The 243793-nt window shown below is 38.4% G+C and overlaps 1 protein-coding gene across 2 annotated transcripts; it reads left to right on the forward strand.

Moving 5' to 3' along the window:
• On the forward strand, positions 60924–243258 carry NOX4 (NADPH oxidase 4). 2 transcript variants are annotated; one of them, XM_005699426.3, is made up of 18 exons: positions 60924–61216; positions 61929–62024; positions 95763–95873; positions 97706–97790; positions 102999–103096; positions 108039–108066; positions 115078–115150; positions 117222–117302; positions 137819–138035; positions 140418–140582; positions 140698–140760; positions 162061–162121; positions 189372–189453; positions 217115–217234; positions 218756–218864; positions 222985–223053; positions 224447–224547; positions 241552–243258. In XM_005699426.3, the coding sequence occupies exons 1-18, from the start codon at positions 61160–61162 to the stop codon at positions 241670–241672; spliced, it is 1737 nt and encodes a 578-aa protein (XP_005699483.2). In that variant the 5' UTR covers positions 60924–61159; the 3' UTR covers positions 241673–243258. The 2 variants fall into 2 exon arrangements, with proteins under 2 accessions (XP_005699483.2, XP_017899036.1); XM_018043547.1 differs by lacking the exon at positions 60924–61216 and having other exon boundaries at positions 61930–62024; positions 95767–95873.

A 243793-nucleotide genomic window follows, 5' to 3' on the forward strand; every position in this document is an offset into this window, starting at 1 on the left:
CACACCTTGGAACTGACCATCAGAATTAAGAAGCAATTACAACCAGCAATTACTTTAAACATTTGTTTTCAGAAATGAATTTTTCCCATACTTGACAGAATTGGCTCGGAGTTCTTTTTCAATTCAGCCTTTTTTAGCAGCATGAAAAACTGTTAAATGTTCAGGCATAAGCAAGTCATTACTCCACATCTGAACTCTAGAGAGCTACTGGTTGTCATGGTAATGTGACTGCACATGTGAAGTTAGCATTGGCAGCCTCACATTTTCATTAAAATATCATGCACATTTGCACGAACTCCTGCCCAGAGCATAGTTACTCTGTTTGATTCTTCCCCCACCTCCATTGTCCCATGATAATGCCAAGGGATTTCGTATTTCAATGCCAAGCTTATTAGAATTCACTGTATTTATTATCGATCTGTCTCAAATGGAAGTTGAGTTGTATTGAAAGCTCAACATACAGGAATAGAGAGCTGACTATACACACACACACACACACACACACACACACACACATCTGTACAGTTAATCCTGCCAAATACTCTTCCCCTGAATGCCATTTTTTAATGGTTTTAATTGTTTCTTTATCTTGCCTCCTCCCACTCCTCCATACTAGAAAGTTTTCTTTCAAATTTCTCCATTGGGACTTGCAATGTTGCTATTACTCTCAAAGCTGTAGGTTTCTTTTCTGTTTCCAACCTCCCCATCCCCATACCTTCCTCCTAAGACCTCCAACATGATTCTTTTGACTTAGGGCTATGCTCATACTTGGGCTTCCCTGGGGCCTTAGTGGTAAAGAACTTGTCTGCCAATGCAGGAGACACAGGTTCGATCTCTGGGTCAGGAAGGTTGCCTGGAAGAGGGCGTGGCAACTCACTCCAGTACTCTTACCTGGAGAATCCAATGGATAGAGAAGTCTGCTGGGCCACAGTCCACGGAGTCACAAAGAGTCAGACATGACTGAAGCAACTGAGCACGCACGCATTCATCCATCTTATCATTTTGTTTATTCAACTGATAAATTCTTGTTGCATGTGTACTATGTGGTAGGCTAGGTGTCGGTTCAAGATTCACAAGGGTAGCAATTAGTTGATAAGAGATACAAACTTTTGCTGACTGTCCTGTTCTTGTTTAAATAGTCTGTGTATTTCAGACAAGCTTCACAAAGTCTTTTAGCACACAAATTATTTGGTGAGTCCCACAGATTATAATATCAGTTTACTTCTTGCTCCTATGATGTCATTATTTAAACATTCTTTTGTTGACTTTAACTTTTGAATAAATAAAACAACCACTAGGAAGTGTCACAGCAGTATCAGTATGGTAATATGCAGATTATACTGGCTATTAAACATTCTATAGTACAGATATACTCCCTCTTTTATACACATACACACTAAAGCTCAGACTCCTTATCAAAAATTGACAGGTTTCACTTTGGAGAAGCTTATAGAACTTCCGTATGATTCACTCATTGTGCTTCTGTTTGTAGCTGTTCATCCTTTTACTCACAGATCTCCTGTCCTCCCATCCTAGATTCCCACTGACACCTGGAGACCACTTCATCTTCTAAACTTCTGTTGAAGTATCACATCTTCTTTGAAGTATTTTATAACAGTAATAGGAAATAAAAATACTCTAAAAGGAAACAATAGCAGAATAACTGAGACAGAGGAACAGATAAGTAAGCTGGAGGATAGAATGGCAGAAATAACAGGTGAAGAGCAGAATAAAGGGAAAGGGAGGAAAAGAATTGAAGAAAACCTCAGAAACCTTTGGGACAATATTAAATGTACCAACACTTGAGTTATAGGGGCCCCAGAGGTCCTGGAGGAAGAAGAAAAAGAGAAAGGCACTGAGAAAACTTTTGAAGAAATTATAGTTGAAAACTTCCCCAACATGGGAAAGGAAATGTCAAGTCCAAGAAGCTCAGAGAGTCCCCTACCTGAGGAGAAACACATCGAGACACATATTAATCAAGGTAACAGAGATTAAGCACAAAGAAAAAATATTAAAGGCAACAAGGGAAAAGCAACAAGTAACAAACAAGGGAAAACCCACACAATTAACAGCAGATCTTCCAGACGAAAGTCTACAGGCCACAGAAGGGAATGGCAGGATATACTTAAAGTACTGAAAGAGAAAAAACCTACAACCATGATTACTATACATGGCAAAGATCTCATTCTAAATTGACTGAGAAATCAAAAGCTTTACGGACAAGTAGAAGTTAACAGAATTCAGCACCAACAAACCAGCCTTGCAGCAAATACTAAAGGAACTTAAGTAGCCAGTAAGAGAAAGGAAAGACCTACAAAAACAAACCCAAATCAATCAAGAAATGCCAATAGGAACATATGTATCAATAATTACCTTTAACGTAAATGGATTAAATGCACCAACCAGGACAGACCACATCTTGGGCCACAAATCAAGCCTCGGTAAACTTAAGAAAATTGAAATTGTGTATCAAGTATCTTCTCTGATCACAACACTATGAGACTAGATATCAACTACAGGAAAAAAAAAAAAAGAAACACAATCTCATGGAGATTAAACAATACTTTACTAAATAACAAAGAGATTACTGAAGAAATAAGAAAAGAAATAAAAAGATTCCTAGAAACAAATGACAATGAAAACATGACAACCCAAAACCTATGGGACTCAGCAAAAGCATTTTAAGAAGGAAGTTTATAGTGATACAATCATACCTCAAGAAGCAAGAGAAGCATTGGATAGACAGCTTAACTCTACATCTAAAGCAGCAGGAAAAAGAACAAAAAAAAAAAACCCCAAAGTCAGCACAAGGAAGGAGATCATAAAAATCAGAGTAGAGATAAGTGAAAAAAAAAGAAGGAAACAGTAGCAAAGATTAATAAACCTAAATGCTGGTTCTTTGAGAAGATGAACAAAATTGACAAACCACTAGTCAGACTCATCAAATCAATAAAATTAGAAATGAAAAAGGAGAGGTTACAACAGAAAACACAAAAATACAAAGGATCATAAGAGAATATTATGAGCAACTATATGCACTGAAGAATTGATGCTTTTGAACTGTGGTGTTGGAGAAGACTCTTGAGAGTCCCTTGGACTCCAAGGAGATCCAACCAGTCCATTCTAAAAGAGATCAGTCTTGGGTGTTCTTTGGAAGGAGTGATGCTAAAGCTGAAACTCCGGTACTTTGGCCACCTCATGCGAAGAGTTGACTCATTGGAAAAGACTCTGATGCTAGGAGGAGGGGCAGGAGAAGAAGGGGACAACAGAGGATGAGATGGCTGGATGGCATCACGGACTCAATGGACATGAGTTTGAGTGAACTCCAGGAGTTGGTGATGGACAGGGAAGCCTGATGTGCTGCAATTCATGGGGTCACAAAGAGTCGGACAGAACTGAGCAACTGAACTGAACTGAACTGAATATGCTAATAAAATGGACAACCTAGAGGAAATGGACAGATACTTAAAAAAGATCAATTTCTCAAGACTGAGCCAGGAAGAAATAGAAATTATGAACATCTCAATTACAAACACTGAAATGGAAACAGTGATCAAAAATCTCCCCAAAAACAAAAACCCAGGGCCAGATGGCTTCACAGGGAAATACTATCAAACATTTAGAAAAGAGCTAATGCCTATTTTTCTGAAACTCTTCCATAAAATTGCAGAGGAAGAACCACTTCCAAACTCATTCTATGAGGCCCAGTCACCCTGATTCCAAAACCAGGAAAAGACAACACAAAAAAATAAAATTACAGGCCAATATCACTGATGAACACAGGTGCAAAGTCCTCAACAAAATTCTAGCAAACAGAATCCAACAACACATTAAAAAACTCATCCACCATGATCAAGTCGGGTTTATTCCAGGGATGCAAGGATTCTTCAATATAAGCAAGTCAATCAACATGATACACCATATCAATAAATTGAAAGTTAAAAACCATATGATCATCTCAATAGATACAGAAAAAACCTTCAACAAAATCCAGTATCCATTTAATCTATGCCCATAAATGGATGGGCGTAGAAGGAATATACCTCAACATAGTAAAGGCCATATATGAAAAGCCCACAGTAAACATTATTCTCAATGGTGAAAAACTAAAACCTTTTTTTCTAAGATCAGGAACAAGACAAGGGTGTCCATTCTCATCACTATTATTCAACATAGTTTTGGAAGTCCTAGCTATGGCAATTAGAGAAGAAAAAGAAATAAAAGGAATCCAGATTGGAAAAGAAGAAGTAAAACTCACTGTTTGCAGATGGCATGATACTTATACATAGAAAACCCAAAAGAAACTATCAGAAAATTACTAAAGTTAATCAGAGAATTCAGCAAAGTCACAGGATACAAGGTCAATAAATAGAAATCACTCACACTCCTATATACTAACAATGAAAAATCAGAAAGACAAATTAAGGAATCAATACCATTCACCATTGCAACAAAAAAATAAAATATCTGGGAATAAACCCACCTAAGGAAACAAAATTCTAAAAGAGATGGGAATACCAGACCACCTAACCTGCCTCTTGAGAAATCTGTATGCAGGTCAGGAAGCAACAGTTAGAACTGGACATGGAACAACAGACTGGTTCCAAATAGGAAAAGGAGTACGTCAAGGCTGTATATTGTCACCCTGCTTATTTAACTTCTATGCAGAGTACATCATGAGAAACGCTGGACTGGAAGAAACACAAGCTGGAATCAAGATTGCCGGGAGAAATGTCAGTAACCTCAGGTATGCAGATGACACCACCCTTATGGCAGAAAGTGAAGAGGAGCCAAAAAGCTTCTTGATGAAAGTGAAAGAGAAGAGCAAAAAAGTTGGCTTAAAACTCAACATTCAGAAAACGAAGGTCGTGGCATCCAGTCCCATCACTTCATGGGAAATAGATGGGGAAACAGTGGAAACAGTATCAGACTTTATTTTCTTGGGCTCCAAAATCACTGCAAATAGTGACTGCAGCCATGAAATTAAAAGACGCTTACTCCTTGGAAGAAAAGTTATGAGCAACCTAGATAGTATATTCAAAAGCAGAGACATTACTTTGCCAACTAAGGTCCGTCTAGTCAAGGCTATGGTTTTTCCAGTGGCCATGTATGGATGTGAGAGTTGGACTGTGAAGAAGGCTGAGCACTGAAGAATTGATGCTTTTGAACTGTGGTGTTGGAAAAGACTCTTGAGAGTCCCTTGGACTGCAAGGAGATCCAACCAGTCCATTCTAAAGGAGATCAGCCCTGGGATTTCTTTGGAAGGAATGATGCTGAAGCTTAAGCTCCAGTACTTTGGCCACCTCATGCAAAGAGTTGACTCACCGGAAAAGGCTCTGATGCTGGGAGGGACTGGGGGCAGGAGGAGAAGGGGACGACAGAGCGTGAGATGGCTGGATGGCATCATGGACTCGATGGATGTGAGTCTGAGTGATCTCCAGGAGATGGTGTTGGACAGGGAGGCCTGGCGTGCTGCGATTCATGGGGCTGCAAAGAGTCGGACACGACTGAGTGACTGAACTGAACTGAACTGAACTGAAGGAAACAAAAGACCTGTATATGGGAAACTATAAGACACTGATGAAAGTAATGAAAGATGTCATAAACAGAAGGAGAGATTTTCCATGTTCCTGGGTAGGAAGAGTCAATATTTTGAAAATGACTATACTACCAAATGTAATCTACAGATTCAATGCAATCCCTATCAAATTACCAATGTTTTTTTCCCACAGAATTAGAATAAAAAAATTTCGCAATTCATAGGGAAACGCAAAAGACCCTGAATCGCCAAAGCAGTCTTGAGAAAGCAGAATGGAACTGGAGAAATCAACCTTCCTGACTTCAGACTATTCCACGAATCTATAATCATCAAGACAGTATGATACTGGCACAGAAACAGAAATATAGACCAATGGAACAAGATAGAGAACCCAGAGATAAACCCACACACCTATGGGTGCCTTATTTTTGTCAAAGGAGGCAAGAATATACAATGGAGCAAAGACAGCCTCTTCAATAAATGGTCCTGGGAACACTGGACAGCTACATGCAAAAGAAATAAATTAGATCACTGCCTAACACTATACACAAAGCTAAACTCAAAATGGATAAAAGACATAAATGTAAGACCAGAAACTATTAAACTCTTAAGAGGAGAACATAGGTAGAACACTCGATGACGTAAATCAAAACAAGACTTTCTATGACCCAACTCCTAGAGTAATGGAAATAAAACCAAAAATAAACAAGTGGGATCTAATTAAACTTAAAAACTTTTGCACAGTAAAGGAAACTACGAAGGTGAAAAGACAACCCTCAGAATGGGAGAAAATAATAGCAAGGGAAACAACTGATAAAGAATTAATTTCCAAAATAATCAAGCAGCTTATACAACTCAATAATAGGAAAGCAAACAACCAAATCAAAAAGTGGGAAAGGGACCTGAAGAAACATTTCTCCAAAGACATACAGATGGTTCACAAGCACACGAAAAGATGCTCAACATTACTTATTATCAGAGAAACGCAAATCAAAACTGCAATAAGATACCACCTCACACCAGTCAGAATGACCATCATCAAAATGTCTACAAACAATAAATGCTGGAGAGGGTGTGGAGAAAAGGGAACCCTCTTACATTGCTGGTGGGAATGTAAACTGATACAGCCACTATGGAGGATGGTATGGAGACTCCTTTTATTCCTAAATAAAATCACACCAGAAATTCCACTCCTAGGCATATACCTTGAGGAAATCAGAAATGAAAACCACACATGTACCCCAATGCTCAGTGCAGCACTGTTTACAATAGCTAGAACGTGGAAGCAGCCTAGATGTTCATCGATAGATGCATGGATAAAGAAGCTGTGGTACATATATACAACTCAGTCACAAAAAGGAACACATTTGAATCTGTTCTAATGAAGTGGACAAAGCTAGAGCCCATTTACAGAGTGAGGTAAGTCAGAAAGAGAAATATAAATATCATATACTGACACATATATAAGGAATCTGAAGAGACGGCACTGATGAATTTATTTTCAGGGCAGCAATGGAGAAACAGACATAGAGAACAGACCTATGGACAAGGTGTGAGGAGAGATGTATGGAGAGAGTAACATAGAAATTTACAAGACCGTGTGTAAGACAGATGGCCAGTGGAATTTGCTGTGTGACTCAGGGAACTCAAACAGGGGCTTCTGCAACAGGCAGAAGGATGAGGAGGGGAGGGAGATGGGAGGGAAGGTTGGGAGGGAGGGGACATGGGTGTACCTATGGCTGATTCTTGATGTGTGAGAGAAAACCACAAAATTATGTAAAGCAATTATCCTTCAATTAAAATTTTTTTAAAAAGAGTCGGACGCGACTGAGTGACTAAGCACAGCACAGCATATATATACATGTATATATATATATACGTATGGTGGTGGTGGTTTAGTCACTAAGTCGTGTCCAACTCTTGTGACCCCAAGGACTGTAGCCCACAAGGCTCCTCTGTCCATGGGATTCTCCAGGCAAGAATTCTGGAGCGGGTTGTTGTGCCCTCCTCCAGGGGATCTTCCCAAGCTGGGGATGCAACCTGCATCTGCCTGTGTCTCCTGCATTGCAGGAGGATTCTTTACCACTAGCGCCACCTGGGAAGCCCAGAGGGGCTCTGCTTAGTCACTTTAGTTCTACAGATAGCCAATCATACCTCTTCGTTCATAACTCCCCCACCTCTGTCACGTGGGGATATAGTGACTAGAAAGCCAAGTATATTCTTGTCTCATTCATGAAGTGGTGAAGAGAAATAATGGGGATTTTTTGCTACATAATAGTTGTTCTCTCCCAGCTGTGACTGTCAGTCATGGCTATGTATTAGAATTGCCTAAGGAACTTCAAAAACTGTCATTTTGTTTGTGTGCTTATTTTGTTTCTCAGCTGCTCAGGTCATTCTAATATGCAACTAAACTCAATAATTTGCATTGTCCTAGACAGTGCTTCTCCACCTTTATATGCATGTGAATCACCTGCAGATAATGTCAAAGTACAGACCCTGATTCAGCAGTTCTGGAGCAGTACCTGAGGTTACACATTTCTAAGGAGCATCCAAGAGACATTAATACTGTTGGGCCAAGAACCACACTGTAAATAGGAGGCACTGAGTGTCTAAAACTAATTATATCTCACCAGTTAATTGTCTTCTGAATATGTTCTTCCCTACTAAAGCTCCAAGCAGGAGAAGTTATTATTATTATTGGAGAATGCCCTGGTTTTAGATATTGAAAAATAAATGCTAGAAAAGAAACAGCATCTCAACATGTCAGAAAATTGACTTCATCTCACCAGTCCTGCTGACTATGGGTCATCCAAATAACTAAGTTCAGTTAACTAAAATAATGATGTTTATCGGGCTTCCCTGGTGGCTCAGTTGGTAAAGAGGCTGCCTGCAACGCAGAAGACCCAGGTTCAATCCCTGGGTCAGAAAATCCCATGGAGAAGGAAATGGCAACTCACTCCAGTTTTCTTGCCTGCGAAATCCCATGCACAGAGGAGCTCGGTGGGCTAAAGTCCACGGGGTCGCAAGAGTCAAACACAACTTAGTGACTAAAACTACCTACCTATTGCCTCCCTGTGGCTCTGTGAAATCACACAGGGCATTAGGAATGCTTTGTGTGTGTTCTACAAAGAATTGATCTAGTAGAAAGAGTCCTAGATTAGGACTTGAGAAAGTGGATTCTAGCCTCAGTTCTGCTGAGTGATCTTAGTGAAGCCTTTGGTTTTTCTAAGTTTCTAATATTTTCTTAATTTCTCATTATAACTTTCCAGAGGGGCATCACCCCTGGAGTAGACCAAAGGGGACCCTTGGAGGAGGCAATTCCTTAGAGGTTGTGAATACATGAAGATATATTACAGTTAGCCAGATAGTGAAGCAAGAGGACAGAATGAAAGAACACGTGCAAAGGTAAAGAGCCAAGAGAGAAGAAGCCTGAAGAGTTCCACAAGGAGGTTGGTATGGCTGGAATACAGGGGGCATTTAATGAAGGGGTGAGACATGAGGCTGCAAAGAGGATGGCTGGCTCATTGAACGACAGCAGAGGTGAGCATCAGTTACACACTGACTGGGTCAGACACTTTGCTCCATGCTTTATATAGATTATTTCATTTAATCCTCACACAAACTCCACAAGAGGCAAATAGTGAAGAAATTTATGAAATGGCTTAGAAACCATCAGAAGCTGAAAACATTATGTAACCTGACTCAGATCCTGTAGCCAATACATGATAGAGCCAAGTCTCTGCTTCTCTCTTGAGTTCATGCTCAAATCCATGTGATCAGCTTGAATGGAGAGTCAAAGATGAGTTTTCAACACAGAAAAAAAGATGACAACTTTTGTCATTTCACAATGATGATCCAAACAGAATGTAGGATAGATTAAAGAAGGTAAAAACGGAGACTTAAATACAGATTAGGATTCCTCCTCAGAGTTACTACAATCTGATCAGTTTATCAGTGATATTTGAGAACTGAAAATGGGTCTTATTTTTCTTTGATTAGAAGCACTTGCAATGCAGGAGACTGGGGTTTGATTCCTGGGTCGGGAAGATCTCCTGGAGAAGAAAATGGAAACCCACTCCAGTATTCTTGCCTGGAGAATCCATGGGCAGAGGAGCCTAGCAGGCTACCATCCATGGTCTCGCAAGTTGGACACAACTTAGCGAGTAAAGCACCAGAAGCGCTTAACACAATGCCTGTGGAGAAGGCGATGGCACCCCACTCCAGTACTCTTGCCTGGAAAATCCCACGGATGGAGGGGCCTGGTAGGCTTCAGTCCATGGGGTCTCTAAGAGTCGGATACAACTGAGTGACTTCACTTTTCACTTTTGTGCATTGGAGAAGGCAATGGCAACCCACTCCAGTGTTCTTGCCTGGAGATTCCCAGGGATAGGGGAGCCTAGGTGGGCTGCCATCTGTGGGGTCGCACAGAGCTGGACATAACTGAAGCGACTTAGCAACGGCAGCAGCAGCAACACAGTGCCTGGAATATAATAGGATATTTGCTGAGCAAATAAATGACTCTTATTATATTTTTGTAAAAGAGAAATTATAAATCCCTAAACTAAGGCAGTGACAGGTGAGATTAGGAATGGAATGGATTAAGCAGCCAGCTGAATAAATTTCTGCCAGGCAATTAAATTCACGTTGCTTTTAACAACAGGAATGTTAGAAATTCAGAGGGCTTTTCTCGTCTTTTCAATCCACTTTAATGATGGCTATATAACCCTGGAGGATCAAAAAGAAAACAACGGTGCATAGGAGGCTATGAAAAAAGAAAGCCTGTCAGTAAGTCATGTCTGACTCTTTGCCACCCAACACACTGCAGCCCAGGAAGTCATGTCTGACTCTTTGCCACCCAACACACTGCAGCCCAGTAAGTCATGTCTGACTCTTTGCCACCCAACACACTGCAGCCCAGTAAGTCATGTCTGACTCTTTGCCACCCAACACACTGCAGCCCACAAGGTCCGTGGGATTTCTCAGACAAGAACTTTGGGTGGGGTTGCCATTTCCTTCTCTAACAGGACTCCATGGGTGGTCCTTAAACGATTCCATGCAGGCAGCTTTGACCTTAACATCAGGCAGGTGGGGTCCAAGTCAAGTTATGTGGCGTGAAGCCTTGACTCGCGAGTAGAAGCTTGGTTTTGAGTCTTTTTTTTTGGCAGGAGAAGGCATTGGTTAAATCAGAGCCTCTGATTTCTCATCATGATACTGGAATAATGTTGCAGGGAAGAAATTAAATAATAATGATACTAGCTCTCTTAAAGCAGGACTTTCATGATCTAAATCCAAGTATTGATTAGATTACTTTTGGTACAAGATCTGCAATGTTTCAACCATATTTATAATTGAGTTTTAACATGAATCTAAGCAAACACCAAGAGACAGTGAAGGACAGAGAATCTTGGCATGCTGTAGTCCATGGGGTCACAAAGAGTCAGACATGACTTAATTGCTGAACAACAACAAAAACATGTAGATCTGGTGATTTTTGTCATTTGTAAATTTCCCTATTGTGCAATTTTATTGTTGATATTGAAGGCTATTAAGACTGAAAATAGGGCTATTATAAAAGCTACTGGAACGTTATTTATATCCTGTGTGTATTTAAAATTTTTATAATGATTATATATTATTTTTATAATTGGCTGATAGCTGAGATTCTTATTTTTGAAGTCTCTGAAATCATATTTGCCAGTGATTTTTATGTAGGAGTCAGAGCAGACAAGAAGCTTATAAATTTAAAGCAAAGAAAATCATTTTTAGTGCTTTAACAGGTAGATTGACAAATTCAGACTCCGAACACAATTTTGCAAGGGTCTCTAAACTGGACAGAATCAACCTCATTTCCACAATGGTAGTCCAAGTAGGAAGAAGTATGCGGAATTAAATGCATAGCACCTGAAACGGTGACCTTTTGCTGAAAAGTCATTTGGAGCAGCATTTGTTTTACAATAACTGTCATGTTAGGCACAAACAGAAGTAGGACAAAAACAAAAGTTATTTTGGTTTTCTCTTCTATCCAGCTTGCAGACTGCAACATCAAGAACACAAACCTAAATGTAGAAGCTTATGAGACTTTGCTACACTTTGAACACACTACTTATTTGGACTGGGTGATACTGCTACCAAGCTCTAGGTATTTCAATTAACTCAGTAATTAGGTAGGGTCATAAGGTGTGTATATTTTCTTTTTTGGCAAATTTCAAAGCATCATAAAATACTTTCACAGAGAGTTTGTCAAGATGGTTTTAGATCTAAACCTTTTTGGCTATATGACCTAAGGCAAACTACTGAAACACTCTCAGCCACACATTGCTTTTACCGCAAATTTGGGGGTAGCTATATACACCTATCATGAGTACATCATGAGAAATGCTAGGCTGAAAGAAGCACAGGCTAGAATCAAGATTGCCGGAAGAAATATCAATAACCTCAGATATGGAGATGACACCACCCTTATGGCAGAAAGTGAAGAGGAACTAAAAAGGCTCTTGATGAAAGTGAAAGAGGAGAACAAAAAAGTTGGCTTAAAGCTCAACATTCAGAAAACGAAGATCATGGCATCTGGTCCCATCACTTCATGGGAAATAGATGGGGAAACAGTGGAAACTGTGTCAGACTTTACTTTGGGGGGCTCCAAAATCACTGCAGATGGTAATTGTAGCCATGAAATTAAAAGATGTCTACTCCTTGGAAGGAAAGTTATGACCAACCTAGATAGCATATTCAAAAGCAGAGACATTACTTTGCCAACAAAGGTCTGTCTAGTCAAGGCCATGGTTTTTCCAGTGGTCATGTATGGATGTGAGAGTTGGACTGTGAAGAAAGCTGAGTGCCAAAGAATTGATGCTTTTGAACTGTGTTGTTGGAGAAGACTCTTGAGAGTCCCTTGGACTGCAAGGAGATCCAAGCAATCTATTCTAAAGGAGATCAGTCTTGGGTGTTCTTTGGAAGGACTGATGCTAAAGTTGAAACTCCAATACTTTGGCCACCTCATGTGAAGAATTGACTCATTGGAAAAGACCCTGATCCTGGGAGGGATTGGGGGCAGGAGGAGAAGGGGACGACAGAGGATGAGATGGCTGGATGGCATCACTGACTCAGTGGACAAGAGTTTGGGTGAACTCCAGGAGATGGTGATGGACAGGGAGGCCTGGTGTGCTGCAGTTCATGGAGTCTCAAAGAGTCGGACACAACTGAGAGACTGAACTGAACTGAACTGATACACACCTAACTCATACTGCTATCTTATATTTGAACAATTTTGATAATTGTATTACTATATATATATCATCATTCCTCAATTGCTTATAAAAATTATCAATACATACTAAATCTTATCTCATTTTCAGTGTTTTTTCCAGCTTTATTGAGATAGATTGACAAAAATGTGTATATTTAAAAGATGCAGGCTGAAGTTTGATGTATTGATACATGTGCCCTATAAAATACTCATCATGATCAAATTAATAAACATACCCATCATCTTGGATATTCCTGGTGGCTCAGATGGTAAAGTGTCTGTTTACAATGCAGGGGACCCGGGTTCGATCCCTGGCTTGGGAAGATCCCCTGGAGAAGGAAATGGCAATCCACTCCAGGACTATTGCCTGGAAAATCCCATGGACAGAGGAGCCTGGTGGGCTACAGCCCATGGGGTCGCAAAGAGTCGGACACGACTGAGCGAGGTGGACCTGGACCCATCATCTCACATAGGTATCATTTCTTTTCTTTTTTTGTGATAAGACTACTTAAGATCAATCTTTTTAGCAAATTTCTAGTATATAATATGGTATTGTTAGGTATAGTCACATTGTTATCCATTAGATCACCACAACGTCATCTATTTCACCTCTGCAAAACAATAAACCACAGGGATATGATATACAGCATGAAGAGCAGAGCTGATAACAACAGTGTACGGAGACAGATGCTTACTAGACATCGTGATCATTTCATAATGTATGCAAATATCAAATCGCTATGTAGAATACCTGAAAGTAACGTAATATTGCACACCCACTCTATTTCAATAAAGATAATTAAACTCACTTATGATAAACTGGAGGAGAATAAAGAAAGTATGCTTATTTTTAGTACAATTCCATATATAGAACATATATAAGGGTGTTTATAAGCATTATATAATAATACAATTCAAGGGATATTTTCCTTGAAAATATTAATATTGTTTTAAACTAAGACATATTATTACATATTTTAATTCCCAATATGAAAAAAAATCAAATAATATATCCAGTAGGACATAATGTTTGCATAACATCATTTGAGAACATTGTAAAAATAAAGCAACTCCCAGTTTTGACTAAGGACGTTGGCTGACATTTTACTTACATGTTACATTCTGTCTTTATATTTTTAAACAATGGCAAAAATTCAGAATATGAACTGCCAAGCTGCTCTTGTTGGCTCTAGATATGCCTTGCTTTTCTGAGTTTCAGTCAAATATTTGACACCAGTTCAGTTTACTTTTAGATTGTTAATTTCAGAAATAGACATAATCCCGTATATGTAGTTTTCATGTACATCTCCAAGTTATTCAGGAACTATGTCATTGTTTGCAAAATTAATATTTGCACAGCACACCCTTCTCATTAGTAATGGTAATGGTATGGAAGAAAGAACAAAGTTTTAAGTCAGACAGCCGAGATTTGAGTTCTTACTTTATAGCCTTTTAATCTTAGGCAATTTCCTTAGACTCTCCCAGTCTTATTTCCTTGAGGGGAAAAGGGGATGGTAATATCCATCTTATGTAGCTACAGGATCTAGTTAATCATAATCATAACCACAGTCTGAGTCATAATGATAATCACAATAAAGAGAAGGAAGAAACAGTAGCAGCTATTGAAGAGAAAGGAGTAGTAGCAGTAATAGAGCTCTCAGGGCCAGAAGTAATGAGCACACTATTTACAGTGACGTTCATCAAACTGCTTTTGATGTACCAGATATTACTTAAAGCATTTCTAAATGTCTAAATCAATTTAATCCTTGCAGCAATTCTACAACCCTAGATCTTTAGGCAACTGTGGTGGGCGTGGGAAAGGAGGCAAGGGTCAGAGATCATGAATTATGAAACTACAGAGGCAGAGAAGGACCAGTCAAGAAAAACTGCTGAGAACCCTGGGCTATACCGAGTGTTTAACAAGGTTCTGTCCAAGGCGATTCAGCAAGACAGTAAAGTGATTAGATAGATAACACCCAGAGCTGCTTGAATCAAGTTTTCCAGGTAAGAAAAAGTTCAGATCTGAGCTAAGAGACTACAAGGTGTTCCTTCTCACTCAGTACTTTCAACTTTGAAACTCAATTTTCCCCCATGGCTGGAATAAATATGCTCTGTAATTAATATTTTATTACATTATTATGTACATTATTATGATGTAATATGGCTATAATTTTTTATATGACTGCTACCTAGTTTCTAAAAATTGTTAAGACTATTAATTTAGAGTCTCATTAAATGCTGTGCTATTTAGTTTAAATTTTCTTTAAAATTCAATCTTATCCATCTCTTTATCTTCAGATATTATTAACACAGTGACTAATCCTGGAATATGAGAGAGAGAGAAAGAAAAGTAAAAAATAGAAATAAAACGAGAAAAGGTTGATCATGATAATAATTTACCTTAAGGATCTGTTGAAGATTTGTGTTATAACACATGGTGGTTCATTGTTATTCAGATCCTTTTGGTGAGCAGTAGAAAAATATAACATGTCTCTCCTTTACTGAATAAACTAATACTGCTTATTGGACAATTACTTGGTTTGGGGTATCACTAAAAAGTCAGTAAAAACCTCCTTGGAGAACTTATTTATGTATCTCTTGACTTAGGCACTTAGGTGAAAGGCAGTTGAAGAGCAAATAGTCTTATAATTAAAACCCCAGTGGTGTACGATAATTAGTCACAGTAAAATTTATAAATACTATGAGTATAATTTTGTTTGTAACACATATTCATTTAAAAATGGCTCAGACAATAGACAAATGCTAACATTTCTTATTTTAGTGTGTTGGAGCCGAATAATTCTTGTATTTGCTTCTTCCCTTCCTCCCCCAGCAATGTGTTCATATTATTTTGATAAAGAAAAATATAATAAAAATTTAAAAATTCTAGGACTGAAAGATCAAATTCCTGTGAAGAAAGCTCTGTTTAAGTCACTTGTCAGTTTTATAAAAATTAGACTCTAAATTAAACACATACAAGATGGGAAGGAATTGAAATCCAAGAGTACACTTAGAGAACTCTCTCTCAGAGTTAAAAGTTATCAAATACTCCTATGTACATGCAGGCATAATGCAAACACCTCTATGTACAAAATATCATAGGACCGAACAGGTAAACCAAAAGGGATGGAAACATACTATAAAGAAAATCCAGGAAGAACAGCAAAGTTTGCCAAAGCACCACATCCCAAATGTTCACCTAGCTCAAGAATAATTCCAGGCAAATTTCCTGGACACCCAACCTAATGGGTAAAAATATTTAAAAGAGCAGAATCCTGGAGAACTCTGAGACTATTCTAAGTTAATTTCCTTTTTTAACAAGACTTTCACTAACTCAGAGAATTAAATTTGTCCCTAGGGGAAAAGCTCTGGGAGGAGTCGAATAGAGAAACCTGAACCAAATCCTATGGGATATAGAACAAAATAAGATTCTAATAAAAACCTGACTATTATGAGAGTAAACCACTCAGTGATGACATGTGTGGTGTGGAGATAGAGGTTGTTTGTTCAAGAGGAGGGTAGGTGGAAAGGAAGATGGGAAAAGGAAAGAGAAAAATCAAGACCATAGACTGTGCCAGTTCAGGTGAAGAGGAATTGTGAAGTGTCAGTCACTCAGTCATGTCCAGCTCTTTGTGATCCCATGGACTGTAGCCTGCCAGGCTTCTCTGTCCATGGACTTCTCCAGGCAAGAATACTGGAGTGGGTTGCCGTTCCCTTCTCCAAGGGATCTTCCTGACCCAGGGAAGGAACCTGGGTCTCCTGCATTGCAGGCTGTTTACCATCTGAGCCATCTAGAGAGGAAGTAGGAAATACTAAATCAGGAAAATAAGGTCTATGCTATGCCCAGAACAAAAGCCATTCTTCCAAATGGCTAGGAAAGAATCTTCCTGTCTAATCTAATCACAGAGCAGTGTCACTGAGAGTAAACATGACCACTGTGTTTTTGGAGAATTAAGGAAAACATAAAAACAGCAGCTGAGACTTGGAGTACCTGAGAAAGTGGAATTAAATCTGCCCTTTTTGTAATAAGAATTTTGTTCTGTTTGTCGTCTCAACATAGTTGGGCAGCTGGAGATAAGATAGACAGTGTGAGGTGAGTCAGGTGATAAAATCAGACATCACTGTGTGGGCACTGTTGGAGAAGAGCATGGAGAGTGATGAGAAAAAGCAACCTGGGATGATCAAGAGTGGAGCTAGGACAAGCTGTCTAGAATTAACAACCTTTGCAGTCTGAGTGCATGAATTTATAACCTGGGGGCTTGTGTTCAGAGATGGGGCTCTGGTTCTTGTGAGTTCAGTTAGTCAATATAATTAGCATTCATTGTTATAACAAAGAATCTTCATCTTAACCACTTAATGGAAAAACATTTTATCTCTCACTCACAGTGAACCAGTTGGAAGCAGATCTAATTGCTCTTCTGAGCAGCTTTACTCCAAATAGTGATTTGGGGAACTGGGGCACCAGGTAATTTTTTCTGAATTTCCAATCTGAGTGAGATAGTCCTAGCTGATGTCACTTTAGCACAAGGGCCTTCTCTTTATTGTTGCAACAGTCTGAACTGTTGTATCTTTGTGAGGCTTCTCCCACTAGACTGGGAAAACTTAAAGGTGGCAACTGTATCTTTAGTCTGTTTTGGGTAATGAAATATGTTTGAGGGGGAAAAAGGAAAGAAGAAAGAGAAGAAAAAGGAAGGAAAATATGAAAAACTCTGTTTTAAAGGAAGATTATATAGAAATTACAAAGAAAACCAATTTAAAGAAGTCACATAGATGGCAATGGCACTTATTACTAATAGGGTGATAAGGTTGGAACTGTGGCAAGTAATTTTAAAAATGCCATTTATTGAGGGCCTACGATTGTCAGACACTGTGTTTGGCACTTTACATAGTTTGGTCTAATCTATACAACCATAATTTGAGATCCATTGCATTATTTCCACTTTTAAAAATCTAAGGCTTAGTGAGACTAAGTGACTTCACCAAAATCGCTCAGACAGGTGCATCTGGGATTCAAATTCAAGTCTGTTTTACCCAGTCTGTATAAGTCTTAATACTGCTTCATTTGAAATCTTAAAATTATTGTTGTTTGGAAAGAGGTTTGGCCCTGGGTATGTGGGTGGGATCAAGTGTATGGCCTCAAGGGTCTCATAGAAAAATGCAGAGTTAGAGATTTACCCATATCTTTGTAAGAAAAGACTTAGGTCCCTAGGGGCAACTTGATCTTTGTGGTCAGTGAAGTTTTGCCTGTTGATCCTCTTGATGGAAATCAACTCTGGCATACACGATGTTAGAACTGCTGAACTGCAATAAAGAAAGGCAGCTGGAGCTAACTTAAGCAAAACAGGGTAATAAATTATACTGGGAAAAACAAACAACCGAAAAAACAGGATGTCATGAAACCCAATGGGAAGAGTGAAGCTTGGCCACAGGAAGTCTTAGCGAGGCAGTAGTGAGTGGTGGCGTGAAATGAGATCTTAATTCCCTGCCCAGTAATTGAAGCTGGGTAGCCTGGATGAGAACCAGGAATCTTAGCCACCAGACCAGTGAGTGCTAAAGACTAGAAGCTATTTTTCCCTGGATCTCTGCCCTCTAAATGCATTTATCACAGAGGCATTAACTGTAAATGCAGGTACAACGTTTATTACTAGAGACATAGCACAACAAATGGGAGAACGCAGAGAGAAACAGTTTCTTTAGTTAAGATGGAAGCAAGGCAGAGATATACATCTGGAGATAAAGGATGTGGGCACCCCACTAGAGAGGAGGAGCACAGTAAGCAGCTGCTTAAGTCATTTATATGGGTCAGTTCTTCCAGGCCTTTGTTCACCTTCAGCCAAATATCCGGTTTCTTTTTCCACACCTGACCTATCCTGAGACCCTTCCCGGGCTGCACATGCATCCCTCAGCCAAGACAGATCTTGAAGTGAATGCTTCTGGGAAGATCAAGATGCGTTATGGCCTGGCATTATCCCCTGACTTTTCACCTACAAGGAGCTTTTCTGTGCATGCGTAGTGTCTTCCGTGTTCTTAAAAGGGAGGGATCAGAGATCCCTTAATCCTTTACTCAAACAGCGTTTAGCTCCTCTTTGTCCTTGCCATGACTATTACTTTAAGGTGTTTATAAGAGACACAGACTAGCTATTTACCCTGTTTCTGTTGTTAGTTCCATTTTGGAGAACAAACAGGAGGCTGATCATAAATGCCTTAGCTGGAGCCCACCGACCTCTTGTCTCAGAAAATGCTAACGGGAGACTGACTGCAGGTGTCCAGTCTTAAACCCACTTCTTTGCGGCCCATGAAATGTAAACAGGAGGTCAGTTGCAAAGGTCTAACCTGGAGCCCATCTATCTCCTGCCTCAGAGGGACTGGGATTGGGTTTTGGAAATAGAAACTACTGACAGCCCAGGCAGAAATCTCCCTTTCTCACTCAACCTCTCTCTACATATGTTTATTCTTTTTCTGTACAGTTTGTCGTCTTCTTACAGAGCCACACATATTGCTGTTAAGTTGACTTCTTGGTCATTAATTTTTCTTCTGTGTTATTAATTTCAAAAAGCCAAATAAGGGATCCCAATAAGTTCAACTTGTATTAGCTGTCTATTCATGGACCAATAAACGCTGACCAAGAAGGAGAGAAGTGAAGTAATGAAGCGATTCGTAATCTAAATGAAACGGTCCTCTTGAAGAACTGGCATAGATTAAATATGGGTGTATGTGTAGTAGCAGAAGTGCGGGGCAGGTAATTAAGGGGTCTTTATGCTAGACAGCGGAGAAGGCAATGGCACCCCACTCCAGTCCTCTTGCCTGGAAAATCCCATGGACGGAGGAGCCTGGTAGGCTGCAGTCCATGGGGTTGCGAAGAGTCAGACACGACTGAGCGACTTCACTTTCACTTTTCACTTTCATGAGTTGGAGAAGGAAACGGCAACCCACTCCAGTGTTCTTGCCTGGAGAATCCCAGGGACGGGGGAGCCTGGTGGGCTGCCGTCTATGGGGTCGCACAGAGTCGGACACGACTGAAGCGACTTAGCAGCAGCAGCAGCAGCAGCAGCAGCATGCTAGACAGACATTATGAAGGTTCTACTACAATGACCCTGCTTATAGCCTGTGGCTGAAAAGAATATGGGATCCAGAGCCAAGCAGATCTAAATTTGAATACTGTTTGGCGACTTATATTACCTTGTATATATAATTTTAGCTATTTTTTACTTACATTATTGGGTTTTTAACTCACGTTTTTCATAATTACTATGATGCTTGACAATAGAGTATGTGAAATAACCAGCTACAATGGGTGCTAAAAACTGATATTTGCCATTGTTATTAACAGTTCTTTTATATTTTCATTTCTTTTGTGTCTTTCATCTATACTAAAGTAAGCTTCCTCCTCCCCTCAATATATAGGTTTTATAATATCCAAAATCCCAAGAAACAGAGCCATTGTGCTATAATTATCTGCACAGATTTTATCATATCTGGTATTTGTGTCTAATTTGGTAAATAACTCTGTTATTTTCCAGTCTTGGATAAATTTACCAATGAAAGATTTCTAGTTAGCCATTGAAAAAAATGAAAACATTAAACCATTTGGAGACAGTGGTTTTAGAGTTTGTAAACTGAAGTTAGAGTAAGGTCACATCCCTGTCCCTTTGGCACTGTATATCTGGTCACAGTTTATCTTTCATAAAGTGATTGGTGGTTGATATTTTGTGTTCTGTTCATTCAACGGCATCTTCGAGAATCTTACATTTCTAAACAGCTCAGGAGATACTCTGGAATTAGCATGAAATAAAAGTATACGTCATATTTGTGGTTTTTAATGAATAACCCTTGGCTTCAGGACTGTCTGGGATCTGTTCCCAGGTATTTTACCTGCTTAAATGTCTTCTAATACTATTGTTTATTTGGTATATTGAAGGTTTATATATTAAGGTTGCTTTTCTTGATTTCCCCAATGCAGTTTTTCATGTCTTGCACTGACACTGGTTTTAGTTAACTTGATAATGGTTGTAAATTGAACACATTGTACTTTCTTCTTCCTACTTTAGAATCAGCCTCATCACAAAGTCACTTAAAAAAATTATTTTGAAAATTCTTGAAAATAATGCAAATCTTTATTGAAGGTCTTAAGGATACTGAGAAAGGAATTAGATGGTACATCAAACACCAAACTTCTAAAAGCATAGTAATAAATGCCGTACATTTATTTTTCAGTGCATGGAGATACAAATATCAACATATATGAAATTTAGAGAAAGAGATCAAAATTAATGAAAACATGCTCAGTGTCACATAATTAGGAAATAGCAAAATAGGATTCCAACTCAGGCCTGTATGGTTCAAAACTCCATGCTCTTAATCACTACATGTAGCACATACTTGCATCAAATATGAAAAGGTGTAGAAAATATTCACTGCCTTTAAATTTTACCCTAGGGATTCTCTTACAAAGGAAAGCTCCTTTTCCCAAACACCTTGATAAGCTTTGGAGGCACTGCTGCTGCTGCTGCTAAGTCGCTTCAGTCGTGTCCAACTCTGTGTGACCCCATAGATGGCAGCCCACCAGGCTCCCCCATCCCTGGGATTCTCTAGGCAAGAATACTGGCGTGGGTTGCCATTTCCCTCTCCAATGCATGAAAGTGAAAAGTGAAAGTGAAGTCGCTCAGTCATGTCCGACTCTTTGAGACCCCATGGACTGTAGCCTACCAGGCTCCTCCGTCCATGGGATTTTCCAGGCAAGAGTACTGGAGTGGGGTGCCGTTGCACAAAGGGACCTAAATACTCAGTTGACTGCAACCGAGGCTTCAGAGAGGAAGAAACTTATTGTGTGCTTAATATTCCTGTTTAGAAGAATTTTTCGCGCACCAGTTTCTGACTCCAGGCATTTCAAATATTTTTTTTTCCATTATGCACATGTCCACCAAAGTTAGAGTAAGATCATGTCATTGTCCCTTTGGCCCTGTAGCTTCAGACCACAAAGTTAAGTATATTGTCAAATGGACAGAGAAATATTCCTACAACAGAAGAGCTTATAATAAATTAATTATAAATGAAAGTTAATTATAAAGGTATTTATCACTAAGTTCAAACCATATGAATTCTCAACTCAGTGTTGCCTTAGTTACCTAGAAGACATTGATGAAAGAAATTGAAGATGACATAAATAAATGGAAGGAACTTCTGCACTCACGGATTGGAAGGATTAATATTTTTAGAATGACCATACTACCCAAGGCAATCTAAAGATCTAATGCAATTGCTATCAAAATACCAATGACATTTTTCACAGAACCAGGACAAATAATTCTAAACTTATCATGAAAAAGCAAAAGACCTTGAATAGCCAAAATAATCTTGAGAAAAAGAACAAAGCTAGAGGTAACACACTCCTCAATTTCAAATTATTCTACAAAGCTACAGTAAAGAAAACTCTATGGTACTGTCACAAATACAGATATGTAGATCAATAGAACAGAATAGGGAGTCCAGAAATAAACTCATGCTTGTATGTTCAATTAATCTGCATCCAAGTAAGCAAAAATATACAAGAAGGAAAAGGCAGTCTCTTTAATATATGGTATTGGGAAAACTAGGCAGCTACGTACAAAAGATCTAAATGGATTTCTTTGTCACACTATACACAAAAATAAACTCAAAACAGATTAAGACTTGGGTGTAGGACTTAAAAATCATAAAACTTCTAGAAAAAATTAGGCAGCACACTCTTTAACACCACTCTTAGAAAGAATTTTTTTGGATCTGTCCCCTCAGGGTCGGGGTTAGGGAAAGAAATTCATGTCAATGTATGGCAAAACCTATACAGTATTGTAAAATAAAGTCAAAAAAAAAAAAAGAAGAAAAATAAGCAAATGAAACTACATTAAACTCAAAAGGCTTTGTACAGTGAAGAAAACTATTAACACACAAAAGCAGCAGCCTACTGAATGGGATAAGATATTTGCAAGTGATATATCCAATAAGTGGTTAAAATGCAAAGAACACATACAACTCAATGCCAAAAAAACAACAACCAATCAAAAAAACTGGTTAGAAGGCCCGAATAGACATTTTTAAAGAACATATGAAGAAAGACTACAGACAAACGAAAAGAGACTCGACATCAGTAATCAACAGGGAGACACAAATCACATCCACAATGAGACAGGCCCTCACACCCGTCAGAATGAGTATCATCAAAAATACAACAAATAACAAGCATTAGTGAGGATATAGAGAAAAATGTATGATCCCACTTTTGTGTGCTCATGGTGGGACTGTAAATAGTTGAAGTCACTATGGAAAATAGTATGTCTATTTCTCAAAAAATTAAAAATAGAACTCCCATATGATCCAGAAATTTCACTTCTGGATATCTAATACTGTCCGCCCAAAACCTACTAACTGAGAAGATATATGTACCCCTATGATCATTGAAGTGTTATTTACAATAGCAAAGACATGAAAGCAATCTAAATTGACATATAAGTCAATTGATAAAGAATATGTGATATACCTACATATATATTAAGACACATATACACACAATGGACTATTACTCAGTTGTAAGAAAAAAAATCAAATCTTTCTATTTGTGACAACATGGATGGATCTAGAGGGTATTATGCTAAGTGAGATTTGTCAGTCAAAGAAAGACAAATATGCATGATCTCATTTTTATGCGGAATCTAAAGAATAAAAGAAATAAAATGGAAACAGACTCACAGATACAGAGAATAAATGGGTGGCTGCCAGAGGGAAGAGAATTTGCTGAGGTGCGCAAAGGAGGTAGGGGGGAGTAAGAGTACAAATGTCAGTTATAAAATAAAAAAGCCACGGGTATGTAATTTACAGAATAAGGAATATAACCAAGAGTATCATAATTACATTGTATGGGGACATATGGTTGCTAGATTCATTGTGGCGATTATTTCATGATGTATGCAAATGTTAAATAATTATGTAGCACACCTGAAATTAGCATATTGTATGCTAATTTATTTAAAGTATATTTAAATTTTTTAAACAAAATTTTAAAGCTAAAAATAAAATTTCTATAGCATTATTTAAGATGTCAATTTTCTCCAAATTGATTCACATTCTTTTGCATTTGGCTCTTTAATTCAGCATAATCATTTCATGATTAATACATACTGCTACCTGTATAAAAATTGTATCCCTTTTGATTACTGAGTAGCATTCTATCATGCAGATATACTGCATTTTTAATATAAACACCTATTGATTGATGTATAATCTTAGCTTCCAGTTTGAAACTATTACAAACTTTATGAATACCTATGTACAAATCCTTATGTGTGCATGTCTTATATTTTCTTAGATAAATGTCTACCTGTGGAATAGCTGAGTAACATTATAGATGTATATTTAACTTTATAAGAAACTTCATAAAACAAATGGTTTTGCAATGTAGTTACACCATTTTACATTTGCACCAGCAGTGAATAAAAGCTTTAGTTACCTGATACCCTGCTAATATTTAGTATTATTATTTTAAAAAATATTTTTAAGCTATTTTAGCAGCTATATCCAAGGTATTTCATTTTGGTCCTAATTTGCATTTCTCTGAATTGAGTATTCTTAAGTGTTTACTAGGCTTCCCTTGTAGCTCAGCTGGTAAAGAATCCACCTGCAATGCAGGAGACCCCTGTTCAATTCCTGGGTCAGGAAGATCCCCTGGAGAAGGGATAGGCTACCCACTCAACCACTTTAGTATTCTTGGGCTTCCCTGGTGGATCAGATTGTGAAGAAACTGCCTGCAAAGTGGGATACCTGGGTTTGATCCTTAGGTTGGGGAGATCCCCGAGTGGAGGTCGTGGCAACCCATTCCAGTATTCTTGCCTGGAGAATTCCTAGACAGAGGAGCTTGGTGGGCTATATAGTCCATGGGGTCGCAAGGAGTCAGACATGAATGAGCGACTGACACACTACACACACACACACACACACACACTACAGTGCACACTTCAATATGTAAAGTAAGTAAATCATATGGGAATATGAGGCCATATTCTGCAATGATCAAAACGCCAGAGCATATTAGATAAACTTTCTGCATCTTGGGGTTTTTTTCACTTACAATATAGATTAAATTCTACATATTACATTTAAATAAGTGGTACAGCATAAGTAAAATGTTTATACTTAATAGCAAATCAGCCCTTTCTTTCCCCTTAGTTTCTTTTAAGTAATTATGTTTCTTTCCTTTGGTAAGTATCCCCTCAAATATTGTTCCGGAAAAGACACTAAGAACTTGGATCTACTTGACCTTTGTAGTAACTAGGTATTAAGTAGTGCTCTGCTCTGTGTTTAAGGTTAACCAATTTCCAGGTATAATTTTTGGATTTTTTTCCCCACTTTTTCTCTTTTTTAAAAATTGAAGTATAATTTCCATCAAATTGAACAATATTCACTATTGTGAATAATTAGATTGAAAATCTAATTATAAAAATGTCATATATTTTTAAATTAATATTTTTTGGAGTATAGTTGATTTACAATGCTAATTTCTGCTCTACAGCAAAGTGATTCAGTTATACATATACATATGTATATACATTCTTTTTTACATTCTTTTCCATTATTGTTTATCACTGGATATTGACTATAGTCCCCTGTGCTATGCAATAGGACTTATTGTTTATCCATTCTATATATGAATATCTATTCAAGTTTGCCTCTGCTAATCCCGAATTCCCAATCCATCTCTCTCACTGTTCTCCTTGACAACCACAGTCTATTCTCTGGGTCTGTGGTTTGGTTTCTCTTTCATAGGTAGGTTCATTTGAGTCATATTTTAGATTCTCTATGTAATCAATATATGGTATTTTTCTTTCCATTTCTGATTTAGTTCACTTAATGTCAACCTCTATTTGCATCCATACTTTACTTTTTTATATTCTCACTTATGTCTTTCCTCTTACCAGGGGTTGTCTTTTGTCCTTCTTTGTCGTTATCAATATGCTTGCCACTTGAGAGTACTTTAGTTTCTTGTATTGGCTCTAATCTTTTATTTCCAGGTAATCTATACACATAATTAGTTAAACTCATTATAAGAGATGCTGGTATAAAGACATGAAACTTTGAGCTCACTCTTGTTACCCAAGAGCACAAGTTCCAGGGATATTTAGTTTAATTGCTTGAAAGACTGCTTTTTCCTACTCTCTGGATAACTGGTTTTCAAGAAGGACCCTACAATAAATTGTGGATAAACTAGTATGGATTGACTTTACTTTCCTCAGTAGATATTACTGTTACATTCAAGAAAATTAGGAGTTTACTTTAAAAAATTCTTCAATCAATAGTGGTTCGCATTCAAAACCTCTAATAATTTTCATGTCATTTTTTCAGTATTTTTCAAACATTCCCTCCCCTCCCAACTTTATTTAGAGAATTCAAACTGTTCTCTTGCATCTGGAATGTGTGTTTGTGTTTGCTGATGGGTGAGAGATACACATTTTGGAATATAATTCCTAAATATTTTCTTTTGGTGGGGTTATGTAATGGAACTAGACATTTGGGGGAATAATTAATATGTTTTGTTTTAAATCAGTAAATATTTATCAAGCACTGACGTGACAGTATGTACTTTTACATGTAGCAAGGGTAGAAAAGAAGGCTTTTTGCCAAAATTTTTTTTCTCAAATCCTCCAGGCAACAACTGTATGGTCTAAGCCTTTTTGTCTACTCAGAATCATTCTACCGCTAGAAAGCTACCCTTCCTTCAACACTTCCCAGTTCTAAAGAGACCATCGGTCACAATGCACCATCTGTAGTAATCCTGTTCCTTACTTTAGCATTTGGTCATAGCTCAGCAGGTAAAGAATCTGCCTGCAATGCAGGGGACACAGGGGATGCGGGTTCAGGGTTCACTCCTTAGGTTGGAAAGATCCCCTGGAGGAGGAAAATGGCTACGTACTCCAGGTTTCTTGATTGAAAAAACCCATGGACAGAAGAATCCGGCAGGCTATAGTCCAAAGGGTCACAAAGAGCTGGACATGACCGAGGAACTAAACCCATTGTTTGCCACTGCTTAGCTCCTGAAATTTTAGCTTAATAAATCTCTTCTTTCTGGAATATTTCCCCTTGCCTTGATATGTCAGAGCTTCTTTAAAGATGTCCTTGATTTCTTTCATCGGCAGAAATTTTCACCTTTAAAATGATAAAAACTTGTATAGGTCACAATTTATGGCACTTGTAACTTTTTATCCAATGCTTCATTTATCTTCTGTTCAAAACCATAATCACCTTGAAATCTGAGTTTCTTTTCTTTTTGTTGTTGTTGCGTCTGCAAATCTCTCCCTAGAACATAGTACAATTTCATATAGAAGACATCATCCATCTTGAAAACCTTCCCTTAACATCTTGCAAACCAAATGAAGTGGCTGTCTTTTATGCTTCCACCATACCTTGCACTTATTCAAATCACAGCACATCTTATAGGGTTCAAAATTTTTCTGTTGGCCTGTCTCCCTTATTTTTCTATAATTTAGTTAAAGACTTGAAATGCACTGATTACCATTTTATGCCAACAGCCTCACTCAGTGACTAGCAACGTAACAGACACTTAGTAAGTATTTATTGAATTAATGAATAAATGCAATGCATTGTAATCCAATGTAATGACTGCAAGATATTCTTTACCAACTTACAGTTTAAAACTTTATTTCAATCCATATTTTGTCGGTAAAATTTCAGATCATAATCACAGGTGGACTTTCAAGTGGAAAACTATTTGAATGACAAATTGGGAAATTGTAAAAAAACAAAATATATTCTAGGTACCATCTCGTTGAGCCTCCTTGCTTAGCCAGCTGGAGTACGGAAGCCCTGCAGTTTAGTGGAAATACTCATGTCACCCAGTTCATGAAGGGCAGATTTTCTCATCTCTTCTTCCATTTTTCCTTTTGTCAAACCATACAGCTTCCTATTTAGTACTGGATTATCCAATTTGGCAAAAATGCTGGGAAGGGATTTCAGATGTTTGTTTCTTAGCGCAGTGAATTCTGCTGTGGACTCACTCCTCAGTTACTAGAGTGTCAAAGAGATAGAGCCAACCCAGACCAAAATGCTTTTGATATACTCTTGCAAGGGACACCAACATTGCCACTGTGTATCTCTAAATATATATATGTGTGTGTGTGTGTATATATGTGTGTGTGTATATATATATGAATATAACTAAGATAGAATTCCAAAATAATCATACTATTTTTGTTAGGGTAACTACTAGTTCTAATTTTGTTTTCCTCTGATTTTACTGCTTTCCTTACCAACAAGTAATATTTTTGCCTCCAACTCTCATCCCACTGATTTTTTATAATCAGTATAAGAAATTTGATAATTGAATTCTTGGGATTATTTCCTTTACCTGTGCAGAAAACATCTGAATTTTACTGGTAAGAATTATAATCTGTTTTTATTAAAATCACAAATAGTTTCCTCTTCTTAAACATTTATCTCTTTCCAAAAAAGCTTATTTTATTTTTTCTTCTCATTTCCATTCTTTATTCTTCACTTAAAATTTTTTTAAGTCTGTCTCTACTTCCATGTCGGAGAAGGCGATAGCACCCCACTCCAGTGCTCTTGCGTGGAAAATCCCATGGATGCAGGAGCCTGGTGGGCTGCAGTCCATGGGGTCACGAAGAGTCAGAAATGACTGAGTGACTTCACTTTCACTTTTCACTTTCATGCTTTGGAGAAGGAAATGGCAACCCACTCCAGTGTTCTTGCCTGGAGAATCCCAGGGATGGGGAAGCCTAGTGGGCTGCCGTCTATGGGTTCACACAGAGTCAGACACGACTGAAGTGACTTAGCAGCTGCTTCCATTTTGATTTTCTTTTAATGTTAAAAGTAATCTTAGCTGTATTCAGCCAGTTAATTTAATCTTTGTTATTTGGGATTTTAAATCCAATGTGATGTAAAGTCAAAAGTTTCTATACCTCTGACATTTGCTGGAATTACTTCATGTGAGACTCCAGATCATTTTAACTTTGAATTTTACAAATAGTCTGCCAGTGATTTAAGTTTATTCACTGAATCAAAATGTATTCTGTACCTACTATGTTGTAGGCACTGTGCTGGGTGCTGGTCATACAGTGGTGGCCAAAACAAACATAATGCTAATTCTTTGGTGCATGTAGCCTCATGAAAAGTATATATATGTTGAGGTAATAAGGGAGATAAGCACTGAAAAGCATTTAAGTGTTTTCAAATCACATAAAAGAAGTAATAGAAGGTTTACCTGGTCAAGTAATGTTTATCCAGATATATATTGATGTAGTCAACCAGATAAGTTGAAAACTTGATGAACAACTGGAGCTGTAGTTAGAAAATATATAAATTTTATAAACTGGGTCAAATATTAAAAATAATTTAAAATCTCAGAAGACATTACAGAAAACAAAAGCCAGTAGAGGTTACTCTACGAAAGTTGGAGCTGAAAAGGGCAAGAAATGCAAGCTTTCTGGCATAAGTCACTCAGTCATGTCCAACTCTTTGCGACCCCATGGACTGTAGCCCACCAGGCTCCTCCGTCCATGGGATTCTCCAGGCAAGAATACTGAAGTGGGTTGCCATTTCCTTCTCCAGGGGATCTTCCCAACCCAGGGATTGAAACCAGGTCTCCCACATTGCAGGCAGATGCTTTAAAATCTGAGCCACCAATACTCATAAGAGTTTTTTCATTCCAACCAAAATTTAAAAGCAATCCAAATGTCCATTAACAGGTAATGGATACAAAATGTTATGTTATACCTATTCATTGTTCAGTTCAGTCGCTCAGTCATGTCCGACTCTTTGTAACCCCATGTATCACAGCACGCCAGGCCTCCCTGTCCATCACCAACTCCCGGAGTTCACCCAAACACATGTTCATCAAGTCAGTGATGCCATCCAGCCATCTCATCCTCTGTTGTCCCCTTCTCCTCCTATCCCCAATCCCTCCCAGCATCAGAGTCTGTTCCAGTGAGTCAACTCTTCACATGAGGTAGCCACAGTATTGGAGTTTCAGCTTGAGCATCAGTCCTTCCAAAGAAATCCCCGGACTGACCTCATTTAGAATGGACTGGTTGGATCTCCTTGCAGTCAAAGGGACTCTCAAGAGTCTTCTTCAACACCACAGTTCAAAAGCATCAGTTCTTCTGCGCTCAGCTTTCTTCACAGTCCAACTCTAACATCCACACATGATCACTGGAAAAACCATAGCCTTGACTAGATGGACCTTTGTTGGCAAAGTAATGTCTCTGCTTTTGAATATGCTATCTAGGTTGGTCATAACTTTCCTTCCAAGGAGTAAGCGTCTTTTAATTTCATGGCTGCAGTCACCATCTGCAGTGATTTTGGAGCCCAAAAAAATAAAGTCTGACACTGTTTCCACTGTTTCCCCATCTATTTCCCATGAAGTGATGGGACCAGATGCTATGATGTTGTCCCCATACCATGGAATAAAAACAATAAAAATAAATGAAAATTGGGAAAGGAATACAGTCAAGGCAGGAGGAGAAGGGAATGACAGAGGTAGTTGGATGGCATCACCCACTCAATGGACGAGTTTGAACAAGCTCTGTGAGTTGGTGATGAACAGGGAAGCCTGAGGTGCTGCAGTCCATGGGGTCACAAAGTGTCAGATACAACTGAGCAACTGGTACTACAGTTTCTAACCAAGGAGAAAAGACATAAAATAGAAGGCATCCAAATTGTGAAGGAAGAAGGAAAACTATCCTCTTTTGCAGATGACGTGATCATGCTTATAGGAAATCCTGAGGAACTGACATAAAAACTATTACAGCTAAGAAATGAGTTCCAAAAGTTTGCGGTATATCAATGAAAATTCCATACACTAGCAATGAATAATCTGAACAATGAAATGAAGAAATCAATTTCATTTACAATAGCATCATGAAAATATTCATAAATAAATTTTACAAAGGACACTTGTATATTAAAAATTATAAAATATTGTTGAAAGAAATTAAACAAAACCTAAAAAAATGAAAATATATTCCATGCTCTTAAATCAGAAGACAATATGTTTAAGATGACAATATTCTCCCAATTGATTTATAGAATTACTGTGATCTGAATCAAAATCTCAGCTGGCTTTTTTAGCAGAAATTAACAAGCTGATCATAAAAATTTTATAGCAGTGCAAATTCAATTCAGTTCAGTTGCTCAGCTGTGTCTGACTCTTTACAACACCATGGACTGCAGCAAGCCAGGCTTCCCTGTCCATCATCAACTCCTGGAGTTTATTCAGACTCATGTCCATCGAGTCGGTGGTGCCATCCAGCCATCTCACCCTCTGTTGTCCTCTTCTCCTGCCTTCAATCTTTTCTGTCATCAGGATCTTCTTCAATGAGTCAGTTCTTTGCATCAGGTAGCCAAAGATTGGAGCTGGAGCTTCAGCTTCAGTATCAATCCTTCCAATGAATATTTGGGACTGGTTTCCTTTAGGATTGACTGGTTGGATCTCCTTGCAATCCAAGGGACTCTCAAGGGTCTTCTCCAGCACCACAGTTCAAAAGCATCAGTTCTTCCGTGGTCAGCTTTCTTTATAGCCCAACTCTCACATCCATACATGACTACTGGAAAAACCATACCTTTGACTAGATAGACCTTTGTTGGCAAAGCAATGCCTCTGCTTTTTAATATGCTGTCTAGGTTGGTTATAAATTTTCTTCCAAGGAGCAAGAGTTTTTTGATTTGATGGCTGCAGTCACCATCTGCAGTGATTTTGGAACCACAAAAATAAAATCTGTCACTGTTTCCATTGTTTTCCCACCTATTTGCCGTGAAGTGATGGGACCAGATGCCATGATCTTTGTTTTCTGAATGTTGAGTTTTAAGCCAACTTTTTTTTACTCTCCTCTTTTACTTTCATCACGAGGCTTTTTAGTTCTTCTTCACTTTCTGCCATAAGGGTGGTGTCATCTGCATCTGAGGTTATTGCTATTTCTCCCCTCAATCTGGATTCCAAACAGTAGGACATGACTAAGTGACTAATACTCTTTCACATATATATCTATTCCTTCTCAGATTTTTTTCCCATATAGGTTGTTACAGAGTATTGAATATAGTTCCCTGTGCTCTACTGTAGGTCCTTGTTGGCTATCTATTATATATATATGAGTATGTATATGTTAATATCAACCTCTTAATTTATCCTTCCCTCCTTTCCCCTTTGGTATCCTAAAGGAGACCAGTCCTGGGTGTTCATTGGAAGGACTGATGCTGAGGCTGAAACTCCTAAACTTTGGCCACCTCATGCGAAGAGGTGACTCATTGGAAAAGACCCTGATGCTAGGAGGGATTGAGGGCAGGAGGAGAAGGGGACGACAGAGGATGAGATGGCTGAATGGCATCACTGACTTGATGGACATGTGTTTGGGTGAACTCCAGGAGCTGGTGATGGACAGGGAGGCCTGGCGTGCTGCGATTCATGGGGTCGCAAAGAGTTGGACACGACTGAGCGACTGAACTGAACTGACCTGAACTGAACCAGAAGTCCTTTTCTAAGTCTATGAGTCTGTTTTGTACATAAATTCATTTGTGTCATTTTTTAGATTCCAGATATAAGTGATATCATGTGCTATTTGTCTTTCTCCCTGACTTACTTCATTTAGTGTGACAATCTCTAAGTCCACCTATGTTGCTGCACATGGCATTATTTCCTTCTTTTTATGGCTAATATTTCATTGTGTGTACAGACCACATATCCTTTATCCAATTCACCTGTTTTGCGTTTGTTTTCAAATGAAATTTAAGACCAAGTTTTACAGTGCGGGAGACCCGGGTTTGATCCTTGAGTCAGGAAGATCCCCTGGAGAAGGAAATGACAACCCACTCCAGTATTCTTGCCTGCAAAATCCCCTGAATGGAGGAGCCTGGTGGACTACAGTCCTTGGGATTGCAAAGAGTCCGACACGCCAGAGCAACTTCACTTTCACTTTCTAGGGGACACAGTGAGTTAAGACAAAGCTCTTTTGGAAAAAACTCCTTTCATGAATGTGGAAATATGGTAACAAAGAGTGTGACAAATACTTCTCCAAAGATTTCAGGAAAATCATTTATTCAACATGTTTTCTATGTCAAATATGTTCTGGGCACTCTGCTAGATCCTGGTCATGCAGTGATGTGTATCTCTGTACAGAGTCCTATTCTAACAACGCTTGAGACCTGCTGTATAGCCCAGGGAACTAAACTTGGTATTTTACAATAACCTGTAAGAGAAAGGAATGTGATGGTACTTGCATATCTGTGGTGTTTGTATACAGACCAGCAGCTGCAAGTGTGATTAGTGGGAGAGAGTCACAGAATAGATTTAGAAGCACATGGTAGGTTAGGCAAGGATTCACTGGTCAAGGGGGGTTTGATTTGAGATTAAAGTGAAAATATTGGTTTAATCAGGGCCTCTCAGGTGGCACTGGTGGTAAAGAACCCAATGCAGGAGACATACGAGACACAAATTCTATCCCTGAGTTGGGAAGATCCCCTGGAGGAGGGCATGGCAACCCATGCCAGTATTCTTGCCTGGAAAATTTCATGGACAGAGGAGCCTGGTGGGCTATAGTCTATAGGGTCACAAAGAGTCAGACATGACTGAAGCAACTTAGCACACATTGATTGATCTAATCACTAGGAAATAACGCAATATGTCATGAAATCCTACAACATATCCAGTAAAATATTTTTTTAGAAAAGTGCTTGGTGGAGCTCAGAGTCAAGCTCAGCAGTACCAGCACCTACTAATGATATTTATAATCTGCTTGTAAGAAGATTGGTAGTCCTAGTGAGAAGGTGCTCCTTTCATATGTTTATGAATTCACTAACCTGTAATGATCATAAGGGAAGTAGGGTCTATTTGGAAACAAGTCTGAGGTATGTGTGGAGCCCATAGAAAATCTGGAGAGCGGTTCTCCTCTTTGGAAAACTTTACTTTGCCCAAATAAATGCAAGCCTCGGAGAACATGAATCCTAGAGAACACTTTCAATGTTTCTAAATCCTTAAATGTGCTCCAAGCTTCAAAATTGGTGAGCTTCAGTGTTCTTTGAGAGAGGACTTAAACTGTCTTCTGATACACAGGTATTTGTAAACAGGATTCTGTCTTTGTCGTCATGTTTGCAGTTAGCTAGAAAAAGACTAGTCTTGAACAATAACCCTTACTTATGAAGTTTCTACCAGAAAATCCTTCTCCAAACTCTCCACTAAAAGGTGACGTGGACTCCAAAAGAGACATGTCACGTTGCTGCCTACTAACATAACACAAGTAGTTATTTCTAGAAAGAAAATGTTGCGATGTCAAACAACCCAGAAATGTTTATCTAGGATCAATGAAGCAGCAGCAGAAGAACTGTATTAAACTTAGAAGTGGGCTTCCCTGGTGGGCCAGTGGTAAAGAATCCACCTGCCAATGCAGGAGACCCAGGTTAGATCCTTGATCCAGGAGGAGCGCACATGCCATGGGGCTACTAAGCTGATGTACTACGAATATTGAGCCTGCGCTCTAGAGCCACAACTAGTGAGCCCGCATGCCACAGCGACTGAAGCCCGTGTGCTCTAGAGCCTGTGCTTTGCAACAAGAGAAGCCACCACAGTGAGAAGCCTGCACACTGCAGATAGAGAGTAACCCTCACTCGGCACAACTAGAGAAAAAGCCTGAGCAGCAACGAAGAACCAGGGCAGCTAAAATAAGTAAACAAAAAAATTGGAAAAAAAATTAGAAGAGACTTTATCTACCCTGAGATACTGAAGAGAGTGAGTGGACTTCAAACTCGGAGAGGCTATCATTAACAGATTTCTTTAAGGAGTAAACAAAGTTTAAATCCTGGAGTAGGAGTTTTACAAGTCAAGCACTTCCTAGGTCCAAGCAGTGTTACTCAAATAATATACATACACAGAATGTAAAGTATATGCATCTTTCTGCTCAGATGGAAAAATGATTTTTTTTTTTCAGAAAAATGTATCAAACATTCTAGGTTTGTGGGACATTCTTATCTTTTCATTTTCTCTTCATTTTTCTTAAACCATTGCCATCTGCCATTATATATTAACACTAAACTCAAGTATAAACAATATCTGCTTTGGTAGAAAATTACATGGTTTGATAACAATTAAAGTATAATCTTTCATGTTCTTTTATAAGAAGTATTAATAATATTACTTTGTGGCACTCTCAATTTGCACAGTTTTGAAAGGCATTGATCTGGGGCTGTAGTTGTGTTTAGTTGCTAAGTTGTGTCTGATTCTTTGCAACCCCTTGGACTATAGACCCCAGGCTACTCTATCCACAGGATTTCCCAGGCAAGAATATTGGAGCGGATTGCCATTTCTTCTGCCAGGAGCTGTAGCAGTCTCAGTCTATCACACTCATTGACAAAATCCTATCTCAGGAATATGGAAGGACATTTTGTAGACTTAACATTTTGCCTGGTGAGCTGGTCTATGTTCAACCCAGGCGAATAGAAGCTACATCCTGGGATAAATATATATATATATATGTATGTATTTTTTCATCTCTCAACAGCAAACATAGGTTTCTTTGTCTGATTTATGAGGAATGCTCCTGCTGTCATCCCCTAAGTAGCTTAAACGGTTCTTCTGTATAGAATCTCAACGAGGAAGGTGCCTCCTAGAATAAGCCTCAGAGTGTGATCACTTTGGCAAGCCTGACACTCTCTGTCCTGGCTAGAGGCCCAACAGGTCCTTTGCAGATGGCTCTTTATGCCTTCAGATTAAACCAAGATCTATTTCTTCAAAAGAGACCACAGGTTCCTAGAAAGAAAGCAGGAAGCTGTCTATTCACCACTCTGTAGATTCTGATTATCCTCATTATAGGAGGCTGTGGCCATTTGTACTACCAACCACCCCAGGTCACCCTTTTGATTTATGAGGCCTAGCAGAGTCTGGCATAAAGAAGGTAGAGAATTGTGAGTGAACCTTGGTCATCTTTACACAGAGTGACATCAGAGGATGGATGGCAGCTGGTAAAAAATCAGGAGACACTGACATATCCATGCATGAGTTCTCCCTCAACCCCTGGATGACTGTGCGCCCTTGGACAGGTTGCTGAGCCTTGCTAAGTCTAAAATTTCTCACTTTCTATCCCAGTGGTTCCTTTTCCTATGCTTTCAAGGCTGATTCTGACCGATAAATTATTTCTTCAGATTATGTTGCAAAATTCAGTTTAATTTGATAATGAGGTTACAATGGCTCTCCCAGGTGGTTTTATACACTTCTTTCCTGAATCACTGTATATTTGTTTTAAATTTGCTGGTGGATCAGTCAGTAAGGGATCTGCCCGCAACACAGCAGACGAGGGTTCAATCCCTGGGTTGGGAAGATCCCCTGGAGAAGGAAACAGCAACCCACTCTAGTATCCTTGCCTAGAGGATCCCAATGGACAGAGGAGCCTGTTATGCCACAGTCCATGGGGTTACAAGAGTTGGACACAACTTAGCAACTAAACCACCACCACCACCATATATTTGTTTCACAGTTGCTAGTAAGTAAATTCTCCATGCCTCCGCCCCACTTTTATCCTCATCTAATGCAATTTGGGTCTCCTAGAAAGGCAAAACCAGCATTAGACAGACAGTTTCATCTTGCTTTATCATTCCAGACAATTGCTGCTTCTATAAGAACCATTGCAAATGGCAACTGGGGCTGGGTGAGGCAGGCGGCCCACATTGGCCCCTGACATTATATGACACTGACCTTTCATTCCTTTGAAGTCAATTTTTATTCGAGATTGAGACTATTTTCAATTAATTGTGCTGGTTAATGTCTAAGAGACACTATTTGTTATATTAGTAATCAAGATAGATTGTGTCTTTTGTGCTTCCATTATCTTTTGGTCATGTAATTCTGTTGGAAGAAAGAAAGTAATTAGGTTTGCTCAGAGTGATTTATTCTTTACAAATGCATTCTGCTTGTTTCTGATTCTATTGTTTCTTTGCTTGAGAAGCAGAATCATGGCATTTACCATTAAAAAAAATAAAAGTAGCATAAGAGACATATTTCCATGAAGTCCTCAGTGACATCATGATCTAAATTTGGATCTGAATTATGCTTCTTGAATAATATGAAAACATTAATTTTTCCTCTGTGCTGGAGCCTTCTGTCTGAGAGTTTGTATAGTATGATGGAAACCCTATGCAGTCATACAATACTGAGTTTAAATAATAATACTTTGCTGCTTTGTGAATTTGGCAAGTGGTTTAATGTTTCACAGCCCCAGTTTTTCTGCCCATAAAATGGGGTTAATAATAGCTACCTTACAGCATGTTGTAAGCACTATATAATAGAGCATCCATAACAAGCCTGGCACAGTGCCTGGTAGATTGTTGATATTAGTTTCCTGTCCTCACTCTCTGACTTCACCCTCATAAATCTTTCCTAAGAAATGTCCCTACTTTGGCAGTCTCTGGTCAAGTCTGAGAGAATGGGAATCTATGACATGTCACTGGGCAAATGGTCATGTCTTGTTCCAGTAGCTGCAATCTGGCACCGTCCTGAGTGTGTAACAATCATAAGTAGATTTTAAAATATGCATAACTACCTCTATTTTCTCAATGTAAATAATCTTAGGAAAGCAAAAGAAAAAAATGGTTCAGAGATGTTGACGATTAAAGTTACCATCAGGTGTATTTAGAAGCTCTGGGCTCTCCGCCCCCAGGTCGGCCAGAGAACAGCATTTTTTCAGAGAGCTAGGGCTCATTCGCAGGGTATGTCACATCTGTAGTACAGACATACCAACTGTGTAATAAAGGTTTGGCCTCATGTTCTGTAAATCTGCATGCTCTTAAGATCTTACATCTAACAGTGTCTTCGGGGTTAGGGGAAAGTTAATTTGTATATCAATAGCTATTGCCTTGTACAATTTGAAAAGCATGTTTATTTGATCTCCCTAATTGTACATATTCTAAATGAATGGCTGCTTAGTATAAAAATAAATCTCCCTCTGTATAAACTATAAAGGCAGATACAAGGTCTGAGTTGGTTTATGTAAGGGTGGATGTCTAACTATTTAGATTTTATTTCCAAGTTATTTAGATTCCTTGACCTTTGAATTAACTTGATTTTTCTAACAAATCATTTTTGTTTTTAAAGTCCCATCATTGCTATTCGTGGGGGAAAATAACTCCCTCTAGAAGCTTACTTCTACTGAACTTAACTATGAACTCTCTAATACTTACCATGTGCAAAATACTAAATTGGGCACTGCAGAAAATGAGAGAAGACTAAGTGAAAGTAATTAGAACAAAGCAAAATTTTATATAAGGTCATTCAAAGTTAGAGAAGCCCATCATTTAGATACTGGATTGCAGTGAGGGGTAGATTTAAGGATGACTTTTAACACAAAGTCACCTACATACCTATACACACATCTTTAATCTCCTTGTAATACTTATACAGGCATACCTTGAAGATGTTGTGGGTTTTGTTCCAGACCACTCCAATAAAGTAAATATCTCAATAAAGCAAGTCACGTGAATTTTTTTATTTCCCAGTGCATGTTACAGTTATGTTTACAATATGCTACAGTTTATGCCCCTTCATGAATCACAGCTTTGTCACGCAAAGGGTCTTGCATAATTCAATGAAGCTACGAACCATGCCATTCTCGGCCTCCCAAGACAGTTGGGTCATACTGAAGTGTTCTGACAAAACATCATCCTAAAAGATGATGGTGTGAAAGTGCTGCACTCATTATACCAGCAAATCTGGAAAACTCAGCAGTGGCCACAGGACTGGAAAAGGTCAATTTTCATTCCAGTCCCAAATAAGGGCAATGTCAAAAAATGTTCAAACAATTGCGCTCATTTCACATACTATCAAGGTTATGCTCAAAATCCTTCAAGCTAGGCTTCAATATTATACGAACCAACAACTTCCAGATGTACAAGCTGAGTTAGAAAAGGCAGAGAAAGCAGAGATCAAATTGCCAACATTCACTGGATCATGGAGAAAGCAAGGAAATTCCAGAAAAACATCTACTTGTGCTTCATTGACTACACTAAAGCCTTTGCCTCTGTGGATCACAGCAAACTGTGGAAAATTCTGAAAGAGGTGGGATTACAGGGCACCTTATCTGTCTCTTGAGAAACCTGTTTGCAGGTCCAAAATTACTGTGGACAGTGACTGCAGCCATGAAATTAAAAGATGCTTGCTCTTTGGAAGGAAAGCTATGGCAAACCTAAACTTAGACAGCATGTTAAAAAGCAGAGATATCACTTTGATCCATGGGCTGCAGAACAGATGCTGTGTCAGCAGACATGAAAATATTAATCCCATCTCCACCAGAGCTCTTGGGTGACCAGCTGCATTGTCAATGAGCAGTAATATTTTGAAAGGAATCTTTTTTTTTTTTTCCCTCTTGAGCAATAGGTCTCAACAGGGTCTTAAAATATGCAGCAAACCATGTTATAAACAGATGTGCTGTCATCCCAGCTTTGCAGTTCCATTTATAGAGCAGAAGCAGAATGGATTTACATAATTCTAAGGGGTCTGTGATTTTCAGTGTAGTAAATGAATACCGGCTTCAACTTAAAGTCATCTGACCAAGAGAGTCAGTCCGTCTTTTGAAGCTTTAATGCCAGCCATTGACTTTTCCTCTCTACCTATGAAAGTCCTACATGGAATCTTCTTCCAATAGAAGGTTGCTTCATCTACATTGAAAATCCATTGTTTAGTGTAACCAACTTCTTTAATTATTCTAGCTACAATTTCTGGACAACTTGCTTTAGCTTCTACCTTAGCACTTGCTGCTTCACTTATGACTTTGATGTTATAGAGATGGCTTCTTTTCTTACATCTTATGAACTAATAACTTCTGCTGTGTGTGTGCTCAGACACTCAGTTGTGTTTGACTCCACGCCACCGCATGGACTGTAGCCCACCACTCTCCTCTCCGTGGGATTCTCCAGGCAAGAATACTGGAGTGGGTTGCCATTTCCTTCTCCAGGGAAACTCCCTGACCCAGGGATCCAAACTGCCTCTCTTCCATCCCTGCACTGGCAAGAGATTCTTCACCACTGGTGCCACCTGGGACCTCTGCTAGCTTCAAATTTTTCTTCTGCAGCTTCCTCACCTTTCTCAGCCTCAATAGAATTGAAGAGTTAGGCTTTGGCTAAGGGAACACTTCGGCTGGTTTGATCCTCTATTCAGACCATTAAAACTTCCTGCATATCAGCAGTAAGGCTACTTTGTTTTCTCATCATGTGTGTGTTCACTAGAGTAAACTTTAATTTCCTTCAAGAATATTTCCTGGGACTTCCCAGATAGTCCAGTGGTAAAGAATCTGCCTTCCAATGCAGAGGATGCCGGTTCAGTCCCTGGTCGGGAAATTAAGTTCACACATGCCGTGGGGCAACTAAGCCTGTGTGCCACAACTAAGAACTGATACAACCAAGGACATAAAAAAATTTTAAAAAAAGAAAAAGAACATTTCCTTTCCAATTACAACTTGGCTAGCCAGTACAAGAGGCCCAGCTCCAGGCCTGTCTTGGTTTTTTGATAAGCTCAATTAGGTATAGGTTTTGGTTTAAACGAGTGATGTGTAACTTCCTTTCACTTGAACACTTAGAGGTCATTGCAGAAGGACTAACTGGCCTAACTTCAACATTGTTTCTTCTCGAGCATAGGCAGGCCCAAAGAGAGAAGAAAAGTTGCAGGAATGGTCTGTCGGTGGAGCACTCAGAACATACACAGTTTTTATTGATAAAATTTGCCATGTTATATGGGCACGGTTCATGTGCCTGAAAACAATTACGATAGTAGGATCACAGGTCATCATAACAAGAATAATAATAATGAAAGAAGTTTGATGTGTTGTAGTATTTCAGTGGTGTTTTACATATGCTATAAACTCCACAGTACAGTATTCATATTTTTGTTCAAAGTATTAATTTATATACTAAGGAGATGTAAATAATATGAAAAAGTTTATATTCTTACCCACAGAGTCTCCCTTGCAGTGATTATCATTCTTTTGTAAAAAATTATGCTTCCATCTGATATTGCTTTCCTTCTGCCTCACAGCCTCCATTAACACTGTAGTGTGGATCTGGTAATGATAAACTTTTTCAGGTTTTGTGTATCTGAGAAAATATCTATTTAACTTTCATTTGTGGAAAGTATATTTGCTAGGAATAGACTCATATGCCTGGATATTCATTTATTTATTTCTGATAGCAAAATTATATTTTACATTGAAAAATATTCTTTTTCCAAAGATTGCCTGAAGGAACACTACATATTTGGTATTCCCACATTTAAATTGGTCATGTTGAGTATTCCTGAGTGACCCCACAGGTAATGGCAAGGTATCTATGTCTGTGAATTTTGGCTAACCTTGAACCTATTATTACAAAGGATGTATGCTTGCTGTGCAGAGTGACCTGGGTATTTCATATTCGATGCTAGACTTTGTATTTTACCTTATTTGATGTTGGACACTTTTATATTTCTAAATATATTCTTGAGATTTTTCCAAGGTCACAGTTAAGTTACATGGGAAGAGTGATCCTTTTTGACTGATTTTGTCTTGTTTTGTAGATCAAAATGACATTTAATCTAAGGCTAATCCACAGCTGATCTTTTCGCGTACTCTACTCCAAATCCTGTGAATTACATATTCTCCAGGCAAAACGGCGGGAAGAGGCACTGTTCCTGGCTCTGCTTGACCAGTGAGCACTGCCCCCTTCTATCTTTCTGCAGTTCTTTTTCTGTGCTCAGGCAGGTTTCTTCACACTGATCAATACTCAGGGGCAGCCACTGAAGATTTCTGGAATTCTCTATTAATGCATCTTCTCTTCTATGTGAAACCCCTTGCTCTCCCAGACTCTAAGCTTCATCCTGTCAATTCAGGAGTTTCTTGGGTTCCATCAGTGTCCTCACTCCCCACATCTCAACCTAGAAACTTTAAAGGGAAAGATTGGGGCAATCATGGAATTGACCTTGCATTTTTCCCCACTTTTAGAAATCACTACGCTTCCTCACCCCATGTTAAATATCCTGAAAGCATTGCCTCATATATTTTTTCTGATTTTTCAGTTGATTCAGATGGGAGGTGGGAGGAAGGTCTGAGAGGGAGGGGACATCTGTATACCTATGGTAGGGTCATGTTGATGTATGGCAAAAAGTATACAATACTGTAAAGCAACTATCCTTCAATTAAAAATACATAACTTTTAAAAAAGGAAAGCTAAATCTATTCCTTGTTTCACCATTTTGGCTGGAAGCAAAAGTCCAATTACTTGTATTTCAATATTTTTATGTTAATTATAAGTTGTGACTCTACTTTGGAGAACTGGTATCAGTTTTCATTGCACTAGTAAATTAAATTATTGTTTCAGGATCCCTGCGCTTCCCTAACATTACACTCGCATCAAATAACACAGCATTCTCTCTTCACTGAACATCCCCATTCAGTTGTGTCTTCGCTACTCATATTAGCATGCTAACCCTGAGGTCTCTCAGCTTAAACATTAGGCTTTTAGAAAAGTCTTTCCTGACCCTCGCTTCCCATTATTCCCATATTATTCTTGATCAAGCATTTTCATTTTTATTATGATCTATGCCATTTCTAATTTTATCTTTGTTTACTCATTTACCAATTACATATTTCATTTGAGTTTAATCTTTCTCTTGCCAGTGATTTTTGTCTTTCCCTCTAGTGGGCCCAATTTTCTTAAGGTACTTTACGTCTAGCAGGGAAGACAGACATTAGCAGTTTCTAACCTAAAAAGCACCATGTAGGAGAAAATTAAGATGATACAGAAGTTTTTAATGAGGGGACCTAACTTCTCTGTTAGGTTTTTCTGAGAGAGTGGTAGTTAATCTCAAAGAACTTACAGATGAATGACAGCTGGTAAAGAGTGACTGAGGAAAGGGAGAAGAAATTGCTGTACTTAACCTGGAGAAAGACACTTGTTGTGGAAGCTAGGTGGGCATAGAAGGAAAGGTGATGGGTAACATTCCTATCTAAAGTTTAAACTGGGTTTCCCAGGTGATGTCAGTGGTAAAGAACCTGCCTGCCAATGCAGGAGACAGAAGAGATGTAAGTTTGATCCCTGGGTTGGGAATCTTCCCTGGAAGAGAGCATGGCAAGCCACTCCAATATTCTTGCATGGAGAATCCCATGGACAGAGGAGCCTGGCAGGCTACAGTCCATAGGGTCACATAGAGTTAGACATGACTGAAATGACTTAGCATGTATGATACAAGTTTGAACTGTTACCATGTTCAAGAAGAATTAACTGTAGGCTCTACTGCTTTCAAGTTCAGAGATAAGACAAGAACCAACATTGGTGGTAGAGTGGTGAGCATAGCCACCTTCCAGAGATAAGACAAGGGAATTAAGATGATAATTAAAGTCATGGAATTTTGACACAATATCAGGAAGATCTTGGACACCTGGAAATGTCCAAACCAATTGCTTTTAAAATATAAGAAGTTCTCTGAAATTAGAGATGCTCAAAGATTGTACGATCAATATTTGAAGGTATAAATAAGCCTAATTTTTCAGTAGTTCCAAATGTAATATACTAGTCACAAGTACCCTGAAATATAATTTATGCTGGGACTTAGACTAGCAGTTGAATTTATTCATTCATTTATTTGACAATTATATAACAAATACCTCCTAGATGCCAAGTATCATTCTAGGTACAAAGTGAACAGAAGAGCCTAAAATAAGCCTGATCCCAGTCCTTAAAACTTGTAATCTAGGAAGTGTCAGGTCCAGATATACTAGCAAGGTTTCACGTTAAATATTTCGCAACTGAGCACTGTTCTGAAACATCTTTGTGTTGCTCAGGGTGGCTAGTGTAAAGCTTTCCTTGAATGGAAGAAGAGTTCATCAGTGGATACTAAATTTAACTATCTCCCACACGTCTGAGCTTCCATCTGGAACTTTTCCTTACAACTCCTCTACCTTGTTAACTAGTGCTAACCCTGAAAGACTCAGCTCACAGGTCACCAGCTTCAGAAAGCAATCCTTGAACAACTGTCAATACTCCTAGCAGATACTTTAGTACTTTCTCCTCCTGGGTCAGCGCTGCTCCAGGACAAATGGTCATCCCAGGCAGGATGATTTGGCATCATCTCAACATAAGCTCTAATTGTTTGTTAAACTTTTGCTTAAGGATAGGAGCTAATGAGCATGTCGTGAGACCAGGGTAAAAATAGAAATGGACCTAGAGATGTCATACTGCTTGAAATAAGTCAGAGAAGAAGTATCATATGACATCTCTTACTTGCAGAATCTAAAAAGAAACGATACAAATGAACTTGTTTAAAAAACAGAAACAGGCTCACAGACAGTATTCCCAGGTGGCTCAGTGGTAAAGAATCCACTAGTGGTAAAGGACCCGCCTGTCAATGCAGCGAATATTAGAGACACGGATTCGATCTCTGGGTCAGAAGTCTCCCCTGGAGGAGGGCATGGCAACCCCCTCCAGCCTGCTTGCCTGGAAAATTCCATGGAGCGAGGAGCCTAGGGGGCTACAGTCCATAGCGTTGCAAAAGAGTCGAACGTGACTGAGCACACACACGCAACTCTCCATAAATAACAGAGAGAACGAAAGTATGGTTGCTCGGGGAGAGAGATGGAAGAAAGGGATAGTTAGAGACTTCGGAATGGACAAGTACACACAGCTATATTCAAAAGGGATAACCAACAAGGGCCTGTGCTAGAGCACAGGGAATTCTGCTCAATGTTGTATGGCAGCCTGGATGGAAGAAGAGTTGGGGGAGAACGGATACATGTGTATGTAAGGCTCAGCCCCTGTGCTGTCCACCTGAAAGTATCACGACATTGTTAATTTGCTACACTCCAATATAAAATATAAAGTTTCTTTTTAAGATTTTTAAAAATATCCAAATAGATTATATGGTGCCCCAGACTTCTCACTTTCACCTCTCACCTGTCAGTTTTTCAAAGAACAGACCAGAAGTTATTTCTACCACTAGATTTGGGAGGGCTGATGATGTAAAACCCCTTTCAGAGCACTGTCACCAAGGCGATCCATATCTTAGATGCTTCATTAAAGAATCTCAAAGCTTGCCTTCAGTCAATAACAGTGGTAAGGAAAAAAAAATATTTGCATCACCAATTATCTGACTTTAGGCAGTTTCAGTTTGTAACATTTCTTTCTTTTTTTTTCTCTACTTTCAGTAAAACATAAAGTAAAACAGCCATTTTAAAAGAAAAAAGAAGGAGTAGAGACAGAAAGCCTTTCTCTTGGTAACATTCTTTTCCATTTCATTACCACCCATACTATGTTCACCAACTGGACATATACACAACTCAAAACTGCTTTAAGTAGAAAATCTCTAATTCTGTAATCCTCTGACCATAACCTCCATTGTTTTGGGGATTCACTTTTTAATTATTTTTATTACACCTCAACTATCCAGAATTCTACAGTATCCAGTTAATTTTTCTATTTTTTCCTTATCCCCTAGCCTCTTCTTCATCTCTTATGGTCCCCTGTTTCAGGCACTTTTGCCATCTCTATATTTCCTTGCCCCTTTGCCCAGAAAATATCACACTTTAGTTAATACAATTCTCTCCCTGGGTCAATGGCTCCATGTTCTTGAAATTTGTTTAACTACAATGGCACAATGAAGCTGAGAGATTGCTCTATAATTCATGACTACTACTATAATAAATGACTATAATTCATGCCAGTTTTAACCGGCAGTATTCCTGTGTTTTTCTGATTAGCTGTCTTTTCTACTTTCTACAACTACTATTTTAAACCTTCTCTATTCTCTCTAAACTTTTGATCTCTTGTCTCACTTCTAGCAATTTCAGCAGGTAAAACTTTTTCTATTTTGCAGAAAAAAATGGAAGCTGTCAGAGGGAGATCACTTCAACTTCCCATTTCCAACTTCATAAATCTTCCTGTGTATTCACCACCTTTTCCTCCTTCCCTTCTGTTAAAGGATGTATTCTTCCTCCAGTTAAACTCTTCCTGGGTTATGAATTTCATACTCTTCTTTTTAGGAACTTTTCCTATTGACTAACTTCTTAATTTCTTCTATTATTTTTGTACTATCTGCTTTCCACTGGATACTTTACATTGCCATTAAACACCCTCTCCCACCACTAGAGAAAAAAAATAATCCCTGAATTTTCTCACCCCTTTCAACTACTCTCCAGTCTCTCTTCAGCCCTTTATAGCCAAATATCTGAAAAAGTATCCATTTCCATTTCTTGCATGCTAAGTAGCTTCAGTCATGTCTGACTCTTTGCGACCCCATGGACTGTTGCCCTTCAGGCTCCTCTGTCCAGAGGATTCTCCAGGCAAGAACACTGGAGTGGGTTGCCATGCCTTCCTCCAGGGGGGACCTTCCCAACCCAGGGATCAAACCTGCACCTCTTGGGTCTCCTGTATTGGCAGGTGGGTTCTTAACAACTAGCATCTCCTGGGAAGCCCTTCCTTTCTTATCTTCTATTAATTTCTCAGTCCACTCACTTTGGTTTCTATTATTCAACCAAAACTAGTACGCTAAGCTCTCCATTGACCTCTGGCTTGATTATATTAGTGGATACTTTTAGTCTTCACCATATTTGACTTTTCTGCAGCTCTTTGTATAGTTGAACGTACACTATTTCTAGAAGTACCATTTTGTTTTGGCTTTTGACACTGAGTGCTTCTGGTCCACCTCTATCTCCCCCTGACTCCCGCCCCGCCCCACCCTCTGCTCTCTTTGGTCACTTCTCTCTTTTCCTTCCTTTTTCCTATGGGTGTTATATGTTAAATAGCCTCAGTGCTCTGTCCTGGTCTTGACCCCATTCCCTTTCGCTCTTGGATGTGAACTGCTAACTTTGTAATACATAAAGCAGTATATATTTTATATCCCAAATACATCTATTAAAATTTAGACCTCTGTATCCAAATGCTATTCAGTATTTTCTGTATGTTTCATATAGGCAGCAGCACAGACTCATTATTCCAAATTGAAATCCTAATTCCTCCCTTCTCCATAGTAATCATGTCTATGGTGCAATCTAGTTTAGTAAATGTAATCTATACCAGCTGGCTGCTGAAGGCTGAGAATATAGTATGCGTTTTGAAATCTCATACTTCTTCATCATCAATGTCCAAATTAATCACAGTTTTGGTAGTTCCTAGATTCTAACTATACCAAAACTCTATTCATTTCTTTCTATTTAAACTATAAAAACTCTGTTACATTCACCATCATCTCTCACACATCTGCTACAATAGCCTCCGATCTGGTCTTGTATCCACAGCGAGTGAGTGAGTGAGTGAGTGAGTGAGTAAGTAAAAGTCACCTCAGTCATCTCCAACTCTTTGTGGACTATACAGTCCATGGAATTCTCCAGCCCAGAGTACTGGAGTGGGTAGCCTTTCCCTTCTCCGGGGAGCTTCCCAAGGTCTGGCTATTGCCCTTCAAATACCAGTTTAAATATTTCTTAATGAGAAAAGATTCCCTAGGACTCTTGAATAGAGAAAGTTTGTTTATTTTATATCTTACAGTGTTGTCTACCTATCTCAGGAGAACTTCCCACAAATGAAAATAATTTTTCTTATTTATTATTATTATTGGCTTGCCTGATGGCTCAGATGATAAAGAATCTGCTTGCAATGCAGGAGACTCAGGTTCAAAGTCTTTTTTTATCAGGTTCTGGAAGCGGCTTCTTTTAGTTATGATAAACTATCACTAAACACAACTTGTATATCTTCTGTAAGTCCAATATACAGTGGTAGAATCAAAAGCTCCCCAGTTAAAGTACCCTGAGAAGGACAACATCACCTATGGAAACTGCAGTCAAGAACACACACATAGAAATATTACTCAGCCATAAAGTGGAAGGAAATTCTGACATATACTACAATGTGGATGAACATTGCTAAGGTTGACTGATGCCAGTGAAGTGAAAGTTACTCAGTCATGTCCGACTCTGTGATTCCAAGGGCTATATATACAGTTCATGGAATTGTTCAGGCCAGAATATTGGAGTAGGTAGCCATTCCCTTCTCCAGGGGATCTTCCCAACCAAGTATCAAACCTGACTTATGCTAAGTGACATAAACCAGACATTAAAGGACAATTATTAAATGAATTCACTTATTTGAGGTGCTCAGAAGAGTCAAATTCATAGAGAAAGGAAAAACAATGGTTGCTAGCAAATTCTGGGGAGAGGAGAATGGAGAGTTATCGTTTAATAGCTACAGGATTTCAGTTTGGGAAAATGAAAAAGTTCTAGAGACAGATGGTGGTAATATTTGCATAGCAATGTGAATGGACTTAATGCCACTTAATTCTACACTTAAAAATGGTTAAAATGCTACATCTGTTATGTATATTTTACCACAAATATTTTTTTAATTAAAAATAAAGAAAATCATCCTTTCAGAAATGAAAAAAAAAAAGAAAAGAAAAGCTCACAGTAGTTTTTGTCCAGAGCAGATGTTAAATTATCCTAGGCAGGAACTGTGAATGCTTCCTGCTGGGGAAGTAGGTTCCTTGGTTAATGAGTCTGCCAGACTTGAAGTATCTCTCCTGTTTATTGGCCCCTGTAATTCTGATTTTGTGTGTGTTGAGGGGCGGGTTTCCTATCCACTATCCATATCAGAAAGCAGCAAGAAAGAGTGTGCTTTACTTAAGGCAGCTTTAGGAGACTGAGTATTGTGTTAGAAATTCAACAACCATAGGCTCTTGTATACGAAGCTTGTGGTTTCTTTGGTAAAAATATTCCTTCAAAACCAGAGTAGAAAAATGAGAACACTAACTTAAAAAGATATCTGAATCCCCATGTTCACAGCAGAATTATTTACAACAGCCAAGATATGGGAGCGACCTAAGTGTCCAATGACAGACGGATGAATAAAGAAGTTGCAGTATATAAATACAATGAAATATTATTCAGCCTTTAAAATAAAGAAATCTTGCCATTTGACACAACATGGATGGACCTTGAGGGTCTTATGCTAAGAGAAGCAAATCAGAGAGAGAAAAACAAATATAGAATAATCTCATTTACACATAAAATCTAAACAAAACACACACACACACACAAATAAACTCAGAAAAAGATGGGGTTTGTGGTTCCAGAGGTGGGGAAGTGGGGCAGCAATGGGAAGAAAGATTGGGCATTGGATGAAGGTGGTCCAAAAGTACAAAGTTTCAGGTATAAGATAAATAAGTACCAGGAATATAAATAGGACATGATAAATATTATTAATACTGCTGTAGGTTATAAATGAAAGTTGAGAGTAAAGCCCAAGAGTTTTAACCACATACACAACTTTTTTTGCTTTTTCTTTTTCTGTCTGTATATGAGATGACGGATGCTAACTAGACGTGCTGCAGTAATTGTTTCCCAGTATATGGTAGAGAAACCATTATGCTGTACATTTTAAATTTATACAGTGACATATGCCAATTATATCTCAATAAAACTGAAAAATCACAATAAAAACTATAGTATACTTTTTGTTTCTGGACAGTTCCATGCAGAACAGCCACACTAAAAGACATCTTTTGGACAAATTTCCATAGAGATTATGGAAAGTTTTTTAGAATTTTATTGTGTTGTTTGCTCTGCTCAGCTTTCTTTCCCTTAACTTAATGTCAGCCATCCTAATGCCATATGAAACTAAAGTCTTGGCAAGATGGTTGGGAAGCTAATAGTCTTAAATGGTTATCTTCCCTCTGGCTGAATCTGATGAAAATGTTATATCATGCTGTTTGTGGAATAGAAGCAGTTGACTTTTCCAGCCTTGTAAGGTCCCAAATTAATGGCATTTTAATCCATTAAAAAGCAGGTCAAGGGCAGGAAGACTTTCCATTAGCAGAACTATAGTCTCTTTCATCTCTATTTGCAAATGGACCATTTCTTGTCTAACTTTAGTGCATGTCTCTCGAAGCACTTTGCTAATAATTCCAAGTAACAGCCAACTTGCACAAAAATCTGCATTTTTAAAGCCTATTCCTCTAGAGCTACAAGCTTGTGGTCTGTTTCCAAGTTAGCATGTATTTTTGAGTGGTGTAACAAAGGCATTTCTTTCTAGCCTGAACATCTCTCAGCCTGCTATACAACTTGCTAAACTGATGTCACATATTTTGATTTTTATGATGATGGTATCCCACTGCCAGGAGCCAATTTCTATAATAATAGTGTACAGGCTAAGTAAATGTAACCTAAAATATAGTGTGTCAGGATTTCATTTCTTTCTCTTACAACAATCAAGAAGAAAGCTATCCAGGTGGGCAACTGTGACTCACGTAATCCAAATTCCTCGTATCTTATTTCTTTGTTATCATTCAAATTATTATCCCTACCTTGATGTTTGAAGTGTATTTCCAGCCTGTGGGGAAAGGGAAAAAAGAAAATGGAGTGAAAGCAGTTTCCTTTGTGATGGGGAGGTACATAGCCCCTTGTTCACAACACATATGCAGAAACAGTCAGTACCTACTACTGACTGGAGGGGAGGCTAAGCCATGTCATTGCTAGGTGGGCATGTTTGATTTAGCTGAAACTCAGGTGAGTCATTGCAAAAATGAAGAAGAGGAGAATAGAGAAAGATTTGCAGACTCAGCCACTCCAATGAAATCCCACTGATACAGAAATAATTGGGTGACAAATAATTGCATCATAGTTCAGAATTCAGTTCAGTTCGGTCGCTCAGTCATGTCTGACTCTTTGCCATCCCATGGGCTGCAGCACACCAATTCCTGGAGCCTACTCAAACTCATGTTCATTGAGTCAGTGATGCCATCCAACCATCTCATCCTCTGCTGTTCCCTTTTCCTCCCACCCTCAATCTTCCCCGGCATCTTCCCCAGGGTCTTTACAAATGAGTCAGTTCTTCACATCAAGTGGCCAAAGTATTGCAGTTTCAGCTTCAACATCAGTCCTTCCAATGAACACCCAGGTCTGATCTCCTTTAGGATGGACTGGTTGGATCTCCTTGCAGTCCAAGGGACTCTCAAGAATCTTCTCCAACACCACAGTTCAAAAGCATCAATTCTTCAGCACTCAACTTTATAGTCCAACTCTCACATCCATACATGACCACTGGAAAAACCATAGCCTTTACTAGATGGACCTTTGTTGGCAAACTAATGTCTCCGCTTTCTAATATGCTCTCTAAGTTGGTCATAGCTTTTCTTCCAAGGAGTAAGTAAGTGTCTTTTAATTTCATGTCTGCAGTCACCATCTGTGGTGATTTGGGGGGCCAAGAAAATAAAATCTCCCACTATTTCCATTGTTTCCCCATCTATTTGCCTTTAAGTGATGGGATCGGATGCTATGATCTTAGTTTTCTGAATGGTGAGTTTTAAGTCAACTTTTTCACTCACCTCTTTCATTTTCATCAGGAGGCTCTTTAGATCTTGCTTTCTGCCATAAAGGCACTGTCATCTGCATATCTGAGGTTATTGATATTTTCCCCAGCAATCTTGATTCAGGGAATGGCAAATCACTTCAGTATTCTTGCCTTGAGAAACCCATGAACAGCAGTTCAGAACTGAACATATGTAAATAATTGAGTGTGTATAAATCTGAATTAAGGACTATGAAAGATCAGTGGAGGCACAGTGTTGCCTTCAGGGAGAAACTGATTCAAAAGTGGTTCCAGATAAAGAATTGATTCCCAGGTGGCTCTAATGGTAAAGAACCCACTTGCCAATCAGGAGATTCAGGAGATGCAGGTTCAGTCCCTGGGTTGGGAAGATCCCCAGGAGGAGGGCACAGCAATCCACTCCAGTATTTTTGCCTGGAGAATCCCCATGGACACAGGAGACTGGCAGGCTGCAGTCCATAGGGTTGCACAGAGTCAGACAGGACTGAAGTGACTTAGTGGGTATGAAATCTGCTAGGCTATACATAGTTGCATATAGGCATAAAGACATTTCAGTTTCTTTGTCAGTAGAAGCAAGAGTGAGTCATGTTTTTGAAATTTCCAGTCTCAGATTCTTGGAGAGCAGGCAGAGTCTGAAGGTTAAATTCTACAGAAAGCTGTTGAGGAGGAAGAAAAGACAAAAGTCAATTTTTATTTTCTTTCATGTACCTGAACTTGTTTTCCATCCAGTCTAGCATAAAACCTTTCCTACTCTAGACTGAAAAAACATACAACCTAAATGTTGGGAATTATGTTTTTCTCAGTGTATTTTCTGAGGGCTGAAGCCCAGAAGACAGCCTTGAAAGGCTGAGCTCTCTGAGGGACCACTCGAAAGAATTAGGAAAGGAGCCAGGATCGTAAGAGTTCAAACAACAAGGACAGAAAACAGGTAGTCAAAAATGAAAAGACTACTGCCAATTAAAGAAAATCAGACATCTCTAGTTAATGACATAGTGCTTTTCTACGTACGGGAAGATTCAGATTCTGGGTTCATTGAAATCATTGCTTTGATAAGCACCCTTTGGTTGCAGTGCAGAAGGTCTGGGTTTGATCCCTAGGTTGGGAAGATCCCCTGGGGGAGGAAATGGCCACCCACTCCAGTATTCCTGCCTGGAGAATTCCATGGACAGAGGAGCCTGGCGGGCTACAATCCATGGGGTTGCAGAGTCAGACACAACTGAGCAACTAACACAACCACAACTATCTAGGGACAGTATCCTGCTTTTTTATACCCTGAATCCCCTTAGAGTGCACAGAGGCTACTGCCCTGATGGCTGCAACCTCCCTTGTGTACAGACAAGACAGCCAACATTTTTCATCCACACTACACTCTGGGCAATTAGAATAAAATTCTGTAAGTGCTGATTTTCCACTTGGAAAATAACCTAAATTGTTATCGCATGCTAGAGTTTCATTCACTCATTCACTAAATATATTTCAAACTCTTACTATATGCCAGACTTTAGGTAATGAAGAAAAATTTCCTGTCTTCAGTGTGCTCAGAGTTTAGCTGGAGAAAGAACCTAGAAAATGAATCATCAAATTCGGCCTGATAACTATTTTGAGGGGGCTTCCCTGGTGGCTAAGATGATAAAGAATCCACCTGCAATGCAGGAAAATTGGGTTCGGTCCCTGGCTGGGAAAGACTCCCTTGTCCAGGTAATCTATCTATCCTAAGACAGGGCTACACGCAGGGGACTACAGGCTCACAAAAGGTTCCTGATCCCACTGGGAAGAATCCATGTGAAATTTGAAGAAGAAAGGATACTCATCTTGAGCTTGGAGACTAAGTGAGCATCCGTAGGCCTGTGTGCCAGGAAGCAAGAACACAATGCATATATGGACGAGACTCTGAGAAACAAAGAGTATATTTGGGAGAGAGAAAGAATTAACAGTCTGAAATTCCATGTCACTCTAGAAAAGGAAATAGTGTGTAAAGATTATTGGAAGAGAAGTTGGGAAATTTATTCTCCTCTGGGCTTTAATTTCTTTCACTCAAAATAATTACTGAGCATCTACTCATGTTTCAAGTCCTATACTTGGCCTCAGCATAATAAGAATGAGGAAAAACAGAAATGTACTTACCTTTGGGGAGTTCACATTTTATGAAAGAGATAGGCATTAATCAAATAAACTCATAAAAATATATAAATATACGCTATCAGGCTGTGCGATGACCCAGTGCTATGTGTGTGTGTGTGTATGGGGCAGGGGTTGGTGAGCTCAAAGGGCTGAGAACAGGATTTTAGTCTCCTCTCTAACAAATTAAGTAGAAGTTAGAATGGTCTCCAAAGTCTTTCCTATTCAGATTTTTTAAGACTTTAAAACATACTATTCAACATGGATTGTAATAGTTGTAGCTTAAGATTTTTATGGTATGTTTAGAAAGTGAAGGAAGACTAGGAAAGAAGTCCCATCTTATTTCCTCAACATTGCAAAGATGTTTGAGAATGCAATCAGAAGCATGGAAGCAGGCGCTAAGATCATTTTTTGGGGGGGTGGGGGGCTCCTGGGACACTTCTATTTAAAACTTAAAGAACAATACAGTAACTCACACATCCAGGAATTATTTCGTTAATGGCTGCATTCAGGAAACACCACACGATAAAAAGACAAATAATGATAACTAATAGACAAGACAGTCTTTTGAGAATGTGCACTGTCTTAGCACACTAGCCATTTCCTACAGACCTCAGATTGTTGGAGAGTCATACCAACCATGGCTCCATCTGGGGGTCAAAAGTTTTTCGGTTCAGAACACAGGGAAATTCTAATTCAGCAGTGACTAAAGGGTGCAGAGGAAGGAAATGCCTCAGTGACCTTGTTACTGCCCCTGTGATTCAATTCCCTTATATATAAAATTAGGATGAAGTTAAGAATGGGCCTACCCATCTTAACAGAAGAGATTTGAGGATGAAATAAATAATAACTAGAGGGGGAGGGGGGAAAGAAATGTAATGAGTTTCTATAGAAGTTAGAGGCAATCAGTATTTCTTACAGTTATTTTTGTGTTAAAAATAAATTTTCTTTAATAAGCATGGCAATGGTACTTTTATTTATTTGTTTGTTTTTCATTTTAAAAATTGTCTTTGCTTGCAGTAAAAGTTTGTTTCGTCTGTGTTGATTTCCATTTATTTTTGCTTTTTGAAACTTTATTCATCTACGTCATTCAGAAATATGGGAAAATATTCTATGTAGAGCAGTTCTGAACAAGAGTTTATTATTATTGGTTTTTATTCAACAAACTTTTATTGAGCCTCTTTAGTCTGGCATCCTTAAATTGCTTTTACATTAGCAAGCTTTATTTTCCAACAAAGTATCTTATCCTTGAGGGTGTAAGAACCTCTCCAGCTTCTTCAGTTATTTCTCAGGGCATTGACCCAGCTGTGTGAGTGCACGGTAGACATTCCTAAAGGTCTGAATCAGAAGATGGTCTACACTTGTTTTTGTGTAAAAATGACAATGAGTCACTGTCTGGAACTTGTCGCCAGATTTCCTAATGTTAAGCCTTTGGATCATTTCTTGCTAGTTCCCTGAGGGGTCATTCTTCCTTGACAAGTGTCCCAGGGACAACTTGGCTGGCAGTTATTCACACCTTTAGGATTCTTTTGCCCACTTTACCAGTTACACTGCCTACTGGGACAGAGTTTTCCCACCTTCTTCTTTTCTATTTGTAAGAAAAATACACAGGCTCTTTTCCATTTTTGAGTTTAATACTCATGACTCCTCATAAATCAGATAGGGATACCCAAAACAGTAAACTCAGTCAAGTCACAAAGGTTAAGAAAGTTTATTGAGTTCTATCTGGCATGATTCCTCGTCTATAATTTTTGACTTCTTGACAGAAAAGTTAAGTAAAAGTTCCAACGTTTATATCTTAATTTGAATTTCCTCAAAATTCCTTCTTGCAGGCTGGCATATCTAACCGGGGAAAGAAAATTAGCATCAGTTAAGCTACTTTAGGGGCTTCCTAAGTGGCACAAGTTGTAGAAAACTTACTTGCCAATGCAGGAGAGGTAAGAGACCTAGGTTCAATCCCTAGGTCTGGAAGATCCCCTGGAGGAGGGCATGGCAACCTACTCCAGTATTCTTGCCTGGAGAATCCCACAGACAGAGGAGCCTGGCTGGCTACAGTCCTTATGGGCTAGTTCATAGGGTTACAAAGAGTTGGATACCACTGAAGTGACTTAGCACATGCACACAAGTTACTTTAGGGCTAGAGTAGGCTGAATAGCGACCATCTAGATATATCACATCCTAATCCCAGGATCCTGTAAATATTATTTTTTATATAAGACAAAAAGGGTTTTGCAGATATAACTAAGGATCTTAAAGTGGGGAGATTATCTTGAATTATCTCAGTTCAGTTCAGTCACTCAGTCATGTCTGACTCTTTGCAATCCCATGGACTGCAGCATGCCAGGCCTGACAGCATGACAGGATGTCCATCACCAAAACCCAGAGCTTGCTCAAACTCATGTCCATCGAGTCGGTGATGCCATCCAACCATCTGATCCTCTGTCATCCCCTTCTCCTCCTGCCCTCAATCTTTCCCAGTATCAGGGTCTTTTCCAATGAGTCAGTTCTTCACGTCAAGTGGCCAAAGTATTGGAGTTTCAGCTTCTTCAGCATCAGTCCTTCCAATGAATATTCAGGGTTGATTTCCTTCAGGATGGATTGGTTGGATCTCCTTGCTGTCCAAGGGACTCTCAAGAGTCTTCCCCAACACCATAACACAAAAGCATTGATTCTTAGGTGCTCAGCTTTCTTTATGGTCCAACTCTCACATCCATACATGACTACTGGAAAAATCAGAATTATCTGGGGGCCCTAAATACAATCGAAAGATTCTTTATAAGAGAGAGGCAGGGGGTGATTTTGTTGTAGGAAGGACCTCTTCCAGTGCCCAAGAGTCTCATTTAACACTTGGGAATGAACTGTCCGAAGAGACACATGTCCTCACAATGTAAGAGACTTTATTGGGAAGGGGTGCCAGGGAGGAAAGAAGCAGGGTAAGGGAACCCAGGAGAACTGGTCTGTCATGCTGCTCACAGTCTCAGGTTTTATGGTTATGGAATAAGTTTCCAGGTTGTCTCTGGACAATCATTGTGACTCAGGGTCCTTCCTTGTGTTGTGTGCATTGCTTAGTCAAGACAGATTCCGGCAAGAAGGATTCTAGGAGGTTGGTAGGACATTTGGATTGGCATCTCCTCTCTCCTTTTGACCTTTCCTGAATTCTTCTGGTTGGTGGTAGCTTGTTAGTTCTGCATTCCTTACTGGGACCTCCTGTTGCAAGACAATTCATGCAAGTGACTATCATCTTGCCTGGCCAGGGTGGGCTGTTTCGGTCAGTGGTTCCCCTTACAATGACATATACACACTAGAAGAGGAGAAGCCGTGTGATCGTTGAGGCAGAGAGTGGAGTGATGCAGCCCTAAATCAAGATACACCAGCAGAATCAAGAAGGGGCAAGGAGCAGATTCTCCCCAAGACTCTCTGAAGGGACTGCGGCCCTGTTGACACCTTGATTTTCACCCAATCTTCTGACTGCAGCTTTCTGACCACCAGAACCGTGTGAAAATAAATTTCTATTGTCCAAATCCACTAAACTTGCGACAGTTTGTTACCACAACCCCAGGAAGCTAATATAGGTGCCCACTGCTCCCAACCACATATCCCATGATTGTGGTAGAGGTGACACCCAGAGGAAGAGTCCTTGCCCTGCTGGTTATTTTCTGATGTTAATTATATAGCTAATCAGAAATGGCCTTTGAGCTAAGATCAAATATCGGTATGGGGACTTCCCAGGTGGCACGGCGGTAAATAATCCACCTGCCAGTACAGGAGACACAGGAGACGCAGGTTCTATCCCTGGGTCGGGAAGATCCCCTGGGGGAGGATATGACAATCTGCTCCAGTATTCTTGCCTGAAAAATTCCATGGACACAGTAGCCTGCTGGGCTAATGTCCATGAGGTAACAAAGAGTCAAACACGACTGAACGACTTAGCACATAAGCAGAAACTTTTCTTTCATTACTGGAAAGTTACACTTGAGAAACTGGAGTTTGAGGGAGCCACAAAAATAAGGATAATATGCTTAACTATTAATGCTATTCATTAATCAAGCATCCTGAAGTTCTGGCTATATGACAATGTTTGTCCAAAGTCCTGAAATAAACAAGATCTCTGCCCTTGAAGAGGTCTGTTGATGAAGGGAAATAGACACACACACACACAACTAAAATAATATGTGGAAAATGGAGTAATGATCACATGTCTGGAGTATTATAAACACACGTAAGAATCCATAGATGCAGGATGCATCTGTGTGAGCACAGAGGCAGGGTGAGCCAGGGAAAGCTTTATGGCAAAGGTGTGCCTTTGAGCTGACAGAGGGAGTTGACTAGTAAAGCAGACCAAAAGGGAAAACTTTTCTCAGTTTTTCTCAGTGGATTTCATATTTTGAGGGTTGCTGTCTACCAAAAAAGAAAGCTTCCAAGAACATCTCTAACTGACAGAGTTTATAATCAGTGTAGGATGATCACTATTATTTCACTATTATTTCAGCCACAAGCAAAGGTATTTGTCATTTGATATTTTTTTCTGTGAAGTTTTTTTCCAGGTAAAAGTGTGATTTTTTTTAAATTATGATTTTTCAACTATTGATACAGCTATAGGATTATCTCTTCATTATTTTCAAGGACAGTCTTCCTTTCTTGGGAAAGATAGTATCTACTTGCACTAAACAACATGGCCTAGAGAAAATTATATTGAAAAGAACCTCATTCATGAAAGTACCTTCCTGCACATGGTTTTACCTCTGTTCCTTGGGGATAGCTTGCAGTGTCATTTCCTTGTAAGCAATTAGAACCTAATCCTCTTTTACAGAGCTCCTATAAAATAATAGTGATAAATATAATAATCAACGTTTATATAGCATCCTATTATGGTACCAAAGAGTTTCACAAAAGTATCTGATTATGGGTTTTTTGGAACTGTAAGTAAAACCCTGTTTTTTCATCTCATACAGGTTTCTTGTGTCTCTCTTTTTTTCATCTTTATTGTGATGCTCTTACTTTCAGTTAAAACATAATGCTTTGTTGAGATATAATTGATATGTAACTTTGTCTAAGTTTAAAGCATATATCAGGTTGATTTGACACACTTATATATAGGGAAATGATTATCACTCAAGCCTTACCTAACACCTCCATCACCTCACATAACTACCCTTTTTGTGTGTATTAAGAGAACATTCAAGATCTATTCTCTAAGCAACTTTCAAGTATGTAACATAGTGTGGTTAATTATCATCACCATGGCTGTGTATTAGATCTCAAAAAACTATCCACCTTATAACTGGAAGTTTGTACCTCTTAACCAATGTCTGCTCATTTCCCCCTCTCCCTCAGGCAAACTTCTTAATCTCTTTCAGCTTCAGTTTCGTCAGCTCGGAAGTGAGGCGGCTCTTATCCGCATGGAGAGCTATGAGAATAAAGTGAGATTTTGTACATGAAATACTCAGGACAGTGGCTGATACAGTAAGTACATAGTGAGAGCTGACTCCATTATTTTTGTTATTTTTTTTCCTGAAAAAATTGCTTCACTCCTCTCAAAATGACAACAACCAGCTTATTTTGCCAGAATCTCCTCACCTTCCATCTGTTGAAATTAAGGCTGGAAGATGGCTTCTTCAGGGTGAAATATGAGGAATACCGATGTGTCTCAGAATTAGACCTGCCTTCAGTGGTGACACTCCTTGGCTTCTCCCTGTCCTCTTCTTCTGGTCCTTCAGGTATCACATGGTGGATAAAAACTGGCTGTTATTTATGAATAATGGGCTCCTTAGCTCCAGAAAGATTTGAGGCAGTTTTTAGGATTAGATCATGCATAAAACAGTAAAGTTATATGTTAAAAGAGATCACTATTAGAGCACTTTGTGAATTATAACTGGGATTTGATACAGATTTGTTTTTTACATTCCATGAGGTAAAGAAATTATGATTCTTGTGGAATTTTTAGTTTCAATTATATATTATTGCACGTTTGTAAAATGTATTTTGCTTTAAAAAAAGAGACAGAAAGATAGCTTGAGGGCCATGAGATTAGGTTGCTAGTGGTTTACTTTTTCTGCCACTAGTGGCTAGAGGTGAGAAAGTTCCTGATTTAACAAAACTTTCTCCAACACTTATTTTCATCGGACATTCTTTCACGTGCGTGATTTTTTGTTTGTTCCCTAATACTGATAAGCTGCCCTGTAGGACAGGTAGCCTGGGAAAATTTCACACTTTCATCACCCTTCACCGGGCCTCTGGTACAAGTCTGACAGGATTCTTATTCCCTAACAGACTCTGATGGCAGGTAGTAAAGCGCACTGAATAGAGTGAATCGGAGCTTCCCTAAAAGCCCCTGAAAATTCCCTCAGTTTTAACCATTAACTCCCTGGACTCTTGACGCAGAAGTTTCTCTAAAGCTCTGCGTCGGTGCTTAGGGATGGGGGCGGAAGGGCGAGGGAGAGAAGTTGAGGTCAGGGCTGTGGCGGCCAAGGACCTGCTGGGCGCGGGGCGCGGGGCGCGGTCACACGGGGGCTACTTCCGGCTCGGGTTTCCGCCGGGGGCCTCGGAGAGGGACCTTGGGGGGCGGGGGGGGGCGAGCAGTCAAAAGGAGTAGGGGTGTGTGTGTGTGTGTTTGTATGTGTGTGTGTGTGAGTCCAAGGGGCGGCAAAGGTCCGGCCAGTCAAAAGGAGTAGGGGTGTGTGTGTGTGTGTCTTTGTGTGTGTGTGAGTCCAAGGGGCGGCAAAGGTCCGGCCAGTCAAAAGGAATAGGGGTGTGTGTGTGTCTTCGTGTGTGTGAGTCCAAGGGCGGCGCAAGTCCCCATTCTGTCTGAGCAACATCCTCCACATCTTGCTGTCTTTCCAGTGGGGGCAGGCTGCGGGGTGTGTGTGTGTGTGTGTGTGTGTGTGTGTGTGTGTGTGAGTCCAAGGGGCGGAGAAGGTCCCCACTCGGCTGAGCACCATCCCCCACATCTTGCTGTCTGTCCAAGCGGGCCAGCAGGTGTGTGTGTGTGTCTTTGTGTGTGCGTCTGCGTGTGTCCAAGGGCGGCGAAGGTCCCCACTCCGCTGAGCACCATCCCCCACATCTAGCTGTCTTTCCAACCGGTCCAGCAGGTGTGTGTGTGTGTGTGTGTGAGTCCAAGGGCAGCGAAGGTCTCCACTCAGCACCATCCTCCACATCCTGCTGGGTGTCTTTCCAAGTGCGGCAGGCCGATGTACGTGTGTGTGTCCAAGGGCGGCCCAGGTCCCCACTCTGAGCATTATCCTCCACATCTTGCTGTCTTTCCAAGAGGGGCCGGCCGGTGTGTGTGTGTGTGTCTGTGTGTGTGCGTGTGTCCAAGGGCGGCGCAGGTCCCCGCTCTGTCTCAGCACCTTCCTCCACATCTTGCTGTGTCTTTTGAAGTGGGGCAGGCCGGTGTATGTGTGTGTGTGCGCGTGTGCCTGTGTGTCATTGTGTGTGTGTGAGTCCAAGGGCGGCGCAGGTCCCCACTCTGTCTCAGCACCCTCCTCCGCATCTTGCTATCTTTCCCAGCGGGGCCGGCCGCTGGAGGCTGCTGGGCCGCCTCCCGGATCCCAGACCGGGACATCCCGCGCGGCGGCAGCCACAACAACAGGCTCTCCGCAGACAAAGGGCAGGCGCGGCGGGGAGCGCGCGCTCTGAGCGCGGGTCCCGGCCGCCAGGGGCGCCGCGCAGACCCCGCGCCGGCCGCGGCCGAGGCGCCCGGAAGAGCCGGCTCCGGGCGCAGACCCCGCCCGGGCTGGCGCGGCGCCGGCCCCGGGCTCCCACTCGGTCTTTGACCCTCCGTCCCCTCCCGGCCCCCCCGCCTCCCCCCAGGGGGCCGCACCGCTGGAGCCGCTGCGCCCGCGGCCGCCGCTGCTTGTCGGCCGGCTGGCTGAGAGCGCGGCGCGCGGGCCGGCGGCATGGCCGTGTCCTGGAGGAGCTGGCTGGCCAACGAAGGGGTTAAACACCTCTGCCTGGTAGGATGGCGGGCGAGGGTCTCCCGGCGTCTTGTTTCTGGGGCAGCGATCTTGATTCATTCTCTGAGCGAGCGCGGGTGGGAAGCTGGAAGTTTTGTCTCTAGTGCAAAACATCCTCCACTAACACAAACTTTCTGCCGGGAATACCTGGACATAACCATCTCCTCCCTCCCTTCCTCCAAGCCCTCGGGAACTTGCCTACACTTTGATGCGAGAGCGGATGCGGAGGAAGGGAGATCCCTGTTAATTAACACAGCTTTTCCTTTAACTTCTTAAACATCTTCACCACACCCCACCCCCCTTTTCTCCTTTCCCAGATTGTTTCTGTCGGATTTTATTTTATACAGCAAAGCCCTCTTCTTTATTATCTATTCTTCATTCAATGGATATTTTTAAAGCTTAAACATACAGTGCTTGGGACTTGGTGATGTCACTCATCACTTAGTCTTGTTTTGTCCTCCAGGGGATATCTGTGATATTTAGGATACCTGTTGCAGCCCAAATACTTAATCTCAGGTGTACAGGGGCTGATTGAGTTCAGATACGTTTTCCTCTTAGTCGTTTGCAGCTTGCTGGTCAATTGAGAAAGCTTTTGGCAACGACTAATTGAGGTTCCATTGAACGTATTGTGTCCGACGAATGTACTTGAGGTTTCTGTTCATCAGATAGTACTTATTTTTAATTCTTTTTTCTCTTTCTCCATATGATTTAGCTTATCTGGGTCTCCCTGAATGTCCTGCTTTTCTGGAAAACCTTCCTGCTGTATAACCAAGGGCCAGAGTATCACTACCTCCACCAGATGCTGGGGGTAAGTGGGCCTTGGGTGACCTGGTGGAGTGGGTATAAGGTGGGCAGACGATGCTACAAAGACTTGGGCAGTTTTTCTATTTATTGAAGAAACATTCGGTGGGTTGTTCACTTCAGGAGCGTTTGTTAGTCTCTAAAGTGGTCAAGCTTTCATGATTTATCATTTACACTCGTGGAAGTTACAATGATTGACTCTTTTAAGAGCCAAAGGTAATCGTATAAAGAGAACTGTTAGGCTAGTAATACCTGAGAAAAGTTGTTACTTCTTGCCAGCTGCAAAGTGCCCTGAAGGGTCTCCTTCACTTAAGGGACCAACTGATGACAGGCTTTTCATTCTCACTAATCAAGTCTTCAGCTTGCCCATCAGCTTATCCAGAGAATTTCTGCACTGCTTCCTTTTACTGTCAGTTCTCACACCGTATGTCTCTAAGGCAGTTATTTATTCTTGGGCATTTCTCAAATGCTTGCCCTAGGTTAGTGGCTGATTATTGTTCTGGTGTTCTGGTCTAATAGGAGAACAATATTGTGCAAAATTTTGCTCTGATTTGTCTCATGTGTCAATATTTTTCTTTTTTTAAATATTCTATGATGTTTCTGTTTTCATTCTTCCTCTCCTTCCCCTCCCTACTTTCCTGAACAAAAATGGTTCAATGAGCACATCTTACTTTGTATAAGGAGATAGCTTTTTCTAAGGAACAAACAACACCTATAAGACATTGAAAAATCTTAGGGCATACGAAAAAGCAGATTTTGTCATTCCTTTTCATTGGAGAAGAAAATGCATTCTGAATAGGAGGTGCATCGTTTTCTTTTTCATGGTTTAATGACTGCTTACAATTATGATTAGTTCAGATGAATTCAGTGGAACCAGTCTTCCATTTCCTGTTTTTATAGTTACAAATCTTATTTCTCTTTAAACCTCAGCTTTTATAGTAGTGCTTGGCACATATTAAGATTGCGATAAATTGAGGCTGAACTAATTGATTTGTATTTTATTTTATAAAGCACTGTTTTCATTATCTGTTGTTCACACAGTTTAAAAAGTTTAATAACTTTTTTAAATAATTTTTTTAGAGCTATTTAGAGTTCACAGTAAAATGGAGGGGAAGGCACAGATTTCCTGTATGTTCTCATATCCTCACACATGCGTAGTCTCTCCCATGATCAACATCACCCACCAGAGTGGTACGTTTGTTACGATTTGATGAGCCTGCATTGACATATCATAATCACCCAACATCTGTATTTTAAATGGATTGATAAAAATAGTCGCAAAGATTAAATTCCTAAATCTGAACATTTCTTTCTTTCTTCCTACCAACCCTCCATTCAGCCATACAGAAAACTGTCATGAAACCTTCACTTTTCAAATGGGCATATAAAGAGTAACTTCTCCCCTGTGTCTTCAAGTTGCTTACAGTCTAATGGAAGCTCTAACAAATAAATACTTGTAATTCAATAAGCAAGTTAAAATTTTTTTTCTCTAAGAAACACGTGAAAGTTTACTGGTCTATCATGTTACTTTGTTTCCTAGAAATCCCCCTGGGGTGTAAACTAGCAAACAGGAGGTTTTGCAGTGCAACATAGATCAGACCTATTCATTATATATTACTTGATGAATAACTTGGAGAAAACTCTTGAGAGTTACGATGGCAAACTTTGCTTTGGAAATGGTGAATCTTGATCAGGACGTAGATGTAATAATATAAAATATAAGCCTAGACAACTTGGAAAGACATAGTTAAACTTGGAATTTCAGCTTTATGACATAGTATAAACTAAAATGATAATTTACTTAAAAAATAATTATGTTGGAAACCAACAAGTTTGTTTTTTATTAGTTTGGATGCTGTGTAACAACTTCAAATATATTTTGGTAACAAGTCAAATAAGAAGAATACATACACACACACACACATATACAACCCAACTAATTGAATTATATGTTTCACCTCCTTCTACATCATCCAACTTTAGTGGTTTTGTTTGAATAAGATGATAGGCTAGTGAGGTTCAGTGGTGAGACCCGCAGAATATAGGCCTGGTACTAAGCAGGGGCTCAATAAATATTGATCAGATGAATGAAGACAAAAAAATAATAAAAGGACTAAATAGAAGACTGTGAGTAACATGTGCAAGAGGCAGATTGAAGAAGAGCAGGATCATTGTAAATTAGTTTCCATAGAAACATAAGAATCATCATAGTTGAGCCTTAACCATGTAGTTAGGAGTCCATATTTTATGAAGAATCACTGTGGAAGAGGACAGCTTTTCTTTTTGACATCATGACTAAAGAAGAAAGATGACTTTCACATGTCTTACTTTTCATTAATTGCCTATATGAATTTTTTAGTCATTAGTTTATCTACACCATTTGGAATAGATATCTGTCATTTTAGTGAAAAAGGAATTCTGTCTATAGCTTGACTATTTGCTTAATGAAGGAGTATTTAATTTTATTTGTCTTAGGCTTATCCTTCCTAATCTTCTTTTTTTAAAAATTATTTTTATTTTTATTTTTTTTAGTTTTTTATTTTTTAAATTTTAAAATCTTTAATTCTTACATGCGTTCCCAAACATGAACCCCCCTCCCACCTCCCTCCCCACAACATCTCTCTGGGTCATCTCCATGCACCAGCCCCAAGCATGCTGTATCCTGCGTCAGACATAGACTGGCGATTCAATGCTTACATGATAGTATACATGTTAGAATGCCATTCTCCCAAATCATCCCACCCTCTCCCTCTCCCTCTGAGTCCAAAAGTGCGTTATACACATCTGTGTCTTTTTTCCTGTCTTGCATACAGGGTCGTCATTGCCATCTTCCTAAATTCCATATATATGTGTTAGTATACTGTATTGGTGTTTTTCTTTCTGGCTTACTTCACTCTGTATAATCGGCTCCAGTTTCATCCATCTCATCAGAACTGATTCAAATGAATTCTTTTTAACGGCTGAGTAATACTCCATTGTGTATATGTACCACAGCTTTCTTATCCATTCATCTGCTGATGGACATCTAGGTTGTTTCCATGTCCTGGCTATTATAAACAGTGCTGCGATGAACATTGGGGTACATGTGTCTCTTTCAATTCTGGTTTCCTCGGTGTGTATGCCTAGCAGTGGGATTGCTGGGTCATAAGGTAGTTCTATTTGCAATTTTTTAAGGAATCTCCACACTGTTCTCCATAGTGGCTGTACTAGTTTGCATTCCCACCAACAGTGTAGGAGGGTTCCCTTTTCTCCACACCCTCTCCAGCATTTATTGCTTGCAGATTTTTGGATCGCAGCCATTCTGACTGGTGTGAAGTGGTATCTCATTGTGGTTTTGATTTGCATTTCTCTAATAATGAGTGATGTTGAGCATCTTTTCATGTGTTTGTTAGCCATCCGTATGTCTTCTTTGGAGAAATGTCTATTTAGTTCTTTGGCCCATTTTTTGATTGGGTCGTTTATTTTTCTGGAGTTGAGCTGCATAAGTTGCTTGTATATTTTTGAGTTTAGTTGTTTGTCAGTTGCTTCATTTGCTATTATTTTCTCCCATTCAGAAGGCTGTCTTTTCACCTTGCTTATATTTTCCTTTGTTGTGCAGAAGCTTTTAATTTTAATTAGATCCCATTTGTTTATTTTTGCTTTTATTTCCAGAATTCTGGGAGGTGGATCATAGAGGATCCTGCTGTGATTTATGTCTGAGAGTGTTTTGCCTATGTTCTCCTCTAGGAGTTTTATAGTTTCTGATCTTACATTTAGATCTTTAATCCATTTTGAGTTTATTTTTGTGTGGGGTGTTAGAAAGTGATCTAGTTTCATTCTTTTACAAGTGGTTGACCAGTTTTCCCAGCACCACTTGTTAAAGAGATTGTCTTTACTCCATTGTATATTCTTGCCTCCTTTGTCAAAGATAAGGTGTCCATATGTGTGTGGATTTATCTCTGGGCTTTCTATTTTGTTCCATTGATCTATATGTCTGTCTTTGTGCCAGTAGCATACCTTCCTAATCTTCTGATGATTATGGTACTGTTTCATAGTAAAAGAATTTGCAAGCATTTTGTTTTTGTATTTAAAGAAATACAGCAGAACAATGAGATATAATTAATTTTTAAAATAAATATTGTAGGCTCCCACATTTTACATATTTAATAACTATATAGTATGAACTTTATGCCTTAGAGCAGTTTTTCTTAGAGCCTACCAAACACTCCCAAGAACATGGTCCCACCATGATAGAAATCCTGAAAACGACATAGGTATTCTGATAAGTCCCTTTTAGGTAAATTTTAAGTTCATAAAAATCATAATGATATTTCTGGAAATGAGCTTGATTGCTACCACCTTAAAACACTATGGAAACAAAGCTTCCATTTGTTGAACATTTTGATAATAGCATTTAGTCTAAGGTTGTCATTATTCATCTGTAAAATGTAAGGTAATAATAAAGTTGGACTAATATTACAGGAAGAAAGTGTCTATAGGATATAGCTCATTTGCAGGAAGGCATAGACATTGAGAAGCAGTAAATTCTTTGCAGTAGTCTAAAAATCTCTGCTTTCTACTGAAAAACAATTTATTTGACTGTTTATTTGAACTGATGTTATACTAGTCACTTTACAAATATTGTGTTTGACTAGGAAACTATTCTTCCCCATTGTACCTGGGGAAGTATAGGCTGAGGAATCTGAATGAATGGCTGCTCAAATCCCTTTGGATGGTCAATGTCAAAGTTAGGATCTATATGCAGTGCTGTCTGAACTTTTGCTTTTTTTTTTCATACTGCACAGATTTCTAAACCACTCACTGGCCCATCTCAGATAGTCATGTCACTGGTTAGTATTGCTCTTTATCAGTGCTGTGCCTGACAGATATATAATGTGACTCATACAGAACTTAAAATTTCCCAGTAGTACTTCAAAAGAGTAAGAAGCCAGTGACATTAACTTTGATATATTTTATTTAAAATAATATATTGAAGGTATTGTAATAGATTGAAGCATTCAACATGTGGTCAGTACTTTTAAAAATTATTGATGAGATATTTTACATTATTTTTGCCTATTCTTTGAAATATAGTGTATATTTTCCACTTATGTACATTACAGCTCAGCCACTAGAATTACTTGGCCTGTCTTTAAGTTTCATAAAATTTTTACAGATGAAAAAGTGGATTCACTCTTTTACCTGTAAGATATCCAAGTTGTTCCAAATATAAAAATTTTCCACTAACACAAGTGAATATCAGCTTTTTCAATTTAAATTAGTACGATTAATGAACCTAAAAATCCGGTTCCTTGGTGGCCTTGGACACATCTCTCATGCTCAGTAGCCACATGTGGTTAGTGGCTACCATTTTGGACAGTACACATGCTGGCCGTGGGGAGATTTTATTACCTTCACGGTCAAATGCATTCATCATTTTGCTTTAAGGCAAGCAACTAGCCACCAGTCAGCCACATAAAAAGAAATCAGAATATGGGTAGTCCTCTGACTCCCCCTTTCCTGAACAGGAGTTAATTTTGAATGGGAGCTTGTGGGCTCTAGTTATTGGTGTGTAACTGTAAAAATATTTTTGACTTAATCTTCTCTGCTTCCTGGGAGGTGGGAGCCTTTGAGAAAAATGCTAAAATTATTTAATCCTCAGAACTAGAGTTATCATTTTTATTCCTAATAAGCTAAAGTGACTGTTCTCAGACCACAGTTAAGTGTTAAAAAATTACACAAGAACTGCTAGGGAAAAGAAGATCATACATGATGGAAGATAAAATAATCGTGGGACTTAATATGTCTTAGTAGGAATTTTCATCAGAACTGTTTTTTCCCAGACTGGTTTGACCCAGACCTGGAGGCTACATGGTCACGGCTGGTTTATGCCTGAGTTAATGTGCTAATCAGACTGTGTACTTCCTAGGAGATGTTTAATTATGACATGCTGTGAATATTGGAATCTTAAAATTAGCTAAGAGAGGGAAAAAATCTTTTGAAGAAAACCAGAGCAAACACTCAAATAAGCAAACCAAACAACAACTTTTTTCATCCACGGTACTATAAATAAAGGACTGCATTGATTACTTAAGATGAAATTTGTTTTTGATTTATTTCTTTTCAAGGAATGGAAAATGTACGTAGTACTTTAAGAGCAAGTGCTAATGTGTTGTGACAGACTCTGAGAGTTTCCTGAATTTTTTGAAATGTTGAGGCAAATTTAACTCAGGATATTTTCATATCAGGAGCCTTCATATCATAGTCATCCATTTCTGAGTTCTCTTTCTGACATTTTAATGATTACAGGATATAATTTAATTGGTATAAGCATTTTAATTTGACAAGAGAATGGATTTTGTGGTACCAGATGCAGTGTGTCTTTGTTTTATTATTTTTTTCCCCAAAGCTAACATTTATGTATGGATCTTTCAGTTTCAACCTAGTTTTTCTCAGAGTACCATAATGAGAATTTAATTCTTTTGCTTAATCTCACAATTTTGTTTTAGATCTGCTGAATGGACATGAAGATTTTTTTTTCTTATTTTTAAATTCTTATTGAGATACCTGTGTAATTTGGAAGAAAGTTGTAAGCATTGAGGTTTTTCGAATTGTACAGTGATGATCTTTCTTTGGTCAATCATTATCCTTCAAGTGATTTAGAAACATTAACAATTCACCCTTTCAAGTGTCCTAGGACTTCACTTTTACTTTTCACTTTCATGCATTGGAGAAGGCAATGGCAACCCACTCCAGTGTTCTTGCCTGGAGAATCCCAGGGACGGGGGAGCCTGGTGGGCTGCCATCTATGGGGTCGCACAGAGTCGGACACGACTGAAGTGACTTAGCAGCAGCAGCAGCAGCAGCAGCAGCAGCAGCAGGAATTGTATCAACGGTTTTCCCCAGTGGCTCAGACAGTAAAGTTTCTGCCTGCAATGCAGGAGACCTGGATTCGATTCCTGGGTCAGGAAGATCCCCTGGAGATGGAAATGGCAATCCACTCCAGCACTCTTGCCTGAAAAGTCGCATGGACAGAGGAGCCTGATAGGCTACAGTCCATGGGGTCGCAAAGAGTTGGACAAGACTTGAGCGATATCAGAATTAACATTTCTCAGAGATAGAAATCTGATGTCATGTGAATTTCTTAAGGTTGGAGATTGGCGTCTCTGTGTGAAGGACCTAGGATTTTAAGTCAGCATTGGTTTTACAGCTGACCTGTGTGTGTGTGTGTGTGTGTGTGTGTGTGTGTGTGTGTGTGTGTGTGTGTGTTAGTCGCTCTGGCCTGTTGCTACTGCTGCTAAGTCGCTTCAGTCGTGTCCGACTCTGTGCCACTCCATAGACGGCAGCCCACCAGGCTCCTCCATCCCTGTGATTCTCCAGTCAAGAATACTGGAGTGGATTGCCATTTCCTTCTACATCTGGCCTAGGCAGCTGTAATTCTGCTGAGAAGGAGTATATGCCTCCTATCAGTTTCAGAAAGGGCTTGATCATTAACTTTCTTTTTACTGCTCAGAATATTGTGGTTTCAATTCAAAGGATACTTTTCATTAAGTTATTTTTTGTGTGTTTGTGTTTATTCTTAACATTCTGCTAAGGTGTTAAGCTTCTTGTTTATTGCTTATTGACAGGTGAAATTAGTTCCATTACATTGAGGCAGTCATGATGTACTTAATTCTTTTATAAGAGATAGAGACTCATAAAATTTTAGACTTGAAAGAGAACTTTGATGTCTTTACTTAGATTTTCCCAAATAGAAAAATGAGGTTGATAATGAGCTCGTTATCACCGACTCAGCTGGTGGCTTGGTCTCTCTCCTGGTTCACTGTTCCTCACTCCAATATTCAGCCTGTTATAATGAACAACTCAGTAGACAGACGTATGTAAGATACATTAAACTCCATACTCTGTAGGTCACTAGCTTTTCCTGTTTAAAGGTGTTGAACAATTCAAGAAGTTATGGAAAATTATTGACTTACACCCAGGATAATGTATATTTCCAGCCTTACAGTTGTTTTAGACTTGTTTCAGACATGTTGGTAAGGATTATGAGATGTATTTGTATTTTTTTTTCTGATTACATGATGTTTGCTAGAATTTTAGCACAAGGTTTAACTTCTTTGTTATACTCAGCTAAATGTCCATTGTATAATTCTCTTTTATCAGTACCATCCAAAACAGCGTAGAATTGAAATTTGAAATTAGTTTCCAAGATTTTCAATTTTACTTCCCTCATTTCATTATTAATAATATCAATTCATTGAGGACTAAGCACCAGGTATTACTCAGAGAGCTTTGCTTAGATTAATTTATTTAATCTTTTCATCCATCCTATGGAGTAGATATTTTTAATTTTTAATTTTGAAGCTAAGACATTGAATTAGAGAAGTTCTGTAACTTGCTGATGAGTGACAGAGCCAGATCTCTAGCTCAGACATACTGATTCTAGAACTTGTACTGTTAACCACTGGGCTCTTTTGCCTTTAGTCAACGTTAGTGTTAGCCTGAACCATATGGGATTGCTATTTTAATGGAACAAAAATATCAGCAACCTCAGATATGCAGATGATACCACTCTGATGGCAGAAAGCAAAGAGGAACTAAAGAGCCTCTTGATGAGAGTAAAAGAGAAGAGTGAAAAAGCTGGCTTAAAACTCACCATTCAAAAAGCTAAGATCATATCATCTGGTCCCATCACTTCATGGCAAATAGATGGGGAAAAAGTGGAAACAGTGGCAGATTTTATTTTTTTTATTCTCCAAAATCACTGTGGACAGTGACTGCAGCCACAAAATTAAAAGATGCTTGTTTCTTGGAAGAAAAGCTATGACAAACCTAGACAGCATATTGAAAAGTGGAGACATCTCTTTGCTGACAAAGGTCTGTATAGTCAAAGCGATTGTTTTTCCAGTAGTCATGTATGGATGTGAGAGTTGGACCATGAAGAAGGCTGAGTGTTGAAGAACTGATGGTTTTGAATGGTGGTGTTGGAGAAGACTCTTGAGAGTCCCTTGGACAGCAAGGAGATCCAACCAGTCCATCCTAAAGGAAATCAGTCCTGAATATTGATTGGAAGAACTGATGCTGAAGCTGAAACTCTAATACTTTGGCCACCTGATGCAAAGAGTGGACTCATTGGAAAAGATCCTGATGCCGGGAAAGACTGAAGGCGGGAGGAGAAGGGAGCTCCAGAGGATGATGGTTACATGGCATCATCGACTCACTGGACATGAGTTTGAGCAAGCTCCAAGTGATAGTGAAGGACAAGGAAACCTGGTGTACTGTCATCCATAGGGTGCCAAAGACTTAGCACCTGAACAACAACCACCACCCATTTCATGTGATTCAACCTAATACAAACTATAAGCATTTATTAATCACATTTTATGCCCTGGATAGCTCAGTTGGTAAAGAATCTGCCTGCAATGCAGGAGACCCCGATTTGATTCCTGGATGAGGAAGATCCACTGGAGAAGGGATAGGCTACCCACTCCAGTATTCTTGGGCTTCCCTTGTGGTTCAGCTGGTGAAGAATCCACCTACCAATGTGGGAGACCTGGGTTCAATCCCTGGGTTGGGAAGATCCCCTGGAGAAGGGGAAGGCTACCCACTCCAGTATTCTGGCCTGGAGAATTCCCTGGACTGTAGGGTCCATGCGGTTGCAAAGAGTTGGACACGACTGAGTGACTTTCACTTTCATGCACCAGGCATGATTAGTTCCTTGGTCTTTTGTAATCTCATTTAATCTTTCCATATTAAATTTAATCGTTATAATAATCCTAGAGGATAGGAATGATCACTTTTTACAGAATTGAGAAACAGATTCTGAGTGGCTAGGTAACTTCCCCGTGGTCACCCAACTAACAATTAGAGAAGCCCGGTTCGAGCCCACATTTGTCTCATATTAAAGACCACACTGTCATGCTGCTCCTCCAGGGAGGTTCTGAGACAAAGAGGGTTAGAGCCTGGAATTTTCTACTCTTTCTAGATAAGACCGTTTGTTTGTATGGTTGTGTGTTTTGTCTTAATAAGTAAAGGTAAGATTATAGTTTATGGATTACTCTTAAACCTGCAGCAGACTTGTACACCTTATTCTGTGTTTTTTATCTCAGTCGCTCAGTTAGGTCAGACTCTTTGCGACCTTATGGACTATACTCCGCCAGGCTCTTCTCTCCATGGGATATTTCAGGCAAGAATACTGGAGTGGGTTGCCATTTCTTCCTCCAGGAGATTTTTGCAACCCAGGGATTGAACCCACTTCTCCTATGTCTCCTGCATTGGCCGGCGGATTCTTTACCACTGAGCCCCCTGGAAATCCTAGCTGATTCCTACTCCATTAATTTGCTTAGGCTTCCATAACAAAGGACCACAGACTGGGTGGCTTTAACAACAGAAATTCATCTCACAGTTCTGAAGGCTGTATACTTTCTCCTGCAGAGCCCCCAGCCTGAGGGAATGAAGCTTGTGAAACTGCAGAATGTTATAGTACCTTGGGTATTGGTCTAGTTCTTTTGTCTCATTTGATAAATTTAAAACAGGGAAAGGCCTTCCTTATGTATTCAGTGGAAAGTTGAATATGGACAGTAGGTCTTTTAACTCTAGTCAGTGTTTCTGTTTTATCATGCTAAGCATTGTGTTGAACACAAAATTGATTTCAAAAGTGCATAGGTAATTCTGGGGAGGAAAAATCAATGATCCTTAATCCCGTATTCACAAGCTTGTAACCTTGGGGCTATAGGATATGAGTTTGAATCCTGTCTCAGGCATTTATTTCCCTTTATGATTTTGGCGAATTACCTCTCTAAATCTAAGTTTAACTCATCTATAAGGTTAAGTTTAACCTTCCTATTAGGTTGGTTGTGAGGATTCCATGAGAAAATGTTAGTGAAATATTTAGCCCTTGGTGCATATGTGCATAGCAAAAGATAGCATTATTGTAAATATCAAGTAATATTATTTGATGTTAATGGTATTAATACTATTAGTAGCAGTAAATGGTAATATAAATTATTTATGCTTATCAATAAAAATATTAAAGGAATTCAGAGAGAGATGAGATAGGAGGAATTTGCTGAACATATGGCAGATGACATTAGGAGAGAGTGACTTTTCCTTTGACCTCTGGCTACCCCCCTGATCCTTCTGGACAAAGGAAGACTCCACATTGCTATTTGTAATTGACACAGAATTTGCACTAGCTTGGTTATGATTGCTGAGTGAAATTTCAGCTTGAGATAGAGCACATTTTATTCAGAAAAGCTTTTAGTAATCTTCACTGAACTTTGGAGTCTTCAACAGAAAAACAAAGGAAGTAATGCCTATTTCCAGTAGTCATGTATGGATGTGAGAGTTGGACCATAAAGAAAGCTGAGTGCCGAAGAATTGATGCTTTGGAACTGTGGTGTTGGAAAAGACTCTTGAGAGTCCCTTGGACTGCAAAGAGATCCAACCAGTCCATCCTAAAGGAAATCAGCGCTGAATATTCACTGGAAGGACTGATGCTGAAGCTGAAGCTCTAATACTTTGGCCACCTGATGCAAAGAACCAACTCATTGGAAAAGACCCTGATGCTGGGAGAGATTGAAGGTGGGAGGAGAAGGGGATGACAGAGGATGAGATGGTTGGATGGCATCACCGACTTGATGGACATGAGTTTGAGTAAACTCCGGGAGTTGGTGATGGACAGGGAGGCCTGGCGTGCTGCCGTCCATGGAGTAGCAAAGAGTTGGGCACAACTGAGCGACTGAACTGAACTAAACTGAATGACTCTTTCACAAGATTACTGTGGACCTTAAAGGAAATAAAACGAAATAGTAACAATAATAGCTAGGGCCGACATTCACTGAGTTGTTCTTCTGGGCCAGACGTGACAATTTCTTTAAGCAAAAGAGGAAGCTGAAGCATGGAAATTATAAATAATGTGCTCAAGGATTAAAGTACCTTGCGCAAAGCCTATTATGTAATAAGAGTTCCAGAATGCCAGCTTTCCTTCCCTCTTCTCTCATCCTTCATATTCATATACTGAAATCCACTTACCTGTTCTGTATTCCCATTAAAACACGACGAAATGATCCTACTTATCTCGAGTGTTGTACTGAGCATTAGGTCTGACTTAACACATAGCAAACTACTTTGAAGGATTGAAAGCATCCCAGAAGTAAAAAATAGTGGTTATTATTACATATTGTTTCTGTCTGCTGTTCATTCTTCACAGCTTTTAAGGCTCCAGCCATTGGTACCTTAACTGAGCTCCTTTGGGAGTTGTAAAGGATGGTTTGGACAAAGAAATGAGATTTCATTTTCGTGACAGAAAAGCAACAGAGTACCCTTAACATCTAATATACTTTACATTTACAGTGTTGATTATTGAAGTGGGATATTAAAGGGCTGTGACTTGTAACTAATAATTGCCAAGACATGAACTAAAAGTGAGACTTTAGAATAAATTACCTGGTATCCATGTCTTAATGCAGGTTTTTGATGTGATAAAAGTTGATGTAATAAACAGCCTTGCCAAATGTAGTTTCTTTTCGGTTCTAGAAATGGGGTTAAAGAAAAAGTACATAAAGAAGAAGATAGTATTTCCATGACCAATCAAATTTGTTTACAGTTTTAGAAATTGGAAAGTTGAATTTGACAGTGACTTCTGTCTATGAGTACATGATTTCAACACGTACTTTATAGGCAAAAGTTTCATGGTTTGATGGTTTTCATTGATTTGGACATTGTTAAAGGTCTCCAGACACATATCAAGAATACCAGAGGTCTAATATAGTTTAAGGCAAGAAGAGATGAGTAATGTATACAATGAAAGCATCTTATATATCTGAGATTTTTAAAAAATGGGTATGTGAACACCAAGAAACATTTAAGAAATGATCTATGGTGAATGCCTTTCTGACTATAGTCATTTTTCATATGATAGTATTTTCACATAGCTGATTTTAAATTTCAAGTAATTTTCTTGAATATAATCTTACAAAGCTCAGATTCATTGGAAGGATCTGAAGGGGTAATGATCCAAACAAGTTTCTTTTTTTCCCCTCCTTATATTTTGGCTCTCTTTGTTGACTTCCTTTCCCCACAATATACCCTCTCTTATGTGCCTTCCAATTGGCATTTTATCCTGAGTGAACTCTCTGTCACCCCACCCCTTGCAGGAATATGGATTTCAAAGATGCTCTAAAAACAGATAGTTGTGGAACAAGAAAATAAGAACTGTTTGTTGAAAATACTGATGAGATAGGATGATTAGAGTATTTTTTATGTCTCATTGACTTTCCTTGGCCGAGTTACTTTTGATAAGTTACTTTGGGCTTTTTGTTACAACCTCACCAGAGCCATGACAGGCTCAGAGAGGTGCACTAGGCCAAAAATAATCCCTGAGTCATGCTTCAGGGGCTTCTGGGGATGGTAACTCTGGCCAACAAGAGAGATGGTAACTCTGGCCAATCAGAGAGACGATAACTCTGGCCAATCAGAGGGATGATGACTGGCCAATCAGTAAATACCAGGAAACCCCTGCAGCCAATCAACCCTTGCCAACTCCCTGTCTTTGTTCTAAACTTATAAATACTGCTGTAAATCTGGGCTCAGGGCTCTGTCAAGACTCCACTGCGCTGGATGAGACGGGAGCCCTGGCTCGAGCTGGCAATAAAACCCGTTTATGCTTTTGCATTGCTGTGGACGTCTTATTCTCTCAGTTTTGGGGACTCAGACTCTGGGCATAACACTTTTAAGCTGTATTAATTTTCTTGGTTTGAAAAGCATGGGCCCCAAAGCACATTAGTAAAGTGCTAAGAGTTATTCAAACAAAGGTGAAGATACATTTTTCTTTTCTTTTTTCCCATAGCTCATAGAGTATCTAAAGGGAAAACCAAGCAGATATCAGCAGCATATAATAATGGATTCCAAACTGGAAAAAAAAAGTCACTCATATAAACCACAAGAATGGAGAACTTCGGTGTGAAGATTCTTTTTCCGCTTGGGAAATGGCATTTGTTGTTGGGCATTCTTTATATTGGGTTTCCCTGGTAGCTCAATTAGTAAAGAATCTGCCTGCAATGCAGGAGACCCCGGTTTGATTCCTGGGTCAGGAATATCTACTGGAGAAGGGATAGGCTACCTACTCCAGTATTCTTGGGCTTACCTTGTGGCTCAGCTGGTAAAGAATCCACCTGCTAATGCAAGAGACCTGGGTTCGATTCCTGGGTTGGAAGGATCCCTTGGAGAAGGGAAAGGCTACCTATTCCAGTATTCTGGCCTGGAGAATTCCCTGGACTGTATAGTCCACAGGGATGCAAAGAGTTAGACACACTGAGCGACTTTCACTTTCACATTCTCTATATTACATTCATTACTTACAACAAAATTTTTCTGGGATTTGGGCCTTGGCTTGGATTATGTAAAATCCATCATTGAAATACTCAACTGCTTTGATCTTGTGCATTTTTTAAAACATAAGAGAGTGAAAAATGAGTCAAAAGAAAATCCAAAAAGTTTAGTTTCCTGGATTGTAATGCATCTACGATCATAATGCTTCTCGGCCTTTTGGCTGAGATCGCAGATGGTAAAGCGTCTGTCTACGATGTGGGAGATGTGGGTTCGATCCCTGGGTTGGGAAGATTCCTTGGAGAAGGAAATGGCAATCCACTCCAGTACTATTGCCTGGAAAATCCCATGGACAGAAGAGCCTGGTAGGCTACAGTCCATGGGGTCGCAAAGAGTCGGACACGACTGAGCGACTTCACATCGCGTTCACATTCAATGCATCTACAGGGTTTCCTTAATTTTGATTTGCCTGAAGAAAACTAGTCTTAGACTTGTACTGGTTTTAAAGCTTGAGAGTGTTATGCATAAAGGAGAAAATATACTTTGTTCAATCCACAGATTTTAGATACATGAAATTTAATTTGTCTTATATGGCATTTATTCTAATTCTTATTAAAGCTGAGTCTGCTATTGGCTTTTCCTTAGCACAGAGAAACTATTAGCTTAAATTTCAAGTATAGTAATATCTGTGAAAATTTCAGATTATCAATGGCAGCAACATAATATACTGAAGAGAACATGAATTTTGGGGACAAATCGACCTAAGTTGAAATCTTGACTTTACGTCTTAATAACTGTATCTTTCAGTAATTAATTGAAATCTTCAAAGTCTTACTTTCCTCAGTTTTAAACTGAGAATTATGGTATTAAATTGAACTACATAAAAATTCCAATATTGAAACATTTTGACTTAAAAAATGGCAGTTTTGCATAGTTTAACCTTATTTGTCTTGTATAGGATTATTATCATTATTATTATTACTGGTTTGAAATAAGCATAAAGTAAGATGAGGAAGAAATGAGTTGTGTTTCTTACCTTCCTTCTGATGCCAAGTGATAGTGGACAAATTCATGAAAATGCTAGACTCATTTCTTTCAGGAAAAACTGTTGAAGTTCAGAATGTTTTTATATTGAAATGTATTTGTAAATGTTTCCTAATAACTGAAAGTTTCCTAGGTAAACTAAGAGAAGTTAATGTCTAATTTTGTGGAAATGTTTAAATTCTGAAGAATTGGGTTGGCCAAAAAGTTCAAGTTTTTCCATAGGATGGTATGGAAAAACCCAAACGGACTTTTTGGTCAACTCAATATTTAAGATGATAGTTTGCAAATTATAGTATACATTTTTTTTCTTCTTTATGATTTAAAAATGATTTGATTGCTTAGTCGTGTTCGACTCTTCATGACCTTTGGACTGTAGCTTGCCAGGTTCCTCTGTCCATGGGATTGTCCAGGCAAGAATACTGGAATGGGTTGCCATTTCCTCCTGCTGAAGATCTTCCCAACCCAGGGACTGAACCTGAGTCTCCTGCGTCTCCCTCATTATAGGCAGATTCTTTACCTCTGAGGCATTGGGGGCCATCACAATTAATTGCTTTTCAATTGGCAGTAGTTTTCAAATTTTAGCTCCAAATTTGTTGATCTTTTGAAAACTTTCCATTGAGCAAATCAAAGATTGAGGTTCATACGAAGAAGACCAATTTCATAGGACACTAGCAGTAGATCCTCTCTGGAAAAACAAAGGGTTTAAAAAACCTATGTTTCTGCTATTGGGTAGAGAGCATTTAAATATATACCTTAGCTTGCAGCACCCAGTCTTCATGGGTCTGTGCCAGGCCCCTGCTTTCTTTCTTCACTGTTTATTTGTCTACTAATCCCTTAATCACTCCTCGTTCTGCAATCCCGTTTTCCTCCCAACATTGGCAACTTTTCTAATAGTGTGTAGATGTGTATCCTTCTATTGGTGTTTTATATGCATGTGTTTTTTGCTTGCTTTTTTAATCCACAAGAATGGCCTTGTGCTAAGAACTTACTGTCTTTCTCGCTTTTCTTCATCTGGTATTGTGTTTCAAGGGCTTCCTTGGGGCTCAGTGGTAAAGACTCTGCCTGCCAATGCAGGAGATGCAGATTCAATCCCTGGGCTGAACAGATCCCCTAGAATTAAGAAATGGCAACCCACTCCAATATTCTTGCCTAGAAAATCCCATGGACAGAGGAGGCTGGTGGGCCACAGTCCATGGGGTCGCAAAGATTCAGACATGACTTAGTGACTGGACAGCAAGAACAAATTATGTTTCAGAGTCTCTCTATGTGACTGTGCGTTTCTTTGCCCCTTTGCCTCTGGCTGCTGTATACTATTCCACAGTTTGCACCGGCCACATTTTCCTTGCTTGTCCTCCTAGAAATAGACATGTATTCCCCGCTACTTCAAGAGACATCGTGATGAACACAGAGCATGCTATTACAGTGTGAATATTTTAAGGTAGTTCGCTAGTTTTATCATTTAAAAACTGCCTACTGGGTTTTCTTGAGATGGAAGACTACGAATTTGTTCATATTGTAACAAATATAAAATTTTGGCATTTACTTTATTATAATGGTTTTAGTTAGATGACAATAGTGGAGGTGATATCACACAGGGTACAGTTCTAAAAAAATAAGACATTTGATTATAATAGCTTGTTTTCAATGAGAAATCTTAGGGCTATTGGGTGACTGAAGGGGTGAATGTGGTGAGTATTTTAAGTATTATTTAATTTCTATATTTACATGGCTTCTTTCTTCTGTATTACCCATACTGTTAACCATCTAAACAAAAGATAGCCATAGTAACAGTTACAGTAAAAGAAACCACTACAAAAGAACATCGGAGTTTGAAATACTAGGAAACTGAACAAACCAAGGAGAGAACATTAAAATGGTAGGTGAATACAGTGAAATGAATTACAGAAAAGACAGGTGAAACAAAGATGCGTTACAGCAATTCACTAACTTTCTGAGCTGTAAAGCATTAACAGAGAACTTGTACCTGCCTAAAGGAGAAGGAAATGGCAACCCATTCCAGTATTCTTGCCTAGGAAATTCCATGGACAGAGGAGGCTACAGTGGCTGGTGACTATGGTCCATGGGGTTGCAAAGAGTCGGATATGGTTAAGTGACTAAACAACAACACCAACCAACCCAAAAGACTAACCAAGGTTAGAAAGGTTAGGAGCATGGAGTGTAAGTAGAGATTTGTTTTTTGTTGTTTTGGTTTGTACATGGCAGCATATCAGGGCTTTATTTACTAGTATTTTAATACATGTTGAAATACTTTTTTTTTTTCAGAAACTGTTAACTAAGTGTCTTAACAGCACATAAACTAATCACACTTTAAGAAATATAATATGGCACTTGAATAATATGCAGCTTGAATAATCTTTAATGTTTGGGCCACTTAAGTGTTAAAGAATCAGCAACTTTATCTCTTAGCGCTCCCATGCCCTCAGTAGTTCTTCTTGACAATACCCGGAGCCCTTTATTTCCTTGGTAGCTGTGTGTCGCTCATCATGATTTACCTTCTTCCCTGTTCCTGTCCTGTCCTGTCTTGTCCTGTTGATTCTGTGCTTTAAATGAACATCTTTCCATTTATCTGAAGGTTAGAATAAAAGATGTCAGCAAGTTAATGTCCTTCTGAAAGCTTCTTCTTTAAGCCATGAAGATATCTGCAGGATAATTTTTACAAGTTTATCGTGCATTTTTCAGTATGAAGCTAATGTATAAAATTAAGGATAACAGTAGAAAATACACAAAAATAAAAATGAAAATTTCCCTTTATTTTCATTTAAAGGTAATATTCCTCCTTCTCAAATTATACTTTTAAGACATTCCCCCTTTATTTTCTTTAGAAAATAATTTTCTGACTTCCATATGAATTAAACATTTTTTCATATTTATTATAGAATATAAGGGAAAATGCAAAAAGTAATTTATATCTCAGCATCCATACATACTCATGGTTAACATTTTAATGTATTTTTTAATTTAAAAAATTTTTAAATAACAATGTGATCATTTCAAATAAACAGTTTTGTACTCTCTTTTAAAATATAACATTAAATATCACATCAGATTTATCCCTGTATCACAAACTGTTATACATGCATTATTTATTTTTAATATTTTACTGAAGGAATAAAAACACACCTCACTTAAACATTCTTATGTTTTTGGACATCCAATTAAACCACCTAACTTAAGCATTCTCATATTTTTGGGCATTCAATTGGCTTCTGTTACTTCACTTACCTAGAAAATGCTGTGAAAAACATCATTGTGTAGAACACACAAGAGTACTGGAGTGGGGTGCCATCGCCTTCTCCGATTGTTATGCATAGTCTGATTAAAATTCTAACCAAGTGAGGAGGTACCATTGATGTGAGTATTGTTTTCTTCCAAAAGTTACTCCATATGCTCAGGTTATTGGTATATCTTTTTTGGCTTATAAATTTTAGGAGGGATTTTGATAAATTGAAAATGGTGTAAAGATGTGGAAGAACAATACAAGAAGGGAGAGTAGCTTGCTGCTGCTGCTGCTCCTAAGTTGCTTCTGTCGTGTCCGACTCTGTGTGACCCCATAGACGGCAGCCCACCAGGCTCCCCCGTCCCTGGGATTCTCCAGGCAAGAACACTGGAGTGGGTTGCCATTTCCTTCTCCAATGCAGGAAAGTGAAACGTGAAAGTGAAGTCGCTCAGTCATGTCCAACTTAGTGACCCCATGGACTGCAGCCCACCAGGCTCCTCCATCCATGGGATTTTCCAGGCAAGAGTACTGGAGTGGGGTGCCATTGCCTTCTCCGGAAGAGTAGCTTAGAGGTAACTATATAGTCAGCAATTGTGATCAGATGGTCTGAATCTGTGATAATGGAGCAACAAGTCTTCCTCGGCTTTTTAGCCAACCAGTCTCTGCAAAACACATTCCATTTCTCAGTGCTTTCCCCTGTGAGTGGATCATTTGTGTCAGAGGAGGAAAATGTAATAATGACATACAATCAAATGGTCTGTAACTCTTGAGGCCCTTGTTGTTGGGTCTTAGAAAGGAGTGGAGGCAAAGAGACAGGTGTGAGTATCCACAGTAATGTCATAGATGAATTTTTAAAATTCATTTTAATAATGTTTGTCATCTGAAGAGGTCAAATAATTTTCTCTTGATATGTGTTTACCTTTTAGAACAGTTCCATGATGCAAAGTGGAGGGCATTTTTATTGCTGTTCTATTAAATTCTTCAGTGCTCAGTTTTAGAGACTAATGACCTTGGCAGAGGTCACAGGTGTTAGGTGTGGTAAAAATTTCATACCTTTTAACTGGTGACTGTTCACTAGGCAGCATTGCCTTTAAAACCCCATGAATGTGTTCGTGTGCAGTTCTGACTACCATTTACATTGAATTAAGTTTTTCCAGACAGACACAAAGTCTAGAAATGAATCTCCTCTGCTGTCCAGGCTTTGGTACAGGAAAGACAGTAGAGAAAACCAGTACAGAACTATCATATGTCAGTCTTGCTTTCTTCTCTCTGTAGTAGCTAAATTTCTTTCTGATTCATAGTAGATTTCTATGGGAAGACCACGTTCTCACCAAAAATGGAAGGAAGTTCATTTCTAGAAAGTGCAGAATGAAATCTGTTGTTGCTTTAGTCGCTAGGTTGTGTCCCACTCTTTGAGACCCCATGGACTATAATTGGCCAGGCGTCCCTGTCCATGGCATTTCCCAGGCAAGAATCCTGGAGTGGGTTGCCATTTCCTTCTCCAGAGGGATCTTCCTGACCCAAGGATCCAACCCACCTCTCCAGCATTGGAAGGCAGATTCCTGATCACTGACTGAGTCACCTGGGAAGCTCTAGAATAAAGTATGATGACATTTAAAAGGAAAGATTTAAGTTAAACATAAAACTTCTGGATAAAGTATCAGAATCAACATTATACTTTTGGTGGCCCCTTAAGTTATATGGGAAAACATTTTCTCCAAGCATCCTTCTTTCAAACTTTTAGAGATAGTGTTTTAAAAAAAGGCAGTTTATGGATAGAAGAAAGGTCAACCTGAGTCAAAAATTACATCATAGTTGAAAGTCTCCAGGCAGTAAGTTGACAGAAACCAGTTAGGATCATTTGGAATGAATTAAAGTTTTTTTATTATGTCATGAAGGGGCATTCATGAGCTTTTGGATATACACCAAGAGCCCTGAATTGGTGGCTTTTATTGGGATTTATTGAGAAAATTACTCCAATTCTTATTAACTACTTTCTGGTTTCTCATGACACATTATTCATTATTGTTTCCATGTGAAACCTTATGAAGATAGGTAATCCACGTTTGAAGTAGCTCTTCCTTGAAATATATTTTTGTCCCTAAGTGCAATCTTGCTCACATGGAATGTTCATCATATTCTAAATTAATATCCTTATCATAATATATTATTGGTATAAACTAAACATTTAAATTAGAGCCACAGTTTTCATTTATAGATACAGCAAAAATAAATTGTTCTGATTTTCTGCCATGAGCCCTTTTATTTACTATAAAGGCAATAAAAAAAAATGCCTACCATTGCCTTGGAAATCATATAGAGTACTTTATGAGGTTGTCTCTTCTTGCTCATGTATTTGTCTCATGACTACTTTCTTTGGCTTTCACTGCTAAAGGAACATTTTCCCCAAGGAATATTTTTTTGAAATAATTTTCTTTGGTACTGACCATGCATTTTTGAGGTTCCTAAGAATTAGGGTCAGTTTGGGCTTTTCCACTTGCTATACTGCCACCTTCTAGCTTTGTGGGGGAAGATAAGCATGTGATAAATAGATAAACCATTACAGTGTATTGGGTCAAGTGTTTCAAAATAGGTATAGTGAAAGGCAAAAGGGAAACTTTGAGAAAGATGCCTCAAATTTTTCAGAATATTGGAAAAGGAGAAAACTTCGGAGATGTAAATAAGGATACTGTTGGCGATGTTGGCCTTAGGAAGGCCTCCATGAGAAAATGAGCCTTGGGCTGAGACTTGAATAATGAGTTCATCTGATAGCGTAGAGGTAGTTAGAAGAGGTGTAATGCCATCACAATAGAAGAAAGGCAAGAGCTAAGCTGCAGATAGGGAACTGAGATATGCAATAAAGTGTGCAATCGCTGGTCAGGATAATGCATCCAGGAGCTGAACTGAGTTATATAATGCAAAAGTGCACTGTAACTGAGTGCCCTTACGGTTTCAGCAATTTGGCTTATTTACAGGCTTCTAGTGTAAGTTGGATCTACAAGAAGGTTGGACTTGATGACAGTCCATCAGAGAGCTTCAGCGGCCCTTAGCGTTTTCTTCACGTTGGGTGTTACTCAGTTCGATACAGAAGATCCCAGTGCCTAGAGTGGTGGGTGTTGGGGAAGTGGAGACAGAGTTGGTATCCCCGGAAACATGGTTTGATGGAAAGACCTGGTCCTGGGTTCTGATCCTAGCTGTGAACTAGATAGATCTCTTGGGTAATCACTTTTGGTTTCAATTCTTTTTTCTTTATTTCCCAAATGAGGGCATTAAAGGATCATCTCAGAGGCTCACTCATTCATGATCCACCATACATTAATTGCATACCTACTAGTTACCTGGAATGCTCTTTATTTCTTTAGATACACTTGAGTGGAATAAAGCTCATCTCCTATAGCTCCAACTATAAGCAGAGCTGAGGATGAAAAGACAAGTCTTGGAAAGAGTGATTTTTAAGAAACTCTGCCCTAACAGGATTTAAATTCTGTAACTAGACCTAGTTTGTAGATGGCCAGAGATGGGACCATAATAATAGCTTCTGTTAACTTCTTATGTGCCAGGTACTATACTTAATATATATACATACAACTAATATATAATTAATATGTGTGCAATATATATATAATCACCTTTTGGGGAGATTATTTCATTTTTCATTTTGTAGATGAGAAACATGAGACAGAAAGGGTAAGAATATTACCTAAGGCCATACCACTATTAGTTTGATGCAAAAGTAATTGCAGTTTTAGACCTTGAATTTTAAATCATTATGACAAGGTTCAAACACATCTTTATTCAAAATTGGAATCATTACAATCAACACATTTTTGCCAACGAGAAATAAGTTTGTTTATTCCTGTAGCATAAAAATCCATGCTTCAGGAACTCTTGGAAAACATTTTCTGCCTCCTGCTGGCTGTGGAAGCGTTTTCCCTGAAAACAGTTGTCGAGATGCTTGAAGAAGTGGTAGTCTGTTGGCGAAAGGTCAGGTGATTACGGTGGATTAGGCAAAACTTCGTACCCCAATTTGTTCAATTTTTGAAGCATTGATTATGAGAAGTGCTATCGGGCATTGTCATGAAGTATTGGGCCCTTTCTGTTGACCAATACCAGCTGCAGGCGTTGCAGTTTTTGGTGCATCTCATTGATTTGCTGAGCATACTTCTTAGATATGATGGTTTCGCTGTATTCAGGAAGCTTTACTGGATCAGATGGGCAGCGAATCACCAAACAGTGACTGTGACCATTTTTGGTGCAAGTTTGGCTTTGGGAAGTGTTTTGGAGCTTCTTCTCAGACCAGCCACTGAAATGATCATTGCTAGTTGTTATATAAAATCCACTTTTTGTTATATGTCACAATCCGATCCAGAAATGGCTCATTGTTTTTGCATAGAGTAAAAGAAGATGACATTTCAAAATGACGATTTTTAAAAAAATTTCCGGCCGGCTCGTGAGGCACCCACTTATTGAGCTTTTTCAACTTTCCAGTTTCATTCAAATGCTGAATGACCATAGGATGGTTGACATTGAGTTCTTTAGCAGCTTCTTATGAGTTGTAAGACGATCAGCTTCAGTGATTGCTCTCAGTTGGTTGTTGTCAACTTCTGATGGGCAGCTACTATGCTCCTTATCTTCTAGGCTCTTGTCTCCATTGCAAAACTTCTTGAACCATCACTGCACTATAAATTCATTAGCAGTTCTTGGGACAAATGCATGGTTGATGATGAGAGCTGTCTCTTTGCTTTAGACCCGTTTTGAACTCAATTAAGAAAATCAGTTGAATTTGCTTTTTGTCTAACATCATTTCCGTAGTCTAAATAGAAAATAAACAGCAAGTAATAAGTAACTAGCAAAAAAGCATGAAATAAGAAATGTGCATTAAAATGATTATAACATAGCTGCATTTATTTAAGAATGTATTCCACTATTAAATGGCAAATTTCAACAGTGCAAAAACTAAAATTGTGTTTTCATCAACGTAATAGTAAAAGTGTTTGAAACTCAGGTCTGTCTGTCTTCAAAATAATTCTAAAACAATGACCACCAAACCTGATTGTACCTACTGCAGGAACTCCTACAGATCTAAAGAATCAGAATTTCAGAAAGTACAACAGAGATAACATTTGTTTTTAAATAATCCATCAAGTAATTTTAATGTGTGATTAGAGAAATATTAGATAAAGATTTATATAAAATGACAGGAAAATCCAGTGGTTGAATAAAAGGCTAAACAACTGAAAGAATAAGGACGTTTTCTGGTTTGGAAAGAGCATTTGAATTCACATCTCTGTTCTGATGAGCAGTATGTTCTGTTCTTAAGGAAGTAACAGAGAGCATGAAGGGAGGCCTGGGTTCCAGAACTGTGTCTTTATGAACTAACTAGCAATGCAGACAGAGGCAAAAAGGTTGACCTGTATGACATGTAAGGCCTCATGAAAGAGCTAAGTTCTATGATTATACAAATAATTAAGAATTAGGTGTTGTATGAGCTTTATTTGATTTGATTAAAAATATTTCCTTGGAAAAAAAGAGTTAATAAAATTGACCTTAACGTGTACAAATTTACATAATTTTTGACAAACATAAAATACCAGATCAGAATATAAAAAAATCTTTTGTAAACCTCTATGCTAATTGGGGAAACAGTGGAAACAGTGTCAGACTTTATTTTTTTGGGCTCCAAAATCACTGCAGATGGTGATTGCAGCCATGAAATTAAAAGACGCTTACTCCTTGGAAGAAAAGTTATAACCAACCTAGATAACATATTCAAAAGCAGAGAGATTGCTTTGCTAACAAAGGTCCGTCTAGTCAAGGCTATGGTTTTTACAGTGGTCATGTATGGATGTGAGAGTTGGACTGTGAAGAAAGCTGAGTGCCGAAGAATTGATACTTTTGAACTGTGTTGTTGGAGAAGACTCTTGAGAGTCCCTTGGACTGCAAGGAGATTCAACCAGTCCATTCTAAAGGAGATCAGCCCTGGGATTTCTTTGGAAGGAATGATGCTAAAGCTGAAACTCCAGTACTTTGGCCACCTCATGCAAAGAGTTGACTCATTGGAGAAGACTCTGATGCTGGGAGGGATTGGGGGCAGGAGGAAAAGGGGACGACAGAGGATGAGATGGCTGGATGGCATCACCAACTCAATGGATGTGAGTTTGAATGAACTCTGGGAGATGGTGATGGACAGGGAGGCCTGGCGTGCTGCGATTCATGGGGTCGCAAAGAGTCGGACATGACTGAGCGACTCAACTGAACTCATGCTAATTTTTGTTTTTTCCTTGAAATGACTAACTGTTGACTCATCAAGAGTTAACTAGGAAAATGACTAATTATTAAAGATTACTAGTAATACTGCTCTGGGCTTTTCAGATCCCTTTGAATACCAGTTATGCATAGATATTTACATGTAGAATGTCATTTTATATTTCCCTAAAATTGCTAAGAAAATTCTCAGCTGAGAGAAAAATGTTCATTTTGTTAATTTACCATAAAAGGTAGTTTGCAAGCCCTCTCTAGAGTCAACTATTTCAGCAGAATTTTGTTGCAGTTTAATAGCTCTGTCAAAAACTTGGTTGAAGATGAGGAAAACGTGAATGTAAAATTTTCAGCTAACCAAAATTGGAAGGAAAAAGTAAAAATAGAGCATTCACATCTAATATAATATAATGGGCTAACACTAATAAATTCTTACATTTATGTACCTGCTCTCTCACACTTCTGTTTTCTGTCCCCATTTTTTTTCTTTCATTGCAGGATAGAGGGATTGTTTCTTGATAGCAATTCATGTGAGAAAATTGTAAACACAAGATGAGTCATTATGCAGCATAGTTCTCCACAATATAACAGTCTTGGAATCAGCAGAACTTGCCCTTAGTGAGAGAGAGCATAATCTTAACTACCGAATTTTGGTAAATTGGAAAAGGTCACTGAGATGATCGTTGTTGCTCAGTCACAAAGTGATGTCCGACTCTTTGCAACCCCATGGACTGCAGCATGCCAGGCATCCCTGTCCCTGACTGTCTTCAGAGTTTGCTCAAATTTGAGCAAATTTGCTCCATTGAGTTGGTGATGCCATCCAACCATCTCATCCTCTGTCATCCCCTTCTCCTCCTGCCTTCACTCTTTCCCAGCTTCAGGGTCTTTTCCAATCAGTCAGCTCTTCGCATCAGGTGGCCAAAGTATTGGAGCTTCAGCTTCAGCATCAGTCCTTCCAATGAATATTCAGGGTCAATTTCCTTTAGAACTGACTGGTTTGATTTCCTTGCTGTCCAGGGTATTTTCAAGAGTCTTCTCCAACACCACAGTTTGAAAGCATCAGTTCTTCAGTGCTCAGCCTTCTTTATGGTCCAATTCTCATAACCATACATGACTATTGGAAAAACCATACCTTTGACTAGATGGACTTTTGATGGCAAAGTGATGTTTCTGCTTTTTAATAGTACACTGTCTAGGTTGGTCATAACTTTTCTTCCAAGGAGCAAGTGTCTTTTAATTTTGCAGTTGCATTCACCATCCCAGAGAAGGCAATGGCACCCCACTCCAGTACTCTTGCCTGGAAAATCCCATGGATGGAGGAGCCTGGTGGGCTGCAGTCCATGGGGTCGCGAAGAGTCGGACACGACTGAGTGACTTCATTTTCACGTTTCACTTTCATGCATTGGAGAAGGCAATGGCAACCCACTCCAGTGTTCTTGCTTGGAGAATCCCAGGGACGGGGGAGCCTGGTGGGCTGCCGTCTATGGGGTTGCACAGAGTCGGTTGGACAAGACTGAAGCATCTTGGCAGCGGCAGCAGCAGTCACCGTCCACAGTAATCTTTGGAGCCCTAGAAAATAAAACCTGCCACTGTTTCCATCTGTTTGCCGTGAAGTGATGGGACCAGATACCATGGTCTTAGTTTTTTTAATGTTGAGTTTTAACCCAGCTTTTTCATTCTCCTCTTTCACCTTTATCAAGAGTTTAGTTCCTTTTTGCTTTCTGCCATAAGGGTGCTGTCATCTGCATATCTGAGGTTACTGATATTTCTCCCAGCAATCTTGATTCCAGCTTGTGATTCATCCAGTCCAGCATTTTGCATGATGTACTCTGCACATAAGTTGAATAAGCAGGGTGAGAATATACAGCTTAACGTACTCCTTTCTCAATGTTGAACCAGTCTGTTGTTCCATGTCTGATTTTAACTCTTGCTTCTTAACCTGCATACAAGTTTCTCAGGAGACAGGTAAGGTAGATTCCTATCTCTTTAAGAATTTTCCACAGTTTGTTGTGATCCACACAGTCAAAGGCTTTAGCATAATCAATGTAGCAGAAAGTAGAATTTTGGGGGTAATTCCAGTGCTTTCTCTATGATCCAACAGATTTTGGCAATTTGATCTCTGGTTCTTCTGCCTTTTCTAAATCCAGCTTGTACATCTGGAAGCTCTCAGTTCACATATTGCTGAAGCCTAGCTTGAAGAATTTTGAACATTATCTTGAACATTACATAGCACATGAAATGAGCACAATTGTCTTATAGTTTGAACATTCTTTGGCATCCCTTTCTTTGGAATTGGAATGAAAACTAAACTTTTCCAGTCCTATGGCCACTGCTGAGTTTTCCAAATTTGCTGGCATATTGAGTGATGCTTTCACAGCATCGTCTTTTAGGATTGGAAATAGCTCAATTAAAATTCTGTCACCTCCTCTAACTTTGTTCATAGTAATACTTCCTAAGGCCCACTTGACTTCACACTTCAGGATGTCTAGCACTGGGTAACTATCCACAGCATCGTGTTTTTCTGGATCATTAGTGCCTTTTTTATGTAGTTCTTCTGTGTATTCTTGCCATCTCTTCTTACTCTCAGCTGCTTCGGTTCAGTCCTTGCTGCTTCTGTCCTTTATTGTGTCCATGTTTACTTAAATTTTCCCTTGGTATCTCCAGTTTTCTTGAAGAGATCTGTGGTCTTTCCCATCTGTTGTTCTCCTCTATTTGTTTGCATTGTTCTCTTAAGAAGCCTTTCTTATCTCTCCTTGCCATTCTCTGGAACTCTGCATTAAGCTGGGTATATCTTTCCCTTTCTCCTTTGCCTTTCCCTTCTCTTCTTTTCTCAGATACTCGTTCCTAAGGCTTCCTCAGACAACTATGCGTTCCTGCATTTCCTTTTCCTTGGGGATCATTTTGGTCATTGCCTCCTTTACAATATTACAAACGTCTATCCATAGTTCTTCAGGAATTCTGTCTACCAGATCTTCCCCATTAGATCTGTTTGTCACTTTTATAATCATAAAAGATTTGATTTAGACCATACCTGAATGGTCTAGTGTTTTTCACTACTTTCTTTGTGGGGGGAGTCTTAAAATTACAGCAAGAATTTTAGAGGCCTGAAGAATTGTGTTTAACCCAAAGAAAACAAGAGTGAGCTGGAAAATCATCCTACTTTTCTTTTCCATTTTTGGCAGTGCCATGTGGCATGTAAGATCTTAGTTGCCCGTTAGGAGTCAAACCTGCACCTCTGCGTTTGAAGCACAGAGTCTTAACACTAGAACCATCCTAGTTTTAGCTTCAGTTTTTTAATGTTTATTTTAGAATGTTTTTCTCCAGAGTGGCCTTGTGGGTAGAAGTTATAAAGACACATAGTTCATGTAAGTGTAAGAAAACAAAATAGTAGTTTTTGATGGTAGAACTGTTTGCTCTCTCTGGATATAATCAACAAAGGGTGTGGATTGCCTTTGGTTAGGACTCTCATGAGAGATTAGACACTGGGTTGATGGTGGCATGTGGGTTAGACCATTTTAGTTCTCTGATTTTAGATGTATATGTTTTAGGAAATTATTTAGCAAAACAAACTTACTGATAAATAAACTAGTTAAAACTGAATCCTTTCTATATGTAGGGTTCATATATAATTACCATAAAATGTATTTCTTGTCTCAAACAAAATTTCACTTTTGTGATGATTAACTGCACAAAGTACTGCCGTTGCCCAAATTATGTTTTTCCAATTAGTTATGCGCACTTCATTCAGAGTTATCATTGCCGGATTCTAATGTCTTCTTACCACCTCCCTGCTCATGACATAATGCTCTGCACTGATTTTAGGATAAACACACACATTCTTAATATGACCTACAAAGTTTGGCAAGGTCTAGCCCTACCTGCTTCTCCAGTTTTATGTTATACCATTCTCCATTTCCAATCCAACCGTATTGGGCTACTATTAATTTCTCACATATACATTGTGCTCCCATTTTCCGCACTGGGTTTTTTGGTTTTTTATTTGCATAAATGTTCTCATTCCTACATGACTTCTGCTCACCGTTCAGATCTCAGTTCACTTCTAATTTAGTCCAGAAAGCCTACCTGATCTTCCTATTTAGATCACATTCCCTGTGATATATATGCTCATATTCTATAGTTCTCATTCACTGCATTGATCTCAGTGTATTGCTTATAATTTACATTTGATTGTGTAGCTGTTTGATTATCATCTGTTTTCCTTACTAAAATATAACATCCTAAGGAAGAAAGCATGTTTTGTTTTAGTTAATTATTGAACTCCCTGTACCTTGTGATATGTGTGTATCATAATAAATGTATGTTGAGTGAATAATATAAGTGGAATAAGTAACACCTACTACGGAAGTGCAGGAGAGACTGTTTAGAGAAAGGATGTGATATACTAACCCTAATCAATAAGGTAATTTTATATAGTGCTCGCATTTTTTAGACCAGTTTTACTTTTCACAGAAGTCGTGAAAGCTAGGATTATTATATCGCATCATATTATTTTAATTCTATGGATAAGAAAATTTTATTTTTCTTGACTTTACAAATAAGGACAGTTAACTAGCAAGAAGGATAGTTATTAAGTAACAGATTTAAGATTAAAAAAAGAAAAATGAATGTGTGCTTGAGATTTTAGGAAAATGACCGTGTGCTTGTTATACTTAGATGCTGCCTTCTTTCATGTATCATTCTTTTATGTATGTGTGTGTGTGCTAGTCACTCAGTTGCATCCTGCTGTTTGTGACCCCATGGACTATAGCTCACTAGGCTTCTCTGTCCATGGAATTCTCCAAGCAAGAATACTGGCATGGGTAGTCATTTGCTTCTCCAGGGGATCTTCCTAACTCAGGGATCAAATCCAGTCTCCTGCACTGTAAGTAGATTCTTTATCCTCTGAGCCACCAGGGAAGCCCCACCAACGTTCTTTTATAATTTGCTTCATATGGTATATTTTCTTATAGGACTGTCTTAGTTCAGGCTGCTACAACAAAATACTGGGTGACTTAAACATTTATTTCTTTCTGTTTTGAAGACTGGGAAGTCTAAGAACAAGATGCCTGCAGCTTTGGTGTCTGTTGAGAGCCCTTTTCCTGGTTTGCAGATGGCTTCCTTCTTGCTGTATCCTCAAGGAGGAGAGAGGGCGCACTGGTCTCTTCCCCTTCTTAATAAGAGCACTAACCCCATCCCATCTCGAGGCTCTTCTCTCATGATCTTGTCTAAACCTAATTACCTACCAAAGGCTCCACCTTCAAATACCATCATGATAGGGTTTCAATGTATATGTTTGGGAGACACAAACATTTAGTCCATAGGAAGGACCAAACTATGTATTATTTATACATACTCATCTAAAATATATTTCTAGTTTTAGAATTTTACACATGGAATTTTCATTTACATTTGAGACTTGCCTGTAATGCAGAGGGGTTCAATCCCTGGGTTAGGAATTTCCCCTGGAGAAGGGAATAGCTACCTATTCCAGATTTTTGCCTGGAGCATTCCATGGACAGAGGAGCCTGGTGGACTATAGTCAACGGGGTTGCAAAGAGTCAGACACAACTGAGCGACTAACACTTTCACACTTTTTGAGATCTTCACAGGTAAGATTTGAACCATGAAAGTTATGCTGCCATCTAGTGATAACTAACCTGAACGAAATTTGAAAACCAGAGTAGCGGGTTAAGCTGTCCAGGAATGGTAGGACACGTCATCCATGTTGAATGGACTGGGCACATAACTTAGGGAGACATTTCCTTTTAGTGAATCTTTGAAGTAGCTGATTCTTACGAAGATCATGAATTAATAATGACTAAATAAAACAAATCTTAGCTGTAGAATATTACCCATGTAGTAAGTGGATTAGATGGTTTCCTATGATTGTGCCACTTAATTGAAATTGGTCTCTGTTTCCTTACTCTCTTGACTGCTTCTGAATGAGAGAATTTTATACTCTGATAACCTAATAAAAAGGAATTTTCATCTTGGTTTAAATAACTAACCATATTCAGGAACAAACATATATGAGGAAATGAATCCTTGGTAAAATTTCCAGTTAGATTTTGCAGCATCATAAGGAAGAAGTGAAATGCTAAAATAAGCTTCATTTATCCCAAGTAGACACTTAGAGCCACTTTGAATTAAATTACTGTGATTTAATGTAAACATAGCAATAAAACACTTCCAGATATTCAATAAATGGTTAGAAAATACAAAATATATAAGAATTTAAAGCACTGAACCACAAAGAACATTTTAATAATTTATGTGTATTTCTTAAGTCTTGAACATACATGATAGATTTTAGCTGATGTATTTAAGCGAGTTATTGTCCTAGTACTTTAGAACTGCAGATAAAATTATCGTTAAAATCCCTCAAGCTAAAATTTTCTTATATGCACATCCAGATTAAAAAGAGATAACAATTATTCTATTTCTCTGGAGGCCTAAACAACAGAAACTTATCCCTCTGAAATGATCATTTTGCTTGCAGATGTGAGAAAATTATATTTAACAATTTTTTTTTTTAGATAGCCCATAGAGGATTGTTTCTGTTTGTCCATTTACTGGTATACTCATTGAACTGTATCCCTGAGGTATTCAAACTCATGGTGGAGAAATAGCCTAACTGGAAAGATTAATTACTTTTCATATAACTCAATGAAAATTATGGCTTTCCTGACCTGGCTTCTTACCCTGTCTCCCCTTCAGGAATAATATTTCATGTGCTGACAATAAACACTATGTAACAGAGTTGCTATTTTGCCAGGAGTTAAGTTGGGAATTTCAGGGTCATGAGCAATTTTAAGATAAGTAAAGCAGGTGACTTACACCTATTTCTTTTTTTTAAAATTAATTAGTTTATTTATTTTACTTTATAATATTGTATTGGTTTTGCCATACTTTGACTTGAATCCGCCACGAGTGTACACGTGTTCCCCATCCTGAACCCCCCTCCCACCTCCTTCCCCATCCGTTCCCTCTGGGTCATCCCAGTGCACCAGCCCCAAGCACCCTGTATCATGCATCAAACCTGGACTAGTGATTTGTTTCACATATGATATTTTATGTGTTTCAGTGAAACACATGAAAAGATGCTCAACATCACTCATTATCAGAGAAATGCAAATCAAAACCACAATGAAGTACCATTTCATACCAGTCAGAATGGCTGCAATCCAAAAGTTTACAAGCAATAAATGCTGGAGAGGGTGTAGAGAAAAGGGAACTCTCTTACACTGTTGGTGGAAATGCAAACCAGTACAGCCTCTATGGAGAACAGTGTGGATATTCCTTAAAAAACTGGAAATAGAACTGCCATATGACCCAGCAATCCCACTGCTGGGCATACACACTGAGGAAACAAGAATTGAAAGAGACACGTGTATTCCAATGTACACCTATTTCTTAGTTGATACCCTTAACGTAAAGTAGTTTTGTGTTTATTCCAAGACAAGTGGACAAATATGACCCCATCTCTTGTTTTCATGTAACGCACTGTTTGTATGAAGAATGTAGATAGTATCAGACAACAGTGGATGTCAATCTAGCAGGAATTTGATTTAAAATTAGTTGCCAAGAAGTATTGGATCATACCAGAGGGGTGTGCATCTTTGAAACATACGTTGTATAGTGTAGTTATGATCAGCTTTGTATGAAGCACAGATGATCTGGGATCTCTCTTGGTTCTGGGTTAGGGAAGACCTTTTTTTTAAAAAAAAAATATTGTATTTGCTTATTTTGTTAGTCGAGTTGCAATGTTATGTTAATTTTTTCTGTACAGCAAAGTGATTCAGTTATGCATATATGCTATACATATATATGTATTCTTTTTCATATTACTTTCCATTAATGTTTATCACAGGATATTGAATATAGCTCACTGTGCTATATAGTAGGATCTTGCTGTTTATCCATTCTGTATATAGTACTTTGCATCCGCTAACCCCAAACTCCCAATCCGTCCTTCCTGCACTCCCCTCTGCCTTGGCAACCGTAAGTCTTTGCTCTATCTGCAAGTCTGTTTCTGTTCCATAGATAAGTCCATCTGTATCATATTTTAGACTCCACATATAAGTGATGTCATATGGTATTTGTCTTTCTCTTTCTGACTCACTTCATCATCTGTGATCATCTCTAGGTCCGTTCAGTCCAGGTTGATACAGATGGCATTATTCCATTTTTATGGCTGAGTAGTATTCCACTGTATATATGTACCACATCTTTTTTGTGTGGTATCAGGGAAGCATCAAGGAAGAACTTTAGAGAAGTAGTACTTAAGAGGAAGCCTGAAAGATGGGTAGTGTCAGTTAGGTGGAGAGCTTAAAGGCAGATCCTAGTGTGGAAGGGAGTTATGTGGAGGCTCAGAGTGCTCTAGAGAGTACACAAATGAAAAGGCCTTTGTTTGAAATTCTTGTTAACTTATCAGTGAACAAAGGATTCAACTCTGCACCTGTGTGGATGCACAGAATATTCTGAAACTTAAGGGCTCAGAGTACACAAATGAAAAGGCCTTTGTTTGAAATTCTTGTTAACTTATCAGTGAACAAAGGATTCAACTCTGCACCTGTGTGGATGCACAGAATATTCTGAAACTTTAGGGCTCTTACCACCCAGAACATTATGGGAGGAGTGGAATAAGCAATTGACCTTGCCCTGAAATGATGTAATCAGGTGATGAGAACGCTAGTAGAAATGAGAGGAGGCTAAGTTTTATGGCAGTGCAGAAGAGAAAGAGACCAGGCTCTCTTTTGGTAAGAGAGAGGGTGGAGGGTGATTCAAGACCCTTGAAGGAGCTGGCGTTTGCCATGGTTCTGCAGGGTGAGGTCGGCAGCATGTTTTTAGTTTGCCTGTGTCCTTGACTGTGTTTTGACTCTTGCCTTATTTGTTCAGCTAGGATTGTGTCTAAGCAGAGCCTCTGCATCTGTTCTTAACCTCAACTGCAGCCTTATCCTCTTACCCATGTGCCGCACGCTCCTGGCTTACCTTCGAGGATCGCAGAAGGTAAGAAAAAAAAAAATCTAGTCACTGATTCCAGCATAGCAGTCAAATGTAAAAGTATCACATTAGTCCTACTTAATTTTCATGGTCTGAATTTCTGCTGGAGTGATTTCTTCAAGGATGATCCTGATGTAGTAAAGACCTTGTCATCTGATCACTAAACTGTTCTTCAGCAGTAAGTTAGGGCAGTGGATAATAGAAAGAGTATCAGATACTGTGCTAACATATATAGAATTCACATATATACTTGTCAATCCTCGCATGACTTGGGGGTATTGCAAACAAAGAGCCTGAAGCATAGAGAGTTTAATTAACTTGACCAAGACCTTAGGACTAGTGAATGGTAGAGCTGAGATCAGCCCCAGTTCTGAACTCTTTCCACTAAACTATTCCTCATTGAAGTCTTGTACTTTCATTTAATTAAATGCAGGTGAGCACGCTAGAGCCCCATGCTGTGCTTAGTTGCTCAGTCGTGTCTGACTCTTGTGACCCCAGGGACTGTAGTCAGCCAAGCTCCTCTGTCTATGGGATTCTCCAGGCAAGAGTACTGGTGTGGGTTGCCATTTCCTCCTCCAGGGGATCTTCCCAACTTAGGGATCAAACCCAGGTCTCCTGCATTGCAGACAGATTCTTTACCATCTTTACCACCAGGGAGGCCCAAGAGCCCCACGGACTTTCATTAATACACACGATGGCTGCTGGCATTGGTGGCAGTTTCTTAAAACACGTTCCTGTTTTGAGCTGTGTCAGTGACTTGAAATAGAGTTCTTGGATATGATGTGATGTTGTGTATGATATTTAAGTGTGAAAGAAAGGATATGAGAAAAGAGAGAAGCTCTTTGAAAGTTAAAAGTCCAACTGAAGTTGTTTTTGCTTCTCTTGTCCGTGTGTGTGTGTTTACATACGTGTGTGTTCACTGCTTTCTTCACTAAGATAGTTAGGAACTACTGGATCGATACTGATATTTCGAAAGGAGTTGTTAACATGAGGTCATTTTGATGTTCTGTGAAGTTCATGTAAGTGGATTTACTGCAGTTAAAGTTCTCAATCTTTTCATGAAATTATATTTAGAAACTCTTTCCTCTTAATGTAGTAATTTGTGAAAATAACTCTTTCTGTAGGTTGCCAGCTATTGTGAAATGCTAGGTTTAGATCCCTGTGGCTGGCCATTGGCTTGGCATGAAGAAAGAGAAAATAAATGGCAGGAAATGGAAAGTGCCCACCTACGTCTCTCAGCGTGTAATAAGACTTAGAGAATTGTCCCCCAGTGTGAAACATAGTATTCAAAGGTGCTTGACGTTTTATTTTTGTACAAGATCAAGCAGGCATTTAAACCTGTAGATGAAATTGTTTTATTTTAAAATAATCTTAGTTTTTGACCACAAAAGGAAATCTCACATATTGTAAAATGAAAACACTGCAGAAATATGCAAAGTTATCAGTGAAGGGTCCCCCTAATGTTGCTCTGCCAGCACAACCACAGTTTGAGAAAAACGCCTGCAAGTATGTTAACATATACAGTGCCATTAATTTTAAAAATATAGGATCATAGTGTAGTTTATGAGTTGTAACATTTTTACCTAACAATATATCTTGCTTGTCTTTCCATGTCAATACCAAGCCTCTTCACATTCTCTCTTAACGATTTGAGTGTTCCACTGACTAGACATTGTACTTCATCTCATCAGGTTTTAATTGATAGACCTCTGCTATCAAAAGCTTTCCAAAGCTTTGTATTTCCAAAGCTTTGTGCATGTAGCTGATTTGCTAAATCACTTTTATCATATTAATTTTTTTATTTATAATTTTTTTATATTTAATTTTTTTTTATTTAGGTTCCAAGCCGGAGAACCAGAAGATTGTTGGATAAAAGCAGAACATTCCACATAACCTGTGGTGTGACTATCTGTATTTTCTCAGGTGAGGAAAACCGAAAGATGTTAAGTATTATGTTAGGACATTTTGTGGATGGCATTTTTATTGTTTATGGTTTTCTTATTATGTAGCTTAATTTTCTCTTCCATGTGTGTAAAGAAATTTATCTAGTGGCATTACAAAAAATGGGTAGGTCAAGTATATTTATATATGTATTCAAAGTTTGGTCCTTAAGCTGGTACTGATTGTTTTTCAAAAAGGAAATAATTTCATTTAGAAAGATTGGAAGAAGGTGATTAAAAGTTTTCAACCTCTAAAAATAATGGCATGATAGAAGTTTAAATTCTTGAAAATTAAAATGTGAAATGTGCATTCACAGAATATAATTCCTTCAAAATTATATTTGTTAAATGTTTCTTTGATATTACTACTTGGGCAGAAGAGCAAATGTCAAAATTGTGGAAGTTTATTCTGCTCAATTCCAAGTTTAAATGTAAAGTGAGAATCTTTGATTTTTAAGAATCATTTTAAAATAAATGTTTATCCTGAGCAAAGTTTTGAAACAGAAAGTTATAAACATTTTTATTAAGTGCATGCATGCTGTCACTTCAGTCATGTCTGACTCTGTGAAACTATAGACTGTAGCTCACCAGGCCCCACTGTCCATGGGATGCTCCAGGCAAGAATACAAGAGTGGGTGGCCATTTCCTTCTCCAGGGGATCTTCCAGATCCAAAGATCAAACCTGTCTTCTGCATTAGCAGGCAGGGTTTTCACCCTAGTGCCACCTGGGAAGGACATGGACTCTGTCAGTGGATTGTATAGGTCTATCCCCAGCTGCTCATCTGCCTTACTGTGTGACATAATCTCTCTGATCTTCATTGTGTTGTTAACTGTAAAATGGATTGGCAGCAGCACCTACCTCATGGTTTTAAGAAGAAAATGAAAACATGCCTGTGAAGTTCTTAGGATAGAATTAATTATTATAATTTACAAACTCATGAGTAAATTATCTCAGTGCTATTGTGTTTGTTTGCTTAGTCATTCAGTTGTGTCCAACTCTTTATGACCCCTTGAACTATAGCCCTCCAGGCCCCTCTGTCCATGGGGTTTCCCAGGTAAGAATACTGGAGTGGGTTGCCATTTGTGGTAAGGATTAGGGTTGGATTAAAGCTAGAGAGTGAAAGGTCAGAAATGGAGGATGATCAGGAAACATTGGCACATTCTTAACTTGATTTTTTCTAGACAGTAGTTGTGTCCAAATATTCCATCAGTTGGAGAACAACCCCGAGACTGAGATGGTGCAGAGTGTTGCCATGACTGAGCTTGTGATTCAGAGGGTTTGCATTCTGCCGCCCACTAGGGGTCTGACCATAGCTAAGTCACCTTTCTTCTCTTCTTGATTTAAAGATTTATTTATTTTTGACTTTGCTGGGTCTTCACTGCTGTGGGCTTTCTCTGTTTATAGCAGGCTTCAGTAGCTGTGTTATATGTGGGATCTTCCAGGACGAGGGACTGAACCTACGTCCCCTGCATTGGCAGGTGGATTCTTAACCACTGGACCACCAGCAAAGCCTCTTAGCTTACGCCTAGTCTTCTTATCTGTAAAATAGGGATGTATTAGCTGTAAAACAGGATTAAATGAGAAAATCCGCACAAAGCACATCACTTTCTCTCTGCTGCCTAAAATCAAAAGCTGTGAATTCTTTAAAACTAAAAATCTTTTTAGGGTCTTCCCAGGTGGCTCAGTGATAAAAATATGCCTGCCAATGCAGGAGACACAGATTCGACCCCTGGGTTGAGAAGATCCTCTGGAGGAGGAAATGGCAACCTACTCCAGTATTCTTGCATGGAGAATCCCATGGACAGAGGAGCCTGGTGGACTACAGTCCAGTTCAGTTCAGTTCAGTTCAGTCACTCAGTCATGTCTGACTCTTTGTGACCTTGTGAATCACAGCATGCCAGGCCTCCCTGTCCATCACCAACTCCTAGAGTTCCTCCAAACTCATGTCCATCGAGTCGGTGATGCCATCCAGCCATCACATCCTCTGTCATCCCCTTCTCCTCCTGCCCCCAATCCCTCCCAGCATCAGTCTTTTCCAGTGAGTCAACTCCAGTGAGGTGGCCAAAGTATTGGAGTTTCAGCTTCAACATCAGTCCTTCCAATGAACAGCCAGGACTGATCTCCTTTAGAATGGACTGGTTGGATATCCTTACAGTCCAAGGGACTCTCAAGAGTCTTCTCCAACACCACAGTTCAAAAGCATCAATTCTTCAGCATTCAGCTTTCTTTATTCGGACCTTTGTTGGCAAAGTAATGTCTCTGCTTTTGAATATGCTGTCTAGGTTGGTCATAACTTTCCTTCCAAGGAGTAAGCATCTTTTAATTTCATGGCTGCAATCACCATCTGCCGTGATTTTGGAGCCCCCCAAAATAAAGTCTGACACTGTTTCCACTGTTTCCCCATCTATTTCCCATGAAGTGATGGGACCGGATGCCATGATCTTCGTTTTCTGAATGTTGAGCTTTAAGCCAACTTTTTCACTCTCCTCTCTCACTCTCATGAAGAGGCTTTTTAGTTCCTCTTCACTTTCTGCCATAAGGGTGGTGTCATCTGCATATCTGAGGTTATTGATATTTCTCCCGGCAATCTTGTTTCCAGCTTGTGCTTCTTCCAGCCCAGCGTTTCTCATGATGTACTCTGCATATAAGTTAAATAAGCAGGGTGACAATATACAGCCGTGATGTACTCCTTTTCCTATTTGGAACCTGTCTGTTGTTCCAAGTCCAGTTCTAACTGTTCCTTCCTGATCTGCATATAGGTTTCTCAAGAGGCAGGTCAAGGCTACAGTCCATGGGGTCACAAAGAGTCAGATACGACTGAACGACTCAGCACACACACACGAAACCTTTTAAGGAAGGTGAATATATCTCTTAAGGATACATTTCATACAGCTGTTACTTAGGGCACCTTTTTTGGGAGAATTAAAAAGAATGGTATTTCCTCTTAGGATGCCTTTGAACTTTGGAGACATAAAATATGTAGTGAACGTGTAAGCCTTCTGTTTATAATAGAGGGATTTTTTCCCTATAGATTTTAGAAATGCTGAAGCCTAGGACACAGTTCTGCTTCAGTGATGTTCCCTATCTGTGCTGCAGTTGAGTATCACCTAGACAGCCTTTTTTCTCTGGAGCCCTGTCTTTGCATGCTAGTTAACCTACGTTCAGTTTCCGGTCTATTTATTTGTAGGACCCGTTTCCTTCCTTTAATCTGGGCACTGGTACTAGTGTATGAATCCTTTAACTAACCCCTAGATTATTTAGCATTCTGTCCCTTCTCTCTTACTTTCATTTGTCTGTGGGGGTAATTCAGAACACTTGGCCCATCTACATACATCTCATATGCTAGACTGGATTGGCTGTAGAATTTTCACTTTCCAGGCCATGTCTTTTTTTGAATCACAACACTCCATAAAGTATAAACTGTAATATTTTCCTAAGGAATTTTGGTTCATTTACCTTATTAAGTCTCTTATTTCTGTCATCACCATTTTACAGAAGAGTAAACTGAGGCATTAGTAGGCAAGTGATGTGGGCAAGAAAACAGGTTTTCTAACTAATTAAATGTTGCTCTTTCCAGTACATTGTAATGTGCCGTTAATTTTAACCTTATTTCATCTATAAGGAAAGCTTGAGAGGGGAGGAGGCTATTATAGTGCTGTGTAAAAAGTCATTTGCTTCTTTCTTCTCTAACCTCATGATAATTTTCTTCTTTCTGACCATGCCAAAAGGAATTTCTCTTCAACTCTCTAGTAATTTCCTAACTCTTTGGTATAAGCTCTGAGTCAGTTGACTACTCATTAGCGCACCATTGTAGGCAGATTATTAAATGGTGATTATTATCTTCCTGAGTTTTTGTCCCATGAAGTTGTTACCAACAGTTTTGCTATTGGATTGAAACACTATGTCTTGAATCTGTGGACTGTGAAAAATGTTAACTGGTTAAAAGCCTTTTCATGGGCTTTTATCTTAGGTTGAGTATCAGTGAAGTATACAAAATATATAACAGGTGTGGAGCTATAGGAGAGGCGAAAGATTAGAAAATATGTAATACAGCATTTCCCCCTTATCCATGGGGAATACTTCCCAAGACTTCCAGTGAATGCTTGAAATCAATGATGATATGCCCTGTATATACTATTTTTTCCTATACAAACACACCTGTGATAAAGTTTATCAATTAGGCACAGTTAAAGATTAGCAATAATTACTAATGTTACAATTGTAACAATATGCTATAATAATAACTAAATGAATGTGATCCTCTTCTCTCTCGAAGTATCTTATTGCACCAATTTAATGCCTCTCTCATCTTAACTAAACATGCGCTGTGGCCGGTCCCTTCTGCAGTCTGAGGTGTGACAGCAAAGTGCGCACCAAATTCTTTTTCCTTTCCCGTTTCTGGGATAGAAAACTCACTCTTACTGTGGATCTTAGCAACCTCAACATAGGAAATTTCTTTTCCTTATTAAGTCAAGAACTTTCACCTCTTCACTTAAAGGAGACACTTCACAGCTTCCTTTGGCATATCTGAATTGTTAGCATCACTACGGTTGTAGTTTGGGGCCATTATTAAATAAAACAGGGCGACTTGATCACAAATACTGCAATATCTCAGACTGTGGATCTGCTAACCAAGCCAGTTACTAAGTGGCCAATGGGTGGGATGTTTTGGACAGAGGGATGATTCACGTCCCAGGTGGGATGGAGCAGGGCAGTCAGAGATTTCATCACACTCAGAACAGCATGCTGTTTAAAATTTATAAACTGTTTATTTCTGGAATTTTCCACTGAATGTTTTCAGACCACAGGTAACTAAAGCTGCAGGTAGTGAAACAATGAGTAAGGGGGGATTACTATATTCAGGAGATGCTTAAATGAATAAATAAATTCGTGTATTATTAAACACACATGTGTGTGTATGTGTGTCAGTGTGTGTTGGTGTATTTCTAACTCTTGACTTATTAGGGTTATTTTATTTCGGCTTTTGAAAATTCTATTTCTTTACGTTATTTCTCATGCTAAAACTGTGTATAATTAAGATTCTTTGTGCTTTTAAGACTTCCCATTTAACTGAACATTTTGTTGTCTATATGGTTGTCAAAGTGTGACCCTGTGTTTATGTAAGGAGAGGAACCAACTCCCCTTTATTGAGTGTATCTGAAAACCCCACTGACTGGTGTGACTTCGTAGGTGTGCACGTGGCCGCCCACCTGGTTAATGCCCTCAACTTCTCAGTGAACTACCGCGAGGATTTTGTCGAACTGAATGCAGCAAGATACCGAGAGGAGGTGGGTGGCCTCTGTCTTCTCATTTTCCTTTCATTTATCATGAGATGACTAATGAGGGTCTGTGATTTTCACAGAAAATTTGTACCTTGCTGCTCCTTTTGAGTGCTTTTAAAATGCACTTGTCAAGTTGAGTTTTATTCCTTTTCAACAGAAAATATATGTAATTACTATTTCACAGTCTCTCCTGCTGAACCTGAAAGTTCAAAGAGTGTCTACTTATTGCGCTCTGCGGTGTTCACATGGTTGCCACTCAGGCCTGCCTTCTGCCTCCCAACAGTTTTGTCTAATTCCCATCACTCAGTGGAGACTGTTGGGTAAAAACACAACAGGGTAAAAATCCTTCAGGAGCTCATAATGTGCTTGAGGAGGAAAAGGGCAGAAAAGAAAGTTGACTATTTGATGATCCTAGACCATCAGTTGATTTTGCTTAAAAATATTATTGAATTTTAATGCTTTACTTTTTTTTTTTGTAATCCTTATAATAGGTGACCTTGGGCTGAATTCTGTAGGGGGCAATATCTAACTTAGAGGTGCTCTTCTCCATGTGGAGCTGCCCATAAAGTGGAATTGTATGTGCAGGGAGCCCAGCTGGACCAAGAAACAGAACATGCACAGCCCTAGTTAAGTCTCTGTTGCTTGACACCCTCATGGTGTCCTCAGGCTGCCTTTGGTTCCCAAAGCCAAGACTGCATCAACACCAAAATGTTCAGGGTCCCATGGGATCAGAACCCTGCCCTGTTCTGCTCAGTTTGGTAGTGACTTAATAGATTGTTCTCCTCACTCCATCTTCCCCTTATATATCACCAGAGTTCTCTAGATTTGTACCACTGTGATCATGTGCTCGACCTCCCTCCCAAGACAAATCAAAGGCCAAAGTAATGACAAACAAACGGGGAGATAAATCATTAAACCAAAATAACAAGTAGCCCTAGATTAATCCCTTAACTATGCTAGTATCTTTTAACATACCGGTGTGATTTCATTGACCTGGGTTAGAGGGAGCCCCTAATATTTTTCACTGCTGAGCAATCTGTATGCAGGTCAGTTTCACTCCTGAGAAATCTGTATGCAGATCAAGAAGCAATAGTTAGAACCGGGCATGGAACAACAGACTGGTTCCAAATTGGGAAAGGAGCACGTCAAGGCTGTATATTGTCACCTTGCTTATTTAACTTATATGCAGAGTACCTCATGCAAAACGCCAGACTGATTGAAGCACAGGCTGGAATCAAGACTGTCAGGAGAAACATCAATAACTTCAGATATGCAGATGACACCACCCTTGTGGCAGAAAGCGAAGAGAACTAAAGAGCATCGGATGAAAGTGAAAGAGGAGAGTGAAAAAACTCTTCAGCATTCAAAAAATGAAGATCATGGCATCTGGTCCCATCACTTCATGGCAAATAGATGGGGAAGCAATGGGAACAGTGACAGACTTTATTTTCTTGGGCTGCAAAATCACTGCAGATGGTGACTGCAGCCATGAAATTAAAAATGGTTGCTCCTTCGAAGAAAAGTTATGACAAATCTAGACAGCATATTCAAAAGTAGAGACATTACTTTACCGACATAGGTCTATATCGTCAAAGCTATGGTTTTTCCAGTAGTCATGTATGGGTGTGAGAGTTGGACCATAAAGAAAGCTGAGCGCTGAAGAACTGATGCTTTTGAACTGTGGTGTTAGAGAAGACTCTTGAGAGTTTCTTGGACTGCAAGGAGATCCAACCAGTCCATCCTAAAGGAAATCAGTCCTGAGTATTCATTCGAAGGACTGATGCTGAAGCTGAAGCTCCAATAACTTGGCCACCTGGTGTGAAGAACTGACTCATTGGAATAGACCCTGAAGCTGAGAAAGATTGAAGGCAGGAGGAGAAGGGGATGGCAGAGGAGGAGATGGTTGGATGGCATCACCAACTCAATGGACATGAGTTTGAGCAAGCTCTGGGAGTTAGTGATGGACAGAGAAGCCTGGTGTGCTGTGCATGGGGTCTCAAAGAATCAGACACTACTGAGTGGCTGAACTAATATTTTCAAAAAGTTCACCATGTGATTGTAGAGTATGTGCTATGCTTAGTTGCTTAGTCATGTCCAACTCTTTGTGACTCCATGGACTGTAGCCCACCAAGCTCCTCTGTCCTTGGGGAGTCTCCAGGCAAGTATAGTGGAGTGGATTGCCATGCCCTCCTTCAGGGGATCTTCCCAACCCAGGGGTCAAATACAGGTTTCCCGCTTTGCAGGAGTATATTCGACATCAAGAACCATGAAGAAGTCCAGCTCCTTAGCATGCCAGTGGAAGCTCCGCATGGAATGATTTCATCCCAGAGAGAGCCCCCCACCTCTCCCTATCTCCCATCACTTGCCCTGATTGTATGGGGTTACTGGTATCTTACTACTGCTATGAAAATTCTTTTTTAATCTTTTCCTTCTTTGCTTCTCTCTTCTGCTTTATAATTCACATGTCTTCAATAACTGTAATGATTTAATCATTTTATTTTAATATGCTTTTTATTAAGATGCCAGTATTCTAGTCATTTTAGGATTTCTAGGTATTAAATTTATTTCACTTTAAGAGAGATAGAGGCTTAATATAAAATATTTTAGAACTCCCAAGCAAGTGAAAATTGAAAGCTTCTCTTCCAAAAATAGCCACAGGTAATGATTTTGTGTTTTCTTATTTTGAGTGATATTTTATGATATATATTCTTTAGTAACAGCAATTTGTAAATATATGTATTATGACTTAATGTATCATAAAGTATACATCTACCTCATCTTCTTCATATTAATATACCGTAATTTATTTTTAGTCTTTTTCTTATTCATGAGTGTTGAGTTGATTCCAGATTTTTGTCATAAACTGCATGCTAATAAATTTATTTTTTTGTACAGTTCTTCTAGGCAGATTTATAGAAGTAATTTTGGTTTCAAAGGTACACACATTTTTAGTTTTGTTGGACAAATTACTTTCAAAAAAAACTTCACCAGTTGATATACTCTACCAATTTTATTGCAATGCTTATTTCTACACCTCACTCATTTAAAAAAAAAATACTGCTGATAAGATAGATGAAAAACAGTAATTCATTTTAATTTATATTTTCCTTTTTTCCCCTTCTTTCCTCCCTTTCTTTGCTTCTTCAGTCATATCTTTCTCCCCGTCTTCTTTCTTTTAATAAATATTTTTGAGTGCTTAGTAGGTATCAGGCCATGTACTAGATTAAGATGAAAAAATACACACACACATTCACATGGAGAGATAATACATACATAAACAATTGTATTCTTCTGTGACTTGTCTTTGTAAAGGATGGGTCTGTGTCATGCACCTTACTGTTCTTGCTATGTGCTTACACTCTTGTTTTCTCCACATCCCCAGTGACCCCTCCGTTCTCCACTTTGCGATGGGTGGCACATTCATGATGGAATAGCTTGGTTGGCCTTATCTTGTCATCTGTGAAACAGTCTCTGCTCTTATACCCCATATTTCCTAGCAGTTTTCTTCATCTTCTGAGGTTTCCTAGTTAATTATTCATATTTCTGGTATTACCACTTTGTCCAGTCCATCTTGTATTTTTCCTAGTTGTTTATGTATTAGGTTTCTCAAGATTATGGGCCTTCCTAGTGGTTCAGATGGTCAAGAATTTGATCCCTGGGTTGGGAAGATCCCCTGAAGAAGGGAATGACTACACACTTCAGTATTCTTGCCTGGAAAATTCCATGGACAGAGGAACTTGGCGGGCTACAGTCCGTGGGGTCACAAAGAGTCAGACACAACTGAGCAACTAACACTTTGAAACTCTAGATTAGCCTCTAGTTATATTTTTAACGCCATGTTTCTAACTAGAAACCATTGGACCTAAGCTTGATGAGGAGCTATTCCTGGGCAAATGGTCCTTATTCAGGGTCCCTGAAATTATTTAAATGGCTTCCTACTTTGTATATAGCTTGGTCTGACCACAGATTCAATGGGGGCATGAGAAAAGTAATTCATAAGTTGTATAATATTAGGCCCCTTTGGATAAAAAAATTAATCCACATTCTACTGGGCATTGATATAAGATTTCCAGAAGATAGAAGGGAGTTGACTTCAGTCCATTATACCATGGGGATGTAGTTTAAAGCAAATATTATAGTAACAATATTAATGTATTTCTAATTAGAAGGAAACTATCTTCCTTAGTTGAATTTTATCACTACTTTTCACAGTAGCATTTGAAACATTTTAGTTCTCAGTATTCTTTGCATTGAATTTGCACAGCATAACCCCCCTCCCCCCATATATTTTATTACTTTTGATTCTCATTGTTTTGACACATGCTAGGTACAGTTGGCAGTTGTGGTAGACAGAGCATATATTAATGTTTCCACATTATACCTAAAACTATTGAATCCCAAAATGATCAAAGGGTGGGCTTCAGGCCACTCCCACTAGCCTATTTGGCCATTAAGATGAAAGCTTGGACCTCTGACTTCTCATCCAATATTCTTCCCTTTTCAAATGGATAAATTTCTTGGAATTAGATTTTGTATGTATGATAATCTCCTCTGGGCTTCTCTGGTGGCTCAGACAGTAAAGAATCTGCCTGTAAATTAGGATAAATGAATTCAATCCCTGGGTTGGGAAGATCTCCTGGAGAAGGGAATAGCAACCCACTCCAGTATTCTTGCCTGGAGAATTCTATGGACAGAGGAGCCTGGCAGGCTAAAGTCCATGGGGTCGCAAAGAGTAGGAAATGACTGAGCAACTAACAGCAGCACCACCATAATCTCCTCTAGCATTGTAAAGACATTATGACACTTAATTGAAACGCTGTTATTTCCATTGGGAGGACAGTATCCTACATGCCTAACACATGGCTCTTATCGCTCACAGACTCCTTACAGAATTTTGTGTTGATCAGTGTTTTATTTTTCAGCCATTTTTTTTTTCCTTTTTCTTCAGGATCCTAGAAAACTGCTCTTCACAACTGGTAAGTTGTTAATCACTGCAGCTTCTATACCGTGTTTATATATATGCCAAAATACAGCATGGGAAATGTTCATGTCAAGCAACTGTTCAAGCATAAGGTTTCAATGAAACCAAAGGGCCAGGGCAAACCACCAGGGTTCAAAGGAATGAAGAGTAAAATTAAACAAATGTATTTGCCTTTCACATATTCTTTCAATGGAAATTACATAATACTTAGTGGCTTAGGAGTGCCTGCCATGTGTCTGCTATTACAACAAGTACTATTGGAGATAATATAGAGGGAATAGGTTTCTGTTTTTGAAGTTTTGGAGAAAAAATACCAAGCACTCTGAGTATCAGTGTAGTTCTTAATATTTAGTAATTTAGTAGGATATTTTCTGATCTTAAAACAGAAGAGGAGAAAAGGTCACTAAAATAAGTTATTTTTCTTGAAATGTGTCTCCGTTCTCATTTTTAATTTATTTTCCTTTCTTAAACATGTTGTCCATAAAATCTCAGTCTAGACTATTAATCTGTTAAAGTGCATTTGAACATCTCAAAATTTGGCCCTGATGTTAGTACAGTTCTAACTATTTTTTCTCTTTCTCAGTCTTTCATTTATAATAATGAAAAGGAGACTGTATTTGGGGGATTTGGGGCACCTGTTTCAGAGACACGATGATTGTGGATGGGAGATGGTCTGTCATAAAGTCGTGGCTGTACTACCTTATTAAGGATCAGAATTGCATACAGGACTGAGACGTTGCTCTGTTAAATGCATTGTTTCTTTTTTGAATCAGTCCTATGATGAAAAATAATAATAATTCAGGTGTTTCTCCTCCCTCATGTCACAGCTACCTATTTATAATATATATTTTCTGCCTATATATTATGATATTTGCCATTTGCAAAGTATATATTTCACAGTTTCTCCTTAGGAACACAATTTAGTTTTGTTAACAACTTTGCTCATTGAAAACATGTTTTTATTAAAGTCTTAAGAATTGGATGAGAACAGAAGGGAAGAAAAGCAGAAAAATAAAACCTTATGTATGAATCAATGTATTTTTTTTGGTTCATATGGATCAATTTAAGAGAAATAAATAAGAACTTTGTTTTAATATTCTTTTTACTGCATAGAATATAGTTGAAGCCTTAGAAATGCTTTAAAAAGTTTAGTTTATAAAAGTATAAAAATATCTCATATGACAAAGATATTACATTAAGAAACTTAGTAAAGTTAATGCTTATAAGTAGGTAATCTCTTCCTCTGCATGAAACACTGTCATTCTGTGTTCTTTCCCAGAAATTCCTATGAGTGTGTTGGGCCAAGTGGAGATAATATTATACTTAAAAACACAAATTCCTGGATAGAGAGAGACCAAATTGGGACCTGGCAGAGTGTTTTATTAACCTTCTCAGTACTGTTTTACCTTCAGTGAGCATCTGGTTATACTCCTGAGCATAACTTCTCACCACTACCTACCTTTTACCTCGTTTCTTACTCTCTTTTCTTCACCTGTTCAACTCTCACTCACCCTTTAAGTGTCAGTTGACATACCCCATTATGCACAGATGTCTCCCTAATTCCACTAAGCAGAGCTGATCTGTTCCTGGCCTGGGACCCTAAAGATACATGGTAAATACTATGAATAATTGGTTTCCTTCCGTATACTGTAATTTATTACCTACATATATGGTGTTTTGCACTTGAAATCAGTTTCTTCACAGTGGAACAGGGCTACCCGCAGAGGATGCAGAGAAAACATTTTGTGGAGTTTCTCTCAATACAAGCAGAAGAATTGCCCCAGATTAGCGTGTTGGTATCACTTTGGTGGCCCAGTTCCATAAAATTTGATGAAAGAAATACTATACTTTTCATCAGGAGCCATTTATTTCCCAGGAACGCAGACCCAGTCCCCCTAAATATGATGTTAAAGCTCCTCTATGGTATTTTGACTCACTAAATAAATGTTAAAAACATTCCAATTAAGAACTTATAGAATACATTTAATAGATTGAATTATTCAAACATTTAAAAACACATGCTATGTATCTCCAAATTTGGTAGTACTTTGTATGATGAGGATAAAATGCCCAGTATCCAATTTCAATTAGAAAAACCCTCATAAACAAACACAGTCATGTCTCCAATTATCTTGGTATAAACAGGATGATGAATACAAGATGGTATATTTCTGACTACATCTGGGTAGGGATGAAATTAATCTTTCAGTTCATCTATAAATGGCAGTGTAGTGCAGTCATTCATTTTATGGGCTACTAATTAATCTAATATGCATAGATCAAAAGCAGTAAGAGTAAACATAATAAGCATTTTTTTCCTAAGAAAACAAGCATAGATTTTGCTTTATAACTTGAAGACTGAGAGAGTTCACAATGTACTTCATTTTGCTAAGTGACTTTGCCCAGTGAACTCAGACTAGCCCAATACTTTCTAACCTGTGCTTCCTGATTCTTGGGATATGTGTGCTAATAGAGGCTAATTTATTGGGACTTGGCTGAGCTGTTATCCAAGGCTAGGTTAGGATGCTCTTTGATGTACCTCGAAAATACTCAATGTTTGGCTCTCTTTCAGCACTTAATACCCTGTGTTGCAATTGCCTGCTTATCGTGTCTCCCACACTGGACTGAGATTTATCTAACAGCATGATTCATTTTTACTCTAGCACTTGACAGTAAAATAGATGCCCAGGAGGTAGTCCCTGAATGGATAAAAGTCATTTTCTTGGCCTTTTTTAAAGGGAGCATAATTGCTTTATAATGTTATGTTAGTTTTTGGAAAGGGTGTGGAGAAAAGGGAACCCTCTTGCACTGCTGGTGGGGATGTAAATCAGCCACAGTGGTGGCTCAGATGGTAAAGAATCTGCCTGCAGTGCGGGTGACCTGGGTTCAATCCCTGGGTTTGGGAAGATCCCCTGGAGGAGGGCATGGCTACCCACTCCAGTATTCTTGCTTGGAGAATTCCATGGACAGAGGAGCCTGGTGGGCTGCAGTCCATGGAGTCTCAGAGAGTCAGAAACAACTGAGAGACTAACACTTTCATGGAGAACAGTGTGAACGTTCCCTAAAAACTAAAACTAGAGCTATCATATGACCCAGCAATCCCACTACTGGGCACGGTGGTGGTGGTGGTTTAGTTGCTAAGTTGTGTCCAACTCTTGTGACCCCGTGGACTGTAGCCTGCCAGGCTCCTCTGTCTGTGGGGATTCTTTAGGCAAAAATACTGGAGTGGGTTGCCAGTTCCTTCTCCAGGGGATCTTCCTGATCCAGGAACTGAACCCAGGTCTCCTGCATTGCAGGCAAGATTCTTTACCAACTGAGCTATGAGGGAAGCCCACTACTAGGTATAGACCCTGAGTAAACCATAATTCAGAAAGATGCATGAGGGGAAGAATGTACACCTGTCGTTAATTCATGTTGATGTATGACAGAAATCAAACCAATTTTGTGAACCAAACAATCAATTAAAAATAAATAAATAATAAAAAGACATATGTACCCCAGTGTTCATTGCAGCACTATTTATAACAGCCAGCACATGGGAGTAACCTAAATGTTACATATGAATGGATAAAGAAGATGAAGTATATAATGTATACAATGGAATATTACTCAGCCTTAAAAATGAATGAAATTGGGTCATTTGTAGAAAAGTCATCTGTTTTTAAACTCTTCTACTTGTTACAGAGATATTTTCTGCAACATTTCAGATAATTGGTTGTCCAGTGTCTGTTTAATTGCAGTAACAGAAAATCTTGGCTTTTTAAAACTGAATTATAGTTGATTTTCAATGTTGTGTTAGTTTCAAGTGTGTAGCAAAGTGATTCAGTTACACATGCATATATATGTGTGTGTATATGTGTGTGTTTGTGTATATGGAGATATATATATATTCAGATTCTTTGCCATTATAGGTTATTACAAGATATTGAGCATAGTTCCCCGTGCTATGCAGTATGTCATTGCTGTTTACCAGGTTTATATATAGTAATGTTCATATATTAATCCCTAAATCCTAATTTATCTCTCCCACTCTCTCCTCTTTGGTTTTTAAGTTACTCATCCCACCATTTTTTTGGACCACTGTGACTGTAATTTTTTTTCTTCTCATTGCTAATTATAAGTCAGTTTTTCTTCTTCATTGCTATGAAGTCTATTACTTTATAAATTGCAAACTCTGGAATTTTTGTACTTCTGGGAGAGAGAAAGGAAAAATGAATTCTTTTGAAAACAAAGATAACTTCATAAATCTGAAAGAATATTAAAAAGCATTGAATTGATTCTCCTTAGTTTACAGATGAGATTCAGTGAGATTGGGATTTGGCTTAAGGGACAGTAACAGGGCTATAATTCCAGGATATACACATATGCCCTAGGTTATTTGAGGCTTCTATTTCATCTTGATTTCAAATGGCTGAGGTCAACTATTTCACCCTAAGTCTTTCTAATATGTTTTCCATGATCTGCTCTAAAAGGAATGCTCGAGTTCAGTGTTTGGGGAATATCTGTTCAAATTTAAACTGGTTTCTTGACTTTAGTACCTCTCAGAAAATTTACATTAATGTGCCCTGTGATTCTTCAAGGAATAGTTAGAGCATTTTTCATCACTGGAAATTAATACCTAAAAGAATTGATGTTCAAATAATACCCTTTGGAACTTATACCTCTCTTCTAAACATGCTCCATTTTTTTCAGGTGTCCTGATGAAGTGATTTGCAGACATTATAAAACCAATTTTGGCACATTCAAGACTATATACAGGAAACCTTGTATGCAGACACAGTAGACATTCATGAAGCCTCAGTGAAATTACTTAAAGGCCTCTCCAACCACAAATTTCACATTATAGAGCCATCTGGGAGTCTATCATTTATTTATTCATTTGGACAGATATGGATTTTTTAAATTACTTGGAGCCAGAGAGAGGGCCCTTCTCTCTTTTTTCTTCTTTAAATTTGAGTTATAACTGAAGTACTCTAAATTATACATATGTAAAGTATGTTATTTGATCACTTTTGACATATGTATATACATAAGAAGCCATGATCAAAATCAAGATAACAAATATGTCCATCATTCTAAAAATGTTCTGTGCTCTTCTGTAATGCATTCTGCTCTCTACCCCTCCTAGTTATGGATCCGCTTTCTACCACTAAAGAATGCTTTGAATTTTCTAGAATATTGTATAAAAGAAATCATAGAGCTTATATTCTTTCAGGTTTTTTTTTTGGAGGGGGAGTCTGGTTTTTTCACTCAGACTAATAACTTTGTGGTTCATCTGTGTTCATATGTGTAGGTGTATGTTATTTTTTAAAATTGCTGATTAATTTTTCAGGCACAATAAATAATTATCCATCCATCTGTTGATGGAGATTTAAATTGTTTATAGGCCTTGAGTATTAAAGTGGTTAATGAATATTTTTGAAAAAGTTTGGGGTGGCTATGTTTGTTTTTTCGGGGGATAAGTGTTTGGAAGAGGAAAGTCTTGGTCATTTTGTAGGCCTGCTGTTCTTTTTAAAGTGAAAAGTTAAAGTGAAGTCTCTCAGTCGTGTCCGACTCTTTGCAACCCCGTGGACTGTAGCCTACCAGGCTCCTCAGTCCATGGAATTTTCCAGGCAAGAAACTGGAGTGTGTTGCCAAATCCTTCCGTGTGAACTGGCTTTCTTTTCTTGCTCTTCTGTTACCCCTAGGAAGTAAAGCAATGGGAAAGACAATAGCAAAAGGAGTGCCCTATGGAAGAATTTAGAGGGGAGATGATTTGGATTGGGGCATCAGGGCAAGGCAAGTTTTGTCAGGCTTCCAAATCTGTGTACTGGGAAGAGTGAAAAGGAGCGTGTACTCAAGTATTAAGTTCCATAGACCGACTCCCTTATTTCTCATGTGGCCCTTTACAAGTGGAAACTTGTTTCTACTGTATTGGAATTTACAATATTATTTTCCAACCATTCCATACCCTCTGTGATCCTAATGATGCATATCAGTTTTGCCCTGGTGTCATCCCCAGCTTGTTTGCTTCTGGTGATGGCTCTCCCTCCCTGCTGGGCCTTCTGTTGCCTAGGTGCTTCCTTGTCAAGAAGAAGAGTAGGGAGATGTCTATAATTTTGGAGACAGAAGTGTTTTAATACCTTTTCTAGAAAGATTTGAGATGGACTTTCTTAGCTAGGTCATTTAGTACTTATTGTTGCTCATGTGATTATAAGAGTAAATTAAAGGTAAGTTATAGACTATTTTATTTGATAGCAGTAAGATAATGAGAAATGAGACTACTGTGATTTTTCGCCCTTTGATATAGCATATCACCTGTTCATTTTGGATGTCCTCTATGAGCTAACACTAGGTTTGTAGCAATCTATTACACCAGTATTAATTTTGTAAAATGGCATGTTTGCACGCTTTCTTTTTAAGAACAAGTGTTATGTAATATCAGAAACACTGATTTTAAAATACTTTCTATTCTAAGGGGAATTATGTCTGAGAGTATTCTTAAAACATCAGCACTGTAACTTTTTTCTTCACGTTCACCATGTTTTGTTCTACAGTTGAAGTTGTGGTTTTAGAAAGATTCAAGTTTTGCTTATTTTTTCTGGAAATTTTTTCTAGATAGCGAAGTCCAAAAGAAATCATTTGACATTGACTCTGATGGAGAAAACCAAAGCAGTTAGGATGTTGGATGTCAACTGTGTCCTGTTGCATTAGTTATTGATGTTTGCTGTAGTTATGTTCCTGTCAAAGTGTGCATGTAGTCACCATTCTGATCGGAATATTTGAAAACACTAAAAGGGACCTTTCTTGAAAGGTGGAAAAGATTCTACTTTGTCTTAAGTACCTTGAAACTAATGCTAATAAAAAAAAAAAAGGTTTTTTTGACAGAGAACATGCAAGGAGATAGATGATTTCAATTAGGCTTCCCACAGAGCAGCCTAGTACTTTGGATTTTAAGGTAATAATTTTTTGCACTTTTTTTCTCAGTATGATTCAAGTTAAAATGTACTTATGTATATTTTTATAGTTCCTGGCCTGACAGGGGTCTGCATGGTACTGGTACTATTCTTGATGATTACAGCTTCAACATATGCGATACGGTGAGTGTCAAACCCATTATTTTGATATTTCTTGGTCAGACTATTTAGATTTCCTTCAGATTATCTTCATTTTCATATGTAGAAAATGTCTTGATTAACCCAAATGCTTAGTCAATGCAGTATTCTGGTTCATGTGTAACTAAGAGGGAAATAGAGACATTTCTATATATTTCCTGTTTTGGAAAAATCTTTCAGTCAGATATTCTGAGTGATAAGGAATTGTGTATGAGGATGTTTCAAATGGAATAAAAGGAAAATGTGGCTTATTAAACATTAAAAAAATATGCCTCAATAACTTAGAATAGGGCATTACTATGATGTATACCTGAAACTAATATAATATTATAAGAAAACTATACTTTAATTTATAAAAACAGAATAGGACTTACTTGCAAAAATGACCAAGGCCTTGAACTAAGTGATAGTTGGTAGAAAGCCCTGAAGAGGACTTTGCCATATGTGAGAACCTGCTAAGTAATAAAGATGCCACTATAAGCTTGTGAGGAATGGAAGGCTTAAGTGAATGAAATTCTAGCTCCATGACAAAGTTAACTGTGAAAAATTGCACCACTGAAGATTTGGAGGAAACTTTAAGTTATATTTATCAGTGCTCATAATGGACAAAGGGAAATATAGGGAATATTTAGCTATCTAAAAATATGAAAACTGAAACTCCTGAATGCCAATATACACTATAAAGATTAAAAAATAAGCATGTTACTGGGAACATTATTGCACTCACGTGGAACTATGCATGCATGTTAAGCTGCTTCAGTCTTGTCTTGACTCTGAGCCTGTGGACTGTTGCTCACCAGGCTCCTCTTCCGTTCTTCATGTGAGAATATTAGAGTGGGTTGCCATGCCCTCCTGCAGGGGATCTTCCTCACCCAGGGATCAAACCTGCGTCTCTTATGTCTCCTGCACTAAAGACAGGTGGTTCTTTACCAGTGGTGCCTCCTGGGAAGCCCTTCTATGGAACTAGTACATTCATAAATTTGAATAGTTTACTTATAGCAGTTGAGAAATATGCTGTAGAAATGGATAATTTCTATGAACAGGTAAGTCACAGAAGAATTGAAAGCAAGTAACACATAAATGAAGCAATACCCAACTCCAAGATACTGGAGATATATACAGTTGAGTCTGGGTTTGGGGAGGCAGGCACTCCTTCACTGTGATTGGGTTCTTAATTGATAACCATGTTTTATAGAGCAATGGGTGATGTATATAAAGAAATCTTACAAAATGTGTGTCCTTTGACGTAATTCTACCTCTAGAAATTTAGATTAAAAAAGATCAGATCTATGCAAGAAGGTGAATGTTATAAGGGTGTTACTGATCTTGTTTGTGGTAGCAATCTGTGACTGAAGTAAATGTGACTGTATTGGTTATTGCCTAAACTGGGGGTTCTAAAAGGTTTCAGGGGTTGTTATCAGAATCATCTAAGCTTTTATCAGATAGCTTCCCTGAACATCCACTCAGATATATGAAATAAGTAACTGATACTCTTTTTACTTCTTTCGAATATTTTATAGGTTGTGTTTATTATACCCCTCCCTTTTTAGAATCTTGGTCCTCCCCCAGGCCAGTAACACAAGATGTTAAAGTTATATACTGTCTAGAAAAATTATATAAAATTTTAATGAGCATTTATTTAATTTATCTCCACCTGAATTTCCTTTGAACTACTCTCAAAATACACATTAGGATAGAAACATTAGTTGTTTTTAAGTTGAGAATATTGATAAACAAAGGCAGCAGTAGTACACATTAGCAGACTGTTGCCTGCTCCTTCGCCTTGCATCATAATAATTTAAAAGTAAACACCTGATTTTAATTTTTCCATGTATCTTTATTTGAAATACAAAGAATCTTCAAGATGATAAAGTATTGCTTATAATTTTTGTCAGTTTTCTGCAATGGTATGCTAATATGTTGATATTAATAGATAAGTCTCAGATGAGCTCATATTTCAACTTTCAGTAGTGACATATATTTGAAAGGATGCATGCTTGTTTTATTGAGATGGAGTAGGAAGTGAAATTGAAATTAAGTTATTTGTTTTTTTCAGAGTTTCTAACTATGACATCTTCTGGTATACTCATAATCTCTTCTTTGTCTTCTACATGTTGCTGATGTTACATGTATCAGGGTAAGTTTAATAACTTTTAAAAATCATGTGTGCTTAAAAATGGGGTAATGACAGATGAGTCTATAGAAATTTTCATAGGAAATGGCAAAATTGTTTGGTTACTGGAATTGAGAGTAGTGTCAAGAGTGGGATGAATTGCTCTATTTTGGACATAGCATGTTTTAATGAAACTAGCCCCAAAGTATATTAAAATGGAAAGACAAAATTACTTCTCCCACAATGTTGTAGATTTTAAAGCCTTCTATAATTATATCTTTTTTCTAATTTTTTTTAAAAAAATTTTAATTGGAGGGAATATATGTATACTATTATAGTTATATCTTAATAAACTTTAAAAGAAAATGAGCAGGAAGTGAAGAACTTCAATATATTTAATGTTTGAATTTTCAGAAATTCCTTATGTCTTGCTGCTGCAGAGTTTGTAACAATGGAGTTACCAATTTTTAGTTTAAGAAGTCCTAGGGGCACTAGTATTTGCAGAGAAAGCCAAGGATTTACAAGGACCAAAGAAAAAAACATCTGTGAAAAACACCAGAAAATCACAGAGGGGAAAACAATAGCTTCCAAGTTGTTACAAAGAATATACCCCAAATTCTGTGAAACATATGTGGACCCAAGCAGTATACTCAAATGTATGGTGCTTAAAATAATTCATTAGGTTAGAGGATGTAAGTAATATGCTTTTTGTGTATGTACATGTCTGTATCGTTACCACAGTGGACCTGTGGCTTTAACACTCACACTAATATGATACGGTAGGCTATTGTTCGGCACTAGATTCACTTGGTTTAGTAGAAGGATACAGGACTGGAAACAGAATGTCAGCAGGATAATGTCAGATGCTTCTTCAGTGGGAGTCCCTCTAGATGTTCAGGAACCATTTTCCACCTTCTCTCCATTTCCTCCTATATAGTAACTCAGTGTTAAGGTGAGATTGTATGGGTAGACAAGGACTACTTTGCCTTGGGGAAGGCTCAAGCTCCACTGGAATCAATCTCTTGATAACGATCCAGCTTTCCTAAAGGGATGCTCTCAGTTGCTAGAACACACTGCATCAGGAAGCTGAGTCAGCATCCTCCTCGTCCAGATGTATTCCGTCGGTAACACACAATGCTGACTGGTAACACAGCTGTCACTCCTTGTTTGTCTTAACCCGGATTGTTTCCAGGGAGACAGTATGTGGAGAAAAGTTCAGGCCTGCTGTTAATTTTTTCTTCAGAATGTTTTATAATTTACTTTCTCAGTACAGTAAATCTTATCCATAAATGATATACTTATCTCAAGCTGCATGTTCAAAATGTTTTTCCTCCAGTTTTGGAGGCCACTGGTTTAGATATCAGCATTTTATGGATCTCTGTCTCCCACGTCCTGGTTTACTGTCTCCCATGTCCTGGTTTAGTTTGATCTGTATCAAGGTTCTAGAACATATAATTGTAGAGCATTAGACCCATGGACAGAGGAGCCTGGTAGGCTGCAGTCCATGGGGTCACGAAGAGTCGGGCTCGACTAAGCGACTTCACTTTCACTTTTCACTTTCATGCATTGGAGAAGGCAATGGCAACCCACTCCAGTCTTCTTGCCTGGAGAATCCGAGGGACGGGGAAGCCTGGTGGGCTGCCGTCTATGGGGTTGCACAGAGTCGGACACGACTGAAGTGACTTAGCAGCAGCAGCAGCAGCAGACATATGGCTGGTGGCTCAGACAGTAAAGAATCTGCCTGCAGTGCAAGAGACCCGGGTTCGATCACTGGGTTGGGAAGTTCCGTTGGAGAAGGGGATGGCAACCCACTCCAGCATTCTTGCCTGGAGAATCGCATAGATAGTGGAGTTGGCAGGCTACAGTCCATGGGGTCACAAAGAGCGGGACACAATGGAGAACTAAAACACACACACAGATACACACACACAGCACATAATCCTGACTTCCAGCTAGCTATGGCTGCCACACAGGGAAGAGGGCCACAGTCAGTGGAACCTCTGGGTTCTGTTCTTTTCCCTTGTGGGGCTAGCATATTCTGTAGCACCAAGAAAGCCCTTGGTAGAGAAAATCTGCTTTATATTCTGTTCTTTAAGTGGCTTGTTTTGTTGTCCAGGCCTATTATCATAAAAGTGGACTATGATTAAAGAGATGTGCTACTAATGGTAATGCTGCTGCTGCTGCTGCTAAGTCACTTCAGTCGTGTCCGACTCTGTGCGACCCCATAGACAGTAGCCCACCAGGCTCCCCCATCCCTGGGATTCTCCAGGCAAGAACACTGGAGTGGGTTGCCATTTCCTTCTCCAGTGCATGAAAGTGAGAAGTGAAAATGAAGTCGCTCAGTCATGTCCGACTCTTCGTGACCCCATGGACTGCAGCCTACCAGGCTCCTCCATCCATGGGATTTTCCAGGCAAGAGTACTGGAGTGGGGTGCCATTGCCTTCTCCGACTAATGGTAATACTAATTTAAAATACTTGCATAATGTTTACTATATGCCAAGCATAAATTCAAAATGATTTAGATGCTGTATACTATTAAAGGATTATAGTGCTATAAGGATAAATAATACTATTAAACACCCTTTACATAAGAAAATAGGTTTAGGGAGAGTACGTAACTTGCTAAAGTTTGCCTAACTGATGTATTCTGCTTTCAGATCCAGGCATTCTGACTCAAAAGCCCGTAGTGTTTTACTGTTTGTTTGTTTTTTTTAGAGAGTTCAATGCTTCTAAAAATTTGGTTTTAAGTTTTTTTTCCAAAACGTATTCATTTTTAATTGAAGGAAAATTGCTTCCCAATATTGTGTTGGCCTCTGCCATTCATCAACATGAGTCAGCCGTAGGAATACATGTGTCCCCTCCGTCTTGATCCTCCCTCCAGCCACTCACCCCTTCCCACCCCTCTAGGTTGTTACTGAGTCCTGGTTTGAGTTCCCTGAGTCATACAGCATATTCCCGTCGGTTATCTGTTTTACACATGGTAGTGTATATGCTTCCATGTCACTCTCTCCATTCGTCCCGCCACCTCCATGCCCTCAAGACCCTAAGTCTGTTCTCTATGTCTGCATCTCCATTGTTGCCCTGCAAATAGGTTCATAAGTACCATCTTTCTAGATTCCATATATATGTTTTTCTCTTCCTGACTTACTTCAGTCTATATAGTGGGGAACGCCTTTGAGTCGGTTCTAATGATGTGAATGAACACAGAGCCTATTATACAGGGTCTTAAGTTTTTATTTTTAAAGATTAATATCTTGATTTACCTGGGCTTGCTATCTCTAGCTATAACAGATCAGATAAAAATATAGTAACTTGCTGGTAAAGTTATTTATGCATTTTTTTTGCCTTTAAGCTGTACTAAATTAAAATTCTGAAGAGATGTGTTTCTTTGTATTTCAAATAGAGTCACTTTTCAAAGGTTCAAGAGTTTAAATAGACATCTGAAATTTAGACAGTAATGAGTTCTTTCTCCATTATGGGGGGAAATACAATATAGATTTAAATCTTGATTTTACTTTTGTGGAACAGAGGTCATAAACAGAAAGTGATTTTATTTTATATAAAGAAATAACCAAACACATCTACAGAGTGACTTACATATTCAATCTGTTATACCAACTGAATTAATTGTTCTTTGTATATTATAGATAAAAATAAAGAAAACAATTATTCTAATACTGAAATGTGTCATGCAACAAATATACAATACTCTAAGTATTCTGTAGTATACATAGTCTATGAAGTTTAATTTTTAACTGAAGAATAATTGAAAAATAAAATAGAATATATTTAAAGTGTACAAGCAAATTAATACATCTATCACATTACATAGTTACCTCTTTTTCTAGCATGAACACTTGAGATTTAATCTCAGCAAATTTCAAGTATACAATATGGTACTATTAATTGTAGTCACTGTGCTAAACTCAAATCTGTCGAATTTACTCATCTTCTAACTAAAAGTTTGTAATTCTGTGAAGTTTAATTTTTAATAAAGCTACATAGATTACGCTTCTAGTATGGGGAAAAAACTATTACTGATAAATCTTACAGCTTTTTCAAAATGGAACACTTCTCAAAATGTTCTTTTTTATTGCAAAAGATCTATCTATAAATAAAACTATTGAAGCTATTATTTGTTCCATTGTTGAAGACTTAGATATATTTTTTATTTATAAAATGCTCTGTTAATTTTACTCTCTAGCTTTTGGTTATACAAGTAAAGTACAGCTATTCAAAACAAGCTTCTTGAATTTATACTGAAGTTTCTGGTTCAGTTCAGTTCAGTTCAGTCACTCAGTCATGTCTGACTCTTTGCAACCCCATGAATCACAGTACCCCAGGCTTCCCTGTCCTTCACCAACTCCCGGAGTTCACTCAAACTCAACGTCCATTGAGTCGGTGATGCCATCCAGCCATCTCATCCTCTGTCGTCCCCTTCTCTTCCTGCCCCCAATCTCTCCCAGCATCAGAGTCTTTTCCAATGAGTCACTCTTCACATGAGGTGGCCAAAGTACTAGATTTTCAGCTTTAGCATCATTCCTTCCAAAGAACACCCAGGGCTAATCTCCTTTAGAATGGACTTGTTGGACATCCTTGCAGTCCAAGGGACTCTCAAGAGTCTTCTCCAACACCACAGTTCAAAAGCATCAGTTCTTCGGCGCTCAGCTTTCTTCACAGTCCAACTCTGACATCCATACATGACTACTGGAAAAACCATAGCCTTGAGTAGATGGGCCTTTGTTGGCAAAGTAATGTCTCTGCTTTTGAATATGCTATCTAGGTTGGTCATAACTTTCCTTCCAAGGAGTAAGTGTCTTTTAATTTCATGGCTGCAATCACCATCTGCAATGATTTTGGAGCCCCCCCAAAATAAAGTTTGACACCGTTTCCACTGTTTCCTCATCTATTTCCCATGAAGTGATGGGACCGGATGCCATGATCTTCATTTTCTGAATGTTGAGCTTTAAGCCAACTTTTTCACTCTCCTCTTTCACTTTCATCAAGAGGCTTTTTAGTTCCTCTTCACTTTCTGCCATAATGGTGGTGTCATCTGCATATCTGAGGTTATTATTTCTCCTGGCAATCTTGATTCCAGCTTGCGCTTCCTCCAGCCCAGTGTTTCTCATGATGTACTCTGCATATAAGTTAAATAAGCAGGGTGACAATATACAGCCTTGATGTACCATTTAGCATTCCCAAAATCAATGTTAGTCCACATTCTCCTTAGCATTTGGTATTGCTTGATTTAGATCTTAGCCAGTCTAATAGGTGTGTAGCGCTGTCACGTTTTGCCGTTTCCTAAAGACACATGTATTTGAGCACCTCGTGTCCTATTTCCCATTATCTTTTTTGATGAGACTTCTCTTCAATCTTTTGCTTTGGTTTGTTTTACTTATTTTTGAGTTTTAAGGATTTATTTTAAAAAGCAATGCCCTTGTAAAGAATGCAAGTCCTTTGTCAGGTATGTGGTTTGCAAATATTTCTCTCAGTCTATTGTTTGTTTTTTTCCCCTCTTAAGAGTATTTAGATTTGAACAGAAACTCACTATTTGTTGGTCATTTGCTTTTTCTCCATCAATATGTTAAGTAAAATAATAGGTATAGAAGAACAATGTAATATATAAGCTTTAGTTTCCAAGCATTGTTTATTATTTTGAAATTTAAAAAAAATCAATTGAAAGTGCTAAAGGCAATTTTAAATTACATATTTTCCAAGTGTAAACATACTTTATTTTCCAGGATTCTAGTAGTGCAGAAAATTGAAGTATCAACATAGGCTAGAAATCATAGACAGGTTTTTAATACAACAGCGAAGCTATTTGAAATTGTTGACTTTTATAATAAGGAGGAACAATTGGTTTATATAATTTTCTAAAGTCAATTTTATTTTTATAAAATCTCATTTTGAAGAAAGTTCAAAAAATGATTTTGACCAAGATTCTTTCAATCTCCCTACAACATAGCTAAGTAAATTTCTGATTTTGAAAATCCTGTTCTGTTTTTGGAAAGCTCTCATTTTTAGGAAGTGATTTCTTGTTTGAAATAGATTCCAGAGCCCACATTCTTAACTACTAAATCAAACTGGCTATTGGCATGGCTTCTCTGTATCCCATTTAAAACTGGAAATTGAAATTAAATGTGGTGCTCCTGGGGTATGCAATCTGTATTGGCTAAGTGGAAGTCTTATCTTTGCTCAAAATATTACACGCAATATTATTTAGGATCCAATTACCTTGATTGTTTGCTGTGTGCTTAGTTGCTCAGTCATGTCTGACTCTTTTGACCCCATGAACTGGAATCTGCCAGGCTCCTCTGTACATGGAATTCTCCAGGCAAGAATACTGGAGTGGGTAGCCATTTCCTTCTCCAGGGGATCGTCCTGACCCAGGAATCAAACCATGGTCCCCTGCATTGAAGGCAGATTCTTTACCAACTGAGCTTCAAGGGAAGCCCAGTTAGCTTCATTATGCATGCCTTTAGCTTAACCTAGTTTTTATTCTTTTTGCCTATGTATTAGATTTTTTTCCATTCATATTTATAAGCATTTCTATTGCCTGGCACCCTAGAAAAGAATATTTCATATACACCAAACTCAATTATTTTTCAGTGATTAAATGGATTTTTAAAATACATTATTTTTTTCCCTAGGAGATCAGTGTGGCATGGCAATTAAGAGCTTACATCACTTACTAGCTGTAGGACCTTGCCAGGTAGTTTGTCCTTTCTTGTTTATCCGTTACATGGGATTAATAATGGAATATCCATATGATAGAGTCGTCTCATAGGTTTAAATAAGTGAATGCAGGAATGTAGGCAGAATATAGATACACTGAATAAATGTCAGCAGGAAAAAATTATACTTGCACTAATACAAATACCTGCGTAAGGAAGAAACTGCACATTGAATTGGTTGGACAATAATTTTGTTTTTTATAAACACACATTTTTTTTTTCAAGAGCCCAGATTTTCCTATCAGCAAAGTAATCTGGTGAATGTGTAATGAAAATTGCTTAGCAGATCAGAGAATATTCCTTGAAAGGGCAACAATCTTTATAATGTTGTTAGACCTCAAAAGGGCAATCGATTTTAATGATAAAGGTTTATCTGAGGACTTTAAAACCAACCTTCTCCTAAGGAATTTTTTTTTCCTCATTTTTAATACACTTTTATAGGAGATTGCTATTTTTACAATGCATTTAAAGATATTTCAATTCAGAAGACGTTCACAAAAAAATATTGTCAAGCCAAAAATGTTTCCTCTTTCCAGACATAAATGTAACTGGACGTTTCTTTCTTCATTTTCCTTTGAAGAGCTCATCAGGAGGAGAGTTATACTGCCATTCTCACTTACTGATAAAAGGGATATTAGAGGGAAAAGCAATTATGAATGTCACAGAGTCTCAGCCCAGAGCCTCACCCAACTCCTTTGAAAGGCACATGGAGAGATCAGGGAACTCATTGTAAATGAGATTTGGCACCTTAGCTTCTCAATTTTAAGACAGTCAGCACTCCCACTGGCTTTAGCTCTAGGAAGTGTTGCCTGGGTGGTAATTGTATTTTACATTTTATTTACATAAGAGGCAAAATATAATGTAAGAATTCTGGAAAAGAAAGGGGGAGGCCCTCCTCAGATGTGTGGATGATAGTGAGAGCCAAATAATAGTAAATACTAATAACTGAGCCAGCTGGACTTTTCAGACCGTATTTTATTATTATACATAAATGATACCTGAGTTATTCTTTTAAACAGAGCTTTCTGCCATTTGGGACTACTTACTGGCATGAGTTCGTTGTAGAGCATGATTTATATTCAGCTTAAATCATTTTTTTCAGAAACTTTAAAAGGAATGGCTTTCTATGAGTCTGTTTCTAAAAACATTTGTTCTTTAAACCCAAGGAACACAGTGAGCAGCCTTTGTCAACAAATACAGTGAACCAGAGGCATTGTCAGCTTCATAGGAATTGAAAGTCAAGAAATTAACCTGGAGCAGACAAATACTTATGAGATGAGGCTTATTGTGTTGGTTTATCTTTCTTCTACTATGCCCTGAGGAGAAGGAAATTAAAAATATACTGTTGAAGGTATATATGCAACATAGTGAACTGTTAGAAGTTGCTGGTTCCCAAGAACCTTCTCTTTCAGAAGCACTTGTACTGAGGTTTCCTTTTACCCACTCTCATGTGGAAGGAGGAGAGGCTTGTGGGATTTTCTTCCTGGGGAGAGGCATGTGCCCTTCTTAGAATGTCAGATGGAAACTTGGCAAAGCCACGTGAAAGGAAGGCCCAGAAGCTGTACGTTAAGCCAAAAGTAGTACAGCATCGCTGATTCAACAGACGTGAATGTGAGCAAACTCTGGGAGACAGAGGACAGAGGAGCCTGGTGTGCTGCTGTCCATTGGGTTGCAGAGTTGGACATGACTTAGCAATTGAAAAACGGTAACAACAGGAGAATATGGGCTTCCAGGTGGTTCTAGTGCTAAAGAATCCACCTGCCAGTGCGGGAGATGCAAGAGACACCAGTTGATCCCTGGATTGGGAAGATCCTTTGGAGTAGGAAATGGCAACCCACTACAGTAATCCCATGGGCAGAGGAGCCTGGAGGACTACAGTCCATAGGGTCACAAAGAATCAGACACAACTGAGCACACACAGACTCACGCATATAAAACCTTCGGTAAAAGGAAGAAAGTCAGGTGATAGCTGAAGTTGTAGTTGAACAGTAGAAAATCCCAGTGTTTGTTGCAGCCTACCTCCATTATGCATCTGTGAGTTAGAATACAAAAGAAAAAAGAAAATACAGCAGGGTGATATATCCTAGGTAAATTGTAGTATTTTTGAAGATAGGATTATTTCCTTTTTAAAAAGCTTTCTAATTTGTGTGGGGGTATAGCAAACACCCTCTTCCAACAACACAGGAGAAGACCCTACACATGGACATCACCAGATGGTCAACACTGAAATCAGACTGATTATATTCTGTGCAGCCAAAGATGGAGAAGCTCTATACAGTCAACAAAAACAAGACCAGGAGCTGACTGTGGCTCAGACCATGAACTCCTTATTGACAAATTCAGACTTAAATTGAAGAAAGTAGGGAAAACCGCTAGACCATTCAGGTATGACCTAAATCAAATCCCTTATGATTATACAGTGGAAGTGAGAAATAGATTTAAGGGCCTAGATCTGATAGATAGAGTGCCTGATGAACTATGGACAGAGGTTCATGACATTGTACAGGAGACAGGGATCAAGACCATCCCCGAGAAAAAGAAATGCAAAAAAGCAAAATGGCTGTCTGGGGAGGGCTTACATAGCTGTGAAGAGAAGAGAGGCAAAAAGCAAAGGAGAAAAGGAAAGATATAGGCATCTAAATGCAGAGTTCCAAAGAATAGCAAGAAGAGATAAGAAAGCCTTCTTCAGCGATCAATGCAAAGAAATAGAGGAAAACAACAGATTGAGAAAGACTAGAGATCTCTTCAAGAAAATTAGAGATACCAAGGGAACATTTCATGCAAAGATGGGCTCGATAAAGGACAGAAATGGTATGGACCTAACAGAAGCAGAAGATATTAAGAAGAGGTGGCAAGAATACACGGAAGAACTGTACAAAAAAGATCTTCACGACCCAGATAATCATGATGATGTGATTACTAATCTAGAACCAGACATCTTGGAATGTGAAGTCAAGTGGGCCTTAGAAAGCATCACTACGAACAAAGCTAGTGGAGGTGATGGAATTCCAATTGAGCTGTTTCAAATCCTGAAAGATGATGCTGTGAAAGTGCTGCACTCAATATGCCAGCAAATTTGGAAAACTCAGCAGTGGTCACAGGACTGGAAAAGGTCAGTTTTCATTCCAATTCCAAAGAAAAGCAATGCCAAAGAATGCTCAAACTACCTCACAATTGCACTCATCTCACATATGCTGATAAAGTAATGCTCAAAATTCTCCAAGCCAGGCTTCAGCAATACGTGAACCGTGAACTCCCTGACGTTTAAGCTGGTTTTAGAAAAGGCAGAGGAACCAGAGATCAAATTGCCAACATCCACTGGATCATGGAAAAAGCAAGAGAGTTCCAGAAAAACATCTATTTCTGCTTTATTGACTATGCCAAAGCCTTTGACTCTGTGGATCACAATAAACTGTGGAAAATTCTGAAAGAGATGGGAATACCAGGCCACCTGACCTGCCTCTTGAGAAATCTGTATGTAGGTCAGGAAGCAACCATTAGAACTGGACATGGAATAGCAGACTGGTTCCAAATAGGACAAGGAGTACGTCAAGGCTGTATATTGTCACCCTGCTTATTTAACTTATATGCAGAGTATATCATGAGAAACACTGGACTGGAAGAAACACAAGCTGGAATCAAGATTGCCGGGAGAAATATCAATAACCTCAGATATGCAGATGACACCACCCTTAAGGCAGAAAGTGAAGAGGAACTAAAAAGCCTCTTGATGAAAGTGAAAGAGGAGAGCAAAAAAGTTAGCCTAAAGCTCAACATTCAGAAAACGAAGATCATGGCATCCGGTCCCATCACTTCATGGGAAATAGATGGGGAAACGGTGGAAACGGTGTCAGACTTTATTTTTTGGGGCTCCAGAATCACTGCAGATGGTGACTGCAGCCATGAAATTAAAAGACACTTACTCCTTGGAAGAAAAGTGATGACCAGCCTAGAGAGCATATTCAAAAGCAGAGACATTAATTTGCCGACTAAGGTCCGTCTAGTCAAGGCTATGGTTTTTCCTGTGGTCATGTATGGATGTGAGAGTTGGACTGTGAAGAAGGCTGAGTGCCGAAGAATTGGTGCTTTTGAACTATGGTGTTGGAGAAGACTCTTGAGATTCTCTTGGACTGCAAGGAGATACAACCAGTCCATTCTAAAGGAGATCAACCCTGGGATTTCTTTGGAAGGAATGATGCTAAAGGTGAAGCTCCAGTACTTTGGCCACCTCAAGCGAAGAGTTGACTCACTGGAAGAGACTCTGATGCTGGGAGGGATTGGGGGCAGGAGGAGAAGGGGACGGCAGAGGATGAGATGGGTGGATGGCATCACGGACTCGATGGACGTTGAGTCTGAGTGAACTCCGGGAGATGGTGATGAATAGGGAGGCCTGGCATGCTGATATTCATGGGGTCACAAAGAGTCGGACACGACTGAGTGACTGAACTGAACTGAACTGATAGCCAATTCACAATGTTGTGGTAGGTTCAGGTACACAGCAAAGAGACTCAGCCATACATATACATATATCCATTCTCCTCCAAACACCTCTTCCATCCAGGCTGCCACATAGCATTGAGCAGAGTTCCATGTGCTATACAGTAGGTCCTTGTTGGTTAGGATAGGACTATTTCTTACTGATCTTTATCTGTGAAACTCCTTTCACAAGTCATCATTTGCTCAGTATTTGCCAGATTACATGGAATTGCGTTAATTTGCCTTTATGTAGGAATTTGTTGTACTTCTAGGCCCTTACAATTTTCTTCAAATATTAAAGTATTGCAGACAACAATAAAAATAATCTGTGTATTTGTTTAAATGTCACTTGGCTTGCCATTCTGGGCCTGCCACTTACATTTAGTGTTGTTTAGATAATGAGTTATTATGGCAACTAGAATATCAATTCATGTGCCAGAGGAATTAACTTTGAAGTCTTGACTATTCTGGTTGTATTGTAGACTGGCATATTTTTATTGGAGATTTTTGTGTGCCCCTGTGGCTAGAAATTCTTTGGCTCATGGGAGAAGACTTTTCATCTCTTTGTCTTCTTTCACTTTTTGGTTTTTAATTTTTCACTTAAATATATAGAGTGAGTAAAATTCCTGAGAAAGTAAGTCTTTGTTATATACAATCCAAAGTCCCCTTCCATAATATTTTTAGGTTTTCCATATGTTAATAAATATAGTGTTCTATACAACTATGACCTTTAGATATCTGTGTATTTTTCTCATTTCTAATTTCCTATTCATAGGATTTATTTTCATTCTTAGGTAAAAATGATTTTTTATGTAATAATTCCTAAATTCTTATGATTTATTTACATTTGTTGATATTTTATCCTGAAAGACAGGTAGGTGTGGGAACTGAGATTATGGGGTGTTTTCTGTCATAAGGTTGCCACATATATAGATAGATGTAAGTAATATATACAAGACATTTTCATGTACATATATTGATTTTTACTGTGTGTGTGTGTGTGTGTGTATGTGTGTGTGTGTTTGTGCGTGCGTGCATGCATGCTCAGTTGTGTCTGACTCTTTGCGAACCCTGAATTGTATCCTGCCAGGCTCCTCTGTCCATGGGATTCTCCAGATAAGAATACTGGAGTGGGTTGCTGTGCCCTTCCCCAGGGGATTTTCCTGACCGAGGGGTCAAACCCACATCTCCAACACTGGCAGGTGGATTCTTTACCACTGAGCTACCAGGGAAGCTCAATTTATGCTACAAGCTACACTTATTAATGAATTTTTAATCTTCTAAACTGTGAGTTTACTTTCTCCCCATTTTGAGGATAGAAATCGTGAACTTCAGACCTAATACTTTCTCATGTAATTTTAACCTAGGTTTTTTTCCTGGGGCCTTATTTATAATAACAAATGGTTCTGGCTGGAGGTACAGGGTAAGAAGGTTGGGGAGGAAGAAGGAATAAGGGCTAAATTTGTTATAAGAAATATTTCCAGTATATCAGTGTTTTTCTGAAATGTGGAATAATCCTTTTATCCCACACTGCCATTTTAGTAAATCCTGAAAGCAGAGGAAATAGTAACAAATATTGGATGCTTGCATATTTTTTCCTTCCCAAGAGATCAAAGTCCTTTCCTTTATAAACCTGTTAAGTAGAGGGTAGCAGGTACTATCTTTCTTTCAGCTGAAGAAGGTTATTAGAATGACCTATTTTACTTTGCACACTTAAGGAAAGTTTGACTCTTGATCCTAGGTCCTTAGATTCCAAGGCTTTGTTTTGCCAGCCACACAGAGTCCGTGGCAGGATACTTAATTCCAGGGCTTACTGCAAAATGAAAATGCAGGGCCCCTTGATAATAAATTGTTAAGCATTTGAAGATGATGGCAACAGAGCACTTAATCAATTACAATGTGTCTCTAAGAGTTGGAGAAGGCAATGGCACCCCACTTCAGTACTCTTGCCTGGCAAATCCCATGGATGGAGAACCCTGGTAGGCTGCAGTCTGTGGGGTCCCTAAGAGTCAGACATGACTGAGTGACTTCACTTTCACTTTTCACTTTCATGCATTGGAGAAGGAAATGGCAACCCACTCCAGTGTTCTTGCCTGGAGAATCCCAGGGACAGGAGAGCCTGGTGGTCTGCCATCTATGGAGTCGCACAGAGTTGGACACGACTGAATTGACTTAGCAACAGCAGCCGCTCTAAGAATAGGAGCCTGTGAGACCACACGGGTCATACATCCATTATGTTGCTCCGGTCAAGCTGAAGGATGCAAATACATTCAGGCTTCCAAAGCAGGAGCCCAGGAAAGAATGCAAAGGCAAGTTTGTAGCAAGAAGCTGGCTAGAGCAGACAAAGGCCGGAATAGAAGCTTTGGTTGGGTGAATATCCAGATGTTTACAGTCTCCCTGAGGTATACTGAGTCCTTAGCTTAGAAAAGCGCTCTGCTTTCAGAGGATGATGAGATAGGCTTGACTTTCTTTATGACTTAGGTTAGGATGGACTCAGTTCAGGGCGGGACTGAGATCTCAGGTTGGACTTCACAGTACTCAAGGGTGAAGAGGGATAGTCCTAGCTGCACACTAGTGCTGTTCCCTGCACAGGTGAATGTGCACACATGGTTTATTTTATTAAATGCCATTTATGAAAGTCTAGACATCTTTACTGAAGTCAGAATGAGTTCAAACTAACTTCTCTGTTAAAACCAGATGACTCCTTAATCAAACGTTTCAACAGACACAGCAAAAATTGTTTATATACTTCTAGAATTTATTAATCCATTCAATGAATATTTATTAACACATTACGAATTACAGGCCCCGTTTTAAACACAAGACAAATCTTTGATCTTAAGTAGTGTACATTCTAGTAGATTCCACAGAATCCGGTGAATTCCAAGTGGGTTTTGAAATATTGAATTTGGGTGTATTTTGTTATTTTCTTAAGCTTTTTGTTTTTTGTACTTGAAGCAAAGTGAGAAGAATGGCCAGTAATTAGGTATTATATTGTTTTCTATAAAGAAAAGGAGCATTTTGTATGTTATAGAATACTAGGGAAAAGATTCCTTTTGGGACTTTTTCCTCTACTTTAAAAAAGGATTAAAATCACTAAAAACATAAAGGTCTCATAAGCTACACTGCCTTTGTTAGAAATTTGTAACTTGCAATTAAAGTAGAGATGATTTTGGGAGGCATGGTGTTTTGTTGTATTTAACTTTTACCAGAAGATGTTCTTGTGAGTTCTGTGTTTTAATCTGGTAAGATTTATTCTGTGTACTCTATTACTTTCAGTGACTCTGTCACAACCAGGCATTAAAAAGTTAATAGTATAACTGAAGTATTTCTTGAGGCAAAATGGAGAGATAGAAGGAAACCTGTTGCGTGGAAACGCTGTTGAGTGCATCTTGAAACCCTATGAGTGCAAAAATAATACTGTCCACAACCACATATTTTGATACATCATAAAATCCTTGATTTCTCCTGATTGAGGAACACTAGACATTCCCACAGATACTTCAAATCTCTTTTGGAATATAATACTTGAAAAAATTAGTAATAAGCATTCTTATTCCCACAGTCTGTGTACCTCCATCCCCTACTGTATCACTGTCTTAACTTGGCAAGACCTTCTGCTTCCAATTGACTAACATCTTTTTCTTTCCTTTTTCATTTTCAAATGATTTTTCATTTAATTTTGAGAGATACAACGATATAAGAATGTTCCTTTTAACTTTTAAATGCACTTGCCATATTTAAAAAATTATGTAGTTATTATTTGCTTCGAAAAATTAATTCACTAGAAATACATTGAAGACTTAAAACATGGAAGAAACTTGCTGGAGAGTTGAAGAGATTTGGCAGTGAGTATGGTTATAAGGGGAATATATAATGCACAAGATATTAGCCCTTCTACTAGTTTGGGAATAAACAGTGCATTTTGTTCATTGTAATCTCTCATATTTGAATTCCATTTCCCTCTCCTGTAACATTGGGATCTCCATATCCTTCAGTTGCTTATCCCACAAAGCCCTTTCCAGAATGTCATAATCAGAGTTCATCATCTCTCTATACTCTTTAGAGGTCATTACACATCTATATTAGCATCTTCCCTGGTGGCTCAGAGGTTAAAGCGTCTGCCTCCAATGCAGGAGACATGGGTTCAATCTCTGGGTCCGGAAGATCCCCTGGAGAAGGAAATGGTAACTCACTCCAGTATTCTTGCCTGGAGAATCCCATGGACAGAGAAGCCTGGTAGGCTACAGTCCACGAGGTCACAAAGAGTTGGACACAACTGAGCGACTTCACATACTTACACATCTATATAGCATTACTGATTTGGGGTTTTTGTTGCTGTTCTTGCTTTCATATGTAATTATACCCATTAAATTTGTGGCATGGCTATTCAGTTTAGATTAATTAAAGTGAAATAATATGATAAATTCAATTTTTGCCTGTACTACCACATTTCAACAGCTACATGTAGCCCATGGCTGGACAACACAGATTTAGATAATTTCCACCATCACATAAAATTATTTTGGATGGCAGTACACTAAACTGCAAGCTTCTTGAAGGCAGAGGCTATATCATTTAAATTAATCAGTTCCAAAACTTAAATAATAATCAGTGTGAAAGAGGTATATCTCAGTGGGGATGTAGGGCAATGAGGAAGATCAGGATTATTTGGCAGGTAGAGAGGAGAGCTGTGCATTTTTTAAAGCATTACTTCGAATGAGCTTTGTTATTGCATTGAACTCTAAAGAAAGGCAGGTATTTTAGGTCTGCTGAAATACATGTAGATACTAGGGATTCAAATAAATCATCGAGACCACATATTGAACTCAGTTTTAACAAATGTTGTCACAGTGAAGTAACTGGATTAAAAGATGATATTTGAATTTATCTATCAATCCAGTGTCTATATTTAATGTGCATTACTATTTTAGGGGCTTGAAATATATTTTTAAAGAGATATTTTATTTAAGATTGCATGTTCTAAGAAGTTCTGCACTTTGGTTCAGTTCAGTCGCTCGGTTGTGTCCAACTTTCTGTGACCCCATGGACTGCAGCACGCCAGGCTTCCCTGTCCATCACCAACTCCCTTAGCTCTCTGCACTATCCCATAGTTCTGCACTAGTACCAAAGAAATGAACACTCCTATTTTTCACTAATACAATGAAAAGGTAAGTTTATTGCATTTCATTGCACTTTAAAAATAACATACAATTATTGGCTAGCTAGGAATATACTACTTCCTTTTCTAGATATATACAGTCATGCTGAGCCATATAATTGTATTCGTTGTATACTTAGGCCTTTGATTTCAGAATATTGTTCATAAGTAGAATGGAAATTCTGCAGGGAGAGCAAGCCTGGTCCATGGGAAGAGCATGGCCTTTTTCTGACTTGACCACTGACTGACAGTGTGGTCTTAGGCAGATTACCTAATGGCTCTGAATGTTTTCACTCATTCTAATATGAGGAAACTAATCTTTTTTTATTCTAATTTTTATTGGAGTATAGCTACTTTACAATGTTATGTTAGTTTCTGCTGTACAGCAAAGTGAGTTAGCTATATGTATATCTATATTCCCTCTTTCTTGAATTTCCTTCGAGGCCACCAATCTTTACCACACACATGTATTATGAAGTTTGCGGAAATAGATTAAATAGATTAAAGCAGCAAGCACCTGTCTGGCATGTACTACTTCCAGTGTCCTACCTTTTGATCTCCTCAGTATCTTTACCACCTAATTTATACAAAGGGCTTCCTTGGTGGCTCAGAGGGTAAAGAATCTGCCTGTAATGCAGGAGATCCAGGTTCAATCCCTGGATCAGGAAGGTGCCCTGGAAAAGGGAATGGGTACCTCAGAATTCTTGCCTGGAGAATTCCATGGACAGAGGAGCCTGGTGGGCTACAGTCCATGGGATCACAAAGAGTTAGATATCTCTGAGTGACTAACACATAGTTTTTATACAAAAACCCCAAGATTCTGTGCTTAATTTTTTTTTTCTGATGAATGGTAATTTTTGTTTGTTTATCATTGTCTGTCTGTAGATCTTTTCTCTTTAGTACGTTTTCCTTCAATGGCAATAATTATATTCTGAGACAAAGAAAATACCACTTTAATGGGCATAGACATAGGCAACCTATGCCATTAAACTTGAGAACAGCTTAAAATAACATAAAAGCTCTCCAAATTAAAAGGGGTTTTAGAAAATTTTGTGCTACTTTATATACCAGGAACAACATTGTTTATTTGATTGGACTGGCCTGAAGATTTGTAATGCTGGGAAAGATTGAGGGCAGGAGGAGAAAGGGAAGACAGAAGATGAAATGGTTGGATGGCATCACCGACTCAATGGACATGGGTTTGGGTGGACTCCAGGAGTTGGTGATGGACAGGGAGGCCTGGCGTGCTGCAGTTCATGGGGTAGCAAAGAGTTGGACACAACTGAGCGACTGAACTGAACTGAACTGAAGATTTGTACTGCATGGCAACAACATTTATCCTAATAAGGACCATTTGTACGTGGGGTAATGTCCAACCTGAATGCTGTTATGATTTAGGAGAAGGAATAAATTACATTCCCTTGCCTGATGTTCAGCAGCCCCTTCTCTCTCTCTTTCTCACTCTCTCTCTGTCTCTTAGACACACACAGACACACCACACTCTATCTGACCTAATTTCCAGGCTTTTGCTCATATTGAACTCCTTTCTTTGATGTCTCCTCCTTTAACCAACTTATTTGCTTTGCATGACATAGGTTTTTGGAATGAGGGAGGTCAAGTTTTTGAATACAATGCCATTCCTTTCTCCAAGGGATCCTCCCAACCCAGGAATTGAACCCAGGTCTCTTGCATTGCAGGATTCTTTACCATCTGAGCCACCAGGGAAGCCCCATGCTTTGACTACTACTGACTGAATCTCTGACCTAAACAATATGGGTTTCTCATCTGTAAAATGGGAATAAAAACACCTTGTATGTTATTTTGAAGTTTAAGTGGGAAATTCATTGTTATTGTTTAGTTATTTAGTTATGTTAGTTATTTAGTCACTAAGTCGTGTCTGACTCTTTTGCGACCCTGTGAACTTTAGCCCACCAGGCTCCTCTGTTCATGGGATTCTCCAAGCAAGAATACTGGAGTGAGTTTCCATTTCCTTCAAGGGATCCTCCCAACCCAGAGATCTGACCCGTGTCTCCTGCATTGGCAGGCGGGTTCTTTGCCACTGAGCCACCAGAGAAACTCAAGTAGGAAATAGATGTTTACAAATTTTCTGACATACTTTCTTAGTAAATATTGATCTGTCCATCCTTTATCTTTTTCAAATGAAAGTTTTGAAGATCTAGTGATCCAGTGAGTTAGCATGCTATATATATAGTAAGAGGTGAAGAGCATAGAATTTGAGTCAAACCTGGGTTCAAATCTTGGCTCTGCCACTTACTTGCTGTGATATTACTTAATCTGTTAAAATAGTTTCTTAATTGATAAATAGTTATTCCTATTTACAGTAGTTGTTGTGAGGATAATATGAAATGAATATAAATTGCTTTGGACTGGACCTCATACTTACAATACATTACTAAGCTGTCATTAAATCACTCCACTCAAATCATCACCTGTGGTCTGAGTTACGTTTAGCTTCTCTAAAGATATCTTCTAAACTGGATCTTAAGATTCTGAAGGGTTAGGAGCCATGTTTGAGTATTTGAACTTGGTGGCACCACGTAGGCTCATGCCAATTTCATTATGCCAGTTTGTTCAATTTATGGCCAATAGAAAACCTGCTCCAGACTTTTGGCCTGTCCACCTGTCAGTCACTACCCTCAGGGTAGTCAACAGGAGCAGCAAGTTTGGGTAACGCATTACTTATAATCAAAGCTGTACCAAAGTATCAGATTTTCTAAGTAGAACGGCACAGCAATTGTATTATGTGACTAGAACTTTATAAAGAATTACGTACTCCTCTCATACTTGTACAGTATCTGTGCATCTCTTCCACACTTAGGCCATATTTACATTACTTCAAAAAAATGTGTGTGTGGCCTACCCTGGATATTATGTAATGTAATTCACTACTTAGAAGCTCATTACATGTACTCTGTATTCTCTGATGATTAGTTATGGGAAGAAAGTAAAATAAAGTGAAGAGTGAAAGGGAACTGAATATAAGCATAAGGAGAAAATGAGGGAATGATCAAGTTGAGTAGATGGTACATTCCACCAAAGACTGACTTAGTCATTGCTTTCCTAACTTTCATATGTTAGATCTATTTCATACCATTATTCTTGTTATAGTCTTTGCTGTTTTAAGAGATTATCTTTGTGAAAATCATTTATATAATTATTGTAGCTGTGGTAAACTTAAAGATGTACTTTTTAAATATACTAAAATTATTTGGGTAATTTAAAACATGAAGGTTTAGGGTTAGGGTTAGCATGAAGGTTAATTTTAAAATGCTCTTAGCCAACCAAGAAAAATAATAAATTTTAATATTTTCAAAATCAAAATAAATATTTCAATGCTTTTCAAAGTCTTAGTTTTTTCTTCAAGATTTACTTATGCAAAAGAAAAAAAAACTCATATAAATCTATCTGATGCACTATCCCTATGAAGTAGATCTTACTTAACTCCTTTTGATAAAAATACGGAACAGAGAAAGTTGAAGACTTATCTTAAATCTCACAAAATATGAAATAATCAGAATTGGATTTTAAGGTTTTAGGTTTTCCTTCCTGATTCATTATTGTGAGGCTTTTCTGTGGTTGTTGTTTATGGAGAAGTTGAAAAGTAAACAGGTTTAGGGTCTGATGAAGTGTATTAATTTTTTTCAGACCATAGGAGATGCACATTTCCAGTTTCTGTTATTGTGTTTGTTTAACATTTCTCTGTGAATCAGCCAGGTTATTTTGTCTTGTCTTAGCCAAATCAAATATGAACCCTGTACTTTTCCATTTGTGTTTGAAACTATAGTGAAAGTACTCATATTATAGTGTTTATTGAAGTGAAAACTTCTATGTGATTGTATAAATGCTTAATAGACTTGAAATAAAAGCTGTCAAATTCAATAATATTTGGAAAGATTGCATGCCTCTTCCCTACCATGTATTTATGGCATATTTTGGGGGAGGGCCAAATTTTTAAATTTAGTTCTATAGTAATGAATTTGCTAAGAATTTTAAGATTTCTCAATTACTGTTATATAAGATATATGAGAAGCACTTCTTGAATAAATGGTAGTGGAAGTCAACAAGAAAAAAGGTTATTTTATTATACTGTGCCTCTGATTTCAATTTCCTTTTTATCTCTTTGTTTTTTTTTTTTTATGAATTTTAGAGGGCTGCTGAAGTATCAAACTAATTTAGATACCCACCCTCCTGGCTGCATTAATCTTAATGGAACCCACTTCCAGAATACTCATTTACCAGAGCATCTCTCAGATCATTTTCATGAATCTTTTCCTGGAGGATTTTCAAAGCCTGATGAACTTACCCAGAACACATTTGTGAAGATTTGTATGGAAGAGCCCAGGTTCCAAGCTAATTTTCCACAGGTCAGATTAGTCCTATGTCTTTATTGATCTCTGCAAAGTCTATGTTCCCATAAAAAATTGATCAACATTACATTTAAACGTGTTTTTAAAGGTAATAAAGCAATTATTCCTGCAGAATAGAATGTTTCAGGCTGTTTCAGTAGCAAATTAGTACGTATTGTTATATAATAGGCAGCCTACTGTTCAATGAGATAGACCTATGATATTACAGAATATAGAAAATTCCTATTTAACTCATCATATGATCTTTGCAAATTGTGGCACTGGTGCTTGCCATAAGAATGGTGGCAAAGATACATTCCTTATGCATTGAGAAAAGTAGGTTGAATAAGAAAAATAATAGTGAAAAATCTAGTATTACTAATAATAATTATTATAGTATAATATAATATTATGTATAATATTATAAACACTAAGCTGTAAAATAAATTTATTGAATGCTTAGTATCATCTGCTAGGGGCTGTGCTAAAATATATTGTATGTTTTTTTAATATTCATGAGAACTCTTTGAAGCAATTACCATCATCCTTAATTTTCTGATGAGGAAATTGTGGTATAATATTATTATGGTATAATATTATGTATAATATTATAAATACTGAGTTGTTATATCAGTTTATTGAATGCTTGATATTATCTTCTTGGGGCTATGCTAAAATACATTATATGCATTTTTTAAATATTCACAATAACTCTTTGAAGCAATTATTGTCAGCCTTAATTTTCTGATGAGGAAATTGTGGCTTCAATATGTAAATATACTCTGACCAACCTCTATAAACTAACATGTTGGAGAAGATTACAAAACCAAATTATCTTGCTCTTAGAAAACTTCTTCCCCACATAGCCAACTAGTATAAGAGTCATAATCTTTGCTTGAGGCGTGGGAGCTGCCCATGTGGATATTACACCCTGTATTTTGTGTCTGTACCAAATAAAAATTGGGAAATAGTGAAATTGAATGTTTTAAGAAGAAAGGGGAGTCAAAAGATAGTGATTTGTAGATGCCTTTGGAATGAGTGTGTTAGTCTTGTTTTCTTATTAATAACAATCCCCTAGATTTATTTTAAGCCTTACAATCTTCAGAGCTTTTCTGGCTTCACACAATCCTTTATGTTAGGGAAGGCAGGTATTGTGAGTCCCACTTTACTTGTGTGATGCCCAGAGGCTAAGCAACTGTCCCAAAGTTGCAGAGTTTGTCCTGTGATGCTTACTCTGCACGCAGTTCCTAACTGTTGGGTTGCCCAAAAAATTCATTTGGGTTTTTCTATAAGATGGGAATGCAAAAATCTGAATAAACTTTTTGGCCAACCCAATAAATGTGAGGAGCAGGCATGATTTGCATGGAAGGAAGGACCTTCTGGAATAACTCTATAGATTAGGTTTTAAAAGGTGACCATGAAAATCCATTTGGGTTGGGGACCTCAAAGTTTTGAGGGAGATAAAGTGTGTAGTTGTAGGAGAAAGGTTGACCACACAGGCTATGCAGCTATCCTGGGATCAGGGTTATGCCTCCAGCATACATGCAAAATTGTCATGGTTTCCAAATTCTAAATAGTATCTTCTGTTCATATTATATTATGTAAAAGTAAATTGTGAACGACACGTGGTATGCCCATATTTAAAAATATGTACATATTCATATTTCACATTGGTTATACATTTTGTATATGTGTATTATGCATGCATGTTGTGTGCATTAAAAATACCTAGGGTTCTCATTTTTTTAAACAAATATTTGACTGGTATATTTTTTACTAAAATACTCCAGATTTACTTCTCTTTCTTCTTTTAGAGAAAGATATTGTATATATGCAACTTATATTTCTTGTGGGCCCAGAAGGATATATGAAACAATAAACTACCTGTTAATGGTAGTTATACCCTTCATAGTGGCAAGATAATTTGGTTTTGTATTCTTCTTCTCCTACATGTTAGTGTATAGAGGTTGGTCAGAGTATATTTAGGTATTTCAGCCGCAATTTCCTCATCAGAAAATTAAGGCTGACCATAATTGCTTCAAAGAGTTATTGTGAATATTTAAAAAAATGCATATAATGTATTTTAGCACAACCCCAAGCAGATAATATCAAGCATTCAATAAACTGATTTTACAACTCAGTATTTATAATATTATAGGATAGGGTAGGGTCCTGACATTACTTTCCCTTCTATTTTATACTTTGCTCTTATTTCAATAAGTTGCAGTGAGCATCTGTTGCTTTTTACTCATTTTTCTTTACACTTTGTTATTTCAAATACAGATTAAATTATCATTGCTGTATTATTACTGTAATGTGTCAAATAAGCAGTGAGAGAGGATATAAAGAGTCCTATAACACAAGTATTTCTTAAAGTGTATTTCAAAAATTCTCCATTAGACCTGGCTTTGGATTTCTGGACCTTTGTGCCTATATTGTGCTGAAAGGCTTTACAGGTGTATCCGGAGCAATAAGCCAGTCACCATCATCTCAGTCACAAGTCATCCATCAGATGTCATGGAAATCCGAATGGTCAAAGAAAATTTTAAAGCAAGACCTGGCCAGGTGAGTCAATGTCCAGCAACTTTTAAAATACCCTTACTCTGTTTTTTCAAAATTAGCATTTTAAGATATTTGAACTTCTTTCTTGGTCATTTAAAAGTTGTTTGTTGTTTTTTAGTATATTATTCTACATTGCCCCAGTGTGTCTGCATTAGAAAACCATCCATTTACTCTCACAATGGTAAGAAACTTGTTTTTTGATTTTCTGTTTAGAATGAAATGAATCTTTCTCTTTGTGTGTGTGTGCACTCCACCTCATTCTAAAAATCATTCAAGGCTGTCACAATATCCTTAATGTTTAAGTAAGCCATCTTTTTACAAGAAATATAATTACCTAGACAGAAACTTTGTAACTATTAATTATTTTCTAAAAATTTAAACTTCAGGAAATATTATGTTTAATTTATAAAATATTTTAGATTCAAAATGCAGAAAATGTCCTGAATATTTGGACTCTTCTTTTTATAAAATATGTACCAAATTATAAAATGTACATGATTTTCTTTAGAGAAATTAAATTTAAGGAACTAGAGTACTGTGGGTTGAGATGGAAGCATAAGAAAATGTTTAGAAAAGAAAAAGCTCAGTGTAGTTGGCATCTAGGCTATGTATGGAGAAGGAAAAGGAAAATAAAGTCAGAAAAATAAAATAGAACAAATAATGCGGTAAAATCTAGCTGAATCATGGTATCATCAAATATTGTTAGCCCATTCCCTAATGTTATTTTTTGCCTTATACAAATAGCATGAACCCATTATGAAAAAAATAAATAATTCAGAAGCACATAGGATCACGTCATAACTCTTGCTTATTACCCCACTCCCAAGTCCTGTTCTTAAGTTTGACAAATAGTCTTACAGATATTTCCTTACATTCTTTGGCATATATGGGTGTCTGCCATTCATTTGCTGGATCCTTTGTTTTAAAGTTTTCTTTTTTCACTCACCAATAGGTCGTGGACAACTTTCCATCTTACTGTATTTGTAAATGCCTCATTATTTTTAATCACTATATGTCACAGTACAAACACAGTGTAATTTATTTAATATTTTCCATTGATGATGGAGGTTAAGATTTTATTCAGTTTCTAACAAAAGTAACTGAGACTGGGGCCACAATTGAACAAATTATGGTGGGAGGTCCAGAAAAACAGCATGTTGACGTGCTAAGGTTTAGAGATGGAGTTCTCCTGGAATTGGCTGTGTTGTTTGCAGGTTGCTTCAGTCGTGTCCAGCTCTTTGTGACTCCATGGACTGTAGCCCTCCAGGCACCTCTGTCCATGGGATTTTCCAGGCAAGAATACTGGAGAGGGTTACCATGCCCTCTCCAGGAGATCTGCCCAACCCAGGATAGAACTTGTGTCTCTTATGTCTCCTGAATTGGCAGACAGTTCTTTATCACTAGCATGACCTGGAAAGCCCCTATTGGAACTGCTGTTAAATGTGATGTATTATTCAAGTTGAAAACTTGGAAACCTTGGCCAAGTTACTTCATCTTTTTTGTACATTCATTTCTTAGTGTAATATTATTATAAAAACAGTAGCTATTCACACACACCTTATGAGTTCAAATGAACTACTACAAATAAAGCACGTAGAACACAATCTGGAATGTGAAAAGTATCAAGCATATGTTAGCAAGTATTATAATTTTTATTTGCAGTGTGAATTTGCCCCTTGAGAGCACATACTTGTGAAGATGGCTAGACCAGAAACATTTGTATTTAAGGAATAACACAAACCGAGAGAAAGTGTCAAATGTTTAAAGAAAAAGCAGGAGTTATTTATCCAATCCCTTATGATTATACAGTGGATATGAGTAGATTCAAGGGGTTAGATGTGGTAGACAGCATCTGAAGAACTATGGATGGAAGTTCATAATATTGAACAGGAGGCAGTGACTAAAACCATCCCAAAGAAAAAGAAATGCAAAAAGACAAAGTGGTTGTCTGAGGAGTCTTAACAATTAGATGAGGAAAGAAGAGAAGTGAAAGGCAAGGAAGTAAAGGAAAAGTATACCAAACTGAAAACAGTCCCAGAGAATAGAAGGAGAGATAAGAAAGCCTTCTTATAAGAACAATGCAAAGAAATAGAGGAAAACGACAGAATGGGAAAGACTTTCTCTTTTTCGAGATCTCTTCTAGAAAACTGGAGATATCAAGGGAACATTTCATGCAAGGATGGGCATGATAAAGGACAGAAATGATAAGGACCTAACAGAAGCAAAAGGTATTAAGTAGAGGTGGCAAGAGTACACAGAAGAACTATACAGAAAGGTCTTAATGACCTGGATAACCATGATGGTGTGATCACTCACCTAGAACCATACATCCTGGAGTGTGAAGGCAAGTGGACCTTAGGAAGCATTACTGTGCACGAAACTAGTGGAAGTAATGGAATTCCAGCTGAGCTATTTAAAATAAACTAAAGACCTATATATAGAAAACTATAAAACACTGATGAAAGAAATCAAAGAGGACACTAATAAATGGAGAAATATACCATGTTCATGGATCGGAAAAATCAGTATAGTGAAAATGAGTATACTACCCAAAGCAATTTACGAATTCAGTGCAATCCCTATCAAGCTACCAGCCACATTTTTCACAGAACTAGAACAAATAGTTTCAAGATTTGTATGGAAATACAAAAAACCTCGAATAGCCAAAGCAATCTTGAGAAAGAAGAATGGAACTGGAGGAATCAACTTGCCTGACTTCAGGCTCTACTACAAAGCCACAGTCATCAAGACAGTATGGTACTGGCACAAAGACAGAAATATAGATCAATGGAACAAAATAGAAAGCCCAGAGATAAATCCACACACTTATGGACACCTTATCTTTGACAAAGGAGGCAAGAATATACAATGGAGTAAAGACAATCTCTTTAACAAGTGGTGCTGGGAAAACTGGTCAACCACTTGTAAAAGAATGAAACTAGATCACTTTCTAACACTGCACATGAAAATAAACTCAAAATGAATTAAAGATCTAAATGTAAGACCAGAAACTATAAAACTCTTAGAGGAGAACATAGGCAAAACACTCTCCAACATAAATCACAGCAGGATCCTCTATGATCCACCTCCCAGAATTCTGGAAATAAAAGCAAAAATAAACAAATGGGATCTAATTAAAATTAAAAGCTTCTGCACAACAAAGGAAAATACAAGCAAGGTGAAAAGACAGCCTATTGTCACCCTATTTATTTAACTTATATTCAGAGTACATCATGAAAAAAACTGGACTGGATGAATCACACTCTGGAATCAAGATTGCTGGGAGAAATATCAACAACCTCAGATATGATACCTCTCTAATGGCAGAAAATGAAGAGGAACTGAAGAGGCCCTTCATGAGTGTGAAACAGGAGAGTTGGCTTAAAATTCAGCATTTGAAAAATGAAGATCTTGGCATATGGTTCCATCACTTCATGGCAAGTAGAAGGGGGAAAAGTAGAAACAGTGACAGATTTTCTTTTGTTGATCTCCAAAATCATTGCCAATGGTGACTGCAGCCATGAAATTGAAAAGACACTTTCTCTTTGGAAGAAAAGCTATGACAAACCTAGACAGCATATTAAAAAGCAGAGACCTCACTTTGCTGACAAAGGTCCACATAGTCAAAGCTATGGTTTTTCCAGTAGTCATGTATGGATGTGAGAGTTGGACCATATAGAAGACTGAGCGCCGAAGAATTGATGCCTTCAAACTGTGGTGCTAGAAAAGACCCTTGAGAGTCCCTTGGACAGCAGGGAGATCCAACCAGTCCATCCTAAAGGAAATCAGTCCTGAATATTCATTGGAATATTCATTCAGCTGAAGCTGAAACTTCAATACTTCGGCCACTTGTTGCGAAGAACTGACTCATTGGAAAAGACCCCAATACTGGGAAAGATTGAAGACTGGAGGAGAAGAGGGCGGCAGAGGATGAGATGGTTGGGTAGCACCACAAACTCAATGGATATGAATTTGAGCAGACCTTGGGAGATAGTGAAGGATGAGGAAGCCTTGAAATCCCAAGGTGTAGAAATATGACTAAAAGATTCAAAATTTTGTTGTTATTGTTCAGCTGCTCAGTCCTGTCCGACTCTTTCTGTCTCCATGGACTATAGCTCACCAGGCTCCTCTATCCATGGGATTTCCCAGACAAGAATATTGGAGTGGGTTGCCATTTCCTTCTCCATCAGAATGTGTTGGATGAGGCGAAAAGGGTGGATGCCTGGGATTCTGTATCCATCATAGTTTTTCTTCTCTCTTACTTTCTTCAATTAAGACAAGATTTTTCCTTATTCTTTCTGCTGCTTCTACTTCTTCAGTTCTCTTAAAGGAACATGGTTCTCTGAAGATTCCCTAAGAAAAACAAGGGGAAAATGACCTAAAATAGCTTGGAAAATAGTGCTTACTATATATCACTTAAAAATTCACAATGTCTTTTACCCTGTTAATGGTTTTCAAACATTCTTTAAGAAATAGTCCCATTAAATTTTACTCATCCATTTTTTTAACCCATTTTTACTTTCTCACTCTTAGTTCTCTGTCTAAACTAATCTCTTTGCCATGGGAACCAATTATTGTGCCTTCCATTTATTCACACCCCAAATACCACACGTTCTTTTGACCTTTTCCTCTTATAAGACACTGCATATTCTCTTCAGCAATTAGTGCCATTAAATTACTTGTTTAATGCCTGTCTCTCAGATGCTAAAGAATCTGCCTGCAAGGCAGGAGACCCAAGTTCAGTCCCTGGGTTAGGGAGATCCCCTGGAGAAGGGCATGGCAACCAACAATATTCTTGCCTAGAGAATCCCTCAGACAGAGGACTCTGGCAAGCTACCGTCCATGGGGTAGCAAAGAATCGGACACAACTGAATGACTAACGTCTCCTCCTGGACTGTAACATTCAGGAGCCTTTTGAAGGATACATTCATAGTTCAGTGTCTGGTACACAGAGTAACACAATATATATCTGTTGAAAGAGTGAAAAACACTTAATATCTAGTCAGTGTTTGGGACTTACCTTGAGAAATATTTAAAAGATGGATTATCTTGTCCTCCTATCTCTTACTTGAAAGATAAAGGCAGAGAAAAGAAAAAGAGGAATTAAGGAGAACCATATTGAAAAGCAGAGACATTACTTTGCCAACAAAAGTCCGTCATAGTCAAGGCTATGATTTTTCCAGTGGTCATGTGTGGATCTGAGAGTTGAACTGTGAAGAAAGCTGAGTGCTGAAGAATTGATGCTTTTGAACTGTGGTGTTGGAGAAGACTCTTGAGAGTCCCCTGAACTGCAAGGAGATCCAACCAGTCCATTTTAAAGGAGATCAACCCTGGGATTTCTTTGGAGGGAATGATGCTAAAGCTGAAGCTCCAGTACTTTGGCCACCTCATGCAAAGAGTTGGCTCATTGGAAAAGACTCTGATGCTGAGAGGGATTGAGGGCAGGAGGAAAAGGGGATGACAGAGGATGAGATGGCTGGATGGCATCATGGACTCAATGGACGTGAGTCTGAGTGAACTCCGGGAGTTGGTGATGGACAGGGAGGCCTGGCGTGCTGCGATTCATGGGGTCGCAAAGAGTTGGACACGACTAAGCGACTGAACTGAACTGAACTGAAGGAGAAGCAAGAAACCTTTGGCTGACATGACTCTCAGTCAAAGAGCCAGCTTCCAGTCAGATTCTGAGTCTAATCTTTAAGGTCATAATGACTATTTAGCTACGAAAAGGGGCGGGAAATGTACGTGTGACAGAGGTGGCTGAGGAAGAACCACCAAAGACAAATGCAGTTTCCTGAGAACATCCGGTCAGAGCCAGCAGGTCATTTTTCACTTCTACTGCCCCATTCTCAGGGCTACCAATGGAAAACTACTTGTTCCTAATTTCTGTTGGTAATTTGACACTTTGAACTGTGGTGCTGGAGAAGACTTTTGAGAGTCCCTTGGGCAGCAAGGAGATCAAACCAGTCAGTCCTAAAGGAAATCAAACTTGAATATTCACTGGAAAGACTGATGCTGAAGGCAAAGCTCCAATACTTTGGCCACTTGATGAGACGAGCTAACTCATTGGAAAAGACCCTGATGCTTGGAAAGACTGAAGGCAGGAGAAGGGGGCAACAGAGGATGAGAAGGTTGGATGGCATACCAACTCAGTGAACATCACTTTGAACAAACTCCAGGAGATGCTGAAGGACAGGGAAGCCTGGTGTGCTGCAGTCCATGGTGTCACAAAAAATTGGACATGACTGAGTGACTGAACAACATTTGCCAAATGCTCTCAGTATCTTTAGGTTTTCCTTGCAACCTGTAGGTCAAAATAGATCTTGTCTTTGCAAGTATGTTTTATGTTCACATCCATCCTTGTTTTAAACATCGGGGTTTTTTTTAATATGTCTTGATTATGCCCTATTAAACATCAATTTAAGGTTTGATTGTTTTAAAAATAATTAAATCTTATAGATATTTTAAATTGCAACAATACTTGGCTTCCAAAAGAATTTTCAAGGCGTAGGAAGATTCTTTTCATCAGACCATCTGTGTACGATGCATTTTGTGTCGGCTTAGGAAATGACTTATAGCCCTCCCAGATTTGGAGTTTTGCTAGCTGGCTCACTCATACCATCCCCTAAGGGAGTTTCTGTTTTCATAAAAAAGAAAAGCGGTAAATCATCTTGCTTCCTGGAAATGAATTTGAGTAAAGCAAAAACATTTCTGGGCTAAATTTTACATTATGCTATTATGTTAATTTACTGTCTTTTCCTGCCATTTCCTTCTTTTGTACAATTACTTCTGTTTGACACTTATATGTAAAATGAATGCCTTTCAAGCATTTTCACTGGCTAGTTCCTTTATGGGTTCCTTTAAAATAAAGCAAAACAAAATGACTTCCCATATGCCAAACCCCACTAAAATTTTATACACATCTTGTCTTTGTCAAGGATAACAGTACCTACTAATTAAATGCCTAAGAGGTTCCTTCTTTAACTTTGAAAATATTACGTTATTTAATTCTTCTACAATTCCAAAGATGTGTATTGTTAACTCTATATGATGCAGAAAATAATGTGACTCGAAGATATCAAATAACAGAATTGATTAGTGACGCACGCAAGGCAGAAACACAGACCTGCCTGTCTGAAAGGTGTGTTGCCAGCTATTCCACCCTGGCTGGCTCCTGCCTCACTCCTGGCCATGTTCAGTGCATTCTTATTTCTAAAAATCCTGTTGCTTTAGGACATACATGTTGGAGTCAACAAAAAATAATGATTAATTTAAAGAGAAATTTACTGAAACTATAAAAATGTATTTTCAGGAGAAATATGCAATTGAAAGTTTTACGTTGTCTGCACTACTCAGCTCTTGTAATATTGTGGAAAGTTGAAAGTCAAGTAAATTCCCCTGCTAGAAAAGTCTAATACTTACTTTAATATAGTGTGCCAATATAAGGAAAATACAAATATATAAAATATACATTGGTCACAAATTCAAGTTGCTTGGATTTCATCTAATTTTTAACATGGAGATTCAGTTCAGTTCAGTTTAGTTGCTCAGTCATGTCTGACTCTTAGCGACCCCATAGACTGCAGCATGCAGGCCTCCCTGTCCATCACCAACTCCTGGAACCTACTCAAACTCATGTCCATTGTGTTGGTGATGTCATCAAACAATCTCAGCCTCTGTCATCCCCTTCTCCTGCTACCTTCAATCTTTCCCAGCATCAGAGTCTTTTCCAGTGTGTCAGTTCTTCACATCAAGTGGCCAAAGTATTGGAGTTTCAGCTTCAACATCAGTTGTTCCAATGAATATTCAGGACTGATTTCTTTCAGGATGGACTGGTTGGATCTCCTTGCAGTCCAAGGAACTCTCAAGAGTCTTCTCCAACACCAAAGTTTTAAAGCATCATTCCTTTGGCACTCTCTTTATAGTTCTCTTTATAGTTTAACTCTCCCATCCATAAATGACTACTGGAAAAACCACAGCTTTGACTAGATGGATCTTTGTTGGCAAAGTAATGTCTCTGCTTTTTAATATGCTGTCCAGGTTGGTGGTAGTTTTTCTTCCAAGGAGCAAGTGTTTTTTAATTTCATGTCTGCAGTTACACAATCTGCAGTGATTTTGGAGCCCCCCGAAATAAAGTCTGTCACTGTTTTCATTGTTTCCCCTTCTATTTGCCATAACGTGATGGGACCAGATGCCATGACCTTAATTTTCTGAATGTTGAGTTTTAAGCCAACTTTTTCACTCTCCTCTTGTGCTTTCATCAAGAGACTCTTTAGTCCTTCTTCACTTTCTGCCATAAGGGTGGTGTCATCTACCCTAAGGGTGGTGTCATCTGTGTATCTGAGGATATTGATATTTTCCCCAGCAATCTTGATTCCAGCTTGCGCTTCATCCAGCCTGGAATTTCTCATGATGTACTCTGCATATAAGTTAAATAAGCAAGGTGACAGTAGACAGCCTTGATGTACTCCTTTCCCAATTTGGAACAGTCTGTTTTTCCATGTCCATTTCTAACTATTGCTTCTCTACTTGCATACAGATTTCTGAGGAGGCAGGTCGGGTGGTCTAGTATTCTCATCTCTGTAAGAATTTTCCACATTTCATTGTGATCCACACAGTCAAAGGCTTTGGCATAGTCAATAAAGCAAAAGTAGATGTTTTCCTGAAACTCTCTTGCTTTTTCAATGATCAGCGGATGTTGAAATTTGATCTCTGGTTCCTCTAAGTTTTCTAAATCCAGCTTGAACATCTGGAAGTTCAAGGTTCATATACTGTTGAAGCCTGGCTTGGAGAATTTTGAGCATTACTTTACTAGTGTGTGAGATGAGTGCAATTGTGCGGTAGTTTGAGCTTTCTTTGGCATTGCCTTTCTTTGGGATTGGAATGAAAACTGCCCTTTTCCAGTCCTGTGGCCACTGCTGAGTTTTCCAAACTTGCTGGTATACTGAGTGCAGCACTTTCACAGCATCATCTTTTAGGATTTGAAATAGCGCAACTGGAATTCCATCACCTCCGCTAGCTTTGCTTGTAGTGATGCTTTCTAAGGCCCACATGACTTCGCATTCCAGGATGTGTGGCTCTAGGTGAGTGATCACACTATCATGATTATCTGGGTTATTAAGATCTTTTTTGTACAGTTCTTCCGTGTATTCTTGCCACCTCTTCTTAATATCTTCTGCTTTTGTTAGGTCCATACTGTTTCTATCCTTTATTGTGCTCATCTTTGCATGAAATGTTCCCTTGGTTTCTCTAATTTTCCTGAAGAGATCTCTAGTCTTTCCCATTCTATTGTTTTCCTCTATTTCTTTGCATTGATTGCTGAAGAAGGCTTTCTTACCTCTCCTCGCTATTCTTTGGAACTCTGCATTCTTATGGGTATATCTTTCTTTTCTCCTTTGCCTTTTGCTTCTCTTCTTTTCTCAGCTCTTTGTAAGACCTCCTCAGAGAACCATTTTACCTTTTTGCATTTCTTTTTCTTGGGGATGGTTTTGATCACTGCCTCCTGTACAATGTTATGAACCTCCGTCCATAGTTCTTCAGGCAATCTAACTATCAGATCTAATCCCTTGAATCTGTCACTTCCACTGTGTAATCATAAGGGATTTGATTTAGGTCATACCTGAATGGTCTAGTGGTTTTCCCTACTTTCTTCAATTTAAGTCTGAATTTGGCAATCAGGAATTCATGATCTGAGCCGTAGTCAGATCCCATTCTTGTTTTTGCTGACTGTATAGAGCTTCTCCATCTTTGGCTGCAAAGAATAAAATCAGTCTGATTTCAACATTGACCATCTGGTGATGTCCATGTGTAGAGTCTTCTCTTGTGTTGTTGGAAGAGAGTGTTTGCTATGACCAGCGTGTTCTTTTGGCAAAACTCTGTTAGCCTTTGACTTGCTTCATTTTGTACTCCAAGGCTAAATTTTTCTGTTACTCCAGGTAACTCTTGGCTTCCTACTTTTGCATTCTAATCCCCTATGATGAAGAGGACATCTTTTTTGGGTGTTAATTCTAGAAGGTTTCTTAAGGCTTCATAGAAATGGAGATTATGTTTTTACAACTGAAAATGGGAAAAAGTTGGTGCAAAGATAAGGTACAGAAGCACTGTAGTATTTTTCACAATTTCAGTCAAAATAAAGCTAAGTTTTGAGCACCGGTTTAATAGAAACCCAAAGATTGGAGTTTTCATTACTTTAAGTGCTTCATCATTTCTTATACTTGACACTGACTTTGCTACATAAAGAAGGCATGCTAATTTGGTCGGTCTTTTCAGAATGTTGTGATTGTTTTTTGCTACAGCACTTGCCTTCTCTCGGTACAACCAGCAGGCACATGTTTGGTGACTAAAGTTGATGGAGATCAGAGTGTGTTGTATAGACCATAGATTTTGGAATTCTGAACAACTTGGATTAGATGCACCACTTACTAGTACTATGATCTTGGACAAGATAATTAACACACTTATCCTCTGTTTACTTCTTTACAAAACATGGATAATAATAGTAACCAGAGCTCAGCATTCAAAAAACTAAGATCATGACATCTAGTCACATCACTTCTTGGCAAATAAATGGGGAAACAATGGAAACAGTGACAGACTTTATTTTCTTGGGCTCCAAAATTACTGCAGACAGTGACTACAGCCAAGAAATTAGAAGACGCTTGCTCCTTGGAAGGAAAGCTATGACAAACCTAGACAGCATATTAAAAAGCAGAGACATTACTTTACCAATAAAGGTCTGTCTAGTCAAAACTATGGTTTTTCCAGTAGTCATTTATGGATGTGAGAGTTGGACCAAAAAGAAGGCTGAGTGCCAAAGAATCGATGCTTTGGTGTTCAAAGGAGACTCTTGAGAGTCCTTTGGACTGCTGTGAGATCCAACCAGTCCATCCTGAAGGAAATCAGTCTTGAGTATTCATTGAAAGGACTGATGCTGAAGCTGAAACTCCAATACTTTGGCCACCTGATGAGAAGAGCTGACTCATTTGAAAATATCCTGATGCTCAGGAAGATTGAAAATGGGAGGAGAAGGGGATGACAGAGGATGAGATGATTGTATGACATCACCGCCTCAATAGATATGAGTATGAGCAAACTCTGGGAGATAGTGAATGACAGGGGAAACCTGTTTTGCTGCAGTTCATGGGGTCTCAACGTGTTGGACATAACTCAGTGACTGAACAACAATGTAGCTCTGAATATGAATTTAAAAGATTTAACCAAGTGCTAAGTGTGGTGCTTGATACACAGTAAGTTCTCAGTCAGTTAAAAATTGTTATGATTTTTTTTTCTGATAATGACTGACCAATCAAAATGGAATTAAATTGATTTTTTTTTTTTTTGCTTCTTTCTCCATCATGAAATAACTGATTGAGCTATGACCACAGAGTGGTTTAGAAGCAGTCATTTGAAGGACTGGTGGTGCCTCTTGTGGTGTACTAGCCTTTAGGATTGGATGTTTCAGGTTGGGCTTCCAGGAAAACAGATTGGGAGTAGAGATTTGCATGCCAGAAATTTGTCAGGGAGTGTGCTTAGATAAAGAGCTTCCTAGGTGGCGCTAGTAGTAAAGATCCTGCCTAGCAATGCAGGAGGCATAAGACACATGGGTTCTATCCCTGGGTCAGAAAGATTCCCTGAAGGAGGGCATGCCAAGCCACTCCAGTATTCTTGCCTGGAAAATCCCATGGACAGAGGAGCCTGTTAGGCTATAGTCCTTGGAGTTGCAAAGATTTGGACATGACTTGGGTGACTTAGCGTGCCCACACACACAGGCACAGGTCCACATGTGGTAAGGAGTGAGGGACAGAAGAGGCAAGATAAAAGTTCAGCTGTGATATAGATGCAACAGAGGCCTCAGCAGGTCACACAGGAGCTCTGGGGGAAGGGGGAAATGATAGTCCTGAACTGTCCTTTCTTGAAGTCAGAAGGACAAATCCTTATACTCCCAAATTACAGTCCTTGGATTTGATGCTTAGACATGGGTGGAGAAGCTTTCTGCTGTGAATGGTGATTCCTTGGGAGTCTCAAAGGTGAACTCAGCAGGTAATACTTTTTAGCAGCTAGGAGATAGGGGAGATGAGAGTTTTAATCCTGAAAACTGGCCAAAGGAAGAAGGGAGGAGGACCTGAACAGTGCAGCAGTTTCCACTATACATGACACTTAGATATTGTTGTTCAAGAGCCAAGTCATGTACAGCTCTCTGCAACTCCATGAACTGCAGCACGCCAGGCCTCCCCATCCCTCACCATCTCTCAGTGTTTGCCCACGCCCATGTCCATTGAGTCGGTGATGCCATCCAACCATCTCATCCTCTGTCACCCTCTTCTCCTCTGCCTTCAGTCTTTCCCTGTGTGAGGGTCTTATCCAATGAATTGGATCTTCACATCAGGTGGCCCAAGTATTGGAGCCACGCAGGAGACCCGCATTTGATCCCTGGCTCGGGAAGATCCTCTGAAGAAGGAAATGGCAGCCCACTTCAGTATTCTTGTCTGGAGAATTCCATGGACAGAGGAGCCTGGTGGTCTACAGTCCATAGGGTCACAAAGAGTAGGACACAACTGAGTGACTAGCAGAGAGATATATTTAAATTTATGTATTAAAATATTCCTTTTGTGAGATAATTCTATTTTCAAAACTTAAACTTGAGACACATATAAATTCTAGTTTATTGAAAGTTCTTGAACTTTAAAAATGTGTAGTCCAAACAGCAGATTGACTTGTTCTGCTGTTGGGGAAGAGGTACCTAAAGCATAAATTATTTAAAGAATCAAAGAAACCAAAGTATCACAGTTGATGACAAAGTTGAAGTCAAAATTCAAGTTTTCTGGTTTTTCTCCATTGTTCAGTCTTTATTGGCTTAAAATCTTGGGTAGAATTCTCATTTTATTTTTGACCAACTGGTTGATCTTTTAAGCGTTTTCTAGCTGTTCTCTGTAATTACCAAAGTTTGGATTTTCTACCAAAACAAATGCATTAAGGAATGCTCTCATCTAATTTGAAGCATAAATCAGAGATACTTTTAAAAAGCCCAAACTTAAGAAAGCATGAAACCTATTGCTTACTACTGAGTGTAATATCTCTTAGTATTTAACTGAGGTAGATATTATTATTAATTTTATGTGAATTCTCAAATAATACAGAATATGATTTTTATAGTAGTAAGTGATTAAAGTTTTCATAATATCTCTATATCCTTTCATTATTTTTTTATCCAAAATTACACATGTGCTTTCCTGACATCTGTATTCTAAGTTGTATGATTCATTATTTTTAAGCTTGAATAACCTGATTTCACATATTTTTCCATGAGTCACAGGAAAGTCTAGTTGTTAGTTTGTTATTGTCTGTACTTTTACATAGCATGCCTGCATTTCCCATCATTTTTCTGCTTTTTGTTTTTCATCTTTCATCCAGTCACTTGGGTTCAGTCTTTCCCATTTTCAGTGAAAACCAGACAAGAATGGCCATGGATTTCTTAAGACTGGCAAACTATTTTTATTATTATTATTTATTTTACTCCATGGATTTAGATAAAACCAGAAAGTCTTCATTGGTTGTTTTGATCTTGGGTCTTGGTCTCAACTATTTGACTCTTAAAATTTGCTTTTCTCTAGGGTTTAACAAATCTTATGCTTAGATACATTAGAAACTCAGCTGAGATAGATGATAGATTAGCAAGGCAACAGTGTGTCTTAAACATAGAGCAGGCACGGTGATAGGAATTGCTCCAAAAGGTCACTAGTGTTCAGGAAACTTAACAGGGTATCCGAATTCTCTGAAAAGTTGACATTATCTAATTGCTCTAGTTTGACTTTTTTCCTGGAGAAAATATTCTTTCGGTGCCTGATATGAGCCTGCATGATACATGAACTCAAATAGGTCAGTGTATTCAGAGCAAACCTGTTGTTTAATATTAAACTTGATTTGTTCAGTTGGTATTTTTGAATGCTTCCTTTTACTTAGGTACCAAAGGAAAAATGATCGATAAGATCCTTTCTTGACTTCAGATCTCCTTTCAGCTACTGCCCCATTTCTCACTTCTTTAATTCTTCTCCTCTTATTCTCTTAAATCCATCAACTTTTGCCCATACCACTCAACTTAAACATTGAGGTCAATGGTGCCCATGTTATTTCTAGGTCCAAGGGTCATTTCCCAGTCCTCAACTGGGTTGACCTTTCAGCACCATTTGGCCCAGCTGATCACTTCTTTACTGACACACTGCTTTCATTTTGCTCCCAGGATATTCACTCACCTGGTTTGTTTTCTAGGTTTCCGGGTACTTTTACTCATTTTCTTTTGTTTTTTGCTGTTCCTCATCATCCCATGACCTCTGAATATAAGAACATTCCAGTGTCCATTCCTTGAATTTCTTTTCCTCTCCAGCTAGATTCATTTCTTTAATGGTCTTATCTAATCTTGATGTATCTGTATACTATCATCTTCCAAATTTATATCTCTAGCCCAGGCCCCACCTCTGAAATTCAAGAACCTATATTCAGTTGTCTACAAGGAACTTCCACTTGGGTGTCTAACAGGCATCATGAATTAACATTTCTAAAATTGAACTAATCTTTATTTATCTTCTCCTACTTCAGTTAATACCAGCTCAGTTGTCCAGGTTACTTAAGTAGAAAATCTGGACATCGTTCTTGACTTTTGTCTTTTTTTTTTTTTTTTTAAAGCGTAGTCAACAATCCACCCACAGATTTTCTTGGTTCTACCTCCAAAGTATATTCACCGTTTCTGTGGCTGTCACCCAGGTCCTGTCTACGACTCTCTCAATAGCCTCCTGGTGGCTCTGCATCCGTCTGCCTTACTCACCTACCATTTAATCTTAACAAGCAACCAGGGTGATCATTTTGAAGTGAAAACCAGATCATGTCATTTTTCTATTCAAACACCAGGCAGTTCTCACCTTGAGTTATAGTTGATATCTGTTGACTTGTATCTCTGTGTGTAGTGTGTGTGTGTGTTTGTGTGTGTGTGTGAGTTGGGGAGGTCAGAGATCAGTGTGTCTGGAATACACTAAGACAAAGGAAAGATGGTAGGAGATAAGGCCAGAGAAGTCGTGAGGAGTCAGAGTTGGTATGGTTATATAACACTGCAAGGGCTTTTGCTTTTACTTTAAGAGAGGAAGGAGCCAGTGGAGGTCTCTGGATGGAGGAAGGAGATCACCTGGCTTACTTTTTAACAGGGTCACTCCAGCTGCTGTGTTAAGATGAAGGGAGAAAGGAGCAGAGCAGAGGACCAGTTGGGAGGCTACTGAGGTCATCCAACCGGGGTGTGACGATGCTCAGAGTGGAGCTGGTGGCAGTTCCTGATTTATTTGAAAGTTAGAGTCAGCAGGATTTCTTGTTAGACTGGGTATGCGAAGGACATAGAAGAATTAAGGTTTTGTTTTGTTTGCTTTGGTCTGAGCAACTGGAGCTGCACTAACTAAGATAGGGAGGGCTGTGGAGAGAGCAGGTTATGATGAGGATTTACAGAGCTCAGTTTGGGAGGTGTAAATGTGAAACGGCACTTAGGCTACTTGTATTAAATCTTTCCTGAGCAAGTGAATGACATCTCAGCGCTACTTTCCACAGTATGGGTTGTTCCTGCATCCTGAGCCCTTTTTGGCCCACCTCTGCTGGTCCAACTGGTGTTTGGTTTTCTGGGGATAGAATTGCCTGGCTTGTGCTTGAGGTAAGGTAATCTAGGGACATCAAGTTAACCTATACACAGACATGGACACTTCTCTTTTTTAAAAAATTATATAAATCCAAGCTCAGCTTTCTCCTGTTGTCTCTTTAAGACTTGACTTTCTCCAAACTTATGTAGGCAGGATGGACTTTGTTCTCAAGGTGATCCCCTTTTTGAAGATAGTGGGATTTCAGCTCTGAAACTTGTTTCAGTCAGTTCCCAAACCACCATCTCATCCACATTTTATCTTTCAAAATATGCTTACTTCTTTCCATTGTTGGTATTGTTCCCCATGTATTGTCTATATTTTTATATTCTTAAACTATTATCTTAGTGGGTTTTTTTTTTTTTGAGGGAGTTGAGATAATATACACATTCCATTGAAGTTAGCGAAAATCTCATTTACATACATTTCCAGGAGCTTTCTGTTTAATATTTAGCATATTTTCTCATGTAAATATATGACTAAATACTAATTTTTCCTTCAAGTAAAACAGTAAATACGGAAATGTTATATTTGTCAAAATGTTTAGAGTCAAGATGTTACACTAACTATGATGGATTTTTCACTTTTGGCTCATTATCTCCTGTCTTACTTTTAGAACAGTCCTCATTTGTGAAATTATAGGAGCTCCTGTAACTTTGTAATACTTAAAACATATATGTTGAATGAATAAATTTTAGAAGAATTGCCCATTGTTGAAATCCTTATTCATTCTCAGGTTAATTCTCCAGTGTTACATTAACTGATACTTGAATGCATATCTGCTGAGCGTAAGATGATGTGAAATATACAATGATTTAGAAAGAATTCTTGATCTCAAGACACTTAAGTCTATTAATACCAGAAAAAAAATTAAGCCAAATTAAAGAAGTGGAATCATAATAAAGGATGTAAAAGTCAAGTAATTTGGAATTTCAGGAAGTTAAGAATTTTTATAGCATGGGAAAATGAGATTTCTTCATGAAAATGGTGGCCTTTGAAATAAGTCTTAAAGAATTGCTAGTGTTCAGTATGAGAAATGGGAATGAACTCATTATTAATAGAATGTGGGGAAATGAAGAAAAAAGAAAATATACTAGTTGGTTTAGCTGGGTTAGAGTGAATCAAAGAGAATCAATGGAATATAAAACTGGAAAGGGTTTGGAACAAATGTGGTTGGTCATAGACTGTAGGAAAGAAAGAATATGTGGATTTTCCCATGAAAGTGTTAGTTGCTCAGTCGTGTCCTCCTCTTTGGGACCACATGTACTATAGCCCACAAGGCTCCACTGTCCATGGAATTCTCTAGGCAAGAATACTAGGGTTGCCGTCCCCTTCTCCAGGGAATTTTTCCCACCAGGGACTGAACCCAGGTCTCATGCACTGCAGGCAGATTCTTTATCACCTGAGCCACCAGGGAAGCCTATAAAATGTATTTTCCTATAGAAGGACATGAAAGGTTAATCAATAGGAGACTGCTATAATCAGACATTTTCTTTAGTAGTATGATTTGAAAGAACTTGAAAGTTGATTGAATTCTAGCAGGAAGAGAGATACCTGGCAGTACTCTGAGATTTGAACCTCTTTTCTGGTAGGATGTAGGTTCTATGTCCAGATCTATGGGAATTAGAAAGAGATAATTTGGAAAATAAGATAATAGTGATTTTGGATGTGTTACAATTTAGAGTGAATTCCAGCTGAAAATTATCTAGCAGGCATAGAAAATGTGAAGCTAGAGCTTTGGAAAAGAGATTTAAAAATAAAGATGTGACAATAATGATTAAAGAACATCATATTCTGTGATCATTTGCTCTGGTTTAAGATATTTGTTACATTAAAAATTTAATGCTTACTATAATAGCATGCATTTTAGAATTATTTTTATTTTTTATTGCAAACCTCTTGATTTAAAAAGAAACCCATTGTGGCTTTTAAATTTCTTTTCCATGTTGGATAAATTCTTGTGCAGTGACATCATTTTTACATTTTGTTCTCAAATGTAAGATGATTATGTAATATCTGTTTATATTTTTGTGGGACAGTTATAAAATCATTAGTCATTTGAGCACATTAGAAACCCAATGTCATTTTGAACAAATAATTTGAAGAAAACGTTTGTTTTTCTCCAGGATATCAAAGCACATATTCCTCCAGGGCTGTTGTTGCAAATTCTGTCTCTTTATCTGCTACTGCTAAGTTGCTTCAGTCATGTCCGACTCTGTGCGACCCCACAGACGTCAGCCCACCAGGCTCCCCTGTCCCTGGGATTCTCCGGGCAAGAACACTGGAGTGGGTTGCCATTTCCTTCTCCAATGCATGAAAGTGAAAAGTGAAAATGAAGTAGCTCAGTCGTGTCCAACTCTTAGCGACCCCATGGACTGCAGTCTACCAGGCTCCTCTGTCCATGGGATTTTCCAGGCAAGAGTACTGGAGTGGGGTGCCATTGCCTTCTCCTTGTCACTTTATCTACTTCTCCTTAAACTAAGTGATGACTCTTCTGCTACTTACATTAAGGTCAACATCAGCCATGCTCCATTCTCTTCCCCTAGGAAACTTAAGTGAGACTAAAGTATGACTCAGCAATTCTTTGATGTTTATATTTTAAATTAAACTTTTAAAATTTTTAAAATCATAAACATTAAAAAGCATAATTTTTAAATAAATGTGTATGAAATGAGTTATTTTCTCTGTCTTCAGTTTACCTCCCAGGAGCTAATATTTTTTAAATATATTATATATTCTCATCAATGTATTTCTGTGTATTGAGGAAGAATGCTAATATCTGTTTTTATTTTAATAATGTGAACTTTATTGCACATGTTTTACTTCAATGTTTTTAATTAAAAATTTGTCATCACCATATTTCTTTATAATGTTCTAAGAGAAGACAACCATAGATATGAATATTATTTATTCTCTTTCAGAAGTTTTCTAAGCAACTTTAAAAGGACAGTGAAACAACATTAAAAAATCTCTACACTGCTTTAGACATCAGTGAATCCGAACATTATTTGTGGAAAGCCACTGACGTGATTCTAAGATTTTCAGTCTTTGTTTCAAAACACATATGCAAAAGTCATTCTGTGTGCTATTCTGTTCTGGCCTCCTTCAAATTTGGGGTGATGTGATTGGGAAAAGACTCTGTTAAAATCTATCTTCTTAATTCCTAGCAAGTTTGAGGAAGTATCAGTGATTTATAACGGCATTATTCCCAAGAGTTTGGGAGAAACAATATTGAGTTTCCTCTAGTCACAACTAGATCAGCTTTTAAAGCTGTTCTGATGCATTTGGCCAGCATTTAGAAGAGGGAGGTTTAAAGGCTACTACATGACATGAGGGAATGTTAAAATCATATGTAGTTATCATTCATAGGATCTGCACTGAAAGAATAGAACAGAGATGTGAATATTTGGCAAAATGCACATTTCCTTTAGAATATATTATAAGGTTAAATCAAGCCAGATGCGCACTCAGACATACAAAGACTAACTTTGTTGCTCCCTGTTCTGTCTTCTTGGCTTAAGTCTTCTTTTCATAACCTGAGATTTAATTCACAGTAAGGGAAACATCAAGAGACATGTGGACAGTCAGATTGGTAGCCTAGAACTCTGCTGAGAGCCTTGCTTCCTGGCGGCTACAGCTTTTACTCCAGAGGCTCTGGCCGGCATTAAGTAGTGTGAAGCCAAAGTGGTGGGTGTTCTTTAGAGATTACATCATTTTGTTTGGAGATTTACTAATGACAAAACTGATTGGAGTTATTAAAAACTAGAATGTAATGTAAGAGTCAAAATTATTAGAGTCAAAATTATAAATAGAATAATATAATTTTAATAGTATCAATATATTTAAATAGTATAATTTTTATAATATTTTGATGTGTTTCAATATTTTAAACTACTATTCATAGTAATAATCCTATTAGAAACACCGACTGTCAAATTGTGGTTTGGAAATTCCAAGTTACAATAGATCTCAACACTGAACATGTGCTTTTTAGTTTATAATTTCTCATGAACAGATGATGAATATCTATTTATTTAGTGTTTTCATTGACTTCCAATCTGTTGTTCTTCTTTGATGAGTTTTTACATTATCTCCATGGTGTCTTCACCTTCCTTTATTTCTTTTCTTTAGAGCATCCTTATGTGACCTGTATTAATTGGTCAACACAGTGAGCCTGAGGATCTTCAACTTGCTTCATGTAGCCCATTCTGTATTACAGGGCCCTCGGAGCCACTGCCATTTTCTTTTATCTGTGCTTTAACTTCGGCCCATATTTTTCTTTAATTTATATTGTTGCACATTGATTCTAAGGGCTTCTCCAGGAGCTCAGCTGTGAAGAATCTCCTGCAATGCAGGAGAAGCACAGGAGACCAGGGTTCAATCCCTGGGTTGGGAAGATGCCCTAGAGAAGGAAATGGCAACCCACTCCAGTATTCTTGCCTGGGAATCCCATGGATAGAGGAGCTTGGCAGACTACAGTCTGTGGGGGTCACAAAGAGTTGGTCAGGACTTATTGACTAAACAACACATTGATTCTACTCATCTTCAACAAATCCTTTTTTATCCTTCTTTTCCATTTGATTTCTCGTGCAATCCTTACCCATTTTCCATATCTTTCTTTGCTTTAGTGGAGACAGTGGCCTGCCACAGTTAAGAAGTATATAGTCAGACAGACCTGGATCCAAATTCTGTCTTGGATCTACTCTACTCAATTTTCTTAACTATATAAGACAACTCACCAGGGTTATCATGAGCTTTTAGAAATGAACTTGGCCGTGCCTTTGGCCCATGGTACTCAGTGAACACTCTGCAGTCACATGCACATGATCCTTTCCCCATAACTCTTATGTTAGATGTATTTTCAGAATTCAGAATTTCGAGGCTTTTTAAAAAATAAAAAGTATACATATTTAATATATTACATAAGATCTTTAACAGGACATGAGGCAGCATTTTTAAAGAAATGAGTATTTCATTAAGAAAGTACTTCTGTATAAAAGTTCATTAACCTCACATCCTTACCTTCCCTTCAATTCAGTTGGACAGTACCACCAAATGGGCCATTTTAAAAAACTCATTTTTGAGAAATTTTGAATTTTAGAATTGTGGAAAGAGATTGGGATTCTTAAAAGGAGATTCTGCATTTTCTTATTGTGAACTGAAAATTATTCTCCCATTTTTGCTATGTGGCTATTTTCTATATTTCCTAAACATGGGACCACACATACTTTTTCTTACCTCTAGTACCACAGTTCACTCCCTTTTCCAGGTACCTTTACATTTTACTCTAGATTTTTTTGAGAATTAAGGGAGAGAATGAAATAAAACTCTTTCAGTAGGAGTTCCTTCACTGGACATAATGAAATCACGTCATGCTGATAATTTTTTTTTTCACTTCACTGGAATTTATTAGAATATGAAGTGTATAATAATATCTGTGAAGAAAAAGACACTAAAATCATTAGTCTTCATTTCTTCCTTTGTGGTTAAAAGCTATGTCCTCATAAATATTTCAACTCAGAGGATACTTAAGCAAGATTTGTGTTTAGATACTCTAGCAGTTTTAGGCTATGTGTATTGTTTTGTTTTATATAAATATGTATGGGTTTTTTTAGAGAAATGGGTATTGTCTTATTGACTTCTTGGCATTGCTTTATTTTTCCGCCACTAATGAGGATCTGTATAGTTTTTACTCCATTCCTTTCTGTTTTCTATTGATTTTGGAGATATGCTATGAGAATAAAAGTAGTAATTGAATCACAGTCTGGTAATACATAATTATTATTCAGAATTGATTCCAGTATTTATTTATTTTTTAGTGTCCTACTGAAACCAAAGCAACATTTGGGGTCCACCTTAAGATAGTAGGAGACTGGACAGGTATGTAGAACATAGAGTTTTAAAATATATGCTTTGAAAATAGTAGGCCATACAATAATTTAAATGTTTAACTAATGGAACGACCAACATGTTTAGAAATGTATGCATGTTCTCAAGCTGTTGTTTTGGTTTTCTTCTTTGCTTGTACATTTTTGATATTCAAATGTTTTTTTTTTTCCTTGTAAGATGTATTTTTGGAATTGGAATACCTTGGATATCAGTCATTGTTAATAGTGTGTTGTTCATGTGATTGTAAATCATAGCTTTCTGCCTGCTTGTGAGATGTACTGGCAACAGTGCGAACAATGAAATGTATGTTTTAGTGAATGTAATTTTAAAATTAGTGTATTTACTTTCAAAATATTCAACACCTAGGATTCAGTTCAGTTCAGTTGCTCAGTCATATCCGACTCTGCGACCCCATGGACTGCAGCACGCCAGGCCTCCCTGTCCATCACTACTCCCGGAGTCTACTCAAACTCATGTCCATCGAGTTGGTGATGCCGCCCAACCCTCTCATCCACTGTCGTCCCCTTCTCCCACCTTCAATCTTTCCCAGCATCAGGGTCTTTTCCAATAAGTCAGTTCTTTGCATCAGGTGGCCAAAGTATTGGAGTTTCAGCTTCAACATCAGTCCTTCCAGTGAACACTCAGGACTGATCTCCTTTAGGATGGACTGCTTGGGTCTCCTTGCAGTCCAAGGGACTCGCAAGAGTCTTCTCCAACACCACAGTTCAAAAGCATCAATTCTTTGGCACTCAACTTTCTTCACAGTCCAACTCTCACATCCACACGACTACTGGAAAAACCATAGCTTTGACTAGACAGACCTTTGTTGGCAAAGTAATGTCTTTGGTTTCTAATATGATGTCTAGATTGGTCATAACTTTTTTTCCAAGAAGCAAGTGTCTTTTAATTTGCAATCACACAAATCTAGTTCCTGCATCACCTTTTACATGGTATGGATGAGATGGCTGGATGGCATCACTGACTCGATGGACGTGAATCTGAGTGAACTCCGGGATGGACAGGGAGCCCTGGCATGCTGCGATTCATGGGGTCTCAGAGTCGGACATGACTGAGTAACTGAACTGAACTGAACTGATCTTTATATATATATATAACAACTCTTCAACATCTTTGGGACGGTGGTCATTTATAATAGCTGATCTGTTGGTGGTAATTTGCTGTTTTATTGATTTTTTAATTATTATCTGAAAGGTGCATTGAATTAAGAACTGTGAGTAAATAAAAGAAATATTACACCTTCTTCCCTGGTGGCTCAGACGGTAAAGTGTCTGCCTGCAATGTGGGAGACCCAGGTTCGATTCCTGGGTTGGGAAGATCCCCTGGAGAAGGAAATGGCAATCCACTCCAGCACTCTTGCCTGGAAAATCCCATGGACGGAGGAGCCTGATAGGCTACAGTCCATGGGGTCGCAAAGAGTTGGACACGACTGAGTGACTTCACTTCACTTATATTCCCTCAGCCCAACAGAGTGACTGACAAGTGAGTGATCAGTAAATGTAAACTTGTTGACTGATTGTTTATTTTGGTTTCTCAAAGGAAAGGATGCAAATGTAAATAAAGAGTAATTTTTTAATTGAGTCCTGAACTAGGAGTTGGTTTGTGAAAACTATAGGGAATCAGAAAAAGGCAGAGTCAGTGTGATCTAAGGGCCATACGAGAAGCTTCACAGAGAAGACAGGTTGTAAGCCCAACTTGAGAATCAGGCAGGTGAAGAAAGAAGGTGACCCACAGCACTGTCAAAAATCAGGCAAGGTAAATTTGCCCTTATTCAGGAAAGGTAAGTTTCTTAAAGAAGGCTATCAGAAGTAAAGATAACGTTTTGGGGAGTAGTATGGTAAAACCTGGTGCAGATCTTGAATGCCTTGACAAGGTGTTAGAACAGCTTGGAGATGTTAGGGAACGTTTGAAGGATTGGAAGCATTGTAGTGAAAGTGGTGCTAATAACTTGCTAGTGGACAGGGTTAGGATCAAGGGAAGACTGATTGGTCCTGGAAGGCAGAGGAGAAGGAATCAGTGGAGGAGTGAGGCTGGAAACTGAGGATGTCCTGGCAAGCGCAGTTTAAGAAGTTAGTATTAGAAAGGGGGGCTATTTATTGTAAGAATCAGGAAAGGACAAGATGTTTTGTAACAGAGAAGGGATATTTTAGAAAAGTAAGTTGAAAAAGTTTGTGTGAGACACTTAAAAATAATAGTGTATATAAAATTCTTTGTTTATAGAAAGAGCAGTCAACTTGGAATTGGAGATGAGAAGAGAATGGGAGAAATATGCAGCATAGGATTTAATGGGCAGATGATGAAACTAATCCAAAGATATTTGAGTAGTGATGACCTATTTGGAATCAATAAGAAAAATCAGGCTTCAGTTCAAATTATTTATTTGATAGCTTTTGAAAGAGATTATGGTAGTTCATTGTGAGAAGGATACTGATGTTGTATAGAAATAGTAGTTTCCATAATCCCGGAACTAGTTGATATAAGTAAAGAGTTGTTATTTTTTTTGCACTGTTTGACAAAAAATGAGTGAAGTTCTTCTCTGGTAAGAATCCCAATATAGTAAGAATTAACTTTAGCAATGAATAATAATCGATAGAGTTCTATATCTGAAGGGAAACAAGTACAATGAAGTCATAATTTAATTCATCAGGGTAAGGAGAAAGTTTATCATGGCTTATTACTAGCTAGTGTTACCGAGTTTCTTCATAAAGTTATTTTCTATTGTCATTATCTCATCATTTATTTTAATGGTTTCTATTAAGAATTCTTAATAGTTTTAATTTTATCCTCTTTTTTAATGTACAGTGCCACAGAAGGGGAAACAAGCTCATTCTCTTCAGAGAGTTCAGTTCCAGTTAGATGCTTTTCAATTAACAGACTTTATTGGTTGTTGACTTTACATATTTGTTGATTTGGGGGAAAATGTCAGGCATTCATGCAGAGAACCACTAAATAATTCTGCCACTGCCACTTTAGTTCAAAAATGTTTTAGCTGTCTTATAAAAATAATTATGGAAGGAAAAATGGGGATAGCATTGCTGAAATCAAAGGTTATTGATTTTTATTATAAAAGAATTGATATTATGTATTACTCTGTATTAAAAGCAGTAGTTTTAGAAAATACACCAAAGAGATGCTTAAGAAGTTGAAAAACAGAGGTTTACTTTTTAAATTGAGAAATGTTTTACTGTGACTAGTTCTTCCCTGAAATATGTTCTGCCTTCTGAGCCACAAGGGAAGCCCAAGAATACTGGAGTGGGTAACCTGGCCCTTCTCCAGCAGATCTTCCCGACCCAGGAATCGAACTAGGGTCTCCTGCGTTGCAAGTGGATTCTTTACCAACTGAACTATCAGGAAAATCTGATATGTTCTGCCTAGACAGGTCTAAAGAACAGGTTTAGTACTGTTCTTTAGTACCCACCTCATGGGTCTAATCTAAGACTAATCCGCTACACCCAGCTGTAAGAGTACCCAAGAAGTAAATGAAGCAGCTATATAGCACAGGACAAGGAGGCAACAAAGTTTTGTATTTGTTGTCTAGCTTTGGGGACTTTCCCAGTGGCTCAGTGGTAAAGAATCCACCTGCAATGTAGGAGACACAGAGAGACAGGTTTAATCCCTGGGTTGGGAAGATCCTGTGGAGGATGGCATGGCAACCCACTCCAGTATTCTTGCGTGGAGAATCCCATGGACAGAGGAGCCTCGTGGGCTACAGTCCATGGAGTCGCAAAGAGTCAGACAGGACTGAAGTGACTAAGCATGCATGCTAGTTGCATCCCCTAAGTATGTGAAAGACTCATTAAGTTTAGAAGACTCTTCAAACCTCTTTAATTCTGCAATTGAGGTTTTTCCTTGAAATGATGATGATAGAGGGGTAGAGTGAATTATCTGAGAGGATTTCTCTTTGAAATGAATTAATACCTGTTGCTTTTCTAGAATCAGTCTTGCTTCCCAATTTCAAATGTATGGTTACATTTTGATTGCCAATTGGCGTGATTATCATTCTCATAGTCCCAAATATTTTTTTTTTACTTTCTTCATTAGGTATCATTACTACTGGATAATGTCTCACCATTGATTATTTTAATGGTTTAAGTAGCAGGTGACTTTTACTATAAAACATTATATACCTAATATCCACATGTAATTAATCTGAAAATCTTTTCATTGTTCCACTCAGTAATTAATGGATTGATGATAATTGGATGGACATCCCACAAAAGGCCAATTGTGTATATCACATAATGGTTTTTCCTTGAATCTTGGTTATCAATTCCTATCCTGTCTATTTGACAATCTTGCTGAGATCTAAAGATATGATTAACTTGAGAACTGAAAGCGGGAAAACAGGGCTATGTAACATTTTGGATTTGCCTTGTTCACGTGTCACACTGGCACACTGCCGTAATCTTAGATAGCAGTCTCGTTAGAGACTGGTCCAAGAAAGAGGTGATAACCGTCTGTCTCTGTTTTCTTCTAATCATATTAGCCAGGCATGTTTTATACTTCTCCATCTAGATGATTGCTTTTGAAAAGATTAAAACAGAATCTGTATAATATATTCTAAGTATTTTTTTTCATTTTGGGGAGCCTCTTATCAGATTATGACTACTCTAAGTTATAATAATGTTATTATTTTATAATGACATGTTCTGGAAAAATTATGACATCTACCCTACCCTAAATATATCTGTGAATAGCTCTGGTTGTTGCAAAATGCAAAATAATAAAAGTACTCCTGTTGAAGGACATGCCAAAAGAAGTGATCTATAGTGACTAGAAATATACTTTTGTTGTTTCTATGACTAGCAAATTATAATGGTTAGTCACTTGTGGAAGACAGCATTTAAATTATTTGTAAGTTTTGGCTGATATTTATTAAACATTTATTTTATGCCAGATGCTGCACTAAGTTCTGTAGATACAACATTGCCCAAAATAGACAAGGTCCCTGCTCTCATAGAGACTGTTCTAGTCAATAAAGACCTCCCAGAAACAAAAAAGCAAATCAATATGTAGTGTGTTAGGTAGTGATGAGTGCTATGAGAAAAATAAAGGTAAGGGAGTAAGAATGGTGAAGGGTGGGAGTGCTATTTTAGATAGGGGTAGGACTTCCCTAGTGGCTCAGAGGTTAAAGCATTTGCCTGCAAGGCAGGAGACTCGGGTTCAATCCCTGGGTCGGGAAGATCCCCTGGAGAAGGCAATGGCAACCCACTCCAGTATTCTTGCCTGGAGAATCCCATGGACAGAGGAGCCTGGTAGGTTACAGTCCATGGGGTCGCAAAGAGTCGGACATGACTGAGCGACTTCACTTTCACTTTCACTTTCAGGACTATTTTAGATATAGACTTTCTGAATAGACAGGTAAGTAGATGAGGGAATACATCAGGTGGATTTCAGGGAAAGGTACATTTAGACAAAGGAAACAGTAAGTGCAAAGTCCCTGAGGTGGGGGTAACTTTGGATATTCAGGCAAGGCAAGAATCCCATTGGGGCTGGAATACAGTCAGTGAATGATGGTGGTGGGAAACGAGATCAGAGAGGAGAGTAGGGGGTGGTCAGACTCTATGGGCTATGGAAGGACTTGGGTTTTAATCTGATTGAATTAAAAGCATGATTTTGAAGTCTACATCTGAAAGATTATTTTGTTCTAGTCAAATTACCTAGTGTTTGGCAAGCCAAATTTTTTTTTGTTTGTTTAAAAAAAAAAAAAGATGAGTTTAGGGAGGAAAAAGCAAATGATGATACCTCTGAGCATTGTACAAAACAGCTTGAGAAAAAAGAAAACAGGTCAAACTTTTTTGATGGAGGAGGAGGTGTAGCATCATTTTGAGATGCCTCGGTGGAGATTCTATCTCCTGCCGCATGGCCCTGGTTTATGGGCTCCGGTAGCCTCACCTGTCCACTGTGTTTCCCACCAGCTCGTATATGGATGGTAGTAGCTTCCTGTTACCCTTTGGATTTTTCCCCTAACTTTAATATGGCTTCCCAGTTCATATTCATTGTTCCCTCTCTCAGATTCCTTCCACTTAAATGATACAGAACCCTTCCTGGGTTGGGCTGGACCCAGACTATCACAGAAGGTCAGCAGATCCTCTCTGAACAGAGCACTGAATCACTGAGAGGAGTGATAGACATATGGGAGAGAGAAGAGGCAGTGAAGATGTCCTTAGGCAGTCAAACGTTTGTGTCCAAGGACCGGTAAGAAAGTGCAGTGTTGCTGGAAATAAAGAATAAAGTCTGAGAAATGCCCATAGACTGGCTATGATAGGCATTTGCAGGCTTCAGTTTTTGTTATAAATGTTATGGAGATTCACTGGAGGATTTTGATTAGGGTATGACTCATATTTTAAACTGGTGAAAAAGAATATGATGGGGTGGGCAAGAGTGGAAGTCAGGAGATAAGAGAGAAGCTCTTGCTGATGTCTAGACAGAAGAAATGCCAGTTAGGCACAGGGTGACAGAGACTGGAGCTTGAAAAGTGGATGGATCTTAAAGGTGTTGTCTTTCAAGTTTTGTGGATCCTTTGGGGGTGGGTTATAAAAAAGCTATGAATTATATATAATGACAAGGTTTTCAGTTTCCTTAAATTAAGTGGACTGTGTTCCTGCTTATTAAGATAAAGACCACTGTGGCATATTAGGAGGAAAAGAGTGGACATTGAAAGTTCAGTTCCATACATTTTAAATTTGAGAGCTCTAAGCTAGATATCTAAACTTGGGAACCATTAGTACCTTCATGGATTTAAATCCTTGACGCTGGTCAGGATCACCTAGGGCAGTAATTCTCAATTATGTACGATACAGCATCATGTTTTATAACATTTTATATGCCACTTTACATTCTTAAATTTTAATGTACAGATATTATATACACAAATGATTTATTAAAAAATCAATAAAATGTTCTAACCTTAGTATAAAGAAGCTGTGTAAATAATTTATAGTAAATGATTTACTTTTTTTTTCTTTTCTTTTTTTAAAAATTTTTATTTTTACTTTATTTTACTTTACAATACTGTATTGGTTTTGCCAGGCTCCCAATGCCAAATACTGTTGAGGCCCAGTGTCTTTATGTGGTGTGCTTTCAAAATGCTAAACATCTTTTGATTAAGTTCTAAGCACAATAGAGTACAGTATTACTTTTTTTTTACTGTGGTTACAATGTTAGAAATTCTAGTGTATATTTAAATCATGAAAAATCTTTGCATTTTTTATAACTATAAATGAGTTTTTCATTTACATGAACGTCCAGAAAGTCATTTGAAAAGCATATGGGGGTGTGATAATTTCTTGTTGCACAGTATTCTCCACAAATTGCAGGATGTTTATGTTTCTGACCTTTACTCTGTAAATGTCAGTAATACATCATAACTGTGAAAGCCAAGTTGCCTCCATGAGCTCTCAAAACTGCCCGTAAGAGGTGGTATTCTTGATCAGGAGCAACTAGTTTGAGAAATGTGTACAGACAGAGAAGAAATCTAACTAAGCCCTGAGGCATAGCAACATATTGAGCTCAGCAAAGGTGATTAAGAAAGAGTGGTCACTGAAGAAAGAGAGGAACCTGGGGCAAGTCTGAGTCCTGGACACCGCAGGACAGTGTTTGGAAAAAGAGGAATGAACCAGTTGGGACAAATGCTGCTGAAGAGTGGAGTAAAATGAGGGCGGAACTAATGACTGTAGGAATTGTGATTTAATGGAGTGCTGGAAAGAGAAGATAATAATAGTAAGAGAAAATCTGGAGATAAGTAGAGACAAACCTGGTATGTTGGAGTCAGCTCCTATGAGCTCACTGGGTTATTGGGTGCTTCTTTTCCAACTCAGCATTCAGTGAAGTCAAGTTTCATAGCTTTAAATCATCCACAATGTGACTATTCACTCCATAGAAATTGACAAACCCCATAAAGTAGGGGTTATAAAAAATTTTAAGACCTGGCTATTAAATATTTTTCAGCATATCACTGGACAAATTCTAAAGAGTTTGGATATAAAATGAAGTAAAGAAATAGGGCAATAGTTGAATGGGGGGAAGACATAGGGAGAAGGCAGATATAAGTTTAGAGTGAGTATGAAATAAATGTATGCATTTTTATCTGTTTCTATATATGCATGCTAAGGCACTTCAGTCGTGTCTGACTCTTTGTGACCCTATGGGCTGTAGCCCGCCAGGCTCCTCTGTCCATGGGATTTTCCAGGCAAGAATACTGCAATGGGTTGCCATTCCTTCTCCAAGGGATCTTCCTGACCCAGGAATCAAACCCACATCTCTTATGTCTTCTGCATTGAAAGGCAGTTTCCTTTACCGTTAGCACCACCTGGGGAGCCCAATATATATTTATATATAAATACATATATATAATATGTACGTATATTGCATGTGGACAATTATATTTATATATGCCTAAGGACAACATGGAAAATAAGATTGAAGTAGAGATGGAAATATAAGGATAAGAGTCTTGTGGAAGCTTCCTGATTGATGCTTTTGAACTGTGTTGTTGGAGAATACTCTTGAGAGTCCCTTGGACTCTAAGGAGATCAAACCAGTCAATTCTAAAGGAAATCAACCCTGAATATTTATTGGAAGGACTGATGCTGAAGCTGCAATACTTTGGCCACCTGATGCGAAGGGCTGACTCATTAGAAAAGACCTTGATGCTGGGAAAGATTGAAGGCAGGAAGAGAAGGGGATGACAGAGGGTGAGATGGTTAGATGGCATCACCGACTTGATGGACATGAGTTTGAGCAAGCTCTGGGAGTTGGTGATGGACAGGGAAGCCTGACGTGCTCCTTGAGGTTGCAGAGTTGGGCTCAACTAAGTGACTGAACTGAACTGAACTGAGAGATGTAAATATTGATAGTGCTGGAGAGTTAGAGGGTATAGTTACAGGAGCAAAGTCCATAAGGGTCTCCTGATGGATTCTACGAGAACTGGATTCCAGCGTACAAGTGGAAGAGCTGACCTCTGACAGGGCAGCTGGGCAAGACAGAGAAGATGGTTTAGAGCATCTCTTCTAATTGAAGTGAGTAGAATGGGATTTCTCTTCTGATTCCTTTCATGTTCTTGGTGAAGTAAGTAGTAAGGTTGTTTCTGAGTTGAGGAAGTGGGGAGTACTTTGAATTTTGTGGAGAAGGAAGAAAGTGTAATGTGTCACTTGAAGTAGTAAATCGATGAGTGAAGCATGGTGGCCTTTCTGAGCAGCCTGCTGAGATATGTGGTTCAAAATTTAAAGTGAGACAAGTCAGAATAATTGTGAGTTTTTCCCAGGCATGGTCCACTTCTTCAGATTAGCTATTGAGCAGGTGGGGAGTTGGATTTCACCAGCATTGGTCCATTCCTGATTAAATTCACTATAGCTGTCACCTCCAATCCATTCTCTGCACTGTAACCATAGAAACTTCAAAGCATGAATCCAATTAAATCCCTGCTTTTGCTTTAAACACATTAATAGCCTTCTTTGCTCCTAGGATAAAGCAAAAACAAAATCCTTCCAATGGCCTGGAAAGGCCTTCTTGCACAGTCCCTGACCTACCTCTCATCTTGATTGAGTGTTTTTTTCTCTGCACAACAGTACCCTTGGCTTTTCTGTCCCTCTTGCTTCCCTTGCTGCCAGACCCCCTTATGTAATCCTGATCCATATGGCCACGGTACTCTCCACACCCTCTCCCACCCCTGCCCACATAGGCACCTAGTATCTTTAAATCAGCTCAGGAGCCACTTCTTCTGTGAAGCCTTCTAGACGTTTCAGTTTGTTGTTTCTTATATGCTGCTGTCAACTATGTTTCTTTTCTTGAGAGCGCTATCTCCACTGTATATTCAAAGTGTGATCGTTGGTATAACAAGTTTTCTCCAGTATACTGAAAGCATTATCACATAGTAGGAACCTTTGTCTCTTTTTGTTCACCGTTGTACTCAAGGACCCATTAAAATGGTTGTTTTAAATAAATGCAAATATTTGATAAGGGAAGAGAAGAAGGGAGGAGGAAGGTGGAAGGAAAGGAGGGAGAGAGAAGGAAGGAAGGAAAAGAGGGGAAGGCAGGGAGGAGGAAGGGAGATGAGAAAGCAGGTAAGCAAGCAGAGAGGTGTATCCTTTGCTTCCTGAAAAATCACCGGTGGTGGGGCAGTGGTCAGATATATAAAGGTAATACTGTGGCCACCCAAATGAAGGAGGCAGAGGAGAAGGGGCGGCAGAGGATGAGATGGCATCACTGACTCCATGGACATGAGTGTGAGCAATGGAGTTAGTGAAGGACAGGAAAGTTTGGTGTGCTGCAGTTCATGGGGTCGCAAAGAGTTGGACACAACTTACCGACTGACTACCAACAATAAGGTGCCTTGGGAGGGAGATTTGGGAGGCTTTGGGCACCAAAATGAGTGTAATGGAAAAAAATAGGACTTGTCGAGAGTGAGAGATTGTTCCAGAGGGAGAAACAGCTTGAATGATAGCTCAGAGGGGTGAATTGCCATGGAAATCTAGAACAATATCATGCTGTTGGAAGGCAGGCTGCGATGGTATCCAGAGGTCCTGTCATGGAGGAGCTTGTAGGAATTACTAAACGTGGGGCTTTTTTTTCTAAAGATGTTGGTGAAAAATTGAAGGGTTTAAAACAGGAACTGAAATCAGATTTGTACTTATATGTGTCACCCTACTGGTATTATACAGATGGGAAAGGAGAAAGACTAGGTTAGAAGCAAAGATACCAAAATCTGTCATGGTGTCAAGCAAGCTGTGTGTGCATGGTTAGTCACCTCAGCTTGGCCTGTTCTTTGTGGTTCTGTGGTCTGAAGGCCACCAGGCTCCTCTGTCCATGAGATTCTCCAGGCAGGAATACTGGAGTGGCTTGCCATGCCCTGCCTCAGGGCATCTTCCTGATCTGCCGGGGTCCAGCCCTGGAGGATCCAGGATAATTCGAAATGGAGATGGAGTTGGCATCCTAGGAAAAAGCTGTTTAATTAGAAGTATAAAGAGAGTTTAGAAAGGAATAGTGTAGTAGGAAAATTAGTGGAGAAAAAGATGCTGAATAACTTGGTTTACATGGGACACCAATAAAGCTTTGAGACAAGAAGCTTGCACCACCTATGTAGGCCACCGGCACCCACTTGAATAGTGGAGGGTGCCCCGCCTTGGGCTCCCTCTCACGTGGATCTTAGAAGCCAGGGCAAAATTAGCAGGCTTGGTGAGTACCTGTGCTCCAGATGGGAATTCAGCCAGAAAAACGGAGAACAAGAAAGACACAGGGGAATGAGTCTTTCCAGAAACTGATCCAATTTCTTTATTTTCAGGTTTGCTTATATACCTTTTGTTAAACGTAGAGACAAATGGAAATTTTAAAGTCACATGGGGGTCAGCAGTCCTGACCTTTATCAAAATCAGGTGCTTCATATAAATGTATACAAAAAGGTCTTAGGGTTTTACATCATCTTCTGGCTATGAGGCCTGCTGACATTTTATGATCCTTTCTTTCTGATAATGGTCAGTCAACCAAAAAAACTTATTTTCCAGGGGTGATTTTTCTTAAACCAGGCACCACCCTCCGAATGTACCAGATAAAGTTGCATTCCTATAGGGTGAGGGTGTAGTGGGTTACAATTAAGAAAGGAATTTACTTAGCCTAAGGTTAACATGATTAATCTAAAAGGTTAATACTTATTTCCTCTATATGCTAGTTATATTCATTATAAGGGCAGGGGATATGGAGACTTAGCAGCAAATATTGGCTCAACAAATGAAAAACCCTTCACCAATATAATTTCTAATCAACCCACTATACTATACTAATACTTTTCTAACTTCTCAAAAGAATCTGTATTTAGAAAGTTTACAGCATCTCGTGCCTCTCGCAGTTGGGAGGCTGTAAACAATCACATGTGGCCGGACGAACCTGCTCAGGCAGGCTAGAGAACCTTCAGAGGAGTTCGTAAGTTGAAACACTCTTGTCACGCCCAGGAATTTTTATTAACTGGAGCTGTGGGTTAACTCCTTCTCTGAGAGAGATGATGGGGGAGAGCCTCCCATAAAGTCAGAGGTGTAGGTGAGAGCATGAAACAGTAAAGTAGGCAGACTCTGGTTTTGAGGCTAGATGCTGGAGAACAGGGGTTTCCTGAGGCTCGATCCCGCCTTTGCGTATGCCGAAGCCTCCTTCCTCGTGACCTTTGCCACGGGTGGAGTTCCTCACGCTGGCTCCCGGCACTGATCCAGGGATCAAACCCATGTTTCTTTTGTCTCTTGCATTGGCAGGCAGGTTCTTTACTGCTGGGAAGTAAAGAGCCTGGGAAGCCCGTCAAGCAAAACAAGGAGATAAGAATGCTGTTTTGTGACCAAAGAAGTCGGACTGAACAGTAACTGTAGCAGGGCATTATTGTTAATCTTATAAAAATCATCTTTGAGAGAAAATGCAGAGAAGGTTGGGGGTGGTAGAAATGGCTGTGAATTACTCAGTCAAGTGGAGGCCAGTAAGTAGAGAGAATCTGTGTTCAAAGAGAAGCACATAGCAAATGGGCCTATTTCTAAATTGCCCCAGAACTCCGAGAGGAATTGAATTTTTATTGGTCTGGCCTTTTATTAGTGGTGGGTGATGAGTAGCAAATCCATAGGCAATTACTTGTATATCTATCTGTCTGGGTAAATGTGAGCAAGGTTTTGACAAACTGTGTCCTGAGGTATGTATTATTTGTATAATGAAACACATTATATCTCTAGCCTCATGTGAATTTATGTGGAAATCATTGAGGACAATTAGTTAATATGATATAATTTAACATAACTCATTTGCTATCATAATATAGTAAATCATTCAATAAATATGAGCTGCACTTAAATCCCATATTTCATAGTCTGAGAATTCAAGGAAATTTTTCTGTCAGGGAAATGAGAAATTTGTATTACCATTTAAATGCCCATCTGTTCTCAGGAGAGAGGATAAATTGTTTTCCCCTTGGTTTCTCAGTTTATGAACATGAAATTTATGCTGTCATTTTTTAGTAGATGACAGCTCACTTATAATGCCACAGAAAATATAGAGATTGCTTAGTAAATGACTGGAATTCACTACTCATTAAGTTCCATTCTAGTTCAGTTACTTTACAACTGCAAAGATAGGGAAAAATACAAAATTTTTGCTTTTTTAATCCAATAAAAATATTACTTTTTATTTTTGAAAATAAGTGAATCATTCAGTTCCTGGACCTGGAAGTAGAGTTATTATAGCAAAGTGGTTTGTTTGCATGGATTGTTATGTTTTTATTATGAACTGTTTTGTTCCTAAGTTTGGCTTCTCTTTTATCTACTATTTTCTGCTTGATTTTACTATATAGTATTAAGGAAAATAAGAATAGTGATGGGCTTCCCCAGAGTCTAATGTTTGAGACTCTGCTCCACTAAGGGGACACAGTTGGATCCCAGGTCAGGGAATTAGGATCCTGCATACTATATAGCACAGCCAAAAAAAAGAATAATGAGAAATTTTCTTGGTAACATAATTTCTTAAGCAATGTCAAAAATATGACAATAATGTCCTGGGTGGTCAAGAAAGAATATGTCATTTTGCCAAGCTAGTCTAGTGGTGATGGACTAAATAATTTCAAAGCCAAAAAGACAAACATTTTGTTACATTTTCATTATCATGAGGAACATTTTTAAGTATTCATTTGTTTGATGTAATTGCTAAGTACTTTATAAAGGATGCTAAATGAATATGATTCCTGTTTCCTATTTGTAAAATTGTCATTTTTAAAGCAAAATTGTAAGTTAATGGATTATAATCATGCAGGCAGTGTTCTTTAAGGTCATCTAAATGAACACACCTAAAGACATCAAGTACGTTAATGCCTAAGGAAGGAACTTATCTTCCAGTGATTCAAAGGCAATCGAGTCAGGGAACTTTGGGAATAGAGTCTAGTAAAAATACTATTGCTCTTATTATGATTTTGGAACTTTAACAAAGGAGGAAGGTGGAATTTCATAAACATATAAATAGAAAGGAAAAACTAAATACTTCCATGAAATGAGATTTTGAGACAATTTGGAGGTGACAAATTATGGACATGGAATGCTAAGGAACACCAAGAAATGTAGTTTGAGTAGGTAATAGAGTTAGGGAAGAAGAGTTAAAATAAAATCTGTCACAAAGTACTGAAAAAGAGAAGGCAATCTTATGTTTTGTTGGCACTGTATTAAGAAACTAGTAAAATGTCTTGAGATGGAGCTACCAAATAATTAGAAAGAAGGGAAAGGCTAGAAAGTCCCTGCAGACAAGTTTGTGCGTTCTAGACACTACCTAGCAGAGAGTTATGCCGCTGACTGGAGCAAATAAGAAAATAACGTTTCAAGAGTTAGATTGTCCTTCAGGAGTAGTCAGCTGATCAGTCATCCGTTCTCCCTCCAGCTCCTTCCCTTCATTTGTGATGTATCTGTCCGACATTACGCTTGCACAATGACAGTGAAAAGTTTTTGTTGCTGCTGGAAGGGTGGACTTTCCAATGCTGGTTCGGTATATTGTGTCAAGATGTAGTACTCAACCGTATAGACTTTCAGAGTTGGCAGAGAGCATAGTAGAAAAGACAACCAGGGGAGACAAACTGAAAGGAAATGATAATGTACCTTTTTCCTTTTCTTAGGCCTAGGAATCCCTTTATATGAATTCTCGCTTCTTCCACAGAGCAGAAACAGAGGCAACAGTTTTCAGTTACCCTTTAAAAAGAAGTTCTTAATTATATTTATTACATATTGTATTAATTGTTTCTGTAGCTAGAGGAGTTGGCCTTTTGTATGTAAACTTCCAATGAAAAAGTTTCCGAGTTTCTTGAAGGCAGCCATTTTGTGTTCACTGTTTTTTCATATTAAAAGTAAATCAAGAGAAAAAAACTGATATAACTTCAATGAGAATTGAGAATCAAATGACATAAAGAAAATTAAAGACGTTTAGAAGAATAAAATAGTTGAAAGGGACATGCAGTTTCTCTAAATATAAAGGCAAGATAGCTAAAACTCTTAATTCTTCCCCAAATAATTTACAACCTTAATACAATTTCAGTTAAAATGAGAACTCAAGATAAAAGATAATAGTAATTATTTGAAGAGAACCCACAAAAACAGTTAAAAATGAGTAAAATAAAGTCTAGAAAAATTTGAGTAGCAGCATAGGACTGGTTCTATTAAAACATGTTATAAAGTGAAATCGATTTTAGAAACAAGCTACGAATTTACAAAGCTAAATCATATGCTTAGGAAAGTGAAAGTGTAAGTCTCTCATGAGTGTCTGACTCTTTATGATCCCATGGACTGTAGCCCGCCAGGCTCCTCTGTCCACATAATTCTCCAGGCAAGAACACTGAAGTGGGTTGCCATTTCCTACTTCAGGGAATCTTCCTGGCAAGGGGATCAAACCAGGGTCTCCTGTATTGCAGGTAGGTTCTTTACCATCTGAGCCACCAGGGAAGCTCCGTATGTCTAGGAACTTGAAGCTGCTAAGTGGATGAGCTGAGATTTTAACTCAGGCTCATATTGTGCTAAAGAATGTGCTTTTTATAACTTACTACACTGTCTCCAATAGCGCTCAATTAGTTTAAACATGTGGCACTAGAGCAAAAGAGACAAGAAATATATTAAGAAAGGAAAATCATCTAGAACAGATTCTTTAATCTGTGGAAATGCATATCATATTATAAAAGAAGCTCCATAAATCAATGTGAAGTGTTAGCTTGTAAACAATTGAAGCATTTTTAAAAAAATTAAATCTTTTTCTCCGATGACCAAAAATTACTTCCAGATATGTTAAGTGCACGTGTGCCTGGTCGCTCAGTCGTGTCCGACTCTTTGTGACCCCATGGGCTCTAGCCTGCCTGCTTCAGTACCTAACCTTATTATGCTGAAAATAAAAATAAAAACAAAGTTTTTACTGGTAGGCATATTTTGTGAAGGCGTCTTCAAGGGATAGGAATCCAAATTGACCCTGAAATCTTGGTCAGGGTTTGGTTAAAGGAAGAAGTCCTGGTATCAGGAATGCAGGAGGGGGAAAAAAAAACAAAAACAGGGAGATAGGAGGAATCCCAGATTTGTCCAAGGAAACAGCCTAATGAAGGAAGTGAATTTATATATATGCTTGTAGCTCTTCCCTAATCCATCATTTCATAGGCTTGGCCTTTGACCAGGAGATCCTGTGTTTAAGAACAGAGAAAGCTACCACTGCACAGTTGGTTTTGATAGGTTTCAAAGGCCCATATATTTCACACTATTAATTTTGTGTGCCCCAGGTTTTAGGTTAGGACTTCATAAAAAACATTAAAAAAATAAAAATAAAAAACCCTCCAGTTTCTATGGATCTTGGGTAAAATTGCATATTCCTTTTTGAATATGCACCCAGCGGGTATTGAGTTTGTGCAGAAAGCAAGGACTGAATTAGTATCAAGCTGAGCCTTGATCACTTTGAGGTGTTTCTTTTGTTGAATGCCAACATTGTCAAAAAAGTGCATTTGCTGTGACAAATGAAAAGAAAACATTTCTCTTGAGAGGAAGATTATGGAAAGCTTAGTAGCAATAATGTGTGCATCTAAAACTGCCTCTGTTTCTTCCTTTCACTTTCCTTGAACCTCCGTTCTTTTTTTTTTTTTCCCACCCTGTCAATTTCTGTAGTTTAGCCTCAGTGACAATAGAAGAGAATATATATTCTGTAAGAAAGCCAGTAATAGACATGGCTTCATTGATGTATTTAGAGGCCAGCAAGTCTGTTTGCAGTTCTTTCAAAAGCTGCTCTTGATTTTTTTTTTTAATAGTATGTTTAACAAGTAGGAGCTAGAATAATGAACGTTAAAGGAATAGACTTTTATCACTGAGCTTGCTCTGAAAATAAAAGTGTCCATTAAATAGTTTTTCTTTGTGTTATACTGCATTGCCTACCTTCAGACCTTACAGTGCTGAAAGTACCAGATGTGTAGACACACAGATTATATGTATGACCCCTCTGCGTTTTTCTCTTATGTAATCCTCAGGCAAGAAGAAAATAGGGGAGGTGGGGGCAGAAAGAGAATGCGGTATTTTCTCTGTGGATACGGTACACTTGACTGTGAGTTTTTAAGGTTTGCTTTTGTTTCTGTTTTTTAAATCTCTCTGCCTTTTGCTAGCCATTTGGCCCTGGGCCAGTTAATCACCAGTCTGGTTTATAGTTTGCTCACCTTGAATGTGTTGCATTGATATAATTTTCTCATTTCTTAGCTGATATAAAGCTATATAATTCTTTGCAGAGAAATATATCCTTAAATGCAGATAAAATTCTACATATAGTAAGAATGATAACAGACTTATTGAGATACAGTTGAGAAAAGTCTCACAGGGAATATTGTGGCGAATAAATGCCGAGTGTGAGCGTTTTACGTGTGTTCTCTTTATAGCTCCTATTAGGGTATGCATTCATTTATTAGCTCTAGTTGTATGTACTGTGCCCTGTGTTCTTATCGTCTGAGGTTACAAGTGTAGACTTGCTTTTTTCCCTCCTTGGGTGACACAAGTATAGATTCTGTTTTTTTGTGTGTTCCTTTGACATTGGCCCTAATATTTGTGAAGAAGGTAGTTTTGTATAACCAGAGCATGCAGCTAATTATTTTTTACTTCTAGAATTGCAGTCCATTTTAATTTAAGTCTTTTATCAATAGAAGATTTGTCTGTATCTTTAATAGAAATATATTCTTGCTCTGCAAGTAGATTTTCTGATTTATCTAAAATAGTATTAATTTGATGCCTTTGATGTTGCTTTGAAAGCAATATTTTAAATAGCAACTATTGTTATTCAATACTGAGTTACCATGGTAATAAAGAACATTCACTTGATTTAAACTTTTCAAAAAAGGAAAATGTATACTCTGTATCTTTCTAGTTAATTTGGATGTACTTCTGAATTTGCACTACAATTCTCATTTTTTGAAGTAATTTGTTTCTTCTAAGATTAGTGTGCATATTTCTTTTCCTAAGAAAATAAAACACCAAATTTTAACAAACCATTAATCTCTTTGAATCCCTAGGAGAACAGCTTTTTTCTTGCCCTCATTAAGTAATTTTGTAATTATATTCTAAATTCTTTTTCAAGCAGATAGGGAGAGGAAAACTTTTTCTTACTCCCCTTCTAGATTCTTTGGCTGGCTGAATATTTAAATTAACATAAGCCAGATTAATGAGAAAAGAATTTTTTTTTATTTTATATGTATGAAAGAAAGAATGAAACTCAGCTCCTAAAGAGATGAAGCCCCTGGCAGTTAGGAACTGAGGCTTATATTCCATGCTGAGCTGAAGAGAAGTGTAGCTGTAGCGTCTTCAGAGGGGAGGAGGAAGATTCACAGGAAGATGGGAAGAACAAATGTGTGGTAAATAAATGATTTCCATGCAATGCAGATGATTGTCACATATAAGAGGTTATCTCTGGTAATACCTCTCTTCCTGGTAAGGCCCCTTATCTAAATTCTTTTATGTAGTTAAGGGGAAGGTAAAAAGCTCTTCCGGAGTCTGTTCATCCTTGATTCTTCTGGTTTGAAATGCTCCACATGCCTAAGTGCCACATTCTGGGTTGGCCTGCCCTGAGCCCCATTGTGGCTGTAATTGCCTTGCAGTTCTTCTGTTGTCCTGGCATTTCCTTGTGAAAAAACAAGGCTGCCCTTGAGAAGTAAAACTTGTTGTTGTTTGTTTTTTTTTTCCCTGTGTGTGTGACAAATAATAGGTACTTAATGGAAGTTTATTGAGTGAGGGAATAAATGAATAAAGGATGCTTTAACTGATTATATGTAAGACAGAAAAAATGCTAGCAAAATTATTCACTTCATCTAATGTAAATAAGAAGGACTTCTTTCCGGCTTATTTCACTTTTTTACAAAACCTCCCTGCCTCTTTTGCTTTTTCTTCCCAGTGTATCGGGCAAAGTTGGTGGTTCTGTCCTTCCAGACCATTAGAGTAACACATTTGTCGCTCACTTGTTTGCAGTGTACATCTCTTTTGATAAGATATACATCTTCCTTACTAGACCTTTAGTATATTGAGGATCTAACTTGGTGCCTGATATTTACTACATGATCATAAATGTTTGCTGAAAAAAATTATTTTAGACATGCATATTTTGCTTGTGTATTTAAATAGTCCTTAAATATTATGGGAAAATAAACTTGTATCTTCTAAGAGGCAGGTGTGTGTGTGTGTGTGTGTGTGTGTGTGTGTGTGTGTGTGTGTTCATGCGTCTGTGCTGCTTCTGCATCAGCGTTACGTCTTCCTCAGGAGGTAGAGGAGTGGAGAGTGTTACAAAAGCTGTCACACAGGGAGTGTGAATGACAAACACCCTTGCAGCTATGTGTATGTGAGAGTATACCCAGCTGTCTTTGAAAAAAAAATATTATTCTTAAATAAATTCTCTTTAAAATACAAAGCAAATGTAGATAAAATAAAAGTTAACGCCTTTTTCAACTTCCATCTCAAATCGTTAGCCATATTTATCCTTGATTCTTTGGTATATATGCTTCCAGACTTCCTAGGTATATTATAAATGAAGTTATCCAACACCTCGGAGAGACCGGAAAACTGGAGAGAACACATTATATGATGACTATCAACTCCTTAATGACATTCCATGAAGGATTATTTTACTACAGCTTTGGGAAATACATTGGTGACAGGCATTCTATAACCCTTGATAGAGTCTGTGGTGGCAGTTTGCAGGCCAAGAATGACAAGCAAGAGAGGTTGTCATTAAAGCGTGTTCTTGAACTTGGTGGAGATGGTGATGTCCCAGAGGGGCAGGAGTTGCTGCTGCTGCTGCTGAGCCGCTTCAGTCATGTCCAACTCTGTGCGACCTCATAGACGGCAGCCCACCAGGCTCCTCTGTCCCTGGGATTTTCCAGGCAAAAGTACTGGAGTGCAGTGCCATTGCCTTCTCCAAGGCAGGAGTTAGGAGACAGCAATTAACTGATAGAGTCAGGATGGGTGTGGTTACCATTATGCGCAGCTTGTCTGGACCCATGGTCAGAACGGACTCACCTGGTGAGACCTCTGGAGCTAACTCACTGACCATGGTACTCTTAGGACTCAAATAGACGGGCAGCCTAGAGAGTCGTACTTGGTTTGTACGAATGAAAACTCAAGGATTTGCAAACAAAGGTATGGCCCGAGTCATCTGCGGAGGGAGTCACAACCCTTCATCCATTTCCTAGATCTCAGTCGGTTCATAGATTCTGAACCCTTTGATAAAGTGATGGTCAAGTGCCTTTGAGGAAAAAAATAGCCTTTTACATGTCAAAAATTAAATTGTAAAATGATCCTCTTACCCCATAACCATTTGACAGGGTGACTGTGCATGGGTGAAAGAGAAATATTCAACTTTGAGGGAACTAAACGTTAACTCTAAGGTGACCCCATTTTCTGAGGAACCAAAAACCTTATTACAGTAAACTTATAGGAAGGTCTTATAGGAAGTTAATAGGGTTTTGGCTTTTGTCTCTGTCACCATAGGCCAGTGGGTCTTTGAATCCACACTAATTTCAGAATGCATAAATTAAATAAATATACTTAGCCACTGTCAGAATCTTATCCATATATTAACAATATATCCCCCCTTTTTGAGTTATTTTTTCTTAATTTGCTCTTGGTGTTTTGTACTTTTAGGTGAAAAAACGAACATTTCTCCTGTCTTATTGTTAGTCTTAAATTTACCTCTTCATTCATGCCGTTGTTTCTTCTTTAATAGGTAGACTCCATTCTTTTTGTATTTGCATAAAAATTGTTAAAGTGTGTGTGCTTGAAGACGGTCACCCCAAGTCCATACCTCATTAACCAGAACAAGGACTTGACCAGCTTACTTCTCTCTGTATAATTTCCTTTCTAAGGAGAAGGATGCCTTTGGGAACTATTCCTGGATTTTTGTGATGTAGTAAAGGGGGTGAGTAAAAAATGACTAGACAGGTGACAGAGAAGAATTTTCATGGAGGGGATTGAGTTTCATTTTTAAAACACGAGCAAGAGGAAGAAGAAGCAACGGGGAATTGAGTGAAGAAAGGAAAGATAGGAGAGGCTCGGGGAAATGAAACAAGTACCAAGTTTTCCTAACAGGAGAATGCAAGCTAGGGACTCTTGGGAGATAAACTTTGCCTTACGGTACAGAATGGGATATACAGTGTAAAAGAGCTTACGATGTTTGGGGACACTCAGAATGCACCTCAGTCTTCTTCACCTCATGGATTCATGGTTAGTTTTTGAGCAATTCTGTAAAATTAGAATAGCCTTATTAAGTGTTGATGAATAGCTTGACACAATGCACAAAGACCAGACCACCTGGATCCTAGTTATTATAAAGTCACTTTTTTTCTTGACATTGATCATCTACTGTACTTTCTACATATTTCTGTGTTAAATTATCATTGGACATAAAATAATAAATAACTTCAGAATTAGATGTTGATTCATCCAGAAACTTGAGTGTTTTCGTGTGTTCAGTGAAATCATTATGGCTTTCAGGATGGATGGTAAAATATAAACATTTTGTTCTAGTTACATTTTCATCACCAACTTTCTTGAAAAAGACAAATTTAATATATACTTTAAAATTAATCATTATCTTTTCTTAGCTTACTACTGTTGAAATGAGTTACTGTGTTTCATGATAAAGGACAAAACCACTCTATAAGAGTGTTCAGGGACTTCCCTGGTGAACCAGTGGTTAAGGCTTCATCTTCCAGTGCAGGGGTTGTGGGTTCAATCCCTGGTCAGGGAGCCGACCTAACCTAGCACATGCCTCAGGGCCAAAAGACAAATATAAAACAGAACAATATTGTAACAATTTCAATAAAGCCTTAAAAACTGGTCCACATGAAAAAAATCTTTAAAAAAGTGTTCCGGCTACTCTCTACATTAGAGTGTTTAATTTCTATTTCCTATACATTTTCCATATCAATCTAATTATAATTTTATGCATTTTCCACTGGCACGTGAACGCTTGATGGTTATATGCATCTTAGGGACTACAGCATGGGGCATGGTGCAGCTGGCTAGTATACCATGTGACCTGAAAGGCCGCTTGCTTATCTCTCCCACCATCAGATTACTTGATATTACTTGTCACAGGATATGTGTGTTTGAGGGCATATCTGAAAACATGTCTTCTTAACAGTGAGCACCTGTACTGCAATGAAGGTTACATTAGTTACATTGCCTCTGGAAAGGGAATGGCTTGCTTTGGCTTATCCATCTCACCCAGTAGTAGCCAAGAGCATGGCAGAGGCTCTAAGTACAAGGGACTTCCTCGGTGGCTCAGAAGTAAACAATCTGCCTGCAATGCGGGAAATGCAGGAGATGCTGGTTCCATCCCTGGATGCGGGAGATACCGCAGAGAAAGGACTGGCAACCCGCTCCAGTATTCTTGCTTGGAGAATTCCATGGACAGAGCAGCCTGGAGGGCTACAGTCCCTGGAGCCGGAAAGAGTCAGACACAACTGAGCAACTAACACTGTGTACAAAGTGGAAGACTGTCAAGCCCACCTGGTGCGGTTGGGTTCTCCAGAAACAGACTCGGAGAAGTAATTTGTGAAGTAACGTGCTTATTAGGGATCAACACCTGTGAAAGGAAGAAGACGGCAGTGGGATTGAGTGGAGAAAGAAACCGAACACCGTGTAGTCTCCACAAACCCTCAGCCAGAGTGGTGGGAAGCTCTGCAGTGAATACTGCCCGTCAGCGTAGCCTGTGTACAGCTCAGCCACCCCAGCCTTCTTCAGTCCCTGGCTCCAAGCTGTTTGGTAAAAAACATTTCCTTTGTACCTGAAGCTGACTTGGATGTAACTGATAGCTGGAGGCTACCAGCTGACTCTGTTTTTTTCTTTTCCTTTTTTTTTTTTTTTTTTTGTTTGTTGCAGTGATAGGGAGAAGACTTTTTCTTCCCCCTGGTTCCAGGGGTATATTTGCGTACTATTTTGTTGTTATGCAAAATTTTGTCACATTTGTTCCTTTTTGCACGTTGGGGAGGATTGCAGATTCCTTATTTTCCACCAAAAGGAAAATGAAGAATTTGAGTCACATTAAGTGTACAAATAATTGAAATTAGGATTGGAAAAATTATTTTTTCTTGTCTTTGTTTACGAGTAAATATGTACATTGTCTCATGATTGGTCGTCCAGGGAACCCAAATTGCTGTAGCTGTGTGCAGCATGTCATACAAGCCTGGTCTCCTCAGAATTCCTTTGTTGATTGAATGAGAGAAAGAAAGTGTGGGTGAAAGGCTACAAAAGCTTGTGTTAATTAAGATATGTCCCCCGCTGGTAGAAAATCATGATCAGACATTATCACATCATTAGTCAGCTCATCAAAATACCACTTTGCAGAAAATCCTCCAGTTCTTTTCAGTGGCTTTAATGAAATTGTTCTAAGAAGCCCTGTGAAGGAACTAAGCTCTGGTTTTTGGATAATTGCCATTTTCTTAAGAAATAGACTTTGGGCCTACTGAGAAAGCAGCTCAGCTGGTATGATATTTTGCTCCAAGGGAAGAAGTATTATTTTAAAATTTTTGCTATTTAAGCAAGGCAACATCAGTTTATTTTTGTCTTTTCCTTAGCATTAGATAAATGATGGAATACTAATTAAACAGTTTAAATCTAGGAGACTAAAGAAGCATCAATGTAAGCATTAGAAATGATTTTTCATATACTTGGACTTTTCTGAGGACAACTATCATTTATTTTTATTCTCATAAAGAAAAATTGTCACCATACTTTTATGGGAAAAAGTTAATTATTCACATTTAGAATTTATACATATAGTGATGAAAATAGAAATTTTAAAAGAATAATTTTCAGGTACTGTGGATATTTTCTGTTTGTGTGTATGTGAATTTTTTTGACCTAATTACTCAAGGATCTGCATGTTCACTTGGTATCCCTTACAATTACGATACTCAGATTAAAGGATGCTTCAGATATAGGAATGTTGACTGTAGACTTCATAATTTGGGCAGCTTTATAAATGATCTCTTATAGGCAGCTTTTGTTGTGTATCTAGGGTGGTGGTTTTTTATTTTTTTCATTCTATTAATATAATGTCATCTCCAGACATGTTCTTCCAGATTTATAATCAAATGGGCTTTGTGCTTATGTAAACAAGGATAATCTATAGCTGTTTTATATTATGCTTGTTTTGTATTAATTATGTTTTGTCTTTGCATTTAAATCAGCTTGGGAATCACTCAGGAAACTTTAACTTATATTAATTTTTAGCACCCAAGAATATGTCATACTTAATATTGTTATTTGATTGAACAATTCTTCACTTGATGTGTAAAGTTCATGTCTGCTATTGGGTTTTGGTCTTATTTTTCAGGACCTATTTTGGAAAAGGCAAACTTGGAGGGCAAAAAACACTGCAAATCTTTCATTAAGTGGGATGCTACATAAACTGGGTAGTAGTCTGAAAAGCAAGGGTCATGTCATCAGAAAAATTTAGTAGTCATTTCATTGAAATAAACACTGCTTCTGTTGATAAAGATGACAGCTTATCAGTTAATGATAGAATTTGATTTTAAAAACTATAAACTCAAAGAGTAAGTGTACCTGAAGGAGAAAAATAAAGTATGCTTTCTTGGATCTGTGGTCTATAGGGTTATAGCCGCTTCTGTTTGAGTTTTCTTAGCTCTTCCCCAAGTGTATTATAAGAATTGTCAGAGCAATGGAAACAAAATGCAGAGTACAAGCCATATCTGATTCCATATATTTTAATAAATATGAAGATATAATCCACATCCGGCTTCTCAGCCATACTTGGTAACCACTGCTCATGATGTTTACAAATGTTTATTCATTGCTCACAAAGGTTTATCATCCTGTTGTTCTTCAGTAGCCTAGAAACATTGACTGTCTTCAATTGTCGATTTTAAGCACTTTGTTGAAATTACTCACCTTCAGTTAGTGATGGATTTACTGCAGTGTCGAGTTTCAGCTTTGTACTCTGTCTCAGCCTGATGATGTGACTCTGTCAAGGCTAGAGGACAGGTCCCCTGGCTTTTTACGGTTGATCAACCATGACCAGTGGAGCTCTTCTAAAAAACATGATTAACCTGAACAAACAATTTCATGTATCCAGTAAAAACAGAAATTCGAAATAGCCTTCCAACTAATTTATATCCAGCAGCTTAATATATATCAAGTAATGTTCTATATCCTGGTGGTACAATACCCATCTACTAGGAGGGGGTTGATCAGTCAGTCACCTCAGTCGCTCACTCGTGTCTGACTCTTTACAACCCCATGGACTGCAGCAGGCCCGGCTTCCCTGTCCATCACCAACTCCCGGAGCTTGCTCAAACTCATGTCCATTGAGTCAGTCATGCAATCCAACCATCTCTTTCTTTGTCATCCCCTTCTCCTCCTGCCTTCATTCTTTCCCGGCATCAGCGTCTTTTCCAATGAGTCAATTCTTTGCATCAGGTGGCCAAAGCTTGGAGTTTCAGCTTCAGCATGAGTCCTTCCAATGAATATTCAGGACTGATTCCCTTTATGATTGACTGGTTTGATTTCCTTGCAGACCAAGGGACTCTTAAGAGTCTTCTCCAACACCACAGTACAAAAGCGTCAATTCTTAGGCACTCAGCTTTCTTTATGGTCCAACTCTCACATCCATACAGGACTACTGGAAAAATCATAGCTTTGACTGGACGAACATTTGTTGGCAAAGATATGTCTCTGCTTTTTAATATGCTGTCTAGGTTGGTCATAGCTTTTCTTCCAGAGCAAGTGTCTTTAAATTTCAAGGGTGGATAGACAAATATACATACTAATAAAAATGTAATGTGATAGATTCCATGAGCATGTAAGCACAGAGTGTCCTATGAGTACCTAGTAGGGCCATCTATTCCAGATTTGGCAGAAAGAGAGAAAGAAAGAGGAGGGGTCAAGGAAGCCTTCCCTAGGAATGACTCTAGAGATAATTACCATCTAATCCTAGAAATGTGGGATCAGTATTAGAGTGACAGGTTACTCTATCAATACAGATAGCTTTTTGTTGTAACTGTTTAAGATGGAACTGAGGAATCTTCTTTTCTCTGCACTCTTTCATTTCCTTTTCTTTTCTGTTTCCTGTCGCACTTTCTCTCTACTTGTCTTTTTCTCTTCCTCTTTCTTTTCCTCCCTTTCTCTCTCTTTCCTTTATTATGAATTCATGAGCACAAAACTATATTAATCACATTCTTGGTTCATAACCCAATGTCATCATTGGATAATTCCTGGCTCTCATTCATTCACTGATTTATGATGCTATAACAAATACATATGGCACTATTAACAATTGCATACACTTATCTTTTTGCTTTCTCCTATTTCTTCCCCTTACTCCTCCTAAAATGTAATCATTATCCCAAATTGGGTATATTATACCTTTTTGCCCAGATTTTCCAGGTTTGCTCTGTTGGGCAACATACCCAAACAACACACTGCTTAGTTATTTTTAACTCAAAAAATAATATTCTTCTATGTGTAATCTGCTGATATTATTTTTCACTCAAGATCCTACTAATATTATTTACTGTGTTTTTATTTGTAACTGAATTCATTGTCTTACTTCAAAGAATATATATTCCATTGTGTGAATATGCTACAAATTATCCTTTCTCCTGTTTGTAGACAATTGAGTTGTTTCCATTTATGGTGTTCTGAACAGAGCTACCAAGAATGTTCTTTTTCTTGCTGTCTGAGACATATTTGAAAGTTTCTGCAGAATATATACCAGGCTAATATGTTATGCAAAATTTAAGCTTAAAAGATAATATCAGTTTGTTTTCCAAAACTATTGCATCAACTTGCATTTCTACCCAAAATATATAAGAGTTTATGTTGATACAGTCCTAACATTTGGTCCATGAGATTAATTCCTATCAGTTGAATGCCACATAATGTGAATGCTGTCTTACAGTGTGTGGTTAAATTCTCATATCCCAGGTTACTAATGAATTTGTACATCTCTTTGTATATTTATTGGTCATATATGTTTCCTCTAACCTTTCAATTATAAAATTTTAGTATTAGTTTATACTAATGAATACTTGCTATATTTGTATGCACAGTTGTTATGTCATTAAAGTGAAATAAAGACCTATTTTAGTACATTAAATGGTAAGTAAATTTCTAGTATAAGAAATGATGGCAAATTTAAAGAATAGGAAGTAATTTTATTTTGAAATTATTTTATGACTTTTTTCATAACTTGATGTTTATTTTTCTTTTGACAGAACGATTTCGAGACTTACTACTTCCTCCATCTAGTCAAGACTCCGAGATTCTGCCCTTCATTCAATCTAGAAATTATCCCAAGTAAGCAATAAGAGCTCCCTAGATATTGTGAAGGGAATCGGTATAATGATAGGCAAACTTTGGGAGGGCAAAACAAAAGTTTCCATTTTTAGGATTTCTGAAAAAGCCTGAATAACCTAACCTAACTAACTAGGGCATCCTTCAGCACTGTAATGTCTCAGGTTCTTCACAGTGGGGTCAGAGAAAAAAGCTTGCTGCACACGTGTCCCAGCTGTGGTTGGGAGCTGTTGCCAAGTGCAAGCCACAAGGTATCTGCATCAGTGTCTGGCTGCATTTCTTTTTGCCTGATGGTGTATCAGCAGAGTCAGATATTTTGTGAATGATCCCTCATCTGGTATCTGCATCAACAGAGTCAGGTACTTTGTGGATAGTCATTCATCAGTTTCCTGTTTTCTATATATTAACGTAACGATTTATTTATATTTAATAAGTGGTTTTTAAAATGAAACATGCTAGATATGATTTTTAAATTTTTCATATATTCTTTGCCATCTTGGTAATCCTTTCTTAAATGGGCCAAACTTTTTCTTAATATGCCTCATCTTCCCAGAGAATAAAGAAGTATCAGGTTTTTATTTTGTTTCCTCCCTAAAAGCTGATGTGTGCTGGCATCTTGATCCTTCTTGCAGAAGCTTGAAGTACCCTCTGCTTTTTGAATAATTTGACTGTCTTCACTAGCTAGTATGCAACAGGCTAGGAATCAATAAACTATTATCTGAACTAAAAAAAAAAGTCACCATGTTAAAGAATTAGAGCTTCATTTACATGTATTTAATCAAAAGTTGGACACAACTGAGCAACTTCACTTTCACTTTTCACTTTCATGCACTGGAGAAGGAAATGGCAACCCACTCCAGTGTTCTTGCCTGGAGAATCCCAGGGACGGGGGAGCCTGGTGGGCTGCCATCTATGGGGTCGCACAGAGTCGGACACGACTGAAGTGACTTAGCAGCAGCAGCAGCATGATGATGCTAAGTGATTCATTCTTTAATCAGCTTAGCAGTTTATTCAAGAATTTACTGAACTTTACCTTTAGGATAATTTTTCCCATTTACTTAGATATGATAAATTTACTGAATTCTGGTCACAAATAAATGTAGAATCTGAATTATTGCTTCATTGTTTCAGATATTAATTCAGGTTTAATCTCTAGGAATAATCTTCCAATCTCCTCCCAGTGCACATAGGGACATACATGTGCCTGGACAAACCTTGCATGGACACATTGCTCTTCATGTTCATGTTGGCAGGGAGCCTGGAGGCACCCGAAGAGGCCCCTGCACGTCCATCCGTATTTTTGCCCACAGCTACTATTTACAAAGACCAATGATGCTTGTTTTGCTGCCTCTTAGGCTTACTGTCTGCCTGATGCCGTTGTTTAAAGAGGGGGCTCACAGTGTGTTCTCAGCTGGTAATCTGTCTGCAGCTGTTTCCCTAGGTGTCCTCAGCTATATCATTTTACATGTATCTTGTTTGTTCATAGATTACTTTTCTGACAGTGATGTGATCCAGTCTACTGTTTAACAGACATCATGAGACAGCCCTTTATCAGTGTCTAACCCTTGGAGTAGATATTCTTTTTGATATCTGTAGATTAAAAGAATAAAAATCATCCATTGATGCCACACACACCATATTAGCATGCAGACTCAAACAGATTGCTTTACCTGCTGACTTGGTGGCCTGGGTGACCTGATCCTCTGTGCCTCAGTTCCACCTCTGTGAAAAGAGGAAGATAAACATATTTACCATTCAAGCATAGAACAAATATCAAATGAAGTAATGAAAAAATATTTTGAACTGAGCTTGACGCATAGTAAATACTGCATTTTAGCTGCAGTTGTTTAAAATTGCATATAAAATTACCTAGATTTATGTGTTTTCAAATACTGTAGGAAATAGACTGTTCATTTGTCTTGCAGTATAGCTTTGACATCAAGATGCTTTCATGAACCCACCCTTGTTAATATTTAGAGAAGTACAATTTGTTCAGGATTTCTAAAGTACTGCTAGATGCTGATGAGTTCAGTAGTTCAGACATGTCCGACTCTTTGCGACCCAATGGACTGCAGCATGCCAGGCTTCCTGTCCATCACCAACTCTCGGGTCCTACTCAAACTCATGTCCAATGAGTTGGTGATTGAACCAACCATCTCATCCTCTGTTGTCCCCGTCTCTTCCCGCCTTCAATCTATCCCAACATCAGGGTCTTTTTCCATAAGTCACTTCTTTGCATCAGTTCAGTTCAGTTCAGTTCAGACGCTCAGTCATGTCCGACGCTTTGCGACCCCATGAATTGCAGCATGCCAGGCCTCCCTGTCCGTCACCAACTCCTGGAGTTCACTCAGACTCACGTCCATCGAGTCAGTGATGCCATCCAGCCATCTCTTCCTCTGTCGTCCCCTTCTCCTCCTGCCCCCAATCCCTCTCAGCATCAGAGTCTTTTCAAATGAGTCAACTCTTCGCATGAGGTGAACAAAGTACTGGAGTTTCAGCTTTAGCATCATTCCCTCCAAAGAAATCCCAGGGCTGATCTCCTTCAGAATGGACTTGTTGGATCTCCTTGCAGTCCAAGGGACTCTCAAGAGTCTTCTCCAACACCATAGTTCAAAAGCATCAGTTCTTCAGTGCTCAGCTTTTTTTATAGTCCAACCAGTGGAAAAACCATAGCTTTGACTAAACTACCTTTGTCAGCAAAGTAATGTCTTTGCTTTTTAATATGCTGTCTAGTTTGGTCATAGCTTTTCTTCTAAGGAGCAAGCATCTTTTAGTCATGGCTGCAGTCACCATCTGCAGTGATTTTGGATCCCCCCAAAAAAGTCTCTCCCTGTTTCCATTGTTTCCCCATCTATTTGCCATGAAGTGATGGAACCAGATGCCATGATCTTCGTTTTCTGAATGTTGACTTTTGAGCCAACTTTTTCACTCTCCTCTTTCACTTTCATCAAGAGGCTATTTAGTTCTTCTTTGCTTTCTGCCATAAGGATGGTGTCATCTGCATATCTGAGGTTATTGATATTTCTCCCGGAAATCTTGATTCCGGCTTGTGCTTCATCCAGCCCTGCACCTCTCATGAGGTACTCTGCATATAAGTTAAATAAGCAGGGTGACAATATACAGACCCGACATACTCCTTTCCAGATTTGGAATCAATCTGTTGTTCCATGTCCAGTTCTAACTGTTGCTTCTTCACCTGCATACATATTTCTCAGGAGGCAGGTCAGGTGGTTTGGTATTCCCCTCTCTTTCAGAATTTTCCACAGTTCATTGTGATCCACACAGTCAAAGGCTTTTGAGTAGTTAATACAGCAGAAATAGATGTTTTTCTGGAACTCTCTTGCATTTTCTGTGATCCAGTGGATGTTGGCAATTTGATCTGTGGTTCCTCTGCCTTCTCTAAATCAAGCTAGAACATCTGGAATTTCACGGTTCATGTATTGTTGAAGCCTGGCTTGGAAAATTTTGAGAATTACTTTACTAGCATGTGCAATTATGCGGTGGTTTGAGCATTCTTTGGCATTGCCTTTGTTTGGGATTGGAATGAAAACTGACTTTTTCCAGTCCTGTGGCCACTCCTGATTTTTCCAGATTTCCTGGCATATTGAGTGCAGCACTTTCATAGTATCATCTTATAGGATTCGAAATAGCTCCACTGGAATTCCATCACCTCCACTCGCTCTGTGAAGTAGCCATCATAGTCAACAAAAGAGTCCAAAATGCAGTACTTGGATGCAATCTCAAAAATGACAGGATGATCTCTGTTCATTTCGAAGGCAAACCACGGAATATCACAATGAAAGTGACAGTGAAATTCACTCACTTGTCTTCAACTCTTTGCGACCCAATGGACTATACAGCCCATGAAATTCTCTAGGCCACAATACTGGAATGGTACCCTTTCCTTTCTCCCAGGGATCTTCCCAACAATATCACAGTAATGCAAGTCTATGCCCCGACAGTAATGCTGAAGAAGTTGAAGTTGAACAGTTCTTTGAAGACCTACAAGACCTTCTAGAACTAACACCCCAAAAAGATGTCCTTTTCATTGTAGGGGACTGGAATGCAAAAGTAGGAAGTCAAGAGATACCTGGAGTAACAGGTAAATTTGTCCTTGGAATACAAAACGAAGCAGGTCAAAGGCTCACAGAGTTTTGCCAAGAGAATGAGCTGGTCATAGCAAACACTCTCTTCCAACAATACAAGAGAAGACCCTTCACATGGACATCACCAGATGGTCAACACCGAAATCAGATTGATTATATTCTTTGCAGCCAAAGATGGAGAAGCTCTATACAGTCAGAAAAAGCAAAACTGGGAGCTGACTGTGGCTCAGATCATGAATTCCTTATTGCCAATTTCAGACTTAAAGTGAAGAAAGTAGGGAAAACCAGTAGACCATTCAGGTATAACCTAAATCAAATCCCTTCCTATTATACAGTGGAAGTGACAAACAGATTTAAGGGAGTAAATTTGATAGACAGAGTGCCTGAAGAACTATGGATGGAAGTTCGTGACATTGTACAGAAGTCAAGGATCAAGACCATCCCTAAGAAAATGAAATGCAAAAAGGCGAAATGGTTGTCTGAGGAGGTCCTACAAATAGCTGAGGATAGAAGAGAAGCAAAAGGCAAAGGAGAAAAGCAAAGATATATCCATTTGAATGCAGAGTTCCAAAGAATAACAAGGAGAGATAAGAAACACTTCCTCATTGATCAGTGCAAAGAAATAGAGGAAAACAATAGAATGGGAAAGTCTAGAGATCTCTTCAAGAAAATTAGAGATCCCAAGGGAACATTTCATACAAAGATGGGCACAATAAAGGACAGAAACGGTATGGACCTAATAAAAGCAGGAGATATTAAGAAGAGGTGGCAAGAATACACAGAAGTATACAAAGAAAAATCTTCATGACCCAGATAACCACGATGGTGTGATTATTCACATAGAGCCAAACATCCTGGAATGCGAAGTCAAGTGGGCTTTAGGAAGCATCTCTACAAACAAAACTAGTGGAGGTAATGGAATTCCAGTTGAGATACTGCTTGGCTGAACACTTAATGTCTTTATGAGCTTCTGTTTTCTAAACTATCAATGAAAACATGCTAATTAAAGGTTTCTGTGCCTGAATAATAATTAAATAAAAATTCTGTATTAAATATAATTCATTTATTTTAAGTTACAAAATATTAAGCATTTTCATCTTCCCATAGCTGATTAGATTTAATGTCTCCTTTGGCCGAATTCTAGCAGGTGCTAGAGGACACAGAAGGAACAGTATGATTCAGTTTGTGCTTTCCTAGGGAGCGTAGAGTTGGTCCAGATAAGGGCATAGGAATGAAAACTCTGGACATGTGAACAACACCCATGTAAAGAAGGTTGGGGTGTGGAGTTCCCTGGTGGTCCAGTGGTTAAGAATCACCTTCCAACACAGGGGGTGCAGGTTTGATCCCTGGTTGGGGAACTAAGATCCTACATGCCTCCTGGCCAAAAAACCAAAATGTAAAGAAGAAGCAAAATTGAAAGAAATTTAATAAAGACTTTTTAAAAAGTAAGAAGAATGTTGGGGTAGAAGATGAGGCAGTTGTGATAAGAGCCAATTGGTAAATACAAGTGGGCAGGGAATCTGTGTATGTCTCAGTTCAGTTCAGTCGCTTAGTTGTGTCCGACTCTTTGCGACCCCATGAATCGCAGCACGCCAGGCCTCCCTGTCTATCACCAATTCCCGGAGTTCACTCAGACTCATGTCCATCGAGTCTGTGATGCCATCCAGCCATCTCATCCTCTGTCATCCCCTTTTCCTCCTGCCCCCAATCCCTCCCAGCATCAGCGTCTTTTCCAATGAGTCAACTCTTCGCATGAGGTGGCCAAAGTACTGGAGTTTCAGCTTCAGCATCAGTCCTTCCAAAGAACACCCAGGACTGATCTTCTTTAGAATGGACTGGTTGGATCTCCTTGCAGTCCAAGGGACTCTCAAGAGTCTTCTCCAACACCTCAGTTCAAAAGCATCAATTCTCCGGTGCTCAGCTTTCTTCACAGTCCAACTCTCACATCCACACATGACCACTGGAAAAACCATAGCCTTGACTAGACAGACCTTTGTTGGCAAAGTAATGTCTCTGCTTTTTGGTCATAACTTTCCTTCCAAGGAGTAAGCGTCTTTTAATTTCATGGCTGCAGTCACCATCAGCAGTGATTTGTGAGCCCCAAAAATAAAGTCTGACACTGTTTCCCCATCTATTTCCCATGAAGTGGTGCAGCCAGATGCCATGATCTGTTTTCTGAATGTTGAGCTTTAAGCCAACTTTTTCACTCTCCTCTTTCACTTTCATCAAGAGGTGTTTGAGTTCCTCTTCACTTTCTGCCATCAGGGTGGTATCGTCTGCATATCTGAGGTAGTGATATTTCTAATTTAAACTAATTTTGCATTATTCATGGTTTTCAATACTGTCATTTGTTCTCTCACTTATGCTCACTCTCAAATATACTCTCATTATTCATTATTGAAGATAACTAAAATCAAGGAGTTTTTAATTTTGTGTCAAAAAAATTTCTCAAATGCTGAAAGTTTAATCAAACCATTAGTATTTCTTGCTTTTATTTGCAGAGAAGTATGCCTATTTACAGTATGGTGTTTTGATTCTTTTACTGGCTCATTGAACATAGACTCTATTAGTGAGAGGTACGTTTTAAGAGCTTAAATATGGGTTAAGAAGTGACCTGCTTGCCTCATATTATGTGGTGTCACAGAGAGATGTTTACAGAGGATAATGTAGCTGACTACTTAGAGTGAGCCTCACTTTGCATTGGTTAATATAGACTGATAAAGGGACTGTGTAGTTTGGGTTGGGGGGATGGGTCTCTAGTGAGTATCAGTTCAGTTCAGTCGCTCAGTGTTGTCCGACTCTTTGTGACCCCATGAATCACAGCACACCAGGCCTCCCAGTCCATCACCATCTCCCGGAGTTCACTCAAACTCAAGTCCATTGAATCGGTGATGCCATCCAGCCATCTCATCCTTTGTCATCCCCTTTTCCTCCTGCCCTCTATCCCTCCCAGCATCAGTCTTTTCCAATGAGTCAACTCTTTGCATGAGTATAGTGTCCCTGTAATTTAAACATCTTATCAAGCGATACCTAATGAATAATAAAACATAGAAAGGGGTGTCCTTTATTTAGTAGAAAAAAATCATAGAGAGAACTAACTAGTTCTTGAAATATGTGTGTACATGTGTTTTCTAAGGGAAAGTCACTTTAAGAAAAAACACACATTACCTACGATGATGCTGGAGACCATTGTTCTAAAATATAACTGCTAATTAATCACATTCTTCCATTCATGAACTCGAATTTGACCCATTGCCAAAGCTAGACACATCCATTCTCTTCAGAATGTCAGGGAAGACTTTGCACCATGAAAATTCTCAGTGCAGGATAGATGTGTCAGACATAGATGAGTGACAAGAAGGAAATGAATGCATACTTAGTACAAAATAAACGTTGATTCATAGCTTAGAGGAAAGAAACAAAGATAATGAAGCTTAAGTTTGGTTGCTCATTTCTTAGCTGGCATCCCTGTTATTAACTTTAAGGATCCAGGTTTATAATGTATTTAGAATAGAGGGTAGCTATAAATATTCTTATCCTTGCAAATGTAGCTGGGCATGTAGAATGGTTGAGGACACTAGGCAGAATTTTATTTGTAAATGACCTGCAGCCATTTTGACAATTAGGCTAGCAAAACATATTTCAATGGCTCTGAAAGTTTAATCATAATATATATAAAAATATGGTGAAAAATAGGAATTAAATGTTGCATATCTCTATTTGGTTCTCATAAATATCAAATTCTCTGGATTGCTTAATGTCATAAGTGCTTAGAGAGGGGAATATTATTTATAACAAATTTCAAAGCTCTTTCTTTTTGGCATGGTTTGCCACCAAAGGACAACTTTGATTATTGGGACAATGAAAGCAATCTCCTAACCCAATGTCATTTCCAATGGGCTGCTTATAAATGGTTTAAATGGTGATATTGAGTAATAGAGCTAAATTGCAGGGCTTCAGGTGACCTTTCTGCCTGTCATCTATTCTCCAAGTTGCCTTCCTTTTTCTTCCCAAAGAAAGTTTTGAGTTCCTTTCTTCCAGAGACCCTCTCTCCCTCTTTAGTATTTTTGTTCAGTCTGCACATCTGTAATATTTTTGTCACCTGAACTCAGTTATGCTCATTCATAATAAAAATAACAACATTTAATGCTTTCAACTTGCCAGGATTGTGTTATGAGCTTTATATGCATTATTTCATTTAATCTTTACCATCTCTCTATGAGGTAAGTAGGATCATTTCCCCAATTATGCAGATTTTACAGCTTAAGGGACTAAAATTTATAAGGGTTAAGTGATTTGCCCAAAGTCAACAGCAAACCTGGATCTCAAACCCAGGTCTCTCTGCCCCCCAAATTATAACTAACTGCGTTATACTGCCTCTCATTTATTCAGCAGTTCGTGTCTCCATTCTTCAAATATTTACTGAAAAATTATGTGCATCAGAAGCACTCAGAATTACTGAAAACACAAAAGTGATTAGGATGTAGTAAATAGTTTTGAGGAACCTGGAGTCCAGTGGGAGAAAAGCAGAATCAGAATTTAATGGGGAAATTAATGATAGCAATATGATAAGTCCTGTAAATGATAGAGAAGTACACCAAATTCAATGAGAGAAGAGAAAATAAAGTACTTTCCTGTCTAGATAATTCATGTAAAGTTTAATTTTCCCTTTGAGTGAAATCTCGACGAGTGCTATGGAACCAGATGAAGAGGCTTTTTGGATTGAACAAAGAGCATAACAGCATATGGAACCATGAAAGTGGGTGGTTCATTGAGAGGTGATATTTCAGATTCAGTAGGGAGGTGATAAAGGATCAGTGCTGTCGTATAGTAATGGAGAAAAGCTGATAGATGTCTGAGAATTGAGCAGGCACGGTCAGCAGACTAGGATACAAAGAAGAGGTGGGAAGAGATGGAAAGGGTGAGGGAAGGAGGACTTCAGGGAAGGAATTCAAGCTTTTTCTCTTGCACCACATCCTGTCTTACTGTCCCTTTGACTAATGACAAGTGGCAGGTCTCTCTGAGCATGACTTTTCCCCTCTCTTTCTCATACAATACTGTCACTGTAGGAAAAACTCTGCTTCTCCTTTACTCTCACACACAATACCTCTGACACCAGATGTGTGGGACTTTTTCCCATACCAACCAGTTCTTCCATATCAGCCTGGTGCCTGGCAATTCAGTTCATTTCTGACACCAACCAGAGTTGGTTGCAGAGCCCGCAGATTAAGGGTTCAGTCCAGTAAGATTGCTCATCCCCATTTCAAATGCCAGTCACAAGTAATAAGTCCCCAGGTTACTCACATCTTCTGCCCAAATTAGCTGTAAATCAGGGTTCCCATGACCCCCTCCTTGGGGGTCCTTTGCTCACAGAACTCAGGGAAAGATGTATGGATTTACTGTGCAGTAAAGGATGTGAAAAAGCAGGTGAAAAAGCCAGATGGAGATACGCAGCGAATGAGTGAGGTCTGGGAGCGTCCTGAGTATAGCGATTCTGCTCCCATAGAGTTGGGATGCATGCCCCCTTGGCATGGAGATGTGTTCACCAAGCTGGGCACTCTCTAAAGCCCTCTTTGTGGAGGTGTTGTCACAGAGACACGATCAGCTAGTAACTTCACGCCCAGCTCCTCTCCCCTCTCAGAGAATAGCGGGGTGGAGCTGAAAGTTTTAAGTTTCTAATCCTGGCCTGGCATTTCTGGTGACCAGCCACATTCTGGAGGCTACCAAGAGTTGTCTCCTTAGAGCTAGAGACATTCCTAGAAGCAGGAAATAGCGCCAGGACATAGGAACTCTGTGTCAGATGCACCTATCATTGAGGAAATTACAAAGGTCTTAGGAGCCCTGTGTCAGGAATTAGAGTTAAAGACAAGGTTCTAGGATAAAAGATTCTCCTGGTACCCAGAAGCACAAGAGTTTTAGGAGCTCTGTGTCAGGAACCAGGCTTAGATGTATAAATGCTTATTAGTATATAGATATATTTATATGGAGATAGTGATACAGATACTTAAGTACTTCCTTCTAATGTTGCTTTGAGGAGTGCACACCACCTAGTGTAATTCTACCTTGTAAAACTTTGTTCAATAAAATGACATAAAATACCTGACGTTTTGCAAATGTGAATTCCCATCACTGTCCTCATTCCCAGCTCTATTCTACCTTTTCCCAAATCTGTGCATCACCTCAGAGCAGAGGGAAGAGGTTCTACCCCACGGTCTGCTTTATTGTCTTCATTCCAGTCTAGGTCCTGCCAGAACTGACGAGCTTTGCCCAACAATGTTGGTTCTGGGTGATGAGAACTGTTTATAAAGTGATTAAAAAGGAAGACCACATCACATCTATTCATAATATTCTTCATAATATCCATAATATTAAAGGATTATTGTCTTTCATTTTCTCATCCTTTAGAAATGATATTCCAACACTTGACTGGCAGGAGATGTAAAAAAAAAAAAAAAGTTATATTCTAGGTAGAATGTTCAGTTCGGTTCAGTTGCTCAGTCATGTCCGACTCTGCAACCCCATGAATCGCAGCACGCCAGGCCTCCCTGTCCATCACCAACTCCTGGAATTTACTCAAACTCGTGTCCATTGAGTCTGTGATGCCATCCAGCCATCTCATCCTCTGTCATCCCCTTCTCCTCCTGCCCCCAGTCCCTCCCAGAATCAGAGTCTTTTCCAATGAGTCAACTCTTCGCATGAGGTGGCCAAAATATTGGAGTTTCAGCTTTAGTATGAGTCCTTCCAATGAACACCCAGGACTGATCTCCTTTAGAATAGATTGCTTGGATCTCCTTGCAGTCCAAGGGACTCTCAAGAGTCTTCTCCAACACCACAGTTCAAACGCATCAATTCTTTGGTGCTCAGCTTTCTTCACAGTCCAACTCTCACATCCATGCGTGACCACTGGGAAACCCATAGCCTTGACTAGACAGACCTTTGTTGGGAAAGTAATGTCTCTGCTGTTGAATATGCCATCTAGGTTGGTCATAACTTTCCTTCCAAGGAGTAAGCTTCTTTTAATTTCATGGCTACAGTCACCATCTGCAGTGATTTTGGAGCCCCCCAAAATAAAGTCTGACACTGTTTCCGCTGTTACCCTAACTATTTCCCATGAAATGATGGGACCAGATGCCATGATCTTTGTTTTCTGAATGTTGAGGTTTAAGCCAGCTTTTTCACTCTCCTCTTTCACTTTCATCAAGAGACTTTTTAGTTCCTCTTCACTTTCTGCCATAAGGGTGGTGTCATCTGCATATCTGAAGTTATTGATATTTTTAGAATGCAGCAATAAGGATTCTTAATTCTTGAATATTTTCAAATCTAGGTAAGCACATTGTTGGACATAAGCTATCTTTAGATAGTAGATCCCAGCCCCTGGGCAAGGATTCACAGGTAAAAACGCTGCCATCAAGACTGCAAAAACACGTGGATCTCAAAAAAAAAAAAAAAAAATTCTACAAGAAGTGAGGCACTGCTGCAATTGTAAAGATTCCACTCAGACATTTGATAAGTCAAGGAACTCTATTCATGCAAGACGAATGGACAGGGAATAAGGATACCTCAGTGTTGAGTGAGGGGAACTCATTCTAGACTACAGTCAGAACTGGTTCAAGGACAGAGCCAAGATGAGCTGTCGCTGGGAGGTCAGGCAGCTGAAATCTTGGAACAGGCTGAGGGAGTAAACACTTTCTGGGAGATGAAGCACCCTGGAGTCTCCTTCTCGTGCCTGTGAGAGTTCTTCGCTTTTTTTGTTCTGCCTCATTCTGCGTTCCCAGCTGTCAGGCGTCTCCTCAGGCTTCAGTTGTTTTCAGGTTTTCGTTTGTTTTTAATAATTTGTGCGTTTGTTTGTTTGTGGTCGTGCTGGGCCTTCGTGGCTGCGCTGGCTTTTCTCCAGCTGTAGGAGCGGCGGTTGTGCTCCAGCTGCGGTGCGCTGGCTCCTCCCGGTGACGCTGCCTCGTTGCCAAGCAGGGGCCCTGGAGCCCCGGCTCCGTAGCTGCGGTGCCCTGGCGCCGGGCCTGGCTGCTCCGTAGCTGCGGCGCTCGGGCGCAGGGCCTGGTTGCTTCACAGCGTATGGAATCTTCCCGGAACAGGGAGCAAACCCTTGTCTACTGCACGTCCTGCATTCGCAGGCGGATTCTTTACCACTGCGCCACCTTGGGAAGCCCTGTTTGTGTTTTACACAGAAATTGTCTATCAGTTGAGAGAGAAGGTGGCCTGAAGTTCTTCCTTTGTTAAAAATCGTAGAATCCTATCTTAATACCCTTGGATGGAAACAGCCTCCCTTTTGCATACAGTGAAAGTATCAGCTGCTCAGTCGTGTCCCACTCATTGTGACTCCAAGGATTGTACCCACCAGGCTCCTTTGTCCATGAGATTCTCCAGGCAAGAATACTGGAGTGGATTGCCATTTCCTTCTCCAAAGGATCTTCCCGACCCAGGAACTGAACCTGGGTCTCCTGCAGTGCGGGCAGATTCTTTACCATCTGAGCCAACAGGGAAGCCCTTTTTGCATAAGGTGATGTATATGTAGCTCCTCAACAGTATTGGCAGAGTTATCAGAGTTAAACCATGATTTTAGGACCAGTTTATGACCTATTTGTTGTTGTTCAGTCTCTGAGTTGTGTCCAACTCTTTGTGACTCCACGGACTGCAGCACACCAGCATTCCCTGTCCCAAACTGGAGTTTGCGCAAATTCATGTCCCTTGAGTCAATGATGCTATCTAACCATCTCATCCTCTGCTGCCCACTTCTTTTTTCCTTAGGAACCTACAGTGTAAATGAATAGTTTAAAAGCAGTTAAAAATTAATCAGTTCTTAGTGTTTATGGTCACATAATTTTGATAATATGCTTGTTTTATGGGAATTCCTTGCCAAATGTTTTTCTCCTTGGAGCCATTAAATTAATTAATTTTTCTGTTTGGAAAACCTTGCTTGTATAATTCAGAACTCCAAGAAACAGATATCAATCAAAGCAGTTTTTCAAAAATGTTGCTTTTATTTATGCATGAGATTGTATTAGTATTCATCACTCATTAATTACAGAGATTTCTTAGCCCTCTACTGGTGAAATTTCCTTCCTTAAGCTGTTCCTAATATCTAAATAATGTGGGTCACCACCCACCACCTCCTACCAAGCCTTCACTTAAACGTTAAGGGTCTGCCCAGGTCACCATATTTAAAATTCCCACCTGCACCAGTTCACTCTGTATCCTTCTTACCTGCTTTACTAGCACCATCAATGTAACCTGGGCTATTGTTAGAAATACAGGTTCTCAGAATTCATCCCAGACTTATTGACCCAGGAAATCTGGGCATGGAGTCCAGTACTCTACTTTAGCAAGCCCTTCAAAAATTTCTGACGCAAACTAACATTTGAGGACCATTAGAGAAAGATAGAAAGATTTCAAGGACTTTCTCAAATTTTTTACCTCCCTCCCTCCCACTTCTTGTTGTTTTTATTGATACGATTACTTCCTGGGAATGAATTACTTCCTCAAAAATGACACCTATCCTCTTCAGGGAAATAGTTAATCACATTCATCATTTCCCCAGAAAAAAATGGTTATATGAGGGATGGCTCCAAACTCTTCCATCCTGCAAAGCAGGATTTTCCAGGAGTTCCTCGACGCAATGTGCCCTTTTCATATTTTATTTTGCCTTTATGTTCCCTGGGTCAGGAAGATTCCCTGGAGAAGGGAATGGTAACCCAATCCAGTATACTTGCCTGGAGAATTCCATGGACTGAGGAGCCTAGTGGGCCATAGTCCAGGGGCTCTCAAAGAATCAAACATGACCAAGTGACTAACACTTTATGTCTTATCCCTAATCAAAATAATTTAAAATTGATTGTAATCATTAATATGCAATCATTAAGAAGATGAGCTTTGGAGTCGGTCTTACCAGAAATTTAATAATACTCTTTCTTTCTTTTTTTTGTTTAAAAGTGTTATTAAGAAAAATACTGATAGATAATTTTTTGAATTTCTAATTAAAACTTATTATTCTATACTAGAGTATAGCAGATTAATAGTGCTGTGAGAGTTTCGGGTGGCCAACAAAGGGAGTCAGCTGTACATCTACAAACTCGCCTCGCATCCAGGCTGCCACATAACGTTGAGTAGAGTTCTCAGTGCTACACAGTATGTCCTTGTTGGTTATTTATTTTAAATATAGCAGTGTGTACATGTCCATCCCAAACTCCCTAATTATCCCTTAGCCTCAGCAACCATATGTTCTTTCTCTAAGTCTTGATTCTGCTTCCGTTTTGTAAACAAGTTCATTTGAATCGTTTCTTTCTTAGATTCCACCTATGAGGGATGTCATATGATATTTCTCTTTCTCTGACTCATTTCACACAGTGTGACAGTCTCTAGGTCCATTCACGTTGCTGCAAATGGCATTATTTACTTTCTTTTTAGTGGCTGAGTAGTATTCCATTTTGTACAAGTACCACATATTCTTTATCCAATCCTCTGCTGATGGACATCCAGGTTGCTTCCATGTCTTGGCTATTGTGAAGAATGAATGAACACTGGGGGGCATGTATCCTTTCAGATTATGTCTTTTTCTAGACATATGCTCAGGAGTGAGATTGAGTGACAATCTTTCTTTTTAATAGATGTGTGGCCTTGAGGAAATTGCTCAAGATTTTTGAGTTTTGGTTCCCTCTGTAGTGAAAGGGAAACTACACCTTCCTGTGAAAGTTGTGATGTGGATTAGGAGTGAAGGTATATATAGAACATTCAGATAGTCCCTGAATTAAAGTAAGGGCTTCCCTCATAGCTCAGTTGGTAAAGAATCTGCCTGAAATACAGGAGACCCTGGTTCAATTCCTGGGTCAGGAAGATCTGCTAGAGAAGGGATAGGCTACCCACTCCAGTATTCTTGGGGTTCCCTTGTGGCTAAGCTGGAAAGAAACTGCCTGCAATGTGGGATACCTGGATTCAATCCCTGGGTTGAGAAGATCCCCTAGAGAAGGGAAAGTCTACCCACTGTGGTATTCTGGCCTGGAAAATAAATGTTCAGTGAGGAGTATCTATTATTATGATATCTTATTTTAGGTTTCAAGAGGTAAGGGTCTCAGATAGTTATTGACTTTTTATAAATTAGAATAACTTTTAAAGTAAAAGCTAATCAGATGAAGATAAAAAGGAAAATTATTTTCCAAAATGTACATTTGCATCAGCATTAAATGGATATAAATTATAGATTTTTATTATTAATGATAATATCTAATATTTATCACATGCTTACTATGTCCAGGCACCGTGTTAAAACTTTTGTCAAGTATATTTACATTCAACTACATAAAACAAAAATATAGCTAAAATGATGAGGGCTTATTTTTCTCATGTGACAATATGTACCAAGATAACTGGTGGCTTAGGGAAATCCCTCATGGTCCAATGGTTAGGACTCCACATTCTCCCTGCTGAGGGCCCAGTTTCAGTCCCTGGTTGGGGAACTAAAATCCCAAAAGCTGGGCAGTGAGGCCAGAAAAGAAACAAAAAAATTGAGAAAAAAAAGATACGTGCTGGCTTATATTGATTCAGAGTCAGCATATTACATCTCAGGTGACTGCAACTCCTGTCCCCTTTCCTTCTCTTGATTGTAAGATGCTTCATTCAGCTTCCGCCATCATATTCTCTTTCCAGACAGAGAAAGACAAGCATGAAAGATACATGCAAGTTGAGTCAGTGTCCTCCTTTCCAAGGAACTTCTCAGGACCCCAGCCTCAAACATCTTACATCTTATTAACCTAAAGTGGGTCTTATGTCTTTGTAAGAAAAGGTGATAATTATTAATATAGTCATTTTTGTCTTAAGTGGATGCATTACGGTAACACCACCACCAATTGGGAATGAGGACAGGAAAATGGATAAAGGGCAAATAAGCAATGGTCTTTACCTTACCTGAATTACCCTATTTAAGCCTTAAAATAATCAGTGAGGTATGTATTATTCATATCACCTTCTGTTTACAAAGAGTGTAATTGAGTTACCAAGTGATAGGTGACTTGCTGAAGGTTGCAGCTACTAGCTGGTGTAGCTATGGTTTAAACTTGATTTAGAGCCTACATTCTAATTTACTATATTACTATATATTAAACAAGTTTTATTCACTTCCTTAAGTTTTTTTAAATAAGTCTTTTAAGCTGCATTTTCCCTCCTACGCAGATTTTAAAAGACTAATTTTTGCTGTTGAAATCTCTGTACTGAAAGAAATTGCTCTGAAAGTTTTGAGAACAGAGAATTTTACCCTGCGGTGAGCATTCTCCCTTCTTGTGAATGAGGTCGCAAGTGTATTAAGTCTCTAAAGTTAAAGGCAAGTGAATATGTGGAGCATATTTTATTCTTTCAGTACTTCTTTCAACCAAAAATTTTTGGTGCCTATTGTACACCAGCAACTGGAGATAACAACTGAGCTAAACCGTTTTAACACAGCATTCTGGTTTTCCTGGGTTTTTGAGTTAGTAGTAAATCCCAAGGGGGAAACATGCTGATTCCTAGACAATAAGGCTAGCTGTATTTATAAATACATGCTTTATTTTGTGGTGTTTTGTTGTTTTCAGGGCACTTTCATGTGCAGTACTTTGTTATACCTATTTATCCTACTTATATTGGGTTAGCCAAAATTTTGTTCAGGTTTTTCTGTAACAGCTTATGGAAAACCCCAAACATTTTGGCCAACCCAATAAAAGTTTCCTCCTGTTTATTGAAAGCTTCTACAATCAAAGAGTAAGCATAGAAGATAGAAAGATAGAAACTTATGGGACAGTGATTATTTTTTTTTCTGTGTGAAAAATGTTGCAGCTGGTAAATTGGGTCCCCCACTGAAATTCAAAATTTTGGGATTCTGTATTCCAGAATCATCTAAGGAAGAGAAAAATGATGGCAGAGGAAGATGAGCCAAACATTAAAACTCGTATACTCATAAAATATGATGATATTACAATTAATTCTCAAAGGCTGTCTAACTTTATAGGCTAAGATTTTATTGATGGTATTTCTGAATTCTTTCTTGGATTTTATTTTTAAATATAGTTCTATGTTCATTGTTTTGGTTTGGTTTTGTTTCAGAGTCTACAGGGATATATATAACATTACTTGCCTATCTTCCTTTTCACTCACTTTTTTTTCTGTTGGTATTTAGTGCTCATTTTTCTACAGCAGTTATTGTCTGCTCCTGGTAATGCTAATGTGAATTATGTTGGATTTTATTTGCATTCTCTATTAACCATTCAATTTTGGGGAAGATTCACATTCAGATAGCAGACATTACTCTCCAGTTCTTGAAAGAACTAATTCATCACTTTCTACAAAGTCTCAAAGAAGATTCACAGAATACCAAAGAAAACTAGATGGGAAATCCCACTTTATTATCAATATTAATGGAGTTCTCTGGAAAGATGCACTGTGTGTGCTTAGTCACTCGGTCATGTTTGACTCTTGCGACCCCACATACTGTAGCCTGCCAGGCTCCTCTGTCTATGGAATTCTCCAGGCAAGAATATTGGAGTGGGTATCCATTCCCTTCCCAACCCAGTGATCAAACCCGTGTCTTCTGCATTGTGGGCAGATTCTTTATCATCTGAGCCACCAGGGAAGCACAAGAGCAATGCATCTCAGACATTAATGTGCTTACAAACCACCCGGGAGCCCTAATAAAACACAGATTCTGATTCAGTAAGACTGAAGTTGGGTCTGAGTCTCTTTCTACCAAGTTCTCATGTAAAATTGATACTTTTCGCCCAAGAACCACATTTTCAATGGAAACATACCGTGTATTAGTCAAAGGCTAATGAAGGGCTTTTCATTCCTTTCAAGATCAAATTTTATCATAGCTGTAACCAGGGAAGAGAGAAGTGCTCTGCTTTCTGAACAGAAAAGAAGAGAGGAGAATAAGGAAGCCTCTCTCCTCATGGTCACCTGTCTTTGATAGCAAAGGAAAATGCGAAAGCCCTCTCCACCCAGCTGAGTTATCAGTGATTACTAACACCATATCTGCAATAGTGTTTTTCCTTAAAGTCTGTTTCATTTGAACTAAATGTTAATTACAAATATTTTGCTTTTGAATACATTTCCCTCTTATGTCTTTATTCTTTAACTTTCAACTTTTTGTACCCTTATGTTTTAGGTGAATCTCTTGAAAGACCCTTTACTCTCTTTTATTGTCTTCTTCTAGACTGACAGTAGTTTACTGAACTTGAGATTTTAGTTAATTTACTTTGAATTACATTTTGTAGCATTATTTTATATTGATTATTTGTCCCATGTTTTCTGTTCTACTCTTTTTTTTTTTTTGGCTGTGAAGACAACATGTATAATAATGATAGAAATCATGGGCTACGTCTTAACTGGATTGAGCTTTCTACACTAATAGAAAAGAAGTGGCAAAGCAAAATACAGCACAAATAAATTTGAGGTTTAGAAGTTTATTCAAACTGAAATTAGCCAGCAACTAAGATAAAGCCCTGCTGTACACCTTGCTTTCAGCAGAAAGATAAAGTTGCCATATGGAAAAAAGCAAAGAGCTAGAAAAGGATGGGATGACTTGTTTGAGAAAAAGAAATGGCGAAATATTTGAGCCTAAAGGCATGTAAGTGGACAGAAAAGTAAAAAGATTCACTATCATCTTAATAAATAACAGTTCATATTAAATATAAATTTTAAAACAGCACTCTTTGTTGGAAAGGCTGATGTAGTATTCAAGTCTAAAGATCTGAATTCAATCATAAAGTGTTGATTTTAACGGAATGTCTTCTTTCCAAAAGGTTTCAGAAGTAATTTTATTTTAATATGGCTTGCAGCTGGATTTAAATATACATTGGACTGGGGTGTGAAATTTTGTTAGGTGCTTTACTTGAAAATTCACTAGGAACTGTCAGCTTATAATTCATGCTTCCAGGTAACTGCCTAGTGTGTGGACAGTTTGAAGAGTTTGGTAGCTTTTATTTTATATTATTGAAACTAATTTCCTCATATTAATAAGCATTTCAAGTCACATATTAGCAGATCAAGGCTATATTAGCCAGTACAAAAAACAAAGAGAAAAAAAAAAAAAGTTCTCCTTAACTTTCGACAAGAAGTAAGTCTATCAGCGGGGATCCAGCTATATGTTTATGTCTCTTCATGCATGCTAAGTCACTTCAGGCCTGTCCGACTCTTTGTAACCCCATGGAGTGTAGCCTCCCAGACTCCTCTGTTCGTGGCATTCTCCAGGCAAGAATACTGGAGTGGGTTGCCATGCCCTCCTCCAGGGGATCTTCCCAACCCAGGGATCGAACCCGAGTCTCTTATGTCTCCTGCATTGGCAGGCGTGTTCTAGACCACCAACGCCACCTGGGAGGCTCCTTATGTATATGTATGTGTGAATTTAAGAGTAAAAAATAAACATTATATAACATACTTTATGCTCAATAATAATCTGGCCAGTATATAGAAAGCCTACAAATCTAAGCACACACACATTAACGTTAATACATGTTTGATATCAGTCAGTCAGTTCAGTCGCTCAGTCGTGTCCAACTCTTCGCGACCCCATGAATCGCAGCATGCCAGGCCTCCCTGTCCATCACCATGGTAGGAGATAAAAATAATTGCTTATGGTCATAAGCCACAAAGAATTTCCTATCTAGATGAATAAGTGAAGTGAATGCTGTAACTCATAGCTTATCCCTCAAAGGTTAGGCCATACATGTGGTGGACAAGAGCTAATGTGTGGGTTCTGAATCAGGTTGGAGGGCAAGTCAGAGATTCCTGCAAATGGCCCAGACTCCTCAAGTAAAACATCTTCAGTGAATATAAGTAGAGATTAGATAGTTGGCAGAAGGAGGTAGTAAAGACAGTTGACTTATTTTGTCCTTGATTCTGAGAGGAACTGGAAAACAAATCTCCCCTGATACTTAATAAACACAAGCTCCATCTCATTTGGGTTAGAACAGTGAGTTTATAATACGTGCATAGCCCAGTGAAAACAGAGACAAAAATTTAGTTTAAACTGATTCCAGATTCATGGCATCCTCTTGTGGTCTGGAAGAGGAAAATGAAAATCCTCCTTTGGGGGGATACATTTTAATCCTCAAAGGATTCCTATACATGAGGCACCAAAGAGCTCATATTTTTAGAAAATGTGGAAACAAATCACCACGAGTACTTGATAGTAAAGTTGTATATTTAAAAAGTATGAAGCAAATGTTTAATATGTCCAAAGAATAAAAGAGTATTCAAAGAATAATTGAGGGGCACAATTCTTCCTCCACTAACCTACTGTGTTCCCCCTTTGCCTGGGAAAGTAATAAAGCCACTCTTTCTCCTCCTTAAAAAATAAAATAAACTAATGATTGAGACAAAGGACAATCACATTTCTCAAGACATTTTTGAAAAAGAGCCAGTAGAACTTCTAGAAGTGAGAGATAACAGTATCACAAACTTGAGCAGTTTATCGCAGCCATGGAGAATCGGTGAATAGAACTGAAATAATTATCCAGAATGCAGCACACAGAGACAAAGATAAGGGGAATATGAAAGAAAGGTTGAGATGTGGGAGGTGGAGTGAGAAGTTCACTTTACATTAGAGGTTTAAAAGATAAAAAAGAGATGGTGAAAGGAGTTGTAATATTTTAAGAAATATTAGTTCAAATTTGGGGCTATCAAAAAATCCTAAGCAACATAATAAAAATAAATTCACTCTAGGAAAAGTCATTATTTACTTACAGAAAAGTAAAAGCAGAGGCCAACACTTAACATAAAAGTAATCAAGAAAAGAAAGGAGAGGAGAAACCAAAAGTTAGACAAACAGTTCAAGGGGGTGGTGTGGCGGGTAATGCAACATCGTTGAACCAGATTCAACAGTTCAAAGGGAGAGACTGTCAGACTGAAATGAGAAAATGAAAGGGGCCGATAAGCTGTTTGCAAGAGCTCCACTCAGAATATGAAGATAAAGACAGGCTGAAAAGCTGAAGAAGGTGAAGAATACAGCAGAGACATTCTAACCAAAGAAATGATGTTTCAGATAGAGTAGACTTTAAGGTAAAAATGTTCTCAGGCATAAAGAGAGCTAATATTCGATAGAAAAAGGTTCAGTTGATTGTTTCTCTGGTTGAAAGAATTAGAATAAAGTGTCTTTTAGGAAAATAGCTTGGTATGTTGGATTTCATAAACAGAGAATGGAGTTTATTCTGGTGGTAGACGTAAACTGCTTATTAAGTGTATGCCCTTGAGGAAATATTTAAACTTCTAGAACCTCAGCTTCCTACTCAGTGAAGTAGAATAATACCATTTAACTCCTCTTTAATAATCACAAATAATTCACCTAAGGCAGGCAGCACTGTGCCAGTTACATAGCTTTACTGATGTCAGAAAAGTCAAGGAAAAGGCTGTTGGTTTTACACTGCAGTATCTTTACATAAGCAGAAAGATTAGGCCTATACATTTATTTTGGTTAGAAGAAAAAGCCTTGGGATGTCTAATTTACTTCGAAGATCAGTTCAGTTCAGTTCAGTTGCTCAGTCGTGTCCGACTCTTTGCAACCCCATGAATAGAGCACGCCAGGCCTCCCTATCCATCACCAACTCCTGGAGTTTACCCAAACTCATGCCCATCAAGTCGATGATGCCATCCAGCCATCTCATACTCTGTCGTCCCCTTCTCCTCCTGCCCCAATGCCTCCCAGCATCAGGGTCTTTTCCAATGAGTCAACTCTTCATTTTCCAGTGAGTCAACTCTTCACATGAGGTGGCCAAAGTATTGGAGTTTCAGCTTCAGCATCAGTCCTTCCAATGAACACCCAGGACTGGTCTCCTTTAGGATGGACGGGTTGGATCTCCTTGCAGTCTAAGGAACTCTCAAGAGTCTTCTCCAACACTACAGTTCAAAAGCATCAATTCTTTGGCACTCAGCTTTCTTCACACAGTCCAACTCTCACATCCATACATGACCACTGGAAACAACATAGCCTTGACTAGACAGATCTTTGTTGGGAAAGTAATGTCTCTGCTCTTGAATATTCTATCTAGGTTGGTCATAACTTTCCTTCCAAAGAGTAATTAAAAGTCTTTTAATTTCATGGCTGCAGTCACCATCTGCAGTGGTTTTGGAGCCCCCCAAAATAAAGTCTGACACTGTTTCCACTGTTTCCCCATCTATTTCCCATGAAGTGATGGGACCGGATGCCATGATCTTCGTTTTCTGAATGCTGAGCTTTAAGCCAACTTTTACACTCTCCTCTTTCACTTTCATCAAGAGGCTTTTTAGTTCCTCTTCACTTTCTGCCATAAGGGTGGTGTCATCTGCATGTCTGAGGTTATTGATATTTCTCCCTGCAATCTTGATTCCAGCTTGTGTTTCTTCCAGCCCAGCATTTCTCCTGATGTACTCTGCATATAAGTTAAATACTCAGGGTGACTTCAAAGATAGCTGTTCTCTTATAGAAACATCACTGTCCCAGAGGCTTGTTATCCTCTGAAATTTCATTAAGAAATAACATTTCCTTTGACAACAACTGAAAGAGAATATATGGAGGAATGCTCATTTTTGCCAAACTCAGGATTGATCTGAGATCAAACCGAAGCTTGATAGTGATGTGTTTCATAATCTTCAAGGTGCTATAAGGTTGTTCAGTGTTATTATCTGCCTAATGCCTATTAAGAAAAAATATATATTTACTTTCACCCTTATTATACTGTCCTCTCAGCCTTCTCTTTCTTTGGGCACAGCTAATAGTCACAAAGTCTTTTATGTTTTAGGCTAGCACATCACATAAAATATCTTTATTGAATATATTTTCAATATTCAGTCTGTTCTCTAATGTGAAATTTTAGTTACTAAGAAACTTGCACATTTCAAAAAGTGCAATTAAACAGTAATTTTATGTTCACAGAGAAACTGGGGAAAGCGCATTTCAGAATCATAACAACAAAACTATTCAGCCTCCCCACCCCCATCCTCATCCCTTGCTGGAATTTCCATAGTAATAGTTTTTGGGTTTTTTTTTCAAACTTGTAAGTGCATGGCTATAAAACTTAAACACCCCTGAACAATTCCAAAATTCGACCCCAGATCACTTTTGCTGAGAAAAACAGACTCCTTTTCATATCCCTGCGAAGACTGGTGTCAACTGGGGAAAAAAACAAAAATCATACAACATAAGAGCTGGGAATTGAGTTAATTCAGTACCTTAGTGAGAAAGTAGCCCAGCAGATAGCCTTTAAGGTAGCTTTGAGAAACTATTTCAAAGAGCTAGGGATGGAGGCCAGCATACATGTGATTTTGATGAAGAGGTCAGTGTAATCGAGCACACATCTCAATAGAAGCTTGCCATTAGGCCTGAGGAACAGATACACCAATGAATGATTTTAGTGCTTTTTTCTACTATAGGAAGATCCAAGAATCCAGGTTCATAAAAATTTCTCCTGAAATATTTCTACCTATATATGAAGGATTTTTTTTTTTCTTTTTGCCTGTTTTCCCAGAGCACAGTGCACCTCATCTTTTCTTGACCCCGAGCTCCTTTCAGGGTGTACCATCGTCAGCAACTGCAGTGGCTAATGGCTTAGTTCCTGGAGAACTGGATGCTGGGCAACACCCTTTGCTTCACACACTCATTGAGAGAGTGTCTGTATGTTTTTTCACATTTATTCCCTGCCTGATGGAGCACAGGCTGCTCAAACAAAGCAGCTGGGTGGCAGTGGTACGCCTCCGTTTCTCCTTGGACACAGGCAGGGTTAGTTCCAGAAAATTCTCACCTATAACCCATGACTGTCACTGAAGCACCTTTTATTTCTGAGTGGATAGTTGTATTTATGTCTGAGTTGCACAACCTACAGGTTCTCTTTACAAGCTGGATACGGTCCATCTTTCTTCACTTTTTCCTCTTCCTCACACACTATCCCCCCTCCCCACCCCAATGTTCCATCTAGGAGGCATGAAACTTCAGACTGATCATGGCCCCCATGTGGTCTCCAGGGCCTCATTTATTGAATGGAGATAATAATACTCTACTCACATCACAAAATGTTACAGGTATAGCATTATACGTGAAAAGTACAAAGCAGAATGTGTGCAGTATGGCTATATCACACGCTGCTAAAATTGTGCTGTATTTCATACGTGTGTATGTTTTTGTCTTAACCACTTCCCTCTTTATAACCTTCTTAAAGACTGAAGTTGTGATTACTCAGTTCCTAATCTGTTTCTGTTTTTACTCCTTTTTTTTATTTCTTTTTTTTCTGCTGCAGCAGATAGTACTGTGTCTTACTCAGAGTAAACTTTCCATTATTATATGTTGAATTACATAAGAGCACATTAATTTCCCCCGATTTATTTAATCTCCTTCAGATCAAGTTCCTATGTGCATCTCTCATTTCGCACTAAACTTAGTTCATTTCTTGTGTTGATGCTGGACTCTCCTAGGGCTTGATGGTACTCTGGAGGCACTCGCAGATGCCATTAAATTAAAGCATGTCTGATGTTTGCGGCCCTGTACAGTTCTTAGTAGGCTATTTCTGTGTCACATCTAATTGGTACTGGTTTGTTTTCTTTTTTTTTGGATGAAGAAAATCAGAGTTAGGATAAGTAACTTGCCTGTGATCCCAATGCTAGTGAATGACTAGAACCCCACATTCTTGTCTTCTTGCCCAAAGTTATTTCAGAATATCAGAGAGTAGTTATTTAGGGTGTGGGGAGGGTGTGTGTGTGGGCTGGAAAGCAGATAAGTAGGAAAGAGGTAACTTCATGATTCCTTACTCAGTTCTTTGTTTGTCAAATAAAATGTCCTTTGTTATACCTTTTAAGAAGTGTTGAGAATGAAAAACAATTTTTCTTTACTTTTCTAAGTTCTTTGCTGAAACCCCCCACAGTAATGAGAGAGATTAACAATATTAACAATAAAGATATTTATATCATTAGACTGACTACACAAATTTGCTTTTTTTGGACAATTACTATTTTTTAAGAAAGTTGTTTTTAGTAAGAAAGAAGCTTTAAAATGGCAGTGTTTTATATATATGTGGCTTTTTAAACATAAAGGTATCTAGAACTAAGCAGTCCATAGAGGGTATGGCAATTTTACAGTCATCGAAGATAAGTGTTTAGGCCATCAAGTCAACACGTATTCAGGTACCAAGAAGGAGGGAAGAAGGGGACAGGGATAAAGAGACGCAACTTTGAACTAAGACAGCTTCCTTCAAGGAGCCTTCCAATTTTCCTTTGTTTTGTATCTGCAGATAGCTCTTTTTATTGTTACACTAAAATCCATTTATAGAAATTTTGCTTAACTGGTTTATAGGTCTTAGTTACAAGGTTATACTTTCATCAAGGAACACAGCAGTTATTTTATTGAAATTGAAATTGCCACCTGGACATTTCAATAGAAAAAAAAAAAAAGGAGGGATGGAGTGATTGGTATTCTTTTAACTTTTTATTTTTATTGGAGTATAGCTGATTAACAACCTTGTGATAGTTTCAGATGGAGAGTAAAGGAACTCAGCCATGCGTGTAGATGTATCCGCTGTCTCCCAAACCCCCCTCCCATCCAGGCTGCCACATAACATGAGCAGAGTTCACTGTGCTGCACAGAAGGTCCTTGTTGGTTATCCATTTTAAATATAGCAGTGTATACATGTTGTTTTCAAACTCCCTAACTATCCCTTCCCCTTGTTCTTCCCCTCTGGCAACCATAAGCTCATTCTTTAAGTCTGTTTTATAAATAAGTTCATTTGTATCATTTCTTTTTAGATTCCACATATAGGGATGTTATACAATATTTCTCTTTCTCTGTCTGACTTACTTCACTCAGCATGACAATCTGTAGGTCCATCTGCTGCTGCTGCTGCTGCTGCTAAGTTGCTCCAGTCGTGTCTGACTCTGTGCAACCCCTTAGGCGGCAGCCCACCAGACTCCTCCGTCCCTGGGATTCTCCAGGCAAGAATACTGGAGTGGGTTGCCATTTCCTTCGCCAATGCATGCATGCACGCCAAGTCGCTTCAGTGGGTTCTGACTCCATGCGACCCTATGGACAGCAGCCCACCAGGCTCCTCTGTCCACAGAGTTCTCTAGGCAAGAATACTGAGTTGCTGCAAATGGCAGTTCATTATTTTTAATGGCTGGGTAATATTCCATTGTGTGTATGTACTATATCTTCTTTATCCATTCCTCTGTCAGTAGAAATTTAGATTGCTTCCATGTCTTGGCTACTATAAACAGTGTTGTGGATTTTCTAATTGCACTTCCATTTAAATCACATTAGGCTGAACATAGTCATGCAGCCAAAATTGATGGAAGTCAGTCTTGGATGCGTGATATTTTAGCTGAGCACTTTGTTTCCCTGAATAACATTAATATTTTGTTACTAAGCAATAATAACACCTAAATGTCCATCAATGGATAAATGGATAAAGAAGATGTGGTGTATATATATGTAATATTTTATATAATTATATATGTACATATACAATGGAATGTTAGTCAGCCATAAAAGAATGAAATCATGCCATTTACAGCCAAGTGTATGGACCTAGAGATTATCATGCTAAAGCGAAATGAGAAAGACAAATATTATATAATAATGCTTAGATGTGGAATCTAAAAAAAATGATACAAATGAACTTAATAGACTCACAGACATAAAAAACAAATGTATGATTACCAAAGATGGGGGAGGAGGTACAAATTAGGAATTTAGAATAATTCATACACACTACTGTATATAAAATAGATAGCCAACAAGGACCTATACTATATAGCCCAGGGAACTCTAGTCAGTATTCTACAATAACCTATAAAGGGAAATAATCTGAAAAAGAATAGATATGTATATATGTATAACTGAACCACTGCTATACACACAAACACACAAACTAACAGAACATTGTAAATCAGCTATATGTCAACTTAAAAAAATAAGAAAGGATGGAAGGATGCATATTGAGTGACTAGTTAACAAGTTTCATCACAGTTAAGCAGAATTTCATACACATAGACATACACACGCACGTGCACACACACACACACACTCACACACACACATATATATATCTGAATATACAACATAATGAGAGATTCCTTTGAGATTGTTGTAGGCTTTATACTAATAAACCTAGCCAGAGCAAGAAGAGGAACAGGGTCAGCTTCTTTTCTGTTTACATGGTAAAGGTTTCAAGAAATATTTTTGCTACAGACTTTACCATGGAGAATAGCATTATTGAATTTAGACACAATAAAACAAGATATTTTAATTTAGTCCAGTATATAGTAATAAAATAAATAAAAGCTTTAACTAGTCCTTGACTCACCATCATGGTCCTATCTACATTTCCCTTCACCTTGAGTAATATTTCCCTCAAAATAGGAATACTTTGAAACCAGTGTACTTGTTTTTATATTGGTAGTTCATAAACAACACTTTTTGTTCCTTTAGACCTCTCACTATGGGAAACAAGGAAATGAGGCCTGGGCTATCACAAAGCTTAAACACTAGATTTAGCATACTTGCCGCATATTGTAGAAACTTAATTTAACTGATTTTCATTTTTTTCCACCCTTGTCTGCCTTCTCCCCAGGCTATATATTGATGGTCCCTTTGGAAGTCCTTTTGAAGAATCGCTGAACTATGAGGTTAGCCTCTGCGTGGCTGGAGGCATTGGAGTCACTCCGTTTGCGTCAATCCTCAACACTCTGCTGTATGTCATTTTGATCCATTATATTAGTCCACATAGAGAGCTGTCTATTTCAGACATCTCTTTTAGTAAGAAGTAATTCCTTACAAAATTCTTCTACTTGTTCAAAACATTCTATTTACCGAGTGATAAGGGGAATAAATGAGTGCTTCTCCATATGTGGTCTATGGTTTTCAGCATGTTCTCTTGTAAAATAACATCACAATTATGCCTTACGCTGTCCTTTTCCTCTATTAAAGTAATTCCACTGGCCCCTATTTCTCTGCTTTCTCATCAGGGGTAAGTTGCATTACTAATTTATTTAGTCAACAAATATTTTTGACCATTTATGTGCAATTGACCTTATAGTTACTGGTAATATAGCAATGACTGAGTAGTGTCTCTGCCCTTGAAAAGTTTTCTTTCAAATAGGACAAGCAAAATATAAGCCAGTGAAAAATTCACAGATAAGATCATTTCAGAAAATATTAGAAGTGTGGTGAAGAGAAGAAAGATTAATGGAATATAGAAATAAAGGGTCAGGGTTATTGTAGAGGTATCGTCAGGAAATCCTCTCTGAGGAGATGACAAATGAGCACATCATTCCTGGGTCTGTTACTCAGCAGATTTATAACAGACTGAAGAATAGAAATTTCAGAAGTAAGATTGCTTAAGCAGGATATACTTATTCAGTTATTTTAGTTTGGTTTACAAGCAAAAATTAATTGACAGGGATTCTCATGAAACCACAAACAAAATCTATTCCATTCACTTTTCAAGAAAACACAATTTTCATTAAAAGTCTGTTTTATGAAGTATGAAAAAAGAGATAATAATTTGAAGTGATGTGTTTGAATGATATTTTGATTTTAAAACCTTGATATAAATTTGGGACTTTGGGGAGGTTCTTAAAAAAATAACTATATTCCAAGCCAGAAATTAGTTGTTTCTGAAAACATATTGCAAGTTATTTGGACACCTAAAGTTTAAACAAGGGAATAATATTTTGTTAACCTCAAGCTTACTTCATAATTATAAGGAGGAATGCAGACTTGGAATTGTGAATTGCTGGAATGCATTACATAGTAGGTGGTTGTGAAATCTCTTTCTTTAATGATTATTAAGAAGGGGATAAACAACCAGCTTTCCAGAATGGTTTTGGCTCATTTTGCCTGGAACCCAGGGCAAGATGGCCAGTGGCGACCATCTGAGTGATAGAATTAACAGAAAAATAAGAAAACTTTTTTCCTGAGATGCAGAGCTGATCCAAGAGTTTAGTTTATTGCCTTCAAGTGGAAATGGATAATATGCATATAGTATCCACAAACATGAACACTTTGATTCATGGATTATATATATCTCTGACTCAGTATATTGCATTTTAAATTAATTTGAGAGTTAGAATAAGTGGTGTATCAGATACTAGAATGTAGATGACTGTTTTCTCTGTAGATTACTTACTAATGAGAAGTGAAATTTCAAGGATATAGGGATTCTTAATTCTTTTACCATCATAATCAGTCCTGTGTTATTTCTTTTTTAAAGGGATGACTGGAAACCATACAAGCTTAGAAGATTGTATTTTATTTGGGTATGCAGAGATATCCAGTCCTTCCACTGGTTTGCAGACTTACTCTGTGTGTTGTACAACAAGGTAAAATTAGGTTTATTTTTACTTTCTCAGTCTTTTAAATTTTAAAAGTAGCCATTTTATTTCAAATTATAAAAGTAATAGGTGCTCACTATAGAATAATATGCAGAGGAGTAGTGAGGAGGAAAAATATCCCTTAAGCTTAAAAAAAAAAACAGATAGAATCTTTTAATAATTTGGTGTACATCTTTTCAGATATTGATATCTGTGAATTTGTATATCTAGGACATGTTTTAACATAGAATGTTTTAACAGGGAAATGAATGCATATGGTTGGTAATACATGCATATCGAAAACATTATGCAAATGTGAATGCAAATGGGATTGTGACTGAGGACAGATGGAAGAAAACATCTGCAGACAATTACTGTCACACTTTTCAGCCTTTATTCTCATAGTTCGTATCTCTAACTTCAACATTCCAAGTGGATCATCAGCCAACTTTTGGCCCAGTATACAGAATTTCAAAAATCTCGAATTCTAAGCTGTATTCCTTCCAGAGATGAAAGCAGGCATTTTCATCTGTCTTATCTGCAACTTTTAGTTTTCTATTAATATATCTATTTTTAAGTTATTCAGGTAATACATATATGCATCATTGCTCCAGACTTTTGTAAGCTACATGAAGCAACATCTCCATCCAATCCGCGTAACCAGATGTTACTCATGAGCATTCTGAAAATCCTATCATACTATTTGTATTGTTCCACAAATTGCCTTTTTAAAGTGTATTTCTACAGGGCAAATATTGTGTGATTCCTTTTATATAAGGGACCTGGAGTAGTCTAATTCATAGAGACAGACAATAGAATGGTGGTTGCCAGAGGTTTCCCAGAGGGCAAATGGGGAGTTACTGTTTAATGGATATAGAGTTTCAGTTTGGGAAGAGGAAAAAATTCTGGAAATGGATTGGTGATGATGGCTGTACAACCATATGAATATATTTAATGCTAATCAACTGTATATTTAAAAACATCTAAAATGATCAATCTTATGCCATGTGTATTTTATGACAATAAAAAAAAAGTGCAGATTCCTAGGACTCACCAAGGGCCTGCTAAATCAGGAGGAAAAAAAACAGAGAGATGAGAAGCCACTGAAAAGATTTGAGCAGACCGATATGATTGTAGGTCATCTTGAGAGTATATGTGAAAATACAATTCTCGGGGTACTACAGCTTGCAGAGGAGCAGAAAATGAGTAATATGTCGGGAAAGGAGATTAATCAGAGCAGCCAGTGAGGCAGTAGGAAACCAAGAGGTAGTAGTTCTGTACTTAAGGTTAAGAGAGGAGAATCTTTCAAGAGCATCAACACCACTTTCAAGTGGGTGTTTTCTCTAGATTAATGTCTAAAACTGGACTTCCTGAGTTGGAGGCTATGAGGACTTTAGGAATGAATTTAAATTTGTAATAGGTACTGATAAAATGTCCCCCAAAGATGCTAAAACAATTTACATTTCCACCAAAGGATATAAGAGAGATTTACTCCAAATGTTATATTACCAATCTTTTACATTTCTAGTCCTTTCTTAAACTAGGGGATCTCACTGTATTTTTCCTTGAAACAAATGAGATTGAACCTCTCTTGCTATTATCAACCACTTGTATTTCTTGTTGGAGTTCCCATTTCTGCCTTTGCCTGTTTTTCTAGATTAAAATTTTCTTTCTTGAAAAGATACAGAACTTATAATTGGATCCAGAGCACATTTAAATAATAGATGTAAGTAGCAGAGCAAGAAAGGAATAGAGGAAATATAAAATATATAAATGGCTGGATATTCAAAGTAGTTGAATCTTAAAATTTCTTCTCAAGTTTTTGGTGGATATGTTTAATCCTTAGGAATCCATGGAATAAATAATATAAATGCTTAAAACTAGTGTAAACAGTGTGGTGTTGATTATCTTCTACACACACCTCTGCACACCTGTTTTGCTTTTTCACGTCAAGAGGATGGGGATGAACACAGGTCCTTCAACCCTCTGAGGATGATGTTGAAAGGAAAAGGCTTTTACTATTTTCTGCATTTGCAAATGAGTTACCAAATTCAGCGTGTATGTATGTGTGTTTTAGTAGATACTGTTTTTTGTCTACAATGAGGGATAAGCCAAAATGGAGACACTGATATTTAAAATGTGTTATTTAAATCTGCGTTCTTCTCTCTGGAGCCTGTGGGCACCGAACACATTATTGATGCAGCAGTTATTGGCGTGATCTCAGAGCAGCATCTCAGGAGACATTTAAGACAAAAATCAGTGCAAGTCATGTGTTTTGTGAAGGGCTGCCCATTACTGGCACTTGGAAATTCCTCCATTCCCTCACAGTTAAGATTCGTGCACCCTGATTCAATTCATAAAGGGCTTTAAAATGACTTTAGTGTTTGGATATAACTTGAGGCATCTGTGGCATGGAATATAATTATTATATTTTAAGATTATGGGTTCTGAGAACCATCACATCACTTTCAAAGTAAAATAGGTTTTTATTGGGATTTTATAATTTAGCATTGCCACCTATTAGAGAATGTGTAGTTTTAGTTCTGGAGGAAACCTGTGAGATGAGGTCATTTTCCTAATGAAGAAACTGGGGCCTATGTAAGTTGAGTACCTCTCTGGAAGTCTCAAGGTCAGACAGTGATGGCAATAGAAACACGTCTCTTAGTCACCTGCCAGGTGCCCTTACTACTGTAAAGGGTGCCAGAGGGGTGCTATAGCCTCACTTAGTCACTCTGTATTTGCAAAATAACTTCTTTTGCATTCCTAAAACTTTGAATTTGAGTCCCAGTATATCCCTTAAAAATCATTATTTTAACGCTCTGTAGAAACAGTTGTTGTTGTTGAGTTACTAAGTCATATCCAACTCTTTGCAACCCCATGGATGGTAGCACACCCGTCTCCTCTGTCCTCTACTATTTCCTGGAGTTTGCCCAAATTCGTGTTGTCAGTGATGACATCCAACCATCTCACCCTCTCTTGCTCTCTTCTCCTCTTGCCCTCAATCTTTCCCAGCATCAGTGTCTTTTCCTTTGAGTTGCCTCTTCACACAGGTGGCCAAAGTATTGGAGCTTCAGCAATAGTCTTTCCAATGAATAATAGCAACAGTACTTGGAATCAGTTGATTCATTTGCTGCGATAAGGTCCAGCAAAACCGTACCATCTCCAGCAAACCTACTGTGCACACTGATGCTCAGGAAATAGTTTGGCTGCTGCAAAAGTGCTGGTCTCTTCTAGGCCTTTCGTCAGATTCTACACATCAGATTCCCATCTCTGTTCTCCAGAATGTACTATAGTTGTTGTGTTCCTTCCTTCTCTTCTAATTTTGATTTTTTTTTCCTTCTCTTTAGCATTTCTTTGTTTTAGGGTGGTGAAAGGAGGCCCTAAGAATAATATTTTTTTTTAATGTAGATTTCATAAGCCAGGATTCAGCCAGAGCAAGGCCAGGGTCATGAGCAGATTCATCTTGCCTTCTGGATGAAAGAAGCATCTGGGTCAAAACCCTTTTACCTACTTTGTTGAATTCACTTTTCTTCAGATATTTTTCTTGGTCCATTTATTTTTCAAGATATCAAAGTGTTTGAGAGCTTTCCCAGATGCTTTTATTTTGGCAGATACACTCCCTGTCTCATACATTTTTATATAAGGGAAATCGGTGCTGCATAGGAAGGAGCTAGGAATGATTCGATTCCTACCTTATTTTTTTTCATTTGTTTGGGTTTCTGTGATGCTTAACATGCATTTTGTGTATCACTTTTGACTTTTTTGTAAAGAAAATCATGTTCTTTCTGAGTGAAATCTTGAGTAAAATTTAGAGACTCAGCAAATAAAATAAATTAGTAAGAAGATTTAAAGGAATATTGCTATAGTATTTAGCGTATTTGATTTTGTGTCTATGAAGATAGCAGAACTAATCCCATCCATTTCCTTAATCATAACTAAATCTGCCAGGGACAGGTTATTCATGTTAGAATGCCATGTATGTGGTGCACATATGTGTATATGTATACACATTTGCTCATAGATGTTGGCTATGGTAAGACCAGATTGCAGAATCACATATGTTAGGTTAGGAGAGAATCTGTGAATACAGAACACAGTTTAATGTCTATTTACTTTTATGTCCTCTCAGTTTTGGCAAGAGAACAGACCTGATTATGTCAACATTCAGCTGTACCTCAGTCAGACAGATGGGATACAGGTATGTGACTGGATGTTATTGTAAATTAAACAAGTCTCTTGAGAACAGATGATTTACTGTAGGGGCTGTGCTGGAAGAAAATTTCTGCAGGTGGTTTGAAGAGATGATTCCCAGAGGAAAGCCACTTTTGGAATGTATCCAGCAAGCTCATGTCTCATCCTTGAAGTCAACCATTTTCTGCCTTTCATCTGTCCTCACCTGGGACTGAAGCTGACCTTTGAGCTCATCTCTCTCCTTTTCGCTGTCACCTCACCTAGAGATGAGAACACAAGTGAATAGTCTTGTGATTGTGTTCATCAAGAGGAGGTTTTATGTGGCAAGAGAAGATAAGATCATACACAATTAAGCTTGTTTCTCTTCAAGGGAAACTAAAAAACGGAACATCCATCATGCATTATTTACTTCACTGCTAGACGCTGTATTGAGCGTCTCATACACATTATCTCATGTGATTCCAACAGATTCAAGAGGTAAATGATATTGTGGATCCCCATATCATAGATGAGGAAACACTATATAGACAACATTGAAGAGATGTATAGCCATATAAACCTGGGCATGAATGCTTTCACAAGTTTTATTGTTGTATTTTCCATCATATATTTTCTGTGATTCTTTGAATGCAAAATATGAATGCTTGTCTGTTACTTCAAAACTAATCTAAGCCTATTTTTTTTAGTCAGATTTCTACCCTACTTGGTATGTAAAAACATTTTATCTTATGCTGTCATGAAGCAAATCAGTATCATTATGCCTCATGGTTTTGCAGTGATTAAGATATGAAGCATAAATTACATCTGGTTCTCAGTTTGTCTCCCTGGGACTCGGACACTTTTCTTTCTCACTTGACTCTCTTTACCATCAATTCAGATCTAACGCTCTTGTTAATTGCAAACAACAGTCCATTAGAAGTTGTTTTTTGATAGATCCCAAATTGGGAGCTCTGCTGTGTTAGACTGTCATGTTCAGGATCATTTCCCCAAATTTATGATGATAATCTGCAGTATCTTACTCATATAATGAGCCAAATATGACAACTTTGCAGTACAAAAATGCTTCAACAAAGCCTATGTGTTGCACCCTCTTTGAGAGTAGGCAATTAAAATGCACTCTTTAATGCTGCAGCTGCTTCAAAATGAAGCAACTAACTGAAGTCTAGGAAAGTCAGTCATTTGTACTAATGGTATTCAAGAAGATAATGGATTTTAAAGGGAAAGAGGGAGGAAATGGTGCTTCTAAATGATTATACTTAATAGGTTGCCATTTGACACTTATATTCTTTATGTCACAGCAATTTGGTAGGAAGCCACAGCACCAGAAAAGATGATGTTATCGAAGTGAATTATTTGCCCAATTCTGTGTCGTATAAAGCATAGTGCTTTCTTTTTGGCAGAAGATAATTGGAGAAAAATATCAAGCACTGAATTCAAGACTTTTTATTGGACGTCCTCGGTGGAAACTTCTGTTTGATGAAATAGCAAAATGTAACAGAGGGTAAGTACTTTCCTCAAAAATCTTGACATGTGGCTAATGATCAAATTAAAATATTAAAGATTACTTAGTAATCGGTTTGAAAATTACAGAGTCACTTAAATACTCAATTATCACTACTGAAGATGGAAGCAAAGCAAGAACCACCTCAAGTATCCATAATGCCAAATAATTAAAATTTGGCTTAAAAATAGTCTATAAAGTATTTATGAACCAAACTGTCATACCTACTTTTAAATTTGCATAGATCCCATAGCACAAATTAGGTCATCATTGGGAAAGTTTTTGTAAATCACATTAGCAAACAAGGGAGCTCTTCAAATAGTTTTGATGCATTTAAAAATTAGATTTTTGGTACATTTTTACCAGAATGAATACATTTTAAAAAAACTGTTAGTTTTTAAAACTCTAATAGGTTTTAATATTTCTCTAAATCAGAAATATTTCCAAACATATTTTTTCTTGGAAGCTATAATTCTATAAAAACATCTTAGAGTTATGGCTATATGTTTATGATCTGAAGAGATTACAGTTGAAAGAAAGCATTCATTTTTGGGTACAGACTAGGGAGCCTGTTTGGTAATCTGTAAAATTACCATAGTGCAGGGCAATGATCTATACAAATTCTAAAAGCATTTTGAAAACCATATACCCATTCACACATTTCAAAGTTGGCATTGAAAAAGTTTTATCAGAACTTTAAATAGTTCCAAAGGCTGCAACTTCTAACATATTGCAGATATTGACATTTTAAAATTAATATGACTTTTAACGTATCTGCTGGAATCTAAATATCATAGTTTCTCAATACCAACCTCATATATTTGTGCCTTTTGTAACTTTCACTGTCAGTTGGAAATTTATATCACTCTTTTGTCTACTGGAACTAGAACCTGAACTTGGGCCCTCTGTATTGGAAGGTCAATGTCTTAGCCATTGGACCACCAGGGAAGTCCCATCTAACCTACAGAGTTTTACAAATTCAGTATAATTTTGCACTTTAATTAATCATACATTTGCTGGTAAACTGAACATACTTACACAAGAAGAATGTATATAAATTGAAGATTTAATTTTTAAAATTTCCTGTGACTCTAAGGAATCAGTGATCATTTTTTTACAATTATTAATATATGGTTGATTAATTCATAATTTTGAAGGTATATTTTGATAAATATAAAAGGATATTTGATTTTAATTGAATGAGGCAGCCTCTTAGATGAAAAGTTTTGTTTTAAACCGCAGTTTATAAACGTATGGATGAATATGATGTATTGAAATAATCTCTGATTTGTCATGGTGTTTTGGCGTCACCTTCAGAGACTTTGTTTTAGGAATCATGGTTTGAAACTGCTTAAGCAAAATCTAAAAAGGAAAATAGTGACCCATGTAATTCAGCCTGCATCCATGTTTGAAAGCACTTCTGCATTTCCTTCCCTTCGTGAAATAACTGGCTGGGTTAAAGATGAAAACATATTTAGAAAGCAGAGGTCCTTTGTAATATACAGGGTAATAGTTAAAGGTGAAGTATCAGATAAAGAAAAAAGTCAACTCAGTTTTGGTAATATTCTTTCTATTCTTTCTGCAACATCATCCGCCTTAGATGAGATTATCTTCTCATACTCACCTGAGTCTTCCCATGTAGCACAGACTCCTTCTTCCCTAATGACATTTCAGTTCAGTTCAGTTTAATTGCTTAATCATGTCCGACTCTTTGCGGACCATGGACTGCATCATACCTGGCTTCCCTGTCCTTCACCAACTCCCGGAGCTTGCTCAAACTCATCCATTGAGTTGGCGATGCCATCCAACCATCTCATTCTTTGTCATCCCCTTCTCCTCCTGCCTTCAATCTTTCCCAGCATCAGGGTCTTTGCTAATGAGTCAGCTCTTCGTATCAGGTGGCCCAAGTATTGGAGTTTCAGCTTCAGCATCAGTCCTTTCAATGAATATTCAGGACTGATTTCCTTTACGATTGATTGGTTTGATCTCCTTGCTGTCCAAAGGACTCTCAAGAGTCTTCTCCAACACCACAGTTCAAAAGCAGCAATTCTTCCGTCCTCAGCTTTCTTTATGGTCCAACTCTCACATCCATACATAACTACTGGAAAAACTGTACCTTTGATTAGACAGACCTTTGTCAGCAAAGTGATGTCTCTGCTTTTTAATATGCTGTCTAGGTTGGCCATAGCTTTTCTTTCAAGGAGCAAGCATCTTTCAATTTCATGACTGTAGTCACCATCTGCAGTGATTTTGGAGCCCAAGAAAATAAAGTCTGTCACTGTTTCCATTGTTTCCCCATCTATTTGCCATGAAGGGATGGGACTAGATGCCATGATCTTTGTTTTTCAGAATTTTGAGTTTTAAGCCAGGTCTTTCACTCTCCTCTTTCACTTTCATCCAGATGCTCTTTAGTTCCTCTTTGCTTTCTGCCATAAGGGTGGTGTCATCTGCATATCTGAGGTTATTGATATTTCTCCCGGCACTCTTGATTCCAGCTTGTGCTTCATCCAGCACAGCATTTCAAAAGATGTACTTTGCACTCCAGTACTCTTGCCTAGAAAATCCCATGGACGGAGGAGCTTGGTAGGCTGTAGTCCATGGGGTCATGAAGAATCGGACGCAGCTGAGCGGTTTCACTTTCACTTTCACTTTTCACTTTCACGCATTGTAAAAAGGAAATGGCAACCCACTCCAGTACTCTTGCCTGAAGAATCCCAGGCACAGGGGAACCTGGTGGGATGCCGTCTATGGGGTCACACAAAGTCGGACACGACTGGAGCAGCTTAGCACCAGCAGCACTCTGCATATAAGTTAAATAAGAAAGGTGACAATATACAGCCTTAATGTACTCCTTCAGACAAGCATTCTTTTATTTTCATCAGTTCAGCTCAGTTCATTTGCTCAGTCATGTCCGACTCTTTGCAACCCCATGAACTGCAGCACGCCAGGCCTCCCTATCCATCACCAACTCCCGGAGTTCACCCTAACTCTTGTCCATCGAGTAGGTGATGCCATCCAGCCATCTCATCCTCTGTCATCCCCTTCTCCTCCTGCCCCCAGTCCCTCCCAGCATCAGAGTCTTTTCAAATGAGTTAACTCTTCTCATGAGGTGGCCAAAGTATTGGAGTTTCAGCTTTAGCATCATTCCTTCCAAAGAACACCCAGTACTGACCTCCTTTAGAATGGACTGGTTGGATCTCCTTGCAGTCCAAGGGACTCTCAAGAATCTTCTCCAGCACCACAGTTCAAAAGCATCAATTCTTCGGCGCTCAGCTTTCTTCACAGTCCAACTCTCACATCCATACATGACCACTGGAAAAACCATAGCCTTGACTAGACAGACCTTTGTTGGCAAAGTAATGTCTCTGCTTTTGAATATGCTATCTAGGTTGGTCATAATTTTCCTTCCAAGGAGTAAGTGTCTTTTAATTTCATGGCTGCAGTCACCATCTGCACTGATTTTGGAACCCCCCAAAATAAAGTCTGACACTGTTTCCACTGTTTCCCCATCTATTTCCCATGAAGTGATGGGACCAGATGCCATGATCTTCGTTTTCTGAATGTTGAGCTTTAAGCCAACTTCTTCACTCTCCTCTTACTTTCATCAAGAGGCTTTTTAGCTCCTCTTCACTTTCTGCCATAAGGGTGGTGTCATCTGCATATCTGAGGTGATTGACGTTTCTCCTGGCAATCTTGATTCCAGCTTGTGCTTCTTCCAGTCCAGCGTTTCTCATGATGTACTCTGCATAGAAGTTAAATAAGCAGGGTGACAATATACAGCCTTGACGTACTCCTTTTCCTATTTGGAACCAGTCTGTTGTTCCATGTCCAGTTCTGACTGTTGCTTCCTGACCTGCATACAGGTTTCTCAAGAGGCAGGTCAGGTGGTCTGGTATTCCCTTCTCTTTCAGAATTTTCCACAGTTTCTTGTGATCCACACAGTCAAAGGCTTTGGCATAGTCAATAAAGCAGAAATAGATGTTTTTCTGGAACTCTGTTGCTTTTTCCATGATCCAGGGGATCTTGGCAATTTGATCTCTGGTTCTGAAAACCTGGATAGTTTTTTTCTTTGTTTTGCTTCTTCAGCTCAATTCTAAACCCAAACCCCGAAACAGTAGATTGTCATTTGCAAGAAATTGCACCGAGATTTTTCATTTCTTTGGTTAGTTCTCCAGAGTTCTGCTTTGTTACACTGCTCATATTCTGAGGGATTTTGTACGTTTGTTCTTTTGTTTGTTCACTTTCTTAAAAAAAACAAAGCTGATTTAAGAAGAGCAAGTGTGTACCACACAATGTTGATGCAACAGTATGTATGTAACACTTTCACTTTGTGTTTTTGCTTGGGGCAGGCACCTGAAATCATTGTTTTTTGAAAGATTTTTGGGTAGCATTACTAGGACAAGAATGGATCAACATGATAAGGGCTCATTAACTGGAAAAAGGCACTATTTAAATAGAAATCTCCATTTTAGGTGTAAAATTTTGGTTCACTTCACTGACATAAATTCCTGAGACTATATAAAGAAGTAAAAATAGAGAAGAGAGGCATAGAAATTTGCACAAATGTTTGAGAGTGGTCTCTTCCTTGTATGTCTTTTAAAAAATAATTTATTACACCTGAGATTCAGTTTCGTATTGTTTATAATAAAAATGTATGTCATATCTTAACTTAGTTGCATGTACACATCATGCAAAGGGGAAGATAAATAATTAACTTCATGTGACCTTTGGTTAGAGAAAACTCTTCTGTGGTTGGATGAAATGTCTGAGACGTATCTATATTTTACTACTTGATGGTATTTTGAAAACAAAACAAATTAAGTGTACCTAGGTTTGGTCTCTGACATTTGGTCCTGTGTCCCTGTGTCATGTCACTCAAACTTTCTAAATCTGTAATACAAAGAGTAAATAATCTCTAGGAGTAAATAAACTTTTATTATATGAGATCATATGCTTTAATAATGCATGGAAAAACAAGTGTTGGTATGATAGGAAAATGTTCACAAATATGTTGAACATTTATGGAACTAGTTGCCAACATCTGTCCCCAAACAACGTTGTCTGCTGACACCTAAGTTTGTCTCTACCCATCTCTACAAAGTTTTTGTAGGTAAATCTCTAGATGGTTGTTGGATTGCAGTAACCTAGTGAAAATTTGTGCAAATGAATTACAAAGATAAATTGTAGATCTTGAAAAGGTGTAGGATGTCACTGTTAGTGAAAGTGACATGGGAAAACCCTTCAAATAACACAAAGATCTCCTAGATTTAAACTACTTAACAATTGGATGACAAATTTTTTTAAAAGATCATATATGGTGCTTTAAAAATAATGTTTCTGTTGTGAAGTATTTAAGATAAGCCTTTAGGAAATCTGCAAAATTTGAAAATCTAACTCTACATTTGCCTATGAAATCCAAGAAAGCAAATGTTATCTTCTCGTCATAATGCAGTGTTGACAGAGACTGTATACAAATTATATACAAACAGAGACTGTCTCAAAAATGAGACAAAATGTCTCATTCCCTTTCATCTTAATGACAACTACATTATTATTGTTTCTTCGATGATTATATTTTTTCAGTAGTACAGTTTTATTCATTTTAAGTAATTCATTGTGTCTAGCGTTGGTTTTAATAGTAACCTACATTTTATCAAGTGTAAGAATTTTCATACTTTTTAAATTATTTTCTTCCTTCTGCTCCTTTGGGTTTAATTAGCTCTTCTTTTACTAGTCACTTTAAATGGAACCATAGCTCACTGATTTTAGATCTTTGTCTTTTTATAATAAAAATGTTTAGTACTATAAATTTCCCTCTAAACATCACTTTAGCTACATACCACAAATTTTAATATGTTTTATTTTTATCTTTACATACATCAAAGTGTTTTTGAAGTTTTCATGTGATTGCATTCTGTCCCACTGGTTATTTGTGTTTTCTGAAATGCGTATTTATTTGTTTATTCTTGGCTGTACAGGGTCTTCTGCTGTGTGGGCTTGTCTCCAGTAGTGGTGTGTGGGTTTCTCTTTGCGGTGGCTTCTCTAGTTGCAAGCATGGGCTCTGGCACGCTCAGGCTTTGGTTGTTTCAACACGTGGGCTCGGTAGTTCTGGCTCTGGATTAAAATATTGTTCATTTGTCCAACTTTATTGAGAAATAAGTGACATACAGTTGTATACAGTGTAACAACTGGACATCTATCTGTTGCAAAATGACTACCAAAATAAAGTTGGTTAACATATCACCTCACATAATTACAAAGCTTGTGTTTGTCTGGCGAGAACTTTTAAGATCTACTATCTTCCTAACTTTCAAACATACAATATAGTATTAGTAACTATAGTCACCATGCTGTCCAGTACATCTAGAACTTACTCCTCTTGTGGCAATAAGTTTGTAACCCTTTGTCCATCTTCAGTCACCCCCAAACTCCCCCACCTGCCTCTGGCAACCTCCAACCTGCTTTCTATCAGTTTGGGTTTTTAGATTCAGCATGAGTGAGATCATACAGTATTTGTCTTTCTTTGTCTGATTTATTTTACTCATCATGATGCCCTCAAGTTTCATTCATACTGTTGCAAATAGTAAGATTTTCTTATTTTTTATAGCTGAATTTTATTTCAGTGTGTGTGTATCACATCACATCACAGTTTTCTTTGTCTATTCATCCATCTGTGGATACTAAGGTTGTTTCTGTGTCTTGACTATTCTAGATACTGCCATAAACATAGGGATGCAGATAACACTTCAATACAGGTGATTTCATTTTCTATGAGTATATGCCCAGTAGAGGGATTGTTGTATCATATGACAGTTTTATTTTTAATTTTTTTGAGAAACCTCCAAATGATTTTCCACATGGGTTATATCAATTTACATTCTCAGAAGTGTACAAGGATTTCCTTTTCTCCACATCCAGGCCAACATTTGCCTTTTGTAAAAATGTCTGTTCAGTTCTTCTACCTATTTTTAATGGCGTTATTTGTTTTTTGACATTTTATGAGCTGTTAGTATATTTTAAATACTGACCTTTTATCAGTCACATCATTTACAGTTATTTTCTCCCATTCAGTAGGCTGTCTTTTCATTTTGTCAACAGTATCCTTTGCTGTGCAGAAGTTTTAGCTTTATATGGCCCCATTTATTTTTTTAGTTAATTAATTTATTTTGATTGTAGGCTAATTGCTTTACAATATTGTAGTGGTTTTTGCCATACATTGACATGAATCAGCCATGGGTGTACAAGTGTCCCTGTGTCCTGAACCCTCCATCCACCTCCCACCCCATCGCATCCCTCAGGGTCCTCCCAGTGCACCAGCCCTGCTGTCTCCTGCATGGAACCTGGCCTGGTGATCTGTTTCATATATGGTAACATACGTGTTTCAGTGCTATTCTCTCATCCCACCCTCGCCTTCTCCCACAGAGTCCAAGAGTCTGTTCTTTATCTCTGTGTCTCTTTTGCTATCTCACATCGTCATTACCATCTTTCTAAATTGCACATATATGCGTTAATATATTGTATTTGGTGTTTTTCTTTCTGACTTACTTCACTCTGTGTAATAGGCTCCAGTTTCATCCACCTCATTAGAACTGATTCAATTGCATTCTTTTTAATAACTGAGTAATATTCCATTGTGTATATGTACCACAGCTTTCTTCTCCATTCATCTGCCAGTGGACATCTAGGTTGCTTTCATGTCCTGGCTATTGTAAACAGTGCTGCAATGAACATTGGGGTACACATGTCTCTTTCAGTTTTGGTTTCCTTGGTGTGTATGCCCAGAAGTGGGATTGCTGGGTCATATGGAAGTTCTATTTCCAGTTTGTAAGGAATCTCCACACTGTTCTCCATACTGGCTGAACTAGTTTGCATTCCCACCAACAGTGTAAGAGGGTTCCCTTTTCTCTACACCCTCTCCAGCATTTATTGTTTGTAGGCTTTTTGATAGCAGCCCTTCTGACCAACATGAGATGGTACCTCATTGTGGTTTTGATTTGCATTTCTCTGATAATGAGTGATGTTGAGCATCTTTTCTTGTGTTGGTTAGTATATGGCCCCATTTATTTTTAATTTGTTTCCTTTGCCTTAGGATACAGATCCAAAAACATGTTACTGTGATTTATATCAAAGAATGTACTGCCTATTTTTTCAAGGAGTTTTATGGTTTCCAGTCTTATATTTAGGTCTTTCATCTGAGTTGATTTTTATGTATGGTTTGAGAAGTGGCTCTAATTTCATTCTTTTTATATGTAAGTGAACAGTTTTCCAAACACCACAAACCAAATTCAGCAATACATTAAAAGGAGTATACCCCATCACCAAGAGGGATTTATCTGAGGGATACAAGGATGGTTCAATAACTTTATGTCTTGTATGGTTGGTATATCATAAACCAATGTGAAACTACATTAGAAAATTACAGAATAAAAATCATATCATCATCTCAATAGATGCAGAAAAACCTTTTGACAAAATTCAGCATCATTCAGTGAATTCAGTATCATTCAACATACTCTTCAAAAGATAAAATCTCTTCAAAAATTGGATAAAGAGGGAACATAATTCAGCATACTAACCCTATATGATAAGCCTGCAGCTAATATCTTACTCAGTGGTGAAAAGCTGAAAGTATTTCTTCTTATTGGATTATGATTATGATTATTTATTTTTTGCTAGTAAATTATATTAATTTCTTCTATATTTTATATATTTATATTTATATTAATTTCTTCTATATTTTATATATATAGACGTGTAGTTTGGAAATATGTTCTCCCATTCCCTACCTTGCCTTTCCATTTTGTTGGTCATTTGTTTTACTGTGCAGAAGCTTTTAAATTTGATATAATCCCGCTTGTTTATTTTTGGTTTTGTTGCTTGTATTTTTCTTGTCAGTTTCACCAGAAATTATTTGGTGTGAGAAATTATTGCCAATACCCCTGTCAATGAGTTTTTCCGCTGTGTTCCTTCAAACATTTAATGGTTTAAGGTCTTGATGAAAGTGAAAGAGGAGAGTGAAAAAGTTGGCCTAAAACTCAACTTTCAGAAAACTAAGATCATGGCATCCGGTCCCATCACTTCATGGCAAATAGATGGGGAAGCAGTGAAAACAGTGACAGACTTTATTTTGGGGGGCTCTAGAATCACTGCAGCCGTGAAATTAAAAGACACTTGCTCCTTGAAAGAAAAGCTATGACCAACCTAAACAGGATATTAAAAAGCAGAGACATCACTTTACCAACAAAGGTCCATCTAATCAAAGCTATGGTTTTTCCAGTAGTCATGTATGGATGTGAGAGTTGTACTATAAAGAAAGCTGAGTACCGAAGAATTGATACTTTTGAACTGTGGTGTTGGAGAAGACTCTTGAGAATAACTTGGACCACAAGGAGATCCAACCTGTCAATCGTAAAGGAAATCAGTCCTGAATATTCATTGGAAGGACTGATGCTAAAGCTGAAACTCCAATACTTTGGCCACCTGGTCAGCTCCAAAGAGCTGACTCATTGGAAAAGACCCTGATGCTGGGAAAGATTAAAGGCAAGAGGAGAAGGGGACAATAGAGGATGAGATGCTTGGATGGCATCACTGACCTGATGGACATGTGTTTGAGTAGGCTCCGGGAGTTGCTGATGGACAGGGAGGCCTGACGTGCTGCAGTCTATGGGGTCACAGAGTCGGACATGACTGAGTGACTGAACTGAAGGTCCTGGAGTCAAGTCTTTGATTTCTTGAGAGTTAATTTTTGGGGTAGTATGAAATAGAGTGAAATTCTTTTACATGTGAATATCCAGTCTTCCCAACACTGTGTATTGAAGAGACTCTCTTTTCCTCTTTGAGTATTCTGGCTTCCATGAATTAAGTTACAGTCAGCACTTCCAAGGTAGCTCAGCTGGTAAAGAATCCGCCTGCAGTGCAGGAGACCTGGCTTCAGTTCCTGGGTTGAGAAGATCCCCTGGAGAAGGGAACGGCTACCCACTCCAGTATTCTGGCCTGGAGAGTTCCATGGACTGTACAGCCCACGGGGTCGCGAAGAGTGGGACGTGATTGAGCAACTTTTACTTTCCAACAGTTTACCTTTGCTTTCTATTTATCTCGTTTGTTCTTTCCTCCTTTCTTTACTTTCTTTTCAATTTAGTGCTTTTTTATGATTCCATTTTTTTCTCCTGTAGTGGCACACTAGCCTTACTTCTCTGTTTGACTTTAGTTACTTTCTTAAGGAATTTTTTCCCAAGTTGCTATCCTTGAACTAACATAACTTGGAAACTTGTTGGAAAAACAAATTCTTAGAGCTGTATCCAAGATCTGCTGAATCAGAGCATCTAGGAATAGGGGCTTGCTATCTGTGGTCTGTGAAATATCTTAGGTGATGCTAATGAAGTTGAGATTGGAGAAGCATTGCTGTAGCTTTATATTGTATAGCATTAGCCTCAGTTCAGTTCAGTCACTCAGTTGTGCCCGACTCTTTGTGACCTCATGAATCGCAGCACGCTAGGCCTCCCTGTCCATCACCAACTCCCAGAGTTCACTCAGACTCATGTCCATCGAGTCTGTGATGCCATCCAGCCATCCCATCCTCTGTCATCCCCTTCTCCTCCTGCCCCCAATCCCTCCCAGCATCAGAGTCTTTTCCAATGAGTCAACTCTTCTCATGAGGTGGCCAAAGTATTGGAGTTTCAGCTTTAGCATCACTCCTTCCCAAGAAATCCCATGGCTGATATCCTTCAGAATGGACTGGTTGGATTTCCTTGCAGTCCAAGGGACTCTCAAGAGTCTTTTCCAACACCACAGTTCAAAAGCATCAATTCTTCGGCGCTCAGCCTTCTTCACAGTCCAACTCTCACCCATACATGACCACAGGAAAAACCATAGCCTTGACTAGACAGATCTTAGTCGGCAAAGTAATGTCTCTGCTTTTGAATATACTATCTAGGTTGGTCATCACTTTTCTTCCAAGGAGTAAGTGTCTTTTAATTTCATGGCTGCAGTCACCATCTGCAGTGATTTTGGAGCCCAGAAAAATAAAGTCTGACACTGTTTCCACTGTTTCCCCATCTATTTCCCATGAAGTGATGGGACCAGATGCCATGATCTTTGTTTTCTGAATGTTGAGCTTTAAGCCAACTTTTTCGCTTGCCTCTTTCACTTTCAAGAGGCTTTTTAGTTCCTCTTCACTTTCTGCCATAAGGGTGGTGTCATCTGCATGTCTGAGGTGATTGGTATTTCTTCAGGCAATCTTGATTCCAGCTTGTGTTTCTTCCAGTCCAGCATTTCTCATGATATACTCTGCATATAATTTAAATAAGCAGGGAGACAATATACAGCCTTAACGTACTCCGTTTCCTATTTGGAACCAGTCTGTTGTTCCATGTCCAGTTCTAACTGTTGCTTCCTGACCTGCATACAGATTTCTCAAGAGGCAAGTCAGGTGGTGTGGTATTCCCATCTCTTGAAGAATTTTCCACATTTCGTTGTGATCCACACAGTCAAAGACTTTGGCATAGTCAATAAAGCAGAAATAGATGTTTTTTTGGAAGTCTCTTGCTTTTTCCATGATCCAGCGGATGTCGGCAATTTGGTCTCTGGTTCCTCTGCCTTTTCTAAAACCAGCTTGAACATCAGAAAGTTCACGGTTCACGTATTGCTGAAGCCTGGCTTGGAGAATTTTGAGCATTACTTTACTAGCATGTGAGATGAGTGCAATTGTGCGGTAGTTTGAGCATTCTTTGGCATTGCCTTTCTTTGGAATTGGAATGAAAACTGACCTTTTCCAGTCCTATGGCCACTGCTGAGTTTTCCAAATTTGCTGGCGTTATCACAGTGTATTTCAAACAATATTATCCCACCTCATGTGCTTCCATACCTCTACATCTCTTTGGCTTTTGTTCTTATTCATCTTTCTTCTACATATACTATAATCGCCATGATTTATTACTAATTTTGTTGTAAATATCAATTATAATTTAAAGAAATTAAAAATTAGACAAAATACTCAGTATCCTTATTTACAGATTCACCATTTATGGTGTCTTTCATAGCTTTGGGTAGATTTACATTTTTTTTTCTAGCTGCATACAAATTTTTTTTATTTCATGATATATTTACTCTAAAATGTCATACCTACAATTTTTTTTATTACAATTCAGTTTTTAAATTTATTTTTATTGGAGTGTAGTTGATTTACAATGTTGTGTTACTTTCTGCTATAGATTTACATTTCTATCTGATTTCTGATGAATTCCATTTATATACCTTAAAGTGCTGGTTCATTGATAAACTCCCTCACCTCCTGTTAGAAAAGTTTGTATTCTATCTTTAATTATGAAAATTACAATATTTTTGTTTGGTATAGAATTTCCTTGAGATAGAATAGTTGACCTTATTTGGTCTTTCAGCACTTTGAAGATTTCATTTCATTGCCTCTGACTTAGTTTGTGACAAGATGTCCATCTTTCATCTCCTTCACCTTCTACTTATTATTTGTATATGTGTTTCTACCCCTACCCCTGCCAGCTGCTTTTGTGTTGTTCTCTTTGTAAATGATTTTCAGAGTTTCCTTTGTTGCCTATAATGTTATATGTATGTGCATGTGTGTGTGTGGATATCCTCCTTAGGGTTCATTGCATCATTGGATTTGTTTGTTTCATCAAATTTGCAACAATTTTGGCAATTATTTCTTCATTTTTTTTCTTTCCTTTCTGTCTTACTTGTCTTGAGACTATGATAACATTTATGAAAGATTGCCTGGTATTGCCCCTTTTGACCTTGAGGCTCCATTTACTTTCCTGCCCAATTTTTGTTCTTTCTGTGCATCCATTTGGATAGATTCTGCTGCTATATCTTCAAGTTTGCTTATCTTTTCTTCTTCAGTGCATATTCTTCTGTTAACCCATTAGTTAACCCATACTATATTTATCATTTTAAATTTGCATTTAATCTCTAGCATTTCCATTTAGGCCTTTAAAAAATCTTTTTCCTTTCTCATCAAGCTGATGCTTAACCTTAAACATACGAAGCATGTTTCCCATCACTGTTTCAATGACTGTATCTGGTAATTCCATCATTTCTGTCATTTTTGTCCTGATCATTTTTGACTGATCTTTTCTTCTTTATTAGTTTGCTAGGCTTTCCATAATAAAATTCCACAGGATTGATGGATTAAATAAGTTTACTTTCTCACCATTCTGGGGACTGAAATTTAAGGTGATAGCAGGGAACTGTGACAGACTTTATTTTCTTGAGCTCCAAAATCACTGCAGACGAGAAATTAACAGATGTTTGCTCCTTGAAAGAAAAGCTATGAGAAACATAGCATATTAAAAAGCAGAACATTGCTTTGCCAACAAAGCTCCGTATAGTCAAAGCTATGGTTTTTCCAGAAGTCATGTATGGATGTGAGAGCTGGACCATAAAGAAGGCTGAGCACCAAAGAATCAATGCTTTGAACTGTGGTGTTGGAGAAGACTCTTGAGAGTCCCTTGGACTGCAAGGAGATCAAACCAGTCCATCGTAAAGGAAATCAGTCCTGAATATTCATTGGAAGGACTGATGCTGAAGCTAAAGCTTCAGTTCTTTGGCCTCCCAATGCGAAGAGCTGACTCATTGGAAAAGACCCTGATACTGGGAAAGATTGAAGGCAGAAGGAGAAGGGGACAATGGAGGATGAGATGGTTGGATGGCATCATTGACTCAACGGATGTGAGTTTCGGCAGGCTCCAGGAGATGGTGAGGGACAGGCAGGCCTGGTGTGCTGCAGTACATGGAATCCCAAAGAGTCAGACATGACTAAGCAACTGAACAACAAAAACAAAGGTTGATTTTCTCTGAGACCCTCCTTGCATTGCAGAAGACCACCCTCTTGCTGTCTCTTCACATGGTCTTTTTTTTATCTGTGTATGTGCATCTCTAGTGTATCTTTAATACCTTCTCTCATAAGGACCCTACTCAGATTGCAATAAGGTTCACCCTAATAACATCATTCTAGCTTAATTATGTCTTTAAAGGCCCTATGTCCCAATATAGCCACACTCTGGGGTAGTAAGGGTTAGAGTTTCAACCTGTGAATTTGGGGGAGGGGGCAAGATTCAACCCCTAATACTTTTAGTTACAATTCATAATTTCTTGCTATATACATTCCTGGTAATTTTTTGATTTGGGTGGAATGACTCACACACTGGAATCAGGATTGCAGGGAGAAATATCAACAACCTCAGATATGCAGATGATATCACTCTAATGGTAAAAGACACTTGCTCCTTAGAAGAAAAGCAATAGCAAACCTAAACGGTATATTAAAAAGCAGAGACATTACTTTGTCTACAAAGGTCCTTACAGTCAAAGCTATGTTTTTTCCAGTAGTCATGTATGGATATGAGATCTGAACAAAAAAAAAAAAAAAAAAAAAGCTGAGCACTGAAGAATTTATGCTCAAACTGTGGTGCTGGAGAACACTCTTGAGAGTCCCTTGACTAGCAAGGAGATCAAACCATTCAGTCCTAAAGGAAACCAACCCTGAATAGTCATTGGAAGGACTATTGCTGAAGTTGAAGCTCCAAATCTTTGGCCACATGATACAAAGAGCCAGCTCACTGGAAAAGACCCTTATGCTAGGAAAGATTGAGGCAAAGCGGAGAAGGAGGCAACAGTGGATGAGATGGTTCAATGTCATCACTGACTCAATGGACATGAGTTTGAACAAACTGTGAGATAATGAAGGACAGGGAAGCCTGGTATACTGCAGTTAATGGGGCCACAAAGAACAGGGCACAACTGAGTGACTCAATGACAACAACAGTTTTGTATTTTTAGATGTCTAATTCCAAAATTTATTTATTCTTTTCAATACTGTTGCACTTGTTCCTGGCATACAGTTTGTTACTTGGGTTTAGTTTGATCTTTCCAGAGCTTGCTTTTAAGCTATGTTGGTAATGTCAGGAAGATCCCCTGGAGGAGGAAATGGCAACCCACTCCAGTACTCTTGCCTGGTAAATCCACTGGACAGAGGAGCATCATGGACTACAGTCCACTGTGTTGTAGAGTTGGATGCAACTGAGCGCACTTGCACACAGCGTATGAGCCCAGGGCGCCCTGGAGTCTAAGGCTGAAAGTCAGGTGAGTAAGTGAAGTCGCTCAGTCATGTCCGACTCTTTGCGACCCCATGGACTGTAGCCTGCGAGGCTGCTCCGTCCATGGGATTCTCCAGGCAAGAACACTGCAGTGGGTTGCCATTTCCTTCTCCAGAGGATCTTCCCGGCCCAGGGATCAAACCCGGGTCTCCTGCATTGCAGGCAGGCGGTTTACCCTCTGAGCCACCAGGGAAGCCCAGTCTAAGGCTAATTTTAGCAAATCCTGGCTACCCTTTGCAAATAAGGTAATACCTTTTAAAGTCTCCTATCCATTGCCAATATACTATATATGTAGGTATTTCCATTTTAGCTTGTGGTAATATGAATTGTTGACAACCTTGTATAAACTGAGTATTTTTTGGCCGGCTTCTTCCTAGTAGTTCTTTACTCAGCTTCACAAGGAGATTAGCACTCAGCCAAAGACTTGAAGATACTTCACTGAGATCTCCAGAGCTTCTTCCTTTTGATACCGCCTCACTTTCCGTATAGCTACTTTAGTCTTCATGAACTCCATTCCTTTCTCTTTAACTCAGTAAGACCACCAGTCTCTGCATGAGTTTCCCTCTTATAAGATTCAGCTTCTTTTTTTAATCATTTGTTACATTATTTTTAAATTTTCTTTTTAATTGGAGGATAATTGCTTTACAATGTTGTGGTGATATCCGCTGTACATCAATGCGAATCAGTAATAATTATGTATATATCCTCACCCTCTTGAGCTTCCCCGCTTCCACCCCTCTTGTGCTTCATCTTTTAAATCACCTTCAGGCAACAAGTAGAGACAATTTTTGTGCTCACCTTATATTTTTCATTTTTCTTAGGGATGAACAGTTCTGTGCTGCCTGTTGGCCAGTATCTGGACATAATCGTTTTATATATTCTTTGTTTTGTCCTATTTTTTAAATGCAAGAGGATAAATCTAGTCCCTATTACTCCATCATGGGTGCAAATAGAAATTTATTTTGTGATTCTTTGTTTCATTTTTCAAGGTTAAAAGTTTTCAATAAACTTATATTTTCAGTATTTATTATAAATTTAGGTACCCATTAAATGGATTATCTTTCTGTTCCGCAACAATTATTCTCAGATAATGAATACATACTGTATTTATCCAAACTGTGATTAGAATTGTTAATCATTTTGATATCCTAGGAAGAATTCAATACAAATCAACAAACTTTGAAGGAAATCAGTGTGAAATAGTAGTCATTTCATAGAATGGATTTATTCTATTTGTTAGGAATATGTATAATTTGTCTACTAAAATGTTGGTGAATAATAAAACCTGCTTGGCATTTGTTACAATTATTGTGGAACATAAATAAAAGAAAACATATCCAGATTAATATTCTTAGTGTTTTAATGTGGACATAAATGAGTCACTTAAAATTATTCTTCCAAATTGGCAGTAGCTTCCTTGTCTTTTGTCTTATTCACCACATCTGGTGAAAATCCATGAGATCTTTAGAGAAAAAAATTGCCTGTAAAGCGTCAAGTATGAGAAGAACTAATATGGTCCAGGGTGGGTGGGAATCTGTTCATATGTCACGTGAGGCAGTTGGCGTCTATCAGCTGCTGCTCCCGACTTGATTTCTGCTCTCATCAGTGACATGCAGACTGCTCAGTCTCTCTGATAACTAACAAATAGGTGTTATATTTTTTGAATTATCTTGATTTCTAGCATAAAAAGCATGAGGTAAATAAAATATCCTCTCTTACATTTGGTAATACAGTGGTTGGAAAATTATTTGTATACAAAGATGTATACATTAAGAAATTAACTTTATTAACACTTTAAACACACTACTGAAACATACTTCTTGTCATGTTCTGCCTAATTTTCCATCTGATCTTCCATTTTCTCTCTTTATCTTTCCAGGAAAACAGTTGGGGTTTTTTGCTGTGGACCCAATTCGATTTCTAAGATTCTTCATAAGCTGAGTAATCGAAACAATTCCTATGGGACAAGATTTGAGTACAATAAAGAATCTTTCAGTTGAAAACCTCTGAGATGAACAAGGACTCTAAAGAAGGAATGAGTGCAATTTCTAAGGCTTTGAAATGCAGCTGAATCAAACAGCTGTGTCATGCCAAACAGTAGCAAGGTTTTCTTATTTATGATTATTTAAAATGGAAATGCAGAGAGAATGTGGCAGGATGACAGGTCACATTACACATTTAATCTGGAAACCAAAGAGGCCCTGAAGGATATCTGATGTGATTATTCACTTTTCACTGCTCAGATTAAAAGAAAACTATTAGGTGCACACTGTTGATTTTTATGGCAGATTCAAGAACTCCCTAGTGAGGAGTTGCACTTGCTCATTGTGAGGCTGATAGCCTTGGTTCTCTTTTAAATTGTTTTTGGTTGAACAAATACAAGATTGAACAAAATTAAAAATGCATTGAAACTCAGATTACATTTTCTACATGAGTATAAACAGAGAAGCATTGATTTAGCAAAGCTCCAGGCCAATATACTAGGTGTCTGAAAATACAGCACAGGATTCTGAGTTGATACGGGTACTTTGTGCCGCTTGCTCACTACTGATGCTAATACCTCTACTTGATATCTGTAAGCTTTATGCTCATTGAACCTTTTGCAGATGCTGATATAATATGTATTGATTTTTTTTATATTTTTCTTTCATCTTCGTTCCTTTGTCTAGGGAAATCTGCCTTCCCTTGGCATGTGTTAGACACGATGATTTAATCACTTCTTTCCATTCCCAATTTATTTAATCTATTACTATTGCATTTTAATGAGGAAATGTCATTAATGTAAATTATAAAGGGACATACAGACAGATAATTTTATTTTCCTTTTTCAGCATTTTGACTTCCATTATTATTTCCTTTCTTCCCCAGTGTAGTTTATCTTTAGGTTTTAGTTTCTTAGTCTGCATTTTGAAGACTAAGAGTATTGTGGGTATTTTGTCTTCCAGTGGTCGCTGAGATATAAATTCTTTCTCTTTTTTTCACACATTGGTTTATAATGGAGACAAAGTGTGGTCACTTCCTTGAATAGGAAACCTGCATTTTATTCTTTATACAAGAGGAAATACTTAATTAGTTATGAAAATTTAAGTTCTGAATCAAGAATATTAGTGATTCACTATCTGGCATTCTGGGTCTTGATAAAGAATTACTGAGTTTAAAGTCACTGTAGGGACTGTGCTGTGTGATCCTATCAGCTTATGCTCCCTGCCCATTATATTCTCAGCTCAGAAAATATATTTCACTACCTTAAGAATTAAGGCATTTTTATAATTTAGTGGTTTTCTTTTGTAGACTTGCTATCAAATATAGCACATTGCTGAAATCAGCAACATAGCTTGTGTTGCCTTTGTTAAAATTTTGCATGATATAACATAACATGATGGATTCTACTGTCATCCTTTTGCTCTGACTCACCAATAGCAATCAAGCATGCTAAACCATCTAGCATTAAATGCCCATAAACATATTACAGCTATTTCTTCCTCTCCTTGGAACTCTTTCTTGTTCTCTCTGGAAGGAAAGTGAGTCAGAAAAAGATATGGGAAATGTGCAATGTTCCTGCAGATTTAGCTCTGAAGGCATATTTAATAACCAGTACATCTTGGCAACACTTTCTAAAATAAAAATAATTTTCATAAAAACACATAACAGGAGAAAACTGGTAAAAAGAAATGAGTTAGTACAGGCTTATATGCAATATTCTTGACTAATTATAATTTATTTATGTGATTATGTTAATAAATCTCATTTCAGTAAAACTGGCAGAAGAAAAGTGATCTTTCCAAGTAGGTCTGCAATACTAGATGTAACTCTTTGCCTATTTTATTTAAATTCCAGTGGATGTTCAAACACTGAGTGTTAGACATAGGTAATTTTTGCTTCTGTAAGTAGGAATGAAACTAGGACTTTGTCCTGTGTGTATGAGAGCTTTGTTTTGTTTTGAGGAATTCTTTCTCTGGGGCTAATTCTTATCAGACTGATCTTTAAAAAGTAATTTTAATGACAATAAATGTTAAAATTGAAATGGTATCCTTGAAATCTCTGTAAGCTTCCTTTAGGTTTGCAAAAGATAAAGCAGGCAGAATTTTTTCAGAAGAAGGCACAAAGTTGAGTGTGCAGCA

This window comes from Capra hircus, chromosome 29 (genome assembly GCF_001704415.2).
Source record: "Capra hircus breed San Clemente chromosome 29, ASM170441v1, whole genome shotgun sequence".
Taxonomy (NCBI): domain Eukaryota; kingdom Metazoa; phylum Chordata; class Mammalia; order Artiodactyla; family Bovidae; genus Capra; species Capra hircus.

Coding starts and splice junctions, on each gene's coding strand:
- NOX4 (XM_005699426.3), top strand. CDS start 61,160: ATGGCCGTGTCCTGGAGGAGCTGGCTGGCCAACGAAGGGGTTAAACAC. Junction 95,874..97,705: donor ACCTTCGAGGATCGCAGAAG/GTAAGAAAAAAA, acceptor TTTTTTATTTAG/GTTCCAAGCCGGAGAACCAG. Junction 224,548..241,551: donor ATAGCAAAATGTAACAGAGG/GTAAGTACTTTC, acceptor TTATCTTTCCAG/GAAAACAGTTGGGGTTTTTT.